General features: G+C 40.4%; 9 protein-coding genes and 1 long non-coding RNA gene across 20 annotated transcripts; 5 read left to right on the top strand and 5 right to left on the bottom strand.

The window, feature by feature from the left end:
* Window positions 1–42,809: 42,809 nt before the first annotated feature.
* On the bottom strand, window positions 42,810–71,452 carry MEMO1 (mediator of cell motility 1). Its single transcript, XM_074579938.1, has 9 exons — window positions 70,994–71,452; window positions 58,788–58,869; window positions 56,362–56,430; window positions 54,334–54,446; window positions 52,844–52,955; window positions 51,726–51,868; window positions 50,478–50,554; window positions 44,849–44,953; window positions 42,810–43,510 (listed from the first exon to the last, which is right to left on the bottom strand). Exons 1-9 carry the CDS (start codon window positions 71,052–71,054, stop codon window positions 43,379–43,381), a joined length of 894 nt encoding a protein of 297 aa, XP_074436039.1. The 5' UTR covers window positions 71,055–71,452; the 3' UTR covers window positions 42,810–43,378.
* Window positions 71,453–79,314: 7,862 nt separating this feature from the next.
* DPY30 (dpy-30 histone methyltransferase complex regulatory subunit) lies at window positions 79,315–83,708 on the bottom strand. Its single transcript, XM_074579931.1, has 5 exons — window positions 83,563–83,708; window positions 83,295–83,366; window positions 83,150–83,197; window positions 81,751–81,893; window positions 79,315–79,613 (listed from the first exon to the last, which is right to left on the bottom strand). Exons 2-5 carry the CDS (start codon window positions 83,328–83,330, stop codon window positions 79,541–79,543), a joined length of 300 nt encoding a protein of 99 aa, XP_074436032.1. The 5' UTR covers window positions 83,331–83,366; window positions 83,563–83,708; the 3' UTR covers window positions 79,315–79,540.
* Window positions 83,709–87,281: 3,573 nt separating this feature from the next.
* Window positions 87,282–123,983, top strand: SPAST (spastin). Of its 6 annotated transcripts, none has more exons than XM_074579933.1 (17): window positions 87,282–87,823; window positions 91,928–92,011; window positions 93,286–93,369; window positions 98,147–98,242; window positions 105,353–105,540; window positions 106,591–106,724; window positions 107,049–107,142; window positions 109,678–109,752; window positions 110,987–111,058; window positions 111,586–111,661; window positions 112,190–112,281; window positions 114,065–114,144; window positions 114,991–115,033; window positions 115,648–115,727; window positions 118,360–118,430; window positions 120,334–120,374; window positions 122,021–123,983. In XM_074579933.1, the coding sequence occupies exons 1-17, from the start codon at window positions 87,418–87,420 to the stop codon at window positions 122,141–122,143; spliced, it is 1,839 nt and encodes a 612-aa protein (XP_074436034.1). In that variant the 5' UTR covers window positions 87,282–87,417; the 3' UTR covers window positions 122,144–123,983. The 6 variants fall into 6 exon arrangements, with proteins under 6 accessions (XP_074436034.1, XP_074436036.1, XP_074436035.1 ...); XM_074579932.1 differs by having other exon boundaries at window positions 87,285–87,823; window positions 91,925–92,011; XM_074579935.1 differs by lacking the exon at window positions 98,147–98,242.
* Window positions 123,984–131,332: 7,349 nt separating this feature from the next.
* SLC30A6 (solute carrier family 30 member 6) lies at window positions 131,333–146,978 on the top strand. Of its 4 annotated transcripts, none has more exons than XM_074579925.1 (14): window positions 131,333–131,452; window positions 133,865–133,951; window positions 134,579–134,663; window positions 135,612–135,654; window positions 138,229–138,294; window positions 138,709–138,789; window positions 140,047–140,082; window positions 140,890–140,984; window positions 141,673–141,721; window positions 143,667–143,786; window positions 144,074–144,176; window positions 144,487–144,534; window positions 145,124–145,192; window positions 146,460–146,978. In XM_074579925.1, exons 1-14 carry the CDS (start codon window positions 131,450–131,452, stop codon window positions 146,955–146,957), a joined length of 1,383 nt encoding a protein of 460 aa, XP_074436026.1. In that variant the 5' UTR covers window positions 131,333–131,449; the 3' UTR covers window positions 146,958–146,978. The 4 variants fall into 4 exon arrangements, with proteins under 4 accessions (XP_074436026.1, XP_074436027.1, XP_074436028.1 ...); XM_074579928.1 differs by lacking the exon at window positions 131,333–131,452 and adding an exon at window positions 131,916–132,059; XM_074579926.1 differs by lacking the exon at window positions 138,709–138,789.
* A 5,881-nt stretch (window positions 146,979–152,859) lies between these two features.
* Window positions 152,860–167,365, bottom strand: QPCT (glutaminyl-peptide cyclotransferase). Of its 2 annotated transcripts, none has more exons than XM_074579929.1 (7): window positions 166,986–167,365; window positions 162,831–162,977; window positions 160,499–160,780; window positions 157,208–157,384; window positions 156,257–156,356; window positions 155,360–155,476; window positions 152,860–153,269 (listed from the first exon to the last, which is right to left on the bottom strand). In XM_074579929.1, the coding sequence occupies exons 1-7, from the start codon at window positions 167,103–167,105 to the stop codon at window positions 153,124–153,126; spliced, it is 1,089 nt and encodes a 362-aa protein (XP_074436030.1). In that variant the 5' UTR covers window positions 167,106–167,365; the 3' UTR covers window positions 152,860–153,123. The 2 variants fall into 2 exon arrangements, with proteins under 2 accessions (XP_074436030.1, XP_074436031.1); XM_074579930.1 differs by having other exon boundaries at window positions 157,262–157,384; window positions 166,986–167,319.
* Window positions 167,366–173,687: 6,322 nt separating this feature from the next.
* PRKD3 (protein kinase D3) lies at window positions 173,688–220,917 on the top strand. Its single transcript, XM_074579921.1, has 19 exons — window positions 173,688–173,794; window positions 176,587–177,627; window positions 189,572–189,710; window positions 191,354–191,485; window positions 192,218–192,375; window positions 194,070–194,259; window positions 197,051–197,128; window positions 199,305–199,488; window positions 201,031–201,154; window positions 203,973–204,050; window positions 205,644–205,920; window positions 209,143–209,195; window positions 209,562–209,634; window positions 213,012–213,118; window positions 213,702–213,863; window positions 214,330–214,428; window positions 215,950–216,217; window positions 217,117–217,202; window positions 218,085–220,917. Exons 2-19 carry the CDS (start codon window positions 177,337–177,339, stop codon window positions 218,256–218,258), a joined length of 2,673 nt encoding a protein of 890 aa, XP_074436022.1. The 5' UTR covers window positions 173,688–173,794; window positions 176,587–177,336; the 3' UTR covers window positions 218,259–220,917.
* A 156-nt stretch (window positions 220,918–221,073) lies between these two features.
* NDUFAF7 (NADH:ubiquinone oxidoreductase complex assembly factor 7) lies at window positions 221,074–228,203 on the bottom strand. 2 transcript variants are annotated; one of them, XM_074579922.1, is made up of 10 exons: window positions 228,091–228,203; window positions 227,824–227,990; window positions 227,576–227,656; window positions 226,697–226,807; window positions 225,456–225,666; window positions 224,902–224,960; window positions 224,058–224,171; window positions 223,139–223,282; window positions 222,679–222,852; window positions 221,986–222,292 (listed from the first exon to the last, which is right to left on the bottom strand). In XM_074579922.1, the coding sequence occupies exons 1-10, from the start codon at window positions 228,170–228,172 to the stop codon at window positions 222,080–222,082; spliced, it is 1,356 nt and encodes a 451-aa protein (XP_074436023.1). In that variant the 5' UTR covers window positions 228,173–228,203; the 3' UTR covers window positions 221,986–222,079. The 2 variants fall into 2 exon arrangements, with proteins under 2 accessions (XP_074436024.1, XP_074436023.1); XM_074579923.1 differs by lacking the exon at window positions 222,679–222,852 and having other exon boundaries at window positions 221,074–222,292.
* A 212-nt stretch (window positions 228,204–228,415) lies between these two features.
* On the top strand, window positions 228,416–245,617 carry CEBPZ (CCAAT enhancer binding protein zeta). The gene is made up of 16 exons (XM_074579920.1): window positions 228,416–228,588; window positions 228,744–230,290; window positions 231,350–231,581; window positions 232,155–232,329; window positions 232,967–233,055; window positions 233,568–233,621; window positions 234,317–234,419; window positions 235,567–235,635; window positions 238,042–238,108; window positions 239,556–239,656; window positions 241,165–241,225; window positions 242,269–242,477; window positions 243,566–243,649; window positions 244,137–244,198; window positions 244,285–244,366; window positions 245,161–245,617. Exons 1-16 carry the CDS (start codon window positions 228,451–228,453, stop codon window positions 245,298–245,300), a joined length of 3,213 nt encoding a protein of 1,070 aa, XP_074436021.1. The 5' UTR covers window positions 228,416–228,450; the 3' UTR covers window positions 245,301–245,617.
* On the bottom strand, window positions 245,019–247,486 carry LOC141740740 (uncharacterized). Its single transcript, XR_012586129.1, has 4 exons — window positions 247,295–247,486; window positions 245,716–245,760; window positions 245,374–245,457; window positions 245,019–245,261 (listed from the first exon to the last, which is right to left on the bottom strand). It is a non-coding gene; the product is annotated as an uncharacterized LOC141740740 (long non-coding RNA).
* A 20-nt stretch (window positions 247,487–247,506) lies between these two features.
* Window positions 247,507–256,710, top strand: SULT6B1 (sulfotransferase family 6B member 1). Its single transcript, XM_074579924.1, has 7 exons — window positions 247,507–248,931; window positions 252,376–252,488; window positions 252,737–252,826; window positions 253,825–253,951; window positions 254,613–254,707; window positions 254,996–255,152; window positions 256,065–256,710. Exons 1-7 carry the CDS (start codon window positions 248,730–248,732, stop codon window positions 256,193–256,195), a joined length of 915 nt encoding a protein of 304 aa, XP_074436025.1. The 5' UTR covers window positions 247,507–248,729; the 3' UTR covers window positions 256,196–256,710.
* The last annotated feature ends 10,467 nt before the right edge of the window (window positions 256,711–267,177 follow it).

Raw genomic sequence — 267,177 nt, 5'->3', positions numbered from 1 at the left:
CTCCTATGAAGACAGGCTGAGAGAGTTGGGGTGGTTCAGCCTGGAGAAGAGAAGGCTCCAGGGAGACCTTATAGCAGCCTTCCAGTACCTAAAGGGGGCTTACAGGAAAGGTGGGGAGGGACTCTTTATCAGGGAGTGTAGCAATAGGAGGAGGGGTAATGGTTTTAAACTGAAAGAGGGTAGATTCAGATTGGATATTAGGAAGAAATTCTTTACTGTGAGGGTGGTGAGGCACTGGAACAGGTTGCCCGGAGAAGTTGTGGGTGCCCCATCCCTGGGAGTGTTCAAGACCAGGCTGGATGAGGCTTTGAGCAGCCTGGTCTAGTGGGAGGTGTCCCTGCCCAGGGCAGGGGGGTTGATACTAGGTGATCTTTAAGGTCCCTTCCAACCCGAACCATTCTGTGATTCTATGATTCAAACCAAAAATCTGAAGGAGGCACAGCATAAGAACTAGATGGGGCTGTGATCTTGAGCACAGCACTGGTGGGTTCAGATAGTCCCCTGCTCATCATCCAGGTTCGTCTGATTCAGGCTGAAAGGGCTTAGTTCTACTCATTTACAGAGTAAAAGACAAATGGGGTATGAATTCTTTTAATGTTTAAACAGTGAGCTAGTCACATAGAAACTACTTCTAGTCCACGGAGATAAAGAGGCACTTTTAAGGTGAGATTCATCTCATCCAAAGAGGTAATAAAACAGATAAATGAATCATAATGTAGAAAAGCCTGTTTCTCTCCGTTGGCTTTAAAAGATGTCTAGACAAATGTGTCAGGAGAACTGAATCCCACTCTTGCTATATAAGTTAGAGCTCTGAAGTAATATCTGTGAACAGACACTCCTCTAAGTACCACAGAATTTATGTTCATTGTTGAAAACAAGCACTGTGTGATTATTCATCACATTCAACCACTGCACAAATCTTCCCCCAAGAATTCCTTCTTCTTGCCTAAGTACCACACCAGGAATTGCGATGAGAAAGGTGAAAGCAGTGCTGCAGAAGCCTTCTTTGTATACATCAGTGCGTTTTGAGAAGGCGGCAAGGTGCAGTGCTGGAAGAGTGTGGTTTGTATAAAATCACCAAAACTTTATTTTAAACCAAACTTTAGTTTTCCCTTGGGTGTGCATGTGGATATTCCTTTCACCAGCCCAAAGGAGCACCAGGCAGTAATGCATCTTGACCTGGAATTATCTCAAACCAGCATGATCAAGCTACAAAACACAGACCATTTAATTCAGACTTTTTCTCCTCCAGTAAATTACAGATATTCTGAATGCTTTTTTTATGTGTCAAGAGTAAATAATTCAGTGGGAGTATTTGTTGGAAAAAAATACTTCAACGCTAAAGTGTTCGCAGGCCTGCTCAAATTGAAGGGAGAGAGGAAAAACATACAGTCTAAGCCCTGTTTGCATATCTGATAAAACTTGAGAACTCTTGGCTTTTTTTATCTTTGAAGAGAAAAATCCAACTCTTCTGAACAACTGAATTGTACAAAATATACAGGAGGTACAAAATTAGGTATGTCAGAGGTAAAAATTTATAAATAGGAATTATCTGGAGAAAAACTGTGGGTCACGTAAATCTAGAGGTCTGTGGATTTAAGAGGTTTTTCAGAAGAAAATTATAGATGGAAATCAAGATGGGTTTGTACTACTGCAGGTCTCTCCCCTGAGTTCAGGAGGTAGCCAAGAATCAGTATGGCCCACTGCAGGATCTCAGGGTGGCCGGAGTGTAGCATTCTCAAAGCGCAGCCTGCCGCCTTCTGACACGCCTGTGCCTCCTCTGATATCATGGTGTATGTCCCTGCTCTGGTAGCTCTGGGTGAGAACAGAATAGTTCTGTTGATTGCCTTTCTGCAGTCCACAGACACGTCTTATCTGAGAGACCTCCTGTAAACCAGAATCAGAGCACAGTGGAAGTAAAAAGTGGTCTGTCACTTTTAACAAAAGGACCTGGAGCTTGGGTGTAGAGAGTACTATTAGGTGTGCAGCCCTTTCAGTTGCACATATAATTTTAAGGATTAAGTTCTGAATGAGAACACTCAGAAAGATAAACAGTTGCATAAGGTAGTTCCTTAGATCTCCCAAAAGTTTATGTGCACTGGTACAATTTTGAACAAATCTCTTTCCAGTGCTGACATGAATGTAGCTGGGCTGAATTTAAGAAACATTGTCAGCCATCAGCTGCTGCTGACACTTTGTTTTACATCATATGTACCCTGCACTGAATAAGAAACTGTTCATTTCCTCATGGTTCATTTCCTATTGTGCTATCCTTGTGTAATTTTTGATGTCACAAGAGCACAGAGTTAATAATCCAATATAGACATTTCCCTCTCAGTCACAAGTAGTCTTTTAGTACTTAGCAGGAATTGTCATCTACTGACATAAGAAGCTGCATGACTGTCACTTTCATATGTTAGATCCAGCAGGTGAAATTTAAAACATTTTAAAAAAGAGAAAATTCTTTTCATCTTCCTTCAGTCAAAGATGTTGGTGCATAGAAAGAGTAGGAACCAAACAACATGTGGTTAGTAAAACTACATTTTTAAAGGCTGGTTCTGTGACTTATGCAAGCAACTGTAGGAAAGCAATTAGAACTGCAGAAGCGTGCATTAATTTGGCTTGTGAAATTTAATAAATAAGCTGCTGCTGTTGTTTGTACTCCTAACACTGACGGAAGTGTGAGAATAGGTTTTGAGAAAGACAGGGCAGGTTACTCCAGCATGTGTGAAGAAGAAGGAATAAATCTCTTGCAGGATTAACTTTAACCTAGTGCACATAGAGTTTTGCAGCAAGTTATTTTTAATAGTGTGTTCACATCATTACTGGGATGAATATAAAAACTATGACAAACAAAAGCCCACAAACAATAGGGAGAGACTTAACATTTTAAGGCTGTCTTTCCTTTTACTTCAGATTTTCTTGATCAGCATCTATATAAATCAGCCACGAGACTGGAATCTGACACCCAGTTCTCTCCTTCAATTCATTTTATCTAGTGACATTCTTGCTGTGTTGTCTGGTTTTCATATTCTGATCCCTGACAACACAGTTCTTTCAGCAGAGAAGGAAGACACCTTTACACCCACACTGCCCCACCTATTCCAGTTTGTTAGCACTAAAACATCCTAGCCACTGAATGTTACGAGAAGATGAAGAAACACGCTCAAGTTAACTGTCTGGGCATTGAAACTGAGCCAGAGAATCACAGAATGAAAAGCAGGGGGAGCCTGAGGAGCACAAGAGAATTTTCCTCATCTGATGTCTGGTGTAAAGCACTGAGTCCACACAGCACAGAACTGCAGTTTCTGCGCTCACCAGAAGCTGGGACATTGTCGTTGCAGACAGTTTATCCTGGGAAATTAGCTATAAACTCAAACATGTTTCTCCTGATCATTGTAAACCACATATTTTCAAAGTCTTCTTGCTTGGCATGTCCCAGACGGGAAGGCCACCTCCTGACATGTTTCATGTGAATGCTACAAAGCTTGGGGGTGCTGGAGCAGCTCAAAGAAAATGTCACTACTTTTTTAGCATGGTTAGTTACTTTCTTTTCAGAAACAGTTGAATTGTTGGCTGACCTTTTCCAAAAGCTTTGAGCAGGCACCAAACTTGGAAAACCGCAGACTGTATGGTTAGAGCTGGCAAAGTTATAAACAACATAAGATGTGACCTAACAATTGTTAATGATTTTTGGTATTTTTTCCCCCTACCTGCCATGTATGGAAGTAATAAATGAGATAGAGCAGCCCCTATGCTGCTATGTTTTCCTGACTGAATCCCAGCAGCAGGGGTTGCCACTGTACCACTGTTGTTGCCTGCCCAGCCTGTGATTCAGTGGTGTGGGTGGTCTGAGTCAGCAGTGTGTGCACCTTGTAGAAACTCAGGCTGTGCTGGATTGCTGGGCAGATGCTTTCCCTGGAACTCCTAGGCCCTTTCCTGTTAAAATCAGGGACCTGCCTGGAGTGTGACACAGCTTCCAGCTGATGCAACTGGATTTCTCCTCTGTGGAAATGGAGAGTCCAGGAAGGGGACAGGACCTGGACAAAATAGGGCTGGTGTCCTGAGGCTGGAGTCAGCTGGGTAGTAAACTCTGAGTACCCAGGTCCTGCAGATACATATTTATGCCTCAGTTGCCTGTGTAGGGCCTGCTTCCGACCATGTAAATTAGAGAGGGTTTGGGTTCTGAGGTCTCTTGATGGTTAGCAAGTTCCAAACCAGCAAATTTGATGAATGCTTTAGGTTTGTGGCTTGCTAAACATCTAGCAATTGTTTTGTGTGACTGGGAGGCATGGAAAGTTTTGTTTTCTCACCAGCAAGCACCAACCTTTCTAGCTGGCTGTGCTGTTTCATTTTGCCTGTTTGCTTTGTACTGAGGCAGCAGTCCCACTTTGGCTTCTCTGAGCCACTCCAGTATCCAAATTACCTCCTGAAGGCTCTCCCATATCTAAGTAGACTCCATAGGTGGAATTTGAACTGCAGCAATCCTCAGATGCTAGAAAACCTTAGGTAGCCTGCGACAAACCAGGTAGTCCAAGCCCTTACAGAAAGATAGAGTAGGCTGCTTGGGTAGTTCAGCGTGATACACAAGACCATTGTCATGAATATATCTATATGATCATCTGGTTTTACTGTATAGTATCTTGAACTCTCAGAACTGTGATAGCACAGCAGTATTAATGTTCTGCCTGTCAGTACTTTATAGCAAGTCATCTCTAAATTGGGCCCTTGCGGCAAAGGCAGCTGACAGTATCCTGGGCTGCATGAGGAGTGTTGCCAGCAGGTGAAGGGAGGTGATCCTTCCCCTCTACTCTGCACTAGTGAGGCCACACCTGGAGGCAGTGTAAGAGAGACACGGACATACTGGATGGATAGAATCCAGCGAAGGGCCACAAAGATGGTTAGAGGGGATTGGAGCACCTCTCCTATGAAGAAAGGCTGAAAGAGCTGGGACTGTTCAGCCAGAAGAGAAGGCTCAGCTACGTGTATAAATACCTGAAGTGAAGGTGTAAAGAAGATGGAGCCAGGTGCTTTCCAGTGGTGCCCAGTGACAGGACCAGAGGCTTGGCACACAAACTGAAACACAGGAGATTCCATCTGAACATCAGGAAACACTTTTTCACTGTGAGCGTGACCGAGCGCTGGTACAGATTGCACAGACAAGTTGTGGAGTCTCCATTCTTGGAGACAGATATTCAAAAGCTGTCTGGATGTGATCCTGGGTAGCCTGCTGTAGGTGACCCTGCTTGAGAAGAGGGGTTGGACTAGATGACCTCCAGAGGTCCCTTCCAACCTCAGTTGTTCTGTGATTCTATGAAATTCTGTTGTAATTTCTTTTATACTGAAGTAGCAAGTTACCAAGTGAACTATTTACTATTTGAATGTTGCTAACAGGTTTTTTTTTGTAACTGGATGGATCTGTTTATGCTTTCAGTGTATTTTCATTTTACCACAGATTTTGTGATTATAATCACAGTGATCACATTTATACATAAAGATTGCTGATCTTTCACGATATTATGTTTTTCATTTCCAATTGTTTACCTTGCCAGAATTCCAAGACTTGAATGAAGCTAGTCTTCATGTAATCTTTTGATCCTAATATTTAGAGCATTATCACAGACCTCAATTAAAGTAAAAGTTGCAATAAAATTAAGAGGATAATGCTGTGTATATATTATATAATATATATTATATCTATATATATATATGTTTAGTTTGGGCAAGTGCATAAGCCTCATCTAAATCAGAACCCAAAAAACCATTAGTGAAGCAGCTGAGAATATTGGCATATGAATTACAATCCCCAAGTATAGTTTTAGCAGGCCATTAAGAGGAATGAGACAGTTCATATTTTTCAGTCTGCAGACTCCTGGACTCATTGGTCTGCCATGGGTATACTTCTGGTGATTATAATTACTGAGTTCAATACATGACTAGTTGGATAAAATAAAGTGGCCTTTGTTAGGTACTCAGATAAGGTGATTTAGGTTCTTTCTGGCCTTGAAATGAGTGGATCTATAAGCCATTGCTGGATCTATTGACTTCTGTTCTGGTTATAAGCATGAGCTTATGAAGTTGTACTGCTCATACCAGAAACATCGTTCACTACTTTGGTCATTCAAGAAGTCAGGATACAGCCTAGAAATAAAGTGCTCTCCACAACAGTGTAACATGCTAACAATACCCACCCACCTCCACCTGTCATATGGGGCATAGGTGAGTTTCTCCAGCAGAAGCCAGAGAAAGTAAATAGAGGCACAAAGCCACCAATGCAACTACCAACACATGCACTTACCAGCCTAGCCTCTAGAGTTCAGCTTTTCACATATTGCATTGAATAGTTCAATTAGATTCACAGCAGCAGTAAAGATAATATAATATTAGATTATTTAAGGAAGTTTATGTGATCAAGTAATCAGGTGGACTGTTGCACGTTTATGGTTATATACTTGTAAATAATTTAATGTGTTTAAATAGGACAGTGGTGACAGTAAAGATTGTGTGATGTAGAAGCTGTAAAAACAGTCTTGTTTGACTTGGTCTGCTAGAAGCTGATATCCTTGATTATACCTCTGTTTCTTGGTGTATTGTGTTATCCTCACAGGTTTTTTTAATTTTGGCTCATTTACTATTTGGCACTGACCTAGTAACAGGACACCACATGTTGCTGTGTTGTGACTTCTAAAAGCCTGTCCGGAGAATCACTATTTGCCAATTTCTACTAACTTTCGCTTCTGTCAATATAATAAGCGGTGGATAGAACCTTATGAAAGTGTCATGCAAAATGAGAATCAGTTGTGTCTGGCAGTTGCAGTAAGAATCTGGATAATGCGCCATCTGGATAATAAAAGGCATCCAGACCCTTGTGTTACCTTTATACAAAAATCTGAAAAATGCAATTAGATTTCTATCATTACAGATAAAGGTCTACAGTCCAGCATCTGAGGTGCTAGCAAGAACTGGAGGGGAGACACGAGGAGGGTTGGTCGTGGATTGAGCAGGGAGCAGTGGCTGCTAGATCTGCAAGGGGTAAATGTGAGGAAGGAAAGGTGTGTGATGTGGGGCCAGAGCATCTGTGTACTGAACATAAGATTAGATATGTTTGTGGATTCAAGCAGAGCATTTGAAGTACCTGGTATGAACTGCTCAGTACAGGGTTACCAGGTAACGTGATGTAGCCAAAAGGACTGTTTTCTGACCTGTAAGGTAATACGAAACATTATGGCATTTTTTTATGTACATATCTATGGCTTTCATATTTTAATCAGTATAGCATCTGTTTAACATGTGCTTAATTTCTGTTTGCTACATGCCTCCTCCCTGTCCCCATAAATTCATTGTAAATTCGTTAGGATTACTTGGAAAGACTCCTCTTGACTTCAGAAAGGTTGCATATGTCCTTTTCTTAGATTTCAAGGGAATATTATACTAGTCATTGGCTACCATTTTGTGTCAGATTAATCAGTACCATTTGAGAGGAGACCCTGGGGACATGTATTTTCTTGTATTGTTTCTTCAGACTTTGCTGTTGTCCTAAGTATATGCTTCAGCAGCCAATAGAAGTTTAGCAAGAGAAAGAATGGTTCAATATTTTACCCAGCACTTGGGAGACCTGCATTCCCTTCTCAGATCTGCCAGAAACTCCCCAGGTAGTTTTGAGCAAGTTGTTCAGTCACTTTTTCCCTCAGTCCCTGCTTTGTGAAATGGTAATTATAGCACTCTATTAGGTCACGATTCCCTGGCTTGTAAGAAGCCTAGTGTGTTCAGGACTATGAATTTCTTGAACACTACAAGACTGTGAGGTACTTGCTTAAAATAGACCACAAGGAACTAAAATGAAAGAAGTATACATCACCAACCCTGCAAGACCTTGTCATTAGCAGCAGTGCGTCATGGCACAGCCCGTACATGTGCCTTGGTGCACAGAGCTGTACCAGTGATGAAGCATTTCTGACTTCACAGTCTGTGGGGCTGACATATTCCTGGCATGTCCTTAAACAGCATGGGCCACACTGATTTTATGACTGTGCTATTGAAACGTAGTTCTTTTATATTACCCCTGGCAGTATTCTTTTAGGAACAGTTTGTAATTTTTCTTACTTACGTTATAAGTAGTTTTGGTTGTTCTTCTATTTCAGCATTTCCCTTTTGTGTGCTTGCAAGCCTGCTATACAAGTAGTGGTAACGGAGGGGCCGTAATACTGCTTACCTCTGTTTTGCCAAGCCGCTCTATCATACAGGAAGTAGAAATCTGTATGTTCAGTACTTCAAGCATTTTATTACTTTCTGGTTGCTTCCTTTCTGGGGCTGCTGAGCATGCTTATCTAAAGGATTGGCTGTAGCTAAGGGATGTGTGAAGCTTACACTGTCTGTTTAGATTGCTATTTTGTTTAATATGCTCCTGATGTGCCTCATGAGGGTGTCCAGTGACACCATCCATCCTGCTGTCCCTTTGGGAATCATAAACTGCCCCAACTCTTGCAGAGGCCCTTCTAACCAACACAGACATCCTATGCTCCCTGCAACCATGTTGCAGAGCCCTGGGTAAGGTTCCCTGTGCGATTCCTTTCACTAACCTCCAAGGACTTGTAGCAAAGGAAGGAACAGGAGGGAGGAAGCATGTGAACTGAAAATTGCATCTCTGGAGTAGTTTTAAAGTCACATTGTCCTCTGTAAGCAGATATCCTCCCATGTAAAAGTGGGTTGCCAACAGCCATCCCCAGAGGCTTGGCTTAGCTTGAACGCCTGAGAAGAGCAGGGAGGCCCTTCCTGCCAAGCCTCCTCTTGGGTCACAGTGGCGGGATCTGTGGCTTTCCTCCATCATCTCGCTATCAGCTGTGTTCTCCCTCACAGCGAGCTTAAAAGCCTGTTCCAAAACCAACACAGCTCAACAGCACACTGAGACTTGGCATGGTCTGGGAAAAAAGAAGGGGACATGACCTCTTCTTGGGGGTATTCTGGCAACATTTTCTTTAAGTTGTATCTCCTCCATGGTTGGAGACAGGGACTTGCTTTTTGGGAGTACTTGCATCTAGGCTCTATTTCAGAAATGTGGCATTTGCCGTTCTGTTAAAGATTCACATACATTTGTTGAAGTTAGAAGATTGTTATCATTAACTAGAGCTAAAATCAAAATTCATGGCTTTTATTAAAAGAATTAGAATAAGATCAACATGATTCTGGCAGAATTAGAAGACGACTGTAGCTGAAGTGCTGACCTACATAAAGAAAAAGAACAAGCTGAGAACATTTTGGATTGGTGTCAGTGACAGGAGAGAAGCAACCTTGCCTGCTTTAAGCCATGTGCCAAGTCCTGTAACTTAGAAGTTCTACATTTTGGCAAGCGTACAGAACTCATACACTTTTAAAACTTAGCAAATGTCTACTTACAGCTTTGTAGAAACTCAAAAAATGTCTAATTGTAATAACAAGTAGAATATGAATTCAAATGGACTAAAATTGCATTTCTAAAACTAGAATGAGCACTTAAACTAGTGCTTACCCAGGAACAATTCAGGACAAATTTTAGTTTCTCTTAGGAAAACATGCTGAATTCCTGTATTATATATCAAAGTAGCATGTATTTTTACAAATACGCAGGCAATTCAACATATATGGAATATGGAATTGTGTTTTAATATAAATCCCATCAGTCCCATTGAATTAATCTAATTGTTTGCTGTTATCAAGTGAGTCGCTGACTGGCCTGTGGACTTGCTGTATTGACTTGGTATGAAACCATGCCTTTTCTGTGCTATAAGACAGAACTGGATACAGAAGCGCCTACTTTTCTCGGACAGGCACAGACTGGCTGTTCAGTCACCAGCCAGCTGTCTGACTACATATGTCAGCTGTAGTTTAGTTAATGCATATAGCTAATAGATAGCTTCTGGTTTTATTAACAACTGTATGAGAACTGATCTATGCACAGGATAGAATATGAACTAGAACCAGTTCATTACTCTGGAATTAGAAGACTATGATTGGAAGCCTTTGGGGAAAAAAAATCTGATTTAAACATCACATTCTGACTTGAACACTGAAAAAGACAAATGTTTTCATGTGGAACTAATTGAGCTGCCGCAAAGGCAGTCAGCACAATTAAGATCTACAGAGCGACAGTAACTGAACGTGCCTTTGTTGCTTGAGAAAAAAAGTGCTTTGTTGGCAGAATTAGTATTACAAGTAGCAGGTTGCTTTTGGTGTTGACCTGCTGCCTGCTGAGGAGGGATGAAGGCAGCCACATAGGTGTTTGGGAAACTCCATGAGAAGGGTGAGAAAGATCCTACTTCATTTTCAGGCATGGGATGGAAGCCATTCAGCCATTTGGTGGAGATCAAGCGTATTCAGCCTGCTGGGAAGGACTAGGCCATGCTCATTACAGACAGGTGTTTGGAGAATTAGCTGTCAAATTTAAAGAAGTTTCTAAAGATCATACAAGTCACCTGAGGTGTGAAATTGGAACACATTTTACTATATTTCAGTGGGGATTGGCACCAGCATAAAACACTGCCAAGTGAAAACTGACAGCTCTAAAACATGGAGGTTTTTTGTCTATTTAACAAACTAGTTTTAAAAATTTTCTATGAGGGAAAAGACATTCATTTTCCCTTCACCTCATCCCCAGAAAGGCTGGTGTTTTTTCTCAGAATAAATTTGTGAATGATTTTACTTTAAATTTCCATATTTTAACTAAATTATTTTGCTTTTCCTAGAACTGGAAGGAAATGTATTGGTTTTCCCATATGAGTGATGTCCCCAAAAGTGCTGAATGTTTCACCTATTCTTTTAATCAGTCTTAGGCAGATACCAAGCAGGGAAAATATAGGAAAGAAGAAAATAGGGAAGAGTCAGCAACGTTAAGCAGAGGCTTTATTATTGGCAGTGCTTATAATGGCTTCTGGAATACTGGGATCAAGCTGGGTCTATTTATCCCCTTTTCCACTATGCTTATTTTATTTTTGTTATGCAAATTAGTTTTCTTTATCTATGTGATAATATGAATATTTGAAAGGAGAAGAGATACTGCTGAAACGTTAAGAGGCAACTAAAAAGGAATACAGTAGTAACTGTGGATTGTTTTTTTCCTGTAGGGGAAAAAAAAAAGGCTTTTACTGGTATTTTCCCATTTTTTTTCCAATTTAACCCATATTTTTTCTCAAAATAATTGGAAAGAACTTTGCTGCTTTGTTAGGAGTTGAACGCAAAATATGTAAAAATGTCATGCTGATATATATCCAAGCTTAAGGAACTGCTGCTGCAATTATTCCTGCCTCTGCCATCCCACAAGGCCTTAGCTTTTACTAGGCTTGGCCCAGTAAAATCACACTGTTCTGGCACAGCTTGGGCTGAAAGTCCCACTTTTCTCTGAACATTCTTGGTATATGCCAAAAAGCTCATGGAGGAACTTATGGAGGATCAGACTCTATCGTAACAACTTGAGGGGTCTTTCCATGGAGACATGCCTCCCTGTTGGCTTCTTCCCAGCAACCACAGAATGCTGAAATATATCAAGAGTGGTAAACCATATGCGGGAAAAAAACCCCACTCCTGAAATGCATCAGGTGTTGTGACAAAATCAGTCAACTGCATTAGGTTTCTACAAAAAAAAAAGGATAATGTAATCTAATCATCATCATCATCAGAACATCTCCAGTAGAACTCATCTGACAAAGGAGTGTTAAATTAGGGCATGTACAATGGTACAAGTTTGCCAGGAGATTTAACTGGAAAAATGCTTTTCCATTTTCAGGCACTCCCCACAATGGCAAGAGCAAAAAGAAATTAAATTCCAAAACTGAAAAAAATTAAGGGAAAATAACACTTTATCTATGCTGGCAGTTGGCTAACATTGTTATGCCATGTAACTATGTGGTTTCTCTGTTCTGGTAACCCCTGCCTGGGCATGGCCTATATAGAAATGCTTGTTGATCTCATGAGTCATTCACAGGAGATGGCAAACATGACTAAAAGACTGGAAGACAAGACACACGCTACAGGATGAGAACTAGAAGAACTGGAGGATGATTGAAAAGCTGTCAAGAGAGTATCTATGCAGTGACTATGCAAGGAAAAGGACGTGAAGGGAAGATGCAGAACATGATCACAGCAGCCTTTTGCTTCTGATCCTCCATAGCTGCTGTTCATGTGCAGGGAATCCTTTGCAATCCCACTTAGACCTGAAGGGAGAGACAGTTGCCTCACTGGTCCCAGCCCCAAGACAAGGAGACCAGTAATGGTCCCCCTGGCATATAGCTACCATTCTCCATTAAACAGATACCATAGCACTTTAGTAAGCTGTGCAATAGTTTGCTTGGCTCAGGGTTGACATTGTCTTGCTATTTATGAAATCAATAAAAGCTTTTTGTTTATTGAGCATATGTTCTTGGTTAAAAGGTTTATTGAAGCATGCTCGTCCTTCATAAAACATGTGGATGTCTTTTGGGACCGACAGTCAAATTTTTAATGTCACAGGAGGTCATATTCAATTACAAATACCATAGCATATTAACAACACATGTACAGCAGCTTCAAAATTGATAATGTGCCATTATTAAAGTTCATTAAAAGGGTTGGAGGGTTTTTGTTAATTGATGCATGAAGATGTACTGGGTCACATTTAATGCCCCTGCACCCTGCTTTTGAAGATAAAAGTGTCTCCACACACTTGCCCAACTGACAGAGGCAGTAAGCAGTCACCTTCTCTCTTTCTCTACTCTGCTAGGAAGAGCTTTCTGCTATTCTGCCACCCACTGAGTAGGCATTTGCCTTTAGAAACTTCTAAAACACAATATGCATTGGTAACACAAGGCAGAAATTTCTCAAATGCTTCAGGCCATGCCCTGACATGTTTCCAGTTTTCTTTCCCTCTTCCAGAATTCACAGTCATTTGCCAAACATTGGTACTGTAGTTCAGAAGATATTTTTCTTATATTTCCACTTACTGAAAAGCCTATCACCCTGAGAGCAGATAAAATCAGAGTTCTCAAAATAACAGTGCTATTAACATACCATTTAATGTCTACAGTGTGGGGCTGTGGAAAGTGAGGGGATGCAATATTTATGCAACCGAATGAGTTTTGAAACATCTTGGCATCAGAGACCATTCCAGTATTTTGTAGACCATGTAGCTTAAAGCAATTCAAGGAGAGAAATATGGAAACATATTTTCAGATTCAGTTCAAGATTTCAACAAAAGAGAAGCAAACGAAGAGGAAAAATTATGCATTTTAAAACAATATTTTAATTTTAAATCTGAAAAAATAGTATTACTAATAAAGCTGCTTAAATCTACAAAGCATAGTCTAATATTGTCTTAAAATTAAAAAAAAAAAATCCTATTTTGCCAAGTTTTTGTTTTGTTTAAAAGGAAAAACCACAAATCAATTATTTGTACAGCTCTATCTGAGGCTGGCTGCTGCATGACATTTCCTGTTCTCTTTGTTTCAGTTTTAACACCTTTTTTGTACTTTCATACACTCCATCTTATTATCTCCATCTCAGTCCTTAAATTTCCTTTTAGATTAAAAAATTGAATTTTTTTTACTTACTTTGAATCTGTCAGTGAAAGATGATAAGAAGAAGATACTTTATGTAGATGTGTGTGTTTGTTTGCTTGGACAGCAGAGATAACGTTCTCAGCTACGTTCTTTAACAACAGTTCCTGACCCAGAATTCTGCATAAAAAAGCAATAGAAAAGTTGTCATTGAAATTTAATTCTACATTACCAAAAACAAGTTTTAAAAACACAGCAGCCGATTCTATAATATGTTATTGTATTGAATAAGTTCAGCCAGTTTGGGCTGTTGATTTTATGTTATAAGCTTTTGAGAGGTAACAAAAGGATACTAAACATATTAGAGATAAACATATTACCATTGATTTATTAATTTTGAAATGCGGATCAGTTGGCAAATGATCATTTTCTCTTTCTTAGTGCAAAACTTAATAAGAACAAATTGTAGTAGATACCAGCACCTGCTGTGTTCTGTTTGTTAGCACAATTATGTTCAAAGCTTTGTCTTCATTTCCTAAAGGCCAAGTTACACATACATTCAGCCATGGTGTCACTGAATTTCCATTTCTGGCAGTAGTGCAATCAATTGAAACTTCATCACATTCTTAAATTTTTCTTCATGGAAGAAAGAAAAGCAGATTTGGCAGTAAAGGAATGTTGTAGCAGAAGGGTTCACATGATAATAAGAGCTGGGTGAAAACCAGGACTGTCATTGTGCCAAAAAAAGTAAATTGTTTTTATTTCAAATTTCAAATGAGTTTTAAATTTAATTGCAGTTTCAGGGCAGAATTTCTTTGCTTTATGTAGCAGGGGCTAGTAATAGTGAGTTTTACTTTGAAAAAATAAGCTTGGGTTTATTTTTGGTTTGTGAAGACTTTTTTCCTTACCATAGCACTGTCAGTATGGACTGAATAGGGTTTCCTTTTGTATTTTTCCATGCTCTTTTCTCATTTAAAAGGTGTCAGAGGAATTGTCATTTCTTGAAAGACTGGCATCTAAGGGTCACTGTTACAAGTCTAATGTTAAACAAACTCCTCTTCCACACAGAAGTTTAATTTTTCTCATTACAGTAATTTCTGTGATGTATATGGTAGGATGCTGAAGTAAGGTTTGGGAAGACTTACTAGCACTGGCAGATGTTAAACATGGGATGAATTTACATCTTATGTTTGTTTCTGAAACTACAGTGCTTTTAAAAGTAATTTCTTTGGTATTCTTGGAAAACTCTGAGAAAGTCTGACCTGAGTCCAGCAACGATACCTGTGTGGGAGGAGGTATCGGTGTACCTCAGCTTTGTATTCCTGTTGCCTGGAGCAGTGACTCACAAAATGTATCTACCTACAACATGCTGGCTCCTGTGGAAACCCTGCTGACTCCCTGCCTGTTAGCCTCCCAGTGGGTGGCCTTTCCAGGGGGCTGTGGGGTCCCAGGGTGGCCCAGGCCTGAGGTGGAGGGACAGACATGGGATAATGCAGTGACCACAGCCCTCCGTGCTGACCAACAGACACTGGGGACTCCTACATCTGGGGCAACCTGGCAGCCAAGCTGTCCTAGAGCCATGTGGCTTTAATCTCCCTTTGATGAGAATGTTTTTAAGTTGATATTCTTTCCCACGTCACAAGGAAACAGGTTCTCCCTCCAAAAAATTGCCTTTTTCTGGCCACCACTATTAAAGGTATTGAAAGTAGTATAGGAAAGCAACACATTGTAGTCCCAGTGGATGCCAGTGAGAAGCGGGTACCTAACCACTCGAGGTGCCTTGGAAAATCCCAGACAATGACAAAATCAAGTAATGCTCAGCTGTCATCACACATTCCAGCAAAGGCTGTATGTCTCTCATTTGCAGGCTCCAGACTGTCTGTAAAAATTTGTGTCTCTCTTTTTAGTATGGGAACAGTGCTGCTTCAAGGAACAACGACACGTTCCTGGTGCATTACAAAGTAAAACCCTTGCTGCTCTGAATGCGCCCATGGCCTGAAATGTGGGGACAACAGATCCCACTGAAGATAGGTTCATACTCTGGGTGTCAAAATGTTTCTCAAGGACTGGGCTTCCTGTTCAAGCTTTTGCTATATTCCCTGGTTTGCATTTTGCCAGTCATTTTTTCCATTCTGCTGCTGCTAGCTATTTTTCATGAATATCTAGTCAGCAGGAACCTACCCCGCTTCAACTTTACAAGAATTTTGACAATTGAAATTCACCCCATCATGTGTTTCAAAGCAAATCTCAACAATTCTTCATCTATTCATAGCTGTGAATTGCCCAGACATCTGACCCAAATTATGGCTTCAGCTGGCAAGAACACTAATTTGCTCAATGCAAATCAATTGCTTCCAAAGAGTTTGTGTCATCCATGCAATATTCTTAAACGCAAGTTTGAAGACCAGATTGGTAAGAATTCTTTGTTATCACTTATGACCAACTAAAGACCGTGATTTCCTCTACTATTTTTGAAACAGATGGAAAATTAATTACCCTAACATTTCATTTTTAATGGGAATGTATCAATTATGATGCAAAAATTCAAAAGACTAATATTGGAATGACTTAAAATGAAAATGAGAGATTGCAGCCCAATTCTCTCAATTTATTTTCAGCCTTCTCATTTCCCTTCTGTTGTTACATTGCATTTTTTTTTGTCAGAAGTACTGTTATAAGGAAGTTTCTATGTCTTTGGGTATATTTTTCTCTTTCCAAATTTTTATCCGAGATTTTGTTTATTCATTTAAGTGTTGACTTTTCATCCTGAATTAGAATGAAACCAAGATTCAAAATGCAAGAATTTGTCTTGGGATTGAATTACTTACTTTCCCTAGCTCAGAATTTGATCACAGATGAATCATCCCAGTAACAGGTCTTGTATCACACATCAGATTCCAAAGAACTGACTGCAGTTCATCTCCATCTCCAAACAGATGCACTGTCTTCATTTCAGGCTGTCTGAACCTGGGTTAGTGCCTGACTGCCATACTGAGGAACTTCTGGTGAGACCCCATGTACCTCTAGACGGATGGAGTGCAGTTATAGCTCATCACCAATTTCAGCTCTAGGGCGCCTTCTGCCAGCCTTTCCTTAGAATGTGAAACCCCCTATTCAGGCTCTCCCAGGAACTGAAACTAGTGGCACAGGTCACTCAGTGCCCTTCTTGCGTAGTCTCATTTCTTGGAGATCCCCCTATGCATGGGAACTCACATCTTGTCACTTATTTCCTCCAAGATAACAGAGTAAAAAAGGATAGAAGGCAGGTGCAACAAGGGATGCCTTAGCCACTTTAATATCCTAGGAAATTATACACAAAAGTATGCTGAGCTGTAATGTCTCCACAGCAGGTTTCATCCCTGTCTGTAAGTCTGAGACAGCAGACACAGCAAGAGCTGTGATAGAGACCTTGCTGTACTGTAAAGCCCCACTTACATGTCCTGTGGATATGGACGAGTTCACTGAAAAGTAAACACAGTTCTGCAATGACTGTTCAGACCCTCAGGGTCTGACTGTGTCCTACATCTCTCTTTTTATTGGCATTTCAGTGTCTCAATAGTTTGTGTCCTGGATTTCCACAGAACAGTTCATGTCTTGCTCAAATGCTGTGCTTTGTGGCAGCAAACAACTCTTAACACCACCTTGTAAAGTCTTGTGAAAGCAATACTGTCAGATACACTTCATTAGCTGTCCTGACAGCTGTAGCCTTAGGAATAGACTTGATCCAGCTGCCATAAATACTAACGTAAACAGAGAAGGGGCTGCCACAGTGTGCAGCCGAAGTGAGACAGGGTTGCTGGGAAGGCCACCCATGCCCAGAGATGGAGTAACATGAGCATGGGCATTTCTTGCTCTTTGCCCTCTTCAAGTCATTTGAGGTTAGAGGAAACCAGGAAGCACAGGAAGGTTGGGATGCAGGTCCCTAAACGTAGGTGTCTGCTGCCGGTTTACACATAGTACCTGCGTGGGCTTGTGCACAGCAAAGAGACATAGGGTTTTATATGTCTCTTTCCCTCTCTAACACTCCTGTCGGTCCCATTTGGCTTTAATCTATCTGCACTAAACTCTAGCCACATGTCATCCCTCATGCTTTCAGAGCATGAGTCCTTCACCAGTGATAATGGCCTGCTGGTGCCAGCTCAGGTGCTCATCGATACTCTCCCTGCCTGTATGGGATCAGACCTTTTCACATCATGGCTTATCTGCCAAGAATCATCATCCAAACAACAAACAGAGGTCGGGGCTGGCACAAGGAACAGTATTTGGTGACACCACTTGCATTGCTGTCTTTCCAACCCACCTCAGTGTTTCTGAGTGCCTATCTTGAAACATATGGTTATTCTCAAATCTATTTCAGAAAAATAGTTACACTAAGCATGGATTTAAGAGCTATTAATTTACTTGTTGCTGCAATGATAAGGTTTAAAAATAATTTACTCAGGCAAATCCTTGTACTGACACGTCAGCATCATGTTTTAGCCAACAACTGGTGCCACGTCTTATCTAGATCTCCAAGGCAAATTTCCAGCATGTTATTTGGAAGTGAAGGACTTGCCACGTGGAAGAAGGTCCAGAGTCCCTTGGCCTGCAACAGCAGCTGGTCCTGGGTGCATAAGAGAAAGTCTGTAATTGGCATTCCTTATGCCCACCCAACGCTTCTCTTGACACCTGAGATGTGAAAGGTCTGTTTTTAATGGCAAGGCCCAAGGATGCTGTTTTAGAAACATCTCTTGTGATTAATGTTAATGAAAGTGTTCTCCACATGTGTCCACTCAGTGTCTAATTTCTGTATGAGTTGTTGGTCTGAGTGACAACTGTCTTGGCACAGGGTTGCAACTCTGAACTTAGGAGCAGGGATTCAGGGATGCGTTTGGTCTCACCATGCCCTGAGGAGGATATGCTCAGTTGGGGTTTTTTTTGATAGATCTGAAGATGGGATAGGGGTGATATTTGTTTCAGGATTTTACCTAATTTTGCTTGTCCAATCAATGTATTGTGAGGCATGTCTCTGTACCTAAAGCCTGACAACTGGAAATGATACAGGCTGAAGAGAATGATAGCTGCTGTGCGTGTTGGGCCAGTGATGATGCTGGGGATTAGTGGCTATAAACTGTTGTGGTTTCAGTAGTTTGTCTGAGGCTTGGCAGTTGGCTCCTTTTTAGTCTCTGTAAAAAGTGTTTTGTGAACAATTCAAAGTGTCGGTCTCTGCAGATATGACTCTTTAGAGAAACTCTTCTTTTCATAGTGCATGTTCCAAGAGATGATAGATTTATGTTTTGCACCAGAGGTGCACTTGGGTAAAGACAATTACACTGACTGGTTTACTGAGTAGGGAAGGGAAGTTTTTCTTAGTTGTGGTGTAGAGATTGCAGCTCCGGCTTGATTTGATTTCTGTTCAGGAAGTTATTCCAGGTTGTTTATCGTTGTTTTGAGTACCTCTTTTGATCAACATAATCTTTTCTTTAATTAATGTTTATGTTTCTTCCATAGGGATAATTTGTTCTTTTGGCAAATTGTTTAATGACTGACCTTTTATTCTGGAGGAGTGATTTGAAACACTCTTAACTAGATGTTACATGGGAAACATTTGGAACTGCATCCTCTCTGCTGAGTGATTTAGTCTGCTGATGTTTGGTGACATTTCCACCCTGAGGAAAGACAGTATAACTCACAGAGTTTTAGTGCCACTCTCTTTGTGGCCCATTGGAAAGGTTTTGATACGATGGTAGATAATTCATTTTCTATGTTTATTGTCTCTAACAGAGCTGTAGGTAAGAATTTGAACTGGTACTTTATAGCTCGCATTTTCTTTCAAACCTTTTCCTCCCATGACTTTCTAAGACTCACCTTATATAAATTATGTAATTGTGGTACTGTTGGGATTTCTCCTAAAGAGTGGGTTTGCTTTGAGAGATGGCTTTTCCTCCATTTAAGCAGTACTAGGAAGCAGGAAAGTGAATATTCATTTTCTGTAAGCAACACATGGACCAGGCAGCCCTGGGTCTTTGCCACTGTGTGGAGAAGTTCTGGGATCCACAGAGCTAACAAAATCCCCTTTTGATGCGGCCTTAGGCACTACCAAGAGTACAAAATAGCAAAAAACAATCTTATAGGAGGTGTGGGATGACAAAGTTTGGGTAAGTGGTCTTGGCTTGGTTCCTGAGCCCCCAGAATTTCTGCATGAGCTCCCTTCTGCCTTGCTCTGGGCTAAGGTGTGGGTCACAGAAGGCAAATGGCAGTGTCAAGGGCCTTGGGAGATCAGTTCTTCTTGGACCTACATTTTGCAGAACGAGTGTCCACTGCTGACTCACCAGATCTCATCAAGATCCTCACAGTATCTCAGCTTTGGACCTGTAAGGATTGGACAGAAGTTGATTCTCTCCTCATTGACCCTTGACTCAAGCAGCTGTGTTCCCAGGATGGCACCCAGCACTAGTGGTTTGACACTTAAGTTTCACAAGATCTGTTAGTCTCTTTTTTCAGGCCATATGAAACTTGGGGAAAAGTTTTGCCACTTAGTTATGACCAGGCCTTTATCCTGAGGCTTAAGGAGAGATAGAGGAACCTCTGGGGGATGAGGCAGTGAAGGGTTTTGTCCCTTCCTGGTTGTCATCTTTAGGCAAAGAATTTGGCAAATAGACTCCAAACTGTTTGTGGTTTGGCTATGAATCCTCATCATTCTTCCTTTGTTCTCAGTTGCTGTTTCTCTCCGGAGCATGCAACTTTTGCCAAAAACACATGTGGTTCTTCCACTGTGTTGATTTCTGTTGATGGGGGATGTGTTTTGATTATGGGGATTGAGGGTTCTTGGTCTGTATTTCAGGTGCGTTTGGAGTAAAGGCTGCATTGGTCTCCTGTGTTCAGTTATTGTATAATGCCTAGGAATGAGACAGGGCTTGGCTCTCACTGAGTTATTACAGTCTCTTTTTACTTGAGTCTTGGTTAGGAATATTGTGAAATTGCCTTTCTGGCCTTTTCATATTGCTCGTTTTAGGCTGCATCTGAGTAAGCAAAAGTATCTGAAGCAGGTATCTGAAGAAATCACTATCAGCTGCAAAGAAGAAAGTTTTCGCTGTAAAATAGGCCAAGAATGAGTTAGAAATAACTCAGATAATTTATAAGTTTTCAAAAGGACTAGGACTGATAAATCTCGGCCTGAGAACCTGAAGACTTGGTGGAAGTAACCTCAGAGTGATGTAACCTCTGCAAACCCACAGAGGGCACACAAGGTGGTCTGAAGATGAGAAAATGGAGAATGTAGTGGATAGCTTTAAAAAGTGTAGAATGAAGATGGTAAATTATCAACTGACCAAAGGAAATTTTCTCTGAAAAAAACCTTGATGGAAAAAATTGAACAAACTATACCTTGAAGGCAAAGAAGATGAGTGTAGGCTAAGATAGGTTTGTCAAGTATAAATAATGTTAAACCAGTTTGCTTTTGTCTGCAATAGGGATAACAGGTCTTGTGGAACAGGCAAAAGCAAGAGTTTCCACATTCCATGATTCTAGCCAGGCCTTCCTTAGCACTGTTTCATTTGATATTCTCATTATAATTTAGGGAAGCATGGTTTAGATGAGTGGTTTTCAGTCTTTTCTAACTTAGATCCATGAGGAAGCTCACAGTCCTCCACAGTAAATTTTAATTACTGAAAATATGCCTACTTCTCTTTGCTACATTTCAGAAACCCCTATATCAAAGCCTAAAGACAATCATTTCAAAATCACTGGTTTACACAAAACTACCATAGGGCCAGTACAAAACTGGCTGCACAGGTGACTGCAGAGTAGCCACTGGTAGTCCACTATTAAAATGTAAAACATACGGAGGTGGTTTCTTTGGAAACTTTTCTAGGTTTTCTCTGTCACTAGGTAAGGAACCAAAACTACATAGGTCTCTAGAGTCACAAATCATAGCTGGAAATGCTACGAAGCATTCTCCAGAAAATGATCTGAGAGGTTTAGTAAGCCAATTGATGAGGCTGAACTCGTATCAACAGTGGCATTCTGGTGGCAATAAAGCAAATACTGTTCTTGTGAAAGCAAGGCTATAGACTGTAAGATGTAAGAAATTACCATTCTACTCTACTTAGTGCTTGGTAACGACTCAGCTGGCATATTGCCTGTGCTGATCTGGCTTATATCCCTGCAGATGAAGAAAGTCAAGAGAAGAGCAGCACAAATAACTAGTGGTCTAGAAAATATGATTTAAAAAGAAAGATTGAATGAACCAGGTTCTCAAGCCACAGGACAAGAAGGCTGAAGAAGTCACGAAGATCTTTTATGCCCTTAAATACATATAAAGTTGCTGTACAAAGGAAAGGAATAATCTGTTTCCCATATTCGCAATGAAAAATAATAGGCTTAAGTTACTGCAAAGGATATTCAAGATAAACATTTAGAAAAACATTACGATATTAAAGGTTACAAAGTGGAGCCTGTGGGTTCCCCAGTGCTGCAGGTCTTTGAAACACGAGTCTGTCAGGAAAGGTGCAGGTACACATGATGCAGCCTTAGGGCAATGGATCAGCTGGTCTCAGAAGTCCCTTTACAGCCTTTATTTCTAGGAGCTGGTGAAGTTGTCCAATTTAAGCTATGATAATATCTGATAGTGGATTTCAGACAGCCCATGTGGCCAGCTCTCTCCAGTTTAAAGAGAAAGGATAATTTACAATAGGCAGTTCTTTATAATACTAATTTATAGTACTACAATCAGTTTTTTGTATGATTTTACTTGAAAATGATGTAGATGAGACTATTTATAAATCCAGATTGTAGCTGCTATTTGTTTTGCACCTGGGTTATATTTCAGTTATGTCTTGAACTTCTTATTACTTTGCATTCTCACAATTCTCACAAGCAGTTAAGGATCTGCTTGTAAATCATTATGTGCCTTGAAAACCTTGACTGAACTCAGGGGGGCATCGTCCATCTGAATAGCTTTTATAATCAACAAACTTTGCTGCCTCACTTCTGATTGTTTATGTATATGCTGAAGAGCAGAGGCCCTACCACTGATTCCTGAGGGATTCCACTGATGTCCTTTCTCCATTGAGAGAACTTTGTTTTCTATTATTCAACCAGTTATTAATACATAAATTATCTTCCTTCTAACCCCCTGGCAATTTCATTCTTTTTTAAAAGCTTCAAATGAATCTAACAGACATCATAACTTTTCTCTATACAATATGGGACCTTTCCCAGCATACCACATTTATCTATGTGACTACTTCTAGTCTTATCCTGTGCCACGTTCCTGAGTAGAAGTCAGGATTGGTGATCTGTTTCCTGGATTAAAAATTAGTGTCATATCTGTCATCTTCCATTCCTGTGGCACCACAGCTGAGGTATTATGTCTGGCTGGATTATATATCCAAGCAGTGGTTTCATGACTATATATATGAGTTGTAGCTATATTCAGAACTCTGGTGTGAATACCTTCTGTACCTGCCAGCCACCCATTATTTGTGTTATCAGCTCTGAAGTTTCATTTATTCATTCTTTAGTTTTAGGAAGTTTCTTTGCCATAAAGAAAGGCTAAATTCCAACACAGTGGGCACCAAAACCTTTCTGCTAATGTTATTGCTATGGTCTGTTACTTGTCTTGCTTGGTCCTTTTAGTCTTTGATATCATATCAGTCCCACAGACCTTTGGCTGGTTTCTGTTAGACAAAAATATATCCTGCTGGATCTGACAGCTGGAGAGAGGCGAGGCTGCCACAGCTCCATGCCCCTGGTCAAACCAGTAGCGATGCTGAAAATGTATTCCCAGTGGGTACATACACACAAAGCACTCCAAGTCACCTAAATCCCTGACAAATCCCTTTGGTTCCTCCTCCCATAAACATCTTGCAATAAGTCATGTGCAATTCCAAACTGTTCTTCCCCAGCATGCCATAAGGTTGTTTTCTACAGCCCCAGGCAGTGACCCCCACAGTCCAAAAGGAGATCCAGAGAGCTGCTCCTGATGACACCTTGTGATGGGTTTCAAGTCTGGACACTAGGGCTGAGGCCCTCCTGGGACAGCCCTGGGACGGGCCTGGAGAAGTTGCTCCCTCATTCCTTGGGGATCCTTGATTTGGGTTGCCGCCTGTGGTTGTGCCTCTGTGCACCTCTGGCATGTGGACGTGGGCATTTGGTGGGTTGGTGGCCCCTGTGATGGGCATGGGAGGAACTGGGCAGGTTGTTATATGCCCTCCTGCCCCATCTCTCTGTGCTTCTTTGTGGGTGTGCAGACAAGCTTTTATCATATAACCTAACAATTTCCTACTTCTGATGTGTTTAAAAACATTTAATATTAGCTTTTGCCTTTAGCGACTTGCTCTTTAAAATCTTTTATCAAGCCAAACTTTTTTTTGCTTTCACATTTAACTTGACAGACATCATACTTTATTCCTTGCTTGAAATAACCTAACTCTTTTTTTGGTAAACTTTTGTTAGCTTCTGCTGTTTAACCACACTGGCTTCTTTGATTATCAGGCGTCTTTCAGAGTTTTTATTCATTAGAGAGACACATTTATTCTCAGCTTCTAAAATGGTGTCCTTAAGCAACCTCTGTGATGCTCTATGCCTGTGAAGATCATGGAACAGATCTTCCTAGAAGCTATGCCGAGGCACACGGAGGACAGGGATGTGATTTGAGACAGCCAGCACGGCTTCACCAGGGGCAAGTCCTGCCTGACCAACCTACTGGCCTTCTATGATGGAGTGACTACACCAGTGGACAAGGGAAGAGCTACGGGTTTGTTTACCTGGACTTCTGTAAGGCCTTTGACATGGTCCCCCACAACATCCTTCCCTCTAAATTGGAGAGACAGGGATCCAATGGGTGGACTGTTTGGTGGCTGAGGAATTGGTTGGATGGTGGCATCCAGAGGGTAGTGGTCAATGGCTGCATGTCCAGATGGAGATCAGTAACAAGTGGTGTCCCTCAAGGATCCATATTGGAACCAGTACTGTTTAGTATCTCCATCAGTGACATGGACAGTGGGATCAAGTGCCCCCTCAACAAGTTTGCAGATACACCAAGCTGAGTGGTGCGGTTGACACACCTGAGGGACCTGGACAACTTGAGAAGTGGGCCTGTGTGAAGCTCATGAGGTTCAACAAGGCCAAGTGCAGGGTCCTGCACCTGGGTCAGGGCTGGGGGATGAAGAGATTCAGAGCAGCCCTGCCAAGAAAGACTTGGGGGTACTGGTGGATGAAAAGCTGGACAGGAGCCAACAATGTGCACTCGCAGCCCAGAAGGCACACCATGTCATGAGCTGCATCCAAAGAAGAGTGGCCAGCAGGTCAAGGGAGGTGATTGTGCCCCTCTACTCCACTTTCCTGAGACCCCACCTGGAGTACTCCATCCAGCTCTGGAGCACTCCATCCAGCTCTGGAGCCCCCAACATAAGAAGGACATGGACCTGTTGGAGCGGGTCCAGAGGAGGGCCACGAAGATGATCAGAGGGCTGGAGCACCTCTCCTGTGAGAACAGGCTGAGAGAGTTGGGGTTGTTCAACCTGGAGAAGAAAAGGCTCCAAGGAGACTTTATTGTGTGTTTCAGTAGTTAAAGCGGGCTTATAAGAAAGATGGGGACAAGCTTTTTAGCAGGGCCTGTTGTGATAGGACAAGGGGTAATGGTTTTGAACTAAAAGAAGGTAGATTCAGACTAGATATACAGAAGAATTTTTTTTTATAATGAGAGTGGAAGATGCCCCATCCCTGGAAATATTCAAGATCAGGCTGGATGGGGCTCTGAGCAACTTGATCTAGCTGAAGATGTCCCTGCTTACTGCAGGGAGATTGGACTAGATGACCTTGTAAGGTCCCTTCCAACCCAAACTGTTCTATGATTCTATGCCTGTAAGTATATTATCCTCAGTTTCCTTTTAATTTCTTATCAAACAGCTTCTTCATTTTTACATGAATCTCTTTTTTTTAAAAAGTTTTAAGTCATTATTGTGGGGGGTTTGAGTGTGTTTGTCTTTTTCACTCCTGCCAGAAGGCTGGATTTAATACATTATGATCCCTTCTGTGAAGTACTACTTAAATAGTTACCTACTGGACCACATGCACTGCTCAGGACTGAATCAATAGCTGTGTCTTTGCTGCAGGTCCTCTAAGGTCATGGCTACTGTTTGACTTTAATCACTTTAGTTGTGTCACCACTGAAGAGGTTGGTCTTGCCTTTCCTCCCTGATGTTGCACCTTCCCTCTGGATCAGGAAACAGAACTAACTCAGTAAAACTATGTGAAACTTAACAGTGCCATTTAAAACCTGCTGTCTTTCACTTTGTGAGCAGCATGTTAAGCAGGAAGTTGAGCCACCCAAAGCTCCAGCTCAGCTCCCTTTCAGGTTTGACTGGGGCAGAAAGGGCTGCCAAGAGCAAAACTTTAAAAACATGGCTTAGGCTCAGTCAGGTCCAGGTTCCTGGTCCCAGCTTACAGCAGACCCTTTGGGCAACATGTCCTTTGATCTGTCACTTGCTGTGCTTGAGCAAGAGGGCCTGTAGCTGGCTTCTAAAAAAGCCAGTATAAAAGTAGAGAAGATTTATCAGGAAGAGATTCAGCACCTGTTGGAGGAGGAGCCTTCTGTGCTCTTCCGCAGTTCTGTGGGAAAGGTTTTGGCCTCTGCAGCTGGTAATTTTATTGCAAAGAGAAGGAGATAGAAAACATCACACTTCTTACTAGCTTTGCCAAAAGCACTTGAAAACAACTTCAAAGGACATCTCCCCCCTTCGCCCCCCATGCTCAGAGTGCAAAACATCACTTTGTGGGGAGTTAAACCAGACCAATGAAATGGGGGAAAGACATCTTCTTTGATTATTTGTTGCCCAGACAAACTCCTCAGTAACAGTTTCTAGGTTAATTAAATGTTAGTTTATACTGACAACAGCTGAGTTTGTGTTCAAGCCTCAGAATTTGTTTCTGCACTGAAAGCTCGCGCTCCCTCGTAGTCACAGCATAAGACACAAGCCTCCCAGCTAAGTAACACACAAACATAACAGCAAACAGCAAGGTACGAGATCTGCCTTCCTGGCTTCAGTATTGGTAGTGGGGGAATGAGCTTCCCATGTCAGAGAATTGGTTATTTTTTCAAATTTAGAATCATGAATCCATAACTCTCCAAATCCATTTATTTTCTTTAAGGGAAAGAGGCATGCATTCAGTTTTTATGAACTTACCCTTTTTTTTTTCCATCTGGTCCATGATCAGACCGGCTCGGTCAACTCACTTTCTCTACACAAAGGAAGAAATGAGAAAATAAGTCTTGCCTGCTCCTTTTATGATTAGGAGTAAGAGATGTATGGAGGGTTCTGGTTGCTCTGCTACTTTCCCGTTGCTTTCCCATGTCTGTATGTCAAGTCTTGCAAAGCTTAATGGTAGTACAAAAATTCTGCTGTCATGGGAAAACCATTATTTCTATGAAGTGCTACTTACAGTCTATCTGAAATAGTTCCTGTCATAGGGAAACACTTAAGACAAAAGTTCAGCTGTTACTTGTGCAGCCTCTCCTTTACCTGTACTTTGTTCTGGGCAGTTGTTCCAAAGAGTTCAAAAGGTTTTAACTACAGGAATGAACGGAGTTTAAAAACACCCCGTGGTGCTATGAATGCCAAGCCCCTGTGTTGACAAGCCAGGCTGTGAATGCTACCCCTGGAAAAGCGTTTCTTTCGAGAGCTAGAGACACCACAGGTAACATCAGATGCTGCAATGCAAATAGTAACTAATGCCCGGCGGCATCTCCAGAACAGATCCGATGCAGCCAGATCTGGGGAGGTTTAACTGACAAATGGACATCAGGGTCCTAATTTCTAAAATGTGCATACAGTGAAGGACACACTAACTGAGCAAGCGTATGCAGGGTAGTCCTATTCACAGAATTGCCAACTACGCATGTCCAAAACTCACAAATCAGGCCTTTTCTTTATGTAAAGGGGCTAGTTTTAAAATAATGATATTAAAAAGGGAAATACTCATGACCCTGTTGAGCCCTTTAAACAAAACCAAGTAACAATTTCCAACCTCTCTCTAGCTCCTGACAGCTAGAAACTGAATTATTACTTTGAATCAGTTCTGGGATTGTCATGGGTTCACTGGACTGTGGGAGTCGGGGCTCTAAGAGACTCTCTGGTAGCATGATAATTGCAATAAAATGCCTCGGTTCCACAGAGCACACCCTTGGCAGCGGAAGGGCAGATCTGCTTATGAATTTAATTCTAAATAGCTGTTGGATGAAAATTCTCTTCTCCTTCAGTTATTTAAGTTGAGGAAACTTTGTGCATCTCCAGGGATGGGCTCAGGCCTCTCACACCAGCAAAGACCGTCCAACGGGGGTTTGTCCCCACTACAATGCAGGGTTTCTGCTGTCTTTGCACTTGGGAAGGCACAAACAGCTGACAGTGTGGCTTTCAGTCAGGACCTTTTCCAATGGGGACAGTCTCTTTTAAAGTATTTGAGTGCTTCACAACCCTTTTGAGCTGGTATTTCCAGAGAGAAGAACTGCAAGTCAGCTTTTAAATCAGTATGTGGGGAACAAAAGCCTGTCAATGTTGTGACCACCGCTTGTGTTTTTCCATAGAGACACTAAGCTCAGGGCATCTATTTCAGTGGAGGTGAAGTGCCAGTAGTTCTAACCATAAAGGTGATAGAGAAAGGTAAAATGAAGGCTGTGACCATGTGGCCAACCTCAATAACTCATACTCCTTTACAAAGCACTTGTGCCTTGTCTTCGTGAGGTTTCTATCAGGAAAGTTTTATTCCAAGGCAACAATTCTAAGTATCTGTCACAGGGTCAGGAGCCACCTCCCTTGGGCAGAGGCGGTACAAACGCAGCTCTCCCAAGCACAGAAGAAGAGACCGGGCAGGAGGAAGTATGACTCAGAAGGTCAGCGAAGCTTCAATCTGTGTTCCCTAAATTATTTTTGCTTTTCATCCAAAGTCTAGAATGCAATGTGTATGCAGACCTGCCCTCTGTGCTCTGAGTGCACTCGCTCATCCTTCAGCTACAGGCTCGCTCTTACTGATTCTCTCTGATGTGGGTTTGAACATCCTCCAGCTGAGAAAGGCTTAAAAATGCATGTGTCTCATTTCCTGAGCATGTGTTCAAACCACTAATTTAAAATGTAGGCGTTAACACCAATGTTTTTTTTTTTCTTTTAGAGGATGCAATGAGCATTGTTTGGTTCTGAAAAGTCAAGATGTTACCACCAGCCCTCAAGATAGGACCCGGGTTTGGGTGCCCAAGGTCTGGAGAAGGGCACTAATGCAGGACCTTTCCTAATACATCTCCCAGTGGCAAACTGTAGAGGCTCCCTGACCCATAGCATGCCTGCTTTCCAATCCTTTTTAAAGGGTGCCAAACTTTCCATATCTTCTGTATCAAAAGTATGAGCTCCAGGTTCTGGCTTTCATGTCAGTAGCTCTGACTGACTGTTGCAGCCTCACAGTCCTGTAACACACTCAGGAGTTTGAAAGACAGTCATGCAGGTGGAGTATGATGGACCACGGACCCACTTTCAGGTCCTCCAATTCACAGGCCAGCACCCTGGTGGCTTTCTCTCAACATCCACCACAGAGAGAAGCTTGGTTTTGAACAGGGCAGCCTGGAGCTATTACCTCTTGCTGCTAGGGAATAATCATAGCACATTTAAAAGGAAATGAAGTGTGTTCTAGAGCCTTCAAAATTGTCCCATTGAACTTTAATAGAAAGGATGCTTCTGCTGTCAGATACTCCATGATTAAAATATCACCAGAAAATACATGTTTAGTGAAATTATACATTTTAATAAACCGCTATCGCATAGCAAGAGCCTGATTAGTTACCTTTTTAATAAATCATCTAAGACTTTTCCAAACAGTTTTAAGAGGCTAACCTGACTTTGAAGTCTCAAAAGAGAAAGCACTTTTTTAATGCAAAGCAGTCTTGCCTAAGGATTTAATTTTAAGACACTGATTTTGTAGAAAAAAATTTACCATTGCTAAGAAAACCTTGTGTGTCGTCACTCTAAATATAGATCCGCTTGCTGGAGGAATACTGGATACTCTGTTCCGATCTTCAGGACAAAATAATATTTTTACTTCAGCATGAAACAATACTCAAACTTCAACCCCTTCATGGTTCAAGGTAGGACAATCATCTTGCCCATTGCAGACAGAAAGTACTTTTTCTGAACTGACATAGAATAATGTTTTCTTATTCCAGGACAAATTTAAAAATGGTATTCCTTCTCAGGTTGAGTATTTGATGATGCTAAAAGAAGAAAAAATAACAGATAAGTGTTTATTTTGTCATAGACAAAGTGTTGCTTTATTCTCTGAGCATGACATCACATCCATATAATATTTCAGATTTCCAGAGCAACATAACAACACAGTCAAGTTCTCCCAAAATCCAAGAGGATTCACCACACAGGCCACCGTAGGAGTGGGATCATGCTTTGAAGATGGCAAATTCTGTGTTTTATTAAAAATTCCTGTACAACTGTTTGTTGCAGGGCCTCTCCTACCTTTTTAACTACTCTGAAGCTGATGCCTGCATGAGTAACATTGCTCCATGAGCAGCAGGACTGATAAAGCCTGGTTTCATGTGGATTCACCTCCCTCCTTGAGGCATTCTGCAGACTTTCTAGAGGGTCCCTGTCTCCTCCTCCCTCTTCTTCCATAGTGCAGGCATGCAGCCCTGCTTTGCCCTGCTGGGGCTGTGCTTGGCTTGCCCCGCTGCCTTCTCCAGACAATGCCTTCGGCATCCCAAGCCACTGGGGCAGCCAGCAAGAGCTCCAGCCCTTTGCAGCAGGCTGGATGAGTATAAAGTTGCTAGTCTGGTGGAAGAAGTAGCACTAGTGGTCCGTCATCATCCCTTCAGGTGTTGCACTGAGCCAGGCATGCTTGCAGCCAGAATCTCCAACTCTGCCTTTCCACCAGGGATGCCCTCACTTGTACCAGGGACCGAGCCCGACGCTGATACGGTACCTTCCTTCAGAACAAGCCAGAGCCTGTGCGAATCTGTCTGTGAGGAATATTGCGCTTTGTTCACAGGATTTTTTTCCCTTAGAAATATTTCACAACTATGAAAAGAGAAAAATTGCTCATGCCATCAGTTCTGTCCGCAAACTCTCTCCCACTTCTTGGCAATGGAATTTATTAGTGGTGCTTCGGCACCATCATGCACTCCCAGGATGAAAAGATCAGTTGTTTTAGTTATTTCTAATGAATATACAATTTTAAATAAGTTTTCCACAAAAATTAGACTTTTATACTCTTCAGTAGTGCCAGATGGACAGAGCCATCTGTCAGAGATTAACACGCATTAAAGGACCACTTAGTATTAAAAAAAATAACAATAATGTAGCATTCCAAGAAGTTTTTTGCTTTGTACGTTGGTTGAACTAAACAATTGCATGTGAAGCGGCTCTTGTTTTCAAAGATCAGCATTTGTGACTGCTTGTATAATACTTTCATGAATTGGAAAGAAGAGATTGTTGCACGATTATCCATTTTTACAGCTTGGGGAAATTTCTGCGGGTCTCTGATCTGGGATGATGCTGCAAAAAAAAAAAAAAAAAAAAAGAGAGTGAGAGACAGCATGGCAATCATACAGCCGTGGGCAAGTCACAAGCAAGTCAGGGATTGTTGCAAGAAAGGGCGAAGCCCTGAATACAGCATCTTTCCCTTTGAATTGAGAACAAGAACCTGTATAAAAGTTAGCAAGCAGATTGTTTAGCTGATGAGTATTGCCATTATCCTGCAGGCTCCCTGCTGGGGATCTCGTTTGTATTTTCTCTCCTCACTGTCCCACCACCAGCCCAAAGCCTTGCACCAAGGGAGCCCAAGCCTTGCACCTCTCCCCCTCTGCACCAAGGGCTGGGGGAGAGGCCCTTTGGCAATGGCAGCCCACACTGGGTCCACACTCCTCAGGCCACTGCAGCCACCTCCTGCCTTGGGAACTGTTGCCCCAGCCTCTCTTTCCAGCCACAGCCCAGGTTGCCACCCAAACAGTGGTGCCTGGAGGCTTGCAAGGGCTGTCCACCCATCAGGGCAGCAGCCAAGAGCGTGCTGGTGCAGCAGTGATGAGTAAGAACATAATCCTCAGTAATAAGGACAGGCCAAAGGTAAACCCCCAGGCCTCCAAAAGCTCAGGCTGCCTTTTCAGTGTTAGCAGCGCAGGATAATAACCTCCTGGCAGGAGTTTGGTAAATGGGGTTTGGTTTGTTAGGTGCAGAGCTTTGCGCAGTCTCTGCATTACGTTATACTTTATGGCCACTGGAGATGGGACTTACTGAACCAGGTAGTCCTTTTCCTCCCCATGTTTCTATCACTTAAATCTATCAGTGTAAATAATGACGGTGTTTAATATATTTTTTTCTGTTTCCACTGAACAGGTCAAGTTTGATCGGACAGCTGACAGAACTGACATCAAAAGACTGAGATTTCAGACTACAAAAAAAGAGAAAGCTATCTAAATTTATCTAAAAAGACTGTTCAGATAAATTAAATGTTTTCAAACTTGTTGTGCCTAATGGAATTCCCCATAGGTATTTCCACCACTGGCAGAAGCTACCTCAGAGCTGGCTGAGGTTACCTGAGAACCTGGGGAGGGTGACCAAGGTCATGTAAGACTGACCAAAGGCAAACAGAGTGCCTAGCTTTATAAAGGGGGGAGATATGAGTAAAACAACTGGAGACCAGCTGGCTTAACTTCAGTGCCCAGAAAAACACTATAAGAACAAACCAGGCTGCTTGCAAATACATGAAAGACCCCAATCAGATGAGTGATGGCAAATGCAGATTAATAAGGAACTAATATGAAACCCAGTTCAGGTTCTTCCTGTGAGAGGATGAAAGTGGAAACTGTCATTCTACGTAAGCAACAGATGTGCTTTGACTACAGTAAAGCTTTGACATTTTCTCACGTGGTGTGCTTATAAGGGGAAGTGACTTGAGTCAACATGACACTATCATGAGGGAAGTTCAGAATTGGTTAAAAAACTTGTTTCAGGGAGTCATTGTCAGTAAATCCCTGGCCAAACTGGAAGGATGCATCAAGCACGGATTTCACTGAAGCCAGTCTATGGTACTATACTGTGTCTTCAGTAATGCTTTGGATACTGAGAGCCCAGAGTATGGTTATTAAATTTGCAGATGACAGCTAGGGTGGAAAGACTTCCAGTACACAGGAGACAACGTAGGAATTCAAATGATCTAACCAAACTGGAGAAACTAATCTAAAAAACAGAAGGCAGTTTGATAAGGACAAGAGAAAGTGCAAACCTGGCATGGGTTTCTGGATGAGCAGACATTTGACAAGGCAACACCTGGCCACACAGCTGTTCTGCTGAATTTAGGTGTTAGCGTGTGTCACAGCGCCTTGCTGCTGCAGGGAAGGATGCACACCATATGGGTCACACCATGCAGTGGTGAGATGTGTGAAAACATGAAGTGACACTCCCCCCATTTGGCACCTGTCTGGCCCCAGCAGAAATGTGTCATTTGAGATTCTACAGGCCGAGGAAGCATTGACCACCAGCCTGGAGGAAAGCAGCAAGAGCAACTAGTCATGGTGTAGGAAAGGATGGCAAGAATTAGGGCTGTTCCTGCCAGGGAAGAGAAAATTGAGAAGAGATGCAATAAGATTTCACAATCAAAAGCAGGAGCTGCCAAGGAGATGGGAGAGTTTAACAAGTCTGCTGGGATAGGAAGACAAATGGGATGAAATTGCAGAGGAGATCCCAACTCAAGTGCCCCCCAGGAAGAGCAGCAAAGCCCTGGCAGGACCATGCTGGTCACCACACCAGAGACATGTCATGGACACTTTGGAGAAACATTTGCCAAGGGCAATTTAAGTGTGTGCTCTGGATGAGAGATGGCATGGTGGACCTCCCAAGTGTCACACGATATGACACTGCTATCTTTCCAAATGCCTGCAAACAAGAAAAAGGCCCTGGTAGCTTTGGTGGAGGTCACTAAAGTTTCTCTCTTGCTGCTACCAAAAGAAAGTCAAGTGCCATGGTTTCTTTTTTAAATATGAGGAAACTGAGGCACATTTGCCTGCTTGGATGAAAGTTTGGCATTTGGTCAAGCACAGAGCTGGGCAAGAAGGCTGGTGCACTCTACTCCAGAACATGCAACCCCGTCACCAGGGATCTGGTGGAGCAGTTGCCAAGCTGAAATACGCTTTTTGATAAAGTTATCAAGATTAGAGCCAGAGCTCATTTTTGTGTCTACATTATGTTGCTCGGGGAAATATTTAAGAAAAACTCTGTATTTCATTTATAGAACAGTTTAGAAAAAGTTTAATCCCTTTCATGTGGTGTATGCATAAGAGAAACTCAAGATTTCATTGCAATTCATTTAGCTGCAAAATTGATGCATTCCTCTTACTCTCCAAGGGGGTCTTTTCTCCCCTGTAAATTTCTTTCTAGAGTTACACACTGCAGAAGGTGATGGATTTGACTGTTAGGCCAAAAGGACGAGGGCAGTTAAAACAATAGACTGAATTCTGATCTGTAGATGGTAGGGCTGAAAAAGTTTTGACCTCCTTTGAAAAAGATCTCAGAAGGGCAGAAACTGAGAGCTATTCCTAAAACATCCTTACAAAGCATTTTGAAATTGCTTGATGAAAAATACCCCATGGCCGTGACTATTGTCAGTACCTAACTGTGCTGTATCAGCAAGAGTGCAGCCAGCGTAACAAGGGATGCGACTATCTCGCATCGCACCTGGGCACCGTGTCCAGTTTTGGTCCCCCAAGGTCAAGAGGGACATTGAAAAACTGGGTAGAGCCCAGCAGGGTCGGGGCAGTAAGCACAGCAAGATTATGAGTTATGGGGTTGGAGAACTTGGCACATGAAGAAAGGATGAAGGGATTTGGTTCATGCAGCCTAGAGAAGCAAGGGCTCAGAGGGATTTCATCCCAGTCTTTCAGTGCTAGAAATGTAGAGATGATGAAGGCACCCTTCATGAGGATACACTGCGATGGACAGTCAAGTCATTTCAGGACAAATTTTGTCTCCAGACACATGAAAAACTTCTCCACTGTGAGACCAACTAAAGACTGGGATAGGTTGCCCTGAGGTGTGGCGAAATTTCCCTCAGTGGAAATATGCAGGACTTGGCTTGGCAAAGCCCTTGATCACCTAACCTAAGGCCCAGCTTCCAACATGTGTTGGCCCAGCTGCTCTCTCTGGCCCTAGCCAAGCTGGGCTTTCCCCCAGTTTTTGTCTCTCTCAGTACAGTGAGTTGCTGGAGAGTCAAAGAGGCAGCGTCTTCACAAGACTGTCTCTTACCTCTGCTTTATCTTTCCTTCTATGGAGATACAGCTCCATGGTAGCAACAGCCAACAGCAAAAGGGCATCTTCACTATCCTGTCAGCTACGCCCATGCAAAGCAGCTGTACACAACACAGACACAGTATCTACACTGCCCATTTTACCATACATCTCCCTGCTACTGGAAGTAGAGCTACACCAGTGCTGGGTCTGCAGCGGCCTGTCTCCAGGAAGGGCTAGTGATGGCATGCTCCAGCCATACAAGGTGCCAGGGCCTGGATGCTCGCCAGCGGCAAAAGCAACTCAGCAATAGAAAGTGAAGAATTACGAATTTCAAAATGTCTTCACTGGCCCAACTCTGCTCTGGTTGGAGTCAGATGGAAAAAAGCAGACATTGTCTTTTTTTTTTTTTGGTCTTTTCCAGGCCAACTTTTTAGTCCCTCACCTTCTGACTTGATTTTGGAATGCTGCTTATATATAAGTATTATAAAATTAGCTAGATCCAGCCTGAGATTTCTCTCTTAGATAAGACGAGTTCAGCTAAAAGAAACCGTAGTCATGGAAAAGCTCATGTGTCAAGAAAATAGAACGTAGCAGTATTTAAGAGGGAAAAAAAAGGAAGAAAAAAAAAAGCAGCAGCTTGGCTCCTACTCCTTTTTTTAAGGAACAAAATAATCTTGTAAAATCAACTGGCAGATCAGATAAGTTAAACTTCTGCTCGGGGTTAGAAAGCATGGACATTTGTCTCCAGAAACAATTTGAGTACATCTTCGTCATCTCTGGTTTTGTTCCACTGCGCAAGCTGCCAGCACCATCCTTCCACAGTCTCCCTCCAGGTTACAACGGCTGAGATCTGACTCCCTCGCTGCCTTCTTGAGCAACTCCGTATCTCCTTATGAATGCGAAGTTGGATCCATCTCCTACTGACTTCAGTGGGAGCTTGGTCAGACACAAAGGTATTTTTTCAAGCTTTGTGAAATTAAGTACCTACAGAGGTAGAATGCCATGTGTGGCCCAGTGTGTCCCCTCCGCCTGGCAGGCCAAACCAAAGCACACAGACCAAAGTCTGGGGACCGTCCTGCCCTCAAGCATGAGGGTGGGAGATGTTGTGGAGGATGCTCACATCTGTCCTGCCGCCCCCAGCTCGGGTAGGGTGACAGCTCCAGCTGTTGTCTCGGGCCCATCCTGCTGAAATGCATTAGAGCTTGGCCACCAGCTTTTATACGAACAGGAGCGTGTCCTTAACAATTTACCCGCAATGCCACTTGCAGAGGAGCTTAGGGGAAACCTTTCCCTTGCCTCACCCAACTTGTAGGGTGAGAGGAGGTTCAGCTTTTAGCCCAAGCTCCCACCTCACCCCTAACTGAACAACAGCCTTCTTGAAATCCCAAACAAACCAAGTGAAGTAATTTTTGCACAACTTGCGAAACACCGAGAGATCAGAAGAGAGCAAGAGGGTCCATGTCCAGAGACACAGCTGGAGGTGCACCATCCCTTTACTTTGGATGTTTGCTTATGAGCTTTGTCAACAAAAAATATTTGTGCATGATAGATGCTGTTGCCATTTTTTACTGTAGTTTGTGACAGAGATAACTCAGTAGGTGATAATCTGCAATGTAATAGCCTATAGGAAAGACGGGAAGGGACTCTTTATCAGGGAGTGTAGTGATAGGATGAGGGGTAACGGTTTTAAACTGAAAGAGGGTAGATTTAGATTGGATATTAGGAAGAAATTCTTTACTGTCAGGGTGGTGAGACACTGGAACAGGTTGCCCAGGGAAGCTGTGGATGCCCCTTCCCTGGAAGTGTTCAAGGCCAGGCTGGATGGGGCTTTGAGCAGCCTGGTCTAGTGGGAGGTGTCCCTGCCCAGGGCAGGGGGGCTGGAACTGGATGATCTTTAAGGTCTGAACCATTCTATGATTCTATTGTAAAGGGACCGTTGGAAAAGGATCATTTGGATATGGCGACAAAGTTCATGAAAAACTGGAAAACGAAAGGTTCTAGCTGATATTTTAAAAACATCAACTACTACTGACTATATGGGGCTGGAAGCGTGTCCGCCTGCCGCCGGGGCACCCCGCTCCCCCCGGGCCGGCAGCGGCGCTCGGCGGGAGCAGAGGGAAGCACGACACTGACACCTAGTGTCGGCCAGCCCGCCCCCTCCCTCCCCAAAACAGCCCTTGGTTCAGAAACGCAGAAAAAGCACTGGGGAAAAATCCTTTTTACCTCAGAACGCTTCGCAACGAGCATTGCTGAAGCGGGGGAGGGCAGGGCAGCCCCCCCCTCCCTAGCACAAGGCAGCGGTTGCGGAGGCGCCCGGCCTGCCTTTCAGAAGGGTGCTGACGGCCAGAAAGCACGTAGGCAGGAGAAGAGGGAATGCAGCAGGAGACTCCCGTTTTCCAGTCCGCCACCGTGCGATGGTGGGAACGCATCCCTGACCCCCAGCACTTTCCCTCAGTCTCATACAAAGGGCCTGCTTTCCTGCAGGCAGAGTCTGAAGAGGCTCCTACTAAAGTCCATTGCTCTAGTACGAGCAAAGGCAGTTTTGCAAAAGCCTTGCTGGTCAGAAGACTTCACCTGCATTTAGCGGAAAAGGCCCTTCCTTCTGGACGAGGAGTCCTGAGCCCACCCAAGGACCTCCTGCTCCAGCCGGCCCCAGCCAGGGCACCCGCCTCTCCCAGGGCTCCTGCTGCGGACGTGGAAGAGGAAGCCTCTCAAGCCAGGTTTGTCCCAGCCTTCGTGAGGAGGCTAACCTTCTCCTGGTTAACGTTTTCCCTACTCTTCATAGCAATATTCTTACACATTTTCTGAGTTTTGGGGTGGTTTTCTTTGCTTTCTCAGGGTTTGGGTTTTTTAAGTGAACATGAGAATACTCTTGTAGATCCCATAAAGCACAGGTTTACACCTGCCAAAACGTACCTGTTATCCACTCCACTGGAATTGTTTTCCCTCACAACCCCAGTGCTTTGGAGTTGGCTTGGAAATACATGGGCACACGTCAGTAATGCATCCTGTTCTAACTTCTCTGACAGAGGGAACACTGAGCATGCACCAAAGCTAAGTGCTTATATACAATAACCAAGTCAGTTCATTTCAGAATGGCTTGAAAGCAGCATTTGATTTACATCTCAGCCCTGCCAACAGAAAACCATTTCTTACAATGCAGGAAGCGTGATTTCTCCCTGAAAACAGTTGTAACGCCAGTCAGCATTTCCAGATGAGCCATTGATGGCAGACACCTTACCAACAGGTTATTTGTAACACCAGCTAATTGGACTGTGATCACAAACGAAAATAGATTTTTATCATAAAAAATATGCACGAACTCAACACTGATTCATCACAGCCGAGCTTAAAGGCTCACTCTTCAAATCTTTATAACAATTCCTAGAGGCAAATGGAAAGTCGTTTCAGTACGTACCAGCTGACACATCCCAGGGGATGCCTTTCTCTACCTGCCCGTGCAGCCCACAGCTCAGTCGAGCCTTTGCAGCCCAGGCCCCAAGATGCTCATACTCCACTTTGTGCTGCAGGAGTTCAGCAGAAAAATATATAAACCACCTTTTACCAAAGAAGGGACTTCACCAAAGAGCACTGCTGTTTTCAGTCTTGTGAAGCTGCTCACAGGCTCAGGAAAGTCATTTCTCACTGTTTTAAAATTCACTTAAGAAAAAAGAAATCTGAGAGGTTTAGGTTCAGAGAGTTCCCAGTTTAATGTTTAACTCCATGTTTTATTCCTCTTATCATTTAGGTCTTTGTCATATACAGAGCAGATACTATATCACCAAAGTCTAAAGTTTCATTACCACCTTCACTCACAGCAGACTTGAGGCCCTGGATTATTCTTTAATGGGATTTAAATACAACTACTCAAATTAGGATATATTTTTGTTTGAAAGCAGTAATTAAATAACTTTGGTTTCACAAGCTTTGAAAAAGGTATATAGAACTGTTTGTAGGGAACACATATTTACATTAACGTCAACGGAGATCACAGAGCTGAGGTAATTATTTGCTTCTCTTAAATCCGCCAAGAAGCAAACACATTGCCTTAGAAACCTGGAGGGTGTGGGGTCCCTCTGTCACTACCTGTAACTTAAAGATATCAGCGCAGGATTCTCACCCTTGAGCTTCAACAAATGGAGCTACAGTGGACAAAAAACTTCCAACATTTCTTCTCCTGGAAGTAGCAGAAGTAGGCTGCCCATCATTGCATCCAGCCCACAGCTGCACTGGGCAATATTTCGCAGCCTGTCAGGTCCCAAACAGGATAGCAGAACAGTTGCTGGCATTAAATTGGAAAAGCAACCATTTTCTTCCCCATCTACGCCTGTTCTTCTCATTCGTCTGCCCTTTCCAAAAAGATCCAAGCTCTACCAACCTTCCTCCAACCAGCCAAAACCACAAAACACAAGCAAACAAACTGACATGATTTCTTTCTTAATTCTTTATCACTACCATGGCATTTCCATTCCTGGAGTATAAGCCATGGGAGAGATGTCTCAGACCCCAGCATTAGGGGATGCACATACCAAAGAGGTACCAGACATGGCAGGAAGAAGCCAATACCGAGTTTTCAGCTAACGCTGGAATAAGATAACCCTCAAATTGACACCAGGCATCTGGAAGTTGTCTGCTGTACACATGGACAAATTGTTTTCAGAATTACACAAAATCAAATGAGGAAAAAAAATGAAGTAAAAAAAAGCACTAGAGACAATTAGAATAGAGGCAATAGATGTTGCATTACTGAAAGAATAAAGTCAGTTCATCCCAACAGACCAATTCCAAATCATGTTTCGCAACCATCTATTGAAAAGGCAATTTGGCTGCACTGTGGGCCCCGAACCAAAACATCTCACAGCTTCGGGGTGCATTAAACTGCATCCCAAAATTCACTTCACACTGAAGACCTTCTCACAGGCGAGCTTCAAGGCTAATTTCAGAAAGTTTCTCACAGAAGAATGCAGGCAAAATGTCACCCATACAAGGGACTTTAAACATTTCTCCATGAATGTAATCGTTTAGGCAATTTTTTAGAGCGGATCAGATGCTAGTTAGCACACTGAGCTCAGCCCGAGGAAGTAACAACTGTAAACCACGGTGACTGATGTCATTTGAAAGCAAAGCTTCCTTTGACGAGAGGAAAGCATTTTTCTTGAGGGAATAAGGGGAAAAGGACAAACATGAAATGGAAAAACCCTACACCAGCCACCGAAACAACATGCCAAGGTACTGGGAGACTCCGTGTGCAGGCATCGGATGGAAACCCCCCCATTTCAGCACTTGAAATGTCAATTTGAAATTCCCGAGTAAGGCCTGCAGCAACATCCAGAGCCCCTGAGACACAGCAATGACTCCCCGAGGGGGAAGCAGCGAGAGCGAGGCCTAAAAATGTCCTGGGCAAACCCGGCATTTCCAGAGGCTGCACTGGAGTAAGAGTTCCGTTCAAATAACAACATCAGATCAAAGCCACTCAGGACGGGATTTTTTTTTTTTAAATAAAGCCAAGCAGTCGTTACGAACTGAGGAAGGCTGAGAGCTGCAGTAGTTACCTGTAACTGGCACCACGCTGCGAGGGCCCAGGTGCCGGGGGGGCAGGGGCACAGTCCTCAGGCTCGGATGGAGGCGAGAGGTGGCTGCCCGTGCCCTCGGAGCCACCCACCGCTCGGCACCGGGACGGAATGCTGCTTACGCCCGCGCTTTCTCCCGCTCCTGCTGATCTAAACCTGAAGCAGCGGAAGACCTCCTGCTCCATTTCAGTGTCAAAAACGCCAGCTAAGAATTCAGTAGACAGTACTTTAAAAGCACTTTTAAAAAAGACAGTAATTAAAAAAAAAAAATACAAAACCCATAAAGCTCTTTTGCGAACAACACGAGAACAAAACAAATTAGTATTTTAATCAACATTTTCACACATTGGACGTTTCTCTAAAATGCCAAAATTTTAAAAACACGAATCACGTCCCTGTCTGGATTTATCACACCAGAAGAGCGGTCAAAGCTCACTCATCCCAGCCAGAAAAGAAACCTCCACAAAAGCAAATGGGACTGTGAATATTCAATATTGTCTAAACCAGACATTCTTTGTCCCAAAATGCTGTATTAAAATGTGTACTTAAGTGAGAATAAAATACGTGGCAAGGCTAAAATAATGAAACTATAGTCTTGAGTGAAGATCTCTTCAGGAGATAATTTACTTTTCCTTATGACACATTTTAAAGTGACACACCAGGAAACTGAGCACTGAAGTCAACTCTCTTCAACCCCACAAAAAGAGGAAAAAAAAGTTGAGTTCTTTGAAGTCAGGTATTTTCTGCTTTCAAACAAACAAGGGGTTTACAACAAATCCTTCTACGTTACAGCAGATTTCACAAAGCTTTAAATTTCTCTCTGAGTAGGCTTCTGAACTGTCATCACTGGTTATTATTAGTAGGCACAGAAATTCCCATTTTAATTAGAAACTTTATTTTGAAATACATTACACAGTTTACATGTGAAGTGCTTTCACTGTAAGGTATTTCGTAACATTGTGCTGAGCAAAATGGCCGACTGATTTCCTTGAAGCTCTTCCAGTTGTGCTTTGTCTTCATTAAAACTATCTTACAGAACTAAGATGCAACTTAGGCATTTGTATTCAGAAGCTAATGACTGTGTTTACCTTAGGGAGAAAGTATATACTTAACTGTTTCAATTAACCGTGTGTTCCAATAATGACTTTAAGCATTTGGCACAAGACTGAAAGAAACCCAAACCCTAATTAAACTTCAGTTCACCAAAGATTTAAAAAAAAAAAAAAAAAGAGTTAATCTTCATGATCAAACTACTTTTTTTTTTTTTTAATAAGGCACAGTCAGACAAGTATTTATAAAGACTGGCTACCAATCCAGTTTTGCCTACACAGCCTTTCTGCCGGTCTGTCAAAAGAAATCTGGAAGTTGTTTTCCCTGTCTGCTGCTGAGACTTTTCAAGAACAAGGCAGAGCAATAAGGCAACTAAAAGAACGGACATGCAAAGGAGTTTGGCATTTGGGATGGATTCTGAACAGCTGCAAAGTAGGTCATTTTGTAAATGGAGCATTCACCTGTTATTATTAAAATGGTGGCCAAAACCATTAAAACAGTGATAAAGAAAACAGTGCAAGCAGTGTCTGTTTCCAAAAGGGTGTTCTAATATGAACAAACAGGATGTCTGATACACTTTCAGGTGAAGACTTTGCATGTGGCAATTCCCACAAGTTTCAAAGATAATCTAAATTGAATTCTGAAATTCCCCTCTGCCACTCACAAAAGCCGAACATACCAGGAGGTTGCTTGACAGCAGGTGAAATATCAGGGAATAAAATCTCCATTTAGATAATGAGCCAGTACTGCCATCCTACTTTGCATTTCTTATTAGAACGAAAGGAAGTCTTCAGGAATGACAACTCAAATAATTACACCATTATTTTGTCTGGAAGAAAGTTCAGGAACTCTTAAGATGTGATGATGGTTAGAGAACATGAAACAATTCTACCCACAGTCAAAGAATAAAGAATAAAAAAAAAAATAAAAAAAGAGAAGCCTTACCTTCCCCTCCCAATTAAATCTTTGAGGAATAACTGCTTCAGCTTAGCACTGTATGGCTTCTGTGGCCTATGAATGCTTGATAGACACTCTAAGAATTATCATTTTCGAGCTACTGTTTAAGTCATTTTAAATAAAAATACTGCATCTATTTCACTTTAATAATCAAACAGCATAAAAATCATTAAAAGCGTATTTCTGATACAAATTTGTATCACATACTAAAAGATACTATTTTATAGATAATTGTAAAACAAAAAGAATTAGAATATACAAAAAGTTTTTAAAATTCTTTTGCACAGCTGAACTCATAGTGGAGGTTTAAGATAAAAAAAAATCTGTAAATGAAGTAGTCATAACAAATGTTGAATATAAAATACATTCTAAAGTATTTTACAGAATGGCTGAATTATCAAGCTAAGAACTGAGGCAAAAAGATGTTAATGACAAGCAGCCACATACAGAACACAAAGCAATAAGTTTAAATCAGACTATTTTGGTTTGTGTAGCCCTTTATTAGCAACTAAAATAGAAGATATCTGTTTTACATCACGGGTAGTAACTGACTATACTGGAGTTTTATTATATTCTAATACAGGATCATTTATAAATGCGTTGTCTTCCTTTTTTTTTTTTCCTTTTATTAAAAAGCTTCCACCCCTTTTTCCGTTTACAACTTGCAAAACTATTCTGAAAGCTGAGTACATGTGCACAGGTCTGCAAAGAGTGCAAATTTAGGATACGGTAAATGCTTTACATGTTGTATTTGTAAGGACTGTCTGCCACCATGCCATCATAGCCATTATCTTTTCAAAAAAATAATAATAATAAAAAAAAAATCACAAAATGTTTCAATACCAGCCTTCCTTCCATTGTCCTAAACAAGAAAGCATTTTCAAATGAGTTGAAACTAAGGAAGGACTACACCTACTAGAAAAGAAGAGAGTTCTATTAGTTTGAGGTTTCAGTATACCCAAAGACCAGGGACTGTATCTTTGTAAGGGCTAGGCTGGGACCCCGTATACAGAGTGTGTGCAGGTGCCATCCCTGAGCATTCAGCGGTTCAGTGGACCATAAGTGCTCCAGCTGCGTAACTCACTGAGCTGTCTTGCCAGTTTCGACACTGGCTTGACTGAGCATAATTCAAAAATGAAAAGCTCATATTCATTCCATTCTTCTGGAGCTCGTTGATAGCCTGAAGAGAGAAAAAAAAGCTGTTTAAAAAAAAAGGTATCATTGAAATTATGACTTTTTCTAGATCTCAGTCCTCTCCCCTCCCCCTGCACCATCTCTCACAATAATATAAGCACCTCCAAGTAATTTGTGGACCTAACCCATTTCTGTGCCGTTTCATTCACTGACGCTCCCCCACACCGCACCATGTACATCCACACAGTCCTATAAAGCAATCCTAAACAACGTTTCAAAATAGATCCTTTAGAAACAATACTTTCAGTTCCATAGGGAATTTATACAGAAACGCAGATGTAACAGAAAAAAAATCCAACACTATCAACACTTTTTAGATCGTATTTCTTCCATTAAGGAAAAAGAGTTTAACAAGATAATTTATTAAAGTGTGACAATTGGCAAAAGTGAATGAACAGAATTTAGCTCAGATTCTCTGCAAAACTTATCATTATCTGAGGTTAAGAGTTGGATATTTTTGAAGAGTTGTCATAGTATTGACTTTTGCTACATACATCCCCAATATTCATATTACTCATACAAACTTTTTATAGTCTCCACTTTAAAAGGTCCCTCTATGTTCTCCATATAGGCTGCATTTTGAGTGAATTAAGTTTTCTCTTCTAAAAGGTTAATGTGCCTCCTGTTTCAGACTTGAATTACAGTAGAAATACAGTGAGATTCACTCAAGCAATACAAACAGCATGGCAAATCTGCAGCACTCCACCAGTGCTGTAAAGCAGCTGTGACCCAGACACCTAAGTTAAGCCAGGTTTATGTCTGTACTGCATCACTGAAGCAGAAGCAGAACAGGGTAACTAGAAAGTACCAGTTAATCTGATTCTAATTGCCATTAATTTATGGGTTAACAGAGCACTGCGCTAATACTTACAGAGGCAATCTTTCATCCTATTTGCAGAACTCAAAAATGCTGCCAGACATCACAAGGCACTCGCAATAGCTAGCTAACAGCAATACAGAAAAAATATATACATGTTTGTAAGTACTGATTCAAAGCAGTAAGTATGTACTTCTTCAGGGAGATGGATTTATTTGTTTGTTTCTTTAGGGCCAAGAGAAAGTGAATGATTGTATTTCATTGAAATTCAAAAGGAACATGGTACTTCATCTCCCCTAGGGAACTGAAAACCTCAGCCATTGTAAGAGCTTACATTTGTCTATATGCAAGGCATGGAAATTGGAGACCAAATTGAGAACCCTTGGAAAAATAAATTAATTCAAGACTTGCAATTTTAGAACTAATGAATACTCCAGCAAGGTTGTGTTTAAAACAAATGTAAGCATTTTGCTAAAAGTTATATTTTTCAACAAATCAGTTACTTACATTTAATAATACACCAATAGGATGTCTTCCACATATTGTATTATGGTATTTCTTCAAGTAATTGCTAAAAGATACAGGATCTAGCTGCTCTATAATGCTCATACCCTGAAAAAGAATCGATAGTAATGATTACTTTACACATTCATAAGCAGGTGTTTATACATCACCTATTTATGACAACACAGAATATTTCAGGAGGAAAAAACCTGTACTTTGTATCAAGGGCATGAAGGGAATCTCAGCACGTGAGCTCTAGCTTGTAGTCATCTCGTTGCCATCCCTTGCCAAACTAAAAGTGCAGGAGCTCTTCCAAAGCTGTCAATGATGCACAGATCTGCGAAGCTATCTTTGCAGATACCAGTGAAGCTCATGTTAAAAAAGCTCCTCCCACAGACTAGCTGATCCCCACCTCCAAGGCCACTCTACTTCCATAGGTTTTTATACAGCAATAACCAGACAAATTTATTAAGGGGGCAATGCAGGAAGAAGTTCTGCCTCCATCTCCTCTCCCTGGTAACAGAGCTCAGGGCTGAGCACTTGCCTGGGACTTGTGGATGTCCAAATACCCTAGAGAAATCATCAATATACACACATGCAATTCAAGCATGTAGGAAGTGTAACGTATCCTAGACACATCAGGCATGCGTGGCAGGTGATCTGGGCACAGGCTGGCCATTTGCTCAGAGTACATAAAGCAGATCCGTAACTTCTCTACAGCACTAGAAAGCTGGTGCACGACAGAAACATAAGAGCCAGGAGATGACGCTTCTGCTTCACATCAGGCAGTCACATATATACATCCTTTTCTCCATCCACAGTGAGGCCCACGATCCCATGGAGTCATACTATGAAATTCAGCACATGTATGGAAACCAGAACCTTCCACATATACAAACATTTGCATTCTTAAAAGCAAAAAGAATCCTACAACTCCAGATACAGCCTACTCTTATCCCATCCCACAGAGCAGATCAAATACAATGAAAGCACTTTAAAGCAAGTCTAAATCAATTATTGCCTGAGTTTTATCATGGTTTTGCTATTTTGCCTGTATTAGACTACATCCCTCCTGTGTTTTTCCTTCCTCTGAAAATGATTAATTCCCTTCACCAGGTAAGTGAGCTGCAGACACTCACTAATTCAGTAAGACACATAGCTGTGCTTCTTACACATAGCTGATGAAACAGGAATGTTTTCCTTAGAGACTGGAAAAAACCCATACACTTTGCATGGGAACAATGGGAGGCTGATATCAGAAAGGGAGAGAATTTCTCCTAAGGTTTCTGCAATTATCCCGTCCCCTTCCCCTGCTTTTGGGAAAGTGCGGGTGATAAAAGGAGAAATCACAATGCAGGAAGCAGTCAGTCTGTCTGAAGTCTCCACCTCAAGAGTGAAACCTCTTGAATACTCTGCAAGGGCGTTGGCTGGGCTGGCAGATGCGCTAATTATTCAGATTGGATCAGAGCTTACAGTGGAGGAGCTGGAGATTCCCAGGAGCATCAGGGAGGATTAGAAAACAGCAACCATAACCACCACCTTTGCGTATTTTTAATTAAAACCAGACATAAAATGAATTCATGAAGAGACAAATTTTATGGACAAAGAAAAGAAAACCAAACTATGTTGACCCAATTGCTGGCAAGAGCTCAGTTCTTCCAGGATCATGGAGAGGGTGTTTGGACCCCTGGCCAGTAATTAAAGCTGTTACTCACTCCAGACCTACAGAACTTAAACGAGCGCCAGAAAAAAATAAAGGTAGCTATTCTCTAACTATCAGTGATCACAAATACCATTGCATTTCTAAAGTTTAAGCAGCATGTTTTTGAACCATCCATTTACTTGTAAATTGTACTTGTCAATACACAGCTAAAGAAAGCAAAACCAAACTGAACTATATACGCATAAGGCATTTACTCAGATACTGAACAGCTCATAAGGATATATTTTATCCATTTGTAAGCCCTTTCAAGACTTTTTAAAAAATGAAAATGGCTGCTCAATTGAGAGACTCATTTTATAGCTGTAAGTCACCGAAACATACTGGGCAGAGGCATTTAAGCATTTGTCTCAAATGAATGGACATGGATTTATCAGAATGCCTAGTAAGCTTATTTCAATGCACAGTTCAGCGCTGCAAAACATTGAGAGCTATGCAGTTCATCCCAGCAAATGCTAACAGAGCTCCATACATCACAGGCTGGAGAAAATCCACAGGGAATGGCTATTAGACACATATCCTACAAGCATTCAGCTGTACTGAACTTTTCAATCTTTTGGATTTAAAAATCGTTGTGGCAGAGGAGCAAAGACTGCCAAGCTTGTTTCTCAGTCTAAAATGGTGTTGAGAAACAAAGGAAATATTTTTGTCAGGTTGGGTTTGATTTTTCTACAAAGCAGAAGTATGAAGCTAATCATTTTCAGTATTCAAGGTAACTCAGCCGGACACGGTTTAGAACAGAGTTAAAATACGCAACAAAACCCACATGATAAAAATGCAAACCATCACGCAGTTCTGCAGTTCATCACATGGTTATTATGCCACCACATAGAAATTGCAACTCTCAGTTAACCAGACGCTGTAAATGGCATTTACAATATCCTAGCACAGTGCACTTAATATGATTAAAAGCAGTTGCGTTCTTAAATATCATCCTCTATAGGATCAAGTATCTACAAGCTTAAAAAAAACCCCAGCCAACCACAACCATACCACCCACAGGTTTATTTTATACCATACTCCAATAATCCTTTGCCTGGTCAAGTCTCAGTTTGCAATCAGTTACTTCAGCTAATTCTCCACACTTAAAGATTATAAACTAGTGGAATTATAAGTTATAAACTACTTCTACTTATGGAAGTAGAAACAAACTCGGTCTTAGCACTAGCCAGTCCAACTACCTTTGCATGTGTGAGTCACTCAGGCTACAAGATAAATAACCAACAGGAAAATTACTGGCTGGGTGCCGCAGAGCAAGCGGGGAGCTGGGCACCCAGGCAGAGAGTCATGGTCTCGCACTATGCCTAAGCCCAGAAGCCTTCCCAGGCTGGAGCGCTCTGGAAGGTGCTGGCACGCCATGTCAGCACAGCAGAAACCACCAGAATTTGGCAGTTCATTAAAGCCACCTGAGAAGCCACCCATGCCGTGCACGGCTCCTGCACCACAACCGCTGGCCGTTCCTGCACAGCTCTCCTCAGCATTCAGGGTAACAGAATCCTCCTGTTGACTCAAGTGAGGCATGAGGTTTCACAAGTAGATATAAGATGCGCGATCTGGCAGTGAAGACTGAAGAGAGCAGTCTGCATTTTCTGGCTAGCCATAATCAAAAAATAATTACTCTTCAACAATGTCTTACAGAAGACTCCCCCACTATTATTTTAAAAGATGGTAGGCATCAGGTTATGATATACTAACGAATTACTACACATCAGCTGCTCAATTATATCTCTTCATTTGAGGATTCTTCCCTAAGGTACCCCTATTTACCATGGGGCTGTTTACTCCTTTCGCCATCACCTCACAAGGCGCACGCACTGTGGTACCCCCAGCGTAACGCAGTGGTCACGTTAGGAGTTACCATGGAGAAACCGATGTGTGCCCAGCAATATTTACTGTTCTGTATGTAGAGTCTAACAGCTCTAACTTAAAATCACAGCAAATAAAATTTCTCACAGCATTTACCAGGCTAGGAAAACTTCAACGCCCAAAGCATTTAGCATTGTTTACGCACTAGCCAGGAAAATCACCATGCATCTGTACTTAAGGTCCAGTCTAAATAAGGAAGAGACCATCGTCCTCCCGCAAGGGCATTTCTAAGGAAAAGTAACTTCATGTAACCCCAGAATATCTTCCTGCTTAAAAAGCACTCGGCCGACTGCTTTTCTACTGAGGCCCAATAAATTATTCGGCCAGTAACAGCAGAGGTTAAAACCTCTGATGGTTTTAAGTGCGTATTTTGTCTTTATCTTAATGCTCTTTTCTCTGTGGAGAGGCCTAGTGTTTGTAACAATACAAGTTTCTTTAGCATGCCGAATGACACTAAAAAATGCAATACTTATCTAAGGAAACAAGAAGTAGCTGAATGGGGCATACAAAATTGAATAAACTTCTTCCAAAAGCCGGAGAAACATGACAGGGAGATCTTTGTGGCACTGTGGAGAACATCCCAAGTGTACCCACAATACTCCTAAAAAGAAATTTCTGAAATTCACCAAAAGCAAAACCTACTCTGTACAGAGTTTGAATACTGAGTCATGTGTTTGCATATGGCACGATATAAGCAGGCAAAAAATAACCACAGTATACTGCTACGCAGCATGTTTTACAGTTAAGATTGAAAAAGTATTTTCATAGTTATTAAACAGTAGACATCATTTTCAGTGTTACAAAAAAATGTCATCTCCTTTTGGCTGAATAACCACCAAAAGAAGGAGTTGGTGCAGCAGTGTATTCACTAAAAGTAATTAAATGCCAAAGTCCAGTCTTTCTGCAAGCTTTCACCACAGACATTAACAAGGGGAAACTAACGTTTGCTAATGCACCTTAATCTGCTCTCCTGCAAAAACACTCAGAGCTGCAAACTCTGGGACTCCATAGAAAAACACTTGTCTTTATAGAGAAACCTCTCAACTGGCAACAAGAATTATTAAAAATGGGATAAATAGAGTGAAGGCAAATTATTTACTGTTTCCATTCCAGCGATGAATAGTGGGAAAACAAAGAGGTTAATATGGATACACAAAGCACAAAACTCCAGAGATCCCTCCAGCAGATAGGATTTATTCCTTCAAGACAAGGAAAAAAATTAACATGCCCCAAATAACAACAGTTCTCCCTTTAGCAGATTTTACAGAAGTTACATAAATGATCCAAACAGTTTTAAGACAAATTTTAGGGTTACGTATTTCCAGAAGAATTACTTCTATTCTGTGCCTTAAGTATAGTCTTGAACGTTAACACAATTTTTTCATTTAAAAATAAGTCCTTGGCTCCTGTGATTGCAAAGAAAAGGCAACATAATTGACATCATGATCTTTGTGTATTTCGCATTCCGTTCAGCCGTTTGCCAAACCGAGAACGAAGTACCGTTTACCGCCTTTCCCCACCACCTACTACAGAGTAAGGGGCAGGAGGAAAGATGAGTCCCAAGGAAACAGCTACTTCTGTCTTCCTGACCAGCACAATCCCCTCCAGCCTCTCCTCCTCAAAATGGCCGTTGCTGAAACCATTACCATAATCACCACGCTGCCTCCGTATGCAGGTACCGTAGCTATCAAGCCTGAACTACCACAACACTCCATTCGTAATTTTTATTGCTTCTTGAAAACCTAAGAGGGTACGTGGACAGGAATTACATTACACTAGGGCATTTTAGGTAGGCGAACATGCATTTATTCTCATAAATTATGCTTACTAGATTATACCCGCAATATATTGTGTGCAGTCAGTAAAATGGAGGATACTAGCTAAAAACAACAGCTAAGTTCTTATTGTGGTAAACAAAGGAAAAGTACACATTCAATAAGATAGCTAATCTATAATACTTTTGTTAGAGAAATGTCTAAAGTGTTCAAAGAAATGTAATGTACAGGAGAAATTTGTTAGTTAGTTCCACCAAATCTGAAAACTTACCATTTTATCTAGGTGCTCAATGGATCTATAAATTTCTCCTTGGGATTCATCATAGTAACTGTAACGGAACCTCTGACCTTGAAACAAAAATCATGTATAAAATAAAAAAGGGAAAAATCGTAGCTAAAACACTCCCTAGTACTTACTAAATAATAGAAATTATAATATTTGTAAAGTAATAATCTTCATTTTATACTTTTTAGCTCCACTGAGGACATTCTAGGGCAATCAAAGCAGCAGCCCAGAAGCAAAAAATACATGATGGGCAGCTATATTCCTAAAGAAAAGCCTACTGTGTAGAACTGACACCGCAGTGTCACTCATTAATTGCCTGTTATTGCCTTGGAATACAATTTTATAAATTAAAAAGTAAAGCAACATTTCATTTCGCTATCCCTCTTGACAAAGTCAACCCTGGAGTCAGGCTACTTCTGCTTGCACAACAACATCCACAGTAAACAAAGGTTAAAAGAAAAAGTTCATGATAATTCAGTGAACAGTTCTAGATGGTTCATTAGCCACAACAGAACCCAGGTCATTCTTATATACCTCCACCTATTCCACAATTCAAAGACAAGTAATAATATATGCACTTAATAACATAAGTTGACCAAAGATGACAACGGAAAAAAGGAAAGAACGTCTGTTGTGTAACATAAAATATATCTTTCTGAAGCAGTCCCTTTTCCAGCTATTATCACACTTCAAAGAAAAATAAAGTGTTAAAGCAGGACAGAATTCAAGGCTTCTGGAGTCTTTATAGTTCTGCCACCAAGATGAACTGGGATAGCCCTGGTGAATTGGCATAATGGCATAAATACTCCATCTGCTATCTTACCCAGCAGTAAAATGTACAAAACTTATTTCTGTCAGAGGGATATTGCCATGTCCAGTGAATTTTTAGCTAATTAGTTTTGCAAGTTGCTCTGAGGTGCTCAAAAGAAGAGTAAAAAGAGCGAGAAACTTCAGACACTTATTTCATTGCAACAGTAAAGAGATGTATATAAACCCATACACTTTCAGCACTTACTTCCTCCACTACACTGAAAACACATTACCGCATTAATATTTTTCATCTATTGTTCCAGATTCAAAAAAGAAAAATCCTTTTTTAGCTTTGCGAAGGCATTTAAGTTTCAAAGATACATTTACCAGAAGTTAAAATGTCCAGTTTTAATAAAATACATTACTTGAAAATCACTACAAAATATTCATCATACTGTTATAATGAAGAGATGTGAAACTTACCCCAATGGCAAAAGTCAGAAGAAACCACAAAGAGGTTACTAGGATCAGCTAGGTATTTACTGAAGAGTTTTCCAAATTCCTGCTCTTTTGACTCACTCAGTGCTCCGACCAACACAGGAATAATAGTAAACTCATCCTTATGGCTTATAAGCAAAAGAAAAGAGGTTGTAATTCAAGTAACAGCTGAAGCTTTTCAGGGCTTGCTAACTGAAATTGCAGAATGTTTTAAAAGGGCAATACTGAATTGAAGATACAGTTGATTCGGTAAGGTCATACTAGAAAGTTGTTTTAGAACCTGAAACTACTTAAATTTCAGAAAAGAAGTGGGCCCCCCCCCAGTATTTATCTTTGCTGCAAAGCGAAAACACCCAGCAATCAAAAAGAAAAGACACAATGAAACTATCAATAAAATAGGAAGGAAGTTCTCCCTGTATAGATGCTCCACAAACGTTGGGTAATTTTCCAACGTATATGAAAATGCTCAAGAGAGCACACAGATGTATACTGATACTCCAGGGAAAATTACAAATGCTATGAAAGAAAAGTTGGGTTTTTTTTTTTAAAAAAAGGAGGGGGACACCCACCACAAATTGACAAAAGTTATCACCTCTAAGCAAAAATACTCAAAGTACTCATCTGAAATTGCAGGTGTAAACAGAACCCTGATTTCAAAATTAGTATTACGCCTCCAAACAAAATCCCACAGAAAACACTTACTACTATTTGAACTTTTCAGAGATGCCTTGCAAAAAAAAAAATCATCCTAATTTTTTATTGAAAAAGATTGAAAAATATTCATAAAAGCATGTGTAATATTAACTCTATTAAATCAATATAAACATATAAACTTGTTTATAAGGGGTGTTGCAATTTCACCGTTCAGGCATTTGCTCCGCTCACAGTTTCTATTACAGCAACTAATCCTAGTCCCTGACCCTCTCCTCCCCAAAATTTTTACCGGGGTGTGAGGGAGTGTGACATTATACACATATTATACACCATACAGGGCATTATATACCATAAAGGCCATTATTACTTCCTACTGCACTCCACTTGTGGTTCAGACATTTAATGCACATAATGCTCATTCTTGCAGAAGTAGTAGTTAGCCCTAGTACCTTTCCATGGCTTTAGCAGTGTAAGGCAAATGCATTTCAATACTGTGTTCATCTTCATCTGTCTGTAGGGACATACGCTCAAACATTCCCGTCTTCCACAATTCTCCATAAACTGAAATGAATTAAAGATTAATTTTTACTACTTAAAAAAGAAAAAAAAAAACAACAAAAAGCCACTGTTAAGCAAGCTACAGTGCATCTTTATCAGAACAAGGCCACTATAACAAATTACTTGCCTCCAAGGGCTGTCATCATTAACCACTTGTTTTTAAATAAATTCAGGATTAACATTACGTTCAAGTCATAAAGATACAAACATAACTGATTCAGTTTACAAAATACGTGTGTTAAATTGGTGACCTCGTTAGCATATTGAGAAAGATTTTCAGTTATGATACAAAATTTAACACAAATAAAACACATTTGAAACTAGGCACGCATTTGGCCAGTCACTGAATTTATCTTTTCACAAGCTACACCATCATATGTTTAAAAAATAAAACTTGCTGATCAGCTGGGCCACTGCTGGATGTGTTACTGTTTAATACAATATTATTATTAACTGAATCATGAAATCTAGAGACGGCAAAAACTGATTTAAGAAATCCATGTTTATAAGTTATCTTCTCTACTCTCAAGTGCGCTTGGTGGTATGCAGTCATCTCTACATTCTGAAAACTCTCCAGTGGATGAGGGATTTGATGTGGGGGCTGTGCCTCCTTCTCCACTCCATAAAGGAGTTCTACAGAAACCAAAACTTTTGTTACCTAAGCAAATTTCTGCAGGCAGTATGTAGAAAGCCTCAGTTGGCTTGCTTAATCACAGTCATGTCGAAAGAGCAATACAGATAATTAGCTCCTCTGAAAAAGATATTGTATTATTTAGGTATACCTCAAAACACACTGAAGTCAAAATATCAAATTTATCTTCATCGCACTTTTAAGTTTAGTCTGAAAGACTGGTATTTCATGGACTAACAGTTTTTAAGTTCTGTAAGTACTCTGCCAGTTAAGAAAAAGAGTCACATGCGATAATGCATCCAAATAAAAGCAGGTTTTTGTTCCTCTCTTATTAATCTATCAGAAATAAACACAAACCAACTAAAGCACTGTCTTTTTTTTGCAGACAGAATACTTCACAGAACAATAGAGCAGGTGTGGAGTGGGCTGTTATTCAAATGTAACGCTTTTTAATTTTGAGATCCCTTTTAAAGATCATTCTCAAGAGGCACACTCAGAAGAGATAAGCAAAGGTGGAGAATTCTTTACTTGCAGGAGCAAGACAGACTTTAAGGTTATAATATAGCAACATCCACAACCACCAGGATCTTACAGAAGTTAGCTTTCATTGCAGTAAAATCAGATTTATACTTGTACGCCACTTCAAAGCAACGAAATGCCCAACAACCAGAGAGTCCTCAGCACTGCAGTAGCACAGTTAACACTCAAGGCTCAGCAATCTTCAAGATGTAAGCCTTATCATGCACTTACTCTTTTGGTCAATTCGGAGATCATACAGAGGTGTTCTATAAATGTCCACACTGGAAAGTGCACATCGGGAAAGGGGCACATGATGGGAAGGCCCAAGAATGAAAATTTTTCGGCTACAACAATTAACACAAAAGCCCACAATTTAGACAACTGCAATTGTACAGAGACATGCTTTAGAGTAACAAGTTTAATAAAAACGTACAAAGCGATACTTGCTGGTGGTTACCAGTAGAGTTTTGCTCTGCTGTGTGTAAGACCACAGATCTTGCTCGGTATCTCAGAAACAATCAGCTCAATAATGCTTCCCATAGCCTTAAACCTCTTAAACAGGTTATATATCAATCAGACAGCACTCATCAGCTAGAAATCTGTCCGACTGGACTCATTTGGAGACTGAATGATGTGTTATAGCTCCTTGGAACAGATTTTTGGATTCTTTCCTTAGAACAACACAACCTTCAGTTACACGCCACCTTCAACGACTACAGTTATGTGCCCTCAAATCAGGATTATGGATTTACCATCTAGTCAGAGCTTTTTACTTATTTACTTCGTTAGCCTTACTTCAGATTTCACCAAATTCAAATTTAAGTCATTCTCAAATGCTGTTTTAATCCAGCTGTTGCATCAACAACAGGGACTTGGACCTGTACGTTTGTAGCTTTAGCTGATACTGCAAACTTTCACACGTCATCATGATGTTATTTCATCAAGTCCTCAGTTCCTGGCTCTTGATTAGGTGTTAAGAGTCTCCTGCCACAGGACTTAAAGAAAAGAAAAAAACAACCTATAGGAAATTCAGCTTTTCAGATTCAGGATCTGAAATAAAGGGGTGGGAGACATGTAAAGATTTATATTTTTTTTTCCTTACATGCAGAGTGCTATAGCAAGCTATACTAAAATACTAAAACTTTTTACAGAGGTCATAAAACCAAAATATCCAAAAGGGCAATACTTCATCTGAAAGATGAATTCTGAACATCCCATGCAGTAGAATAGCGTATGATCCAGAAAGTTCAATCGACTCCATGTCACGGAACCTGGGGAATGCAACTTGTTCTAGATGTTTTAGAGAAACTAGTTATCTGTCACGCTGTAAGATACCTTCATTTAGTTTACAATAGTTTAGAAAGAATCAAAACCATTGTCTTTGGAGAGCATTACAACATGTTATCTCATAAGCAACTAATAGACACAGACAGTTTTTATATTAACATAGCAAAATACATACTTTAAATAAATACTGGAGATGTTTTAAATTTTTGTCATTTAAAAAAAAACATTGCAGTCAGCAGAACACATAAGAATTACATTCCTTTAACCTAGAATAACTGGAGTCATATTTTCAGAGGCAGGCACAGACTACAGTAGCATGTTGCGGTTTTTTAAATTTTTCTTTTTTTAAACCGTTGCGCTGTTAAAAACACAAGTCCATTTAAAATTATAGTAACAAGTAACTTTCACTGACTTCAAATATTATATACACACACAGGTCACTTTCTCCACAGCAGAAGAGAATCCTGGCAGCATTCAGCCCATAATCCTGCACTGAAAAATCAATGCAGAATCATGATAAAATATTTTAATATACTTAAAACGCAAACAAAACCTCCCAACAAAGAAGAAACAAAGACATCCTGTGACCAGTAAAAAAACCAACCCAGCTCGGGCTTTTATAAAAGCCTCAGAACACCAAGCAACAAAGTAAATTAAGTATTACCTGCAAAAAGAACACCTTTAACCCCTCCCTTCTAAAAAATGTAGCTACCAATTATTCTCAATAATTTTTTGAAAATACTGCTTTGCATTTTCAATTTCTAAAATACAACATTAATTTTTTCTTTTGTAACATCCAAACAATTTGAACATTTATGATGTTAAAAAGAAGGGATGCATAAAAGACTAAAAAGAGTAGAAAATTAAAATTTGAGTACTTCAAGGCGTAAGAATATAAAAAGAACATTCAGCTTCTCACAGAATTGCAATGGCATTGTCTTACGCTTTGTAAAGAAAAACTTTCATACTTACGTAATATTAGGATCCACTTGTTTGTAAGCATGGGCCGCACAAGATCCACAATAGGTATATCCTGCATGGCTGCAATTCAAGGCGTACACGTTAAATGTTGTTTATATTGTTAAACAATATTTAACACATTAAATATTGTTTAACACCTTAAATATGTCGACACTGCTATTAAATGTTAACATCTTAAATATTGTTTGTCCCCAATGAGCTAGAAATAGTAAGAGTGATCAAAAAATCAACTCCTGGAAGAGCTGGAGAGCACTGCTGCAGTACTGAACGTATGAGAGACGTATTTGTTAAAGAACTGTCAGTGACCAGTTACTTGATAGTAAGCAAGCCTCCAGATGAAAGCACCTTTCATGACTTCTAAAAGATAGTAGTAGGCAGACTACACAACTGTGTATTATCAGAAGCTCGTGATAACGCTAAGAGTGCAGCCAGGGAACAAGGGAACAGCAAGCTGCTAGAGAAGGCTCTTCTAACCACACTTCACTAACTGAATACGATGACAGTAGAGGGGTCTGGCAAAGAGACACTACACATTACAGCAGATAAACCGAGAACAAAAATGCTCTGTCACTGAAGAAGAATACCTCAGCAATAGAGTGAATGGGCACAAGGAACGGAGTGGAATGCAGCACAGCAGCTTTTACCACAGAGAATGCGATACATGCTTATCGTTTCCTATCACTCTGGCCTGGAGCCTTTCTCTACCTGCGTTTCTGTGTGTGTTCCGAAAACATACGTAATTATTCTGTCTACTTGTTTCAACTATCACATCCAAATCTTAAGACCCATTCCCTTCAAGACTGTTAAAAACAGGAGAAGATTCAGTTTACACTGCTAAAAGCATTCATTCCAGAGAACGTTCATTCCCCAGGGTCCCAGGCCAAGTGGCGGAGAACAGCTCACTCAGCAGCATGTCCACAGCAGAAGACCATGCCCACATTGCACAGGTCTTGGGCCACATCTCCTCTGGAGCTCATCCGGAGCACCTGTGGCCCTGGGTCAATAGTTATCCTTTATTTTGAGTCAAGTATGCGCAACAACTACAGCTTTCCAGATGGTCTTTTTATACAACAATACTGAGAATGATATGTGGGCTATGTCCTGGGACATAAAGGATATTTGAAGATACAAGTACCCCATTGATTTTATATTTATTTATATGTATGTATACTTGCATGCATGTATATTAATCCACAGAGTGATATCTGGAGCAAGTTATCCTCAAAATTACCCTAGGGTTTTACTTCAGTGTCACTTACCTCACTCATTCTAAAGAGCTCAGAAAAGTACACGCTAAGGGGATGAACAGAAGACTGAGACCTAGTGAGCCGGCAAGGTATGTTATTTGACAATGTCAGAAGAGCCTTCTGAAAGATTCCCTCTGCTACAGGCTTCTTCAGTCTTTCACAAAAACATTATTAGCCATATCCCACTTTACAGGTGGGAAATCAAAGGCATAGTTAGTGAAGTAGTTTCGTAAGACCCCAGGGAGACCTCCAGCAGTTTTGGAAAAATAACCCAGGCTACCTCATCTGCAGCTGAAAGGCCTCTTTCCTGACATTCCTGCAAGACAGACTAAGGCAAATTTGGGACAATTTCTTCTGCACATTCAATACTATTATGGAATACTTCAAACGTTACATTAATGCTATGTTAGCACATGAAAAACATCATATTTAAGGTGCTTTTTCTAGTATTTCCTTCCAACTCATAATAATTAGAATGACCAACATACTTTTCTTATTATGTGTCTCAATTATCTTCAGGAAATTGAATTCTACTTAAATAGTTTAGATGATCCCTATTTCTGCTGTGGACCAAAAAAAAAAATCAAACCAAACCAAACTAAAATAACAAAAGTAAACCATTTTGGACAGATGAATAGTTTCATTACTTTTTGTTTTAATCGTCGCTACGTTTTGAAGTTTTGATTTTGGGGGGGATGCCAGAGTTTTGTTTTGTGTGTTTTGTTGTTTCTTTTTTTTTTTTTTTTTTTTTTTTTTTTAAATAGCTGTGCTTGTTCTATACTCAAAGTGCATTGGAAGAGCTGTCACCTTAGACTCCCACTCCACTCATACAGCTCTTATCTGTCTTACTGGATTTTACTTCTCCAAGCCCATGACAGGGGGGTTGGTATTAGATGATCTTTAAGTCCCTTCCAACCTAAAGCATCCCATGATTCTATGATCACCAGTGAACATTATGTCTGCAATGCATCAGCAAAAGGAAACTAATCACATACTAAAATGTGCACAGATTTCTTCCATTCTATGTCATATCCAAAATACTTATTTAGAAACCACATGACATTCCTTTCAGCTAAATACTTCCTTTCACCAGTTTTCAAAGTCACTCAAAATAAAGAAGCATTTAACCAATCAAGTATTGTACATACTAAAAACAGATTTCAAACTTACGGTGCAATAATGGCTCTAGCAGGTCTTTTTGTGGACTGTACTTGAGAAAGCCAACCTTCTAGTTGTGCATTCAGCTGGGGTCCTATGAAGAGACAAGGAAATACTGAAGCCATAAAACAATCCAAAATACCTCAAGAATTAACAAAGTCCCAAAGTCCAACAGATTTAAAGGCATCTTAAAAATCAAAGCCTGTGTTTAAATCTCAAAAAAAAAAAGAAGAGAAGAGAGTAAATCCAACACGCCTGTAACGTTGAAGGTTACAGCAGGAAAGTTTCAACCTCCTAGTCCAGTAAGTTCATTTACTGCACATCCAAACACACGCTTATAGTTTCTTGCTCTGTGGACTGACGCACATACCATTTCATCATTAGAAAGGATGGCTGCTGATCTCAAAAGAGAGGCTAACAGATTACTGATTCCTCTGGTAACCAGATTTTCAGAATTCAGAAGTAAAAAGTTAAGACAACCTACAGCAAGACAGCCCGATACAGGAAGATGATATAATACAAAGACCTCATATTCCAACAGGACAGCCAGTGGCTATGTATTTAGTCCTTTATTATTACCAAGCAAGCGTAAGAGCAGAACACAAAGCACACTGTAACTTGGAAAAACTGTAAATACACAGGAAAAAAATCTAAAAGTGAGAAGACACCACTGCTTATACTAATGCCTTAACAACTTCTGATCAGTCAACATATACTAAAAGTACATAAACTTCTCAGCAACACTAACTTTGATAATTGGTCAATCCAATATTTATTTATTTTTTAAGCTAAATTCTGTACCTCAACAAGTGGCAAATATTCTCAATTCAATCAGGTGATACAAATGCCTTCTAGAAATACAACATTAAAAAAAAAACAAACAGGTTTTGATTATTTCCCATCACAAAGAAAACTTTTTGACATAAAGCTATTCCTGAAGAAGCAAGTCTGGCAAATACAGTGCGATATTCTTTATATTAAAGAACACAAAATGAACTTCCAAGTAAAACTCACGCAGCTGCTGTTGCTACACGTAACATATCACTAACAAAAACAGATGCGCTTTTTTCAGTTAACACTGTGCTTTTACAGAACTGTATGTCAGCAGAGTTTATCTGCTGTAAAGTACAGTGCAGTGAGCTGCCTTCTTCTGCCATGCATGTTGCATCTTCCCCAATTGCCAGGAAAATCAAACCCAAATTAAATACCTAAAACTGTTTCACACCAGTTCTCCAAACAGCCCTGATCTCACTAACACCTGTCCAAAAAGCTGACAAGAACTAGAGATCAGAGCAAAGATGTCAACTTTTGCAGAATCCAATCAGTCACTGATCAGTGATGGCCAAAAAGGTTTCTCTAGAAAACCTTGGGGGAGGGAGGGCTGGTTTTATACAAAACTTAAATTCACGTGTTTCATGAAAAAAAAAAAAAGGATGACTTCAGTGGTTGACATGAAGAAGGTGAACTAGTGCAACACCTTTTTATTAAGCCTACAAACACTTTGAATGTCTTGGATGCTGTCTACAACTCTAACAAGGCTAAAGAGTGACACTGATTAGCCACTGTCACTCCTTAGCACAGTGACTTTGCGAAATGATGAAATTGTCAAAAAAACCCCACACACCAATTTTGTTCTGCTGCTTCTGTAGCTTGGGGAAATTACAAGCAGCAGAAACATTCAATAGAGATAAGGATAATGACATCTTAGAAAATGGAGGCTGTTGGGGAAGCTGAGTAAAAATAAATAGATCTCTATTTCCATCCTCTTTCTAAGCTACTACGAGATTAACAAAACAGTACTCTATTGCAGTCTTACCACTTCAATTTTTATATACTTAAGAGTGAAGACACAAATAACTTAAAAAAGAATTTACTTCCTAACTCTCCTGAAGTACGTTGAAGGATAAAGTACTTTCTGAATGAAGCCCTTTGGGGGGACACAGTTGTTTTGGTTCTTTTCAAACACCTACTACTCAGAGACTAAAACAAAACATGACCCTGCCCCACCTGACCTCTTCTCAAAGAAGAGGATCCGGAGGCAGCGCAATGGCAGAAGTGAGGCAGCCTTGGGACGCTCCTCCCCAGTGAGGGACAGCGCCTGGCCTTCCTCCATCCCTTCTTTAGCACGGATTTTTGATTAAGAAGGCCGTTAAGGCGATTTGTCTTTGGTTAAGACAAATCAGGTAACTTGCTGAGCAGTTTAAAGACAAAGTTCAGAATCTCTGGTAGTTTCCTAAAATTCCACGATTGTTCAAATCTGGCCAAACCTTCTGATCTTACAGTACGGTAGCAGAGTAAGACGCTCAGGTTTGCTTACTCTGCTATTACAGACACACACTCACAGACTAACAAGCATTTTTTTTTCCTAGAGGCAGTAAAATAACAGATCTGTGTGACCCAAGGGATGAAAATTCTGTCAGTGTTTATTTAAGGACCAGGTAACACATCTGCTTCCAGAGTTTTTCCCTTTAATGCAACTACAAGGTGCCTTTTTAAATCATTAACTCCGACCTAATGTAAGTTTCCATATCAACTGATACTTATTTGTACTATTTTAACAAAACGTAATCAGATCTCTCTCTCCAAAGGACTAACGGAAAGAGAGAATGGAGAGTACAACATATCCACCTGACCTTTTAGCTAAAGAAAATTAAAAAATAAAAAAAAAAAATCAAGCAGAACTCACATGAACTGAGAGGAGTATAGCCCACCTGCAGCCTCCTATGCTTATAAATACTTTAAGGGAGATATTCTAACACTGTAATTTTCTCGCTACCAAATCAGCATCAACTTTTTGTTGAAGTGTTCTGCAAAGTTTTTCCTTCTAATTTCTCAAACATGACAATGCTTAAGGCTAAAGTCAAAATATTTGAATTGGATATACAAAATATAAATAAACCCACATTATCACAGCAGATATGCTCTGCCATATGGAATTGTATTCTAGCAGACGAGTAGCTTCTTCATGAAGAGCTTTATAGGGAAGTTTTGTTCATACGTAAATTAAGTTAAACTGGAAAAGAGTCTTTGCAAATAGTCAGTGGGATAAAGGCAGTAAATATCCATCTCCTAAGCTGACAAGCATGGGCGAGGAATAGCGTTGCCGTCCATGTATTCTCCTCCTGCACTGGTGGGAAGTAGGAGAGGTCCCTGCTCCCTCCCGGAGCAGGTGGAGACCCCAGCTTGGGAAAGCTGGTAGCATGAGGGCAGGGGAGGGGGGTTAAGGCCAACCGAGACAGAAGGACAGAAAGCCTTATGGATGCAACTTCTGGATGCAACGATCAATACACTTTAGCATTAATACTGTAAAATCAGACCTTTTATTGATTAAAAGAAGATTAGGTGGCAAAATATGAGCTTCACTGAAGCATATAATGTTAAGATCTGCATTTCAATCCTATAAAGTAAGGTATAAATATAGGTACGTAACTAAAGAACGCTGACATTATCTGTCGATATTTCACATCCTGTTTTGTTTTGGAAACGGGCAGAAATTATGGCAAATTAAAAATAACTGGAAGCACTGGAAGTCTCCATCAGGCAAATTTATGGATACAGCTACAGGCAGCATTTATTCAAATTTCTTACCTAAAAGGATAAATTATTTTAACAATCAATTTATCCCTCACAAAGCCCTAGAGTAAGTAAGAAGGAATCCTTCCACGTTAAATGCATGCCAGTGTTACCCAATGAATGACAACGCGAAGACATCTGGTAGTCACACGCTTGGGTTCATCACCTCAAATTACAGCTGTCACGGTCCAGGCTTTGTGGGTTAAGCCAAACCAGCACAATCTTCCCACAGCCAAGCTCACCTCATCACACGAGGCTGAAGTGCTCAAACGCCAAGTGTCAACACAATGTAGTGGGAACTTGGTCCTGCCCCAGCAGCCACCATCGCTAGTGCAAACCTGCCTTTTAAGATCGGTAGGGAAGACACAGTGCTTGCTCCAAATCCTCAGTCTCAGTGAAAGCTTTTTTTTTTTTACTGGAAGAGTATAAGCCTCAACCAAAATTCAGAGCAGCACCAGGGAAAACTGCTCAGGTCTCCCTCGGCTGTACGCGTACAGCACTTGCAGCAATGCAAGTAATGCAGGAGCACAAGGGCTGTAACGCTGCAGTCCTCAGCTCTCACACTTCTACTTGACAGCTTTTACTTGTCTAAGTGAGTCTCCTACCCTGTAGGAGCCAACATTTTTTTCTGAGCCTATCGCTTCTTTTGTCTTTTAACTATCCATTGATGAAAAGTCTACGCCTCGAAAATACTTCTAATAAATATTACAGCACATGTACTAAGAAGTAAATAAGTCTTTATTCTTGTAAGATGTTAGAAAAAAATCAAGGTAAGTAACAGTGAAACCTTGGGGGCTGGCACACAATTAGTTTAGTAACTGGAGCTAAGGGAATTCCTCTCTCCACAACTTTGAAGGCGAGTCCAAAACATGTAATTCAATTGTCAGGCAAATTCCAATCTGAAACATGACAGAGGACTAACCAGTTTCTTCTCTTAGTTAAAATTGCAGAAAGTATAAGGATTGTTTTAAAGAACACAGGTCCCACTTGGAAAAAAAAAAAAGAAAAAAATCTGTTTCTCACTGCAACGAAAGCCAAATCCTTGAATAAAGAACAAGTTTTATCTATACAAAGGACAGGATTTGTCAGGAATAGAAAGTAATTTCCAACAACTCCTGTTGATGGGCACATTCTCTACTGCTAGCACATACTCTCTTCCAGTATGGAATACTGATAAAACAGTGAAATCAGCCTATAAGCAAGGCATAAATTTACTTATGCAAACTATAGGACTGGGGGGAAAAATTAAGATACAAATAAAGATTACACTGATGCTACATAAACTCCTATTATACACATTGTAAGATGAACATTAAACAGCAGGTGATGTTTGAACGGGGGAAAATAAAACTGAAGCCATAATGGAAAGATTGAAATCTGCTTTGGTGGCAGTTCTCACTCGCATGTCCCAGTTTTCCAGTATTCCACTAGCTCTTTAATTTCCTTTACTGAAGGTTATTAGGAAATAATCAAACTATAACACCACTCGTAAAGAGTATCAACCAACATGCACCTACCTCGCTTTATAAAATACCTTAGCAGGTAGGTCACTCAGCGATCCAAACAAATTACTTTCTGCTTTATACCTTTGAGAAAGTGATTTTGTCTCTAATACATGCTAAATGTAACCTGAATTTGCGAAAGTATTCACTAAGTGATCCTTGGAGGCCTATTTTAATAATACCAGGACTGCACCAAATCTAAAGCGCTTTTTTAATTCCAATTGTACAGTAAAAGTTGAATATACGTTCTTTACTTGAAGTATCTTGATTCTAACTGTACTTAAATGATTCGGCTAGAAATAATAGTCTGGAAATTGTATTTTAAATTATTACAGTATACTTTTGTAGCGTACAATGTTAAATAATACAGTCTGCCTATTAATACTGTGTTCCATGACGAATTCACAGAAGAGCCAGCAATGACACATCCACTTTCCCCATAAAATGTCTAAAAAAGATAGAAGACCAAAGGGAGAGAAACATTACATTTAGTATTTAACATTACAAAGCAAAATAGTTAAAAAAAATTTGCAAGACACACTATGATTAGTTGTTCACAGATTGCAAGGTAAGAACTTATGTTAATAGCTGTATTTGGAATGCTCCAGCTAGTGTCACAACATTAAGATTTCATGATAAGTACATTAATTATCCTGCTACTGCAGAAAGCTCCTTTCACTACAACAGAGATGAGGTCAAAACTTTCATTTCAGTGACCCTCACACGCTTTTTAATTTTTTTCCTGGACCCATTTGTCCATGACCATCTACAAACAACATGATAGTTCATTACTTGTACATTACGTTTATGAATGAGCTGTGATGAGTTATTCCAATTTTGGGGAACATGCCAGGGCTCTTGGCACACCAGAGTTAAGCACTTTCATAAAAAGATTCTTTTATGATATAGCGAACATCTTCCTCAACCCCTCATCTGTATTCATAGCCCGACACCACACAATATTGCACACATTATTTCCTTCTAGCCACTTCAGCTGCTGCAGAGACTCAGATCCAACACACTCCAGAGAAGGGTTTCTACTCTAAGTTAAGGTGGGATGCAGCCACCCTGAGGGTCAGTGACAGACGTCCCAGCAGCAGTGTTTGCCCTCAGAAACCACGGGCAGCAGGGCCTGGTGAACAGACTGCACATTCAGCAACGTCCTGGCAGAGCAGAAACAGCTGTAACCCACGTACACGCTCTCTGATGCTGATGAGAAGTTCCAGCTCATGCCAACAAACACGCAAATGCTGGGATCACATCACTATTCATTAAAATGGACACTTTGATGTCACTCTCCAGAGCCCCCAAACCCCAGAAGTTGCAAGTGAGAAAAGCTGTACTATCTCAGAATCATGCTGCTATTGCATGTTGAAGCTGGCTACCTCAAAAGGCTATTAACAGAGAGTTAGTGGGTTTTGGCATCAGAAAAATCAGTCTTTGGTACAAAGGCAGAAAGAAAGCATTAATGTAGGTCTTATCACAAAGGAGTAGAAGAGACTGCAAACGTGGTAAAATAGTGGCCAACTATTTTCAGAGGAACATTATTTCTAAACAGATCGTTCATGGAATGCAACTGCCTTTTCATTTATTTTCTGATCTGCAGAAGTTCTTCAAAGCATTATCCTTTCCAGCTGACCTAGACGCCATCATGCAGCCCTCAGCCTGAAAGACAAGGTCTGAACATCCCCGGGCACACAACAGCCAGTTATTCCAAAGTTCTGGCGTTTCTTGTCCAAACAATTTAGAAGCTTAATCCTTAACAAATGCTAGCAACAAGATGTCAGTGTCTACCCCCGTTGGGGTTGTTCTACTTACAAGCCACAGCAGCAGAAAAACAACTCTGAACATAAGAGTACCATGAGGTTTAAACTCTCTTCAAACATTTATGTGGAGACAGACCATTTACTTGGCTCATCATAAAAAATAGCTTTGAAGACAATAAGCACAATGGCTTTTAAAATCGACACAGCAATTACTCTGCCAACTCAAATTTGCATCAATAAGCGTATGGAAATTAAGGTTCTCCTAGTTAAAACAACTTGGCATAGGCTACCAGAAAGCACGCCTCTGACCACTATTGCTTGGTCAGTGAAAACAGAGAAATAAGCCATAGCTAATACAATGACAAATTCATTTTGCAGGGCAAGAGTCAGATCATGTCGTTTTGTTATTCATACACACTCTCAATTCGATTTTACTCCTGTGATTTGGAAAAGCCTACTAAAAACCTTTGTGTTTTGTCTGTATCAGCAGCCACTGACTGGGGAAGAGTTAAGACAAGAAGTCTTACCAAACGCTTTAACAAAGAGTGGTACAGTATTCAATTAGCACTTCCAGGAGCCAGGCAAGGCAGGCCAGCTGCCAGAGAATAAGCCGTGTTAAGTGCCCTGATGTGTGACATCTCACTTGCAAAGGCATGCTATACAGGAAAAATGATGACACACAGTAATGTTTATTTTCATTTCAGGATTGATTTCCACCACCACCACCACCACCCCCCGCCTCGAACTGCCCAACACTTACAGAATCTACTCACATGGAGGAGTAAATCAGGTGACAGCACCCACACATTGTCCTGCAAGTAGTCTGTGCTGGAGATAGCGTGTCGTTCACATTGTATTTCAGCTACTCCTTTTGTATCTAGGAATGTATCTGTCCTGTATTCAAAGTCATGGAAAATTACGCCATTTTTGTTTCAAGTCGTCCTTAATCTTCCTCTTCCCCCTGCTGGTCAAAATCAATTTCTAAAGAGGTCTGGACACTAGGTGGTTGAATTAATCCAGCAGGAGTGAGACTTTCTTCCAGAAATAAATCAGTGTAATATTTTTCACCACAATGATACATTTAAAAAAAAAATAAAAATAAAAAATCTACATGACAGCAGCCCAACAGGTTGATACTTTTATTTACATGGTGTGCCTTTATCTCATTTTTTGCAAGTGTTTTTAGTGGCCACCATACACAGCTAATCCACAGCAGTGATGGCGTGCCACATACCACTTTCAAATTTTTAAAAAACAGACATACAGAACAAGGTCTGCAAGTGAAAAAATAGGTTATTTAGACTAGTGGCCTACTATCAGCAACGGTCACAGCACTATTTCAGTTTGGAAGCTCAGCTGTAAAGCTTCAGTGTTGCTGCTAAGTAGGAAGAGGAACAACTGACCAAACAGACCTCACTGTTAGTTTGCTGTCAGACAAATGCTCCACAGGTCCACATCCAAAGATCATTAAGATGCTACAGGGACTGATGTGGAACGAATGTGAACTTCCCCACACCAAGAATTCCAGAGGAGAAGATATGACGATAATTTTGGTCAGGTTTTTCATACTGAACTCAACTGCAGGAACTTATTAAGGAACTTGCCTTTTAAATTCTTCTTTATAACAGCACATTAAGGGTGAAGAACACATAGGATGTTAAACGCTAACAGCATCGTGAAGCCCATCTTCCCCTCCCCGCCGCCCTTCTCAGCTTCATCAAGTGAGTAGGAAGTAGTGAGCTTTCTGCCTGGGACCTCACTTTCCCTCCAGTAACAACAAAGTTGTTTACTTATAGTTAGATGTGACATTCTAACATGTGAACGTGCCTGAATGTGCATACTTGCCCAGCCAGTCTCACCTGCTCTAAGAAGTAAATTAGCATCATACAATTAGGTGATGTATTCACACTAGTAAGTAGTGCATGTTTATGTTTTCCAAGGCAGAACCTAAGCAGTTCATGTCTCACAGCTGGAGGAAATAGGGGAACGAGCGTCTACTTTCAGCTGAAGCAATTGCTGCCTCACAGAAGTGAGCAGTCTCTAAAGACAAGAAGTGGTGTTTCTTCTAAACCCTCCTACCTACATTACATTTACCCTCCATGAAGAATAGTGGCTCCCTCTTACTTCATTGTGGCTTCACCTCTGATGCTGCTTCCACTCCTGGACCACAGAGAAGCCAGTTAATCTAGTTCAAGGATATCTTCTGGCCACAAAAGCTGGTTTGCATTTTGGAACCATCCTTTGCCCTCGTCTCCCTCAGCTCTTCTTTCCCAGAGCTGACTTCTACATCCAGATCTTGCAGGTACATTTTTATTTTTTTTTTTTTTAACCATAGCAATGGGTGCTCTACTTTTGCAGTCAACACCCGCCCCCACCCCAATCCAAGACCCCATGCATCATCCTGGATTTTTGCTGATGTTGTACCTTCAGGTACCAGGCACCTGGGGATAAGCTGCCATTTAACTGAGGTCATCCTCACATAGCTTCTTTAAAATGCTTTCAGACATAATGAATCTGAACACATCCTTCAAAAATCATGCTTCTCATTACCCTTTCAGACAGGTAGAGAATATTAATGCAGTCATCTTAACTATGGGGAAGGATGAGGGTTTCCAGGGTATCCACTTGCCCTGCGTAACCAAACTCAGCTCTGTAGAAAAAGAGCGGTTTTCAGGTAACGGGAAGTTTAAAAGCTGATCAGTTTATATGTATAACCCAGCAAATCACTTCAGGCTGAGACAGTAAGCACAGAGAGAGTGGGTAGAAGGACTTGTCAACACAATCCCCAGAGAATCACGGGAATGCACTGAAGAACTATCACGGTTCAAACTCTAATCCCTGCCTCAGCTCAATCCTTCAAGCTATGTAGGTTGAAACCACATGGTAAAATCCAGACTTCAATTGTATGGTTGAGGAAATAAGCCTACGTTACAAGTTTGAAATGGCAACTGACATGCTAGTTTGGCCTAAAATACAGTAAGATTTTAGGTTAAGTCTATGGTGAATACATATGCTCTTGGTCCCTATTTGTTTCCTCTTGAGTTTTGACAGAGACCCTCCTAAACAACACACAGAAATTAGTTTCCAAGCAGCAAATAACAGGTAGTCCCTACCTTGCTGAACTGGAAGAATTCCTGCTCGCACAAACCCTACAGTAAACTGCAGAAAATAGCTCTATAGGAAGTGACATAAATAATGCTCTTTTCTTGTTCATGGAAAACCCCACACAGGAAAACAAAACACACCTCGCAAAATTCCAGTCTGTGCAACACCAACCACATACCCCCACCACACACACTGTAACAGTTACAACTTAACTTGTCAGAAGTACAGTCACTATAACTCATTACAATAGGATTCAGTTTGTGTTTTTTTCCATGCACGCGTTGTGTCTGGGAAACCACCCCACACCTCCTCAACAAGCAATACCCAGAGGGCTGCCCAAAAGCAACGGGAGCAACGTGCTTTTGGATGTCATATTACAGACAAGTAGGACTGGCCCAACTAGTCACCAGACTTACCAGGGTGTAGTCTAGCAAAATTATGCACTGAATTTGCATGGAAAGGAACACAACCAAGCACAGCATCCATGCCTCTTAAATTAATTAAGAAAAAAAAGAAAAATTCTTATTTGTAAGCATCCAGCAGCAACTTGGTATGAAGTGCAATATCAAACAAACAACAAAATGTAAGTATAAGGTCATCTAGCCATTCCACATCGCAAATCAATTTTTTGCCTTACTCATAAATTAAAATATAAATAGCACAAGCAAGTTAGGAAGTGTTACCACAAAGCTTCAACATTTTGATGTCTTTGCACGTGTTAAAATCTATAGCTTTGACATGATTTTGTTTGCTTTCTGTAAACAGAGTACTACCTACCTTTCTAGACCATTGGAAAAAACTGTAATTGCAAGCCATCAATGCTGGATGAAGACTTGAGACCAGTTTTGTAATGGATACAACAGTTATGCTTGGAATATTAAACTCGGAAGGAAAACAGTCATCGTCTATTGTTGTCTGGAAACTGCCTACCCACCATTTGAAGCCCAGCTACTTATCTCACAATCGGCCTCTTCCCGTGTTACCCTCCCTCCTGTATTTCTTTTCTTCCCTTTCAATTTTTGCCTCATGCTTTGTTCATTAATTTGCGGAGAGGGGAAACTGCACCTCTTATAGCCAAGGAAAACATATGACTTTTCACATCTAGTCTTCTCAAATGTCAGTTTAGGATCCTGAATACATCTCTTTTTGTTTGTTGGTTGTTTTGTTTGTTTTTTTTCAATTGTACCTCTCCTCTCCCTCTGAACTATTCTCTATTCTTTACGACAGCCTCTTGTTCGTCCACCCTTGTTCACCCAGGTTTGTAAAAACCTTTACTCCTGAGGCGAGTAGAAGACCATCCCTTACAAGTCTCCCTAATAAACAGCTGTGAAACTACAGACACGCATCCTGTTCACAACAGCAGAGTTCTGCCCCCAAAACCAGCACAGCTTACCTCCAGCATTACCCAGCCATTACTATACGTTTCTGTCCTTTTTTGTGAGGGCGAGGGCAGCAGTGGTCCACCCTCTGATGTGCCACTTCTTTCTTCTGTTATTTTTCTGCAAATATTTCTTTTTTTAAACGGTCAGAGCTCACGCTGTACTACTGCTCTGTTAACTTTTCACCGCTACTAGAGAAAGCACTCTGGGAGGAAAGACAGAGGCAGCTCACCTCGGACTACAAGAAGTGAAATAAACCTCTTTATTTCCCACCCGCCCCACCACTAGCCCTGCAAAACACCCCAGTCATCAGGGCGGGGGGGTGGAGAACCAAAACCACCAGAAAAACAAAAACAAATCCCACAAGAGCACTCCAAAATACCGGAATTCTTTCTGCTCTTACACGGATTCAGTGCAATAACGGGTACGGAGCACAACACACAGACTGCCTGTACCCACAGCCGCAGCCGTGCGCGCCCCCGAGGCGGGGACAGACACACCGGGAACACCCGCGGGTGGGGGGTGTCCATCCAGCCCTGCCCACGCTCAAGCGCTGCTTCCCGGCGAAAGGCGCCGCTGCTGGGCCAGGAGGTGCGGGGAGGAATACCGGTAGCGGCGGCAGGCAGGTGCGCTCAGCTCCGACCACCGGAGGCCCGGCGGCACCCCCTCCCCGGCTCTGCCCGCCCCACCGGCCTGCCGAAACCCCCACCGGCTCACCAGGCCGCGCCCCGCCCCGCCATGTGCCGGCCGCGCCGGTGGGGGCGGGGCCGGCGGCCCCTCCCCGCGTCCGGTACCGGCGGTGGCCCCGGCGGCGGAAAGTGCTGATTCAGCCCCCGCCCCCCCCCACCCCTCCTCCCGGCCCCCGGCGGTGCTGCGGGCCGCGTCGCCGGTACCTGAGGCGGTGTACCAGCTGCCGGCGTGGCTGGCCTCCCGGCAGAGCACCCGGTTGGACATCTTGGTGCCGGAGCCGCCTATGGTGTTTGGGGGAGGCGGTGGGGGACGGGCCCGGCCGCGGCGGCGGCGGCGCTGCTCCCCCTCCTCCCCCGGCACGGCCCGGGCCCGGCGGGCGGAGGCGGCGCTGCCGGCGGAGCCTCCGGGCGGGCGGGAGGGGAGCGCGCGGAGGCGGCGGCGGCGGCGGGCGGGGCGGCGCGGGCCCCCGGAGGCGCGATGTCGGGCCGGGCCGCAGGCGGTGGCCCCGCGGGTGCGGGAGGGGATGCGGAGGGGGGACGCTGGGACAAAGCCCGAGGCCGCCGCTGTCGCCGCCAACTCCGCGCTGGCAGGTTGGGGGGGCGCGAAGAGAAGGAGGCCGCGGCAGCAACTGGGTTTGGCCCGGCTCGGCTCCCGTGAACTAGGGGGCCGTACGGCCGCCGCTCCCCCATTGGGCTCGAAAGCAAAAGCCTCGCTGCCATTGGCCGCCAGCCCTCGCCGGTCCCGCCCACCCGCTTTGACAAGCCCGGAATGGAGCGGCACCGCCTCGTGGGGGAGGTGAGGGGGGGGCGGAGGAAGAAGGTAGGGCTCAGAGGGAGAGTCCCCCCCTCGGATTGGCTGGCCGCGTTGCCGTGGCGATTGCTTCTGGCCGCGCTGATTGGCGGGGCCGTGTCTCCGTGGTGGAAGGGAAGATTACGAGCGCAGGTCAGATGAGGGGAGGCCGGCCTGGGGGGGGGGGGGGGGGGGGGGAATGGCACGAGGGGACGGAGGGGGAGCTCCGCCCGCCCCTTCTCCCCCCACCCCGCCTCGGGGAGCGGTGGCCGTTAGCTTCACGCGGAGTCGCCGTTGGAGGCGCGCGGCCGCCGGGTTTCTTCTCTCCTGTGAGGGAGCGGCCGGCTGCGGGAGCGCCCCCAGTTATGGGCCGGGGCGGTGAGCGGTGTTCTCGGGAGAGAAGCGGCGCTTTATAGTACCGGCAGTTGCCCCACTGCTGTGAGGGGAACACAGCGCAGCCTCTGGTGCCGCCGCTGCTCCCCCCCTGCCCCTGGAACGGGCTGTGGGAGCAATTGGGGTTTTGACGACTCGAGGGACGGAGCATCGTTTCCCAAAGGCGGCGATTTCGGGCCGAGAGAACAGGGAGCTTGCTGGGCCGAAGCTCCTTGTTTCTGAGCTAGTACGGTTCCTTTCCTGTGCCTCACCACCCGTACTGTTACGGCTTTGGGTACCGCGGCACGCAGCAAGGGCCGTGGGAGTGCAATTCTAGAGAAGTCTCCCAATTCTCAATCTAATCCTTCCCCACCCCTTTAATTTGTTTATTATCTTGATGAATGGACTGCTGCCATGGCGACATTATAACTCAAAGTAGCTAATAAGGCAGAACTGGAAAGAGGAGCGTGGCCAGTAGAAAAGGGGGGAAGGGAAAAGGCAATTTTAGGCACTGACGTATTAGATGCAACCAGCAGAGAGGGAAGCCACAACAGCAGAGATGAGGGGCTGCAGCCATTAAGTATTAAGGCAGACCGATGCTTTGTGAGGTGGAAAGTGTGTGGGCCAGGTCAGGAAACACATTCTCCTTCTCCCCCTTATGTCGTTTTATTCTTCAAAATGTCCTCCATCCAAAATTATAAATGCAGGCAAAATACAGAGCTTTTGGTTTGTTTTTTTTGCCCCCCCCCCCTTTTTTTTTAAACAGTAGAACAAAGGGAATGGGGGGACAAAGGCACCGGTTACCGTATGTCTTGAAGATCAAAGAGGCTCGTGCTGCAGAGAAATGGCTGATGTCATTTTTATCAGTGAGGGTCCTCCTCTGCACTCCTGACACTGGCCTCCCCCACGCAGCTGAGGGGCAATAAGGACCGGGGTTCCCAATTTATAATATTTGTAATAGGTTGCCATGAGGAAATGGGGACAGACTATCCCAGCAGATGTCTAACGTTTTATGTAGCCCTCACTGCTCTATCGATCCTTCTAGTGTTCAGTTGCTATTTTATAAATAGTGCGTTGGAAAAGGTTAATGTGGATTATAACTGCTGCCTAGACTGGAAGAACTAGCCTGCCTGCTTTAACATAAAACTATATTGGCAGTTGTGATACCCATTTATAACTCTCAAATCTTTTACGTAAACTTCAATACTGGGAGTAGTTCCTGAACTGACTACTAATCCCTCAATAAAATTAACTAAATGCAGCAGAGGGTAAATTTTAGTCCATGGGGAAAAATAAATGTGATTATATACTTACAAAAAAGGTCATGCCAGCATATAGTTCAAGTTTTTGATGCACCATTGTCCCACAATCCACCAAGAACAGTTAGAGGAGGCTGCTAGGAGGAACATCTTAGGGGAATTGGAGGTTAAAATAATTTTTAATTATCTGGTGTTCCTTTCTACCATTTAGAAGAAAGAGCTTTCATCTCCTCTAAGCACTTCCCCTCCAATGAAAATAAAATATAAGAACTTCCAAGCGGTAATGTAGTTTTAATAAGTAGTGGTTTTAATGAGTAAAAACATTTTATAAGTATTTTTTTCTGTCTCTATGTAGTGGTTTATTTTCATCTTCAGCTTGCCTTTTAAAATTTCTTAAATATATTTCTGTTGTTGCTGCACATCTCTTGGGTTGGATCCCTTTTCTCCTTGTGCTTCCAAGTGTCTTTCTCCCTTGCTTTCCTCATTAACCTTTCTTTCCTTGTGTGTAGTTTTTTCTCACCTAGATTAGGTGTAGATTAGGATGAAGTTTTTACTTTATGCAATACAAACATAATATCATGCAGAGGAACAACTGCAGCTCAGTGTTCACGGGTCATAGCAAACACAGGCTTTTTTTGCTAATCCTTAGGTTGTGGCACATGCCACCAAACACCGCGATAGCCTGTTTTCCAGTGAATCTCTGTCCTTCTCTGTTATCCACTAGCACTCTCAATCCAGAGCCCAGTGAAGCTGGAGGACATCCTCCTCAGTTTCTGTCTGTTCCTGCCAAAGCTTGTCATCCATAGTACTACAGGAGGAATTTCTGCTGTTTCACTGGCAAGGTTGACAGTATAATTTTTTGCTTTGTTCCTTATCATCACAGGTGGACATAATACCACTGACAAGTGTTTAGTGATTTGTGGGTTCCTCTTTTTAAACTTCTAACTATCACCTCCTGATCATCTATCGTTTCTTTGTTTAAGGGCTGGTGACATACCTCAGTACCACGTAACATACATTAAAGAGGCAGAAACAGAAAAGCAGGCAGCTTTTCAGTTAAATAGAAGATGTCGGTGCTGGGCTTCCTGGTGCTCAGGACATGGAGGTATGGAAGCGTTCTAGCCACGGGCTGAGAAAACTGGGCTCAGCTTTCAGTGAACACTGTGAAGCATGTGTTAGGTTGGGAGATCCTCCTGCTTTGTCTGCAATTCTGAGCGCTTTTTGTACAGGGCAAAGTTAACAGGTTTGGAGCTATTTTAGTCATTTTTACCCTAAGGTGCAGGGGAGGGTTGACACAATGCCTGGAGGGTTCCCCCAAGTCAGCATACCCTTGAAGAACAGACCACTGCTACACATGTACGTCTGCTGGCAGTTTGTTCCTTACCTGGAAGAAAAGCATGAAGGTGGGTTGAGGCAAGAGCGACTTGCCAGTTAGTTTTCCTTGAATAACATCATGTGCCCAGCTTTCAAGGTCTGTTGCTTTCTTGGTTTTTTCTCTCGTTGTCCTCTTGCATGTGGTTTATTTTACCTGCTTTCCTATTACACTTTTCACATTTTCCACTTCCTGGCTCCTCCCTTCTTAGGAAGCTGTTCACTGCCACTGTTATTCTGGGTTTTGCTCGTTACACACTGTCATTCTCTATCTGAGGAACAGTCCTGTTCCTAGCAGTCCTTCCTTCCACTGTTAAAAGCAGACACACACACCCACCCCCAACTTCAAAGTTCTTACAAAGGGAAATATCTCCACTTCCTGTATAACATAATAGCTTCTGAGATAATACCAGTGGGTAATTATCCATCTTGTAAATACCTCAATGTACACCAGAGAAAAAAGAAAGCTGTTATGCTCTCCAGGAGATACTTCGCAACCATCCAGCAGCTTTTTGTCAACTTAGGCTCCTCTCAGAAAACTGGTTTATTATGCACAGTGGCAAAGCAAACTTTGAGAAGAAAGATAAAAGCACTTTGGGAAGAAGAATATGACTCATTCCTAGTCAGTGCTGCACTAGCACTGCTGTAAACTGCCCTGTAGTTATTCACACAGCATTTACATTTTAAGTCCTCACTTAAAACTGTATTTGAATAGTGAACATTAGCAGAAGCAGTGCTGATACTTTCTTCATCATGGTAAAATGCCTCTTTCTGTAACAGCTGGCATTCTGTACTTCTGTGATCTAGGCTATGTAGTCGCTCTTAAAATGAATTCTGACTATGAAATGGAATAGGGAACACAAGTTAAAGCTTGGCTAAGAATAATTTGTTACGTAATTAGTACAACGATAAGAATAAATCAAAACCTGTATTCTGCCAAGCATGTTAGGGATAGGGATTCTTCTCATGTGTTTCCTTTCCAACCTACTGGTTTCAACTCTTTCTATCTTTTAGAATTTTTCAGATTTTTAATTTGTTTGAAAGCAGCTGTTTTATTTCTAGAAAGTCTGATGGGGAGAGAGAACTTCTTTTGATCAGACCGCATTTACAATAGTGACAGCACTTCAGAAAATAAAATTGATAGCTCAGAGACCTGTACTGATTTTGGAGAAAGTCCTTGATAAATCAGAGATGAAAAAAAAAAAAAAAAAGGTTTGGCAAGTCAAACTTTATTTTTAGGTGGTAACAGGCTTCAGAATATGAGGATGTAGAACCCTTTGATCAGAATTGCTTTTGGTGGGAAATCCTTTCTTCTGTCACTGTCCCCTTAAAGGTAAAAGATAATGTTCTCAGTGAAAGCATTTAAAAAGGTAGACTTCAAAATACTGCATATGAGTCATACATAATTCTTTCACAGTTACTGAATAGTAACTTCTGGATATTGGATCTAAAATAGCCATCTTGGAAGGTGTGTTTTGATGTTAACTAGGTATCCTGTTCTATTTACTGCTTAATCTTACTGCCCTTCAGAGTATATACTGACTCAGTTACTTAGGGTGCTGTGGCGAAAACAAAAAATAATTGTTCAAGAATCAAGAGATGATAGCTTTCAGCTACTTAGTGGTCTGTCATATGTCTAAAGTTACTGTTTTCAATTATTTCTTCAAGCTTTTATTCCACATCTATTAATAACTTGTAGCCCCTTACACCTGTTCTCCATTTTATTGACAAATTCCTCATTTTTATAAATGTAAAATCACTTGGTTTTTAATTTGTACATCAAAATTAAATACATTTATCTTGAAGCCCTCAAAACTGGTGATTCCTGCGGAAAGACAGTTCTTCTTTTTTCTGGATTAAATTGGGATAGCAAGCATCTGTCAAGTCTCTTCACAGAATTTTCATTGTTTTGTAGCGGGGAGAATTTAAAACAAGTAAATGCTTTGAAAATTTTGACTTTATCATTATTTCTCTACTTTTGAGAACTGGATTATTCAGATAATAACTTGCTGTCTTCTTCCCATTACAGAGTATTCTCTATGCAGCAGATCCTAATTGTTGGAGCCAATTTAACAAGTTAAGGAATATGGTTGCACTTTTCTTGTTGACTTGTCATACCTTTGCAAGAATCACTAAAATTTGTTTCTTAGAGCTGGTGAGTTCACTGCTGCTAGTAACACTTCAAGTTATTTTCTTGGAGGAAGCTACACAGAAAAAGTGCTGTAGTAAATCTTATAACATCATCACCTTGTGAACATGACTTTTTAATTTTCTTGAATTAGCCTAGATGGGAAGACAACAGCAGGTGACACTGTGTACCAAACAGTGGCTCCAACAGCTGAGTAGGTGGCATGGGACAGCTCACCTTAAGACTGGTACTGATGCTTTGAGATTCTAGGTTGATGCAAGAGCTGTGTGGAAAGCGAGAGTGCAAGAAATCAAGAGTACAAGTTTTGTGCAGCTGTTTGATGGGTGCTAACGTAAACTGAGAAATCTGATTGTATTCTGAATTCAGGCATGGTGATATAGTATGAGAATATTGCTCTGTCCAGGGAAGATTAATAGTTGAACTGCTTATTTTTGTATGGTCTTGCACAAATTCTCAACCTAGAAATTGGGGATCAGCATAGTTTTTTTTTTTTTAATTATTTTTTCCCATTTAACAGTTCTTACAGTCTTGAGATGTTGTCACCTAGGGACAAAACCTTGAAATGCCACTTTAGCAATAAAAATAGCAGTACCAAGCCTTTATGATGTCTCCTTGTCTTCACTTAAATATTATTATTTATTCCAGGAAGTCAAAACACTGTTCTTAAAATCCTTTCACAGGGTTTTTTTTAAGTGTCAGTGTTTGATGGAGACTGTGTTCACCACAATGCAACAGAATTAGTAATCTCATTCCACAATTTCTCTACATTTTCCAGAAGAGAGCTTTTTAGGCTTGGTTTTTTTTGGGGTTTGGGTTTCTTTCAATTTGTTTTGTTCCCCAATCTTACTGCTCTTGTACTATGTTAATTCAGTGTTTCCTTCTTAGCATATAAAGAAATATGTAAAATATTGAGAGCCTTCCTCCTAGGAGTAACAGCCAAATCTCATTCCAGCCCCTGCAAGTTACGAGAAAATTGAAAAGTTAAGTTTTTTCCTCTGAAGGATCTATCTTCTGGCCATTCTAAGCTATTAAAGAAGAAAAGCTATGTTGGAACAAAAATCTTCAAATTACCATAGGAAATTCATCTAGATGTCAGAGAACTAAGGGAAAATATTATTTGTGCAGTGGACCACCTAATATACTGTAAATACAGTGTATATCTTTAGGTGATTGCAGGAACAAGTCAAATGAGAGTCCCAAGTCTCTTTTTTGTGAATATATGCATAATGACCAAAAAATTATGCAGCCTTTAATGTCATACAGAAAAAAACTCCAACCCATGCAGCAAGGAATTTAATTTACAAGGGTTTAACTGCTTGCTATATTAAAGCGATTAGCTAAGAAACACTGAATGGAGCTGGGAATGGAAAGATGGCAATATTGAATTTTATTTGAATAAAAATACAGGATTTTGATTAATTGAGCAACGGTTGGAAGCCAAGTTTATCATTTCTGTGACTCAAACAAATTATGGTCATTCTCCCAGTCTATTAAAGCCTGCATTATGCTTAATCTGGATTCCAGCATCCTGCACTAGTGAACAACATTGATTATGCTCCTTGTTACAAGTTTCAGAAAACAAAAATAGGAATTCTGAGGGCTGTGTCTAGTCCCTGTACCCATTACCAATAACCTAGTGAGCCAGTTCTCCAGCTACAATATTCATGTTTTGCTAGTATTTTTTCACAACATATTGTTTACTGTCTTAATTCTAGTTTTTTCTTCTGATCCAGTCTTCTGTTCCAGGTTCTTATATTGTACCCTGAGGACTCTGGCCTTTACCCCTACTGAGATTACAGTCAAAATAAATGAGGGGGCAGAAAAAGATCTTAAGAATGTGAAAAACAACAAAATAAGTGGGGGGAGGGAGATCAGAACACTTGGTATTTTACTGGGTAGATTAAGATTGTCTTGGACATTAGGAAAAGGTTCTTCACGGCGAGGGTGGTCAGTCATTGCAACAGGCTCCCCAGGGAAGTGGACATGGCACCAAACCTGTCAGAGTTCAAGGAGCAGCTGGATGATGCTCTTAGTCACATGGTTTAGTTTTAGGTAGTCCTGCAAGGAGCAGGGAGTTGGACTCAATGATCCTTATGGGTCCATTCCAACTTGATATATTCTATGATTCTATCTTTGACAGAGAAAGAAAGCTCCAACTAGGGGTAGCAGTACAGAGAACCAAATTACAGAACCTTTTTAAGTCCCTTCAAATTTTATGCTGTTAAATCAGTTAAATCCAGCACACCAGTCACAAGAGGTCAATTACAAATGCTGAAGAGCACACCTCATTAATGTAAATATCTGAAATGCTGGGCCCTGTCTGCAGGTGATATGTTCAGATGCTGAATCTAATTGTTTGTTTTAACTAAACCCATTTCCTGGTGTTCTGAAGCAGGTCCTCTCCTCTGTACTTAAATCAGTACTTCCTTAAAATAAATTCTAACTGCTCTTAATTTGTTTGCTTTCTGTGTAGGCATGTGGCAGGTGCGATATAAAATTAAGTTATACATTATCACTCTTTGTTCCCCTTTGTTTCATGCATTCAGGTGATTTAGACCCATGGAATTATTCAGACTTTCATCCATCAGCGCGCTTCCAGTACTTTATTTTGAAAGTCTCTTAATAGCTAGTTAAAAACAAAGGAACAAATTAAATGTAAAGTGTTCTTTATTAAATAACTCAGAAGGTAAAGCAAATTGTGCGATTAAGAAAGACAACATCATAGTTCCAAAGGATTTTTACAGCAGAAAACAAGTTGCGGCAAATGGGTATTTCAGTCTAGCAGCCAAATTGTTCTCATTTTTATGGAGTTAATTTCGGTCCTCAAATTGTGACTTGTTTTTTAAAAGATATGCTGCTAGAAATTCAATGGGATTTGGCGGTCTGTAAAGAAAAAAGTAAATCAAAAGCAATTATTTTTTAAGAAATTAGGTAGCTGAAGAACTAATCACCTTCCCTTAAAAGCAACACGACTCCTCCCAATATTAATAAGCCTTGATTTAGGGATGACCAGCTACCTAGAGTTACACTGTAAACTTCCAGTTTATGTCTGATGAAAAAGTTTTTAATAAGGAGTATTAGTCACTGTTGGTTCAATGTTACTTAACTGCTAGAACAGTTACATACCTAGACCTAGGGTATAGTCTGTAAGCATAAATACTGCATGAACATCATGGGAAGTTACATGCATTTGCCTATTTCTTTAACTCATGCTATATAAAGTAAAAGTTAATCTGTGAGTGCTTTCTTGCTTTGTTTTCTTCAAATGGTTATTGTGTAGCTTTGTGCATTAGAGCTGTTTTTATGGTTTCTACCAACTAAAATGAACACAACAAAACTTCAACAAAAACTTCAAGTTTGACAAGTGCTGTAACTTGCAAGTAGTCAATAAAAACCACTTTTGATCACTGGCCTTAGTTCGCAAGTTTTTTCAAAAACGCTCCTACAGCTACAATGCATGAATCCTGCTAATCTGGATTGTGTCTGCAGAATAAATGACAAATTTACTTATTCCACAGTGGGTCAGACCACAGGTCTGGCAGTGAGCAAATATGCCTATAAAGAGCGTTAAAAAAAAAGAAATGGAAGAAGTGTGCAGAGATACTTCTCTGGACCAATCCTTTTGGCTTCCAAGCATGTAACAGCTTTCTGAGTTAGCACTCTTAACAGTCCTGGGTGGATTCCTCTACAACTTTGACCACTTGCCCCTTGAGCCCAAACAAAATGTTAATGTGCTCAACCTGAGACAAAAAAATTATATAGCTTAATTATGTGACCTGTGAAGGATCACCTCCTTTTGTTCATTATGAATTTACTACCTGCTTCGCTTAATTTGATTACTGTACCAGAGGAGATAATAAGAAATCCATCTCAATTCATCATCTCTATGTTATTTGTGGTTTAACAGATTCCTAATGTATTCTCTCACAGAATTCTCTTTTCTAGATATCATCTATTCAGTCACTCCGTATACAGACAGCATTCCATAAGTCTGACCACCTTGTCACTCCTCTTGCTTTCTCATTTTCTACCAGACTAAAGGGGAATTGGAATTACACAAAATATTAAAAATACAAGAACATTGTAAGTTTAATAATAATAATTTCTACTGAATTCCAGGCATAGTCATCAGATGTACTGGGCTGTTCCCTGAACATCTCTATATTCCTTAGCGAAAAAAAAATAGCATTCATTGGATTACTTTCCAGTTCCATTTTAAGCAGAAGATTATACAGCAGAGCTGGTAGTTCAGCTTTTTCACCCCTGAAGTTTTAATAGACTCAACTGATTAGACAATTTGACCTTGGTAGTTTGATACTCTTAGCTTTTTTTTTTTTTTTGCACTATATGTTCCCCAACCTCTTCTATCAATGTTCCAACTTCACTCCTGTAATGAGTCCCCATAAAGAACAGCTCCTCCCATAGTGAAGAAAGGTAAAAAAAGAATACCCTTCTACATTGACTGATAAGAGATTTGGGGCACCTTGACAGCATAATCTTTACTTAAAGGAAAAAATATCAGTTTGCTTCTTATTGCATTGACAGTGCAGGGTCAGCCTCATCCTTTAGCAAGTGTTTTCATCTCCGACAAAGCTGCATGTCAGGCCTGAATTGTCTGTCTTTCTTTTAAATGGTAAGCAGAATTCTCTATAATTCCATGTTACAAAAATCTTGTTCAAAACTAGAACAACTTCTTGCCTTGCTTCTGTAAGGTCAAGTATGTGATAAAATTAATAAAAAAAAAAAAAACATTTTTCCCTCCAGAACCTTTGCAGTAGCGTACCTCATTGGGAGATCACAAATTCAGCAAATAACTCTTACAACGCCATATGCACCTAAGCGAGAAACACGTCCTGCATGGTCAGTCATAGTAATTCATAGGTTCATAAACCTGTCATAATGACTTTTTTACAATTAGCAAAACCATGTCTGGTGTGTGAGGTCTGAAAAGGTGACACACTGCCCAAGCTCGAGGCCTACTTTTTTTCCTACGAACAGAAGAAACATTGAAGCATCTTACCTCTCTTTTGCAAGAACAGCAAGTCCCTGTAGCAAGATAGGTACAACTGTCTGATCCAAGTAGGCACGTGTGGGTAACGACTGAAGATCCACCTTCTGCTTTGATGTTTTCTCTGCATTTATTTTCTCATTTTCTACTATCCTCTGAAGTAGAAAAAGAAAAAAAAAAAGGGTCAATGAACATTGGCAACAGCAGCCACATCTACTTTGAAGTGTGAGTGCAAACAAAGTACGTATTGCTCTGCAATTCACTGGCAATAACTTCTTTACAACTTGTAAGAAAATTTAAGTGCGTATTTTTCCTTGCACAAAAATTAATCCAGAGGAGCCTTCTGTTAAACTCTCACATTTTGAGAAAATAACGTTAGGAAGTCATAAGTTTTTTAAAACAGAAGACACACAATCTCTGCTGTTGTTATTTCTGCCATTGCATTCAGATTTAAATTCTACACCACTGAGACAGGAATAACTACCAACAAGAGTGGTCCCAATTGGATGGTTCCTGTATGCATGCACTTCTAACACAAAATGCTAAAAGCACAAAAAATTCAGGTGAAGCCTGACAGAGGGGACTCTTTTGAAGTCAAGTACTTTGAGACCGTGCCTTTTGGTCAAGAAGTGCTGAATTGTTTTACGCCATTAACTGTAGTTAAAAAAGGACAGCCTGCCACTGTCAGTAAACCAAACATAGTCAATGCAACATACACTGATTTACCAACACGGCACCAACGTATCCAACGAGTTCTGGTTCGGTAGTGGAAGCTGAAGCGTCCAGGCAGGCAGTTATCAGGGAGATCAGTCACAGAGGACGTTTAAAAAAAGTTTCTGCAAAAGCTTTGCATAGGGTAGGAGCTTATATTGGAGGGAGACTGAAGGCATTTCTTCAATGAGGAAGACTAAATAAATGCCACAGAATTATTCTAACCCACAGTGTTACCAACAGCAGAAAGAATGGATTGTGTCTACTCTTTCTCAGCGTGAGTAATTAAAGACAGCTTGGATTATTCCGATCCAACGTTTCCACTGACATGCACGTGAAAAGAATCCCTCCCTTTCATACTTTTGCAGAAATGCCACCAACTCCTATTCCCCTCCCTAAGATAAAAGTCTGTCTGGCTTTTTGTGCCATAATAAATTAACAGAATAATTAACAATCATAGGATACTTCCAAAAAACCCCACCTCGTTAAAAGGTTCTTTACTTACTTCAGTACCACTTACTATAATGGAAGCAATGCAACAGAAAATGTATTAATTAACAGCCAGTTATGCCAGGATCTAGGATCTGTTGGTTCAGTTTCCATCTAACTTTCTTGGCAACAATACATTTGCTGAAGCTCCACTCAAGACTCAACATTTTTCCCCTTCCACTGTACTTTACAGCAACAGAATTTTTGTTACCTCTACGTTTTCCGTGAGACCGTATTCAGAATGGGGATTTTCTGGAACCTGTAAAAAAAAAAAAACAAAAACAAAAACGACACACGGTCAGCAAGGCGGAAGCGCTCCTTTTACGCGATGCACGGACAAACATTTCTTGCCATACCTGCGGCTGTCCCTCCATAATCTGCTCCGCCTCCATGCTTTGCGAAGCGGGAGCTGCTAGACGCGCGGTGATCTTGGAAAGCGATAAAAGAACGGGTCAGCAGGCTGAGACGAAAGACGAGCCGATCCATATTGCCCCACGGGCCTATCACTGACCCGGTCCCCCCCGCCGCCCCCCAGGCCTGGGGCTGGGACCCGGCAGCCCCGGCCGTGCCCTAAGCGCCGCCCCACGCAGCAGAGGCCGCCCCCCGAGTCCCCCCCCGCCTCACCCGCCGGTGTGTCCGGGGCTCAGCGGGAGGGGAGGCGGGAGACCGGGCGCTGCGGCGGGGCGACCACAGCCTCTCCCGCAGCCAACCGAGAGCTATCGTAAATTGTTTTGACGTAAGTGAAACTGTCGCGCTACCGCCGCCCGGCCAACTGCGCCTGCGCAGTCCCCGTCACGCGGCCTCCGGGTGGGCGGGGGGAAGCAGACGGGCAGCTCCAGCTCCCGCCTCAGCCCCTCCCCATTGGCGGGCGGGCGCGTGGAGGCGGGTGTCTGGGCGGGGCGGGTCGCGCGGCGGTTCTTCAACCGTCGGTTCCTCAACCGTCGGAGGGCGGCTGAGGGGGGTGCGGTGGTAGCTGTAGGGCCGTGGTCAGTGTCTGGCTGAGCTTGGCTCGCGTTTGAGTACGTGGTCGTCCTTATGCTGAGCGGCTCTGACCGAGGTTTTTTTATTTTGTAAAGTGATTTTCTTCACGGAAACAGAGGCGCTGTCCTCCCCTCTGTTAACCGTTTTGAGGCGTAGGTGGAGGAGGCTCGGTTAAGGGCAGTTGTGGGGGAGCAGGCAGGTAATTCTGCTAGTAGGTGCCCTGTCAGGGCTATAACTGGCAGGATGCTTCTTGTTCTCCAAACAAGCCTTTGAAAAACACTTGCCCTTGAAAATCCTGTGGTGCAGAAATCTACTGACAATCAATGCAGTTTGATGCCTGAGGAGTTCACTGGCATGTTTGTGCAAACTTTGCTGAAATTAACTTAGAGCTGAAAAGGTGGTTTTATTAGTGAAATAACCTTTCAGAGCTGTGTAGAGTATAGTTTGCAAAACAATGACTGTTGGCCATTAATTTTGCCTAGCTTTGTGTTAAGAAAAATGCAGCTTTCTCTAGGTATTGGCTTTAATGATCCTGTCTTGACTTGAAGCTATCAAGAAATGGAAAATTTACTGCTTCTTTGGTTGTACTGTTACAAATTGCACTAGTGTTTGAACATCTATGCCTGATTTCTTTGGGGAAATTTTATTTTTATTAGGAATTGATTTCTGTGGTATCGTTTGTGCTACTAGGCTAAGATTTTTATTTTTCGCTTGAGAAAGTAGTTGCATTCCTGTAGTCTAAATATTTATTTATTTATTGGAAAATAAACTGGTTTTTTGCTTTACAACAATAGCTCTATTCCCTTTTCTGTTTTCTCGCTGCAGTGACAACAATGCAGATAAATGATCTAGGTGATGCTCTTAAAAGATCACCAATGCGGAAAAATAGTAGAAAATGTCCTGTTCTCATTAGATTATGCTCTGATGTAATCGTCTGATTATTAATGGTACTGATGATGTGTGTTTACCTCAGTGAACTCAAAACCACGTTTACAGAACTGACCAATAACGGTGGTGCAGCTCAACAACGGTGGCCCAGTCAGTCCCACCCAGATTTGATACTCAGCTGAAGGACCTGGAATTGTTGCAAACTGCATGCTGTCTTTGTCTCAATTTGAGTGTATGTAGTGCTGGCAACCTTAGCTGGTGTCAAGGAGGCTGGGTGAAACCACACAAGGCAAAATGCTGAGATTTTTTTCTAAAACAGGAACACAAATTCTTAATATGAACAGGTGAGGGTGGTGTAAGCTGTTCATTCTGTTCTAATTTTTCATCATATACTCTAAAATGTCATTATTAGAACTATATCTGGAATACCTGAATTTGTTGTAGCAATGGCTACCAAGGGAAAATAATCCTTTTACCCCTAACCCCCTGTCTCCCCACTTATACGTTTTCTGTTGTATTCAGGTTTTGAAATGAAGTCACGTTGGCAGTGAGCACAGGTTTCCGAACTGGACCTTTTGGGCAATAGTAAGTTGTGCCAGGGTAGTTGCACCTTTCTAATTCCTATGATTGTGGTGTTCGTCTGCTCGGATTACAAAAGCTTTCACTTGAGATACCACACTGTACCTCCTGTATTTTATGAGTCTTCAAGGAGAAGTCAAGTGAGGTGGATGAGCTGATCTAACAGCTGCCCACTCCAGAAAACATGATTTCATGTCTTCCCCCACCCTTTTCTGGTGTTCATCAGAAACCTTGCTGAGCCAGGACATCTCACTATGCCAGCAGAAAGCCATCCATTGCTTTGATTTGTTTTTTGTTTGTTTGTTTGTTTTTGGGTTTTTTTTAAGGCTTTTTTTTTTAAACTATGTTGATTTTATACCAAACTATTAAGTAGAATCATTCACAGACAGGTCCCAATGAAAGCTACAGCCAGCTTAATATAGAAGGGGTGATTCAGCTTGCACATCACTAAAGTATTTAATAGCTACAATAGGGAATGGATTCTGTGGGTTCTCGCTAAAAGCATTATCATTTGTTCACAATTCCTAACTGATGTCTACTTCTGAAGCAGTGTTTTGGCTTAACAAGTCATTATTCCCCTAACTGGTGCACTGTTTACCAGCGCATCAGTCCGTATTTTATGGCCATGATACAGTCAGGTGCCTTACAAAGGTGTCATTCTAAATTTTTTAAAAAGTAAAAATAACTGAATAGATGGAGTAGTCGGGACGGTTTGAGACCCACTGTCTTCCTATTGTCATTCAATCTGTCCTTTAATTTATTAATAACTTATTCCTTCACCAACTTTTCTACTATTTTGCTAAGGAATGGGACGATACTTTAGACAGTAGATGGATAATAGAGAGTGTAGATTTGTAATCAGTTGTCACATAGCTTATTTCACTTCACACTTTTGAATGCTACATAGCATTAACTGAAGTTTCTGGAATTTCCTTGGTATTCCAAAATTTGTTTTGGGGTTTTTTTTTACATCAGTAAAAAAAGAGGTTTTTGGGTTTTTTTTTAAAGGACAGTTAGGTACAGTGAAAAAAATTAGTGTTAGATACTGAACTTTTTCCAGTTACGAGTAGACTGAAAATGCCCCATCCCTGGCGGTGTTCAAGGCCAGGCTGGATGGGGCTTCGAGCAGCCTGGTCTAGTGGGAGGTGTCCCTGCCCAGGGCTAGATGATCTTTAAGGTCCTTTCCAACTCTAACCATTCTATGAAAATGCTTCATCATATTTTCACAGTTAGAAGTACACGATCCTTCTTACCAAATACAGAAGAAAAATACTCAAATGAAGCTTATTGCATTTTTTCCAGCACTGATAGGTTTACTGTCTCTAATAATGGTTCTAGGTCATGAACAGTTATTTTATGTATTTATGTTATTTTCTATCTTAGTAAAATTCTGGGGTTTACAGAGTAATAAAATAACGAGGGTGCAAAAAGAATTGCCCCCCCCTCCAATTACACCCGTTTCCTCCATGCGAGGCGACAGCCCGTCACCTCAATCACAGAAACGCGGCGCAGACAAAAGCGCTGCACGAATATTCCTCGGGGGCAACTCCGGCGGGGCGGAGGGGGGACACAGCCAGTGCCGGGCTGTGCCTCGGCACAAGGGGGAGCTTCCCCCGAACCCTCGCCACCCGCCTCCCCGGAATAATTGATTTTATTAAATTATTCATCGCCGCTTCCACTCGGCGCGGACCTCTGGTGGGACGCCGAGGTCACCCCCGCCCGCCCACTCTCTCCCTCCTCCCAGGGTCCCTGCCGCAGCCCTGGCCGCTGCCCCTCCGCCCCCCGGCACGGCGGCTTCCCGGCCTCGGCCCAACCGAACTGCGCCGCCCGGCCCCGGGGCAGACCGGGAGCTGTAGGCGCCCCGCCGCGCTGTCCCCGCCTCCTATTGTCGCTGCGGTGGCGGCTGCCGGCGTTGGGCGAGGGCCGCGGCGCACTCCTCCCCCTGGGGCCGAGCGAAAGGGGCGTCGCCGCCGCCGCCGCCATGGACGGTTGTTGTCAGTCGCTGGCAGCGGGTTATGGCGACGGCGGTGAATGAATTCTCCGGGCGGCAGAGGGAAAAAGAAGGGCTCAGCCGGCTCCAGCTCCGCGCCCCCGGCCGCCGGGGCCTCAGCCTCCTCGCCGCCCGGGCCGGCCCCCCCCGTGCCGCCGGCGGGGGCGGCGGCAGCGGCCTCCCCCCACAAGCGGAACCTGTACTACTTCTCGTACCCGCTCTTCGCCGCCTTCGCCCTGCTCCGCTTCGTCGCCTTCCAGCTCGGGCTGCTCTTCGCCTGGCTCTGCGAGCGCCTCTCCCGTGGCGCCCTCATGGCCGCCAAGGGCAGCAGGGCCGGGGCCGGCGACGCGCCCGAGCCCGGCGGGGCGCCCGAGACAGTGCGGGCCTGTCACAAGCGGGCCTTCGAGTGTATCTCCATGGCGCTGCGCATCGACGAGGACGAGAGAGGTAGGGGAGGAGAGGCAGCCCCCGGCTGCGGGGGGGAGGCGGGCCGGGCCGGGCCCGGGTCGGTCCGTCGGAAGGGAGGTCGGGCAGGGCCTGCTGGCCGTGCGCCCGGGGAACCGGGGCTGCGGCTTTGAGTTAAAAACGAACAAAACCCGCTTATGTGAGAAATGCCGGTGGCGGAGGATCTGTGCGGGAGGGTGACGGCCTGACGGTGCTTTGCCCGCCTCCCCCCCCGCCTCCCCCGGACTGAAAAGCCGCGTTTCAGACTAATTTCACAGGCAAAACAAGTCTTTGCCTTTCTCTCTGATAACTTTAATTTAAAGTTTTTGATGCGGAGGTCTGGGTGAGGCGATTAAAAATCGGGGGGGTGGGCTGGAGTATGACTGTAACTAGCTTTGGGTTTAACCACGGCAGCCGGACAACAAAAGCACCAGGGACAATAATAAGGGTGCATCCTTTAAGGCAGGGATGTTGACATGATGTTCTGACAGACGGTGTAAGTGTTGAAGTGAATCTTCAGGAAACTTGGCCCCCAAACTGCCCATTTGGAGTCATCTGACTTTTAAGGAAAGCAATATTTATTCATATTTTGGCAGTTGCTTTTTAAAATGAATTTTCTTAAAGAAGCTATCACTATATGACTAGAAGGTGTTAAGGAGTTTGTTTAAGGTTTGATTAAATCAAACACAGGAGTGAGGAATTTTTTTTTTTTTCTGTCTAGAGGATTAAAAAAAAAAGCAATTGCTGGTGCATTTGGTTTAGCCGTTTAGTCTAAATGCAGCAGCACAACTCTTGTTAGCATCCAAAAGGCAGTCCTTAGGGGTACGCCGTGCTGGGTTTTAAAATGCTCTGGAAACACCAGAATACTTTATTATGCCCTTTCAGTTGAGCTTTAGTGAAACTACTATCCTAGAGGAGAAGGTTAAAAATATAGGAATAGACCTTCAAGAGAAGCTACATGCTGAGAGCATCGTGAAAGCGAGGGATGTGTCTTGCTTTGCATTGAGGGTTTGGGAGTGTCAGCGATAACCTCTGGGATAAAAAAAACCCACCGTGGGTAGCAAGGTTAGTCTAGAACAGATGTACAGCATAAGAGCACTGAGGGTCATAGGAGCAAAGCATGAAAGAAGGTGCCTCTAGTGTAAAACTTCCGTGTTCTTGATGATTGCTCTGTGAAGAGTAGCTAAGCCTTAAATTGTCAGGTGCCTTTTCCACTGTTGTGGCTTATAACTGTCGGTGGTTTGAAGGGTAAGCCTTCACATACAGATTTTAATCATGGGCTTGCTTTATAGATATTTTTAGAGTTGTCATATATGAATTAGATGCACAGGTCATACATCCAGTAAGAAAAAAAGGTCTTTGCTGCTAACACTTGCAAAGCTGTTACAACCCTGCAAATGCAATCTTAATTTTGCTGAGAAAGAACTCACTTTGCTTTAGTTCATAGATTTGATATTTGCTTATCTGTTTTTACCAGAATACATGCATACTTTTGAATTTATTTGATATGTAAACAAGTTTTTTATAACTTGCAACAGAAAACAGTTTATTAGGCATAGTATGTGAAATGGTTGGGATTTCTGGATTTTCTAATATCCTGTTAATTATGTGGCGGTTTTGCTGTTCTGGAAGCTATGTGCGCTTCAGTAATTATGATAGCACTTCTGGTAATTTTTATGCTTCTGAATTACTGTGGAAATTAATGTTCTTGTTTTGGTATTTTCAAAATCAAGCTTAACATCTCTTCCTGTGACTGAGAAGGTGCATGTGGTGGGTTGACCCCAGCCAGCAGCTAAGCACCCAAGTAGCTGCTTGTTTACTCCCCTTCATGGCACAGGGGAGAGAGTAGGAAGAGCAAAAGTGAGAGAACTTGTGGCTCAGTGTAAAGACACGTTAATAAGCAAAGGAAAGAGGTGGGGGGAAAAAAAGTGATGCAAATGCGATTGCTTACCAGTGCCCAGCCAGTTCCTGAGCAATGGCTGCCTTGGAAGACAGTCCCCATCCTGTTCTTCCTCTACCCAAGTTGTTATTGCTGAGCATTATATTATACTATATGATACGGAATATCTTTTTGGCCAATTTAGGTCAGCCATCCTGCCGGTGTCCTGTCCTAACTTCTTGTGCACCACCAGCCTACTCACTGGGGATCTAGAGTGGGGAAAAAGAAAACCTTGAGGCTGTGCAAGCTGTTCAGCAATAGCCAAAACATTGCGGAGTTATCAATGCGTTTTAGTCACAAATCCAAAACACAGCACCACAGGGGCTGCTATGAGGAACACTAACTCCATCCCAGCCAGACCCAGTACAGCAAATCACTGGCTTCTAAGGAATGTGACTTTTTTATTGTGTTTTCAATGTCTTAATCACTGAGAACTACTAAACCGTTCTGTATGGATTTAGAGCACTACCTTTGTAAATAGCTCGGTTTGGTGTATTGCTTTTTAAACTTCTCCAGTTAAAAGGTGGAAGTGAGATTTTAATGATGACCTTGGCATGTTTGTAACTGCTCTTCAGAATAGCAAAACAATTCGGGCAATAGCAGAGGTGGCTGGAATCACCTCAAATTTGATTTCTAATAGCCATAATCAACATTAGATTTACACTGCAGTCAAAACTGTTTCTATAGGTGATGGGGAGAAGCTTAAAGAAAAAAAGGCTACAGAATGAATCAAAGTCACTCAGCTTCAATGATTTAATTTATCTAGCTTTGTCCTTAACAGTCAGGATATATGAGGCTGGTGGAGAAACGGCAGTGATAAAATGATTCCCAAGGCATAGGAGGTACGTGACCTTAGGAAGGTGCTGCTCCTGTTGTTTGTGTCGGTAAGAAGAGCAAAGTGTGGAATTGTCTGCACAGGGTAACTTGCCAAATGTTATTAAAAGATTTTTGCATCTGGAGAGGAGCAAGAGAAAACCCCTAAGAGGATTCTAGAAATGTATTGAAATATTTTTACTGGCACTAAAATTTGCGAGAAAATAGGTTTGGGCCTGAAGTTATCGAAAGATTTGAGTGCAGAAGCAACACAATCGCTGGTAACTGGCGCTTAGGAATAGTTTTGTGAAACGTTATCTCTTTTGAAACTAGGGTAATGATATGTGAAGGTTTCATTGTAGGCATTTTTGGTTTTTCTAGCGCTAGCAGCTTGTTAATGCTAGTCAGGTTTAAATTGTAATACCTAATGTGCTGTATTCCTGTGTGGAAAGGCATGCTTAGTGTGACATACTACCTCGCAGAAGTATGTTTCCATGTGCAGGCAAGTATCTTTTTAATGCAGAGTATTTGTAGAAGGGGAGCAATATGAAGTAGATATTCATATCTCTTCAATGGGTTATTCTCTGTCATGGTGTCAGATAGTATAGGTTAAGCATAGGCGTGTTCATGGTTGTAATTGGTGTAATATCCATTTAGGACATCGTTGGTGCGGAGGCGTACTCTAATTCTACATGTACTGTACTTCATATGAAAGCTGACATACACCTGCAATCCAGCGGTTTCACGATAGGATGAACAAAGAAATACTCCCCTATGACAAACGAGCTGTTCTGTACAAAAGTTAACCAGAGGAAAAGTGTCTCATCTCACTCCTGTAGTATCTTAGACTTGTCAGTTTTGTTCTTGAGTTTCTATGCTTCTAGTGTTACTTTGATATTGGCTATCACTGGAAGATTAAGAGGCATGTCTCAATTTGATGTTCCAGAAAGAAAAACTGTTAATTTCACCATTTCTGTTGTGAGTGAATATGTGTAGGCTAGCTTTTTTAACCTTTCTTTTGGTGGAGGGTTGTTGGGAGTTTTGTTTTTTGTTTTGTTTTTTTTTGTTTGTTTTTTCTTCCAGGGGACGAAACTCTTTAAGGCGGTTGGAGAAGTATTCCTAAAATAGGCAAAAGTGATTTGAGGCTGGTGTAGTACCTGTTTTTAATAGAAAAGTTTATTTGAAACTAAGTAGATACAAAGTTGACAGTGTCCCTTTAAGTGTTTCTTTAAATCATAGGATTTTGTTCAAATATGTCTTCCTTCCTCTTACTTGTTTTACGTAGCATTAAATGGAACCATTCCTAAGCTTTAATTTATTACAGAAAATAATGGGTTCACTTCCTTTTTAAGCAGGACAAAAGGAACAAGCTGTTGAATGGTATAAGAAAGGAATTGAAGAACTGGAAAAAGGAATAGCTGTCTTAGTAATTGGTCAAGGTAAGCCAGTTTTGAGTTTTGTGGGAAAGATTTTGGTGTATGGCCTCTTCAAAGTGAGGAATCAATATTGTAGGTGCTAGGAATGGTCTGCTGAATGAATACTTGAGAATGCTTCTTATTCCTGTCTTAGCTGTAAGGGAACACCGGTCCACTTCTCTGTTCTACCTTAATGTTCTGGTCTATAGCACATGCAAATATTGCTCCAAATATTTCCAGACTATCCAAAATCATAATCAGTTCATGAACATTCTAAACTAAAACGTGTGATTTCTTATGTAATGGGAATGCCAAAATATTGCATTCTCATTTGATTTGCCAAAGTTGACAGTTCATGTTCTCACTTATGCAGAATTTTATATTCCCTTCAGTATAATTAAAAAAGAAACATCCCAATTTGGAATGGTCTAGCATTGTGTTTTGGCTTATGCCAAAATAGCTGAAAATTTCCAACAAAGGAAGAAAGCCATCTGTGTATATGGAAACATTTTAAGCTGTAGTGTAGAAGCAGGTACATACTATAGAGAAATAGGTGTCGTGAAGGACTTGCTAAGGATTTCTGTCCTCAAAACAATATAATAATAATAACCCAACCCCCCAGAAAAACCCCAAACCTGTGACTGCCTTTGCAGACTGCTGTTCTGTTCCTCAGCTATGTTTAGAAATGTTTGTGAACAGTATATCAGTATATGGTGACATGTTAATTATGCAACAATACTAGTGGCATTTGATACAACCCATCTAAATTGCACAGTTTAAAAAAAAAAAAAAAGCTTGACATGAACAGACATTATTTTTTAGGAAGTGGTGATATTAATGTCTGTAATTCTGTGTGTTTTGAAATGTAAAGGGACACAGTCAACTGAATTTAAAGCTGTTAATTTTGCCAAAGTGAATTATTTCAAATTGTACTTGCCTCTCAGTCACTTTTCAAGCATTGTAAAAATATTTTTTTATTCAATTTCTCTATAGAAAAATGCAGTGTCAAAGAAAATACATTAGGTCAGCATGAGATGTTAGAGAATATGCAAAGCAAAGCTTGGGTTTCCACTGCTCTATGAACATTATTGTAAAGCAGATAGTGTCAACTAACTTTAAATTTTTTGATCAAATAGAAAGCTTTAGGATTTTTTTCATTAGTTTTGCAACAAAGTTCCTTAGTGGAGGGGGTAGATAAAGGGTGGGAGAAAGAGGAGGGAAGGCTGGGTGTCAGTATTTTAGCACTTAAAAAAGTTGATTTGCCAAATTGTGTGTTAACATTGATTTTTCTTTGTAAGGTGAGCAGTGTGAACGGGCTCGACGTCTGCAGTCTAAAATGATGACAAATTTGGCAATGGCCAAGGATCGCTTGCAGCTTTTAGGTACCAGTTACAATTCATGACTTTGGAAAGTTTGTCATTATTTGCACAACTTGATGTAATGCATTCTTCTAAAATACTACTTTGATTTTTAAAGTAAAAGAGTCATTGTCTTTGTAAGGTCTCTTACGTTTAGCTTTTAGTTGAGAGTAAGTAATACTCTTTCAGTGCTGCTGTTGGATTTTGAAATTGGGATCTCATGATCCACTTCCCTATGCCTTAAGAAATAGGTGTAAAAGTAACTGAGAAGTCTTTATATCATGGCACACTTGACATAAACTGAGAAAGTCTTGACTAACTTGTATTGTAGTTAGTTTAGGATTTCTGTGTTAGAACTGTGGTAAAACTTATGATATATTGCTGATCGTGAGTACTAAGTGTGCGCTCTGTATGTGTAACCACTTCATGTTCTGTTAATTCTGATGTCACTTATATAACAATTTCCAGATTGTTGGTATCTACTGTAATAATAATTCTTTAGCATTATGTAGGCCATAAGGTTGTGAAATCCTGATTCTCGTAATTTTTATCTAGCATTAGTCTATTTTAAGACTAGCGGGTAAGACCACTTCTTTTCAGAAGTGTTGTACAGTTTTAGCTGTATCAAAATTAAGTGTTGTATATAAGCTCTTAATGGACAGAGTAAAACAGGCAGGATTGGAAATGGCATCTTATTGTGTGTGATAAACAAAGATCCCCCCCATCAAGCAACAAACCAATAGCTTTGTGTAGTGCATCCTCTAAATTGAGAACTTAATGCTTTCAGTTCAGGCAGTGAAATGAAAGTAAACATATTTTCTTTTAAATTGCTCTTTTAGGAATGTACTTGAGTTGAACTTGTGTATCTGCAGCTTTAATCTTGCACTGTGTTGTTCTAACTCCCCAGCCTAGGAGCATATAGAGCAGACAGAAAAACTCAGGTTCTTTTCTCCTCTTACGCTTTGTGGTTCTGTGGTCCTAACTGGGCATTGACAGGGAAGTTTTGACAACCACAAGAAAGTGAATCCCTTTTGTTTCCCTTGAGTTTCTGGTGTCCTTAGGTCTTTTTGGAAAACAAGTGAAGGGAACGTGGGGTGAAAGAGGTTTCCAGCTTCTATGCATTGTTACGGGTGCTTGTCGGTAGAACCTTAGTATATGCAGAAAATATATTTTCTGTTCATTAGGGTTAAAGGCTGATTTCTAGAGGTAATATAAACTAGGGAACAAAAGAGTGAAAGTGATAACATGCTAACAATCTTTGATAAGGTATGGCTTGTTGCTGATAGCCTAATTACAAGTAACTAGGATTTCTTTAAAAAATTTACTGTTTTGAGGTAGCAGTGTCTGTATTTTGTGGGTACTGCTTCATCCTTGCTTGTGTTATTGCAGTAGCGCTTGCAATGCTGATAAGTTGCTAACTTGCTGTGCTCTGATTGAAAAGATAAAAAGGGTAAACATTGCAAAAAAACTAAGTTGGAGTGAAGCGGGTACGTTCATCTCTACTACCAGAATAGCTGGTAGGATAAAAAAAGACTTAAAGTAGACACTAATATAAAATATTTCGTCCTGCTTGCTAGACAGAGATGTGATTGCAGGCTGCAGATTGACACCATTGATGGGAGTGTGTTGTCTGATCACACCCATGTGCCATCACCATGTGTCATCACACCACTGATGCCTTTTAATGTTAGACCAAGAGGATGTAATGTAGCTACTTACTTTGGATGATGGCTTTATTATTTTGAGCCCTATCTTCATCTTAAGTCTAAATTACTGTATCGTATTCCATTTTAAAGCTGTACTTCAGCCTGAAAGCTCAAGTTAGTCCTGGTATGTTTCAGAGCACCTCAAGGTGACTTGATCACTTTGACAGTCCAGTGACAATATTGAGTTGTGCTAGCTGTCAGGGGACTTCCAGATTATACCGTTATACCATATACCACACCACTGGTGGTGGCCCCTGTGTTTGACACAGTTCAGGGTGTGTTAACTGTGCAGTTACTTAGATGCGTGGGTAAATCTTGGTCTGATGGTCTTCATAGACCTGATCTGTCCTGGATGACTGATCACCCATGTTAGAATCATTATATTTGATATATTTAGAAACACAAGAGGATATTTGTTTTCTACAACTGATACATAAAATTCAGCAGTTTGCCATTCCTAAAGGTACATAACTACAATGTCCAGTACAACACTATTCAATTCTACCGCTATACATGTGTTGTACGAATCTGTATTCTCCCATTTCAGACAGACTTTCTGTAGGGGAACAGATTTCTATCAGCACAGGTGCCTTTCTGTATGTGTAGCTTCAGTATTTTGGTTGAAGGACACATGGCACATAATTCAAATGTCTTTCATCAGGATGCTTTTTGGTAATAATTCTGCCCGTGTATAGATATGGGCTTCAATGGACACCTTTTGGGATTCTTCCACTTTTTTGGAGCTGATGGTGTTTTTGCTTCAGGCTTGTGTTACAGGGTAAGTGGTTTTTTGTTTGTTTGTTTAATTAGTATTGCCTAAGTAAGGTGATGGCTGCAGTGGTGTTTATTTGGTAGGTTTATGTCAACGTTGTATCATCAAGGAGAAATAATGAATGAGATTCTGTAAACATGTTTTTCCCAGTGTCTGGAGACAAAGGGAGAAAGCATTTAAATGGAAGGTGATAAGAGCGTCTTAATTCCCTGGAATAATATTTAATAGCTCAATTTATTTTCATTATTCCAGAGGGTTCTACAGCTACACTGTCTCAAGAAAAGTGATGTATTTGCTTTATGTAATTTTATGTGCAATATTAAAATTACATGTTGATGTGTAAAGTGATATGAATTGAAACTGGACAACAGTTGGATTACATTTTTTTTGTTGCAGTCTTGGAGTTCCTGAATATGTGGAACTTGCTAAACCATTGATAATTGTGGTAAACCCCCAGCCTCAAACTGTAGTGTTGAAGCAAATGGCATTTCCTGAATTCCTGCTCAAGCCAATTGATTTTATTGTGGTCACTCACTAGAAAGTTTGGGTTTTTTTGTAAAGTTCAGAAAAAGTTCTCCATAACTTAAACCGATTATCTAATGTCTTACCAAGTCTGTTAATACTGCTGTTGTTTCCTAAGCTTCTGTATGTGCTTTCCATTCAGATTGCATGTGCTGGGCAGGGAGTAGACTGTTCGGCTGACTCCTTCAGTGGTGCTGCACCCACTCAAATAGTACACTAGGTTTGTGGTCAGTCATACTAAAAGGACTTTCTTAGTCTCCTTTAGAAGGAGGTTTCTTTGAGTAACTTCTTGCAAGTCATACAAAGCTTGTGGTTGTTTGTAGGCTGTTCTTTTGTGACTAATTTTGTTGTTTTACTGTACCCGACTCTTCAATGCTTCAATTTAAAACAAAGAAAATCCTGGGTGCACATACTAATCTTGAACTTTAGCTTTTCATATGTGCCTGTGGCTACTAAGTTTTCACTCTAAACTGCATCTTGTTCAGTCTGGATATTATTATTAAACCATCACTTGAACTATTGGGTCTAAAGATACTTTTCAGGGAAGCTAAGCAGTGAGTGGTCAGGGGCAGGCAGAAAAAGAAAGGAATGAAGCAGAAAGACTGGAAAAAGATCTGTAATAGACAAAGAAACAGAAGCAAGGAGGTGTTGTGGCTTATTGGTTGTATGATCTGCAAGCTCTGAATGTCAGTTCTTCCTCCAGTCAGGGCATTTATGATCTTGGCCATGCATATTTTTGGTAGAATTCGGCTTCTTTTGCAGTATGTGCTTTCATGTTGCCAGAGGACATCACTCTTCTACTTGGCCATCTGTTTTCCTGCAGCTTCTTGGTACTCTTATCTCTTGGAGGAGAGGTGGAAAAAAAAAGGGGGGGGGGGGGACACAGTGTGACAATATATGCCTTGCATCCTTACAAAACATGTTTTGTTTTTGCAAAAAAAGGGGTGGGTGTGTGAAATAAAGGTGGGAGAGGCTGTAAAGTGCCCCAAAAGTAAGGCCTAGAGGCTTTTAACTGCAGTGGGAAAAGCAGGAATGGTAGGTGAGCTGCAGAGAACAAATAGTCCTGAGACTTAATTCGTGTTTTGTGTCGTTTGCAGCCTTACACCTCTTTGACTTATGCTTTGGCTAGTTTATCATGACATCTTAATTTATTGCTCCTTAATCTTTAACCTTATAAATCTTGTACTCAAATGTTTCTGAAGTTAATCCTCTTAAAGAACACAGCTTGAATGCAAATTTTATTGACTTAATTTCAAGGCAGTTATATTTCTAAATAGACATCTTGAAAGACATCATTGTTATGTATATATATATGGTGTTTTGCTTGAACAGTTGAGGTTTCTGTAAAATGTTGACTGGCTGTTACTACTTAAGTGAAACATTTAATATGCAGGAAAGTGATGACTCCTTGCAGTTGGTCAAAAGTAACACCTTCGGGAGGACTTTCAGAAATGGTTTATCAACACAAATATTTAGTAAATGAAGTTGAATTAAGCCTGACTATTGCTTTTGGGAAGTAACTGTAATCAGTGGACTGGAGAGGTCGTAATTAACTCAGCCCTAAATGACTAGTTTTAAAGCTGTTTTCGGTCATGCTCATACTGACAGAACTTTCTTAGAAATTTGCTAAACATGTAGAATAGATAGAAGTAGTCCTTTTATCTTTAACCCTGTATCAAGTATAACAAAGCCAAACTTGACATTTGTGTGTTCAACATACATAAATTTTCTTGGTTCATTTTTATTTTTTGTTTGTTTATTTTTGTCCTTTTTCCTCCCTCCCCCTCTGTCTACAATGTAGAGAAGCTGCAGGCAGTTTTGCAAATTTCCAAGCCGCAAACGGAGGTCTATAATGACAGTACTAACCTGGCATGCCGCAATGGACATCTCCAGTCAGGTGGGTTTGGTTTTCCCAGCGCCTATTGAGGGGATGTCTCTCAGTTTCTGGTGTATTACAGGGAAAAATATGCAATGCTATGTTCTGGCCCCGCCAACTTAAAAAAAATTGTTTTATTTGTATTTCTGTTTTTAAAGGCTTTATATAAAATACATTCCATCCTTTCTATGACTTTGACAATACTTTGATTTTGTACTATTCAGTTCTCTCTTACAGTGACTGTCCTAGAATCCAAAACTATTTACTAAGACAACATTTTAGAAAATATTTCTCCTGTTATATTCTTAAAGGAATTACATTAAACCTGTTTTAGAAAGTGTCAAAGTCAGTGTAGGATATGTAGATTATATATTGTGCTCACTTAAGTAGCTCTTCCTTTATGATATTGTGAGAGTGAATGTGCATGTGCATTCAGCTGCTTTAAATTTTAAGGGGTTTTGCTCCGAGAAAGTGATAGATGATTAAAACGGAGTTGGGGGGAGGGGGAACAGCTCTTGGTTTTTTGTCAAAGAAGGTTGTTTTTATCCTTTCCCAGAAGACTGCACCAGGGATACTAAAATACCACAAGTAAACTTGTTTGTCTGTACGCAGGGAGTAAAGTTACTGTGAGATTTGTGAATTTTCTTCAGGGAATGTTTTAAGCCAGCAGTAAGCTGTTGTCACAACTGCGATCTCAACTGATAATTCGTATAGTAGACTACGGTGAAGTTAAATAAAATAGAGAGCTAACAAGCAGTGGAATTCGTAAAGCTTGTCTACTGAGTCAAGAGCAGTATTCAGTTTTTAAAGTAACTAAATTTGAAAGTTAGTATAAACACATGCTTTGTGTTTGTTTTTGTTTTTCCTAGCTCCATTTCTAGTTCTAGTTTGGTTTTATTCTTTCTAATGCATGAGAAATTAAAGTAATGGAAGTATGTCATGTTAGGTACCTTTAGAGTAGTGTATGTGTGGTATTTTTTGTGAACTGCATTTGTCAAAAAAATGTAGTTAAAATGGCTCTTCAGTATAAATTCCTATGTAGATTGAGCTTGAGAACTCTTTACCGTAAATGATCCAGTACAACTCTTGCCTTTTTACCTGGTTGGCTGGAGATTAAATGAACAAATACATGCATGTACACACAAAAATTGATAACATGCTCCATCTGATTCAATATGAACAGCTTTTTCTTTAAACTCTTTCCTTTATATGTTTTTGTACCTTTTTCTGAATGTATCTCAGAATTGGATGCAGCAGGAGAAAGTTAGACTGACCTTTCACTCCTAAAACTGTAAATTTGATTAAATCTCTTACTAAGAAAGCATAGAATAGCCATTGTCACCTGCTGGAAATGAAACGTTTTGCCAGTTCTGTGGCAGATGTTTTTATTTACAGAAGTTCCTGTAGCACCAGGTGGTAATTGTTGGTAAACTTGTGGAAATTGGTATTAGTCAGTTTACCCATTTGGAATGATATTCCTGCTGACTTACAGAAGATGGACGACAGAACCACTTCTGCAAAACTGTGTAGGAAAGGGTAGCAGAACAACTGCAAAGGGCGATGGTCTTTTGGGGATGCTTTTTTTCTGAGAAAGCGTCTTCTGACTTTCTGGAAAGGAATGTGGGCTAATGGAGAAACTTTCATTTACCAGGCTCAGTGGGGTCTGAGAAGAGACAGAAGGACTAAGGATCACGTCATTAAAAAAGTGTTAGGTACCAGGCATCTTCTGAATTACTTTGAAAAAGACTTCAGGAGGCTTGTTGCATATCTATTTGCGTTTACATTGTCATAGGTAAACTTCACACTTATAACTCATGGAAGTTAGAGTTTACCCAAAGTACTGAACAACTTCTGCAGCTATGGGGTCCCTGGTAGTACCAGGAAAGTCATCCTATTAATTAATGTCTGAGTTTCTTAATTGGCTGGTGCCTATGCTCACTCTCTCTCATTCTCCGTCTCCATTTTTTTGGAGCGTGGAGGGGGGGAGTCTTGTTTGTAAGAACATGCTGGCGCTACACTTTTTTCTTAAAAGTACGTGACTTATACATGTCGTAATAAAGATGGCATTTTCACACAGACAGCTGCAGTCATTTAAAACTGCAAAGTAGATGACAAATTTTTGGAAAACTGTACAAAATCAGCTTGCAGGCTACTTAAGAGGACTACTGTTTCTGAGAAAATAGTGGTAGTGCAGAGGTTCTGAGCCGCAGGGGTCTGGTATAAGCTTCGTTTTTCTGTCTTCATAAGGTATTACTTGTGCTTTTGTGTAATCAGGCTGGGCTTTTTAAAAGTCCAGGATTTTATGAATTGTGAAACATGGTCATTCATAGTTTTAACATCAAGAAAGTGCCTTTTTGCTCATTCTTTGGTCAAAAAGTGCTTTGCTTTCTTTCATTTGCCTTCAAAGGCCAAAGTCTTTACAGATGTTTTTGCTGCTTAATTCTGTCTGATACTGTATTCTCACAGCTATACTGCACACTTTTTATATTTCCAAAATGTTACTGATTTGAGATTCTTCCTTCTTTGAAGATACTGTTTGCGTCAGCCTTTCAGACCAATTTACTTGATTGTAAAGTACAAATGACTACCTATTCCTGTCTTCCTCATTTCATCATTTCCTACCTTACCTGAATAGCTGGAGATTTTTCTTGAAAGTTTATCTGATAGATTTATAATAAGATTTTATAAGACCTCATTACAGCAGTATCGCCTGCCCTTCAGTTGCAGAAGGCTATGCAGTAACTTAAGAGTAATAACAAGTAGCCTTGACCCAAAAGTTTATTTTAAAATACATATTTATTGTTTAATGTCATCACTCTTGTTATCATAGCAGTTTTAAATTAGATGTGAAACAATTTAGCTGTATTATATTTTTTCCTCAGACACGCATGTTTTTCTTTGCATTGTGGGTTGTTGTTTTTTGTTTTTAAACTAGCTTGGGAACGAGATTATGCCTGTCTTGCCAAAGGCAGCATTTATGAGTTTTATTAACTTATTCACTAGGCATACAATACTGATAGTATTACGTTAATTTCATTGTGCCATTTTACAGTTAACATGTAAATCTCAGCATGATACACGATCAGAGAAAGCATTAAATTTCTCCCTCTTATCACAACATTAGCACCGTGCAAGGAGCTAGTATTTTGTCTCATTTTTCACTTGGAAGGATTTGCTGGCATGTTTTTAATAGCGGGCATATATTGGCAATGTTTTTCAAGTTGCAAAAATTCTACTCTTAATAATGACGCTTTTAAGGAGTTTCCTAAGTAGAAGAACAAGTAGCAATAAGATAATTTTTAACACTGTAATTTGGTAACAGTAGATCTTTGACATGGCTCTGTCAATTCATAGAGGAGAACAACTCATCTGTGTAGCTGTGCTGCCATTTGAAACGTGGAACTTGTCCTTGTTAGTTGCTGAAGCTTTCTGCTAGGTAGCTTTTATTACTTGAATCTACCTATTTCAAAAATCTGAATATAAGCTCTGAAGGAATTACTATTTTGGGGCCTACCCTGAGTGCTGATCCTGAATTGTGATCAGTCTTGCTATTGCTACATGTATTTTTCTATGTAATATTTGCAGAAAATGTATAGCTAAGCAGTTTAAAGACTTTTTTTTTTTTACATATACAAAGTTACAGACAATTCTAGACTAGTGATTTCCCCCCCGCCCCCAACCTAGGGTCCACAGACCACATATAATGACTTCTCATAGTCACTTTATATCAGTTATCAATAGGATAAGGATCTTCGGAGGAGTATTCCCTGACGATTTTTAAGGTTTCACAACTAAAGTCTGGAAACTGTTCTGCAATACTGCAACTGCTGCTGCTTATTTTAATTTGTACTTTTTTTTGATGCTTGAGAAATTATAAAACAGCAGGAAGTTGTTTACTAACATATGCCTTAACCTGTTTTAGATGCACAAAAGAAAATATAATTGGTTTGCTTTTTAGAAATACAAAGCATACTTTTATCTTTATTAGATAAATAAGCTAGAGCTGCATGCTTCCCAGATTGTTTCTGTGTTTCCAGGTGTGTAGTATGATCAGGCTTCTCTTAAAGTTGTTCAAAAATATCCTTACTTCACTTTATTTTTAAAAACAGCTACATATAATAAATGCAATTTAACATTCCTCTCTGTAAGGGAGTCTGAAATTGGGCACCTGTGTCTGCAGCTTATCACAATTTAACTAATAGAAAACCTCAGACAAAATTTTTCTCTTTGTTTGTTGTGTATATATTTGTATGTCAGTTTAAAATTGCAGGGATGCTTTCAGGACCAGAGAGTTATTATTTCTATATGATCTAGTGGTGTTAGCTTGGAGCTTTAAAGTAAATTATTCTGTCCAGTCAAGAATTAGAGAGTAAAATCAAAACGGTTGAGCCCCTGTTACTGTCCTATAAGTATTTATGAAGTAGAAAATTGAATTGTTCAGTGTTTCAAATACACTTGAAAAAATGCCACGGTCTCTCTTTGTGATTAGAACATATTTTAGGCACTTCCTTACTGTTTTATGCGGAATGGTGAAACATTTGGCAAAAGGCTGCTGGAGATATTACAAAGGTTTTAAGACCACTTGCATCATATTTTCAGTCTTTCAGCAGGTGACAGATACAAATAGGTAAGAAATATGTTTTGGGGGTTTTGCATTTGTTACAGCAAAATATGTATTTTACACAATGAAACAGGAGGGACTATCAGCCTGACAAGTGAGTACATGTGGTCTTAAACACTTCATGTCTTAGGTGAACTTCAGATAAACTGTAATTCTGAAAAGTTTGATCACATTTTTATTTACTTAAATGAAAATTTGTACATAAAATGAAGTTTCCCTCTGGAGTTGATACTGAACAACTACGTTCAAGAGTAGTTCATCAGTGTTTCTTTCTGTGCTACCCATCAGGACTGACCACAGAACATGGGTAAACTTAGTGGCCTTGATTCCTGGAGGTACAGCTAGAGTAAATAGAGAAAGGTTTAACTACAAATTACTATTTCCTTCCACTCCCATATTTCCAGCTTTCCGAAATATTCCTTACCTGTGCAATTTTATGATGCTCAAAATTGCAATGTGTGTCTATCACTCTCAATAGATGGGAAAGTGTGATAATTGAGCAACATGTTAGGGTGAATGAGATGCAGAAAAACTACTTTAGTTTTTTGAAGTCTTCCCATGTTGACTTTAAGCCAGCAGTGCAAATGAGGATGAAGAAAAAAACCAAACCAACCAAACAAAAATCAAACAACAAAACTGAGTGCCACCGTTTGATTAAATTGTATCAAAGTGCTGAGTAGCTAGGTTTTTTTAATGCTGCTTTTTGAATTTGAAAGTTACTAAGTATGCTTAATTATGAAGAGTTTTTGACTTGGAAATTCCTGTGCAGGAATGACTAAGTAAATTTAACCAGCTCTGGATCGGTCTGTGATTTAGTCAGTAGCCAGTTTTGGGTTGGGGCTTCTTTTGTTGTTGTTTTTGTTTTGGTTTTTTTTCAGTTTGCTTGTTTTTTAACAAGAAATGTCTTGCAGGTAAATGTAGTTAATTATAGTCTTTGTTTCCTTGATTTTTGCATATTGATACATCTACATTGTTTATGATGGCCCCTGCAGAGTTTCTTTGACTCTAAAAAGGGGTAGATTTGTGACTGAAAAAGGCTTTAGAAGCTTGTTACACCTGGACAACAGCAGGCTCTGTAATGATGTGTAATAGGCTTTTATGTTTAAAGAGGCTGAGAACATGGTAGTGATTAACTAATCTTTCCATGATACTGTTTTGCTGAAGTATCCTTAGTTGAATTTTTTAAACACAGCATTCAAAATTATGAGGCTTTCTACTTAAAGGATTTTTCACTGAACGGCAATATTAAAAATTCTACATAGAGACATTAACTTTCTTAAAAATCAGAGTTTTTTGGCCCATCGCTTAAGACTAACAAGACAAACTGAGTTGAAGATTTCAAAAATTTTAGTGAAGTTTTAGCTGAAATCCATCTTGAACTTCCTTACCTCTGATGCTGTATTTCTCTTATCTAATCGAAAATCTCCTTCATCCTTTTAAAAGGATATAAAATAAGACAGTATTTACAGTTTTCTTTGTAGAAAACAGTACTGTACTAGACAGCTTACAGTACCGTATTCTCACCACAAAAAGAAAATCCAATCTGATGCTGTGCTCTAATCGTTAACCAGCCTGACCAACCTGCATGCTTGCTTTAGGACGTTCTTACCTCTTAGTCTCTGTTTCGGTGGTTTAAACTTGCCATTTCGGTGCCAAGGAACCTTATTTTATCATGTATCCCATACGGAGAATGTAGAAATCAAGTGCTATTTCACTTACTCTGGACAAAAATGGCCTTTTGTAGTTTAATCACCTGTGGTAAATATGTTAAGTTATATCTGTCACCAGATTTGAGACCTTCCTGCTCCATCATGGAGGTCAATTAGAGCAAGTATGAATGGAATGTGTGGTGGTGTTTAAATTCAGTGATACGATATTTTAAGACATAATTATAAGTGTAGGAAAGTAAGCTGCTTCAGAGGTGTGTCCATTCAAAATTTCTTTACTCCTTGAGATTCCTGAAGTGAAACAAACTTGTAAGGAAAAGCACCTGATAGCTGCTTGCAGGTAGAACTCTTAATTTTCCCAAATTGAAGTGCCTTGGTGAAGATTCTGTATGGAGGGTGCTAGATAGTGTTAGCTAGCATCCAAAGTAACCAGCTTGCTAACATCAGTTAAGGAATGAACGCTCTGAATCTAATGGCTTGAAATTTGGGGATTACTATAATGATGATTTTTAGGAGTTCTGGGGAAGGAAAATCTTCTGGCTTGTGTTCTGTCATCTTCTGTCTTAAGGAATAGATGATGTTCTTCCCTTGTTACAGGATTTAGCCATCTCCAGCTTTTCTAAGATGGTTAGCTAGTGTTAGTTTTGAGAGCTCCTAAAAATTCAAAACTTAACTTTAGGAAACAGATGAAGTTAATATCCCCTTAAAAGTAAACCTCTTTAAAAACTTGTATTATTCTGCTGTAATACTGTATTATATGTGCCAGCCATGCTATCTTCAAGTTAGAATTGATGGTAAAAGTATAACTGCTGAAAATGTTCTCATCACTGGTTTTCTTTATAGAAAGTGGAGCGGTTCCAAAAAAGAAGGATCCCTTAACGCACACAAGCAATTCCCTTCCTCGTTCAAAAACTGTTGCAAAAACTGGATCCACAGGCCTTTCAGGTCACCATAGAACTCCTAGCTACAGTGGGATATCATCATCTTCTGTGTCTAGACCAGCACCTAATCCTGCAGCTTCAACTCACAAGGTATGGTGAGGATAAATATAGCAATATACACTTGGAAAATCAATGTACATTCCAGAACAAACTTTGGATTTACTGCCTTTATTGCAGTATTGTAGTAGCAAAAAAAACCCCGAACCCCTAATTTTTTGGCCAAGCGTCTTGAGCTGGGATGCAGAGTGGATTTTAGAAATCAGGGGGTATTGGGTGGCTGCTTGGGCAAATGGATTTTGATTGTAATCACAGTAATAAATTATAATACTTGTTTCGAAAATTTCATGGGAAACTGGGGGAAGCTTATCTAGGAGAAAAATAAATATTAGTCCCAGTATGTAAAAGATGGAGGAAAACCCCCTATTACTCCAGAACTACAGATTTTTTTCCCCCTATAAGTTCCTTCTCTTCCAAAGCACGCATGCACAGATTGTGTTGCAACCACGTTGAAAAGCAAATTACAGTTAGATTGTGACTTAAATACAAAAGTAAGTCCTATACTAATAAGACAGAAAAATGCTGCGTTTCTTTTGACCCATCTCTTTCCCTTCCACCCTTATCTCCCGCACTGCTACTCTCACAGTAAAGTAGAATAAATAGCAGAGTGGACAGAACAGAAGTGTGGTTAAGCATTATAGCTGCTATAATACGAAGGCTTTTAAGTGTCCTGTTATCAAAGTATGACAGTGGTAGAAATTCTTGCTTATAGCTATGGAAATCCGAAACAGTTTGTGATGCTCTGTTTCTAGTGTATGCTGAGGGAAAATATCATAGTTAAATATAATGAATTATCTTCAAAAAACAAACAAACAACAACAACAACCAAACCTGAAAAAAACAACCAAAAAACCCCAAAACCAAACCAAAAAAACCCTCACCAGCGTATCCTGAGATGTTCTACTTGTGGCTGAATATGATAATATGAATTGTAGGAAAATACAGCATCAGGAATCTGGTATTCCTTAACGTATTACGTTTTACTGGAGCAAATGAAAGGTACAAGTAATTTTCTTAACAGTCTGCTTTAAAAGTATCAAGTTGGGGTTTTTGTTTATTTTCTTTTTCCTCCCCCCTCTCCAGGCTGCTCCTAAAAATAGCAGAACAAATAAACCTTCTACTCCTACCACTGCTCCTCGAAAAAAGAAAGACTTGAAGATATTTAGAAATGTGGACAGTAATCTTGCTAATCTTATCCTGAATGAAATTGTTGATAGGTAAGTCTGAAGAAAAGTAGGCTTTTTCAATGCAGAAAACCATTTTTTCTCTCAGTGCGGTCTTGTCCCCTTGGAATGAAAATCAGTACTTCTAGTTTGTTGTGGTTTTCTGTGGGTTGTTTTGGTGAATTTTTCTGTTGTTACTTTGGCAAAACAATGAAAAATCAAAACAGAAATGCTTATTTTCTCAAAGGCTTATCAATGTAAGTTGTAGATTTCCTCAAAAGGGTTCTGTATAAATAGTCAAATGCATTAAATTAGTCAGCTGCAGCTGAAAAAGAGTATCTCATTGTTAGACTAATTAGTATTCCATTTCTTTGTCAGTGGTCCAGCTGTCAAATTTGATGATATCGCAGGGCAGGAGCTGGCTAAACAAGCTTTGCAAGAAATTGTTATCCTTCCTTCGCTTAGACCTGAGGTAAGCAACGGGGTTTTGGTGTTACTCTGTGGCAGAATCAAAGAAATGTATTGTGCTTTACATGTGAGGTGCTGATTCTTGAATCCTGTCTTTACTGGTTATGACTGCTGTCGATAGCTGTCCTGGAAAAGGAGAATGAAGAGGTTTTGTGTTAACATACTACCATGAAATTCCTTGTCTTCTGGTTAGTCAGTGTTGGAGAAAGTGACTGAGGCAATAGGTTGAACAGTAAAGCAAAACGAAAACCAAAAGAAACCCAGTAAATCACAAACCCCTAAAAACCCAAACAACGACAAAAAAAATCCTGAAAATTTGTGACACTGACTGTTCTAGATGTCCATATAGGGTTGGACATACAGCTACGGCTATGTAAAGGACAAAGCTCAGAACTGGAAGAGTGAAACAGATAAGACTTTTATAGGTAAATTAAGTCATAACGCTATCTGATTTGAAAAATATTAAATTGGTATTGTGGTCATGTTCTCTGTGGATGTTGGTTAGACATTCTGAATAGTCTATTTACAGCAGGAGAGGATACAAAAAAGTATAGTAGCGAACAGGCAAGTACACTGAGGTGTATAACATTTGAGGGCAGATTACTTCTTCACTGGGCTGAGTGGAAATTGGTCCTTTAGGGTTTTGTTTTATTTTATTTTTTATTTTATTTATTTATGAGGTGGTACCTCAACTACTGTGACTGCCCATATTCAGGTTCTGGTCTATATACTACTGGAAATTTCTGAGCTGCTTTTTAAAATAAAATTAAATTGGTCATTTTTCGAAAGCTGGACTCTTGTAGAAATTGCATGCAATGATTTATTGCGGTGTTGATTATTCAAGCAAGGTTCCTGTTTGTTCTTTTTTGCTTGCTTGTGGGTTTATTTGGTCACATTGATGGGTTACTGGAGTTGTTCTGTGGTCTTCCTTTAATGCAGTTTCTGGTTTTGAAGCATTGTGGGGAAGAAACCCTAAACCTGGCATAGCATCACAGGAATAGTAGGCCTGATGAAAACAAAGCTTTGGCATCAAATATGTATGGTCTGGTATTCTTATGCAGAAGGAAAATGTCATTATACTGTCTTTGTTATTACAGTGCTTTAGTATGTCAAGTTTGTTGTTTAGTAACAGTAATACAATGAGCTGGGTGGGAATGACTTTGAGATGTGAGGCTTGGAATAGTTACGGCTCTCTTCCAATAATAGCTGATATTTTTCAATTATGTGTTTTTCACATTACTGTAGCTATCAGTGGGCCTGACCTTGGTGTAGGTTGAGGTATACCAAAAGACAGAAAATCCTGTGGATTTTTAAACTTTCCTTGGAGGAAAAGAGGTTGGTTTTCTTCCTTGTAAATTAACATGATAGATGTGGTAATTATAGGGCAATATTTAGTCAAATACTACTTCAGTTTTAACCTTAATGAAGTTTTGAACTCAAATTCCTATTTAAACATGCCAATTAATGGTATTTTTGAAGTAGAGCAAGAGTTGAGGTGAATGAATAGAAAACACTGGCTAGAGACATGACTGCAAACACTTCATCAGTAAGATGCTAATAGAACAGTAGCAATTAGTTCAGACCATGTTTAGTATGATTAGTCTGTTAATAAAACTTTAAAAGCCTAGTGTGTCTCAGTGATAAATGGCAGTTGTGGCTGAACTGTGGTCAGTCATCTTGAAAACACTACACTGGTAGTGGAGCCGGTTTTTATCGTGGATATTGTGGGAAGGAGCGCCTGCTGACAAGGGTGTTTGGACACGGTGTTATATATAAGTCACTCCCTGTTATTCCTTTTGTTTGTTGGAATTATTGGAAGCTGGAATGGAGAAGTGCATGTGAGGCCAAAAACAGAACTCTGAAACCCTTGAAGAAAGTGGTAAAGACAAAGTGCTGGGGAAAACAGGCTGCAGGATTAATTAGAAGAGATCTACTTTATGAGAATTTGTAGATTTGCTTGTTGTGATGCTACATACGATGAGTGCAATTTTGTAGTGTAGGAAAGATGAATCCAATGCAAAGCGAGAGGGAGGAGATTATTATCAGTAGCATCTAGAGAGAGTAGGTGGTTGTTAAGTAATATTTTAAATAGTTTTGGTCAAAGCTTATGTCTTCTCAAGTTTCATTTAATAAATAAAAAAAAGAGATGAAGTGGTTCTTCCATATGGAATTAGTAGGAACATTCTCTAACTCCTACTACACATGTGTGTTTCTCCCCTTTTTAAGTGGAATTGATGCTTTAAACTTGTTAGGCTGGTCTGCCTTGAGGAATGTGTTACTGCCTTTTGTACTCATGTCACAGTGCCTTTATGCACAGAACGATCATAATGGAATTTAACTGTTGTGTGGGAAACAGTAGTGACATGCATTAGGTCAAGTTAGTAATAGAATGTAGTTCTCTTAAAACCCATACTGCTGTAGCACGGCTACTGTTGCTGCCAGTGCTAGCCAGTGAGCCATTCCTCAGTCTTAAACCATTTTCTTGCAGAGGTAGATCAACATTTTCTTTGAAGGTAACTTACGATGATGTACTTTTCAGTTATTTACAGGACTTAGAGCTCCTGCACGTGGATTATTGCTGTTTGGCCCACCAGGAAATGGGAAGACAATGTTGGTGAGAAAATTATTTCATGCATGAGTTGGTGGGCGTAAAATGTAACCATGAGGTGTGTCTTTCAGTTTGGGTGTTGGAGTAATAAACTGTATATTCTTCTTGGATAGGTAGTGTGGTGTCAATTTAATATAAGAATGCAAAGTTGTTCATAACTGTGGATTTTATAGGGGCAGGAAATTGCTAAATTGGTCTCTTTAATTTTCTTCAATATCACAAGTAATATTTTGAAACTTAAACTAGCAAGTCTGAGTTTCATTTTCAGAGAGAGTAAAAGTAACATGGTTAGTTGTTTGTGTAGAGCAGTGATAATCACAAATGGTCTGCTGTGCACTAAAATATACTAGAAGTGCATTTTGGAAAAGGGGAAGGAGCAGAGTAGCAAGAAAGGGAGTTGTCCGACTTCCACACTACTATGCAAGGAGCGTAAGTGCTGTGGAACTGTCTGGCTGCTGCTTGTCTTCTCAGCCTGATGTGCTCTGTTCAGGGGACTGGAGGGAAATGGCTGTGCATCAGCCAGGGAGCCATGCATGTCCTGATGCAGCTGAGCTGGGCACATCATTCTGCATCACATGGCGTGGCTGCAGCTGCACCCTCCCTTTGCTGATGCTGAGGCTGGATCAGCTCTGAAGCGTGGGAGTGTGAATGCTGAGCAGCTCACTTTGCCTAATCTGTTATGTTTTACATACTGGAACATAATTGCTAATCACTAAAATTAAACTGTATAACCAGGGAATATGGTGAAATTGTTAAAGAAGAGGGTACTCCATGTGAACATTCCAGCTGAACTGATTTATTTTTTTTCCCTAGATTTCCTCTGAAAACAGATTTTGTATAGATAGGGTACAGAGGGAAAAAAAACAGAACATAATTTTTAATGTGATTTGATCCAGCTGCTACCCTAAATTAGTTAAAACTGTTTAAAATGTCTACTAGGATACATCAGAAGGAGCTGGAGACTTGTGTTCTTCAGTGAGCAAGTTGTAATTGGCTATGGAGATGATGTAATTAGACAAGTCCAAGGGAATTTTGAAAATTCTCTAGTGGTTAGACCACTCACCCGTTCTTATTTATAAGTGACCTGTACAGAAGTTTTCTGTAACATCTACAAGGTGTTCCTTTTGAAGGAATAGGGGTTTTCAAAATCGTCAGTCAGGACAGGAGTGCTAGCTACAGAAGCAGAGAGGTATCTTCAATGTGATGTTTTCAAAAGTACTTTTTTTCCCCCCTTTTCTAGGCCAAAGCAGTTGCTGCAGAATCAAATGCTACTTTCTTTAATATAAGTGCAGCGAGCCTAACTTCAAAATACGTAAGTAGCAGATATAAATTATGTTGATCTGAAAACACACACATGCTGTTATCGGGGCTTAAGAAGGCCACAGGCTTCTGATGAATCCTTGGTGAACTGTTAGCCTATAGCGAACATAAAGTTTTTAAAAAAGTATATGTGAAGTAAAAAATTTTGGTTTGTGCTTGTGATAACTCAATGTCAAAGGCTTTTGCAGATCGGGATGACCCTGGCTGTCTTATAGATGAGCGGTTGTATATTTCTTCTTTAAAAAGTAAATAAAATGGGTCCCAGCTCCTTTCACTATGATAATTTAGGCACCAGAATCTCTTGACAACTCAATTGTTATCATAAGTGAAGTTGTAATGTGTGTTTTAAGACATAAATAATACTGTCATATGTAATACTGAACGAGTGGTAATCTGAGTGTGTATGAATGGACTGAGTATGGTTGGATATCAGCAAGATTTTCTGTAGGTCCTTATGTTAGGTCTCTTGTAATAAGTACTTTCTAAACCCCCTCCAAAAACAGTTTATTGTTGTTTTAGGTGGGTGAAGGGGAGAAACTGGTGCGTGCTCTATTTGCAGTAGCCAGAGAACTTCAGCCTTCTATAATTTTTATTGGTAAGACCTTAAATGTTGTTGATTTTGTGTATTTTCTTAAATATTTTTCTTAAATATTAAATTGGAATCATTGGGTAAACTTCTTTGGGTAGTTCCGCAGTGTAGACCAAGTGTCTCGGATATGACCTGCTGGTTAACCTGTAGTTCCATATAGAGCATATTAGATTGCTGTTATTTAATTGGTGTTAATAGTGGGAAGAAATGCCTCAAAAACACGAATGCTGTACTACCTTTGCAGAGTAAGTCCATTTGTGTATTAAACTTCAAAGATGAAATGGGATTTTTGCTTGTCCTGAGTTGCAGTTTATTATCAGCAGGATTTTTTTTTTCTCTCCTCTGTGCTTGGTGTTACATATTCACAGGCCAACACGTTATACAAGCTTTTAAACTTCACTAAGATCTGTCTGTCTCCTAAGGAGTAAAGATCTGATCTGTCTTACTGGAGCCCTGTATTAGCAAAAGAACTTAGACAAAGATGAAGACTTTAATGTTGTATGCTTAATTAAGATATATTTCTTTGCTTTTCAGATGAAGTTGATAGCCTTTTGTGTGAAAGACGAGAAGGTGAACATGATGCTAGTAGGCGTCTAAAAACAGAATTTTTAATAGAATTTGATGGTGTAAGTATTTAGTCTTGGGTATTGTTTGATTTAGGTGAATTGGCTAATGTAGAGGGTGCCAGTACAAGCTACAGATGAAACACAAATAGGAGTTGGCTGCTGGGCCTTAGCTCTGTCTCTTCCCGCTCCCCCTGCACCTTGGTCGACAAACAGCCTTTTTTCCATTGCTGTTGATTTTTCATCTGCTTACTGTAGTATTATGCAAAATTCAGTTTGGAGTGAAAAGTAGTAATCTTGGGGATGAGCTGAAATAATGGGTTGAAAGACTGTGAACAGAGAAGAAGGAATAACAAATGGCAATAATAAAAGGAGCTGTGAGAACAAATGTTCCTATGGGGCAGGAGAGGCACTTGAGGGTTAGGCAATGTTGAATCCTTGTTTGCATGTTTTGGTGAAGCACATCTCATCATTCTGGCAACGTAAAAGAAGATTTAACAGCTTTTAAGTTTTGTTTTTTAAGAGATATGTGTCACAAAAGCATGCACTATCAAGGGGTAAGGTGAGACTTGAAGGTTGAGGATTTCAAATGGACGAGTTCCGATCATGGATATACGCAGCTCTGATGCATCAAAAGGATTAATTTCTGTGTTAGTATGCTTTTCATTGAGTTATACGTTTTTTTTTTTGGCATCGTGACCTAGAGATGACAGGATACAGTAAGAATATATTTAATAGCATGTATGTAATACCCAGGAAAAAGAACTGGGTTTCATAGTTGGGGGAAACAAATGAATATCAGAATATTTTTCTGTGACACAACACTGGTTTTTGTATTGAACAATCTTAGTTTGTATTCCACTAGCACAGTGGAATATTGCTACAGTGAAGAAGCAATAGTAATGAGGTACAGGGGGAGAAGATAACTATGGAGAGAGACAACGAGATCAGGAAAAACTTCTCCAAAGTGAGATGAATCAGGGCAAATAATGCAATGTGACAAAGATATGCAGAACTTATTGCACACACAGTTTTCCCTTAAAGTGAAAAGGGGAAAATGAAACAATTAGTAAGTTAGCAAGCTTTGAATCAAGGTTTAACTATATCATACAATATTCTTGTGGAACTTTTTGGACTCAGTAAGGCGACAATGAACGTAAGTCTATGAAGGATTGTACACTAGGTGAATAGTAACACGTCTCTGATACCCAAATGTTTTCTCTGAAGTCTGGAAGCTGTAAGTCTCCATGTTGTTGGGTATAAAATCAAGTCTTGCAATTGAGTGAATTGAGGGGAAAATTACTGTGTCTATGTACTATTGAGTAGCTTCTGATTTTTATTGCTAGCTTCTTGAGACCCCTATTAGATGAATCTCTGATCCCATTTAGTCGTTCTGGCTGTACCTTAGTCTAAAGTTTTGATTCTCTGTGTATGCTTCAAAACAATGTTTGGTGTTAGAACAGCAGAAAGTCTCTAGCTTTTGAAACAGAATTATGTCAGGATGACTAAACTTCTGAGTGCTTTTTGTAGTCTCAGTTTTCTCCAACATTGTAACATCTGATTCCACAGTAACATTTGTGCTCTTCCAAGACTCTTTTCAAGGAACATAACTTGGGCATAGTATCCCGTATTTACATTACTTTTTTTCTTTTTTTTTCTTTTTACTTCTTTTTACTTTTTTTGTAGTTTGACTTTACATTTACCTGAAGAGTGTCTTAAAGCTAACTGCATGGAAAAAAAGACACGTATACAGGAAGAGCTGAATACATGGCAAGTCTTTAACTGGTGGTGTTGTATTACTACTTGATGTAAACTGAAAGCTGTCTTGCCTTCCTACATTATGTAGGTGCAGTCTTCTGGAGAGGACAGAATACTTGTGATGGGAGCAACAAACAGGCCACAGGAGCTTGATGATGCTGTTCTCAGGTATCTAAATGTCTCTTCCTTTATTTGAATACAATCATATGATGTTCATTATGAAGAGCAGGTTTTGCTACTTAGTGTCTTGATTGGTTTAAGTTTTGGAATAAGTAGCAAAAGGTGTTTGGCATGGTTAAATTATTTAACTTCTCAAAGAGTTGCCTGTCTCTTCTCTTTTGGGATACATCTACACAAGCATGGTGGCCTTGGAATTCTCTAAAGCAGCAGTACCGAGACCAAGTCAGCATTTTATAACCCTCTTCCATCTTATGTATTGCTTTTTTGTTATTTGGGTCTTAATGGCAGGATGAAGGAAGAAGTTTGACCAGTGAAATCCAGTATTTCTTCTCTGTGAATATTGGACTTTAGATGTCCCATGCAATTACAGATTTTGCTGTAGATTTGCCTTGGGACTCTTTTGCTGCAAGTTCTCATGCTTGCTTCTCTTTTCATTCTTGATTGAGGAAAATAGGCATGTCAGCACTGTCTGAACAAGTAAAACACATTTTTAATGATTCCAAGGACTTTTTGTGTACAGTGAAGAGATATTTCATGTTGTTTCTGGTAGTCAGTGGTATTTTTACCTTTAGAGTGTTTCCTCTCTGGGAGGAGTCTCATAACTTCAAATAAGAGTAAGGTGACACCAGTGGCTTGTGCATATTGTTTTTTCGGTGTTTGTTTGGGTTTTTTTAAATCTATAGTTCTACTCCCTAGAATTTCATAATATAAGTGAAATTTTGACATTTATCAAACCAAATGTTAGATTTGTATGTGCTCAAAAGTTATAGAAGTGTATGCATGTATATGTATATAAGTTTGGGGTTTTGTTTGTTTGTGTGGTTTTTTTTCCAGACGATTCACCAAACGGGTATATGTGTCGTTACCAAATGAGGAAGTAAGTATTGTTTTCCATGTATTTTCTTAATTTTAAGATCAATTTTATTAAAGAAGAGAACAAAATATATTTCGTAGACTATTCTTAACTTGCCCTAGTGGGTGATTACTGTCCTGTGAATTAACTTCTGGCCCATCTTGGCCATATACATTGTGCTTTAATTCTAGCTAGTATCTTAAGCTTTTGCATCTGGTAGTAGCTACTCAGTATTTCTTTCCTAGTGAGGTGTTGCTTACATACTGTCAGGGATGGACAAGTCTGAAGCAGGGCTTGCAGGAGCATGTTTGGTTGGCTGGAGAAGAGTGTTTATTGCAAAAGATCAAAGTAGCTTTCTTAATGTTTTTCAGCTCAACAGCAGATTAGGGCTTTTGATGAAGGTTCCCATATATTTTCCTTGAAGTGGTCTGACTCTTGATCTCATTATTTCCAAATCCCTGTCTCTTCCCCTGAAGAGATGATAGTGTACAGTCTAATCACAAAAGCACTATAGGCAAGTTTAAACTAGTGAAGCACAAAAGCTAACCTGACAAACACGTAGTTTTGTTGTTGCAACAGAATTTTAAATGTACCGTGAAAAATGAGTTTTACATCTGATAAATGTATCTTATTTTCAGACAAGATTGGTTTTGCTAAAAAATCTTCTAAGCAAGCAAGGAAGTCCATTGACCCAAAAAGAGTTGGCACAACTAGCTAGGTAAGTATTTTATAACTATACTAAATAAATATACTCATCTACTGCATTCATTCAGACTGTTTCAGTCATTCAAAATGTGACTAATGTAAATCATCAGATAGTGACAATACTTGCTGAGAATGAATTGCATGCGTTTTGGGAAGATGGTCTCCTGTCAGGCTGTATGAAAGTGTTTTTATATATGCTGATACGTATGTGCTTGTTTCTTGCCTACCCCACCTGGCTGGGTTTCTGTTGTTGAAACATGCTCATCAGCACTCTTCTTTATGAGGAGGAGGAGGATGCTTCTCTCCACCTGGCCTCCAGGCAGTCCAGATCCTCCTCCCCAATGCAAAAAGGCAGTACCAGTTTTGCACTTGGCATGCATTTAAAGTCAAAAGCAACTTTTCTTTCCTTGTCCATTGCTAGGTTTGTGAAGGTATTACCAATGTAGCAGAGCAAGTACTGGATAATTTTAGATTCTTTTCAGTTTGATATTGGATTGGGGAAGTATGGGTTAAATGCCCTTCCTATTATGAAACTACATTGTTTTATGTTTTTCACAGTATTGCTGTTTGTCACCATCAGAAATTAAATGTAATGTGTGTGAAGGAAGTTAAACTAAAAAGCAGGTCGAGCACCTAGGGCAGGAAAGAATGAAAACAGAAGTGGGAGATACCAAAAACATGCAAGTAGATGTACTTCAGTCTCTGTTTCTGTTTGTGGTAATAACAGGAGATCTGTAGTGTCTTGGATGTAGCAGTTGTCAGCTTCTTAGTAACGTTACAGAAATTTGATATATAATCCAACTGAATAAATTCTCTCTGTACTTGAAGGATGCTAGCTCAGGCCATATTTAGACCTAATAACTAACTAGCCTATAGCTAACTGGAGGAAAAAGACAGTGTCTTGGATTCTAACTGCAAACATATGAACCAAATTACAAATGCAACTTAAGTACATTTTTTTAAAAGAGTTTAGCAAAAATATAAAAGTTGAGAGTCCTACCTGCTTTGCCTGCCATCTTTGTTTTGAAAGAGATAGGTATTTAACATCTTTCATGATTTCTGTTCCTTCGCTCCTCTGCAACTTATTCTATAAACTATAACAGAATTAATGATCTCCAAAAGACTGAGCTATGGAGCTCTTGTTGCAGACAGCCACTGCTCTATGAGCTAGGTGGGGGTTTTTTTGGTTTTAAATTTTTCTTTAGGTAACCCTTACTACTTCTTTTCACTTACGTTGGTAGTATGTGTTGTTGGCTTCCTGGTTCAGTGGAGACCTTTTAATCTGCAAAGTATTTAATTGATTAACTTGGAAATGAAGTTTAATTCTGGAAAAGCTCCCATAGAGATTGGATCCTTGATTTGATTACCCCCCACCACTCCTTGTGGTTCTTAGGTCTTGGATAATCTGTATGTCTGCCAGTCTTGTAATAAAAAACCCCAAACAAACAAACCCCAGTAGATAGCACAATTTATCTTCCTTTCAGTTCGCTTACAGAATACCTACACATTTACACCGTATTAGTTCCAAAATCAGTGGGAAGTGTGTGCAAGGCACACTTATAGAACCTGTTTCTTTATGAATAAGGACCTGTCCACTGTATCTCACTTCCAAGCTGAATTATAGTGCTTACTCGAAGTTAAGTGTTTCGGCTTCTGCAGAAAACTGCTGAGGCTGTGGCTCAGGCTGTAGCAGCCATCTCAAGTCCCACAGTTGGTTCTTGGTCATAAGCATTTCCAGGTTTAGGCTTTAACGTTGGAGTCAGTTGGTGAGTCACTTAGCTGTGCTAGAGATCGTTTTCCATGCGTAAACTGTAGGAGGCTGTTTCAGTACTCTGCTAAAATGCAGACTGTAAGTTCTGAGAGTTGAGAAGCTTGCCGAGTACTTTGAGAGTATCGTCTGTCTCTTACCACACCTTCAACATTGAAAGAAGTCTTCCACCAGAGATAACGCTGTCTGCCCTGTAACATGCTAAGCAAAGTGATGCTGCTTTTCAAATTTGTATTTACTCTTCTGAATTAGTAGACTTTTGTAGTCCCTGGAGTCCACTGGTCAACTGCTACCATGCCTTTCCATTAAGAGGATACTGTAAAAATATCACTTATTTTCAAAACCAAACACTACTGTTAGATTTTCAGTAGTGCCTGCTTTTGCCCTTTGTTGGGCTCTGGTGTCAACTAAAAGTGCACGTAGTTTTATTCAGAAAACTGGTGATGTGATCACATCATCATAAACGTGTGTGGTATTGGGTTCTCATTGTATTGATCGGCTTGAAAGGAGTACAGGACAGTTGGAGTTTTTGGTTTTATGTTCATCTGTGACAAACAATGACAAACTAGTGGTAGGGCGTTTCTGGAAGAGAAATAGTAAATGTGCTTGAGATTATTTTTTACCTACAAATCCTAGTTGGCTGCTATCTTTTTGTTTTTCCTAGCATGTTACTTGGGATTTGAGTATCTGTACTTAAATTTAATCTGGAAAAGACGTAAATATAGATCTCTTATGTTGAATGCGCTTCTGATTCATTAAACTTGCAAAAACAACATCAAAATAGTACTACTTCTGAATGATCTGCAATTAAAATGAGATGGTTTGAAGCAGGCTTTCTTTTTTTTTCTCCTTTACCCCACTTTTTCCTTTGACAAAGAATGACAGATGGATACTCGGGAAGTGATTTAACCGCATTAGCAAAGGATGCAGCGCTGGGCCCTATTCGAGGTAAGCTGCGCATAATAAGGTAACCTTTTATATAGGTTTTGGAAAAACTCGGTGCCCTTGATATTAAAGATAATACATTTTTTTTCTACATCTTTATAATTCTTAAACCTCTGAAATTAAGCTTTTTAGATTGGAGTTTGGTCTGTTCCTCATATTATCATAAGATTTACCTTACAAAAAACCCTTCAGTAGCTCACCATGTGCAACAGACGCTTTTTGTGTGTTAAGAGGAAAGCAGGGTGAAGTGTTTTTCACAGACTTGTGGGGGTTTTAACTAGTGCATCTTTCCTAGGCTCATATCAGTTCTGTTGTATCTAAATTATTACTTGAACAGCAGTCTGACTGCATTATTTGTCTTATAAAGTGGGTGGATCTCTTTAAAGTCTCAAAGAAGGAAACACTGAAACAGAAGCAATTTTGTGTTTTGGAGGTTTTTTTAGATATGCTTTGAATGGCATAGCTCTTCTATTTTTAAATCTTCCTAATGTTGAATTGTGATCCAGATGACAACTGTGACTCAAGTAGAGTTTTACTTTATATTTGTTCTTCCTCTGACGTTTTCAGCTTTGAGAAAATAATGATTTTAATGCAAAGTGAATAGTTTTTTTCCAAAAAAAACCCCCCAAACCCCAACCCTAACAACCCCCAACTTTGTTCTGTTTCACTAGCGAGTTATTATGTGTCCAGTAGCCACATCTGAAGGGGCTGATTTTATTTAGTGGAGACCAGTAGTGGGTTTTGAAGATTTGATGTTAGTTTTGTGTTTGTGGATATATTGTCCTACCTGACAGAAAGGTACTAAAGGCAGCCAGAGCAGAAGTGTTCTGTAATATCAGCCTATTACGTGTAAAATAAAAGTTGTTGCAACTCTCTTAAATGATTTATGGGGAGGAGAGGTCTGTGCACGTCTTGTGGATGTGCTTGTTTTATTATTTTTCAATTGAGTCAAAAATCCTATAACATGCAGTTTTGCCAGTGCGTTATCTCTTTGAAAGCAGCTACTGGAAAGTAACGTTCTTTTCCCCACTTACTTTCAGCGGTTGAGATTGTAAGGCACATCTTCCAAAACCCTGCATAATAACAGGGAAACAGAATTGCATTAAATAGCTCTCACAAGAGACATCATATCTTCAAAGACTTTGAATATATGTATTTAGAGTGGTTGAATTAATAGTGTATGCATTTAGGTATGCAGGCTTTACTTTGCTACAAATGCTACACTTCACATGCAAGTCCATTTTGGGGAGAGACCATGAAATGTTGTGCAACCTATTTGTTCTGCTCATGGCGTCCATATAAAACAATTTATTTTTTAAAATGTTTCTTAAGGTCAGCCTTACCAATCCTTCCTAGATTCTTTTTCTTGCACCCTCAGAGCAAAACGTTTGCTGTAAGACGTTGATACCATAACAGTATTGCGAGTTTAAAAAAAAAAAAAAAGTAAAATGATGAAGGATACAGGAGTGGTTAGATCCCACCAGTGCAAGAAGCACTATTATGTGCCCAGCCTGATTTTATTTCTGTATTCTTGGCTGACGGTACCTTTCTGTTTCCTGAAAACTGTGTGTGTTTGAGGGGTAGGGGGTTGTAGGTACCAGGAATAGTGTGGGGGAAGGCAGCTCTGTTATGTTCGTGTGCTGCTCCCCATATTTTAGGAAGAAGGAAGTAGTTCTGCTGCCACTTCATACTCTATCTGCAGTGACTGAGTGTGGGAGCAGCCTGGTTGAGGAGCTGATAAATGGGGAAAGAGGAGGTAAAAACACCGGATTATGTTGAGAGAGGGGTATAATTTTTAGCTGTGGCTTTTTTTCCCCAAATAAAAGTGCTTTTAACATGCTTTACTTGTCAGAATCGATGAAAGTTGTTTTTTATGAAACTCACTGATCTTCCTTTACTTTTACAGAATTAAAACCAGAACAGGTGAAGAACATGTCTGCCAGTGAGGTATGCTGTCCTAGCAGTTGTATTTTCCCCTTTGAATAGAATGCATGCTCACCACAAACATTTAAGCTCCCTTTATTTACACATAGTATCATACAAAATACCTAGCGTAATTTTTTTGGGGGAGTCTTACCCTTTTTTTGATTACTTCTTCATTGAAGAAAACTCTTTACAAGTAGTGAGCAAGAAGAAAATCTGTCCTCAGATGTGTGAGGTTCTTTGTGTAGTTTGTTGGTTATCAGGCTTAAGAGCACCGCTTTTTCTGATCGTAAGTCTCTGCTGCTCTTAGTTTCAGCTGACTGTCCCCTCTTTTCCTTTGCTCTGATGTGCAGCTTGGTCTGTTACCCATCAAATGATGTCAGAGGCCTGGCTTTTATTTTCTCACAGTGTTACTCCCCCAGAACGTTCCCCAGATGTATTATGTCAAATGACTTATTTCCGCCCCCATCTTTACATAAACCAAGTCATCTTAGGGAGAATCTCTGAGGAATTTTAAACCAGATTTGTTTGTGTATATGTATGATACTTACATTCATTCACATGGACCATCATAAAGGAAAAAACAAATTCAAAAACAGATTTAGTAAGTTTCTCACCACAAATTGTATCTGTAAACATCAATAGAAAAGGAAGGGGTTGGTCTTGTGTATAAAAGTTTCTGTTCAAATGTGTATGCAAACCACAGTTATGTGGGGGAAATGAAGCAAAACTTAATTCCCCTGTTGCTTTCTGGGTTTAGCCTTAGATCATGGCTAAGGCTACGATAAGCTGAAAGGATTTGTTGCAGGAAGATGAGAACATCTGTGATAATTAGTTGTGAATGCAAGTTTACCTCCAATAGCCTATAACACTAGTCCCAAAGAAACATGGGGAATCTTCTTCAATTGTAATATTAATACTGCTTGAACGGCGAGGTTGCTTGTTCCACACGCTTTGGTTACCTCCCATCAGGTCTGGTTATTTCTCTATACGGGAAGTATCTGCTTATAGTGGTGTCCTGAGCAAACAACTGAAAGTGTGCGTTGGATCAGAGCGGTTAGATTATTGGGATTACTTGGCTGACAGCGTACTATGGTGTGAATACAGTCGTGGTAAGGGTGGGAACTTTCAGGGCCGTACCCTCCTGGTATGCAGTGATATGCCATAAACGTGTTAAAAAATCCAGTCTTACTCTTTACTCAGTTCTGTGCCCTCACATGCACCAGCTTGCACCACCTAGTGAAACAGGAAGTAATAACACGGTCTCATGGGCTATTAAATAACAAGGCAGACATTACAATTACCAAATGTTAGTTTATTAAAAACAGTAAATACTGATAGTCTTAAATTACAAGACTCTTGCATCAGGTCATAGAATCATCGAACAGCCCAGGTTGGAAGGGACCTTAAAAGATCACCTGGTCCTAGATGAGATTATCTAGCGCCCTGTCCTATTGCATCTTGAAAACTTCCAGCGATGGGGACTCTACCACGTCCCTGGGGAGGTTGTTCCAATGATTGACTGTTCTCACTGTAAAAAATTTCTTCCTTAAATCAAGATGAAGCACCCATAGAACATGCTTTGTTAAAAGTGAATATTGAACTATTTCTTGAATGAACTGAAATACATAAACCACTTGTGATCCTGATGTCTTTCACTTTTTGTTTAGATGAGAAATATCAAACTGTCAGATTTCACTGAGTCTTTGAAGAAGATAAAGCGCAGTTTGAGCCCTCAGACCCTGGAAGCATATATTCGCTGGAACAAGGACTTCGGAGATACCACGGTGTGAAGCACTACTTGAAGTGAAAGAAAGTGCTGCCTAAGGAGCAATTGGTACAGACTACTGGAAAGCAGCCAGAGTTTACAGGACTTTACAGATCTCTAAGTATCTGCATTAAAACTTGAGATTAAGAAAAAAAATATACAATGTGAAATATGTTCATCAAAGCCTCCTTGCCGTTTAGTGAGGATTTACACACTGTAAGCAAGAGCACAATAGGACTTGAGACAAGATTCCTAGCAATCCAGTTATGGTTTGAACAGTAATATATGTGTTTTGTTTCAGCTAGAAGGCTCTGATGATATTGATCATTGGAAAACCTTTTCCCTATGTTGTGTGTGTGGTTTTTTGTTTTTAGTTTTGCCATGACATTGATGTCTGGCTTTCTTCCTGATAACTACTAACTTAAAATTGGAGGTTTGTAACTTTGGCTCCGTTTTTGACTTTTTTATCCTTAATGTGCCAAATAAAACAATTTCCCTATGCAGAGAGGAAGAACAGCAATGGGGAATTAAATTATGATTATTGAAATGTAAAAAGCAGCTGGTCTGTTATTATTTGTCTTTTTGTTTAGTTGTAATGTGACTGTATCGTTCACACAACAGTTTTAAAGAAGACCTTTGATAGCAGAACAGCAAAAAAACCCAACCCTATAAAACCAATTCAAACTGTCTTTTAAAAAAAAAGTAATACTAAATAAAAAAAATAGACTAAGACATTCATTTACTGGCAGTATTTTCTCTTAATGCATTTTGTAACGCTTTCATTGGTAGAATGTTAGCTTACGCTTATGGTGTACAACTTGAAGCCCAGCTGATGTTTGGAGAGTAAGTGATGCTAATTGTCAAGTTTCACAAATGATGTGTTTCTACTCTGTATTTTGGTCTGTTTATGATAATTGAAAGTAAAATTTCCATTGTGATAATTTTTTTAATCTATACATGTAAGCATTAAAATACCAGGCTACATGTTTAATACATGGCACACATTAATGTTTTTATAGCTTTCATATGTTTTGGTTTATATATTAAAGTATGAAACACTCAACTGATCTGCTTTTTTAAAAAGAAACCGCATCTTTGTACAAATACTTGTTTTTATTATATAAATGACAAGCTATTAAAAAAACCCCGCTTAAGTGATAGCCTTTAAATATTGTAATAAAGGAAAACATCTTTGCCTTTACTTCTAAAGGCCTGACATCTTGCTTACAAATTCTACATAGAATAAATGCAGATGTTTGCTAGGTAGAACACTAGTTCCTTGTTAGAGCAGGTTTGTGGGATTTGTTTTCTTGTTTTGTTTTAAAAAAAGACAACTCTCCCAATTTGGTGATAATACAAAAACGCATATTGTTTACAGTTTAAACTAAATTGAGTTATAAGCGTCGTTTGCTTTTGGTCTTAACAGAAAATTTTGTTCTTAATTTTCCATTTAACTTATTTTTTATTGGTAGGAGTAAGTCATATTTCTGGAACTACTCACCTGAAAGTTGGCTATAAATAATATATATGTGTATGTACATATGGAAAAAACCCTAGCTGATAGATGCGGTGTAAGGTATAGTAATACCCAGAGAGGACTCTGTGCTCACGGCATAGTATCGGGTACTAAATAGCAGAGACTGTATCAACCTTTTGAGACGCACAGATGCAATATGTTTGGGTTTCTTGGTTTTTTTTAACCAGAGGTGCTTTTAACTGATTTTAAGATTAAAAGCAATTAAATAGGAGAAGATTGTGTTACACTAGTATGCCTTTTGAAATAGTCTAACCAAACCACTTGTAGCCTTCCAAGGCTATGACTCTCTCAAATGTATGTCTGATGTAAATAAAACATGTGACTTCTGTTCCTCTGATTCACTTTCCTGGAGAAGAGAGAAATGCTAAAAGACTTCAGTTTCTTAAATCTCATTCATTGCGTGCTTTGCCTTAGTTCTGCCTTCAGTAGACCATCTCTGTTGTTGGAGATTCCTGGCTGACTTGATCCATATTTGCCATGTACTTCAGTGCTACGCATGATATTACTGTTTTATTAGCATCTGCTAGAGAGCTGAACAGCTAAGAAAGGCCCTTCGTCTTCCTTTTCATAAAGCTTGTAAACTTTCTTTGCAATCCTTTGCAAATGAAAACTTTGAGGGTAACACTTCTGGCTTTGAGTATTCCTAAATATTTGTTCTCAAACTCTGTTCTCCTCCACTTAATTTTGAGGAATATACTGGTATTTATTTCAAATACATATCTATTGGTATGTTATAGGTACCTGAAACGTAGAGGTAGAAGTTCCCATCTTCTAAAACACAACTAGTATGCGGCATAAAGTGTCAGAAGTCTGAGCTGCCACTTCAGAAAGAAAAGGGACTAGCCCTTTCACTTGTTTGTGCAACCGGTTCAGGTCGACAGAGTCTGTGTCTGGTACCACCGCTTTTTGGTTATCTATTCTGCCCTGATTGTTTTCTGCATAATGGATGAACTACAGCTCTATAAATTAGTACTGGAACGCAGTAATAACTTAATTTTGTTCTGCAACATCAGTTTTCCCCACAGCTGCTGGATTTTTAGCCCGTGACCAAGTGCTGTTTAATTTATAAATCTGCTTCAAATGTCTGTCTTATGCTATTTTCTGAATAGTGTCTTTTAAGAATAATTCTGTTCCCTTTAAGGCATTATCTGGCATCTTCTGGTCTCATGTTTTACATGTACTGGGTCCCAGCTCAGTGATTTTTCATCTATGGGTTGGAGTAACTGTTTACAAGAGCAGATTGGGGGGGGGGACGGACATGAACAAAAAACCAACACCTCACCCCCCCCAAAAAACCCAAATACCTGTATTTCCCAAATCTATGCTATTTTATATAGAACTTTGCAACTGTATTTACCACAAAATCAGATTATGTTCTAATACAGTATTTTGAATTAGGATAGGATAAGCAGGACAGCAGCTTGGATGCTTTTAACCTTTGCAAAGACTGGCATTACATTAGCTCTCTAAACTGCCTTTTTTCCTTTTTTTTTCTTTTTTTTTTCCTCCTTTCCTGAATCTCCCCACTACTGATGAGTGACTTGACCCACTTTCTTGAGATGATCAGGAAGCAGCTTGTCTGCCCCTCTGCAAGTGTTTTACTGACTTAAAGTGTAGCAGTTACTGGAGGGAGGATAAAAAAACCAAACATAAGCCCCCTGTTTTTTTTAACAACCTTCATATATCTTTGTCTCTTTTTATTAATCAGGAAACGCACCTTTTACTTTCCTACGTGTTGGAAGAACAGTGTTTTCTCGGGCAGCAAATTGCTGCTTTTGGTGGCATAACAGGATGGAAAAACTCAAGGACTGTGTGATGCTCTTTCTCCTTAAAATGAAAATTTGTCACGTGTTATGATGTTGCCTTTACTAAAGTTGACTTTTCTGTAAGAGTACACCAAACCTGTACAGGTTCTCTCCTTGCAGCTAAGACAAAGGCAACGCTGAATATTAAAGATAAGCCTTAAACTAGAATATTTATGTACGTCTAAGTCTCTCTGTCCTGTTAGTTTCTTAGACTTTACAAAGTTCAGTGTATTAGAAGTTGGCATTCTGCCCCTGAGACGTCTTATTGACTTCAGAAGGTCAGTCGTTAATACAGTTTTGTTGAATATGGCCCTGCAACTAACTTTATGTAGATAATAAATGTGATAGTAACACTTTAAAATGGAGAAGAATGGGATCTCTGAACTGAGAAAGGAATTTGTTGTCATTGCACTAATTAGAGGCCATTGCTGATTTCACTGTTAAGATTTTCTCAAATGTTTTTAAAATTACAGTTTTTATATACACAACTTACTCAGACAATTAACGTTACTGTCTGGTGTAGAATAAATAGTACTTTTTGTATTCTAAACAAGCATTTTTTAGCACTGCTTGACACTGCTGCCAAGTCCATCTTGTGGAATTTAATTACTTTGCACTGGGAACACTGAAGTCAGATATGCTGGCAAATGGAACTGAGACGTCTGTTCTGCAACCACTGTGGAAAGCAGCGTTCCCCTCAGGGCTTCCTTAAACACCCGTTGTCAAACTGTGCCCTAGATTCGTGTAGTGCTTTCCTACCCAAGACATGGATAATGCATAGCTGTGCCTAAGACACGCTCACCTACATACTCCAGAGCTTTAGTGATGCTTCTGCGTGTGGCAGCTTTGGGAGGCGGCAAGCGCTAATGCAGGTTCCAAATCTTCATTGTCTGGCGGTCTCAAGTTCCATCGTGTTTTTAGTGTTGGGGACTTCTACCAGATATCAAAAATGGAATGAACAGTAGCAAGCAGGTAGTGAATGCAACTAATTATCTCAGTCATTGTGCTAATTAAGAGCCAGTTGCTGATTTCATTGTTCGGTTCTCTTGAACTGCTATTTAGTGTTGAAGGATGTTGTTTTATTCACCTATGTGAATTTTCATGTGTAGCATGAGCTGCTGTTCATCCTAAGAGATGAAAAATAGATCAGTTTGGATTTTTTTAGAATTTTTTCTTTCAATGTTATTTTTTTTTTTCTTTTAAATACTGTAACTATTATTCCACAGGACGAGGACGTTAAACTGTTGCTTCCTGCAAATACAAAATCATCTTCTGAAGTATGGGGAAATGTGTATTGTGTTTTTCCTGCTTCTTGTGTAAATCATTAACTGTCTTAGAGTGGAAACTGTTTACTTTGTCAATAACTACCTCCTGAGTTCAGCAATAATTGGCAAGGTATACGCTCCTCCAGTAGATTAAATATATTGGCTAAACACTGTGGGTTCTTCAGAGTTTGATCTTTTGGTTTGCAGATTCTTGATGTGATGTCTGGAAACTATGGTGATCAACCTTGTTTTGCTGCAAGACTTTCCTTGCCTTCACAAGACGCATCTCTTAAAATCCTGTTTCTGAGAAGTGGCTTTGAGGTAGGAGGTCAATGTTCCTTGTAGTTGGTTAAGGCATATTCTTCTAAGATGCTAGGGGTGTAGCCTCTCAGTTCTGCGGGGAAGAAAGTACTTCATCTAATCCTCGCACACCTATCAAAGGGACTGGAAACATAGAAACTTTTTGCCACATGATTGAAATTTTCATTCATCTGAAGGGCTAGTCAGAATTTTTCAGAAATCTGGATTAAAGTGACAAAAACCAAAGGTGGAGACAAAATGCTATACCCCGCCCCCATTAAATATATTGGACGCCTCCAGTCTGGGATGGGGTTAATTCTTGTATTTTGTTGTTTTGAGCACTTTTGTTTCATTGTAAAAATGTTTTCTGAAATGTTAAACACCATTTTATTAATAAGCAATGTAAAAAAGCATGATGAGCACATAGCTTTAGCTTCACAATAAAATGTTGCATTTGTCCTGTTCTTATTGTTTTCTTGTCTGTTTATCAGATGAAATATCCAAAACTAAGAGCCTTTTAACGAAACCTGAAACCTATTAAATTGCTGCTGGTTTAAAAAAAATAATAAAAAATCAGGCGTTGTATACCATATGATAGAACAATAAATATGTAAATACCTCATTTAGTTTCTAAGGGACATAACTCAAGTTCTTAAAACTAATGTAAACAGAAGTGCTACTTCCTAAATAAATGTGCTGAAACTGAAAGTGTGTGCTTATCCTAATATTGCTAAATCATAATGAAAACCGGGAGGTTTCACATAACTAATTCTGGTAGTCATGGTGAAGTCCTGAAAATAGCTATTTGGAGACAGTTGACTTGGTTTCAAAATGGCACCTTTTCTTTTGCCGGGGGGGAGAACGCTGCTATTACTTTTGAGATAATAATCTAAATTCTTCACTTATCCTCCTCTTGTTACTGTTTGTAATTCTTTCTAGCCATTGTCTTGAGGCTGCATGTGGATGGCTAACAACTACTGAGGCTTTCTGTTCTTACAGTTACATCCTGAATATAACATAAAAGGTTGGATCAGAGTAACTTTAGTATGACATATCTGGCAGCTTTAGGGGTCGCAAAAAGCAGCCACGACCACTGCCTTCAACACGTCATCATATCTATCACTGTTAGGGCAAGCAAACCAAATAAAAATCGATACAGCAATCAGGGAAAAAAAACCCAAAGTTTTGGATTTATGACTGAAGCATAAGAGCTGTTACTGCTTCTGTCAGGCATTAATTCCTTGGGATAGAAAGAAGCCCTTGTTGTCTATGTGGCATAATTACCCGGTATCTCTTTTTGGCTGAAATGCTACTACTTGGAGGTAGATTCCAAACCACTGAAATGATTTCAGTTAGCAATTTTGTGTATAGGTTGCAGATATTCAAATAGACATTTATTCTTGTAAAGGAGATGCTCAGATAAATTTAGTGAAGAAGCAAGAGCCTGAAAACAATACCCCAGCACTTGCTATGTTGAAATCTACAGATCACAGATTTGGCAGCATACCCTGCACTGAAGTATGTTGGACTCATTAAAAGATAAATCTTTTCCCGTTCCAGCCAAGATGGTGTGAGATAAGGCTCCGTGCCTAGTGTCAGACGCAGGCATATTTCAGATGAAAATCTGCTTATTTCTGTATTTTAATGTTTTAAGTTTGCCAGAGAAAAGTGAGAAAAATTAGTTTAAAGTTGGGTTGTGTTTTGGTTGTTTTTTGGTTCTTTTTTTTCACTCAAGCCATCTTTCTGCAAATTTCCAAATACTTTGTGAAATTGCGAAATCCAGCCTGTTTCCTACAAGGGTGCATATGGCTCCGGAACAGACACAGAGTTATGCAACCTTCTCTAAGTCTTTTTTTATTCTATGTGTAATGATAATACAGAAAATATTATGTAGTGGTGAAGGCAGAAAGATATAATTTAATTAAAATCCGCCTTTCAACATGTGAGGGATTTATTCCAGGTGCTGTGAAGTAGCTAGGGAGAAAAAAAAACAAACGTGGGAATTTCAGAAGCCTACAACCAACCTAATGAGCAAATAGTGTTGTTTTTACCAAATGCTTTTGAAGATTCAACTTTTTTTGCAAATATATATTGTAAGCACAATATGTTCTAATATTGTAACTTCTATTATTTTCAAATCTTATTTTACTAATTTCTAAAAGGCGTCAAACTTGCCTGAGTTGTAAGACATCCTTGAAGACTTAGGTTTGTTATATGCAGAATGCTAGTATCAGCCGTGCTATTAATTGTAGTATTTATCTTCTGTGAATTGTAGAAGTGCAGTTTCTTATAACTAACTGTTTGCCTCTTCTGGGAAAAAATACCCTAATATATTAAATAATCAAAAAGCCTGATAATGTGTCAATAATGAAATAACCAAAGAACTTTGTATTTGTGGACTGTGTCATACAGATAAAATGTTACCCCTGTGGTGCACCTGACTTCTGATTTCCTGGTTAAATTTGAGTGGAGGCAGCAGATGCAGTTTGAATTTTCTTACCTGTCATGCAAATTTTACTGAGTGCAAATGTTTTTTTTTAATTGATCCCAAAACTACTTCTGTACACTGAAAAATATGGTTTTGTTACGGCCAACAGCTTAGAATGAGGTCTGAGACATTATATACCTGTCTCGTGGAATACAATTACCAGTCCATTCTGATAGTTGTTCTTAATGACTAATACTGTGTCCTATAAGGACCAGATAGATAGATAAACTCAAAATCTGGAAAACAAAAAAAGACTTTTTTGCCAATAATGAAAATGCATGCTCTGCAAATGCGTAAGAACCAGAGACAATACACACCTAAAATTTATCCAGAGTAGCTGGGAAGCAGATTAATTCAAAGATGTGGCTTGTTTCTGGTTTCATCTGATGTACAAGCCCCTCTCACAACCACAGTCAGTAAGTCTTTTGGTATGTTTCACAGGACAGATTAGATGCAAATAACATTTTTAACCACTTTAACTATGGGCACTGGACAACTGAATAGATCATTAAAAGACCAAAGACAGGGCAGTGTTACAGAAGGTTTTTTTCAAGTATCTTCCCAGGCACAATAATCTGTCTTAAAATATCTAGCTTCAATTACTATTTCTACCTCTTTCACTTATTTCCCAAATGCAATAATAAATAGTTGTCATGTGACTAAATCTTTCTCTACATTAAATCCCATGCAGGTGTTTTGTAACACAATTTGCCTTAACAGGGCTATCTTAACTTCCATGAAGACTTTTGTTTTGTATTTCGTTCCCAGTGAGCACTGGTTCCATGTAAAGTGATCTTACTGTCCCTGTTCCTCTAACAGAAACTACTGGGCAGTTTAGTGCTCTGCTAGCCAGGCCACACAAGGAGACTGCTGTGACCTTGCAGCCCTTGTGTCCCTGTGTTCCAGAGCCTCAGTAGTAGTACTGACAGCAGTATCTTAAATACAGCTCTGTTTTCCCTCCCTCCAAGTCTTCTTTCTGCTTCCCATAACAGTCTTTGGGAGGGGGTTAGACTGACTATGGATCACTCCTCTGAACTGTAATACTTAGATATTAGGAAGAAATTCTTTACTGTCAGGGTGGTGAGGCACTGGAACAGGTTGCCCAGGGAAGCTGTGGATGCCCCATCCCTGGAAGTGTTCAAGGCCAGGCTGGATGGGGCTTTGAGCAGCCTGGCCTAGTGGGAGGTGTCCCTGCCCAGGGCACGGGGGTTGGAACTACATGATCTTTAAGGTCCCTTCCAAGTCTAATCGTTCTATGATAATGTTTTAACCTATTTGGAGCAACGGGAACAATTCTCAGACCTTCAGCACACAACAAAATCACTGAATTTTCAACGGAGTTCCTGTAGTCGGGAGAGCTACTCTCTTTTCGAGGTTCTGCTACGAAAAAACCAACTCTGAAAGATGTGTACTTACTGCCGTTAATGCGGAACGCAGCGGCAAGGCGCCGGCTGGCGGCAGCGATGCCACCATGATTTTAGGTGTATTTTTGTATGAAGGATTAATCACACCGAGGAAGCGGTGGAAGGAAAACCGTGCCCTTGTGGAACCGTTGCGACAGAGCGTCACGACTGCCACGGCGGAGCCCTTTCCTTGAACAGATAAAACGGGCAGGTAAAACCCCGCGGGGCTTCACACAGAAGCCGTGCGTCGCAAGGGAAGGCGGCTGCTGCTGCCTCTCCGCCTGAGCGGGAACCCACCGCGGGTTGCGGGGCGCCGCCTCCGGGGAAGGAAGGACAGAAGGGGCTGGGCCGGGCCACTCTAACGGCTGAGGCGCCGCCGCTCCAACGGCCCCTGAAGGGGCTGCCGCTTCCGTGAGGGATCACATCCGCTGCCGCGCACGGCCTTACGGGCCCGCTCGTTGCCGTAGCGACGGGGGCCTCCTCCGCCTCTTCCGGCTTCGCATGGCGCCGTCTCTTCCGGTGCGGGGAGTAATATGGTGAGTGGCCCCCGCTGGGGAGGGGAGGGAAGTCGCGCGTGGGAGCGGGGCGAGGGAGGCGGAGGTGTGGGGCGGCCGCTCCTGGGCGGGGGCCGTGCCGCTGCGGCGGGGCTGGGCACGGCAGGGCGCCCCGGGCCCGCTGCCTGCCCGGCGCGGCCCGGCTCGGCCCGGAGCGCGCCGCCTCGCCGCCCCCTGCCCCGCTCCTGGCACGAGCCCCCGCCGGGCTGTCGGTGACGTGGCTGCGCGCGGGGGTTCTGCCCCGCCCGCGCGGGGCCGCCTCAGCCGTTCCCCTTAGCCGGGCGCCGCCGGGGGGAAGGAAGTGCCCCTTCGCCAAGGCGGCGGGGCGGCCGTTAACGGCTCCGGGGCGCGGGAGGAGCGGGCGCTGGGGCTTTCTGTGTAGTGCTTCCTCTTCAGATCCCCCCTCATAGGCCGCGCCGGGCGGGTAGGCCCCGTAGGAACAAGCGGTAGGGGCTTAGCTCTGTCGCCGGGCGGTCTGGGCCTCGGTGGTTTTCATTCAGCACCGAATCATCCGGGCAACGGGAATCCGCCCCGGGGCACACCGGCTGCCCGGCCCCGCGTCAGTGAAAGCGCGGGGCTGTTGCCCTTGGTACGTGCGTCTCGCTTCCCAGGGAAGGAAAGTCCTGGGAGTGAGCACCCTGTAGGCTTGTTCAGCTGCGTGTCTTGAGTTTTCCCTGTTGATGCTGAGCGCAACTGAGTTGACATCGGTAGCGATAACAGGTGCTGTCACCTGTTGGCGTTGTAGGAGCAGACGCTGCCGCTCACTGTAGAAATACTTCTTGTAGAGCTGTGCCAGTGCCACATGGGGACCTTCAGTGGCTGAGGTGTGGGGCAGCCGCCCTCACGCTTAGCACAGAGGTGTTTCTCGCCATTGTGTTGCCACAAGTTTAGGGGGTAGGGAAGCTTTAATGTCAAAGTGCAATGTGGGCTGATTAGAGCTTGCTTCCAGGGGTGAGCTATATATCTAGCCTGGTTTTGTATGGGGTTCTCCTCTGTGGTACAGAATGCACAGCTTTAGGGCACAGCATACTGTGTATAAATTGGGGAGATGCGGCACAGGGCAGTTAGGCAATGGACAGTGCTAACAGCATGGGAAAGCAATGGGTGCCAAGGTGACAGTAACCTTCATAAGCAGGCAGCCTGCTGCCTTTAGGAAAGCTTTCCGAAGTGTTCTTTCATCCTGTTTGTCTTTACTGAGAAAAAAAAAAATAGTCACGTGATGATTTGATAGTAAAGAACATAGTAAGTGCCAGCCTTTTGCTCTAGGTGAGCAAAACTTGGGATCTGTAATACTGCTTTTTTAATTGATGACCCCAAGATATACAGGTATTTCTACAGATACTGTGAAATGCAGCTGTGCTGACAACTGTGTCTGTAAGTTCATTGAGTCTGTTTTGGTAACCAGCCTGTTAGTATGTCTTTTTGTCTTCTGCTTGCAGTTACAGATGTGATAGCTTACAATCAAACCTTATTTCATCCAGCCTCAAATTGCTGCATAGGACAGACCACCCATTACAAGTCCACGAATTTCTATTGCAAATCAGAAGGGCTTTTCGTGTGGAAGGCTTACTTTGTGTGAAGAGTAGAATGGAAGGTGGTTAGCTAGAACCTTCAGCCCTTTTAGGACAGGGAGAAAGTAGCATGGTTGATGAATTTGTCTGATAGTCTGTTCCCTGTCATGCTTTCAGGAGAGCCATGTAGCATCCCCCTCGCTCCCATCTCCCACATACCCATGTGCCCTCTCCACCCTCAGGAAAGGAGAGGGAACACGTACAGTGACTGCATTCTACTGTGCACATTTAGGTTAAGCCATGGCTGAGATTGTTTGTATGTCTCATTATGTTACTGGCCTTGCGTCCACCACGTTACAGATGATACCAGCATTGTTTTTATTCCTCTGATGGGTTCTCGTTTATATATATATGTGTGTATAAATATATACAATATTTTCCTGTTTAATAAACCAATTGGCTTTGGGTGGGAAGTGTGCTTTGATAAAGAAAAATATTTTTGTTTTCAGAACATCTGTAGTAGTTTTACTTACATAAAAGTAAAAAGCCCACTCTTTAAATGGTATTTTGGTATGTTTTCCAGTAAACTTGAATTCTGGATTATATGTAAATGAAGCTTGATTCCAAGTAATTCATCATTATCTAAAATATAATATACTATATATTACATTATAGTATAGTATACGTATATAATAACCATTTAAAGTGACTATTGAAAAATATTGCTGAATTTAATGTTTATGGGCTGTCACTAATTAACAAAAACCTCATTCTGATTCTTAATATAAATATGAAAATAGTTCATAAATGAAGATCTCCTTTTTGCTAATTTAAATTATGATTTAAGTGAAATTTTTAATTAAACTTTAATATTTTTTTTAAGGGGACAATACACCTGTTCCGAAAATCACAGAGATCGCTCTTTGGAAAGTTAACACATGAATTTAGGCTGGTTGCAGCAGATAGGAGGGTAAGTATTTCTTTTAAAAAAATGAATAACAATAAAAAAGACATTAGCTGTGATAAATTAAACTACGTTATTAACTTGAGAATGTTTTGAGAATATGTCTTTGAAATTTTCCATCTGTGCTTAAAAAAAACAATCCAGCTGTGAAGCTGAATGCCTTCCTGTGCTTTGTCCCTGTCAGTTAGTATTCTCCAGAATTGTATTTATATTTAATGCATTCAGTAGAACTGCAAACTGAATATGCACAGACATTTTTGGGACCTAAGTTCCAGCACAAAGAAAATAATCCACTAATATAAAGTTGTATAAGTCTGTCTTCAAAAGTCACACGGTGCGTGCTGTAATTAAATGCAAGTATTATACAGGGGTGATTTTTCTTTTAGACCAAAAAGGTATTTTAAGCATGATGCACAAGTGCTGTTTATAAACAAGTTTTGAGACAATCTGTAAAGTTGAAAACAAAATCTGGGCTTATTGTTCTGAAATGAATTGTAAATTTTTGGGAGGGAGGAAAAGACAGTTCTGCTTGCATGATGAAGTACTGCGATATTGTTTTGTAAAACCAGATAGATATATTTTTGTCTTGTAAATTTTGGAAGATATAAAACACATATCTATTCTCATCAACAGTCCTGGAAGATCTTGCTGTTTGGTGCTATAAATTTAATATGTATTGGCTTCCTGCTAATGTGGTGCAGCTCTACAAACAGCATAGGTAGGTCGCTCTCTAGTACTGAAACTACATCCAACTACCATGTGTTTCTTAGCTTGTGAACTTCCAACATACTAAAAAAGCAAAGTTCAGCACGTAAAGGAGATAGGTGGTTGCACAGCCAGGTTTGGAAAGTGCTTCCTTTTGATTTACCACAGTCAGCTTAGAGTCGTTTCTCGATGGCAAGTGTGGATGGGTGAAAGTCCTTCAAAGTTTGCAAGGTTTTCCAGAACTGGTGGGTTTTTTTCTTCCCACAGTACCCTCTTTAAAGATCGCAAAAAAGTAGACTTCGAAGCTAGTCCTCAGACCTGTTCCTTGTATAAATAGTACCAGTGACATATAGCGACCCTCACTTGCAGTTGAATGAAGATATTTGTAGTGTGGCAAAAGGCTTGTCCGATTCCAGGAACACCCCTTTTCAATATTTTTTATATCTTCTATTTTTGTATAGGGGCTCCAAGATGCTTCCCATCCTCTGTGCTGAAAGTGGAATACATTACGCTTTTTATTTATGACATAGGTTTTCTTGCAGTTTTAAGATGGGTCGGAGATGCAAAACAAGTAAAGAAGTCTGTTGAACCTACGTTTCACTGCAGTAATGCACATAAGCAATCTCTTGCTTTGGCGGATGAAGTATTACTAGATCTCCTGACTTTTCTGTATTTACATTCCTAGTCACAAGCTTTATACCTTTTGTGTCTGGCATTATTAAGTGCTTTATTAGAATTTGGATTGCCACAGTCAACCTGTTTATGAAGTTAAATGTATTGGAGTGTTTAGGACATTCATATTATACACACATACAAAATACAGAGAGTCTTACTCTATCAGTGGAGACAGTTTATGTCGATACGAAATGAAAAAGAGCTACACAAGAGGGACTTAGAAGAATACAACTGATTTCTGCATTGAAAAATTATATTGTTTTAGTATTTTGCTTTTTTTTTACAGCTTTAACTGCTTACACATATTTGACAATCTTTGACCTTTTCAGGTGAGTTTTTTTTCCCGTTTAGTCTTACTGTTCGTTTGTGCCTGTCTTTGTATATTTCTATACATATAAAATTTATTTAGAGATACAAACACATGTTATTTAGAGTCATCAGTATAGAAATACTAACTGTTTTGCATATAGCTTAAATAAGTATAAAATTTTACATCACAATAAGTAGATGTTGACAAACAGCATAGCTGTATTGAGAATGACTAGTAACAAATCAGTTTAGTTATGGATTTCTCTATGCAGATGTGTAACCACATAAAACAGAATCTAGCATCAAACTGTTATCTGGTGGTTCACTCAGAACATTTCCCTGATGTCACAGTCATTGATTCTGAAGTATCCCTCAGTTTTAGCATCAGGAAATGAGGAGTATGTAAGCCTGTTTCTATTTAAAAATACTTCAAGAGCTAGATCCTATGCACTCTACCAATAAGGTTATTAGATATATTTAGTATTTTTCCTGTTTCCTAAAAAAATTATATTAAAACTACTTAAAGTATGAAAGTTCTGAACACTTTTGATAATATTGATAATACAGACATGAAATATATTCAGTTCTTACCTGAGATGCAGATTGGTAGCAGTAGTTGGGAAATAAACTGCATAAAATGCATGTATTTTTTAATTATTAACTTACATTATCTTCCTTTATAAGCTCACTAGCTTATAAAAAATAGGGATCAGCTATCTGCAGTCTTTTTTGCCCACTACATACCGTTGCTTATCTGAATGATAGTAAAACATTTATAAATAACATCAGCAAAAAGGCAGAAAGGAACAGGAATGGTTGATATAGGCACAAAAATACCAAACTTGCTCTGTGACTGCATTAGAATTGTGATATAACTTCTATGAATCTTGTATTTTTCTTAGAATTTTGTGTCTACTGAGTTTTGTCATGTTGACTCAAAATAGTTTTTACCTTGGGGAAAGTTTTGATGTTGTATTCCATGTTTGTATATAATATTATTTTTTTAGTTTTAGGAGAAGATGGAATACCCCTGGCACTGACATATTAGGTTAATTAGGGGTCAGACTAGAAGATTATTCTTTCAATGATCTCTTTCAAGAGTTTTGATTTGCTGTAAGGGTGAACAATGCTCAGTAATTCTGCTGCAAAAATCAATTTCTGGTTCTTTCATTTTTGTCCTCTTCCTGGTCATTTATAATAGTCTTACTGAGCATATGAATTTAGTATTTTGTATATGAGCAGTATTATTTCCTCTGCTTTTGCTTTTACTCCACACAGCTGTGGATCAGGTTGAGAGGATGCAGTTGTTCATCAGCTGTGGGGATGAGTTCTTGATCCAGTCTCATTTAACTTTGTCGTTAAGAAACGGCTGCATAAAGGCACAGATGGCACTGAATCGGGGTGGGTTCCAATAAAAAAAAAAAAAAAAATTGTCCGAAGGGGTCAGTAAAGGAAAAATTGGCATATTTTGGCATGTTTCATTGGCATGAAACAAGACTCATCCTCGAAAAATTCAGGCTAGTACCATGAGGATAAAATAATTGGAATTTCAGATGTTCAATATAAGAGAAAAACTTGGAAAGGAAATAGCAAGAGAGACCTGTGGCTGTCAGTGAATGGCCAGTTAGATTAGAGCTTGTGTAGGTGAATGCAGCCAGAAAAAATAAATCTGTTTTGGCCATATATGTAGGCAAAATGCACTGTGGAAAAGACAGACAATACTTGGCATAGCCCAAGGCTTATTCTGGTACTAAATCTAATCCATGGTATGGCTCTAGAAGAAGAGTTTAGTGGAGAGCTTTCTTCACTGTTTCACTGGGATACAAAGGAAGTGACACAGATGTGACAGTCCTGTTATCGTGCTTATCATCTTCCTTCTCGTTTAAATGGCCTTTCTCAGGTTACAGTATTTCTAAGCAAGTTGATAAAGCGCACGTAAGAAGAGCATTTACTGGGTGTCTAGTTTATATTTTCATAGGCTTTTGCTTTGTACTTTTCATTACTACATGTGACATTACTATGTGTGATACCAACCAGTATTAAAAGAATTTTCTCAAATCACCTTTGCCTGTTAGTCAGATACTGGGGTACCTGGTCTCGCATGCTCCATGTCCCTTTGAGGAAAATTCATGGAGTGCATGCAGCTTGAACACTAATTGTGCTGTTTTGTGTCAGGACCTCAGTGTAAAAATGCATTGCATTTGGAGTTCTGGTAAACTTGATTTAGGTTGAGTGATGTTCTGTATTGAAGAAGGTTGGTGGTAACCTTTGTAGGCACAGCATGCCTTAAGTACAGCATTAAGGCTGTAAGGTCTAAGGAATTAGACCAGCTACCATTCCACTACAATTATTTGCTGCTCTTCTTCTGTGAACAGCTGAGACGACGTCATGCAGTCTCAGTGTTATACCCAAGCACAGCCTTTTCTGGATTCACTGGAACCCTCATTGTAACAGTGATGGAGGGGTTGAGTTCGTGATAAGACACGGTTATATTCATTTGTTCAGTTCTGATGGCTGAAGTGTGTATTTGTAGATTATCCAGTTTGTAAAGGCTGCAGTTATTTATCATTGTCTAACTCTCCCCCTTTTTTCAGTTTGGTAACATGTCTAATAAGCTATTGGGTAATGATGAAGAAACCCAGCCCAGTCTATTCATTTGGGTAAGTACTCATAACAAGGTTTAGTGTTTGATAATTCAACATTTGATATGTTGCTGACTATCGTTGCCTGTGTTCCCAGACATCCATGACTAACAACCTCTGTGTAAAAGACCCTAAAAATAAGGAGACCCAAGACTGATGCTGTAAAGAACAGTTGCAGAATAGAGGAGAGCTTAGGGGAGGGACAGGAAAAAGAACTAAGAAATGCTTAATTTTGAACTGTTTGTGACAAGTGGAGTGTTGGCGTAAAAGAAATTGGAAAATAATGCCTATTCCATAAAACTTCCAATTTCTTCCCATCTATCTACTCTTTAAAGAACTGGAAATAGTAGGTTTATCCTACTGATTCCTGCACAGACCAGAATGCATTTGGTGCAATGTTCAGTGTTTCTAAACCGAATTCTCAAATTTCAGGTTTGAAAGGTTTGAAGTTCTAGCCGTGTTTGCATCTACAGTTCTGGCACAGCTTGGTGCTCTTTTTATACTGAAAGAAAGGTAGGGATATGTACCATTTTCTATTATTTTTTTGTTATGTATGAAGATATTCCAGACTAAGCAAAAGCGTATGCATTCTACAAATGTAGAGAGATATTGTAGAAAAAAGTTCAGATTTCTTTAAAATATTGCTAACCCTTACTGCTCACTTACATTGATTACACTACAGGTAGGCTTTAGATGAAATGATAGGTATCAATAAAAGTAATTAAACAGCTTTCAAGGAAAAGACTCAATGTTCTTAAGAATCGCGTTTTCCAAAAAGTTAGGTATTTCATTTAATGCATTTCCCTATGCGTCTTGATTTTTTTTAAGTTAGTAAATAAATAAAACTTCTTCCATTTTATTTTTTTCCTTCAGTTACTTCATGAAGTAAAGCAACATCATAATATATTAAGGATCTGAATGTTTAAACTATCAACTTCATCAGTCCATCAAAATGTGCTCAAGTATTAATTTGACATACTGTTTACTCTTAGAAGCATTTGTATTTCAGAGGTTAGCCTAAAAAAAAAATCTTTAAAAATGAAGTGGCTTTTATTAACATTTGGAATTTAAAACGGGCGGTGTACCTTCCATTTTTCTATTCAAGGGCTCTATTTTCTCTGTAAAGGGCTATGTTAACAACTTAGCAATTTTATACTATGGGTTGCTCTGTTGTAGGGACAATACACAGAATCACATACACTGGAATGAATTCTAATAATGACAAGCTGTCAAAGCCTCCAAGTTTTCAAACATCAATTTTAGGAAATTCCCAAAACTTACCTTAGTCAAATAAAGCTTATTCCTTATTCCTTAGTTTACTGGTGGGTAAAAAAGATTTGTATCTCCACCACAGTGTCCCACATCTCCGTTATTTGGCCTTGCTTAGTGAGAGGCTGTAAGTCAAGGATTTCAGACTTAGTTTGTTGCGGTTACCAACACCAGTGGTGGCAGTAGCAGTATTTTTTGGCATGTTCATTTACAAGCTTCTTTTTATTGTGTAGGCAGTGTTCATGGTAGCTAGCACCTATGTGGTACAGTTTGGAAATATTTGGAAAATCTAAATTACACCCTGCTTCTTTTCAGTGTTAAATGCTTTCATCAGTTATAAAAACTGCTGTGCCTATTTAAGCAATTCATTTTTTTGCAGTACTGTATTTGTCAGGTTTTCTTTATGAATGGCAGCTAATTCTTCAGAACTGGAAAAAATATGCTTCAGGTATCAAGGTTTTATTGTATGAATATAACTCAAATTTTCAATTATTTTTGTAGTGCAGAGCGGTTTCTGGAACAACCTGAGATACACACGTAAGAAATTTTGACGTGTAAAATTATAGTTTTTTCAGTGTCCCTTTGCGTTTCTAATTCTTAATGTAGCATGTATTAATTATGTAAGTACATTCAACACCAAGTTGGTTTTAGTACCTTGGCATTTATTTCAAACTGTGTGTAAGCTATATTGCAAACGGTTTTTTCAAGGTACAATTGAAATATAACACACGTGCTCTCGTAAATAATGAATTAACTATATATCGCTGGTTTTGCTAGTTTAGTTGCTCTCATTTCTTATGGAGGCCTCTTAGAAGGCCTGGTGCGTGAGGGGAAGGATGCTGTGATCATTAGGGAGCTGGAGGTGTTGCAAAGATGATGAATATGGGGAAAGGAAAAGAAGGTGTTATGGGGCAAAAGACTGGGACGTGGCATGTGTGGTGAAGTTGTAGTTCTCCTAGGAAAGAGTAGGGACATAAGGCATAATTCCATGGGAAACTAAGCTTTTTTTAGCTCTGCTGCTGCAGGGACAATGTATTTATATCTTCAAAGGACGAACATATATGTGTGTGCATATATGCAATTAGTTAAGAACTGTTACTCAACATTATGAACTTTATGTACAGCCTAATGTGATAATACGTACGAAGTTCAGTGATCTCATATAACCATTAAAATGATAATACACTGCCAGTTATTACGCATTACACTAGTTTATCTTACTCTTGTTTTCAGTCTCAGTGAAAGATAGCAAGCAAAGTATTTTGATATTGTTATTAGTAATTACAGCTTGATTTCATGTGATGGTGTGAAATTAAGATACTTTTTTTTTTTTCCCCTCCCTAGGGGGCGACTGCTGGTTGGTACTTTCGTGGCTCTCTTTTTCAACTTATTTACAATGCTTTCCATTAAGAATAAGCCTTTTGCTTATGTCTCTGAAGGTATGTGAAAAATTAGTCTATAACAAGAGTTGGGAAATGATTTTAATGTTCCTATTTTTATCAAGGTATAACTTGTCTGGTAACTTTCTTAACTAGAGGGTATATATTACTGTTACCTACATTAATATAACTTCATGCAATTTAGAATTGCCATCCAGACTTCAACTTTAGTTTGCTTATGGGGCTCTCTCAGAAGTATGTATTCATTAATATAACAAACTGAGCATCATTTTAATGCTGAAGTACGCTTTATTTTCATTCTTTTAATGAAAATCAGAACTTTTAAGACATTTTATGGATATATTAGTGGATTAAAAATAATATAATAGTTCTTCTTAATAGCTCTTTTACCTGGGGCTTTTTCACTGTGAAGTAGGCTTGCAGTCATTCCTGCTAACTGTAAATTGTTTATAGCTATATAACATACTTTTATATAATATAAAGATAATTGTGATGGTTATAATAGTCAATTATATATGTATTTAATCAGTTCAGATGATTATGAGAGATGGGCATTTTATTTAATGCCTGGAAAAGTTAGACACTGGGGTTTTTTTTAAGGGAATCTGTTGAGATATATTTATTCACTCGTGCTGTATTGGGTTCTTTCCTTAAAATAAAACTTTAAGCATACTTTAAAATGGATACCTTTACTTGTAGTAATTTTATTACCTTCTTTCTTTTGCAGCTGCCAGCACAAGTTGGCTTCAGGAGCATGTTGCAGATCTTAGTAGAAGGTAAAGCTTTATAATATTTTTCAAAATTGTTAACATCTGGAAGGTAGTGGTTTTTTGTGTATAATAATGATTTGGATGGGTATTGAGGCATAAACTGTTGTGTATTAGAGCTTTTAAAATAGCTTTACCTGCTCTAGGTCTGGTGTATGAACTCTAGAGCAAACATTGTCTTTCATGTTTCTCAGATACATCAATCTAATAGAAATACATCTTCTGCATAACTTTCCCTTTGAATGTGTTTGGTACGCTGTATGTAATTCTCCTTGGATGAGGTGAGGTAAACTAGCTTTGTCCTGTACAGGCTTGAACTGTATTTCTCAACAATCATTACCTGTAGTAATTTGTGTTCAGTTACTCTATGGGGTGGGCACATGACTAGGATGGTTGCAGTTTAAATGTGATCTATGAAGCAGGTTGCACGCTGAAACATAGCTATGGAAACTCCTCACCTGTCCAGCAGCAAACTGCTGTGTCTTCCAGGGACTGAAGGAGTGTTGCTCATTCATCTTGTCTGTTAACTGTCTTGCTTGTATTTGATATCTGAATGTGAGATAACATTGTTTGCAAATAATTTTGTCAGATGTCAGAAATGTTTATTTTGAGCCATACATGTTCTTCCAAATTCTAGTGCTGTTAGTATCAAAAAATGTTAAACCATATTGTATAACATGTTAAGTATGCTGCAAAGCCCATCTGTTTCTGCATGTTGTGATTTTCATATACAGTTGAGGAAAGCAGAGAACACTGGTTTGTTCAACGTAATTGATTTTATACAGGTGTAAGGTATTGTATCATCAGACACAAATTCTGCAAAACAGCTTGGAAGACTAACAATAGGGTTGCCCAAGTACCTGGAGTTTCAGTGTGGGAAAAAAAAAAAAGTAATAAGAAAATGTGGATAGCAGTCACAGACACTAGCAGTTTTTCTTTAATGATATGGTGACACAGTGTTACTGGGGAGGACACGGATGGACAACTTGAAGGGCTCCCAGATCAAGAGTCTAGAATTACTACTGGGTTTTGGGATAACCTGTAGACAATTATGCCAACAATTTCTTAAAAATTATTAAATTTGGTTAGTATGTATACAGCTATTTCAGGTGTGTTCTGTGAAGCTGTGCTGATTACTAAATATCTGCACCTCTATATAATTATGTTGATTAAAATTCTTACAGGAGCAGACCAGCTCATGATGTCTAAACATAGGTTGGTTTTAAACAGAGCAACAAAACATTTCATGTTGTCTTTTCCTTTAAATTCTCTAGTATGTGAAATACATTGCTGGGAAGTACAGAAACCCTTTTCTCTCTTCATGCTCCCATTGATAGGAGATAACTATAAATAAATAACTTTTCCCAATGTTCCCAGTTTTTTTGGTCTCCTCTTATTCACAAGGCTGGCCTCCTTCTTTTCAGACTCCATCAATTAGTTAGCTTTGGCTTTAGAATACTTTTTCACACCAAGGTGGCAGATGGATTGAAGACTAGAGATATGCAACCCCACCATGACTTACATTTATGTAATAGCAATATCTGAACCTGTAAAGTACTTGTGTACAGCTGACATAGCTAGCTATGTTACCAGAAAATAGAAAGTAGCACAAGATATGTATTTTAACATGTAGAAAAAAATAATATAAAATTTAGTGTAGTATAACATTTTGTAGATGCGAAGATAGAGGTAAAGCAAATTTAAGATGCAAGAGGCTAAGGATTAGTTTCAGATATGAGAGAGAATGTGACGTGGATCTAAACTTGATTAATTTTTGCTGGCATCAGACTATTCCAGAACTTCGAGCAGAATTAGAAGGGCCTTTTTAGTCCCCAGGGGCATCATTTGCTGTGACTGCAAGGTGTCAAATGCTGAAATTGTGGGTGTAACTCTTTTGCATTTTGAAGTAACGCTGAACATCTAGCTGACAACTGCTTTTTCTGTTTCATTACAGTATTTGTGGAATCATCCCAGGATTGAGTAGCATCTTTCTGCCACGAATGAACCCTTTTGTCTTGATTGATATTGCTGGAGCTTTAGCTCTTTGCATTACATATATGCTCATTGAAATCAAGTACGTACAGTTGTTTAAAAAAAAGTAACTCTCTTTTTATCCAGTCTATGGGAAATTGCATTTTTTACATGAAAGGAATGACCTCATCAAAAGCTGTATTTTGTATGAATGTGATTGCAACTCCATTAATATATTCTTTTTTGAAAGATGTATAGTTCAGGTGAAATTAGTATGTGTAATATTCTGTAAGTGTATATAATTTCAAAGAATGAAAAAGAATCAAAAGAAAATTCTTACACCTTTCAAAAATATGAACACCTGTTTTTCTTTAAAATTGCTCTTTCTAGCAATTATTTTGCTGTCGATACAGCTTCTGCTATAGCAATTGCTTTGATGACATTTGGTACCATGTATCCCATGAGTGTCTACAGCGGAAAAGTACTTCTCCAGGTAAGGCATTGCCACAAAACAAGGGGTTTTTTGTGGTTTCAGTTTTGTTCAGTGTCTTTATTTTTTCAAAAACATAAAATATGTTTTAAGCATTTGAATAGGAAGTGTTCCAAGGGGAATTTGTGATGTGCTAGAAGAATTTTAAGGGCAGTAGAAATACACATCATGAAGTCGTAAGAATTTATTGTGTAATGCTATTGCTCTCTTCTGTATTTAGGCCAAACTTAAAGGCTCTCTTATTTTAACAGGCCAGTTAATTTTTGTTATAACTTTTTTCTTCTTTGTTTTTTTTTTTTTCTTTTTCTTGAAGACAACCCCACCTCATGTGATTGGCCAGTTAGATAAACTTCTTAGAGAGGTAAGTCAGTGTATAATACATGACAGAGCGCGTAGAGCTAAAATTAAATATGGATTCAGGAATACAAAGAGTTTTTGTGAGTAGTCCAAGAAGATTGCTAAAAAAATACTTTTTTAATGTTATTTTTTAGCTGCATGCAGAAAGTATGGATCTTGCTATCTAAGATGAATAGTGTCATTCAGGTATCTGGAATAAATCTGTTAAAGTAGTGCAGGCTGGTGTTTTTATTAACTAAATAGAAGCTACTGCTGAAGAGCTTTATGAATGGGAGTGGGGAGAGGAAAAGGAGTACAGGCAGCTGTTGACTTACAGCGTATCAAGTTGAGAAAATACTGCAATTTGGCAGCAAGAATTACCTGAAATGAGTTACTTAAATCCACTTTTTGGATGGATTTGGACGTTTAAGGGTACAGTAGATAAGCATTAGTGGCATCGTTAACAGACATCATCCATTCTGTAGTATGGAAGCTTTTATTTCACTACTGAAAATGCTGTATTATTCAGCTATGTGTAAAAGTACATTTCTAAAAGGTTTTGAAACGCTATTTCTAATTTAATTTCATGTTTCTGGATATTTGTGTAAAATTAGGTTTCAACTTTGGATGGTGTCTTGGAAGTTCGAAATGAGCATTTCTGGACATTAGGTTTTGGCACTTTGGTAAGTTATGTCTTTATTGTCTTTTTAGCCTTTAAAAAAAAGTTGTCAGTTACTACTTTAAATTTTTTATTTAAATAAAGTAAGATATTTCTTCTGAAATCTTAAATATAAAAAAAATAATTGAGGAAGGCAGTACTCAGTCCTTGTGATGTATTGCAGAACTTCTCTTCCCTTGTCCTTTTTATTTTTTAAAAGCTTTGTTATTGATTAATATTATTTATGTATATTGCAGCTCTAGATTAAAGCATGCATTTTGCAACTGTAGAATCACTTTTGTATTTTGGTAGTGAAGAAACCCCCAAACAATAGTAAAGACATTTTTCAGATGGTGTATTATTGTAAATTGTCTCAGAGGGGAGAAAAAAAACTGTAAACCTTCAGGTGCCAAAGGTCTACAGTAGAATCATACACTTTCAGCACTTCTGGGGTGGGGGTGGAAAAAAAAGGTCTACAGTTGTGTACTGTAAGCTGAAAAAAATCAAGGGTTTTTTTTGTGATACAGAATTATCACACAACTCAATTATTTCTAAGTTGATGCAGGTGTGTTGTGACAGATGGAAAATTAAGACTCTTCAGAAGTAGAAAAAAAGAATTCTAATTCTTACAGTATATATATAGCACAAGCTGTGAACCATGTTCTTTACTACATATGAACTGAAAAAGCATGTGAGAGGTTCTGTTGTGTGTCCTGTTCTGTTGTGTGTCCTGTTCTCTTTGCAGTAGTAGTTCAAGGTAACAGAGATAATGTTACTGAGAGGAAGGCAGGGGCAGCCCGCAGTTACATGCACGTCCAGGAGAAACTAGTCTGAGTTCCACAATGGGCTCTTGCCTCTGTTCCTGCTAATGGTCCCGATTTGAGTGTGCCTACCATGCGTGTTGTCCTCTTGTCTGCTCCAACAGCACACTGATGACACTTTTCCTAAAAATGGAGTTTGTCTCCATTTCATTCTTCTTTTGGGCAGCTTTTTGTCCCGTCTGTTGCCTTGCCTTTCCTGCCATCACATGTTGTATTTATAGTTTGGTTTTAAGACTCGCTCTTCCTGAATGATGATCTTGATGTGTTCATAAGAGATCAACGTATTAGGAAAGATCAAAATGTATCCTAATTGTGGAATTATTTAATCAGTTTCTCAGTTGAGTCAGTAGTCTCCACTGCAAAAGGTCTTTGCATAATTCTTTGCAGGGTAACTTACCTCTTCTTGAATGCATATGGAGAATCTCTATTGAAGGAACAGTTAACAGCCGACTTATTTTTATCACTTTCTAGGCCGGATCAGTACACGTCCGAATTCGGAGAGATGCAAATGAACAAATGGTACTTGCCCATGTCACTAACAGATTATACACATTGGTCTCTACCTTGACTGTTCAGATTTTCAAAGATGACTGGATCAGACCTACCTTATCATCTGTGCCTATTGCAAACAATATTCTGAACCTTTCGGATCATCATGTTATTCCAATGCCATCTTTGAAAGCTGCTGATAATTTGAACCCTGTTACATCCACTCCAGCTAAACCCAGCAGCCCACCACCAGAATTTTCTTTCAATACACCAGGCAAAAATGTGAGTCCAGTCATCCTTTTAAACACTCAGACAAGGCCCTATGGATTGGGCTTTAATCATGGATCCGTACCCTACAGCAGTGTACTCAATCAAGGATTTGGAATACCGGGAATGGGAGCAACTCAAGGATTCAGAACTGGTTTTACAAATGTCCCAAGCAGATATGGAACAAACGCTCGTGGTCAACCTCGACCATAATAAACACCATTATTTATTGTACTTAAGGGTATTGACTTAATTCTTTTATTACCCAATTTTTATAAACATTTGGAATGTCAGATCATTCTAAATGGCTGGGAACAAGTGCATTGTTCATATTCATGAAATGGTTAAACTGCAATTTTTTTCTTTGCATCAGCAGTAGCCTGTGTAATGCCACAAATATTTTCCAGACTTACGATACTTTACAGGTAGTTTTTATAGAGCGTCTATTTCTATTCGGCTTTTTATTCACTTTTCTTTATTTTCCCAAGAATGTATTGAGGTATAGCACAACTCCGTAAGAGAGTAAAATTTTGACCAGGTAGCATTTCTTTTCTAATGAGAATTGCTTGCTGAATGGCTGAGAGAATAGGAAATTGCAGAAATACAAGTCCCATTTTTGGAGATGTTTTGATTGCTGTATTAAGCCATCTTTTGTCAAAGTCACAATTAGGTTTTGGTTGCAAAAATCCAATATTCATATTGTGGCCATTGTGAAGACAATCTGGCATTGCAGATTCTAATTAATTCTGTGAGACCATGTTTTTACATTTTTATTGATGCTTTTATAGAAATTCAGATGGTTCAGCAACCATTTTCTAATTGTAAGTATTCCATATTCATCTCTGATATTTCTTCCTTTTTGGTTTAACTGCAAAATTATTTAGCAATATAGTGGGAAATAAAGTATTTCAAACTTAAGATTTTACAAGCACCTCTTTTTTATGATTGACCCTATTTAAGATCCAGAGCAGATGGCTGTATTGTTTCTGAAGCCAGTATTTCATTTTTCATTATGGAAAGTATTCTCTGATTCGATTGTGACTTTGTATTTTTCCTCTTTGTATTTTTTCTGTAGTTTCAGGGGAAAAAGTATCTATTTATATTCCTGGTTTATATCCAGAGTACAGGTCAGTGATCGCTGACAGTTCTTAGTCATTGCTAGAGTGCTTAGCCTTTGGGGCACACTTGGAACAAGACTGCCTAACTTGTCTCTGCTTTTGCATTATCATTCTACTGTACATCTAGAAGGCCGTATTTCTTCAGGGCCTTTCTCAGAGAGCTCTTCCCTCTGACTGCTGTCTTTTTCTTCACTGCTCTGATAACACAGAAAGGCCTTTTAGAAATACTCCAGGTTTTTTTTCCTGTTCTCCTGTGCAGTATGTATCTTTTAATTCCCAAGCCAATACCTCCTCTGCATTTTCTTCTGCATCTCTTGGCTGTTGAGGAGTGGGTTGCCCATTCCTGTCGTTTCACTTGCAACTCAGGGTGCTATATATTGGCTTCCACCTTGTTAATCTGTATACTAAGTAAGTCTTTTCATTTGTCCAGGGTGGTTATATGGAGCTGTAGTATCTCAGGGACTCCAAAGATATTAATATGTTACCTGAAGATAATGGGTTTGGTGGAGAAATCTTTCTCTTGCGGAACTGAGTTGAGAAAACAGCCTTCATTTGAATTTTAAAGATCTGTGGCCTCTTCACACTGGCTGAGGATTCCTTTTGCTGCACAAGGATGTTGCTTTCCTCTTCTTTTTTTTTTTTTTTTTCTTCCCTTTTCCTCCCTGCTCCACTACCTGTTTTTCTCGCTCCAATGCATGGAGGAGGGCGTCACTCTTGCAAACAAAGCAAGGTGACATTCTGCACGATGGCATCTTGCCGGGATGTTTTAGGCTGAGGGTAGTGTCCAGACTGCCACTGGTATGTATACCGTCCATGTAAGCTACAAGTAGGGAATCTAGCTCTGTACTTCATTTGCAGCAAGAGTAACGGTTTCATTGCTGTGTCAGAAAACGTAATGATCTGGAAAATTTGCATTTAAAGATTGCAATGAACTTGTAACGATTGGCTATGTTTTGATGAGGTCGGTATTAGCTCAGTAATCACCTTTGTTTCATTACTCTGTCTTTATATGTAGACTATTACATGTGCCATTGCTGCATGAAAATTCGCTGAAGTACAGAACACTTGAACAGATTCTCTGTACCTCTCGGGTGCTGAACTAGACTGCACTCTCTACAGCATCTGCAACACCTTAGAGCCAGCAGAATGTTTACAATATACTACTCTTGTGTGGCCTATTTGAGAATTGTTCCTTACTCCAGTTTCATAACCAAACACTTGCCCTTTTTCTGACATTTTAAATACATTGTATTATATTGATTGCATGCCTCCTTGTTTTTAGTAGAAAATTAAAGCTCCATTTTATTAAAAAATGAAGCTGACCTTTGATTTAAAATGAGAAAGGAGAATGAGAATCCCAGGATTCTGAGTGCAATATAATCACTTTAACAAAATTATTTTTTGGAGTGATTGTTTACAATATATATTATATGTGCAGATGAGAGATTCTTTTAGAGATTAGAACAGCTTTTTAGCTGCTTTATTGTTATGAATATATTACGAATATTTGTTAAATCATCACAGAGTAAAATGTCTCCTTTTATACGAGGAAAATAAAATCAGTGTCATCCTTAAATGACAAGGAAAAAGTGGTAATTTGTGTACAAGATTTTATAGTTATCTTTTTATATATATTGATTGTTTAAGTGATGTTCTCGGGTGATACTTCAATCTCAACAAGCAGATGTGTGAAACTTCAGAACTGTTTTGCTGGGTCTGCTACCAATGTGGACTGGGTCCTTGTAATAATTCTACAGAAAGGATTTTTACTGCGTTTTGTCTTTTCTAATTGTATTTTGCTGTTAGGTGGTCACAATCTAAATGTTTATTTGAAATGTGGTGAATAAGAATTGCTAATTTATATCGTCTTCATTCCTAGTGATAGGAGTTCTGTCCCAGCTAGAGAAAAAAAGAGGACTGGTACTCACTATCATTTCTGTCTACCAGAGGATTTGGCATTGTTACTCCCTTAACTCGTTCCACCTGTGATTGCATAGGATCACTTCACTTGTAGGTAAATGCATCAAGCTTTAGACAATTTGAGGGGTGTATACCATCACATAGGCTTAAGATTCTTGTGAAAAACGGCATTATCCTGATGTAAAAAGAGCTAGAGTGCTTACTACAATACAAATAACTAATGTAATATGGCGGTTTTTTTCAGCTTTACGTGTCGAGTAGTGGCTCCTGAGTTCATTCTGTTCTTTGTTCCCTCAGCCTGGTAATAACCACATACACCTTTAGGAGGACTCTTGACAAGCCAGCGACAGCCTCTCATGGGTGGTAGATTGATGATTTTTAATTTTTTTCTCACCCATGACTTGAGATGTGATAAATCCTATTCAAGCAGAGAACCTGTGTAGCAATTCTGCTGATTTGTGTAATTACTAGATCAGTTGAAGTCCCTCAGTTGATTTCTGTTCCCAGCTGCCACCATCCAACAGGGACAGAGAAACTATCCAGGGATAGGTTCTTCAACATAAAGCCTGTCTCTGAATTCTGAAGTGATTATTGTTACTGTGTATGTCCAGATCCTACTGATGTGGATACTTAGTAATGTTCAGTGTTGAAACAGAGTGGAGAGATACCAGTCCTGGTCTTTTCGCTTGTATTTTTTGTTTTCTGGTTGTTTTATTAAATGGCTACAGTTTCTCCTACCTACTTGTTCTCCATTGCCTTAGTAGCAGTGAGGACCCACCTTGCACCATGTCTTTGCTTTACTGACGACAAGTTCTTGTGCTTTTGCGAGATAAGATTCTTGGATTCACATGGTTACTGGGCTGATATAAGTTTTCCTTCCAACAGTTATTTTTTTTAAGTGAATGGTAGGTCATATAAATGGCTAAGATGATGATCTTCCCCTCTTTCAGTAAAGCCTTTCCTGGGCTTGCATCCAGTTAAGAGATGGCCCTCTTTTACCACACCAAAAAAAACCCCAAACCCAAAAACCTAAGGGGAAAAAAACCTCAACCAACAAGCCTCTCCATGTTTTCTTCATGTTTTTGGAACCACTGAATCATAGTACACCAGCCTGTACCTTATTTCTTTGAACTGAGTAAACATAACTCAAGAGAACTGCATGCTCAGGCAGTGAGAAATTGGTGACAAAATTGACATGCCAGAGATTTGGTGTACTGCATGGTTAAATTATGTTTTCAACTAACTCTAGTAGAGATTTTTAAAAGTTAGGCTTTTCCCAGTTATAACAACCCTCTGATCCCACATTTCATAATGAAGCCTATTTTAAGTTAACTTCCAAATGCTTGATGCAGAGTAGCAGTGCACACTGCAAACACGTACTGCATTTTTCAGAGGCACTGCAAAGTATGAAGTACCACAAGAGTTTACCAGTAGAACTGAAATTAGCCACACAAATTTATGTTTGATATTTCTGTATATAGCCATTTTGTTACCTTTTTTCACTGCTTAGGAGGGTGCAGTAGGTGCCTTATACTGCTCAGAGTATTCAAACTTCAGAAGATTTAATTTAGTTGTTTAGAATGTTTTCACGTGGGCTGAAGTAGAGGACAATATGATAATGGAGAGTTCAAATAGCTTTGATGTATTTTCACAGATGTACAGTAATAGCTGAAAATAAACACATCTGTCTGATTTTTAGAACTTTCATTGCATTCTATTTCAGAAGTTGCATGCAAAATAGAAACATTTCTTACAAATGTTGAAGTGATGGGAAAACAAAATGCTTCCGTTTCATTTTGAGCAACAAAACTACATTGAATTTCATTTTTAGGCTGTCCTGTAATAGTAAAATCTTGCAATTTTGCATTGCTGTAAATACATATTTTTATTGCAACTTTAAAATATGTATGTAAATATTGTCTTAAGTTCAGAAATGCTTGCTTTAGGAAAATGTTAAAATACAGGCCAAATCTGATATGCCTACAGCTCCATAGCTTATTTCCTTTTTAAATCTCTTTGCCCAGGATAGAACTTCCTAATGGAAGAAGTTCAGAGTAGTAAAACACCGACTTGTTTTTTTCTTAGTTCAATCTACCAGCTTGATTTTTTTTAATTTTTTTTTTCCTCTTCAAATGCTCTCATCTTTTTTTCACAGCCAAAACCATAATTGTGTCGGTAGCTTCTGAATACTGTTCTTCTGGCTTCTCCTATTGATTTCATTCCAGGCTAGATTTTTGCCAGTGTGTTATACTAAATTTATTGAATAAAAAATTCCAGTAAGGAATGTAAAAGCACAGGGTTGCTAAACTGGTGAGTATCTTTTTCTGATACAGGCTATGGCTTGCCCTTACATTTTGGTGCTTAAACTGTCTTCTGCTTCTGACTCTCATACTTATTTTACTCTTGATAGAGAGCACTTTGCCTTTTAAAATTATATTTATATAAAACTATAGTTTCTAAAGTGATCACTTTCCTAGTATGATTACTTCTGATGTAATCTGTATTAAAAACAGCAGTGTTTTTTAATTTATTTTGGGTCAAATTGTGAATGATTCTCACATGAATTAATGGCGTGTGCTGGGGCGTTGCTCCCACACACCACCTACTCTTCTGTTTATATCTCCTGTGTTGCAGTCAAAGCACGATGGAAACTCCCGTGTACCTTCCTCTTAGCATCATGCCCCACCACCCTTCTCTGTCAAAAGGTATCCAACAAACGACAGGGAGAAAATCTGAATTTGGGTTTTTTCTTTGTTTCCTGGTGGCCTGGTGTGTGTGGATGAGAGCTGTTGCAGCTGCTCTTGTAGGGGAAGGAGGAGAGGGAACAGAGAGGATTAAATACCTTTTTGTGTGTCAGCAGTTCTAGCAACTTATTTCAGGGTGAGGTAGTTTAGTTCAACCCAAAGTAGAAGTTTGTCTTAGTTTAATTTTTGCCTCTTTTGATAATGTGGTATAAATTTTCATTGCTGAATGCTGCAAAAGTTGGTCACATCTTGTAAAAACTGTAGCTAACACTTAAGTCTGGAGGCATTCCTTCCTGGGATCTTAATATGTGACATAAAACACTGATAACAATCTGGGAAAATTCTGGGGATTTTTATTCAGAGGAAAGACATGGAAAGATCAAATTCTTTCCAGGCTGAAACTAATTATTATTTAATGCTATCTTGTTTGGCTACATGGAACATTGGGCCAGGAACAGCTGAATCAATAATCAGTCTAGCAAGAGGTATCATTATATTTTGCTTTGCTGTAGTGCTCTCCAATGCAATTAAACAGCAAATGTGAAGGTGGACAAAACAGTATTTAGGATGGAGTACAATTTGTTTCCATTTTATCTATCACAGGTTTAGATATTCCAGTACAAACACTTGCAGGATTTTGCTGAGATTGTCGATAGTGGTTTTATCAAGGTTTTCTTCTGTGTCCTCCATGGTATGCCATACTGCAGGAAAAGGGGATGGAATCAGATGTAGGACTGGAACCCCTATAAGGAGGAAAGTGAAATTTGGAGAAGAAATATCGGAGAAGTTCTGTTAAGCCAATCGATATGTCGCCATTTAGCAATAGATTCAGGTAACTACTCAATAAGCTGACTTTATAGAGCAGTGTGTGTCACTGCAGCTTCCTCTTACCTTCTCGATTTCGTAGTGTTTCCTAAAATCAGCACCTTCCTTTTCTTTGAATACTTTTCCCTCTTTTTTTTTTTTTTTTTTTTTAAGGCACTTGTACCTAGTAGTTTTACCATGATACTTGCTTTTTTGGCTTTTTAGATCCTTTGCATTGTAGTTGTTGATGCCTTGTTTAGGAGCTACAGAAGGGCAGAGCAACCACTGCAGCTCCCCAAACTGAAAACTGATTAACGTGTTCTTGTGACAGTGTTAAGATTGAGCACTTTTTGAAGCATTTTTTTAGTCCTCTCCATAAATACAGACATACAGGGTGTCTGTATTTTTGCTCTGTAAAACAGAACCACTGTTGTCCTCGGATAAAAGAACTTTTCACTTTAAAGGATCCGTATCACTGCATATATATATGTGTGTATATATATGTAAGTATGTATATATACCCATCAAGCCACCTATACATACTGCAGCTTTCAGGTAAAAGAGGAGTTAAATTAGTCTTCTGCTTCCTGATTGCTTTTTGGGGGAGCATTGTTTCTCTGCAGCCTCTTTCCCATTTTATTGCTTTTCCCCTCTCATTTTTCAGCTGCATATCACTAAGGAATCTGTTTTCTTCACTAGGTGTTAATTGTGTTATTAGTAAAGGTTTTGAGGTCTAGTCATTGTTTTCCCCTAGCAGCTTCTCCCATGTAGGATTTTTGATGTCCCTGGACATACATGTGATGGCCGTGTGATTTTGTTGGACCTGGGCCCTGCCTTGGTGTGAAAAATGAAAGATTTGTGGAGTTGAAGAGCCATTGACAGTAACCATAGCTCAGTAAAGAGAGCACTTGCTTAGAAGTGGAGAGGTGTGGCTGCTCTTGTGCCTCCTTCCAGAGCTGTGTCCGCATTTTGCGTTACCCAGTAGTTAACAGAGCACAAGCAATGGTAAAATGAGGGGCTGGATATGAAGATACCTCCCTCCTTTCCTAGGCAGATACCCTCTTCTTTGAACTAGTGTTACATTTCTTTTTGGTAAACCTTCCTCTAGGAATATAACTCTTGTGGTCCTTGCTGTACAGTGGAAACCTTCAATCAACTTTTACTAGATCTACTGTCCTTCTTTGGCCCACCTTAGTTTTGAAGATGCTCTGCTGAGTGCTTGAACCAAGAAGGACATCAAATCCATATCTTGAACTTGCACGAGTGCTTTAATCACTGACCTGTAGCTTGACAAGGTGGCAGCAGTAGTACAACTGCGTTCCCTTTCTTTAACTGGATCCCAAAGGAAAAGAATGAACACAAAGTCAGAGGCTATGGTGTTGGTGTCTTCCAGGAGAAATGATTAGGTTGGGAATCCCACTTGCAGGTATGTGCCTAATTCCAGGAGGGATTTCAGGCATATTGTGTCCTTTGCTATTTCTGCTGGCTACTCTATGCACCTTTCCCACCCCTCAAGCTGACAGCTGTGAAATCTCCATTCTCTTTAGGGAATGAGGATGTCTAATTTGAGTATGTGAGTTTCTGCAGAAGTCAGTGCCTTCAGATTTAAACAGATAATAGTGAGCATTACCGTAACTTTGACAACAGCTATTTAGAGATTTTTGTAGTCTTTGAAGATACGACCCTTGAGCGTTTCGCTGCTCCTAGAAATAGTAACTAGCTGGCTAGTGCGGTATGTAGTGAGAACCCACTGGATCAGAGTTGCTTATCTTTGTAGGACACTACTGCTGCCAGAAATTTCCATTATCTCTGTGCTGTTGGAGCTGTGCTTGTGCAAAATGAGGATGGGTATGTTTTATCGCTGCTTTTTTTCGGGTATGTTTTTCAAAGCTGTGACTCTTGGCCTGCATAAAGTTGGATTTGGAAGCCTTGAGTTGGGGCAAATAAGCTTGAAACACAGGATCATATGCACTTGCTCATTTGCTAAATGATGCATTTGTTACTGTCAAAATATAAGAGCTTCCAGTACCTCTTAATAAAAATGGAACGTGGTCATCTTCAACCAAGCCTCGATGTAAAGTAGTCTGGAAATACTGCCTTTCAACAAGGTGATCCTTCAACAGATTCATGTTGTGTAGCTCTTGCTCTGTAATTGAAAATGAAAGTGATTATTACAACTTTTGGACAATATGGGCATGTTAGAACATTTGAATTGTTTTTCCACTCACAGGGAAGCTTTTTCTGTGAAAGAAGAAAAAGGAGTTGGTGACTGTCTTTTGCATTTGTTTAGTACTTAGAAGATCTCAAGATTGGGGATGAGGTTTGACAAGGCTGAGTGCAAGGTCCTGCTGCTGGGCCGGTATCCATACCCACTGGGGAATGGATTAGAGCCACCCCACGGAGGAGGAGCAGACAGACATGAGCCAACAACGCATGTTGGCAGCCCAGAAATCCAGCTGGATCCCAGGCGGCATCCGTGGCAGGGCGAGGGAGGTGATTCTGCCCCTCTTCTCCAGTGAGACCCACCTGGGAGTCCTGCATTTGGACTGGGCAGTGTTAGATTTACAGTTGGACTTGATGATCTCAAAGGTCTTTTCCAACCTAAATTATTCTATGATTGGTGCTATTATTTACAGAAGTGAGAACTAAACTACAGAAATAAAGCAGTTCCCAAGAGTCACAGCGACAATCAGTAATAGAATCTGTTTCATGGCTTCCAAGTGTCTGTGAATCTTCCTCAGTTATTAATTAAATATTAAAATCTTCTTACAGGTTTAAGATGCACCAAATTTAACATTTACATTTTTAAATATTATAAGTGTCAAACAAAAAAGTAATCTAAAAATCTGATTTACAGGACTTAATACATTCAGAAACTACACTCTAAGCTTTCAAATTCACCAAAAGCCCATACCCCTCTCCTTACCAATTGCTTGAAGCCTCTGAAACCATCGAATAGTGTTTGGAAAATAATTGGGAAAGACTGGGTTTGGTGCACCAATTAAATCCAGTAGTACAAGCAGGTCCTATAAATGAAAGAATCTTTAATACAGAATTCTTTACATTACTACAACATCATCAACAGCAGCAGCAGCAATAATGAAACCTCTTGGTTCCTGTATAGGTCATTGGTGGCTCTGGCCAAAGATCTAGCTTTTCTACTGCGATGCCTGAGAAGAACCCATTAGCAGAACCTGATTCCAATCTGATGCATTTTGCTGTCTTTATGAGGAGGAAAGCGGTAGGCCGCTTTTCTGTTCCTCAAGCTGAAGCAGACTGTGTTGCTTTGTTTGCAGTTTGTGTGTTATATCTCTTTAAAAGAAAAACTATGGTAGGTGGGGAGAAAGAAGAGGAAATTGCTTCTTCCCCAGAGAACAACAAAGTCTGTCAAGGGAAAGACATTTTATGAGTCACAAGATACAGCGACAGAAGAAAAGTGTCTCAGCAGTGAGCAGGGAAACTAGAAGGCAGGAGGGAGAAGGCAGCAGACAATCAGAATGTTCGTAGGAATCAAAGGGAAACTAGGAGCTTAGCTAGGGGAGATTTGTTCATGGACCGATACTATGTCCATGCCCTTTCCTAATCACTTTGAATTATCTCTCTTGAAGAAGGTGGGTATCCTAGTTTATATTCTAATAAATTTGTATATTTTGATTTTTCCATGACTCCTCATATTTGCATGGAGAAGGTATACGCTGATTCACCTGAAAAGCTCTTGCCAACTCTCTATTTTAGTACCTTTCATAAAGTTTCCACAAGTCTGCCTCTAACTTTGGTGGGGTTTGTGGTTTCTTGGGAATTTGACCAATTACTTGCTAATGAAATATTAAAAAAATGCAATTTACTATTACTCATTAGGGAGGTGGAAGCCACTTACTATGCCCTGCAGCTGATTTGTGGTTGTTGAACCAGGTGGATGTGGAGTAGATACCATTTTTTGAGCTAAGTGTTGAGATCCGTAGAGGGAATCAGAAGGGGACCACCGGACAAAGGCTTCTTCACCATCAAAAAAAATGAGCTGAAGTGAAAGGTCTGGTCTTGACGTTGAGCTGGTCTGTTGGAGGAAGTTAAAAATAACATAACTGATTCTGGCCAGAACGTTAAATACAGGACAAATGCTGTAGTCATATAAGCAACATCAGTAGGGGTATATTTTCAAGGTGTACCCTATGCAAACCTTCCTATGGCTGTTAAACATGGATTATGGTGTAATAGTAGTAGCGATCAGTCATTATTATTTATCTAGCACACTGACATGTTTCCTCTGGAAGAGGGTAGATCTAGATTAGATACCAGGCAGAAATTCTTTACTGTGAGGGTGGTGAGACACTGGAACAGGTTGCCCAGGGAAGCTGTGGATGCCCCTTCCCTGGAAGTGTTCAAGGCCAGGCTGGATGGGGCTTTGAGCAGCCTGGCCTAGTGGGAGGTGTCCCTGCCCAGGGCAGGGGGGTTGGAACTACATGATCTTTAAGGTCCCTTCCAACCCAAACCATTCTATGATTCAGTTTGGTATCATTTTGTTTCTGGTTAAAAGACTGATTTTCTTAAATGAAAGACATACTTTCATTTCTGATTTTAGTGGACATGAGCTGAGGATGTTGAGACAGGTCTGCAAAACCAGGAAGCAGAAACATCTCAAATAATGAGGAGACGTGTCAGCACCAACACCTGATCTGAGTGCTAATATTATTACATGATAGTGCCACAAAGGAGTAATATCTAATGCTATAGTTGTGCATCAGTGGACGTGAATTATGTATTTTAAAGTTGATGGCTCTTTGAGGGACAAAGAGCAGTCGGTCATGAGAAGAATGACCATTTCTTTTCCTTCAGGGGGACTTGCAACCACCTAGGTGACTTTACCCTAAAACCAAAGCCCAAGAGAGTAGAGTAGATACGCCCTTCCCTTTCAACAACCAAAAATATCACAGCAGTAAAAACTGAGAACATATATGATTAATGTATTTAAGGTTACAAAGGAGACATCTATTTGAAATTTCTCCCCAGTGTAGAAAGAGTCTTCTTTCTCTCTCCGTTTATTAACTGAAGCCCTGTTTGCACTGGCAGCATTTCCTAATAATGCCTAACCCCAGTTCGATTCCGCAATATGAACAGTTTTGGGAACTGTAGCCTTGGTAGTTGCCATAAATATTTTAACCCCTCTATAAATTAATGTTACTTCAACTGAAATTGCATGATGTGGTTAAAAAGGTGGGGTTACCGGCAACAGTCATGTCCTGTACGGGCTACAACTCCCAACGAGCTGGAGCTGATCCAAAATAAACAGTAGTGGAAAACTTCTATAAAGTGTCGCTCACGTAGGCAAGATGATATTGATTATGCTTACAGTGATATATGGATTTCTCTAATGGCAATGCTTTGCTGCCCTTTGTCCTTTGCACAGGACAGAGCTCTTTTGATAGCAGTCATTTTGCATTACATTCTGGAGGAAACTGTGTTAATGCCATTTGAAATTTAGAAAGTAATATTTGTAATTATTATTATTACTACTGTTTAACACATTACCAGGACTGAATAATGTAGAGAGATGTCTTTGCCCTCTAATTTTAAGCTTACTCTATATAAACTGGAGAAACGTCAAGATAAAAATCACAGCTTCAAGTCAAAGTATAAATAGATTTGGCTGAAAACATAAGAGTCTGTTATGCTGCTATGAGCAGAGCAAAAAGGTCATAGCTAATGTATTAAGCAGATGGATACCAAAGTATACTTTGTTAACAGACTGTACAAATGGAAGCCTGTGCAAAGTAATTAGACTGCCTTTTGGTCAAATGCTGTCATCTTACATGATAAAACCATTTAATAAAAAAATGATGTATTGCGAAAAATTCCAGTCTTTAAGTCAGTGTGCAGGTTGTTCCATAAATAACCATTAGGCAAATTTATTCTAAATGAAGCTGCTAAATGAAAGCGTCCATATTACAAAAGTGCTTTTTTTTTTGTGACTAAGAACATTGGCATATTCTTAATCTTCTAATTCTTAAATATTCTAATGTCAGAAGGCACCAAATCAGTTTCTGGAAACAACTGCCAATGAGTAATCTTAATACCCGAGCTGAGTGTATTCCTGACGCTCTGTAAAGCGTTTGAGACCTTTTCCTGTGAAAGCTCCATTAGTGTATGACGAGAAATATTCTTCTGTAAATAATAAATACTGAACCAGTAGATGGCACTCATGAATCTGTAATCCTACAAATTTGTAATCCTGCAAGCTTTTAGAGCTAGTAGGATCAATAGATTTTTGCGCCTAGCAATGGCAGCACTCTGAAGCATATTTTCATAGCATAGGTAACACAGACGCATAATATTTTACTACTACTTGACTGTTTTCCTGTACTTGGCCATTGCTTGTTTCATAAATAAGCTACTAAAATTGATAAAGGAAAACAAGAAAAGCTTGAAATTGCTGTGGGATGGAGGGACGTGAGTGTAACTCTCCTGCACAGCAATTAGTTCATCCATCTCCCAAAAAGAGTACAAGTGAGAGATTTTAAAAATGCAAGATTCAGAAAGCAACAAAACTTTGTCAATGACCCTAGATGTTACTGGATATGATAGGAGCTTCTGAGTTAGGGTTCTGTGCCTTTTAGATCGAAAGGAGGACTAGATCTTGCTGAGTTTATGAAACATGTATTAATCATCCATAAATTGTTATTTTCATACAGAATCATAGAATGGTTTGGGTTGGAAGGGACCTTAAAGATCATGTAGTTCCAAGCCCCCTGCCCTGGGCAGGGACACCTCCCACTAGGCCAGGCTGCTCAAAGCCCCATCCAGCCTGGCCTTGAACACTTCCAGGGAAGGGGCATCCACAGCTTCCCTGGGCAACCTGTTCCAGTGTCTCACCACTCTCACAGTAAAGAATTTCTTCCTAATATCTAATCTAAATCTACCGTTTTTCAGTTTGAATATAGTATATATTTATTAGATAATTTTTAGATGGTCACCCTTTGCATAAGAAGTTTTAACGTGATAATGTACTCTAAAGCAGTAGATATAGATCTCTCTTCTGTTCTTCTCGAAGTCAACGGGAGTTTTACGATAGGCACAGCGATCAGAGAATCAGGCACGCAGGCTGTGGGAGAGAACATGAAAGTGTCCTAAGGCCTATTGCTATTGCAAAACCAAAATGAAACAAGCAAACTACCTTGATTAACTGAAGCCTGTTATCCAGGGCACGTGCCAGCTCCAGTATCATAGCACAAGGCACTGCCGAATCAGTTGCTCCTACAAATGTTCTCTCCTGCCATTGCTGTCCAAAGAATTTTGAGTCGTAGTGGCAAGCAAGTACTAGATGGCGTTTTGCAGAGGGGTTGAGAGTGCTGATAATATTTGAAAATGTTTGATATCCATATGGTGTGTATCTCTGAAATGTGTCTTCTTCAATTTCCCAACCAGCCTGTAATCTTTGAAGACGGTGCTTGATGTGCTGCAATTAAACAAAACAAAAGATTAATATTGGTTGCTTCAAAAAGATGTTGCAGGCAAACTGTCATTAGCTAATTAATAGTGGCACTTAAGCTTATTTCTGTCAGTTTGTGATATTTTTAAAAGATAAATTTTATAGCAAAAAATGTAATGTCACTATATAAAGTAAGCGACGTCTTTGCTATCTTAGGCTCTGTCTCACTTGCTTTTCATGTCTCCCTTTTGTCTTTGGAGCCTGAGGGTGCTTTGAATCCTTGCCCATTAATACGACACATTAAGATCTTGATCTCTGAATTTTCCAGGCCAGTGTTTTTTCAGGTGTAACCAGGGCACATCTAATGTTTACCTCTTCAAATCTAAACTCAGTTCTGTCATTAAATTAAAACGTCAAAAGTGACAGAGAGGTTGTGGCTATTTTGACAATTACCGCACATAGATGCCACAGCAGTATAAAAAAAAAATGCTGTTGGGTTTTTTAACTTCTGTGAAAAAAATCTGTCTTTCAGTGGCATTAGTTGTTTACAAAGCTGTAAGAGACGGTCTGATTCCTTTAAAGAAAGAATTAAACATTTCAGAATAATCTTTTATAAAAGGAAATCTGGTAAGCGTAACTCATGTAAAAATAAAAATGAATGCTATAAATATATAAGAGAGGTTATTCATTTTAGGTAACTTCCTACCTAAAGAGAATACCTCTTACAACCCCAGTTATACTTAGTACAGAGTTCTGGCTAACTCTTGTTAGAGGGCCATCTCAGTTGAGCAACTTATTTTTATGGGTCCCCAGAGTGCTTCCTCAAGGCAGATTCCTCTCTTTAAATAAACATTAGAAAAAGCCTCTAAGGGGAAAAAAGAAAATAGACTTTGAAGACTTGTCCTGCTCTTGGTGAAGTCAGTGGGAATATTGCCATTAATTTTAGTGCTAGAACAAACTTCCATTTTGTTTGTGGTCACCCTCTGAAAGCTTTTATGGCGTTGTATGGTCTATCTGCTATCTGTAGGCTGAGCAAAGGACATCTGCTATGGATTAAGAGGAATATACAAGCCTGGATGGAGTTCCCAGTGTCCATGGTTCGTGACTATCACTAGCCTTCTCCCTTGAAGGAGTCCGATGCGTTTTCTGTGTTTTAACAAAAAAATGTCATCCATTTCAAACTCCGTTGTGCTTTGACAAAGGAGGACTCTTCTTTTTTTCCTTTGTTGGGTGCCTGCTTTAGTACATGCTGTTACCTTGTAACAGAATGATCCTGTTTGAATATGATTTGTGGTTTTCTAGCCTCCGCTCAGCTGTTTTTCTGTTATTCTCACTTTTTCCCCTTTCATTTGGCTACCTTCCAGGGTATCACTAAAGAAACCACAAAAATAAATCCATAGAGACACGTACACGTATGCACACACACGGCATAAAAAAAGCTGTGTTTTTCCAATCTACCAATTGCAGAGTAGCAAATAAACTTATTGTAGTTCAGGTTATCTTGGAGCTGTTGAGTCACTGCTTAAAAGGTAGATAAAGGCTAGTGCTATACTTAAACCAGTGCTGTGCTTTGTCATGTCGACCATCTAGGCTGCCTGCCGGTTTGGGCCCCTCCAACCCCTTTTCGTGTTGAAACACTTGTCTGAGGCAACACTCCAGGGAGTGTACCAGCACAGGAGACCTCTCCAGAAAAGGGGTGTGGGGGATATGTAATTTATTTCATCCCTGTGTAGGATCCCAGGGGATTTGAACCAGTGGCCAAAAGCCTGTGCGTGTGAGGAAACAGACAATTGTTGTGTTGTACTTTGGGTACCAAACCTGAGGCAAGCTTTTTTAATTTAAAATGTAAACTTCAATATGGATTTTTTTTTTCCATCATGCTGTGCAGCCGTGGAAAATAACGTCAGCTAAAGTGCAAGCTGTGTCATGTAGGCTCTATGCAGTCTAGACTTGAACAATGAGAGAGTTCATTCTACCAAATGAAAGGAATGTGTCCGTCCCTTTAGTGATCACTAAAAGCACTACCAGAATACAAATAGTAGATGTTATTAGAGGTTTTCAGGAAACGTTGTCTTACCTGTCGTACGACATAATTTCCTGGTGATCCTGAGTATCTTTCTATGAGGATAGGGCGCAAATCATTCTCCCACATTTTAGAAACATCTGTGTTTGCTGCGACTTTCTGAATAGCATCAGAATGTAAAATTCTTGGTTGGTGAGAATACTGCAGAAAGGGGAAAAAGGGAAAGATTGCTGTACCTATAACTGTTACTAGACCTTTTTAACCATACTTTTCTTCAGAATTACAGTAAATGTGATATATTGTGCTATTTTGATTTACTGACAACAAAAAGTAATCTTAAGAAAAGCTTTTGTCTCATAAAATATTGACATTTTAAAGTTCTGTGTCTTTGATTTCCATGCAAAATGTACTACTATTAAAAACATGTGAGAAATTTTTACCTACCAGCTGTAAAATCTCAACCCGTGATTGGGTTCTCTCTTTTCTCGTATCTTAATTCTACACGCGTAGTCACGTCTGCATGACTATGTATGTAGGCATGTGACCTTCAAATGAGGTTTCCATTGGGGCAAACACCAGAAACTTTGTTTTTAGTAGTAATATTTGGCTTTGTGTTGTGCCTACATTATGAGATGTAGTACTGCAAAGAAAAGCGTAAGCTAGCTCAGTCCTGGAAAGAGTGAAGCTGTGTCATCGCGGCTGCTGCTGACAGTGGTATAACTGGTGTGACTACAGGGCATAGTGCAGCTCATTTGGGGTGCGCTGGGGTATACATCAGCTTTGTGACACAGGGGTTAACCTCAGAAGTGGCAGCTTGTTTCCCGTGACAAGAGCTAGTAGTGCTAGCTACTTCCCAAGCTTAGGCTGTTGCCTAAGCATGGACCTTTAGAGCTATTTGAGATGACCTGGAGGAATACTTGAGACACATGTCATGGGGCTGGCAAATATGTCAAAGATGTTCAAGAGCCTTGTGCTGTTCTGGAGTGGTAGCTGAACGCCAGGTGGGATCCCCAAGGAATCTCAAAAGCCCCTTTGGGCATCTGATTTGAACCTACCCAGTCTCTAGCAATTGTCTTCTCGGGAACTTCGTGAGTCACTCCTGGTTTTATAGATTCCTAATTTAGGCACTATTATAGGATGCTCCTGTCATATCCATTCCTTATTTCTATCGTAGAGGCTTCCTTCTACTCCTGTCTTTCTCCCACTGAAAAATCCTAGTCTGTTTATTTGTTCTTTGATCAGAGCTGCCTTATGATTGATAAGGTTTGCTGTCCTTCAGTGTTCTTTGTCTACCTCATCCTTTTTGAGATGAGGAAAGGGAGGGAAACTGGAACATGAGCGCACCATAGCTTATAGTGTAGGATAATGGTATTTTCTATTTTATTATTTTCCTTTCTTAAAACTGTTTAACAACCGACTTGCATTCAGGCTGCTGCTGCATTGAACTGACATTTTCACAGATGTATTTACTCTAACTCCGTCATGGTGTACGTTAACGAAAAATAAAAATATCATTCCCTTTCCTTTCCCATGTGCATCAATTCACATTTGTCTGAAATGACTACTGAAACTGATTACTTGGCCAGAAAATGTACTGATCTTGAGATCTTCTGCAGTCCTGTATAATGACCTGTTATCTTAATTACCCCGACTGACAAATACTGTTAAAAAATGGGCTTTGCCTCACCATTTGTCTTTTTTTCTACTTCATTTTTCTCCATTCATTTCTACCCTTCTCTCTTGTCCTAGCCATCTGTCTATGTGTGGACCCTTCCTCTAACTCCACTTCAGCTTACTTAGTGAAATTAAGTAGAAGGGAGACACAAAGACGCTGAATCCTACAATGCTGATTTTAATATAGTATTTAAGTTTAAAGCTGAATTTTAAGACTGTAAGGACACCAAATTTTAGGATGTCCAGTTAACATTTTTTATGCTAGCAAATTTAGACATGGGTTAAAGAAAAATCACATTTCATCTGGTATAAAGAAGAACTTTTACAAGTTTGGAAATTATATTGCAGAAGATGCATAAAATGTCTTTTGAAAGACTAAACATTTAATACAGTGAGATTTACACCAATGTAGAAAAGGCACAGGCAAGAGAAAATGTTGTCAGGGAGCTGTTCTGTTTGGGAGGAACGGGCTGTAAGAAGAGAGTCCAAAGCAGCTACATGCTTCAGAAGAGTGTGGGAGGACAATTTAATTAAGGAAGTTCAGAAAATACACCTTCAGTTGAACAAGTGAAGGGCTCAGTTAGAATCGTCTCACTTCTAATGTAGAGCATGTCTGGTAGTTGTGGTCATTGAATCACTTTGCAAAGAAACATTATTATTATTGAAGTACAAATGTACGAAAACACTTCAGAAAAGAGGAATAAATTCCCATTTCTAATAATAGGGAGATCTTCAAATTTGGGAAGTGAAAGGAATTACAAAAGCAGTCATGAGATAAAAGAGAAGCAGAATGAGATCTGTAGGTGACTCAGTCCTTACACTGTTGGTCAATCTCTGTTTCCTCCGTGGCCACGGCAGGGATGCAGGACAACATATTTATGGCCTTTTGTACTAATTTGCATAAACTGCAAGACTTTAACTTCTGCAGGTAGCCCAGACTTACCTTGCTTTTGGTATATTTCAGCTCAGTGCCAATGGAAGTTAGCTTCCAAGAACTCTTAAGTTCAGGACCTGATTCCTCCTCCTCAATGAGAGAAGGAGGAGAAGGTCTGTACGCTGTAAGACTTTCAACTTCTGGCTCCCACATCCCTTTTGGGAGAAGGAACAAAAGTTGTTGAGGGACAAGAATTTGATGAGGAAGAGGAAGTGGTTCTTGGTTAGTGCCTGCACGGGCAGAGGATTTCAGATGCTATGGTTCTGCGGTTAGATACTACTTACATCATTGGCAAGTAGATTTGACTAACTGGAATGGAATGAGATGAAGAATGTATTGGTACGGCTCAAGGGGGCTAAAAAGAAGGAGCACTGGGGCTACACACTTGTACATTGACTAGTATGACTAAAGACTTAGCCTCACATATTCTTATATATGTATTATATATGTACGTATACATGTATTATGCATACTATAGATGTATCGTGTTACAGATATGTAGTCTATACATGATATATATAGTAAGATACAATTAATAGAACAGAATGACAAAGTTTTTCTTTAAAAAAACCAACCAACCAAACAAACAAAAGAACCCCACAAAACCAACTCTTATTTGAATGGGGAGTGAATAAAGTTAAGCAGAAAGGGAACGACTAAGGGTGAGTGGAAGTGTATGAGGGAAGCGTCATTTTGTCAGTTTGTCCTGGACTCTGATCTATCGGTGAAGAGAACAGAGCACTGGATTAGCAGAGTTCAGTCAGTTCTGGCTGAACTTTGAGTTCAGCTCTTCTACAAACACCTGGGGATGGGCCCCAGAAGTATATTTTCCATTTGGAAATTCCTAAACCCTTTAATTGAATGCAATTTGCAGTTGTACGCTCTCCCATGATCCATGTGGTTTAGTTCTTCACAAAGAAACTATGTATTTCATAATCGACCACTAAGAGTTGTTACACAGAGAAATCAGGGGTTTACTGCTTATTGCTGTTTTATTAGATGTTCTCTCGAGACTGCTTTTTTCACAAGTTCAAACAACATTTTGAATTGAAAACAGTACAGTATGGCTCTACGACATATTAGAATATTAGATCCTTTCAAAACAATTTCGCAGTAGCTATCAATGCCATCCCTACTTGTTTTTCCCAGCTTAGCGTGCATCACTGCTGGAAGAACTATTTGTTCTCTCAAACTAAGTCACTGTCCTCTGAATTACCGTGATCATGTTGAAAATTGGAGTGTAATAGTATGTTACATGGAATATAGTTTCGGATTTTGATCCCTCTTGCGCTGTTTGGGTTAATTCACTTAAATTTACGAACTGCCCCTGACAAAGCTTATCCCACGTGTGAAGAAGCCTTGTTTCTCTGCAGCCGTCAGCTCGGGCTGGGCGGGAAGCCATGTTACCGGTGCATCCTCACCTCCTGCGCGGGGCGTGGGCAGCCACCCGCGGCTGACACCCGCCTTGGCGCCCGAGGCGGCACCACGCGTGGGGGACCGGCACGGACCGCCGCCCGGGAAGGTGCCGCCGCCCCCCGCCCCCAGCCCCGCAACCGAGCGGAGAGGCGAGAAGAACCTGAGAAACGCAAACCGCGACCCACCTTCTCCAGGGTCCACTGCGCTCCGCTGTCCCTGCCGTGCACCAGGTGGAAGCAGGCGGCGGCGGAGAGGCACAGTGCCCCGAGCAGGAGGGGAGCCGCCGCCCCCTCGCACCCTGCCATCCCTCTCCTCTCCCCGCCGGCCCCTTCCTCCCTCCGCCTTCCCGAAGCTCGGGGGTGGGAAGGGGAGAGCCAGGGCCGGTGCCGGCGGAGGAGGAGGCGGGGGAAGGAGGGAGGCAGGGAGGGAGGCTGCTGCAGAAGCGGGCGCTGGTTCTCGCAGCCGCAGCTCCGCCAGCCTCTCCCAGCTGGTGTCCCCTCCGAAATGAGCCCGGTGCCTGGCACCACGTCAGCAGCGCCCGCAGGGCTGCCTGTGACCAGCCCGCCTCCCCCCCCCCCCCTCCTCCTCCTGCCCCTGCTCCTCTTCCCCCGGGAGGCTGGCAGCGGCTGCCGATCTTCGCCGTGAGACAAGCTGTAGCCTGCGGTTTCCCCCGAAAACCCGTTTTGTGTTTCCAGGGACGGCTTTGGAATGGATCGAGGCTCTCCGTGATCTCGGGGCGTGTGAAGGTGGATGGGGAGCCCCGGGCGCCTGAGTGAGGGCTCTGTAGGGCGGCTTCAGGCGCCTGCTGGGAATGGGCCTTGGTCATCGCTCCTTACCGATGACCAGTCTGAAATGAGTATTCGTGGAGGGTCTTGAGAGGCAAAGGTCTACAGAGTGGCACAGTTGTTTAATTTATTGTTTCATTAGCTCTTCTTACCACCTTTTTTAGGCCTAAAATGACAACGCTTGCTAAAATGACAGTCCTGTCTTCAGGCATTTTAAATTCTGTAATTATACTGTTAGCTACCAAGGAAGCTAGATTTGTGGTGAGGTCTATTTCGCAATAGACCACTTAAAATGATTAAACCAAGCAGATAAGCTACTGAGCACACAAGCCCTTCTGTAGGTCATTTGACATCACCATCCTTGCTCTGCAGTGTTGTAGGAAACATCTGACTATTCTGTGTCACTGATACTCTATTTAAAGTCTCCAATTTTCACATCATTCTTAAAGTTCAGACTTAATGCTAAAAAAAATTGAAAGAAAAAAAACACCCCACGCATGAAAGAAAGAAAGAAAGAAAGAAAGAAGGAAAGAAGGAGAAAGAAAGGAAGGAAGAAAGGAAGGAAGAAAGGAAGGAAGAGAGAAAGGAAGAGAGAGAAAGAGAGAAAGAGAAAGAGAGAAAGAAAGAGAGAAAGAGAGAAAGAAAAGAGGAAGGAGGGAGGGAGGGAGCAGGAATAATCATCTTGCTGCTCTTAAGCCTCGGATGGGAAAGTCGCATCCTGGAAGCTACGGCTTTGCAAGTATTCAAAGTGTGTGTGAGGGTAATATTAGAGAAAGGGAGCAATTTGTTGATTTGCAGATTCTTGACCCAGATTCCACAGATTTCCTAGAAAAGCTGATGGATCTGCTGCCCAGCATACAGATGGGATTTCTGGTGGTGATAGTTTTACTGCAGATTCAGCATCCTTCTAGCTGATAGTAAGAATGTGGCCATATCCAAATTTTTTTGTATATGGGGAAATGAAGAGTTAATTTAAATCATTGCCATTTTTTGCCCCACAAAAGTCCACACATCAGCTTTGTTAGGGAATTGTTACAAATGCAAAGCCAAGTCACTGGTGAATAGGGATAAACGGTCAATCATTTGATTACCAAGAAAAATCAGCATCATTTAGAGATTCTTAGGCAACAGCCCCAGCACGTCAGCGGAGATCAAGTCACGGAAATTAGTTTAAATCCACCTACCAAGATGACAGTGATCCCAACAGGACTACACGACAGAACAAATATCTGTTGCCCCTCTATCAGATTTCCTGTGGTTGACTATATAATCCAGATACTGAACAAAATTTCTGGTTTATGTGCCAGGGTTCTTATACAATTCAGCAGAATTTTTTTTTTAAATACAATAGCTAGAGGAGAAATTTGCCAAGAATATAGGCTTGATTCAGGACTAGCTAACACTGTTTTCCCCGAAGGGATTTTGGTCCCACCGAGGGCTGCAGTTTTTGATAGATTACGAATTTGGCAAGTGTAAAGTCAGCTTAAAACAGTGTTGATCTCACCTACATGGGAAACACAGATAAAAATGTAAGTGCCGGACCAGATGCGTAGAGAGACTGAACAGGATTTTTTGAATGTGTTACTTTCAATATTTAGAGGGGAGACCTTCCTCCCCCCCACCTCGTAACCACCCCAGAAAGTTCATTGTCTAATGATATAAGGAAGACTGAGAGAGAAAAAAAAGAATCTGTTGAAATGTAACAGAAATCAACAGAAATCAGAGCAGTTCACAGCTGAATAGAGAATTACGTAACTATTTTTAAAAATAATACACAAAGTTAAAAAAATAACAAAGGTGACGAATGTTTTGTTTTTTCCAGGGATTATAAAGGAAAAACGTTTTTTAGTCCCACTCCATGCTACCAAATTGAAAAGATGTCAACAAATTGCTCAGTGGTCAGCTGTTCTATTTTATACATTTTAAATTTCTGGTTTATTACCGTGAAAAATCAAATAGATGTAACCAGATACCATCTAGAGAAAAAAAATATTTGAATAAAAGCATACATTATCTGTGAAAATACAATCTGTACATCGCTCTTTTCCTGTAACCCTGTTGATGTGACAGTGCCATCTACTGAAGTCCCGAAGGATAGGCGTTAGAGGCAGCATTGTCAAAAGCTTTTCCTTGTGCTGGCACTGCAGCATATAAGCGTTTCAGCCCAAACCGCTTCTCGGAAGCTGAGGCGGGTTCTCTCTCATTACCTTGGTTATTGACTCTGGAGAAATGAACTGTCAAATGCTGTGGGCCGAATGCAGGACTGTTTTCGCAAAAAGGAGGACTCCTGCACCTTCCGCTGTTTCAAATACAGTTTTGATGCTCAGCTCTTTCAACTGGCAGCCTCATGGTAGGGAGAGGAGAGTAAGTGTGGTTTGTTGTGTTTTGAATCCGCCTAATATAAGGCAGTTTAGTGCCTGAGCTGTGGCTGATTTGCCGGCAGTGATAAACCAGCAGTTAGAATACACAGTCTGAGATTTCCAGTGTTTGGCAGCCGGGGCTGCTGCATATTCAGAAATCCGTAGGCAGCTCTTCCAGCCCAGAGGGAAGGGGTGGTGGGGCTGATGTTCACAAACAAGCACTCGGGCCTGCAGGTGCCTGGTTTTCACGTGCGCCCTGTGAACCTGAGCTGCTGTTCATCCCAGTCCACTCGTCCGCCACTGCTCTTGGTGGGGTTGGAACAGAGCCTTGATCAGGCTGTGGAAGTACCATGCTTGGTATTTCGGGTTTAAGAGATTCTGTTTCCATGGGCTGATGTACTCACAAAGTTTTACTAAATGAAGTGCATGGGTGAACCCTAAACACTTATTTAGGGAAATAACTTTATGTTTATTTCAGAGTCTGTACAATAGGACTATATGATGTGAATAAGGCTGTCCACCCGGTAGGCGCAAGGATTTGTGAGATCATTCTTTAAACTAGTGGGGGGATTAGTGAATGCCAAAAGGTCAATTACGTGTAATTAATAATATAAATATATATTTTGTTTTCAGTGGATTTATACCAAAGTAAATTTTGATTCCATGTTTCTTAAGCCTATCCTAAACTTTTCACTGTTTTGTTGGAGGTGGATTTTAGGACAAAGTTCAGCTAAGGGCTCAAACCGAGACGATGAGGTAATTCAGAGACACATCCACAGTTCAGGATTGCATCCAAACCAAACCTGAACTCCTAACTCTTTTTCAGTTTTCTTACAGGGGGGGAAGAAAGGAGACAATGCACTGCAAAAAAAAAAAGAAAAAAAAAGGGGGGGAAAAGAAAAGCATTTTGAACATTTTGTCCATAAAGATATTAGTTCCTTTTTTTTGCAAGCATTTCTTGCAGATCTTGTGAATCCTAAATGGGGGCATTTGGTATGCAAGATCAGTGTCAAAAGCAGTGAAAAATGCTCATGGCAACACATGCTTATGGAATTTCTCAGACAAATGCACCAGTCACGTCTCCCAGGACATTGCCTTCTTTGTAATACAGTTAGATGATATGAGAATACTACAAACATCAGACTGGTGAATAGATTATGTTTATAGATTTATGTTTAGATTAATATATTACATTTCCATTTTCAGATAGAATTCGGCATTAATTTCAAACTGGAAAAACTTGTCATATTTTTAGAGTTATTTGTTCCAAATGCAGTTTGTCTGTCTAGACCTAGTGGTCCACATAGAATGAAACCCAGGTTTTTTTTATAAAAGCAAGTAAATGCAATAAAAGTTACCCCTATTTCCTGGTACCTTGTAGCCGTAAGAGAGAGCAAGTTGTAAAGTGCAGGTGGCTTCAGTAGGGAAAGCTCTGAGGTGTGAAAACAAGCTAACCATCTGAGGGAATGATGTGGGCCCTGAAACAAGGTGAAGAACTTTGATGAAATCCACAGGAAATCACTAATGATGGTAGTCACAAAAATAACAAACCAGAATGCTCGGCCTGTCAGTTGTTGCAGAGATGGCTGATGCCGTTCATGATGCTGCGCTGTAGAGTCACACAGTGTCAGCTGTGCGTATGCACAGATGTATGTGCTGCTCTGTACATAAATGCTGACATGCAGAGCCGCTTTCAGATGGGTTTTACTCAGAGGTCTTTACAAACAGAACAGTTTTAGGGTGCTTCAGGAGTATTTGGTTAGTAGAAAGTCCCACCACACAAATACTTATAGCAGTTTGTTTTGTTTTGTCTGATTCTGTTCTGTAGTCCATAATAAATGATTTAAACTAATCCATCTTCTGTTCTAATTTATGAAAAAGCAGCTATTACAGCTTAGTGCAGCAAATTGAATGGCACCAAGCCTACTGGATGGTATAAAGCTGAGCTTCTTTACAAAGAAGTATAATCGTTGCCCAGTGACTGTGGTAATACCTAATATCCATCTGGTATTGTCCATAAACAGCTATTTTTAGGGCTGTTACTCAGAATGTGAGAAACTCACTGCACTTTAAATACTCTAGAGTATGACTCCTTGCTGTGCAAAACATCAAAAATCATGTTTATGGAGGCAAGCTCTATGTTTACAGTGGTGGCGTGTGGGAGTCCCACTTTAGAGGAAAAAGGAAACGAAGATTGCTCAGTTATCTGGTGCAGAGCTTTGGCAAGAACATCCTCTATTCATGGAATAGCCTTCATTAAAAAGTCCCAGGGTGTTTTTTAGCATTCGAAACCAGTTAAAAGCAGAATCAGCCGTTAACTGCTACAGTTTTAGTTTAAAGTAGTTCCAGATTTCAACAAGGAGCAATTTTTATTTATCAAATAAACTGGCTCCAGTCAGAACATGGAGCTGGTTGCACTCTGTATCAGCTGCACTGTGTGAAGGTTTGATGCAAAGTAGGGTGAAGTAAGCGGAAAGACTCCACTCAGCTTCAGTGGGTTTTAGGCCAGGCCTCAGGAGTATAAGATGAAGGAAATGAGAAACGTACGTTACAAACAGCACTATAAATGACAAAGCACTAATCTGCTTCTCCATCTCGTCTCGCTGAGATGAGAATTAGAAGCCTTTGAATTTCCGTTGACGGTTTCTCTTTTCCAAGTGTTTTCAGTCTGGTATATAAACTTCAGTAACTTCTTATGGTAGTGGATATTATTTTAAGACTCATGCGCAGAAATGGAATCCAAACTCAAGAAGAAAGATTATGGGTTGGTTTTTTAATGGGGAGCTTTCAGTCTGGAGGGAGATTAGAAACGCAGTTTTGCCTTGTGACCAGTTTTATTTAGTACTTTTGCTAAATGCGTGTTTGCTAAACATCTTGCATGCAGAGATTTGCTGATGATGCAAGTGTGGCATCATTAACGCAGAGCAGGAAGACAGGATTTGGGTGAATCAGAGTATTAGGAGGAGGGGGAGGCTGCCGCCTAATAGCAGAGAGGGACAGCCATGTCCGGAAGGGCCTGGAGAACTTCTCTGGTAAGCGACAAGCTCATCGCTGTGGGCCACCAAGAGAGGCGTGGGGATCGTCAGACACGCTGTTTGCAGACAACCCTGTCGAACTACCGGGTCGGAGCGGCCACAGAAAAGCCCGACGCGCTCCTGTGACACACCAGGTCAAGTATTTGCTGCGCAGAAATGAAGGGCCCGGTCCGAGGCCCTGGGGAGATCTCCTTGGGGCCACCCACGCCCCGGAAAGGTGAACTGAAAGTGGCCGCAGATGGAGAGGAGGGTTGCGGCGGGCAGCCCGGCAGGCCCGGGGCGCTCCCTTAGGTACAGCGGGGAGGGGCGGAGGAGCGGAGGAGCTGTGGAAACCCGCGGCCGCCGCTGGCACGGCAGCGAGCGGGACGCGAGCTGGCGCCGAACCAAGTGTTTTGGCACCGACGGGGGGCCGGAGGGGCGAGGCGAGGGCGGCGGCGGGGGCCGGAGAGACGAAGCGCAAGGAGCGGCTGGAGGCGCGGCCGCGCCCCGCCGTCCCGTTAGCGGTTCAGGGCAGCAACCGCCACGGGCAAGAAAACTAACGGAAACTCTTTCGGCCGGGCCTGCGCACGCGCCGCCTCGCTCGCCGAGCCCCCCCGCTGGCGCGTGGCGCGCCGGGGCTTGTAGTTCGCCCGCGCGCGGCGCCCCGCGTCGCAGCGGGGCCGCGGGACTACAGCTCCCGGCAACCCCCGCGGGGCAGCCCGTCCCGTCCCGGGCGGCTCTTGGTGTGTGCGGGGAGCCGCGGGGCTGCGCGGCGGGTGAGATGCGCGCGAGGCAGCTGCGGTCCGGGGGCAGCCGGCGCCTGGCGGGGCTGCAGGTGAGGGCGGCGGCGGGACTTGGGGGGAAGGGCATGGGCGCCGCCGCCGCGGGGAGGGGGAGCCGGGGGGGTGGGTGGGGGCCGGGCCCGCCGCGCCGGGGAAGGGCGGGGGCGGACTCGGAAAGTTCCTGCCGCGGCGGGAGCGGCGACGTAGCCGCCGACCCCGGCGAGGGCCCTACTCCGGGGGGTTGCGGGGAGGGGAGGCCCCCGCCGGGGTGCGCGTGTGGGGGAGAAGCGGTGTCGCGGCGGCAGCTCCGCCTTGGCGCGGGGGTGCCCCGGGGTGGGGGCGACGGGCCGAGGCCACATCATCTCCGGAGAGCGGCGCCGCGGGGAGCTGTGCCGGCAGGGGCGGGTCGCCCGGCGGGGATTTAAACCTGGGAGGGACAGAACGGGACGGGACGGGCGGTTGCCAGCCCGGACGGGGCTGCGTGACCCGCGACAGGCAGGACGCGTCTCGCCGCCGCGCCGGCGGCTCCTCCGCCGGTCCCGCCTGCTCCGGCCCGGCCCGTGGCGGCGGGGAGGCCTCTTGGTCGCCAGCCCACCCGCAACCCCAGCCCTGGCACCTGCGGGCGGCCTCGGGGTCGGCGGCGGGGCAGGGGCTTCAGTCCATCCCGGCGGGAACCGGGGAAGCCACCGGCTGCCGCGGGGGTAAGAAGGGGGAGAGGAGCCGCTCGGAGCGGGGCTGGAAGGTCCGTGTGGTGCCGAGCAAGGGGGAAAAGGAGGGCGAATTCAGCGCCAGGTGTTAGAGAAGCTGCTTGGTTTGGGAGCAGCCCCAAAAAGAAGGGGAGAGCAGGCTGCCAGCTGTGAGGCAGGGGCGGATGGGCTCCCTTCATAGCCCTTGGGCCTCTCTGCTTTCTGAGGTGTCAGGGGTTTGTTTTTTGTATGTGTATATATAATCATAAGATTAAATATAAATTTCAATATGCACTTATTTTTACTTGATATTCAGACTCGGTTTGTCCTGCCTGTGAAGCGAGCAGTTCCTATGGTTTTCTTTTCTTGGAAAGATCCATTCTTTCCTACTGAGTAGCAAAAATAAACTTAATGAAAGGCTTAGATTCAAATACACTTGGTATGAAAAGGCTTTGTAAATGCAAATGCATTATGCTTTTGGTAAATATAATTAACATTCTAATTAGGCAGCTGTAGGTGAGCTTTCACAGCATGTTTTCGCTGTCTAAATTAAACTTGCTTCATAGACCCGTTAGTTCTTTCACATTGTATGGCTTTTCTACTTTCTGTTATGTTGGTCAGGCATTGTCTTTTAATTCAGATGCACCCCTAAGGCTTGGTATTTGCTGTCTCTGGTATCTGTGAGAAGTAAGGGAGAGAAAAGCAATATGTAGAAAACCAAAAATAAGTCATCTTCAAGCAAAGTTGAAGGCACTATGAAGCTGCTTTCTTAAGAAAGGTGCTTAAACGTTACTGTTGCTGCCCTTATTCTTCCTGTTTATGAGCTTCATCTGTATTGTGTTTAGTGTGTTCTTTAAGGCAGATGTTGTCTTTTCATTTGTTGTTGGTAAATGTCCAGTGACTCTTGAGTATTTGAAGACAACAGTTCGTAGGTACCGGTGCTGAAAATCCAGAAGGTATCAATTTGTTCTCTTTTCTGGAGCCCCTGTTAGGAATTTTTGTCATAGAACCAAGAGCTTATTTTCCTTCCAGTATTGCAATTCATGCACTGCTGTTTCCTTATCTACCTTCTAGAATACAATGGCAGTGGGGTTTTGAGTTATTACACTGGTGCCTGTCATCTATTAAATGGACTGTTTTACCAGTTATCAGCCTTACTTCTAATAAGGACAGTTTATATTTTCTGTGATAAACTGTGTCATTTCTTTTCTAAAATTTCATGTAATTTAATCTTAGTAATACTCTCTCTGAGATTTTTTTTTTTTTGTACGCAAGGGAAGGGAAAAATACATGAGCTTATTGATTTTTAGTGTTCTGTATTGATCTACGTTCCTTTAAAAACTGTTAGCAATACGTAGGATCTATGTATTTGAACAACTTTAGCATTCATAGCAAACTTTTTCTGTGGCAGAAGTTGCTTGGGGGATCTAAAAATGATTCTTTTCGAGCATTTCAGTTGCTCATGAAGTGCTTGAAATAACAAATCAGGTAGCACAGCATCTTGTAACAAGTATTTTGAGTCCATGCTCATGAAATGATTTATTTTAAAGGGTTGTAGCAGACTTGCTTTTTTAATCAGTCATGTGAGCTTTAAATGATTATTTTTTTTTTCCCCCCAAAGGAACCAATGCTCAATTGCATGCTATGCATATCTCCCTACAGTTAGAGTTTGTGGAAGAAGTTCTTCAGTTGCCTTGAATAAAAGTATTGAAGTGGTATCCTGAGTACATGCTACGTAGAGGTTTTTTGAGTTCTGACATCATATATTTTTTGACATTTCAATGCATTTTAATACATTTCCTTCCCTACTCACCAACTTCTCAGTATGCACCTATGGAGCAGAGCAGAGCTGTGGTCTACTGTCTACTCACCCCCCCCCCTTTTTTTTGTTTTTTTGGTTTTTTTTAATTGTGCTTTGCTCTGCTAAATTACCATTAATAGAAAGATGTGGTAACATATTGGGCAGTGTTAGGTATGATATGTCTTGTGTATTATACAGCGGGAAAACAGTTAAGTTATAAGTACAAAGTGTTACTAACATAACATATTTGAGTACAAGGAATTGGCAATCCTGCTGCTTCAAAGTAGAGCGGTTATGACATTGCTATGCAATTTTATTCATTTCATGTGAAATAACAGCTTTATCTTTTCCCCTACAGGCAGAGTACAACGTTTCAAAATGCTGGAGATTATCTGGGTGAAGCTAGAGATTACATTTAATGTGATTGTGTCTTCAGACATTCTGCTCCTGCATTTCATGAGCTAAAATATTTCATAAAAATGAAATTGGATACCTTCACTGATCTCCAATATAACCGTGTCCCGTGAATTCAGAGAAGATTTTCTGAAGGAGGAATAGATTCATCACATACATGGACTTCTGTTGTTGCTCAAGGATACGCTTTTTTTTCCCCCCATTCTAAAAGGCTATCTACATGAAGATGAGTCTGCATTTAAGATATGATCTGTGGAATTAGGTGAATGAGGATACTTTTAATGAGTTACCAACATTTATTTCCATCTGTGTTTCCAGCTTTTTTTTTTTCTTAATACATAAAAAATGAAGGACAAGTATAAAACAGCAGAGGTGCTGTCTTTCTTTGAGGCCTTTATGTAAGCCTCTGTTGTCCGGACGTGGTGCTAAAGGACAGACAATCTGCTTTTGATCAGCCAGTTGTAACTGCGGAAAGAGAACCTTTAATTTAAAGTAACTTACAGCTGAAATTATTTTACTGTTTGGCTTGCACAGAATGAAAGGGAAAATTAAGTTTTACTTGTCAGGGGTGTTCTACTGAACTAAGAAAGGGAAAGTTATATTATCCTTGTTTTCATTTCAAACCAAGAACTGACAACGTATTTTTCTTAGAATTTGACTACTAGGGAGATCTTGACAGAGAAAAGCAAGTCAGATGTCAGCAAACGACTCTTCTCCCCCATCCTTACAGAAGTTTTCCCCGCCTACGTGTCATGCTGTTGCACCACAAACCCCAACTTTGTCTTCAAGTCCCCAGTCGGGGCTCTCCAGTCGACTCTCCAATGGCAGTTTCAGTACCCAGAGCCTCACCAACTCCCGGGGCTCTATGCATGGGGTCTCCTTCCTTCTGCAGATTGGTCTCACCCGAGAGACTGTCACCATTGAAGCTCAGGAACTGTCCCTCTCTGCTGTTAAAGACCTCGTGTGCTCTATAGTTTACCAGAAGGTATGGTATAATGCTACCGTGTTCTGCTGTTGGCCAACACTTGTTGTTTTGTTACAGACAGTAATAACAATGTGTGACTGGAATATGCCAAGAAGTTTCGTACAGTGACAAAGATCCATGTTAGGTGTTTGCAGTTATGCACAAAGACGTTTTGCTAACTCACAAGAGTCACTTAAAAGGAGTAAACTGTCCTTTTACTTTCTTGCTTGTGAAATGTAGTAAAAGAAGATGTAGGAGTAAATTTCCTGCGAGAATTAGTTTTCACAATATGGAGAATATGTTTTTTTCCTTTCAGTGGTTGTTACCGGTATCTTAGGTTACTAGTTTGTGCTTAGTATTGTTAAGGAGTATTCTTGCAACAGTATAGCCAGCTGTAATGAAAGGACCAATTGTGGCTACAGAAATGCACTGCAGGCCTGTAGAGCTGCTTGATACTAGCTTTTCTTTTTGTTTCTAGTTAATAATTAACACCCCCACCAAACAGCTAATATTGTCCTAGTATTGTTTTTCCATATAAGGAATACATGCGTTGCTCTTTTATGAGAGGACTGTTATCAGCATAATTTCTATTAAGAGCGGGTCAACCAAGAAATAAAAAAATCTTAGCATCCTTTTCAAATGTGTCTTGGTTAAGCTGTTGCAAGTTCTGACTCTCTAGGAAGGAAATAACATTGATCTTGCTGTTTTTGCATCCAAGTTTTATCTTTATTTAGGTTAGGTAGGTTAGATCCTACTAAGCAACCTGAAAAGTAGTTAACATTGTTTCATAAAATAATGAAGAAATAATTGCTCTTTTCCCTCAAGGGCAAGGGTGGATGAGAGGGAGAGAACTGAAGGTAGATTATTTTGTAGGGAGTTGTTTTTTCCATGTCTTTAATTGTTATGCGTTGGTTTTTGTGGTTGATTAGCTTTATTAGATGGTTCTTTTTCACTAAATAGCTTGAAGGAAAGTAAATGCAAACACTACATGAACTCTCATTTGGGTATGCCTGTGTATCTTTTTTTCCCTCATCTCATAACTTACTGTGTCTTACATGTTTTTACAAAATATTTGACAAGCAAGCTGACTTCATTATAACTTTTTTGGGCTACCAAATGTAGTTCAGCATGTTAGTTCCTTTCTGAGAGACAAGTTATTTAGGTCAATTTTTTTTTTTGACTATGCATGTTAGGTGCACTTTTTTGCAGCCATTTTAGGGGCCGCTTTTTCTTTCTGTATCAACTCCTTCTCTTTGCGTCTGCGTATTTCCTGTCTTCTGTCTTAAAGATGAAAACAAATACATTAACACTTATTTTTCTTTTTCCTTTCTGTTCTTTTGGCAGGCTCAGCTAAAAGCTTAGCTCAAGTTCTTGTTATAGCTCAAGAAACTTCTTATATGCTGAGCCTAATCTTCTGCAAAACTGATGAGGATCTCCTGGTCAGTTTTCTCTTTTGTCTGGCTTTAATTTAGTTTATGCTCACCTGCAGCTGATGCTACCAGCAAATTACTGCTCAGCAAGAACATGTTTGCAGGCGGCAAACTGATCAGGAAACGACCTGATGTGTGGTGGATTCATCTTTCATAAGTAGTTTTGCAGCCAGTGCACAAGTCGCAATATCCTCCTTTCACCCTCTATTTGACAGCAGTATGACCTGATGTGACTTTTTTCTTTCTCTTAGATCTGGTGACTGTTGCAAGTATATTAAATATTCTAGTATTAATATATAGATAATTTTGTATTTATGTAAAAATTGTGAACTGTGTTCTTCTGTGTACTGTCATGCATATGGCTACTTGTTTTTTTTCCAGTCGAAAGCTTTGAAGCTACTGAGTATGCCTTTGAGATTTAAGAGTTTTAAAGTTTCCCTGTCGTCTGGTGTTCCACAGCCTGCTTAAACTGTCTTTTCTTGACTGGCTCCTGGCTCTCAACTTCAGGGTACCATATAGTTTGTTCTTGTGATAGTTCTGTAGTTAGCAATATCTATTTACTATTGCACTTTTTCAATGAAAAAGGAGGAGTATCTTTTTTTTACTTGGAATCATTATAGCTTTTCTTCTTATTTGAATGGTATCTTTACTAGAATCTAATGGAAGTTTCCTTACTTATTTTTAACAGTGCTTTTAAATCACATTTCAGACTTGTATTTCTCTACATATCTGGAACAAAAAAAAAAAGTTTCTGATATCTTTCCTCATTTATTTAGGAGGTTGAACTGCCTGCCTAACTCTATTTGAGGCTACAATTACAGTATCAAAAATGTTGATCAGGACTTACAGCAGATCTCTGAGGAGGCTGGATTTTAACCTTTGTAAAAATAATTATAGCATCCTTAAAGGTTTTCAGAAAAAAATTTACGTGTTACCTTTATTTCGTTCGTGGAAATTAATCAACTGGGGGGAAAACAATCCTGCAAGAGCCAGTGTTGGAGAGCAGTTTAGTTAGGAAATAAGTACTGTGTTTACCTAATCGTTTTTCATAGCACTTTCTGTATTGCCAGTCTTGCTGTATTGTTGATGGTCAGCTGTGCTTCCTGCTTGAGACACTGCTGTTTGGGGTAGCTGGTTCAGGTTTTGCAGAAGGGTAATTAAAAGTAGCATCAGCAGAACTGAAACTAGAGAGGCATGTGTCTGCAAGGAGAGTGGGATGAGTAATGCAAATATTTGATGTGTCTCTTAGCTCTGTTAAAAATGTTCTAAACATCAGGATAGGAGCAAAACCTTTTTTTCAAGTTTAAAATTAGATTTGGGGAGCACTATGTTAGGTGTATTGTATGTTGCAATGCTTAATAGAAGTCCTTGGAAAACCCAAACTTTAGAATTCATGGGGATGCTTCAAAAGATTCTTGGTTATAGTCTTAATTTGCTCTCTTCATTCCTTATTTAGATTGCTGTCTATTGAAGTACCAGACATACAGTTCTCAGGGGGAGTCTGAAGAGGAACCAAAGCATGAACAGCTATGACTGCTAGAATAGAGGGAGTGTGCTTAGAAGCAGAAAAATGTGTAGTGTAAGTTGTAGATGGACACTGTGTGTCCTTGCACAATGATCAGATATTACAGAGGCAAGTTCTTAATCCTGTTGTGTGTTTACATACTGTTTCTTCATTCCTCACATGAGGGGACATGAAGTAGAGCATGGGGCTTACTAGCTTAAAACTAGGAACTTACATGTGGTGATGCTCCACTGCCTGCAAACTGAGAATTATACAGGACAGCATGCTATAAATGCTTTTTTCTAGCTTATTTATTTTGTTATAGTTAAACTAATAGCTATAAGTGAAAAACATTTGATTGTTCTGTGCTATTACTTGTATAGTATCAGTACCTGCAAGATTTATCATAACTTTTTTCTTAAACTCATAAATCTTTACTTTTGTGATTCTGAAACTTCCCTTATCTACCTTTTTATCTACAAAACTGTCCTTCATCCTTTTCATTTTCAGTCATACTTGGCATCCTCCTTCTTTACATACTTTTCCTCTAATGGCTTTGCTACATTTTGCTCTGAAATAGGCCATTTCCCCTCCTGCTTTAGGGTGTTTGCCTGAAATTCTTGTGGTCCTTTCTAACCGTTGCCTTCTCTTTGACTTGAGTACTGATACACTGTTTACCTGTACAATCTGTTTCTTAATCTTCCAAACTAGTTTTTCTTTTTCCACTTCACTGAACCCTCACAAAGGGTCACTGCTTAGCAAAGTCAAATGGATATTTCTCGACTTACTGATTAAAAAGCCTCTCAGATTTTTCCTCTGTATTTTCATAACGTTGCTTTTGTCTTAAATTTTAAAAAAGGAAAAAAAAAAAGCCAAATCAAACTTATTTTCTTACTCTCTTCCTTTTCTTTCTCTGACCTTACGTATTTCTAGTGTTTCATTCATGTTTGCTGCACTTGTTCCCTGTCCATTTACCTTTTTCTTACTGAACTTCATCCAGCCTAGTACTTTTTGGTCTGTCTTGTGTCTTTAGTTCACCTTCAAAAGTAATTTTTCCTTCCGTGGCCTGCCTGTTTCAGGTTTGTTGTTAAACCTTCTCCACCAACAGTGTTTACAATTCTGCTATTGCTGAACTCTTCCATATGTAGTACGTTGGTTTTTTTCCATTTCTTTCTTCGAAGTAGTCTCAAAATTGTCTTGCTTACGTATAGGCTTGAAACCCTTATCTAGCACCTGTTGCTTTCATCTTGATTCCTGTAACTCATGTGTGTTTGGTGTCTTTGCTTTTGCTAGGAATAATATTTTTGTTGTCTTAATTTTTCTTCATCCTAACATGGTCACTCTCTTTCAGCTGCACCTGTAATTGTCTGTCTCTCAACAGCAAATTCACAATTGTTCATAATCTCATTTCTACTTGATTACTGGCTTGCTTTATGCTTCTTTGCTTTTTCATCTTACTTTTTGACTGTTTTTTGGTCATTTCTGTCTCTATAGGCAGAGTCCTGAAAGTGTCATTGTTTACCTTAAATGTTGTCTCCTCTACCAACAGTATTTATGCGTTCTTACTAGTGCTAATCCCCTGACTGTTTTCCCTGCCACATTATGCTGTTTTGTCTTGCCTGAATTCAGGCCTTAATCTGTCAATAGCCACTTACACAGGTACTTAACATGTACACACTTATATTTATTTCTTCAAGATTCTGAACTGTGTAAAGTGTTGAGAACACAATCATGGGAGGTATAGCTGTGTTTAAAAGGAGTTAATTTTTTGCATATTACACATGCTTGTGTGTTTTTCTGCTGTTTCTGTAATTTCATACTTTCATTGTTTTTATCAATTTTGTAGTCATGGTACATTGTATTCCCTGGTCAATAATTTGAATAATCTCAATTGAATATGATCCTATCAGTATGTATGCACTTTTTTGATAGTCCTGCTTATTATTTTAATTAGAGTAGGTGGGATTTCATTTTCAATAATTGGAGTGTGACTGAAGCCCTTGGGTTGTTTGGAAAATTAGCCAGTTTCCTTTGAAGATGAATTAGACTGGGCGGTAGGGACAGAGAGGTGAGGAGTTGTGTTCAAACATTTTGCTTTGATAATTGGAGGGGGGGGAAAGGCTCACATGCAGAACATGCAAATATATCTGTAGAATTTTCTAACCGAGTGACAATTGACTGTATACCTGTATTATTTGTATACCTAAGACTCAAGTTTTAATGGGGCTGAATTAAAGTAGTTTGGATAGCTAGTTCTTCAGTGAGGGCTGCTGGGGGGGGGGGGAAGCACTTATTTAAAAATACTTTTAAATTGTCATGTTATGAAAAGGCCAAAACATGTGGAATGAATATGAGCTGTCTCTCAAAGGTTTGGACATTGTTATGGTAATGGCTATCTAACCAAATTGTGGCAGAGGTCTTGACTTGGAGCTTAATAAGATTTCTCAAATGTTAACAGATGTTTTACTAGAAAAATATTGAGAAGTAAAAGTGTGATATTATAAGGATCATATTACAATCCATCCATATTACAAATGGAACTCTACAACTCCTGCAGTAACAACTTAATTTGGTGTAATAAATAAGTAACAGTACTGTAACCATGCTTCTGGGTTTTTCTCCAGATTAAGCTTGTAATAGTTCATGGTACCTATTTTTGAATGGTTCAAAAATGAATGCAAATCGTGTTTTGTGTTCATCAGTTTTGCTCAAATCTTTTCCCCCCCGTTGGTCTGCCCTCTTGTCATCTGCTTTCTTCATATGAGCTAAATAAGGCAGCAGAGTAATAGAGAGTTGAGACATGAGAAGCAAATATGCCTGTGAGAAGATGGGAGCTGGGAAGTACTGGGGCTACGGAGCTGGTATATGCAGGGTGGATTAGCATTTCCAGCATGGTGGTAAATTCGTATGCTGGAGAACCTAGCCAAGCAGTAGTCCAAGTATGTCTGTACTGAGGCATCTGGTGAGGGAAAGATGCAACATGTTTGAAGCTAATTGTCTGTGTGATAATGTGATTTGGCACATGATTCTAAAGAGTGGGAGTGAATAGCTGAGTAGGGATGCAGGATAATAGATTGGAGTGATTTCAGTGAACCAGGAGACTTTCCAAGGTAATGGGTGTTTTGCACCATTAGAATTTGGAATTAACTTTCAGTGGTTTGAAGCATTTGTTTTGAGTTATGATGGGTCATGAGATATTGGACCTTGAAACAATATCCGCCTACGCTTTTCCCTAGTGTGAATTTTTGGCGACTGGTCCAGAACTTTGTAAAGTAAGTCCTGGAACTTGAAGTAGAGGGATTTTTCAGTTACTGCCAAAATAGAAAGAAGCCTCAGTTGTGTTTCGCTCCAGCAATGCTGGCTGCTGTATATTGAGTTCTTCTGGGTAAAAGGAATGCACTATCAATTAAAACGAGACATACTGTTACAGTATAAGCATTCTAGATGACACCAATTGTTTTTCCTTAGTGTGAGTGCAATAATGCACCAGTAGTGTTACTTGTGCTAGCACCACCCAAGTACAAAGGATTGCATATGTTCTTTACATAAGTTGATGATATTGGTGTACCAGAGATTAATTTTGGCACAGTCTATTGCATACGTAGACTTCCCGCAAGTGATTTCCTGTAGTTAGATGCTCTTTTGGAGCTGTTAACACTGAGAGCAGTCTCCTTTTTGCTTTTAGGAAACACAGTAATACTGGGATTAGCAGTTTATAAGTTCTGAGTCACTGTGCAGATACTTTGGGCTTTTATGCAGGAAAGTAATAGCTGTATAATCCTGTAAGATAAAACAGGCTTTAAAAAAACTCTGCTTTGAGTTTTGTTTTCAAGTTTACATTACGAGCTCTTAACACTTCAAAGGAACTGGATAGTGTTCTTTCTTAACAGCTTCATGTCATTGAGCATAAGGAAGGCTATAAAAGCTGTACTTTGCTGTAGTACAAGAGAGAAAAATTTGATAGTGTACAACTCGAACATAGTTTAAGGTTGCGTAAAAATTCTGTTAAAAGATACCACTTGAAATAAAAACCTTGTTAAGCGATGAGGTTATTCTTGGCCAGCAGTCCCACATAGCCTTCTGGCTAAGGTGCTAGCAAAGAATGCTGTATTCCCGAATGTACTGGGGAGCGGAAGAGAGAGCAGGGCGCTGCATGTCTGTAAGGAGCCAAGCGGCTTGCATAGTTCCCCCAGTCGAAGCCTGTCCAAGTGGCTTAGACATGGGCCCTGACGGGCCACCTGCAGCTCATCAGGGCCGGCCACGCAGAGGGCAGCCAGCCAGCGTGTCCATTGCTTGGGTGCGCAGGACTGTAGTGGGGGCAGAGGAGAGTAATCTGAGCTCAAGTGTGTAGAAAGGAGTGGTCAGAGAGGTGTCTTTGTGTTAGTCTGTTCTTTTATAACAGGGGAATCATGTAGGGGTGTGTGCAAGGAAAGGGCAGGACTCTTTCATCAAACTCAAAAAGTTTTGTTAGGGACAACTGAATCCGACAGCCTCCTGGCAGAGGCGAGGCTGCTGCAGCTCAATGCCCCAGGTCCAACCAGTAGCAAGACCACATATTCCCAGTAGACACAGGCACTTGGATACAGGTGTACAATACATATGTGTATACACACAGTTTGACACAGGCAGACATGCAAAGCACTCACATGAACACAAACAGCAGCAATGGTCTCATATTGTACCCTTCTCTGGTGGTTCAGGATGAAGGTCTGTTAGTGGGAACAGAGAGAGACACTCACCCCCAACCAACCAAAAAAACCCAACCGAAAAAAGTGGATGTCTCCAGCAGCTGGGCTCAGGCGTTCTCTGCCCAGCAGCAGCCTCTGGATCTTGGTCTTTCCAGTTGCTGGCATCTGGATATTCGAGCTCTTGATTTCACTCGCTCAGGTCTCTCCAGTCGCTGGCACCACTGACACATGGGTCCTCTGACCTGTGGTCTGGCTTCAGTTGCTGGCGCTCAGACCTCCCGTATGCACATGTGCTCAGAATGAAAATGTGTCATCCAGGAAAATAGTTAGGAATGGAATTTAATGAAAAGATGGGACAGATGGTGCTGATCAGGGCATGACAATTGTTCTGACCAGCCATTGTTTACAGGTGTCCAGCCTTTTTTATCTTCTTATCCCTATGTTGTTTTTTTTTTCCCCATGTTTGTTCATCCCTGTATCACCTCTTCTCTTGCCTTTGGTTCTTTCCATAAACATCCCATAAGTCTTGTACAATCCTAATTCTCTGATGTCTCATAACGTGTCCCGTAGTGTTGGGCAGCAACCCTCCTCAGTCCAGAAGGTGCTGTAGTGTTGACTTATCTTCGTAGGTTTTATGGCTGGAAACTGGGGCTGAGGCTTTCCTGTGACAGCCCTGGGATGGGCCTGGACAGGGTATCCTTTCTTTGGAGCCCTTAATTTGGGTTCTCTGCATGCCCTTGCGCCTCTCTGCTCCACTGGCATGTGGAGATGGGCCTGTGGTGGGCTGATGGGGTTGTATGGTGTTGTATGGGCTGCCCCACCTGGATTGTTCCTTTGTGGACATCAAGATAAGCGCCTGACCTAACAGGCAGGATAGGTAAGGGAGCTGTTGCAAGGTTCCTCGGCTATGCCTGCCCTGTTGTGGGTTGTAGCAACTGCAGCTCTGTAGCACTGATGAACAGGTTATCATGCTTTTAGTTTTTGGAATGATTGCTTCAGAAATGGAGATTAGGCATGCACAATGCGTAGAAAAACGTGTCCTGGGTGAAGTCTGTGACACATATGTATAGAAACTGTCTGTGTTTAATGATAGGCTTCTTGCAATAAATACTAGCATAGATTATTGTTAGTCTTGTTAGGCCTGAGCTTGTGATTCCGCATCTTAGTCCAGAAGCTACTGATCAAGTTGAAGCTTGTAAATAGAAGAATTATCTTTTAGGAGGTTAAATATTACAGTTACAAAACCAGACAACCTTTCACAGTCATTTCATCCATGTGTATATATACTTGTTTTGAGAGAAGAGGGCAGTAAAACATGTCATTCTAGTGTCATAAGCATTCATGACACACAGCTTAAAAGGTCAATTTAATTAACATAGAAGCAAATGAGGATATTGATGCCAACAGTTCTAACAATCTATAATAGATGATTTTGCTTTTTTTACAATACTTTTATTCCACAGAAATTAATTTAGCCTTTGTCTGGAATTTATTTGAAAACCAGATGTTAATTATAGGCATTCTACTGTTATTTTACGAACTTTGGAATTAAATGTTGATTCTGTTTTCTAAGCAAAGTAATGTCTCTCATTTTTAATGATTACACTTGCTTTCACAAAGAGGATTTGAGTACTCATCTGTAACTTTTGTGTCAGCTAATGCTTCTTAGTCACCAAAATTAATGTGGTATGTTTAAAACCTTTTAATAAATACAAGATTTGTACATGAGAATGAGTAAATAGTACATATGCAGAGTACATATGGTCATAGCATTTAAAATAAGTGCTTCTTGGAATGTGATTATGTGACCTCTGGTTACTGGGATGGGGGATTATGTGTAGGGATGTTCTGGCAGCTGCGCGATGGGTTTATGGTCTCAAAGAATCAAAAAAAAAAAAAAGAAACAAAGACATGTCTTTATCAAAAGAAGGAAACTTAAACCTGTGAAATATCTTAGAGGTTCCTTAAAATCTGTGGTTTCAGGTGGTTCTGTGAACTTAATACAAAGAAGCAATAGTTCACACTATGCTTTGAATCATCAGTTGTCCCTCCTGGCAGCTGAAATTAATATCAGCATTAATAAAAAGTGTCATGCTTATCTGCAGACAGATACATACCATATTCCTGTTGATTTTTCTCTCCCTTTTCTTGGAATTAAGTTTTTCAGCAGTGTGATGCAGTTGATAGACTATAAGTAGAAGTTGTCTTGAGGATACAATTGATTGTAGCATTGATGTGGTAGCTTGCTTTTATTGATACTAGCATTAAGGTGTGATACCTGGCTAAACAGTGCGTGTAGTATCAAGGAATAAAACCTCACAGCACTTACTAAAAAAAAAACATAAATATAGCTTGTTTTCTTGTTAATTGAGGCACAATGGACTTTTGAGTTAGACCTTAAAGCAGGTTTATGCACTGTTCCAGGTATGAAGAACTGTTAGTTCCCTTGGAAGAAATATTAGTGTCCCGTATCTATGCATGTTCTGAACGTCAAGTCCTGTGCGTACTTGCAGAGATACAGACACATATTTGGGAAGCACAGCTAATCTTCAAGCTTTTTATTTGCTTTCCTAATACAAATAATCTTTGGGAGATTGGAAAAATGTAATATTCATAATATTCTCGGATATTTGCTATTTATCAAGATTAATCAGCAGATGAGTATAATGAAATAAAGTGTGATAAGAGAGTTCTTGCAGGTAATTCCAGATGATTTAAGGGATTTTAAGCAACAGCATTTTATTGTATAAAGGTTTAAAAAGCATCTGTTTCAGGGGAATATAATGCTGCTCTCATATCTGTACATCATGGCTACTGTACAGAGTGCAAGAGAATATCAAACTTGTGTAGGGAGCCTAAGAATGAGTTGGGAGATGAAGCAGCCTGCTGCTTTGGCATCAGCCCAGTAAATCAGTTTCTTGGTGCTGTGGATTAAATGTCTACTGTTGTCAGTATAATTTTGTCAGGTCCCTCTTTTGCTTTTGCACGGGTTAAATGGCACAAATTCTGCCTCCCTTTGTGACTATCCAAGTAGATAGTGTGCTTTCCAGAGCATGGAGATTCTTCAGTATTATTGTAATGTAAGTGTGTAGGGTGTGCGCACCGAAACAGAAGGCCAACTTAATATTTTGGATAAAATTGCTACAGGAAAGAGGAAATAATTTTCTCTCTGAATGGGAAGGGAGTGTGAAAACAATGGGTGTGACGGATCCCTTCATTATGTCTTTGATTTGGTAGAAACAAGTCTTTGGCTACTTTAGTTGAGGACAATTAATATACCACAAGCTTCATGCAGTTTAGACCCTGTTACTTATTGACTGTGCAAGATCTAAATTACTGAGCTGTAGTCTGTTACCTAACTAATTGAAAGTTTGTTGTATGCTTTTCCATTTTTTTTTTTTTTCCCCCACATTCTTTCTGTTTTCTTCGGTGGGAGCACTTCTGTGTGTGTTCCCACCTCAAATTTGAATTCTTGTTTAAACAAAAAGGCCGAAGGAGCTGGTTGATTGGTACTCGTTCTTCTGCAGGGTCTATTCCTGCTCTTTTTCTGTGTGAACTGTCTGTTTACTCTTCAACTTTTCATTTTAAGAAGTTTTACTCACACTTGACAATATTTTGAAGAGTGGTAAAAATACAGAATAAGAAAGCTATTTTCAGTGAAGTGTCATGGAAAAATGGCATGTTACTTGGTGTGTCTATTCCCTATATGGATTTACAACATTATCTTCTGTCCTTGTAGGGAATCAAGTTTTCCTTTTCTTGCATCTGCAGATCTAAACTGTTGTAGAACAGTGACATGGAGCCTCTCTTGGCTTGCCCCTCAAGAAAAGTGTGGCAGGTGCTGCTGGAGTGTCTGGAGCTGAATAGATGTCTGCCCCAATAAGGGTTACAGGTGGTGGTATCTGAGTTAGAAAGATCTGCATTGGCTTCAGGTGCCAGACTGATTATGCAGATCTGAGAGATTAAAAACCCAAAGAAACAAAAACTTTAACATTATTTCTTTTCAGGTTTGGAAAAAAAAGTGTCACTGTTGGTGGGGGGAAAACAAGGAAGAAGTTGGTATTGATTTGATTTGGTGTGTGGGTGGTTTTTGGGTGGTGGTTTTTTTTTTTTTTTGGAAGGGGGGGTATATGTTGTTTGGGTTTTTGTGTGTTTGGGTTTTTTTTTAACTTTTTATGCTACATTTCAGTTCAGAAAATGCTTCAGTTGCTCAAAAATAAGCAGGTCAATTTTGTTTCCATGGAACACTCCAAACACTCAAGTTCTGTGGCTGTTACTGAAAACATTTATGGATAGGATTATGAAAGAGTGTGTGTTAATTTAGAGTTTGTTTTCTATTGCAGTTCCCAGAGTGTGGTTTCTTTGGCATGTATGACAAAATTCTTCTCTTCCGTCATGACCTGAACTCAGATAATATTTTGCAACGAATTACATCAGCAGAAGAGATACATGAGGGAGATCTTGTTGAGGTTGTACTCTCTGGTAGGTACTGTTGCAATAGAGGAACAGCACTTTATTCAGTAGATTGGAAGAAAATAGGACTGTATGGAACATTATTATCATGCTTGCCTTGAGCTCTTTGACTTAACTCTCATACTGGGTCACTGTTTTGGGGTAGAGGTTTCCAAGAAAATCCTAGTGGTACTCATGCATCAGTACTCAATTTTATTATTGTTTCATTGTCACATTTTAATCTTCTTCAGGTTTATTATTACAGGTAAATCTGAATTATAAGAATATGAATGTATAATTATAATGATATAAGTTTATTAATAGTATTATTGAAGCTGAAATGCAGACAGGATTCAGAATTTGGTCTTCCAGCCCTGTTGTTGGCTTTCTTTTGCTTAGATCTGTCTTTTTGTTCTGTAGCTTTTGCCATTGATGGTTTATACTGCTAAAAGGCTCCAAATAAACATAGTTGCTGAGTCATACCTATAAGGACAGACTCTTGAGGGTTACTGTAGTGCTTGAAAACAGTTTCTTTTAAATGAAGTCCTGACAGTGGTGGTTATTAACCTGTAGTACTCCTCAATAACGAGGACAGCCCCCCCAGCCCCTAACTGATTTGAATTGTATGTGTTTCATCAATACCCCATCAAATTCAACCAAAAGCCAGCTGTAGTTAAACTACAAATAAAAGCTGGATTAGTACTGAGCAGTTCTTTCAGACTTTGAGGACTAAGTGCCAAACTGAAGTTACATTCTAGACAGAGCAATCTCTTGGCTGTCATGGGATTAGATTTGTAAATTGGACCAACAAAGTATGATTTCCAGAGTCATAAGGATGAGTTCCTTGGCTGCATTTCAGGCTACTGTTCAAGGCATGTCTAGGGTGTTCAGTAGTTGATCATCTTGGTTTGAGCTTTTCATTGCTTCTGGTGAATGACATGTTTGGAAAATTTGTTGTGTGTGCTGCCTCTTGCAATCTCTGACAGTTTCCTTATAAACAGACAGACCACTAGAAATTGAGGCATTTTGAAGGCGTGTAAATCTCTTTCAGTAGGGTTTTAAAACTGAGACATGAGAATCTGAATGTGAAGCATTAGTACATATTTGATCAAAGAATAGTAACAATTAGGGCAAAGTAACGTTAGTGTAAAATATCACTTTTTTTTTTACATTCCAAAGAAACTGGACAAAAAAACTCATTTAAATGTATCTATGCTTATTTAAGAAAAAGAACATTACTGGTGAAGTTTCCAGTGTTCCATGGAAACTGTATCCACAGTTCTGTTTTGATACACATGGAGTTGATTCTAATAAACTTTTATTGAAAAAGTCCTTTAGAAGATAAAAATCTAACTTGTAGAACTGTTCATTTGAAAATTTTTTAGGTTGCAAACCAGCTTGGAAATTAAATTGCTCTTTCAAATGTTTCCTGTTAAGTTGACTTTAGCAAAGCTTGTTATATTTGCCTTCTCAAGGTAGTGAGGTTTTCAACATCATGACTCATACTGTTCGTTAGTTGTGGCCATTAGCCTACAGAATCCAACAGAATTTTTCCTCACTAGAAAAGCTTACTGAAAGCCGTGTAATCTTCTAAATGCGTATTTAAATGGTATACAGTAAAGTCCTTGTTGATCCTGTGGCAAGAACCATAACTTACTGCAATTTTTTAAAAGCTCTGGCTACAGTTGAAGATTTCCAGATTCGTCCTCATGCACTTTATGTGCATTCCTACAAGGCTCCTACTTTTTGTGACTACTGCGGAGAGATGCTTTGGGGTTTGGTACGACAAGGATTAAAATGTGAAGGTAAGTCTGTGACTTTTAGTGTATTTTTGTGTGTATACATCTATATAAGATGAATAAGGGGAAAATATATCTTGTTTGATATGAGAGCATGTGGTAAGTGTTGTATTTAATAGAATTGGAAGGGATTGTGTATCAGGAAACCCGAGTTCAGATCCTGGCTTTAACACAAACTGTGTGTGACCTTGGGCAAATGACTTAAGAAGTGTTCTTGTTTCCCACTTTGGGGGGGGGAGGAAAAAAAAGTTAGCTTAGAAGCATGTGTTCCTTGCACAAGGAGCACATACTTTGGAGAGACTCCCAAAGGGGAATCCCTTTCCTTATGGCCTTCATCCAGCTGGCAGCGGAGCGCTCTGCAGCCTGCTGTCAGGTACTGACGCTGCCTGCTGACTGGCTTCTCCTTGGCTCTGGTGCTCTGGAGGGAGGGAGTGATGAAAGTCTCCTGCTGTGGGGAGAAGTCAGGAGGGCTATCAGCTGTTTCGGGGTCTTAGACCTTCTTTCTAGAGCTGGGCTTACTAGAGATCGTTATTATAGCAAGCAGTGCAAAAAAAAACGTGTTTCTGTGGACCACACCAAGAACACTAAAATAAGAGAATTTAACTGGACAGTCTGTTTCTGTCTTTAGTGTTTTCCTGGGTCATCTTTTTAACTGCCTTATCAAAATATTAGTACTATTTTTGTTATTTTGAATGTTGGGAAATTTTGGGTTTTTTGTCTAAAACCCTTCTCTTTCAGGCTGTGGGTTAAACTACCATAAGCGGTGTGCCTTCAAGATTCCAAATAACTGCAGTGGAGTGAGAAAGAGGCGTCTGTCTAATGTGTCTTTACCAGGAGCAGGGCTTTCAGTTCCAAGACCAGCACAAGCTGAATACACATCTTCTGCCTCTGAAGAAGTATGTAATGTAAAAGGGGAAACAATTTCTGGTTTTAAATCCTTTAACCTCAGGGGAACTAGCTAGTGTTGCAAGTGGCTCATAATGAGTACAAGGGAGTTGAGCTTAACCATTGTGATTGGTTTTAGTTCATTTTTAAATCTGGTGAGTCTTAGACAGTGGCACTTACTGATAACTGTTATTACAGTCAGAAGTGAAACTGGAAGTAAATTATAACTTTTATGTATAATTATTAGCCTGTCATTTGTGGTTACATGAAGTCTGAGAACTTTGGGTTTGGGAATGATAAAACACCTTGCCGCCTTCGTAATACAGATTCATTCTGTAATTACAGTATCAGTATAGAGTAGTTACTTGACTAAAAATTGTAAGCTTTTATGCTGGGAGAGCAGCGAGTATTCTTGATATGTTGTTAAGCTTTTCACAGACAATCTAAAAAATAACCCAAGACTTATCAAGGAGAGCGTAGGGGATGAAGGGCTTACAGTAAAGATCATCATTCATAATAGTTCTTTATTATAATGGTTATGAGGATTGCTGAGAGGTTATCAGATACCCTGCAACTATATTGGGATCTGAAGACAGGGCAGGCAGTGATTAGATCCATTTGTTCATTGCTGCTTTCACTGTGGGGTAAAAGCAGTGCTTTTGACACTTCGTCTTTCCTGCTTATCTAATTGTATTACTCTACAGTATAACAATTCTTACCTTCTTACCATAGTTTATAAATTGTATAGACTGTCTAGTTCAAGAACATAATGCTTTTTAGCCAGAGGCTACAAAGCCTAGTCTTGAGTCATGAAAAATATTTATTCTGATGTTTGTAACTATTGGTAAGATCTGTTCAGTGAACATAAAATTGTAAGCATTTCTCCTCTCATGGAATTTAACTTTTGATTTCTACATGCGTGTTTAGTACCTCTTTGACATATCTTCTTTGCTATCTGATTTTGAATACTTGGCTTAGATGATCAGTTATCATATTCTGTTATCATATTTGCGGTTCATCTTTCAGCAGTCCTAAAATACTTTAGGTCAGATGTACAGGGCCATGTTCCGTTACAATTTTCTGTAGACGTAGGTAACTGCAAATTTATCCTGCTGAATGTTTAGTATGATACTCAATGCCTTTTTTGTTTTAATTGCCATTTTAATTGCCAATTTAATTGTTTTTTTAACTTAATTTCAAAGATTTCTTGGGGGGTTTAACTTCCAAAATTATTTTTTAATTTTCTAAGTATTTTTGCCTAACTTAGTAAGCTATCCAGGTATGCTGTTCTTTGCTTTTTGAAACTGATAGCTTGAGGTAATGATTGGATTTTGGTTTGCCTACCTCCTGTGTTTTCCATTTTATCCCCTGCTTGGGGGTCTGTACGTGTTGTCTGTCAGCCTTGCCAGGTTGCTTAAAAAAAAAAAGGTCATAAGACTGAATGTTTAGCATTTTAGCTTCTGTGGAAATAAAGATTCACACATACTTTCCTGTTCTCTGCAAGGCTTTTTCGTCTGGTGTTTTCGTTTTATGATACGAGAATCTCCTTTTAAAGCTTCTTGGCCAGGTTCTTACACAGTCACTTTCTGAGCCAACACCTCTCTCCCAGCCCCCCTAACATTTACTTATTTATTTTAAAAATTTATTTATTTTTCCTGAAGTGGAACCGTTTTGGTGCAAATCGTGTATACCTTCTTTATTCCAGCGCTGCTGCCCAGAACCTAGTAAGAGGATTCCCTCCTGGAGCGGCCGTCCCATCTGGATGGAAAAGATGGTGCTTTGCAGAGTGAAGGTTCCGCACACCTTTGCTGTTCACTCTTACACTCGTCCCACCATATGCCAGTATTGCAAACGGCTACTTAAGGGCCTTTTTCGCCAAGGAATGCAGTGTAAAGGTAAACATTTAATTTTTGGCTGCAGCGATAAATTTCAGTGAAGGTCTTGTATTTAAAACTGATTTCAACTTCTGTTTTGATTGCTAGAAAGTTGTATACTACAAAATGGGGCAGTATAATTTTTGAAAAAATGCATATTTTTGAGAGGATAACAGCAGCCCTCATTTTCATTTTAGTAGGCTGTGCATTGTACGTTTTTATGAAAAATGTTTAATCACATATAGATTGGAAACGCCTTAAATTTAGAAGGATAATTCTAAATTAATATAAATAGGAAATATTTCCCTTTGTTCAATGTCTGCCTTCTAGACTCATGACTAAAGAACTTGTAAGTTTTCATTATATCATTCTAGCACAGGATACTGGTTATTGTCTTTTGGAAAAAACATCGTACAGGTAGGTGCCTTTCCTGAACTAGCTTAGGCTTCATCAGCTGCATGGTTTTTATTTAGCATACGTTAAGATGCATGACTTCAGTTCTCCGACTCTTTTGTGCATTTCCCAGGGCATAACGATGACATTGTGGTCTTCTTCTGTCACTTCGTTGCTGGGTAGTGCAGATTTGTCAGCTTTGTTGCAGGAAAGAGAACTGTAGTGATGAATCCTAAACGTTAATATGGAAAGGACTTTCTGTTGCTCTCATGCAAGTTTATCAAACATGAGTAGCAAAGGTCAATCAACATTTTGAAAGCGGTTACTTAATACATTTTCAATTTCCTTAAGTAGAAGAGAGCAAAAGTTGTAAGCTTATGGCTGCGTTAACTTTCTTTTGACTAAAAATACTACTGTCTCATGTAGCTTATCTTTCATTTCTGTTTTAATAATTTGCAGTCTTTGTAGTCTGTTTGAGGTCTGCATCCTGAACTGTTTTTGAGTTATTTGAGTATCCCTTGATATTCAAATCTCTTGATATGTTTCTGAGTTATATTGAGTGTCCCTTGGATACATGCAATACATGAATAACGAAGCCTGAAAAAGATGCTTTGCAGTTCTAACATATAGATACTACTGACCAAATACAGTTGTTGTGACTGTATATCCAGTTGAAGAAATGGGGCTACCACATCAGTTTTGGGAACGTGAATGGTGCTGTATAAAAATAGAATTTATGTATGGAAAACAAGAATAAAGAAACGTTATGTATGCACACAGGACAGAAATAAGTTTATTAATAGGCCTGTCATTGCACAGTATGATCCTATACATATTTTGAATATATCAGAATTGATATCAAACAATCAAATTATTTTCATACCGCTTTCTCCTACAGATTCTTAAAGTTTCCACGAACTTCCTTGTGCACATTCCCAAAGCTTGGGGTCTTTCAGCAGTCCCATGTTCCTGAGTACCCATAAGAGCCCTGGATTTCTTGAATTCATCCAGGCTTCTACTTGGACTCTCAGGATGATCTTTGGGATGCTAAGGCTGTATTTCTGGTAATAAATTAAATGTGCCCAAGGAACATTCCTGGACACTCTGATCAACAGGGCCAAAATGACCTGTGCCCGTGAACAAGTCATCTTAGCATCTGAGCCCGGGTGGCTGTAGGGAGGCTGCCCGTTGGGAAAAATTTCATGGGATGCTCTGACTTATGAACTAGACCTGGGAACTGTTTGAGATTGTGCTAATGCTGTGGGCTGAAAGCATCCTAGGGGATGTTTACAACTGTTTACTAGAGTAGAGAGTTGCATTGCAGTACCCAAGAATGTTTCTAGACAAAGTTTAATTGATTAGGATTGACTCACTCTTTCTAGTTTCCTGGTAGGACTTGAAATGTCTCTGTTTCTTCCAGCTCTGTTCAAACTAGTAAAGTAACCATATTGCATAATATGGACTGAAAACACCACTATAGAAAGGACAGTTCATTGTTCTCCTAGGATGCTTCCTCGTAGGCACTCAGAAGCTGAACAGGATTGTATTTTGCTCCAGGGTTTGGCTTCTCTGCTGCTAAAAATGGGGAGATAATGATTTTTCTCTTGTCTGGACTTGAAAGCATGATGAGCTTTCTTTGGATAGCAGAAACAGGCTAAATTATCGGTTTGAAAACAGTTACGGGAGCAGTAGGTGGTTTTGAAATTCATGATGTTGATACACAGTCAAAAATTACAGTGATGCTGCTAATAATGGAAATTTCTTTTACTACCTCTAATGGTATATGCTGGACTTTGTTCAGTAGGTTGCATCTGATACCTCGGTCCAGGTTAGATTCCATCTCCACGTCAGGGCAGATCTGGACATAACATTATTCCGTCTGCCATGCGTTGGCAGGGAGAAATGGAGCTTCAGTGTTCAGCCAAATCTGTAATCTGAATGATAGGGGAGCCAGACTTTGGGATTTACTGCAGAGCATATTTGCTCTATGATACAGGTTTCTGATCCTAGAGGATCTGATGGCTGCAAGTACTAGGCAGCAGGTGGTGAAAAATGATAGAGATGAGACATTTAAATCATACAGCAATGGAAAAAAGGGTGTGGAACAGATGAGAAGATGGGAAAAATTACATCATAATGGAAAAAATAACTACAGACAAAGCTAGAGAAGAAGAAAACTGTTTTGTACTGGAAGAGGAAGTGCTGACATAGTAAATAGTGGTGGGGCAAATCAACATGTGGCATCAGGACGAGATTGTTAATTTACTTCTGGAGGTGACCTCATCGGTGCTGTCTTCAGTTACATGCAAATGTATGAATCTGAACTGAAGCTTGTGATGGAAGTAGCGAATGATAGAATGTTAGTGTCTGAGTAGGAGTAAGATTCTGGTGTCATGGGCTTATTTGTCTTCTGTTGTAGATTGCAGATTCAACTGTCACAAACGCTGCGCATCTAAAGTACCTAGAGACTGTCTTGGAGAGGTGATTTTCAATGGAGGTAAGATGCGAAACATGCTTTCAAATACTGACAGATCTTTGGAGGCTTAACGGGATGCTTTTAGTTCCCTCATCTTTGAATATTTTATGTCTTTTTATTTTATCTTCTCAGTTTTTTCACCTGAGATTGCTGACAATTAAGAAGGTTCACTGTAAAACTTATACTCTAGTGACTTTAATTTTACTTAATCAGTCTTGACAACTGCAGTACGCTTTGCTTGAGATTGTTCAAGGAAAATAAAAAAATCAAGAAGCCTTCTAAATATACAAAAATCAAACATCTGTTGAGATCAGTCTGCTCATTGTTCACTGTGAAATGTATATATTTAAATGTTAGTATCTGACGACAAGTACCATTTTTTTGTGACTTTCTCATATGCATGATTTTCAGTGGCCAGAGTTAGCCCAGCAGTTTGTGAGGTAAGAGAAGGGGAAAAACCAAGCCAAAAAAACCCAACAAACAACAAAACATTCTAATTTTTTGGAACCTTAGTTAAGTAGAACTGTCTTCTGAATAGACCTTACAGAGTTGGGAGGGGAAGGCAGGGAACACTGTATGGAAGGAAGTTTAAAGTCTTATTCGTATAAGTTTTAGACCAGTGTTAAGCTGATGAAACATGGGATGGATGAGCAGACAGTGAGGTGAACTGAAAGCTGGTTGAATGGATGGGCCTGAGGGTGGTGATCAGTGGCATGAGGTCTGTTTTGGAGGCTGGTAACTAGTGGTGTACCCTAGGGGCCAATACTGGGTCCAGTCCTGTTCAACATCTTCATTAATGATCCGGATGTGGGGCAGAGTGTACCCTCAGCAAGTTTGCTGATGCCTGGGAGGACTGGCTGACACTCCAGAGGGTTATGCTGCCATCCAGAGGGACTTTGACAGGCTGGAGAAATGTTGGACCAGAAGTCCTCCGGCTGAGGTGTCCTCCGGCTGAGGTGTCCTCCGGCTGAGGTGTCCTCCGGCTGAGGTGTCCTCCGGCTGAGGTGTCCTCCGGCTGAGGTGTCCTCCGGCTGAGGTGTCCTCCGGCTGAGGTGTCCTCCGGCTGAGGTGTCCTCCGGCTGAGGTGTCCTCCGGCTGAGGTGTCCTCCGGCTGAGGTGTCCTCCGGCTGAGGTGTCCTCCGGCTGAGGTGTCCTCCGGCTGAGGTGTCCAAAATCTTGGTTGTTGGTGTGCCTATTGTTGATCACACCAAACTGTGCAACCTGATTCAGAGGCCTGGGAAGCAGCCCTGTTAGCCAGTGGGTCCTTCACCATTGCACAATATATCCCATCTGTTCATGCCTGCCTTCTCCAGCTCCAAGGCTCCTGCCTGGGTCATGAGATTGGCGGCCATGAACAATAATGTGCAACATGTTGTTGGCTGCAGCCTGCTTTCACCATCCTTGTGATGCTAAGGTGCTAGAGCTCGTTGTTTGGGAACTACAGTTTCAGACAATTCTTTTGTGAACATAAGGAGTCGTTTATTTTTTTTGTTCTTTCTCCCACCCTTAAATTGAGCTCTCTTCAGCCAAAAAAAAAAAGGGGGGAAAAAAAAAGTTACAGATGAAGGTATTTGTATGTCTTATTTCTTAGTTTTCTACAGTGCAAGTTGTACAGCTTTTGGAAACTTTATTCTGCCAGCAGAGAGTCAGATGCGAGTAAGATCTGTTCTGCTTTTCTCTTTTCCTGCAATACCACAGCCCCCTTTTTCGCTCTTATTTTTGCTACTATAGGTTACAAGGGCAGTGAGACCAGAGTTGGGTTTCTGTTGATGGAGAATTTCATTTGCACAGGAATAATTCTCTGGGTCATCTCTAGCCATCAAAAGGTTACTTTGTACTGATTACTTGTAGAACAGAATTACTTAATGAGATTTAGGTTTAGACCTTAAGCTTTTCACTCCATTTCTTTCAACGAGATTCTTGTTTTGATTGGATCTCTCTTGCCTTGGCATTTAGCAAAGATAAGTTGATAATGTTCACTGGCACACTTTGCATCATTTAGCAAAAACTTGAGGATTTTGTATATTCTGGTTGTACTTTTACGTTTACTTGCATAAATATGAACTGAAGAAGAAATATTGTGGATTTTTTTGGGTTTTCTTTGTTTTGGGTTTATGGTTTTTTTTTTGTTGGTGGTGGATTTTTTTTTCTTTAATTGTGTATTTGAAATAATATCTGAATCCTGTGTTGTTTCCAGAACCTGCCAGCCCAGGCCAGGACTTGGACATGCCAATGGAAGTTGATAGCAGTGAAATGAACAGTGATGGTAGTCGGGGTCTAGATGATGCTGAAGAGCCATCTCCTCCAGAGGACAAAATCTTCTTTATGGATCCATCTGACCTTGATGCAGACAAAGATGAGGAAGCTGTCAAAACTATCAGGTAAGTCATAAGGTGGATTTCTTTGCTCTGGATATACTTTCCTCAATATTGTGAAGTAAAACTTTGAGTAAAATAATTCTGATTAGCCCCATTTTACTGCTTAAAGTGTCACTTTTTTCATTGGTGTTTTTTTAACCTGGAAATGCTTTGTAAAGTTATCCTGATTCAAGCAAATGTGAAACATAACTAAATTAAAATAATATAGTCTCTTCTAATTGGAAAAAGTGCTGTGTTATGACTGTTATCAAAGAAATAAAGCCAGATTATCAAAACATGATAAAATTTATGGCTTGGTTTAACATGGCTAAGACATGACTAAGATCTTTGTGACAGCCTAATTTAGTTAGTTATGCATGTGTGGATTTAAAAGTAATTACTTGAGATATTTTAATATTCATATCATAGTTTATATGCATTTTAGGTGAAAGTGTGTTTTTTAACTTGAATGTGATTTTCCTGAAGTGTTCTGATTACTGTTACATAGTTCCTTTAATCCAGTCTCATATTTTTACTTTCTGTATTATTCTGAATAGTGGTGTCCTGGTTTTCTTAGGTCATTTTTAATAACATAAGAGCAGTTGTATTAGGTCAAATGAAAGGTCATTTTAGCTAATAGCAAATAACTAAGGAAGAGCATATAGTGATACCTTCTCAACTTCCCATGATTTTTATAGCTCAAGGATTTCCTGAGTTAGAAGTAGCATCTTTTCTGTGTTCCACCTCTAGGTAGGATTTCTCCATTTATTTTTAATTGCACTTGGAGCAATTCAAGTTTCTTGGCATGTACAGCATCCTGTGGCAGACAATTCTGTAACTGTGTGCTGTATTAAAGCATCCTTACGTTTTTGGGTTTGAATCTGCCATGTGATTTCGTGCGTTTACAAACGCTTCTGTTAGTGCCATGCGTAGAAGCTCTGGTGTTAAGCAGGCAACTTAGTGGTTCACTCCATCTCCAGCGCTATTAAAACGTGTACGTTTAACTAATGACTGTCAGAATGTTAAAGAGTATAAAATCTTCATTTACAGGACAGTTAATCTCCTCAAGCATTGATAAAACTTCCTAGTGGAGCTGTGATTTGAATTAACACACCCCTGTTGATATTTTCATAAATTGAAAGTATGCTTAGATAGGGACCTTTATTAGTGTAATAACAATATGAAGAAGTAGCATAGTCAACTTACGCAGACAAGATAAAATAATAGCAATGCTGATGTTAATTGTATTTTTATGCTCGATTAAGACCAGCAATCTCAGCTGATTGTTTTGAGAGAGAATGATTTCTGTAGATGTTCTCATTCCACTGTGTTTCTTTTGTGTTCCATAGAGTAATCTAAGTACTGTGATTCTTGCACTAGGAGAGCTAGTGGGAGCTCGGATACCTTGTCAGTTTCATCGATCGATGAAATAATTTGTATGGGAAGAAAAGGTGCCTATTTCTGAAAATTATGACCTAAATGTGTAGTACCAGTGGAATTGCAGTACTGTTGTATTTTAACTGGTTAAATATTAACTGTTCTATATTTTATTTTTTCTTTTTTTAGTCCTTCAACGAGCAATAATATTCCTCTCATGAGAGTTGTACAGTCAATCAAACACACAAAAAGGAAGAGCAGTACAATGGTGAAGGAAGGATGGATGGTCCACTATACTAGTAGAGACAATCTGGTCAGTGACTTCAGTTTCTTCCTACATTAAGTTAAATTATATTTCTCCACCAGTGCATTTTACTACTTTTATTTAGATATTCTGATTTACACTATCATTTGAAAGAACTTAGCCATGATGTTTATTATAAAGAAATCTGGTGCAAAGAAGAAACTGTAGTTTATTCAAAATTCTTTAGGTGGTGATTCAACAGTACTTTTCCTTCTCCCTTTTAAGAAAGAGAAGCATCTCTAAATTGTCTCAAATAAATTGCAGGTTTAAGATTTCACCTTTCCTCAGATAATAATTGGGAATAACTTGCTTATGTCTTCTTTCTGTTTAGCAGTTGACTAAATGTTTGTATCAGTGTTGGTTTTTTTTTTTTCCAACTACGTGAAAAGACATAAAAATGACGACTACTAAAATGGTTATTTCTAATTCATTATTCTAATGGTCTAGGTGTTTGTAAGTGTTTTTGTGTAGATATGGGAACCCTTCATTCCTCTAGCAATTCACTCTATCTAAAAGTAAGCATTATTGATCACCATCTTCCCCCAAACTCACTATTCCTCTTGATGTGAGTGGAACAAAGAGTTCTGGCTTGACTGTATGTCCTTGTGTATGGAAGCATCCTCCAAAAAGACTACATTGTTTGTTTTCAGTGCTACCAATAACGATCTCTTAATTGAACCTTCTTAGGCAAGCTCCTTGGTTTTGTGTATTGAGGAGGGAGATCAGGAAGAATAACTGGTTCCCTGGAGTTGTCCGATGGGATGGAGTGAATCCTCTTGTCTTTTGGTAGATGAATGAAAAGGATGAAATTAAGTTTGCAGTTCTCATGAAGCACAGTGTGTCACATTCAGGCTTTTCATGAAAGTCAGCATAAATACTTTTGCATTCTTTGTCTCTACACAGGAGTCTTAATTGAAGAGGACTTCAGGAATTTAGAGAAGCAAAGTTATTTAAGTTCTGTTGAAATCAAGCTGAGGAGTGATACTAGTTAGCTCAGGATACTGTAGTATTTTTACTTTTTGTGATTGTCAACTAAACAGACCACTGCAAGTGGCCTGTCAAAAACTGCCTTACGAAACACTTCTTTAAAGTACAGTTTTCTAATATCTAGATGTATTTATCACAAATCAAAATAAGTGTCTAGCATATTTCAAATGAGATTCCAGCTGAGGCTACTTAACAGACAATTATCATCAGCTGGCTATGGAAGAACTAAGGCCAGGTAGTAGACAAAGATGAATAGTTCTAGCAGTGTTAGGGGCAAATCCGGTATCTGGCTCTGATTTAGTCTTTCAGTACAGCCAGTACTTTTTTCCATGGACTTCTTTGGACCTCCTTATAGAACAGTGATCAGATTGTACACCTTAGCTTAGTTTGATTCTTTTTTTCATCTGTCAGTCTGTCTGCTACCTAGATGACATCTACTGGAAAAGGACGTTCAAATGAAGTGGAGTATTACGCCCCAAAGCAAGATACCTTCAGCCAAGCAAGATCTTATAGAGCTTCCTAATGGGAGGAGACCATCAGCTATTTCCCCTGACTGCTTTGCTCTCCAGCATTGTCAGACTATTTCCTATTCCTGAAGGAACTCCGGCTTTCTATCAGTTCCAAAGAGGTTAATTTTAACAGAAACATCTTTATACTTGCTGACTCTGGATAACGAGATATTTCACCCTTTATAATGAGAAGTTTCTGTATAATCACTTGTATTCTTTTCCTCACTCCGAGCCCATTCTTTTTCAGAATATGGTATGGGCAGGTATTGAATCCCTGAGTGAGTTACCAACCTGTTTCTTAATTACCCTCCTCCAAAGCCTTCCATGATTTAGTAAAGAACATATATGTCCAAAGGACAGGTTCACCCTTATGCTTTCACGCAGTTTATATTCAGTGCTGGCTGGGAATTCCATTTACTTAATTTATGTCCTAGCTTTCTTTGTCTAAGTCCTACAGGTAGTCTTAGCTTCCCCATGACTGAAGCGTTTTAAGGTCCGCTGTATTAAGTTTCAAACTAGTGTCATCCTAGGCCAGAGTTAAGAGTCTTGGATTTTTGTCCCGTGAAACTGGATTTCTAACTATGTGAGCATGGTGCAAGCAAAGTAAGTTAGATTCATACAGTCATGCTAGCTTTCTAAAAGCCTCTTTGTTTTGAGGAATGATCCTTTTCTTAAAATTACAAGACAGTTTTGTGCAACAGGTTACTTGTGTTACTTCTTGGTGGAGACAGTATTTCTCATTGGTGCAGACTTCCAGAAAATGGCTATTTAGTCTGTCTTGATTTTTATTTCATATACACCCCATCCCCCACTGCCAAGATATTTTGTCCACTTGAATCTCATAATCTGTCTTGCTACTGTGTGCTTTTGACCTTCTAGAATTCTATATTAACAAAAGAATTAAGGGCTTGTTAGGCTTGCTCAGTCCTTGAATCCTTGTGATGTTGGTGTGAGGGCACAGAGGGAGAAAGCATGACTCCCACAGTTATTACTAAATTAAAATAATTCATGTTTTGTGAGCACATGTACCTGTGTAGGTAAGTGTTTTTTCTGTATGAGATAACTGCTGTTGTCACTGCTATAACTGTAAGGTAAGTGATATTTTTTCTTATTTGTGGAAACAATTTTATGACCCTCTTCTTGAGTTTAAAAAAAAAAATAAAATCTTTATTCCCGATGTGTTTATTTTCATGTATCTAGTCTAAGATGTGACTGTAGATTAACATTGGTTTATTATTTTAGCCATTTAAAGCCTTTCTCATTTAAATAATCGGATAACAAAAGCCATGCAAGTGTTTATTCCTTACGTTATTGTACTGTGCGTTTTGTAGAGAAAAAGGCATTATTGGAGACTGGACAGCAAATGCCTCACGCTATTTCAAAATGAATCTGGAACGAAATATTACAAGGTAATGTATGACGAGTAATAATTATTTACTTAATGCTTTATAGATCTGAAATCTACTTGTGAGCAGTATAACTATTATCTCCATTTCCTCATCTTTTTACTTAAAACTGTGACAGCTTAATTGTTGGCCAAAGCTTGTATGTGAGAAGGACCAAGACTAACTCTGAGAAGTTGCTTGCAGCGCCTGTTCTAATCCCCTTGAGTATGTCTCTCCTTGCATTTTACACGTACTGTTCACCTGAATTGCCTAGCATATTAAGCTTTCTTCACAATTACCAGAGAATTTGTTTGTCCACTAGTCTAATGAAGGCTAGGATTTTTGAATTCTAAAAGTAGTGACTGAAAGTTTGCATGCATATGTATTTTATTTTGAGGGTCCCAAAATTAGATTATTCCCAACTTGTATGACTGAAAGTTGCAAGCAAGATTTAGAAGAAAATTTACTGTGCAGCATGGTGTTACAGAAATTAAACTTATTGCTAAGCTTAGTATTTTATTAATATAGTAATGTGTTCAATGGTGGAATATTCAGAAAATGTGTTCTAACGTATAAACAGGATTTTTCCCTTTCTTGTCTTACGCATTTAGGTGGGGGTCCAAATCTTGCAGCTTCCTCCTTTATAACATCTCTAAGATCAAGCCTTTTCTCTGTACACCCAGCTAAACTTGCCCAGATCCTTTTCATCCCTCTCTTGACCAATGCAGTCTCTTCTTCTCAGACCTCCCTGATACTTGTATTGCCCTGTGCGTTCAAAACACAGCTGGTAAAATATGTTCCTTGCTTGTTGCTCCGTTATGTCACTGCTTTTAGTCCTTTGACTTGCCCCTTTGGCCCCCCTTTTTAAACTGCTTAAATCTCAGGTTATTTGTCTTTGCTGTAAGGTCATTCACGGTTGTTGCCTTTACGTTTATTTGCTCTTCATCTTAATCAGCTACTGTCTCTTAACCCCTAATGCCAGCCTGGTGTTCACCTGCTTGTTCACTACTCTTGCCAGTGATGTGCACCTTCCCATGTGTGTGGAATGTCCTCCTCCAGCTAGTGTGAACTTGCAACCATTTCTCCCTTCAGATCTGTTCGCTAGTACTGCCTGCACCATGATCTTAAACTGGCAAGGTAGAAGAGTCAGTAGAAGTTGTTAATAGCTATATGAAAGAGAATCTTTACCAAAACCCACATCCTTTTCTTAATGTTGTCTTGTTTCACTTTTTTCCCCCTGTCATGTTCTTCTCTAGCTAAGCTGTGTAAACTACAGGGGGAAATGGCCATTCTAGAGTTGTGCATCGTTTGTATGCGGTGGGGACATCTGTCATACTTAATGTAAATGCAGTTTGTCTGAGTAGAGAACAGCAGTTGTATTAGAGGGAGTTGTGGTGGGGCTGGAAGTCTCTCTAGGCTTGTATAGAGGAATTCAGAAAACCACGGGTGGGCAATGGTCATGCACGGTTTGACATTAGTTACGAAGCTTGATATGTTGGTTTTGTTATTTTGATGTACTTGCTTTGATTTCTTTGCAAACACTTTTAAGTTTTGAATATCAGTATATTAAAATATTATGTGCATTTTCATTTTTTAATCTTTAATATTTTTCTTCAGGAGATTCCACTTTCAGAAATTCTCCAGGTGACTCAGCCTCGAGATTTTTCAAACGTGGTGCAGGGCAGCAACCCATACTGTTTTGAGATCATCACTGACACGATGGTGTACTTTGTTGGCGAAAACAATGGCAGCAGTCATCACAGTCCTGTTCTTGCTGCCACCGGAGTTGGACTTGACGTAGCTCAGGGCTGGGAGAAAGCCATTCGTCAGGCTTTGATGCCAGTCACTCCTCAAGCTAGCATTTGCACTGCTGCAGGACAAGGAAAAGATCACAGTAAGCAGGGAGACAAGGCACTATTATTCGTATTCTGAAGCTGTTAATGGTAGAGGTTCCTTTCAGAAAAGGGCTATTTAGAGTGAGTCTGTCTGTCTGTTCTCTGCTGAATTGGGTCTGTAACTTTCCACAAATGTCTAAAAAGTGACACTCAGGTTTGTGGAGGGTGGGCAAATCCTTTAATCTATTGAAACAGGAAGTAGTAGTTTAGAATCAGATTTACTGTATGAATGCATATTGCAGAGCTTTATTGTAGGAGCATTAAGAACTCACACGTAGTTGCTGGATATAAAAAGGGACCATAGTTTAGATATTTCTAATATACTTTAAAAAATTAAATATATATATATACTATTCAGATATATCTGTATCTATCTCTCTATATATCTATTTCAGATATAATCTGAAAAAACTAAACTTGCATGCTTTTTGATGTGATCGCTTATATTTTTTTTAAAAACTGTGAGATGTCAGTAGTTAAGGAGAAGAAAAGGAGGTAGTGATGCAATGTAAATACTGCCAGTGATGGAAAGAACTTTTGCTGAACTGTGGTTAGTAATAAAAAGTACCCTGTTTTTCCTTTTGTGCACCTGAACTCCCTTTCTTTCTCTGGCATATGGTCATATTCATTATAAAGGCTCCACCAAACTACGTATTGTGTTCTTTCTCTTCAGACATCTCCTTGTTCTTTGCAACGACATTCATTCACATTCTGTACTGGGGTTTATGCTTTCATTCTTCAGTTTTCTTTCATCTTCGAGCTACTCCTTAATCTTTTAGCGACATTTTCTTTTGCAGGAGATTCTGAGATAAGTTTCTTGTCTCTGATGTCTGGTTATTCTGCATCAGCAACAGTTAAGAACATATAAATGCTAGTCTGAGGTAAAGGCACTTTCTGAAAATACAACCATGATCTGAATATGAAATGCCAGTACTGGTATCTGTGTTTAGTTACAGTGAAGAAACACACCTGTAAGGTGGTACCTCATAACTGGCCTTATACATACGTAAAATGCCACTTAGTTCCAATATATACATATGAAAGCCCTCTTTCTTTTCTAGAACTTAAGGCTTACTGTTGCTGAGAGGCTTGCAAAGACAGTTGCTCTTTCCAAAATCAATGTTTTTGCAGATGTAAATGGTAACGTTTTTATATTGAAACTTGACAGTGGTAGGGAATAGAGACGCAGGGGTAGATACAGAGAGCAAGTATTTTAGCATGCTTAGGATTTTAAGAGTATAAGAAACTACTGTGAGTTGTGGAATGGTGTTCCCATATTCTTAGACAACTCATCAGGCTGTTTTTTAAACTCCGAAGAGCCCACAAAATGCCTGTTCATCTCTATCCTTCCTGCACACTGTGAGCCATGAAATGTATCCCAAGAGCCTTTAAGAAAATTAGTCTTTTAGTTAAAAAAATAAACCCCCAAGGCCTCAAATACACTATTTTAAATGAGAAAAAAAAACACAAACCAAAAAAACCCAAAACCAGAAAAAAAAAAAACAGAAGAGGAGGGATACATTGATAGTGCCTGAAATATTTGCAGCAGCAGGAATTTGTAGTGTCAAAATGACCATAAGATATTTTGTCTAGCCAATTTATACCCCGTTCTAGTCAGAAAGTAGCTAGAAAGGATGTTCTTCCAGTCTGAGCTGTGGGAAGGAGTCCTTTCTGAGCTTGTACCTAGGGGTGGTTGGGGTGGGATGTTTCTTTGTGGGATGTTTCTGAGCTGAAACGAGAAAGAGAAGGTTAGTAAGCTGCTACCTGGTATAGATTACGTATTGAATCCTGGCATTACTGATTTCTTCAGAAGTGACAATTTTTCAGCCCTTATGCATTTCAAACACTAGAAAAATGGATTTATTTGGAAGGAGTAACACAAACTCTACCTACCAGATATTTTGTGTTCTGTAGCCATCTGCAGGGAAGGGTTCAGCGTGTTCTCTTTAAACAGTTTCAAGAACTGTATCTTCACTTTCTAATTACCTTGTTTTAACCTTGCTGCAGTTTATGTTGACCTTAGTAAATCTTTTGTCTACCGCCTTTCTTCTTTTCCCTTGTGTTCTGTACTGTTACTCCAATACAGACCTGACTCGAGTCAATAATCAATTGGCTTATGCAAGGCTGTAATTCCAGTTCAGTGCAATGTTCAGAGTGTCTTTGAGAACTAGTATTTGTTGCTATCTTAAGTCTATAAATTCCTTCTTTGAGAGAAAGCACAGGTGGCAAAAATCAGATACAGACATTTTCTTTGTTCTCTAAAATAGTGTTTTTAAAGCCCAAGGCTCTTCTTAGGTTGGTAAAGCCTCTTTTCCAAGTGCTAGTAAATCTATGGTGTATCTTCAGTCCACCTTGTATATGAATTTGTTCTGCATTTTTTTTTTTTTGGAAGTTAACATAACAAATGATAGGTGTCCATTTCTGATGTTCTTTACCTCTGTCTTGGAAGTCAAAGGAAAAGGGTATTTTCTGCCTTCCTCGCTGTACCTCCTCTTGTCCGTGCATCATAATGTTATTCCTGTAATGAAAACTTCACATCAACATCTGCTGCAGGCTGAAAATTTTATATCTTTATCTGGTGCTTTTACTTGCAGATTATACTTCCTAGATGTACTCTTATATTCCAAAGATTTATATGCTTCTGTAGTTTATCCATGAAACAAAGATTGTTTATATTTTGGGTTTTATTGCTTTTTTAATTATCAGGTCTTCTGGTATTTGCTTTGCTTGATGTTCCCTTTTCTTATGTATTTATTTTGTATATCTTGATGCCACAGAAAATTAGTAACCACATTCATTGGACTATAAGGCGTCTACCCAATCCTCTTCCCTGTATTTCTCTATATTACTATCAGAATTCTTAGAAGTTTAATGAACTCCGATACAACTGCCACATCACTGTTGCTTTTCGTTCTCCAGATTTCTATTGTGTACACGCTCGTACTGTTCTTCTATTTTTGTAATTAGTGATATGACAAAAATAGATAAATAATACCAGCAAAACTCCCAGGGTTGTTTATCTAAATCAATTGTGAAATTTGAGTTCCAGGGTATGATGTTTCTGCAGAACATCAATAAAAATCATTTCACCATGACTGGGTTATAAGTCAGTGACGGGGTTTTTGGTTTTGTGTGTGTTTGTTTTTTTTTTTTCCCCCCTTTTTACTAGAAAAAGCCTGCCCATCCTATTTACTTACTCAGTTATATCTTCTTTATTGCAGAAGAGTTATCTCTAAGTATCTCCGTTTCAAATTGCCAGGTCCAGGAGAACGTGGTGAGTCACATTTATTGTATATATAACATAATGGTGTTTGTTTACCTGGGTATTACAAAGTGATTGGTAGTAACAGTGTCTGGATGAGAAACGAACGCTAGGGTATTGTAGCTAAAAGATTCTGTGTTATAATCAGGAAGTAATCTACTTACAGGGCACAGGTGTCAGCTTGTATGAATGTATGTCCCTGCTTTCTGGATCCTCTTTGGGAAGTTTGTTGTTTCTGCATTCCATTCAGGGTGGTGACAACACGCTTTACACAGTTTGATTAATGTAAAATGTAAATACAGTTCAACCAGTACGAATATGCTTATGAACATTTTGATTACTCCTGATGTTTGTGATTTCTTTTTTTTCTTGCATTAGGATATCAGCTCTGTGTACCAGATATTTGCTGATGAAGTGCTGGGTTCTGGTCAGTTTGGCATTGTATATGGAGGTAAATTACATTAGATTCTATTCTGCATTTATTAAAGTAGAATGTCTGTCTGCTTGATATAACTAGCCATTTCATATGTACTTAGCTGTATCTAGAATGTCTAGATGAAGTTTATCGTGTTAAAAATTTTGTTTGGATTGCTCTACTGTTTCTCTCTGCAGTTTTATATACAGTGTTTCTTATAATTCATTTTTTGCACTTAGAGTTTTGCAGTGGCATCAAAATTGGTTTAGAAAATGCATTGTGTTTTGACTGCAGTTAAATACAAAGAAATCTCTAGTCTGAATTTGGTCTTGGTTAATGATGTGGGGTTTTTTAATTGCAAATTCTAACACCGTCATCTATATTTTACAGTATTAGAAATCATGTATTTAAGGAGGTTGTCAGTTATACCTGTTTTTAATAATGCCTGAGAGACGAGGCCAAAAGCAATTAGAAAAATACATACTTTAGTTTGTGCCTTGACAGTGTTTATGCAACCATATTATTGACATATTTTATGCAAACAGTTTTGCTACAAACTTTTGTCAGCGGGATAAAGCAGGGGGAGGAATTCTTTGCTCAGAAGTTTCAGTTGTAGGTTTCAAATGTAGTTTTATCCCTTTTAGTCTTTAAAAACTTCTTTGCAACGTATAACTTGTTAATAGTATGTAATCACAGAAAGGAAATACTAGAAATGCATCATACGAACTGTTTCTTTTTTTCTTTTTTTTTTTTAATCCCATGTGTTATATCTCAAGTGTTGAGAAAACCACACAACATAAATCTGGAAAGAAAGAAAAAGTGATAACTAATGATTTAAAAGTGGTAACCTTTCTGCTGTTGTCATGTTGTCTTTCTAGTCAGGAAGTATTGTGGCTATGATTTTTCTGTGTGCCAATTGTGTAGTTAGATATTTTTCTCTATTACTTCTGAACCGTGTGATGGTCTGGTTTTACATCACTCTCTCAAGATGTCTGTTTTTTTTCCCCTTGTATTTCTTAAAGCATAGTGTGAATCAAAGTATGCTCCCTCTCTTGTGAATGGAATGTGCACAAATGCAGACAGTAGTTGAATGTTTTGATTTAATTTCTATATATAGTCTCTTAAATTGCCTTTTAGGTAAATCTGCTTGGTATTTTTCATGATTCAATGCGTATAAATGCTTATGAAAGGCTTTTATTACATTAAATCTTTTCACTTAAAGATGCCTTAAAACATATAGGATATGCATACTCAGTTTCTTTAGATAAAATCACAAGCTGAAAGAGGAAGAAAAGATAATATAAAAGAGTATTCTTTTCCTGTCTCTGCACACTGCTTAATTGTTGCTGGAGAGTCAGTCTGGTAACTTCTAATATTGGCTTCTTCCGCCTGTGTAGGCTTACTGAAATAATGGTAACAAACCCATTTATTTAAACAAATAAAGGTAAAATTAAGTTGCTTACATTGTTTTGGGTTTTTTTTGTTGTCGTGGTGTTTTTTTTATGTCCTTGATTCTGGACAGACATTTACAAATGTTAATTTTACATCAAGAAGTTACAGGATATTGGTATCCAACTCCTGTTTCTTTCGGTGAGAACAGTTTACCTCTGCCTATTATGGTTAGTTTTGAAGGGTCTGAAAAATGGAGACAGAAAAAAAAAAAAAATTCTTGATAGTTTCTTACTGATGTAAAACTTGCCCTGAGACCTGGTTGGTTGTGTTTTACTCGGGGAAAAGGAATTTTCAAGCTGCTTTTCTGTTAGTCTTTCTTTGTGTTCAGTTTTTAGCTCTAGTCTAGCTTCTGTGGTGTTTTGTTCGTTTGGTCGTTTTGCTTCATGTTCTCTTGCAACCTAGCATTTGTCTTCTGGGTTTTGCACCTAGTTCATAGTTAATGGTATTTCTGCTACGTTTCAATGTAATTTGATGTCTGGTGGAGCCAGAGTCACTTTCCCTGAATCTATGATCTTATTTAAATCATAGCTGTGTGCTGTGATTTCTAATGTTTTGCCTAAAAATTGCTGATTTGCTACAAAATGACAAAATTCCCCAGATCTTTCTTTCAACAATTCTGGCTTTATGCTGTTGTCTTTGACAGTCCATTATACAGCGTATCTTTTCCTTAGGACTAATGTAATCTTTTTAAAATGTATTTTTTGCTCTTCAAGTGTTAGTTCTGTTTGGTAACTTTTAAAACCCTTTTGGACCTTGAGTGGTATCTCCATTAACTGCCTTACTTTGTCTGGTGGAGATAAGCCTGGGTTTGACCCTTTACTCACGACGACGTTTAAGGCAGGTGTGTTAGTTGCAATTCCTGTGCCCAGCCTAAGCCCTGGCCACCAGTCCCGAGTGCAGAGCAGCAGGTGGGTGGTTAGTGAAGGCATAGCTGGGCTCCCCGGAGCAGTTCCAGTAGAGTCCCCTGTGCCTCTTGCACTCTACCTGTGCGTGTCATCCCTTTTCCTAAAGTGGCTTCCAAATCCTTCATTAAGCAGATACTGACTTTTTTTTTTTCCTTTGGTGCGGACTTATTGTTCTATATTAGTTTAGTATTAAATGTCTTAGATTATCAAGGCCTTGCAGTGTGTGATCCCATTAACCTCTGTGATGTGCGTGTGATAGAAGTCAGTTTAGCAGTTGTGGAGAAGCTGGGTAAGCATTTACAGACACTCACTTGGCCCCTGAAACATCTTCTCTGTGTATTGAGAGAATGCTTCTCTTGTAGCTGATGCCGGTTGCAGCAAGGAATAATGTTTGGTGCTATCACAGAATGGTTTGGGTTAGAAGGGACTGTAAAGTTCACCTAGTTCCAACCCCCCTGCCATGGGCAGGGACAGCTCCCACTAGACCAGGTTGCTCAGCACGTTTTTCTTCTTGCCCCACAACCTTTTAGAGCTTTTTCGAAGACAACGGACAGCCCCTGGGTGTTAATGTATTGTTCTTCATGGTACATAATTACTCCTATGCTCCCTTAAAGTATTAGATATAATTTCCTGTGCACGTGGAGCCCATAAAAGTATGAAACCACTGGAGAAGACTTGTAGGTCTTTCTTTGTATTTGGCTTGAGTAGTTTTGTTGTTTTTTTTTTTTATAGGAGAGGCAATATTCTGTGGGAGTAGGTATTACATGCTAACGTGCAAGTCCCTTGCACAGACAAAAACTTCACCCAGTACATCTAATGTCAATGTGCATACCTGACAGCAGAGTAGTAACCAGTTTAAATTTATCTGCTACCCTCCTGTCGAGGCTAATTGCTTCTTGTTACTCATGTACCAGTTGCAATTTTAAATATAGATATAGTAATATTGTACACTTGTACAAAACATACTTGTTTCCCCAAAAAAGAGTTTCAGCTGTAATGTTTTATAGCTCTGAATTGCTTCTGCCTCTTGATGGCTGACATTGACTTTTTGTTTAGGAAAACATAGGAAGACTGGAAGAGATGTGGCTATCAAAGTCATTGACAAGATGAGGTTTCCAACTAAACAGGAGAGTCAGCTTCGTAATGAAGTAGCCATTCTCCAGGTACAAAAATATTTTTGGATCACATTGGAGTTTGTCTCAAGTCATTAATAAGATTTTGTAGTGTGTGTAAGTGCTCTGAATCTGCGTATGCGATTTCTAAATCTTTTTGTAAGACGGAATCTTAGAAGAGGGGGAGTTTGTGAGTATTTAGTCGATTTGATAACTTGGGAGTGGTATCTACCCCTGCTAGGGAATCCACTGAAGACACGTACTTTAGCTCTGTGTTGTCTCCCCCTGGGTAGCAGGAAACTCTGGATTATTTTGGCTGCCTTCCACTACTGGCTCCTCAATCTATGAGTGTTATTCTTCCATGTTTTGTACTCAAGCTACTGAGCGTATCAACTGTAAAATTAATCATTATGGATAACTTGTGTTAAAACAAATTATTCTCAGTAGTGATAATCAGCATATTTCATGGGTTGACATTTATGTTTCAAGCTAGTTTCTTCCGTCAAACATCTTGTTTTTTCATCTCTAACTCTCCACTTAACTACTTTTTGATTTGAGGCACAACATTTCTGTGTTATTCAGGATATTTCCTACTGTTTTATTTTAGTGATGTAGATATATTACTTTATTTTAGAATTTGCACCACCCTGGGATCGTGAACCTGGAATGTATGTTTGAAACCCCAGAACGGGTCTTTGTGGTGATGGAAAAGCTGCATGGGGATATGCTAGAGATGATTCTTTCCAGTGAGAAAAGTCGACTTCCCGAACGAATAACTAAGTTCATGGTCACTCAGGTTGGCATTCAGCCTCTCTACTTGTAGAGGAAAGGCTAGATTTGTCTTTTGTCATTATCTGAGAATGGAGTTTGGAGAAGTAATTTTCTGTATTGTTATTTGAAAGAGGCAGCACAGAAGGCTGCACACCTAATGAAAGTTGAATAAACATGGAAAGAATTTTGAATGCTAATTATGTTAAATTTTTTGCCTTTCTTTTCCAAGACATAACATTGTGGATGTATAAAGATGCATGTTGAAACGGTTAGCTTTCAAAATAGAGGGAGGAGTGGTGGTGGTGGGAAAATCAAAACCGTTAGTTCCAAGTCTTGATAGGCTGGGAAAAAAATAGTACTTGCACAGTATATACCGGTTAATTTTTTTTTAAGACTGTGTTGATACAAATTACTGTATTGCTTAGTGTATGTGAGTTTTGACGCTTTTGGTCCACTTGAAAAGTTCTGAAAATATTCTTTTCTTTTTGTAGATACTTGTTGCTTTGAGGAATTTACACTTCAAGAATATCGTGCACTGTGATTTAAAACCAGAAAATGTACTACTAGCATCAGCAGAGCCATTCCCTCAAGTGAGTGAAGATTAAAAATACTTCTTTCATCACTTTTCATTGTTTTTTGTTTTTTTTCAAGAAATACAGGCATTGCAGCTTAAAAGGTGGCTTCTTGTGGGACTGTTCAACTGACTTCGTCTAGAATTACTTGAACTACCTGTATTATAGTTGTCTTTTTTTTTTCCCCTTTCCAACTCTTAGCCTGGCATTATGCTCAAGAGTCTGTCTCAGTTTCTTTCCCCTCAGACGTGGATTCCGTCTCACGACAATGCTGTGCACCAGCATTCTGTCTTCCAAAGAGCCTGAGAAGCACAGCTACTGCTGGCACTTAGTAAAAGGCTGTGTAAACTGCATCTTTTTTTTATGCTTGTGAAGAGTGCATGGAAATTGGTATCCTGGATTAGTGAGAATAGTCTAGTGGAAAAGGTACAGGACTAGAAACCTCAAGATTAGTCCTTATTTCTGTTCCAATGCTGTTTGACCCTGGGGAAACAGCTTCTTCCCTGTTGTGCATCTTCTCCTCCTTGCTTTTGTCTGTCTTGCATAGAAGCTGTTGTGAAAAGGGACTGGCTCATTTGTCACTGGTCTTGCTTGGGGATCTTCATCATCAGTATGTGTGATGTTACATTGTCATATAAACTAAATAGCTGATTTCTGTAAGAGAAATGCTGTCCAGTGATATTAGTATTTATGTACTGTCAACTATTACGTTAGATACCTTGGGTAGTATGGATTTTGTGGAGGATATACAGAAATCAAAAGCTGCTCGGCAGCATCAGGGAATTGCTTCCAGTCCTGCGATGTTAATGCAAAGTGGAGTGTACTTTTGGAGAGTCGCTTGTATGCCTTCAGTGCGTTGCTCTTTCTTATACCCTGAGGAGGGATTATTAACTTGGCATTGGTGTGGGGCTTGATCTGGATCCTGTTTTCTGTACAAGTGCCTGCTGTGTTGAAGTTAAAGAACCATGAAGATTTGAGCATCAATGCTGGTACCAGCTGTTGATGCTTTTTACCTGGGCGATTACCAGACTGTTCTGTTTGGAGGTGGCTGGGGCTGAGTTCTAGTTAAAGCTCATTGTTTGATTTCTGTGTAGCTGAAGCCTCCAGCTCCAGGGATGTGATTAAGAGGAACGTGATCTGGCTGGGATTCATATGTGTGGTTTTTCTTTTTTTTTAAAAAATTTTGGTTCTGTGCCTTGTGAGGATGTGGATTTGCCTCTGAAAATGAGCTGAGTTTGGAATCAAGTTTTTTGTCCTTACTTGCACATTGTGGCCATGTACTACACAGACTGCCTCAGACCTCAGCCCATGCAAGGCCAGCTCGTGTCTCAGTCTGGAGCAGGCTCCATCTGCAATCTGCAAAACCAGCATCCTAAAACTTCAACTGACTGGCTTACGTCATGTTTTGTCTCTGGTTTAGTACATACAATGTTTAAAATGATGGCAGAAATGGTATCAAGTACCACCCTGGTCTTGGGCGGTAGCATGCTTTGGAGATCAAGAAGAGAGATCTCGGTTTAAAATGTATTTCTTTTGCAGGTGAAGCTGTGTGATTTTGGCTTTGCACGTATCATTGGCGAAAAATCTTTCAGGCGTTCTGTGGTGGGGACACCTGCTTACCTTGCCCCTGAAGTCCTGAGGAGTAAAGGTTACAACCGCTCTCTAGACATGTGGTCGGTGGGAGTCATTGTCTATGTGAGCCTTAGTGGTACATTCCCATTTAATGAAGATGAGGATATAAACGATCAGATTCAAAATGCAGCGTTTATGTACCCACCAAATCCTTGGAAGGAAATTTCTAGTGAAGGTAAAGAAATCAGTTTTCTCTATTAGAATGTCTTTATATGTAGATGATGCATTCAAATGCTTAAGTCTCAAAGTCCATTCAGATAGGAGGGTGAGAATTATTGATAGTTTGAGTTTATTAAGACTATGCCAAAATGGATAAATATGAGCGGGCATATATTTGTGAAAGATAAATTCTCAAATACAATGTTTTCAGGGCAGGAGGAGCCAATAGATTTAGCAAGAAAAACTGATTGCATGCATGAGGAGTGGGATAAATAACCTGAAACTTCCCAAAATTCCCAATGAAAAATTAAATCATGTGTACTTGCTGTACGTTGACCTCAAAACATACTTCATCTAAACTATAATTGCAGAAATGGTTCAAAGTTGAATCTGGGAGTTTGGTTTTGTACATTAGCAAGTGAAACAAAACCTGGATCTAAATGTCAGTTCTGAACAACCTAGAAGTTTGAGGTTGGTCTCTAGAGCTCTCCTGTGCCAGCTTTGCTATTAGTAATGTATATATGATTAACACACAGGTAGATGTGGAAGGACACATACAAAAGTATACAATAGTGAAAGTACCTACATAATTTTGGAACACAGGATTATGCTCAAGTTATTTAGGCCTTTCTGAAAATCAGTAGGGGAAAAAGATTAACAAGTAATATAGTAAAGCTTTTAGTGTTCCCATCAAAGCCGGGGGGTAGCTTACGCCCTGCCTATTCTGTAGCATCATTTAACATAAGCAAAGCTAAATATAAAATTCAAGAGCTTCATTAAGTTTAAAAGAGTTCAGTTGGACGGACACAGACGGACACACGCACACACAACTCACTTTCACTGTAGCATGTAAATGATGATAGAGGTGATTTAGTATTTAAACAATATAATTTTTGTTCTGTTCTTCTTTGTCAGCCATTGATTTAATAAACAATTTGCTTCAAGTGAAGATGAGAAAACGTTTCAGTGTTGACAAATCCCTTAGTCACCCGTGGTTACAGGTAAACCCATCTGCGTTTTTCACTACGTTTGTAGTGGTTTATAATGATTTTTTGGATTAAATCCTGCAGAGGCTTATTAAAATTGCTACTATCAAAGTTTGTTAACAAGCATTCATGGAGGCTTGAGTATTTCTGGGTTTAGCTTTACATTTTATGTGCTGCAGGATTCTGCCCATCTGTTAATGGCTTCTTTCCTCAAGGAAAACTTTGTCGTATTGTGTCTCCTGCCCCTTACTTTCTGTCTGACACCAACGTAGAGTTTTACTCTTCTGGCACCACTGCCGAATGCGTGCCGAGGGCATGGAGCCCCATGGAAATCAGTACAGAGACAAACATCGTTTGTTCAGTGCTGAAGCGGACGCACGAGCTGGTGTGTGCTGTAACTTGTAGTTGTTTGGGATGGAGTTTTTCCACTTGTTTTCCACTTCCACTTCGACATGGGTTCTTTTCACAATGGTTTCACTACTGTATGCACATATCCATGCACACAAATAACTTAAAAGATGTCAAGGGGAAAATCCAATTAATTTTGAGTACAAACAATATTGGAATTTCATGTATGTGTATATATACAATTAATTTTGTAATAAAGCTAACATAGCTGTCTTGTTACAAAAAGATTTCACGATTTACAGTATTACATCCTTAGATACTATCCTGTTTATCTTTGAATATTTTTTGTGGACACTCTGGAGTATTTTGGGGAGGTGTTTGTTTTGTGTTTTTTGGGGTTTTTTTTTGTGTGTTTGTTTTTAGCAGATCTTGTTGATTATATCTTGTGGCTATTTATACGAAAGGTGGAGACAAACTACATAATTCATCTGTGGGAATGTAGTGTTGCTGTTTCTTAAATTGCTTCCTTAAATCTCTCTTACTCCTTAGGATTATCAGACTTGGCTTGACCTCAGAGAATTTGAAACGCGCATTGGAGAGCGTTACATTACCCACGAGAGTGATGATGCCCGCTGGAAAGAACACGCTTACGAACACAACCTTGAGTACCCCCAGCATTTTATTATGGCTCCTAACCCAGATGACATGGAAGAAGACCCTTGATTTATTCACTATGCTAAATTGCAGCGAAGGACACTCCAGACAGAAACTGAAGATCAGTTTTTGGAACAGTTGTTGCTCTTTCTGAATGCTGAACACATAGTTCAGCGTGCAAAGCCCCAGAGGATCTGCATTGACAGTGGAATAGACTGTCGTCTGACAAGCTTTTCTCCATCTCTGACTTAAACTACGAGTTGTTACTGGACAGTGGGATAAAGCCCTGTTGGGTAACATTTCACCGAGCTGTGTGGCTACAAAGCCATTACTGAGGTGTAATGTGTACAGATTGAATGGTTTGTGTGTTTTTCAAGGTTTGGTTTTGTTGTTGTTTTTTTTTTTTTTAATAGCCTACACAATAAGAATTTTGTAATGGTTTTCTAATCCCTATTTACTAGGCCATAGAGGACTGTTTTCTGGTTTTCTGTTACTTAGATACATCTCCCGTTTCCTGAACTGTGCATGGTGAAAAGAGACTGCAAAAAGAAATCAGTGCAGAATACCTTGGCTAATAGCAAAACGTGGTGGTTTAGGTCGAATACAGCTTCATAGATGAAGGAATAATTTGCTGCTGTTAAGACAATTAAATATATGTGTCTTTGCCCTAATTGAACTTCTTCCAGATACTCCAAAAAAAAAAGAAAACCCCGCAACTTCTTACATTCCTCTTGAAATGCTGGCTGACAATGTAAAGAGATGACAATCAAAGCTATGCTAGTCCTTTATTTCATCTGTTAAAACCGAGCAATAAGCCACAACAGTGTGTTGCTGTGCAAGGCTGGCACATGTCATTGATACACACCAAAGGCGTTTTGCCTTTAAAACTACACAAGTAATGCACAGAGAGCACATGAGACTTGATGTAGCATATCCTTTCACTCCGGAAAAACAGCTTCTAGCAGAAGGATGTGGAAGAATAGGGAAAAATACATGCAGCTTTCTTCTGTTGTTTTGAGTAATTAGATTTTTAAATTTTTCTAATATTTTTCTAATTTTTTTTTAAGGTTCCCTGGGCTTACATCATGAGTAGTTTGTAGCCTGTTAGCTTGTATCTTAACTCTGCTCAAAAGCTAGGAGTAACAGTGGATTTCAAATCACCTGTTGCTTCTGCCAGGGCAGCTGGATTGGAGGAGAAAGGGCTTTGCCTTCTGACCTTGACCTGCAGCCCCCTGGCCCCGTCCTCTTCACTGTGCTCAGCGTTGCTGTTTGAGCTGAACGAAGGGGCCAAAACCAACTCCTAATTCAGGTTTTTATGCAGATGCCTCAGTTGATGGATTCCCAACCGCGTACTGGACTTGTGGCACAATAGAGAGGAAGCAGCAGTATTCTTCGGAAATTATTCCCTCGGAGGACAGCGTGACAGTTAAAGTTCACGGTATTTCAAAGAAGTTTGAGGCCCTGAATGCTAAATGCAAATGGAAGAGGTTTGGTTTTTTTTGTTCTATTTTAGAAAACAGAAAAGGTGAAATCTTCCCTTTTGCGTGGGATAACAGCATTGTGCTGCTGGAAGGTCCGGAATGGCTGTACATATCCCTGATGTGCCAAGATGCTTAACTGGAGCTTGGCTTGAAATACTTTTTAAAATACTGATACGGGCTTGAACTGCAAAGTCAGTGAGAGGCTTTGGGGTATTTCCTCTCTTTCCTACAAAGATAACTTTTTTTGTGTGTGTAGATAAGTATTTTTTTCTACTGTTGCTATTCAGGTAAGGAAGCAGGTGAGCAGACTTTTTCTAAGTTGTTAGATATACATAGAATTTTAAACGGTTATTTCAGGGCTGGCAGCTGCTTGCAATGACAGTGACCCGGCAGCTGAGTCAGTGGCAGTTGCAGAAGTATGTACCCGCAGGTAGGTTTGGGTCTTTAACCCACCTTTTCTTTTCCTCTTGCCCTTAATCTAACCGCCACTGCATTTTGTAGGTGTCTAAGTTGGTAAAGGCTGAGCTCTGGCTTCCCTGTTAGGATATACCAAACTTTGTATAAAACGTCGGTGCAATCTGTATGGCGGTTTCCTACAGCCCGCAGCGGGCAGAGCGTTTCAGCCCTTCCCACCACCACGTCCTTTCTCCTTGCACATGAATGTTCTCAGGTTTGTGCGGGGGACACGCCTGATGGCTGTCCCTGCCCCTCCTACACTGGGGGTCATCCTCCCCCTTCTATGCTGTCAAGGCAGTGCTAAGGAATTCCAAAGGGACAGAGTTTGTCCCTTAACCTTGCCATCCTGCTAAGGCAGGGTTTCAGAACTGATTCTTCAGCGAGGCACTGTTTTTCATCTGTGGAACCAGGGCAATCACCTGTGAAGTTGGTAGCCTGGTTTGCCCAGGCTTGGCAAGGGAAGCAGTGCTTTTTTTAACTTCCACTGCTCAAGTGACCAAATTTAAGTGAAGCCATTGCTATCTTCCATCCTAACTGTAATAATGTAGACACGGTCTGGTTTTAAACTTCAGATTTTATACTTGAGCTCTCACTTCAGGTTTTCCTGTGGGTTTTTCTGTTTGTTTTGTTTTAAGGGAGGAAGAAAGCCAGCTCGGTCACTTGAAAAAGCACAACAGGAATAGAGGAAGGAGGGGACAACAATGAAGTAGAAGGCCTGGCTGATGTCTCTCCCCATGAAGTCTGCTTTGCTCCAAAATACTATATGAGCTATTTATTCTTCAAGTTGTATTAAAAATATTAAAATAAAATAATGCTGTTGGCCTTTAGGCATTGCCTGACCATATACGCAGACTTATGGGGCCAGACAATAGAAGCCACAAGCAGCAGCTAATAGTCAAGGAACCAAAAAATCGGACATACATTAGAAGTAAACTTTCTTCAGAGTAGTAAAAATAGCTGAGTTTTTTTATTCCCTTTTTTTCTACCTTTACTGCAAACTTTGACAGCAGTAGGTTACAGTGTTTAATATCCTTACCCCTAGATGAATTAAGTTGCGTTCATTCAAGAAATAGTGCTATGATGATGCTAGAAAAAAGCTCATGTAAAATTTATAGCCTCAAAAGGACACTGTCAAGTACTTTTATATTTTTATACATCCCATTGTTTGTAAATATCCTCTGATAAGCTTGAAAATAAAATTTATTTCCCTATCAGACTTGTTCTTTTTATTTACATGAATTATCTCTCCTATGATGTGTTCTGAGAAGTGAATGTTTCTTTGTGTTTCCCTGGTTGTGGATTTGGGATTAGATATGCCCTGCTGTGGTAATTCTGTTAGCAGGTGCTCTGGAGCTAATAACTCTTTTGGCATGGTTCCTGTCACCATTCTCTTGATAAAAATATCTTAAAAATATCAAAGCATCTTGTGTTTTAAGCAAGTACCAAAGCTGAGTACATTCAAAGTCTCCTTAGCATAGCTGTTTGTTACTGACATGTTTTAACTTGATTCCGCTAGTAAATACTTCACTCGGCTCCGTTGTAAGACCCCCGAAACATCATTCGTTCTCTGCTCTGTGTAAGCTGGTTTCTGTATGTGCAGTGTTTAATTTCTACACATACTGCTTTGAGTAGGTCACTCAGTAGGTTTGGCATGTTGCAGTAGGCTTACACTGAACGAGCACTGCCTACCAAACTGTGGCTATGCTTTGAAGTGTAGATCAGTGGGAGAAAATTGCCTGGAGAAGTAATGTGAAATTTCATGTGCTTTCATGTGAAATTTCATGTGCTTTCTTACCTTACCGCATCTGTAATTATATGCGGATTACATTATCGCAAAACATTCAGCACGTGCAACCATAAAACGCAGGACTCTTGTTTTTACTTTGATTTTCTTTTTTAATAAGTTGCTATTGAAAACTACTACTATTAAACATCTTGCTACGGTATTTGAAATTACTTCAGTAAGAGTTCACCAAATCCAGCAACAGGCGGTAAGGGAGACTTTGATTCTGGCTTATGTTTCTTGTCAGGATCTGCAAGTCTGTGGTGAGGCAGCAGGGCAAAAAAGTTAAAACGGTCCCCCATCTTCTTGGGGTTCATCAGCATATCATAGCTGTGAAGTAACTGCTCATGTGTTGCTGTGTCACGTGAATTCTGCAAGAGCACCTAAAAACAAAACCCGTAGTAAGTTATAGCCCTTCCTGCTTCCCTATACATTCCCTCATACCTGCAATCTCTTGTTGCATCCTCTTCACTTACACTAAGGTAACTGCCACAATGTTCAGCAGAACTGGTGAGATCCCTGGTGGAGCTCATATACTGATGTATGTAGCAAAGTTTTGCATTAAATACTCCTAAATGTAATACGATCAGTTTACTGTGAGGGATCCAGAGTAACTTATGTCTAGGAGAAGCAACGTGTTGATCTCACACCTATATGTTGCTTTGAACAGCTTTCTTTTAAAAATCAGATTTTTATAAAAGCTCTCTTGCTGCTTAAGAGTATTGCTGATGGATTAGGCACATTTATGTACCTGTAAGTACTATCATACCTGCAATCGGAGGTCAATGCCCATGTTTTTTAAAAACTCCCGCTGTTTTATGGGGCCTAATGTGGCTGTTCTTCCCTGTGCCATCTTTCGAAGATAGCCGAAATCAACGTCTGCTGTCAGGTCTGCTGTTCCTGGAGCTTTCAGTACATCATGAAGTTTGTGATTACGGAAACCCTGAAATATTAAATTGCTGAAGCTAGAAAAGACTAAATTGTGTGTGTGAGTGGTGAGAATAGCAAATTATACTTGAAAAATTTGAAATAAATCCTTTCTGTGTGACAGGAACCCTTATGGATACTGATTAAATAAGAACTCAGTTACTCAGTTTTATGGTAGCAAAAACTGCATTATGCTGCAGTTGTGTCCACCTGAGACCTTTCTCTTACAATAACTTAATGATCCAAGCAAAAAATAAAAGATAACAGTATTTTGGCTTATTATTTCAGGGTAAATGACTTACCCGGAAAGTGTCAGTTTTGGTTCCATCATGACCATAATCAGCAACCAGTGCAGCCCCACCATCCTTTTCTATGCGACAGGCAAGCCTCTGAATGATGACACCAGCCTCAGGACACACTTCCACATGATCCCGTGTTTCTTCAGGCTAGCCCAGAGTTCAAAGATCAAAACACCTGTATTAGCAAACAAGTACAGGGCAAGAGTTCTTCACACTTGATGTCTAGGGATTGTTGTCGCTTCACTGGGGCGCAGAGGTCCAGGGGTGTATGCCTGGCTACCTGGAGCTTGAGCTAGTTTTTTGCTACCCATCATTTTCAACCTGTGTTTTCTGAGCACTGGATCTATAACCTGTAGTCAACTGAAATGAACTTTTTTGTAACAATTAAGAATACTTGCATCAGGTGAAACTGCATTATTGTGGTACTGAAAGAATGAGAATAGCTCTTCAGCTGTGCACACCCTTAAAACAGCCTTTCTTGTGAAACTTTGTAATTGTGTTTAATCTCAGCTACTTCATTTCATAGCTTTAAGATTCCAGCAAACTTTAAGAAAACAAAAGTCTTGGCCACTTTCCCTTGAAAGGTCAGTATAGCGCAGAAGTACCCAGCTGCACTGAGTACACAGACCGCAGGGCGAGAGCCTGGCTTAGGCAGGGCCACTGTCAAGATGGTGATGTGACACATGCAATGCAGAGCTCTCACTTGCTGCCTCAGTTTGTGCTCCCAAGCATTTTGTCTGTTTAAGCTCTGATTTTACAAGGTTTGATGTACGTGTTTATTTTTGTGCTATATTTTCACAGCAAACAAAGTTTTGCAGAATGGAAATGGTATGCTGTATTTACTCATTTATAAACTGAGAGCCCTCCTGCTGTCGAAGTAACAGAGAAGCAGTAAGTGTACTTGAAAGAGTCAGTAAAGTACCTGAACAAAGTTTTCTGTCGCAGGGGTACTGGATGGTGACAGGACAAACCGCAGCTGGTCAGGAACATCTGGATCTATATCAACCAACACTTCACGCCAGCCTTTCTCTGTTTTCTGTTGAGTGAACCCAGAGTATTCATTTTACGCTGTAGCGGGTAGACACAGTATCTTGCATGTTGAATTGAACTGATGCATCAAGCATTTTCACAGAAGTTTTAAGAACATTATATGCTATTAACAACAACTATTCACTCCTATTTAATTCCAATAACTGCCTTCAAAAAAGTCTGTGGCAGAGGCCAGTCTGCAGAGCAAACAAATCCAAGTTTAATTATACTTGAAAGGAATGAACGATGCTGTTGAGAAAAATGCTGCCTCTTCTATTGGCAGTGCAACGTTTAACCTATCAAAATAAAATAAACTTATTCTACCAGTGATTTTCATAAATTATCAAATTGAAAGTTTCTTCTGAATCCTGACTAGCTTTTATTTTGCTATTCTCGTTACCACTCAAACGAAAGCCCTTCAGAGCACCGTCTTTGTTAGTAGTGGTACGTAAAATAATGTTGAAATTAAAAATCTATTAGTGTAACATAAGAAACAAACTTGAGACTTATCTAAGCAAAAAGAAATATTTAGCTTTCTACAAGTTTTTCCATTCAAGAATAATTACTAATCTTACAGTTATCAGTTAAATTAAGCCTTATGTGTCCAAGTTCAGTTAGAAATATTTTATCACCATAGACAATGCATGTGTCTAATTTGGCACCCTAATTCTATTCATCCTGAAAGAGAAAAGATATTTAAGGAGACGGTCGCAATTACAATAATCTTCTTGCTATACCTGAAACTTATGTATTGGCAGGGCATCAAAAAACTCATGTGCTAGGTAAAAGCTGTAACCTGCGGGAAGGTAAAAAAAAAAAGCATTAATAATTTAATGCTTTTGTAGCAGCTGCCAGTTGAAAATTAAAATGTTTTTATGAATTTTAATTAATTAAGCTAGTTAATGTGGCTGTGAAATAATTATCATTACTTCCAGCTTACATACATCAAAGACAGCATTTCTACAGCTAGCTCTAGCTTCCAGTCCATGAATTTTAGATGGCTATCTCATGAAAGGATATTCAGAGAAAGCCAGTAAATGGTTTCCCATGAAAAGAAAAGAGTCAAAATATATGAAATTAGGTAGCTATCCCAAAATGAAGGTAGTGAGAATAGGCAGCAGTTACAAAAATGAGTCAGGGTCCTGCCTCAGACTCATAAGAGGTAACGACAAATATGTATATTAACAACTTTTCTATGCGTTATGAAAGCTAGCAGAGATGTCCTCCGTTATCAAAAGCTGCAAATGGAGGAAGGATGCCATCCCTGTAACAAGACATTCAAGCTCCTTACCTGGCGGCACATCTTGAATGTCTCTGTACCAGGAAATGGGAATTCCAGTCTTGCTAACGCCTTTCATGTAAGCAGACTTGTCCTCAGGGTTTGACTGCACCTTCCCCCCTGTCAGCATCAGCGCTTGGATCTCACTGAGTTTGGGACTCACCTCTACCAGATGAATAGAGACATCACATTTACTTAGTAAAGACGCAAGCTGCTTGAAGACCTATAAAGGCAGATGAATTCTATTAGGCACAGTCACAAGCTGTATACATTAAAGGTTTAAGAACTAACCGTTACTCTCATTACTTATATTCAAGATAAGATTAGTTGGCTTTCGTTTAAGAAACTAAGTCTCAGCGAAAGACTGCATTTTGCTCCTCCAGAAGGAAATGGGAATTTCTTGATAAATTTTAATAAAAGCTGCTACACTTCAGATAAAGTTAGCAAAGTACAGCACGCATAATATAGTTGTAAGGACAGCAACATGAAATGCTAATTTAGAATAGTAACAGTCTGAAAGCGAGTAGCTCCTCTGATACTTGCAGTGGGTTTAGCATTAGGAGAAAAATGGTTCAGTTTTCCCAGACACCATAAACAAAACCTGCTCGATATCCTACATTTCACTATGGTTATTAGAGTTCTTTTTCATTAACATATGTAAGTAGAATAAAAGTTCTTCTGAGGTACTAAATCCCATTAGCTAGTTGTTTTTGAATCAGTATATTTTAAATAACAGACAGCCACGCAAGCATGATAGAACAGAAAGGGCTAACTCAAAAGAAATAAGCCTCTGAAATCCCCAAAGGAATCGACACTACTTCACTCCTGTGTTATTGTCCTCCTCCCATTCCTCCTATTGCTTGCACCGAGGCCTCCCTCCCAGTTACACACAGCAGCACCCTCCTAAATAGGTTTTAGTTTGGATAATGCTTTCCTATACAGAAATAATTTGTAATGGAATATTCCCACCCTCCCCTTCTATCAAGTGGTGTTTGAAAGATTACATGCGTGTCTGCACAGTGTGCACACACCAGGCTGTGTTCTGCTTTCAACTGAGAGACCTGGTCTCTTCCATGAAAAGCAGAAACTTGCATATGTTCTAATTAGACTCTAAGCTGCGAAATCTCCTGCCTGAAATTATTTGGTTACTAGGGAAGGCTAAACCCAGACAGCAAAACTTCATTCCTTCAGATTTGGGTGTAGCCACAGAATAAAGCCAGAAATAGAGAATATTAATATTAGTTTTCACCTACCCGTAATATATCATCGGTAAGAGTGCCCCTCCCTGGGCCCAGTTCCACCAGCTGGAACGCTTTAGGTTTGCCCATGGCTATCCATTCACTAATATACCATATTCCTATTAACTGACAGTGAGAAACAATACAAAGAAAGAGTTATGGTAGTAATTTGAAAACTTGTGAGAAGTGATACCTGCCTTTTGCCTGATAATAATTAAGGTACGCAATATTCTCTCTCAGGATTTTAAAGTTAAAAAAAAAAAATCATTCTGATTCGTAACTTTGCCCTCTTTATCGATTAAGATCACAATTGTTTGTTGTCAGCCCAGCAGAAGCAGCTCTCCGTCAGTAAATGGACGGGACTCTTTTCTGGCTGGCGCAAGAACTTTTACTTAAGACTCAAACACAGGTCACCACCCGACTGCCTCCGAACAGCTGTTCTTCACGACAATGCATTTACCGAAGTGTCATGAGAACAGCCTTCAGCCGGTCTTCACCACTGGAAATGATACACGAGCCACAGTGAACCAGAGCAAAGTCTGAAAATTATTTTGGAGTAGAGTTTTCATACTGGGAAACTACCATAACTTTTTTTTTTTTAAATTGATAAACAAGTTCTATACGAAAATAAGTGTTACTAAGCACAGACAGTGCTTAGTAAGCACAGACTATAACACATGGAAGGACTAAGGACTCCCCAGTCTTCCAGAAAAAAAACCCAACACCTCTTCATCCTCCAAAACCAATTTTTCCTTTGGGAAATAACTTGAGGCTTCGTGTCTACTGCTCATCATTGCTATACAAGTACTTTGCCATTGGTGACACACCCGAACACCAGCTCGGAAGTCACAGCCGACCCCCCCGTTACTGAAGACATACGGAACTATGCGTTACCTCGCCGAACACCTGACTTATTTCAGGTGAGGTGACGAAATCCCCGCTTTCGCCGATGCCGCCGCGCCGCGTGTAGTAACCCTGCGGGGGCGAGACGGGAGAGAGGAGCCGGGGCCCGCTCAGCGGCGCGGCGGGGCTGCTCTCCGCCCGGCTGCGGCACCGCGGGCCCCGGGCGCTCGGGCACAACACCCCCGACCCACCGCCCGCCACGGCCCGGAACCCCCGGCCCGGCCCCGCCCCGCCCGCACCTGGCCGGGGTTGGTGAGCGCCTCCCGCATATACTCGGCCACCGTCACCGGCCCGGTGGCCCGCAGCTTGAGCAGCAGGTGCCGCAGCATGGCGGTGGCCCGGCTGGCACCCTCGGCCTCCTCCTGGCCCCCCGCGCCCGAGAAGGGTCGCGCCGCCGCCGCCGGAGCTGTGGGGAGAGGAGAGATGGGGCCGGGGTCAGCGGGGCCGCCCGCGGTGGGAGGGGGTGTGTGTGTAGGGGTGGGTGGGTGTGTGAAGGCGGCGGTTACCATGGTGACGGGGGAGGCGGCCGCGGCCGGCGGGGCCCAGGGCGGCCGCGAGGAGCGCGCGGCGCGCGGGCAGCGGGACCATGGCAGCGGCGCCGGCGTCCGTGCCCCGCCCCTCCTCCTCTCACGCGGGTCCTGGCCGCTTGGTGGCCGCGCTACCTCCCGCCGCCCGAGTAAGAACGGCCACCTGAACGCCGCTGAGGACAAGAGAAATGCCGCTGAGATTTTTCTGAGGTAAACCCTCGGTTTTCGTACACTGCCCCTTCCGGCGAGGCCCCGCGAGTGCCCTCCACCCCCCTTGCAGGACCTGCCGTCCCGCCGACCCCGGAAGCGCGTGCGCGCAGCAGCTTCCGGCGAGCAGTGATGGCGGCGCTGTGGGATTTCGGCGTGAGGAACCCGAAGGAGGCGGGTGGCGATGAGGAGGAGGATGAAGAAGAAGGAGAAGATGGAGATGCCGAAGGCTTCACGCTGGACGAGGTGTTGCGCCTCGGCGGCACCAAGGTAAGGGGGAGGGGGGGGCAGGAGGGAGCGGGAGCACGTGGCGGCCGATTTCCCCCCGGGCCGCCCCGTGTGGGGCGCGGGGTGCGGGGGGCCGTTGGGAGCGCGCGTCCCGGCGCCGGGGTCCGCCTGTAACGGCCGTACGCTGCCGCCCACAGCAAGACTACCTGATGCTGTGTGCCGTGGACGAGGCCGAGGAGATGGTGGATGGCGGCAAGAAGGACATCATCGACGACCTGAAGGCAGGGGAACTGGAGGCCTTCGTCAGCTCCCTGGGGATCGGCAAGTATGCGAAAAGTTGCCTTGTGGTGGAGGGAGAGGAGGAGGAGGAGGAGGGCGGCGGTGGCGGCAGCAAGGAGAAAGAGAAGCCCCAAAAGAAAGAAAAAAACCAGAAAGAAACTAACCCTCCTTCGCTAGAAGGGAAAAAAGAAAAAAAACTCAAGGAAAAGGCAGTCAAGGAAAAGGCAAGCGGTGTGAAAGACAGCAAAAAGAAGCAAGCTGGCAGTGATCAGGACCAACACCTTTCAGCAAAGAAAGAGAGGCTGGAAGAAGATTTTGAGTTTCATGCTAGGCAAGTGATACTGATCAAACCGGGGGGCAAATGGTATGATCTAGAATACACCAGTGAATTCTCTTCGGAGCCACAAAATCAGACGCTTCTGTCCAAGTATAAGGCCTTGGCCCAAAAGCTGTACCAACATGAGACAGACTTGTATAAGAATAAGACAGATTATCAGAAGGGGGCCTCTTCAGCATGGATGAAAACCGTTGTCTCGTCGGGTACCTTGGCTGACAGAATGGCAGCGATGACCCTTCTCATTCAGGACAGTGCCGTCCACAGTCTCCAGTTTGTTGAGAACTTGGTAAACCTCATAAAGAAAAAGGGCAGCAGACATCAGAGCCACATGGCTTTGGATACTTTCAAGGAGCTTCTCATTTCAGATCTCTTACCAGACAACCGGAAATTATGGTCTTTCTCGCAGCGACCATTTAACAACATAGAGAAGATGTCGAGTGGCAATAGGGATTCCAGAGACAGACGATTGATACTGTGGTACTTTGAGCATCATCTGAAACTGCAGGTGGCAGAGTTTGTGCAAGCATTAGAAACACTGGGTCATGATTCTCTGACGGCAACGAAATCCCGAGCACTGGCAGTTTCCCACGAGCTTCTCTGTAACAAGCCTGAGCAGGAGAAAGTTCTGCTTGTTCAGCTGGTAAACAAACTGGGAGACCCTCAGAACAAAATCGCCACCAAAGCCTCTTATCTTTTAGAGACGTTACTTCACAAGCATCCAAATATGAAGGGAGTAGTGTGCAGTGAGGTGGAGAGGCTTTTGTACCGGACAAACATTAATGTGAAAACTCAATATTACGCCATTTGCTTTCTAAATCAGATAGTGCTCAGTCATGAAGAAAGTGCATTGGCTAACAAGCTGATAACTTTGTACTTTTCCTTTTTTCGGAACTGCATTAAGAAAAAAGACGTTGAATCCAAAATGCTCAGTGCTCTTCTTTGTGGGGTAAACAGAGCTTACCCTTACGCTGAGACTGGTGATGAGAAAGTGAAAGAACAAATGGACACCTTGTTTAAAGTTCTGCATCTTGTGAACTTCAGTACCAGTGTCCAGGCTCTGATGTTACTGTTTCAAGTGATGGACTCTCAGCAGACTGTGTCGGATAGGTACTACGCGTCACTATACAAGTAAGTGACAGCTTTGCATTTTTTTTATATACATCTTATTTTATGAGGGAGTCACCATTAATTTAAAGTTGTAGAAACACTTATTTTGCTTTTAAGATATTGTGAGTTTTGCGTCTCATTGGCTAAACATTTCTGATGTTTTGTATGAGCTAGAAGAAAAAGCGTGTGATTTCTTAGACTTAATGTGGGGATAAAACAAATGGTAGAGGTAGGTCCTGAGAACACAACATGTGCCTTTTATCGTTTGCACTGTTTTCTGGTGGCATGTTTTAATTCCAGATACTATTTAAAACTGATAGATAACTACTTCTGAAATCACTTTTACAGGTACAGTGGTTTAGTCACGAAATAGCCTAAAATCCTGTTTTCCTTTTTTTCATATGGGGGATGGGGAAATACTATGTTAATAAATTCTTTAGAAGATTTAATTTGTATAGTTGGAAAGCCTTGTGTTATAAAAGTATCTGGTTTGGGGTTTTTTTATCCCAGATGATTGTTTAGAGTCTTTGTGGCATTCTTACAGGCTTCTGTTTAGTAGACCAAAGGGAAGTTGCTGATTTTTGAATAGGGAACTCAAGTTCTTCCAGAACGTGCAGTGTGTTTACAGGCCTTTCTGTGCCTGGCAGTCTGGAAAAAAGGTGGAATAGAAAATGAACTTCCCAACATACATGTCTGGTCTGATTGTGGGGCAAGCTAATTGCTAACCATTTTCTTTCTATTTTTTTGAACATCTGAATAAATCAGATTAGCTTCTTACCTTGAATAGCTCGAATTTTGAAACTGTTTCCAGTTGAACTCAGTTTCTTTATATTTTCTTATGTTATCTTACTGATAGAAGTTTTTTTTTTTTTTATCTTCAGTGTCTCACATATATCTAGAAATATTACACAGCTATTGACAGTTCAGGGTTGATTGTAATGGTTTTGAGTAGTGGGGAACAAACTGTCACTGGTCTTTTTAGATGGCACTCTGAAAAATGAAGATGATTGTTGTTAATAGCAGTTATTCTCCTATATGCATTATAATGATCAGCAATATTTTCTCCCGTGTGTCCTACAGGAAGCTTCTAGATCCTGCTTTAGCAACCTGCTCAAAGCCATCCATGTTTCTTAATCTTGTCTATAAATCTCTGAAGGCAGATGTAGTGTTACGGCGTGTGAAGGCCTTTGTGAAGAGGTTACTTCAAGTCACCTGTGGACAAATGCCACCCTTCATTTGTGGAACCCTCTACCTTCTGTCTGAGCTTCTGAAAGTAAAACCAGAATTAAGGGTCCAGTTACAGGATCATGTGGTACAAGATTATTTCTTTACCTCATTGTTTTTCTATATGAGCTAGTATCACAAGCATAAGGTTCCCTAACCTGTTTATTAGCAACCTGAGGGTTTGCTAATATGTTACGTTATGAGAGAAAACACTTGAACAATTATAACTACATTAAAAGTCTGCATGGATGAGGGTGATTTAAGCATTCTAGCGGGTCCTGTGGACTTCATTCATGGAGAGGGGATTATTTTGCTAAATGCTGTGTAAGTAAGCAGGTAAACATTCTTCACCCAAAAGCTTTGTCAGAACACGGCCCCTTTGTTTCTTCTGTCTGCGGGCTCTGAAGTATTGCTAGGCAGGACTGGATTTTGTTTGTTTCTTTCTTCAGATGGGGAGGGACTATTACACTTGTGTGATATTAGCTGTAAAGTTCAATTTTCAGTCCTGTATTAAGGCCAAAAATCTGTACTGCGTGAACATTGGCCATCAGTTGTTTATATTTTTCTAAGTACCTTTTTAAGAACTGTATGTGCATTTTTCTAATAAATCAGAATAAAACCATAAAGGAAAAGCTGTTTGCTAATATTTTTTGTTGTTTAGGAGTCGGATGATGAAGAATGTTTTAAGGATCAAGAAGAGGCTGAAGAGGCTGAGGAAAAATTTGTGGATGCAGACAAAGAAGTAGAAGGTGAAGAGAGGAGCACAGCGGAAAATTCTGCTAAAACAAACAACTCAAATTCAACAGCCTCGTGGGTGCATCATCTGAATTTGGCAGGTAAATTAGCAAGAAAATATTCATTAAACTTTTGACATTCTGTAACAGTGGCGTGTTGATCAAGACTTGTTTTGAAATCAAGTGATTAAAACATTATTTTAGTTTTTCAAATTGAAGTTCGGTTCAAAGCAATCAGTTGGAATAATTTTTCTTTCTCTGTTAGCTCAGCAGTGATGAAGAGACTGCACGAGTCTGCTAGTGTATTTCACTTTGTGCAGCTTATTGTGTTTGTGCCTAAGCAATAAACAGGCTTGGTTTTTTTTGCTTCCAAGTTCAGACACCTTCAGAGTGATGTAGCTGAGGTTAGGGCATGTAACTGCCGATCTGCTTGTGAAGCTTGGTAGAACAATTCGTTTAGCTTTGAACCTGCTTCTAGCTTCATTCTTTCTTGAGGACCTTTTGGGACAGAGCAGGACTTTTCAGAAGCTTCCTTGGAAGCACTTAGGAACTCACCTGTGCACCTGATCATACACTGGGGAAGGGCAGCTGACAGTAACCCCTACTTGCTACTGAATGAATCTGTGGCCTGTCCAGCTAAGAATGATGCGCAGCATTATTATCATGGTGAAATGAAAATAATACTCTCATAAAGTTGCCTGAGGAAATTTAAGTTGTTTTCCTCTCCTCCACCCCTCAGGCAGGAAGAGTGGAGCTTCATACGATCCTATGCACCGAAGTCCTTTATACTGCGGTGCTGAAAGTACAAGCCTTTGGGAACTGAAGAAGGTAAGGCATTCTTACGTTGCCTATTACGGTGGTTTCTTAGTGTGGCCCTTGTATTGAGAGAAGAAAATTAACTTGGTTATTCTTGGAGTAGCTACCTGGGTAATGTAACAGAAAGGTTAAATGACACACTGTTCAACTTGTATACGTTACATACAATGCTGATATTCCAGAGTAGGGAATAGGAATTTTTAAGTGGAGGTTTGAAAAATAACAGTATTTTTTGGCTTTTGGGTCTTAGCTTTGTATCAATAAAGCTTTTTAATGTTGGATTAAATAAAATTTTAAGTGAGGATATATTTAGTTAACGCAAACAAAAGATGAGAACGTGAAGTTCTTCAGTTATTCAAGGGCAGAGCACATCAGCCTCACACTACTACACGTGTCTGCACGTTATTCGGTGAGTTATAGAGTGGACTTATGACATAGTGGTATTGTCAGGAGTCTGAGATGTCCACGTGAATAATGATTGCATTTATTTTTAAAGTAGAAATAAATGATTGATGTTTTTTCAGCTTTCTGAACATTTTCATCCGTCTGTGGCCCTCTTCGCAAAAACAATTCTAGAAGTAAGTGCTTTTACTAGTCTGTAGCTTTGAAGGTTGATTTTTATGTTAATTGTCTTTTGCCATTTGAAAAAATACTTTATAAAGCTTCCTTGCGCTCTGCAGGTAACTAGAAGCTCTGCAGTACTATAACGTACACTCAAATGCAGAGCTTTTCATGGAATTAAAGTGTTTTATCTAAAGGAGCTGCTCACGGAAGTAATTAACTTGGTAAAAATGTGGGTATTACATGATTCTTAAAGCTTTTTTCGAGTTTTGGTCTATCTTTTCATTTAAAGTGGGTTTTTTATATGGGGAATCCTGCTGTTGGAACAAATTATTTCTTAATATTGTTGTGGTATCATGCCAAAAATACTCAAACCTATACAAATATATATTTAAAATATTTATTTTCATTTGAATAAATGGTATCCACATAGTACTGGGTATTAACTGCTATTAGCACCGTACATTGCAAGACAGTTCATCACTGAAACAAAGTGAAGGAGGTGGTTTTAGTTAAGAAAATACTGGAATTCCAAAAAAAAGGAGAACTTACACAGGAGTATATTAGCTGCTCAGGCTTATGTGATGAAGTATCCCCAAGTCTTTATTTTTTTAAAGTGTGGTTTAATAATATTCTTGGACTGAGTCCTCTGTGTTTAGTTGCTGTCTTTCTAAAATGAAGACCTTAATGATTTTTCGCTTTTTTACTTCAGGGAAATCACATTCAGTACTCCGGTGACCCTTTGCAGGATTTCACATTAATGAGATTCTTGGATCGGTTTGTGTACAGAAATCCCAAACTCCATAAAGGCAAAGGTACGAACTTCTTGTACATATTGGCACATGATCTGGATTATTGATGGTGAATGAACTCTTCTTCTCTCAGATTACCAAGTAACCCTTTCTGCTTGTTGAGTATTTGGCATGCATGTGGTGCAATGGTGGAGTGGGATCAGTCTTTAGGGCTGCAAGAGAGATGTCTGCAACTCAGAACCAGCTGACAATCACGTACTGCTGCCTCTCACATCCGCAGTGCAGAAATTGCTAACCTAGCAGGAATAAGCATAGTGATAGGGGAATATAAAGACTGCAGAATGGTTGAGTTTGGAAGGGACCGCTGGAGGTCATCTGCTCAAGCAGGGACACCTAGACCAGGCTGTCCAGGCTGTCCAGATGGCTTTTGAATGTCTCCAAGAAGGGAGACTCCACAGCATATCTGGACAACCTGTGCCAGCTCACAGTCGCCCTCACAATGAAAGAGAGTTTCCTGATGTTCAGACAGAGCCTCCTGTGTTTCAGTTTGTGCCCACCACCTCTTGCCCTGTCATGGGCACCACTGAAAAGTGCCTGGCTCTGTTGTCTTTACACTCTCCCTTCAGGTATTCATATAAATTGATGAGATCCCTCTGAGCCTCCTCCAGTCTGAACAATCACAGGCCTCTCAACCTTTCCTCACAGGAGAGATGCTCCAGTCCCTTCATCATCTTAGGGGCCCTTCGCTGGACTCTCTCCAGTATGCCACGTCTGCCTTGTACTGGAGGGCCCAGACCTGGACAAAGCACTCCAGGTGTGGTCTCAGGTGCTGAGTAGAGGGGAAGGATCATCTCACTCCACCTGCTGGCAATACTCTACCTAATGCAGGACAAGGATACTGTCAGCCTTTTTTTGCTGCAGGGGCACATTGCTTGGCTCATGGTCAATTTGGTGTCTGTCCACCAGGACACCCAGGGTCTTTTCTGTAAAGGTGCTCTCCAGCTGGGCAGCCCCAGGCATATACTGGTGCATGGGGTTGTTCCTCCCCAGGTGCAGGACTTTGCATTTCCTCTTGTTGAACAGCATGAGGTTCTTGTTAGCCCATTTCTTCAGTCTGGATGGCAGCATGACCCACTGGTGTGTCAGCCACTTCTCAGTTTTGTATCAATGGTAATAAAGTAATTTGTTTCTGATTTATGTTCTGCTACAGAAAACACCAGCAGTGTGGTAATGCAGCCGAAGAAGAAGCAGTTTATGAAAGATCTGCAGAATCTTGCAGGTAAGCCAGCTCTTTTTCAGTTAAGAATATGACGGGTAAATAATTCTTGGCTGTTTGTTGCAGACATGTGTCACCTGCACTGTCTGTGCTATTTCTGTTAGCAATAAAAGAAAGTTCTGTCTATCGGGAGTTCAATGGTGGTGCTTGACGTTCAGGATCAGGCCTAATCTTTTTGTAAGGGTGCATGGCATCTCTACAGCTGAAACTTTGGATCCACTGAACCGTTTTAAGAACAAATGACATAGAGAAAGTCAGCTACCTCAACTGTTAGCCTCTTGAGTAGGAAAACACTTTGTCTTCTGCTGTAGCACTCGGTTACATGCCAAATTTTTTTTCAGACCTTTCTTTTCTCTCTGCTTTTCCCCCCTCTGTTGTAGTAATTCCTTTTTCCTAGGCAATGCATGATGAAGATCATGCCTTCTGCTTAGCCATCCCATTAAGAAATGTAAAACAGCAAAGGGCAGAGCTATTGAAAGCTGCATGCCTTGTTTCCTGTGCTGCTTTTGCTATGACCTGTGTACGCTTCCCATACCTTCTCTTATGCTAAGTTACCTTTTTCCTGCATCCCTGTAAAAGGAAATACAGCCGCTGGGTGAATAGTAGATTTGCAATCTTGTATAAAAAGTTTAGAACATTATTACAACTTTGCTTGTAGCTGGCAATGTGACTGCTTGGAGGGGTGGCGGGGAAAAGGCCTTAGAATTTATGTCAGCTAATGAAGTTTCTAGTTAGGAGAGCAATCTGGTAGGGTACTAACCTCAGAGGGACATGAATTTATGAAATATTAACTAAATTTTCTGCTTACAAACATGCTATTATGTCTGTCTGGCATCCTGGTTTTACAAACAGTGTTTTTTAAAGTTCTTAAAAATATCTAAAATTATATAAAAATCTTTAAAACACATGGTGATCTAGCAGTAGTTAATATGCTAGTATTGTGTAGTTAATGTTTTTATTTGTTTCCAGTTTATCATACAATCACTTTTATTCTGCTTATTTCGATTGAAAAGTTGCTTAAAATCTCAGAAAATGAATTTATGTAATTATTTAGATCACATTAAGCTCTTTGAGTAAATGATATGGATTACTCCATACAATGCCACAGCTGCAGCTATTGTTAGGATTAGAGCAAGGTATCTTTGGCACTGTTGTTTTGCCAAGAATCTTCCTGCTACTAGAAAGAGGCCGCCTTTTGTCTAATCCCACTGTTTCCTGCAGTTAAGGGCAGGATTTGGTGGTGAGACAAAGCAGTTAAAAATTCAGGGTAAACCATCAGTAAAACACGTTGTTTAAGGACAGAATAGGTGCCATCCTTTGTGGTACAATCTCTGTAACGTTCCCAGGGATGTGCTTCGTCTGTTGTGTTGCACAGAGGTTTTAGGTATGCAGATTAGCTGAGATACCTTTACTGATGTGTGGTGTTATGGCTATCAAAGCTTCAAGTAGGAATTTTTACCTAGAATGCATTTGAAGGTACAGTTTGTTTATCACATTCTTTAGTTTATTCTGAGTTGAAGGAGCAGACTGAGCATTTAGAACTGAATTTGAGGAATTTAAGTGTTCTACAAATGAAACATTTGATACAAAAATAGGGATATATTAATATGGATACAAAAATATGCACTTAATGCATATAGCTGGTCTCTGCTGAGGCTTACAGAACTGAGATTGCTAATCTTCTGGTACCTTCTACTATTCATTTGAAGAGTCCTTCTGGGAGCACGCTGATCTGGCTTCAGAAACTTGGACCTTGTCACTTAAGAAATATTATAATCTGTGCCCACTGAGATAATCAGTAGCTCTTTCTCCTTTGGTTTACTTCTGACGTGGAGGAGGGAAGGGAAGGGAGGGTAAAAAGCTTCTCCACAGGGAACTTGATCAATCCCCTAGTTGATCTGCTGTTGCAGTGTCATATTTTGCCTCAGTTCCTCAAAAATGGAGGCAGGGTGAGGCTCAGTCCCTTCTTTGACATGCTGAGCTGGTGTGTGGTCCTGCCTTGCAGCTGCTGACGAGCTTTTCTACTGCCAGGAGTGCTGGGCAGAAGTGGTTCCAGTGTTTCAGTGCATGACAGAGTGTTTATCTCATTTCCTACTTCGCCTCCCCCTCCTTTTTTAAAAATGCATTCCTGCTTTAGGTGCTTGCAAAACCTCCCTTGCTGATACATAAATTAAAACCTTGTTAGGGCTTTGCCTCTTGAGTTTTTCCATGGGGTCTGCTCACATCTATCAGCTTCAGTATATACAGTGCGAATGGTTACTTTGAAGAGGTTTTGAGATGAGCTCCGCTTTATTCAACGGATGGTACTGGGTATCTGCGTACTTCTGTCTGTGCATGTTGTTTAACCTTTTAAAAGAATAGCAACCACTTTAACTTGAGGTAAAATCAGTTCTTTTTTTATATTTGCAGTCAACAGTAAGGAATTCCGTGCCAAAGATGAAAGCAAAATCCCAGTGGATGAAGTGTTTTTTCACAGGTAATAAAATACTTGTGAATATTCATCTTAAGTGTTGTTTTCTAATGCAATGCCATCAAACCCCATTACATCTCATAAGTATTCTCTGGTATTCCAAGTGTTTGCAAAATTTGATTAATTTGAGTGACTTGTGATGATAGTATTTTCCTTAGAACATTTCAACATTTGTTGAGTAATTTCAACATTTGTCAAAAGTACTTAGGAAAGAATATCACTTATCAACAAAGGCAATCGGTGCTTGTAGTCTACAATCAAGTAAGCTGACGTTGTAATAAAGAAGCCTTAAACAGTGGGTAATGATGAATGTCTTGTGGGTTGTAATTCTTATGCATTAGAGGTATTTAAAAGAAATCTGGAATATACCTTGCTTATGTTATTAGCATCAAATCTCACTAGAATGGAGCAATGCAAAAAATTTCAGAGGAACTAGTTTTCCGTGTATTTCTGGTTTTATTATTCATAGTTCTTTCCGTGTAGTTGGCTTTCCTTTCAGATTATGATATAAAAATGCAGCTATATTACTAAAATTGAAGTGATGTCCATTTGGTAAAGATTTGTTCTTATTAGATCAAAATACTGGTTACCTGTGAGTGTCGTCTTAGGAAATCCATGTTTGAATTCACTTCATTTACTTTGTTTAATTCATTTTGGTTTTTTTTGTTTAATATATTCATTGTTGTAGGGGCTTTTAAAATTTTTTGAACTATCAGGTTAATGGAATTTACTAATTTTAGTTATTTGATATTGTAATATTGAAGAATATAATATTGATTAATAAATAACTAATCTAGTGGTATTAATTTTGAGATTAAAGAAAAGCAGCGTAAAAACATGCCTCTGAAAAGTGAACAGTATGGTTACATTAAGGGTGACTGAAACTGAGATTACACATTTAAAGTCTTCCATACCAGGTGCTGTACTCTTTTGCTCTTGTACATGATCATATTTGCTTTCTGTGTTTGGTGGTTCTTTAATATGAAATGGAGAGAAAGTTGTTTAGAATGACTGGCAGAAGGTAAAACTAAGCACACACAAGAAGAGGGCTACAGGAAAACTTAACAGAAATTAATGAGTGAATCTCTTTTATGTGTTTTTTCCCCCAATTAGATTCAAGTTGAACTTGATCCTTTCTTCCTTGTCAGTATAACGCAGATGTTTGCGTTTTTCTTGTGCCTATTTATAAATTCACTATGTTCAAAATAATTTCTGGCACCTTTGGCTGTGAAATTTCTTTGTTTTAAATCTGACAGTAGTGGCTTACTCTTTGAAGAAACAAAGAAAATATAAATCGCTGATTTGAGATGTGTTTGAAACCATTATGTACAATTTTCAACTGGCAACATACATGTGAAACAATCTGCAGGTTGTTTTTTTTTTTTTTAAAAAAAAACTTGTCATAAAGATCATCACCTGTAATTTTGTGTCTGAGAGCAATACATTTTTTCAGATTCTATTCAAAGTTCGATAAGAGGAGAGAGAAACAAAAGCGTCAGGATGATGAAGAAAGTGTGGAAGATGTAGATGATGATGAATTTGAAAGAGCGTTGGGTAAGGTTGTATTTTTCCTTGCAGTAACTATCCTAGTATTTCCTGCTTTTGCAAATTATTAATTTATCCTTTTTACAGTTTATGTTGTATAAAAGAAACGAAGGAATATGGAAGCGGAAGGAAACTGGCTTTCCAATTCCCATTCTGTGCTACTACAGCCAGCAGTTCATACTGTCCCTCACATAAGCCAACTGAATGACCATCTTGTAAGAGGTCTCGCTCTCACTACTCCAGTAGCATTCAGCTTGTTCAAATGGTTGGAAGCGGTCTAATTTTGAACATAAGCTCATGAGTGGGGCTTCATGCCTTTTTGTCCTATTCCTAATGTAGTCTGAGAGTTAAATAACTTTTTACAACAGTACGTAACATTTGCTTCTATCGTTTCTTTACTGCTTGGCCTTTTTCAATCTTCCTTGCAGTTTCTGTCATCGTTCCTAACATCTTTCCTGAGGTTATTTGTTCAGTTAGGTCCTTGGCAGACTTCTGCAGTAGTCTTAGCTCTTCCTGTAGCATGTACTTTGTTTGCTTTGGAAGTAGTGTGTGATTTGTTCCAGAATCTGAATTTGTTAGTGTACCATAAAATGTCCATTGTTTTATGATTTCATATTTTACTTATATATACATACACATTATATATATGTCTATTGTATACGTTATTTGGGAAAAAAAAAAAAAGTCCAGCTAGCTCTCCACAACTGTTTTGTACAATATTTTGAGAATTCTGAACTCCCACAGTAGGATTCTTCCTTAGTGACACAGTTAGTATTGTCTTAGTTAACGACAAGAATCTGTTACTAATTGTGTTTGTTGTTTTATTGTTAGTATCTCTAATAAGTTACATCTCTGAGAATTTGCTGCATAAATTCAGAAGCATAAATTAAGGATCTTCTAATGTTAGCTTTTATTCTTTGAAACAGAACAGCTGTAATTTTTCAGATTTTGTTTTTCCCTGCTATTTTATATAGCAATTAATTTCTAAGTGAGTCCAATGATAGGAACTTTCACCCTCTAGTCTGCTTGCTTTTCTGTCAAAAATTACAGTGAATACTTCTAATCAGAAATTTAACATACAGATTAGCTGGCAGGACACTTGCTTGGGGTACCTTAATTAACCCCTTATTTTGTCTGACTTGGAGCAAGCGTTTGAGACTTGTGATATCCCACCTGCCCACTAAGTTTGAATCACTGGGTAATTGTGTCCATTTGCGTCTGCCTACTTCCCACATCATGTAGTTCTGGCCAGAAATTACATCCTGGATAAAAGAAAACTTTCATTATTTTTCAAAGAAAAATATTTTTTCAGAAATAGTCCAGTTAACTTTATGTAACTATTTTGTGGGGTATTTTTCTATAGGAGTATGAACCTTTTGGTGTCAGGGCCCTTTGTTACTGATGCAGATCATATAAACTGTTCAGGAAATGATACCTAAAAATAATGTATTTTGCAATGACTTTATATTTCTTTATTTGATTTTGTTTTGGAGTAATAAACGATTTTTTCTCGCTAGATACATTTGAAGCTGCTGATAATGCCATTGATGTCAGCCAGGATGACCTTGATTTTGCTGGGTAAGATTTTAAATTGGTTCTTTCATCTCTTGTTTTCATACCTATATAGAGTTTTACTCTGCAAAATTGGATAGACCTTTTTCAGAAAGAATATCACCTTGCAAAAAAGGCAGTAGCAGTTGAATGGTGGGTAATGCTGCTTTTCTTCATGTCGCATAATGGAGCATTGTGATCCTGTGGTGCTTACAGTCTGCTGGCCTGACACGTGAGACCCATAGTATTTTATTTATACAATGCAGTGACTTAAGTAAGCAAGGTAAAATCTTACTTGTTTTTCATTGTCTCAGGTTTCTGTTTGAGAATTACCAAGTACAAAAGTAAGCAGAATGAGGCATAATGGTACTGCTGCTGTAAGGACTGGTTGTAACTGAACCTCACGCAGTAAATAAACTTTGTGTAATCCAGAATCGCAGAGCTCAGTTCCCAGGAAGTCAGCAGTTTCATTAAGTAGCCTCTTTTTTACTGAAAGTACCTGCAATACAGCTTTCGAATTGGCAGAGAGTTTTTTTCTTGAGGTGAAAGGAGAACTAAAGCTTAAACTTACAGTGAAACCTGAACATTTTTGTGATCCAGACTGCTGTAAGTAAAAAAAACAGTAAAGAGGAGACAAAAAAACAAGTAACCGTCTAGTACATGAAGAACCATGTTTCCTTTCTGAAGGAAAAAAGGATTCTTATTTCTTCATTTAGTAGAGTTGCTAGAGATACCAGCAGTTTGTGTGTTTCACATAAAAGACTTTTTGAAAAGGAGAAAACGCACGTAGGACATAAAATACTGAAGCTGACATTTCTGTTAATTTTGGAATATGATTCTCTCCAGAACTTCTGAAAGTGGTTGACCCTTATAATACAGATCCATATGCTGATGTTGAAAACATATCTGAGTTTCTTAGGTCTCAGCCTATATTTACAGTATTTTGCAATGATGTTGAACTTCTCTAACATAGTGTAGATAACATTTATCTACCTATGTTATCTACAGTTATCTGGATGCAAACAGTATTTCGCCAGATGAAGTGCTAAGTTTATTACGTATTTTTTTAGTAATATAAAGAAGCAAACGAAAGGTGGTAAGAAAGGCCAAAGAAGCGAGGAATCCAGTGCTGACTGGGAGGATTCTGATGACGAAGATGAATTCAGTGATCTGGATGATGAGGAAGTCTCCTTAGGAAGTATGGAGGAAGACTTTGGAGAGGATATGGATGAAGAAGGAGGTGTATTTATGGATGTGTCTGATGATGATAACAGCTTAGGTAAAGTATCATTTATTATCAAAAAAACGAGAAGAAAAAGCTTTAAAAATAGGTTGTCTAATATGTAATTACATATATAAATGCAGATTTAGTTACCTAGGTGGGAGTTTTAGCTTTTAAGTAAAGAAGTGACAACAAGTCTTTCTCTGGACAATGAAGTCTTAAGAGAAACGTTTCCTGGCACAGTCTCCTAGGTGCAAGTGCAAATTAGGCACCTGGGCATAAAAAGTTGCCAACAAGACATGTTTCTTTCATTCCAAAATCATTGGCAGTAAAAAAAAAAGTAGCTTTATACACAAATAACTATGTATAAATAACTGTATTTGTGTATTACACACAAATAACTGCCTGTTTCAGTAGGCAGAAATATGAAAATGTCTCAAAGAGAAAAATAAGAAAAAAGTTCTGGTACTTGGTAATTTTTTATTTCTTTAGTCCTAGTTAATGGTGATTTTGCTAGATGAGGTAACTTATTTAAATTGCTGTCTCATAAGTAACAGCTTACTCTTCTAATACACCTGTGCACCCAAATTTTTATTACCACTGTAATAATAACTGATTGTTGCAACTGAATGGCTTTATCTTTTCAACTGAAAAGTACAGTTTACGCAGTATATACTTTATGTGTCTGGAAAAGCACAGATTAGTGGAGTATTTCAACTAATAACTTCAGGTCACAGAAAGGTGATCGAGTGGGGAGGAGATAAACTACCTCATACAGCTGTTAACATGTTAATCTTTCATGAGGTTATTATTTCACCAAATTTACCAAGCAGACATTCAAGGTTTACAGAACACCTGCCTTTAGCCTTGATGTTTTATGTGTCTTAGTATCATGTTTCATTCTTTTTTGGTGCTGTGGAAAAAAATTATAAAGAATGGCACACCACTGACCCATTTTTAATTGCCTAGGTTGAAGAAATCCCAGATTTGGTTGCATGCACTGTGTTTTAAACTTTTTTAAAGTAAAGACTTGGACATTTATGACAAATATGCCTAAAAAGAAATTTTATTCTCTGCTGTGTTTTAAGTACATGTACATGGTGTGAGAATTAGGGATTGATGTATCGTTTTTCTTTTCCTGTTAGACCCAAACAATGACAAGCAATTGAAGTCTGCCAGTAAAAAGGGGAAGAGAAAGAACGATATGAATTTTGCGGGATCGCTTGAAGGTAAGGAAACACTGCTATGATTTCCATTTGAGAAGGCTTAATACAAATACAGAATCTGGAAAATTTTATTATCAGAGGGTTTTAATACAGTGGATTATCTACACTTTTGGATCTGGGTTCAGATTTGAATAAACCATAAATGAAAAGGAGTTGGCCTTACCCTTGTCCTCCAGAGGGGGTGGCAATATGCTGAAGAAGGACTGGGAATCAAGGGAGGAACTTTTGAAGGAAGGAATGAATTGTACTGGCAGTTTGTGCATCTGTTACTAACATGTGATGCACAGATTTGTGCTATTTAGTTCTTGGTTGAAAACTTTTTTCCTTTTTTTTGGGGGGGGGGGAGGGGGAGAATAAAGGTTTCTAATACAGCTATTTTAGATGCTCTTGTTAAATAAATTTAAAAAATTAAAACATGGTAACACTTTGGTTTAGTGTCTTTGTGAACTTGAAAATTCTGTCTTGTAAAAACAACACCTTTTGTTTGAAGGATCCAACCGAGGAAAGAAGAGAAAACTGAATGATGCTGGTATACTGGCATCTGCAGAAGAGGTAAGTTTGATCAGTGCTTAGCAAAAAGCGATCAAGCATTTTACTTGTTTCTTTCTAATAAAATACTAAAATTTTTCTCTTTAAAGTTTGGCTATCTGCTGGATGAAAATGCTGGGTCAAAGTTTGACAATATCGGACTGAATGCCATGGCCAACAGAGATAATGCAAGTAAGTACACGCTACAAAAAGCAGATAGTTTTAAGGCCATTTGCTTCTTTCTCTTCAGATTCTGTACTTAAAAAGATGTACCTGTAACCGAAATACACACATGGTCAGAGATGCCACAGTAGGGACAGTAGCTCAACGTTAGTAAGACATGACTTCATTTTCTTCAGTTACAAGAGATCCCCAGTGCTAATATGGCTTCAGGAAAATGGAAGAGGCTCTCACATGGCCCGTTCACACTGTAAATAAAGACAGGCAGCATGCTGTTTGTCAAGCGTTCATGTGAATTTTGCTCTGATAAAGAGTGACCTGGATCCTTGTGAAGGGAAGACATAAGGCATGGCTTTATCTACCTTTATCTACCTACCAGAGTATTTCCTTACAGTATCGGTGATGCAAAAGTAGTTCCCCAAGAATAATTGTAATGAATTAAATGTGTATTTACTGATTGAATAATCAGTCCTTTGTAGAGCTTTAACGAGTCTTGCTGGTGTCACCTGAAAGATGTTAACAGCACTCAAACACTGTACTCCTAACCCAAGCGTGTCTAGCATTAGTAAAATAAAAAGCAGTGGCAAGAGCGGTCTTAAACCCTGAGATTCTGAGATGGTAGGGTATGTTTTGTGAAATGAAAAAACCAAAACCTTCTCTGGTGTCAAAACCAAACCGGCAGCTTGCACTTTATTAACATTTATAAATACAGTAGCCAAGTTTTAACTTTTACATGATTCGTCTGTATTCCACATCACGGTCAGAGGTATCCATCGGCTCCTTATTTCTCACCTTTCCTCTTACAGATGCCAAACAGATCCAGTGGGAAATAGAGCGTGACAAGTGGCTTCACAATAGGGATGTGAAAAGCATCATCAAAAAGAAGAAACAGTTCAGGCACAGAGGGCTGAAAAACAAGTACAAAGGCAAGAAATCAAAAAGATGAACTGGACATTTTAATGTGGACACTTTTAAAATAATTATTCTAAAATATTTTTTTAATCATAGATCTTTCTTACTTTAATTTTTGCTGCTTAACCATGTCATTTGGTCATTCTCCCTTATGCCGTGAATTCCAGACCACTCATTGGATTTGTAATACACTGAAAAATAGGAAAATCCATGTCGGCAGTTAAGTTAGGCATGTCTGAAGGTGAGCTACTTTGTGACTAGTTTTGTTGGATGTATAGTCCCGAGGACTCTATCCAACAGTCTGACACTCCAGCCGCACTTATACTTAACAATAAACACTTCTGCAATGTCTCCTGGGGTAAGTTTTAAGCAATAATAAAATCGGTTTTATACATAAGATGCAACTGAAGCTTCAGCCATCCTTCTGAAGCCAACAATGACAAACCTACCTTCCAGAATTGATGGAAACCTCTTCTGCATTGTGTGTCTGAAGTCTGAGAAGAAAGATAAATCAGTTACTTTACCCAGCGTATTTTAAGACAAATAATTAAATGTACTATTTTTCTATAACGATTAGTTTTACCTAAGTTTGTCTGAGCTCCTTAGTTACAGCCACTATTAAATAATGTGATCTGAATTTACTTTTTTTTTCAAGAATTGTATCACAGACTGTATTCAGGTTACTCATATGTGCAGCCCTGTCATCACAGTGTTTTCTGAGCTTCCTCCCAATTGTGATAACCAAAAGCAAGCTACAGATTCACAGGATGCTGAATGCTTCTCAGGTGGACATGCAAGTGAAAATTTCCTTGTTTCCTTATGCAGCTTTAGGTGTTCACCAAATCCTTCTGTCAACCCAGTAGAAAAATCGTGTAATGATAGCTTTACGCTATTTTAATTATTTACAGCAGCTCACAGAAGGATCTTATCAATGCTAGTACTAGCACAAAGAAAGTGGCAAAAGCCTCATTCTGGGCGCACTGAACTGTTAGATGAGCTCACTGAACCTTACAGAACTACAGGAACTAATCTTCTGCACTACACAGAAGAACAAGGACCTAGAACTGAAAAGGCAGAAATGAGAAACCATGAATGCCCAGCATTAAGTTACCAAGACAAGCCAATACATCCATTCTCCACATTTTGGTTATGTATTTTTTTAAATAAAAATGCAAAGAGAAAGATAGCTTAAGTGTAACAGCCTGCCTGCATCTGAATCTGGGAAAACAGATGCAAACTGATGTAGTGGAAGTGAAATTCAGCTTGAACTGGCTGTGAGACCGCACAACTGCTGAAATGGGTGGGCTCGTGCCCTCCCAGCCCCAGCAGTGGCTGCCTTTTGTCTTGCACTGACCCTGCAGGTAGCAGGACCCACGGCCTTGTCCTGGAGGGACACAGGCCCGTCCAACTAGCGCTGCACCCTGAATGGAAAATAAGGCGCTGCTGTGCACAGCACATCTCCTTGCAGCAACTGAGTTGGCGCTTGGCATGTTTCTTGTGTTAACCTAGGCACTGAGTCCTAAGAGGGACCGAAGCCATGTCACCTCTAAGACGATGCTGGCTGCCGCCTCCACTTGCCAGCCGCCTCTGTCAAACCACAGAGCCCGCCAGACCCAGGGAAGGCCACGACCACCAGACGCCTGAAGCGGCATTGATCAATTCCCGCCTCGTTTGCAACCGGCCTCTCCTTTTTAAGTCGCTGTTTGAGCCGACGCTGTAACTACCGAAACGCCCAAGATTCAGCTTTGTTCCTGGCGGTCACGTGCTGCCTTTCGAACGCTTCCTCACGGTTTTGATTTCGCAAAACTAAAATAGCGGTTTTTCTTTTAGCAGCTGTCCTCCAGATGCACCTACGCTAATACAACCCCAACTACTGACCCTAACGCGGCAGCTTTTCCTAACGCGCCCGCCTACGCGGCGTGAGGGGCTGCGGGCACCTGAGGCAGCCCCCGGCGCGGAGGCGCTTCCCGCCCGTCACTGCGGCGCTGGTTGCCGCCCCCTCCCCAGGCCGCCCCCGCCGCGCCGCACCTTGGCTGCGGTCCATGGCACGGTAGAGCAGGAGGGCGCCGAGCAGCCCCGCCGCCTCCAGCAGCAGCAGCCCCCTCACCACGCGCCGCGCCATCGCCGCCGCCGGGGCACGGCGCCCTTCCGTTACCGCCGGTAACGGCCGCGCATGCGCGGCGCCCCCGCGCCGCCAGCCCGTTTGCGCACCTTCTCCGCACGGGGTGGGCAGCGCATGCGCGCTTCTTCCGCTCGCGTCCGCAGGGGCCCGTAACGGTCGACCCAGCACCGATCTCGGGGTCGTGGGATCCCGCTGAGGCGCTAAGCTGCGGTCCGGGTCTGTGGAGGGCGGCAGAGAGGAGGCGGAGGCGCGTCTCGTCTGCGCGGGCAGGCCCAGGCGGGTCCGTTGCTCAGCACAGCGATGGCGTTGGGTGCAGGTGGCCGTCCTTGGCTGCTGCGGCTCGCCCTCGGCGGCCCACGGTGGCTGCCCGCAGCAGGTCCGACTCGCCACCGCCTTTCCCTGCTGCCCGGGGGAACCCACTCTCCTCGCCTCGCTGTTTCAGCTGTGAGCTGGCAGCCTGTGTGCCCACCACGGCTAAGAGGCCGGGCCAGGCCTTGCAGCCCCACGTTGAAACTCTTGAGTAGGTGCCCCCTGTCAGGCAAGGGAGCAGGCCTGCCTTCAGCACGGCTCTCCTGCCGCCTCGGCTGGTGGGAGAGTACCCCTGCTCCTCCGGGGAGCCAGCACCGCTCGCTCTGGGTTTCCTGCTAGGGGAGAACACTGCTAGATACATAAGGCTCACAGCTGTTAGCAAGGGGTCATAGTTCTGTCATGGGGATGTTGGAAAAAAACAGCGCCATGTGAGAGCTCAGTGTTTAATTGTCTTTTCAACATGAAAAAGGACTTTACAGACCAGCTCCCACAGAGGGTATTTAGAATCTAAAGTGTCAGCATCCTTTCCCTCTCAGTGTTCTTTCTGTTCTGTGGTTTTGATTTCATTATTTTCTATTATTCACTACCTATTTCTCTTAACTCATAGTATAGGGCTGACTTTATTGCCAAAATAAAACCTCTTGAGATTTTCCTTATTACGGGCTTTCTTTTCTTTGTGAGATGCTTTTTTCCTATTAATGTTACATAAGATCAGATACAATATTTAACTGCTCTTTTGTACAGGGTGATTGATTTTCCAATTTTGTTTTCCTGGTGGCTGAGCTTGCAAAGTATTACTTGCTCTCAGTGGGATTTCTTATTCAAGTAGTTCCTGCTCTGTAGATTGTAAGTGGACAGAATCAACCCAGCTTCCATTTCCAGAAAGGTGGGAAGGGAGGAGAGAAAGAAACATATCAAATTTGGGGGAGGGCAGAAGTAATGCCGAGGATTTCTACTCCACCTTTTAAAAATGTCTATTTAAAGGCACTTACTGCATTAGACTAACAGTTTCACACCCCAAAAGTGATAAACATGGCTGAGGATAAAAAAGCCTTTGTTGATGAGATAAATAAAGCGTTGGCAAAGTCCGAAGGGCTTACCTTGAAGGATCTGCTGTTCTCCTACCGGGGGACCCCATATCCTGTCACGGTGTGCAGTGCAGAAACGTTCCAAGCCCTGGAGAACCTGGAAGCCAGAAGAGATGACATGGTGCTGGTGTCCTACCCTAAATGCGGTGAATACATTATAAATTGCTTGCTGTAGTCTACAATACTGTAACTAATTAGCTGACACAATAAGAAGAAAACCAACTGATTGTGATTGTACATTGTGTGAGAATATTGGGCATTTCTACTACAACCAGAGGCAGCAGGTTTTTGTCCTTCTTAATTAAGCAGTCTGTTGCACGGCTTTTTAATATGGTTTGTGTTTCCTGAAAGGAAAATAAGTTTTAGTGTTCAAAGATATTTTTGGCTGAAGAAGCGAGAATAAAGTACATAGCTTTTTACGTGTCAGTGGGACAAGACAACTCTGCCAGTATGATAAACTGTATTCTGAAAAGTGTGTTAGTAATGTAATGCAGTGTAGTGTACAAAAGCAATGAAATTATGCATTAGACTCTTTACGGTGTAAAAAGTGACATGGCACAGCATCTTTACTTGTAAAATTATAAGCTGTTTCTTGGCATTATTCAGTATCAGCATTGGTTTTTGTTTTGTTACTGCAAAATCGCATTGACTAAGACATACTGGAAGTTTAAATCTTTTAGTCAGGGGTTTGCAGAAAGGAGGGAAGGTGCAACAGGAGCAGTGAAAAAAAAACCCAAGCAACCAACATGTTGATTTGGATCGGTTTTATTAAATGTCAGTTGTGACATGATTGCTTACAAGGAAGGCATGGGTTTTCCTAATCTAAGAAGTCCTATCCAAGCATAAGTTTCTTCTTTGAGACCCAAGCAGCAGAAGCTTAGGCTTGTCAGAGAAAATGTGGGTCCATGGAGGGATTTCATTGCACTGGCATGGTAGTGGATGTGGTCAAGTTGGGCTCTAACCGGAGAGTCCTAGGTCAAGGTCTCATTCAGCACGTAGAATTCCCATTGGTTGTCAAGTTCTGATCTGGAAAGAAACTGTGGTGTATTTAGGGCCTTAAGGAGTATGCGTGTAGTGTTTAGGGTGAATTTATAGCAGCTCTGAGACAGAACAGTGAACCAAGACAAAGAGGGCAAATACAAAAGGAGGGAGCTGGCACAAAATGTGAAATGTGCATTTTTAGCTTAAGGAGCCTGTGATTCCGTTGGGTTTGGGTCCAGAGTTCTTCCGGACCCTACAAAGACCTAAAAGGTGATTGTCATAACTTGGCACTGGCTTTGATTTCTCAGAGAGTTTGGAAGAGTTCAGACATGGAGTTGTGATGCTGATTACATCTGAGGTTTAGTAACTCAGTAAACCTTTCCTGCTCAGGGAGGGGGATCAATAGATAAAGAAAGAGATCTCACACTGTTAATATCTGGCAGTTCATGGTAGGTCAGCAGGGGGAGATTTTACCAAAGACCACTGTCAGTTGCTCAGCAGGAGAGGAAGCACACAGCTGCCTGTGGTTTGCCAGGGAATGCGGCACCCTGTTACCCGGCAGGGACTCCTGGAAAGGCATGTACGGGAGGTTGCAGGAAGAAATGGGAAAGCAGGAGGGAGAGAAAATGCTGTATTTGTGCAGTGCGCTGTAGTTAGAGTTTGCAGGTAAATCTTGGAATTTTCTCCCATTTGGATGTTTGCTCTTACACTCTTAAACAGTGCTAAATAGATTTCTTGTCCTAATTTCCTAATGCTTGCAAGAGAGGAGGATAAAGAAAGAAAAGAAAATATTATCTGTCGTACTTTGAAACCAGAAATTGCTGTGCACCCTTTTGCCCTTTGACACAATACTTGGACCCACTAAGGTGTAATGTCACCAGGTGGTGATAAAAATCTCTCTGCCCATCTCTTTCCTTCTCAAACCAAGGGAGCCTTGTGCCTGGCTTCCTCTGCTAGCTTCTCAGGTTTTTTCCATGCAGGGCTCGAACTCTTTGGCATTTGCAGGTGTAGATGGTTGTGAACATGCTTGATGAAGGACTCGCACTGAGACCTTTTAAAAGCTTTGCCGCTCAATGCTTTAATATTGTCCATATCCACTTTACTTATTAAGTATTATGAAGGTTAAGTTACAGTAAAGTCTCACTATATAAAATGTTTCCCCTGACTCAGCTATGCCCAGTGGAGAGGAAAACTCTGATGCAGAGAACACTGATGAGGTAGGGGTAAAGGACGATGGAACTCCAGGATGCAGTACTTCCTAGGGACAGGTCGCACAGTTGAAAAGACAGTAGGGGATTTAGAGACTAGGAATTTTAGATTTATCAGTTGTAGCTTTTTGTTAAAACAAAATTTGTATTTGTGTACATGCAGTTAATACTGGGCAGATAGATGAGGACATGGGTTTGGGGACTCTAAGGCTTTTTGATCTGTTCTGTATGTAAATGGGAGAGTGATATAAATTAAATACATCATATAATGTCTTCTATATAAATATGATATTGGGTGGTATATAAATTTATGTAGGTAGCTAAATATGTATTATAAGACATTGCATGATGTATACAAATTACTGTATAAATGACATGTAGCTGCTGCTTCCGTCCAAGCATCCTGAGACACTTCATATAATGTAAGGTGGAAGTTATTCCTTTCTGGGAATAACTTTCCACTGAAAGCACGAGAGGTTAAAGCTGTTTACATTGTGTATTCCCTGTTAGTGCCTCTGGCAGCTGCGTTCACAGGGGACTCACGGCATGCAGGAGGCGGCAGCAGCTCCACAGCTCCATCTCCGTGGGCCCAGTGGGAAGCCTTCCAAGCGCCTCCCTACAAGGATGCGGAGAGGGTGCTGCAGGCCAAGGTGAACACGCTGTTCCCTTGCTCTGTCCTGCCAGCAATCGGCAGAGCATCAGTGGAGCAAATGTGATTCCTGGAAACCCTGGGGAAGCAGGCGCCACCGCACAGCCCCAGGAGCTTGGCCACATGCTCATGCTGGAACAGGGTGCGGTACGGGGGAGGTTTTGCTGCAAGACCCCTTCCAAAGGGTGAGGAGAGATGCAGGTATCCAGTGGGTAACAGCTCTTCTAGCACTTGTGCTGGCATGTGCTTTGTGGGGACAGCAACAGGCACAACTGAGGACAAGCACTGGCAGTGACATTGAATAGATGACTCCATTACATTCCTGACCCAGGGCAGTAGAGAGGGACAGAGGCTTTCCTCGGCAGAATGAGTAAAGCTCCTTGCTCATTCCTTGCTTCTCCTGTCCAGACCCTTCCCATGTGTTTCTCTGTAAAAGACAGGAAAGCTCCCTTTATTGTCTGTTACTGACTGCTTTATGAATGTATTAAAAAGATGTTAAGTGCATCATTGAGTCATTTCTGCCCCCAGTGCTTTCCACGTACCAGTTATAAGTGAGCCAAGAAGGTCACAGTTAAGATGCTGTTGAGGATCTCATTAATGGAAAACATTATTTTGTTTATAATCATTTGAGAGCTTTAGTGTTATTTGATGGCTGTCTATTATGCTGAATTAAGCCATGTAATGAGAAGGCTCTGAGAACTTACATAAACCTCTGATATGTTTTATTTTGTTCTCTGGGTTTCTTGGTGCAGGTGTGAACTGGCTTATCCAGATTTTAAGTGATTTGATATTTACAACTATCCAGAGTAAACCTGTAAGCACAGAACTACCATTTATTGAATGTGGAGATCCAGATAAATATCAGGTTAGTGAAAAGAAACTATTGAACCACTTAAAGTCTGTTGTTTTCTCTCTTCTGCACCCCCGCACACAAGTTATTAAAATGAAGTCATGCAGCAAGTAAAGATATTTCTCCTGAGAGGGGAAAAAAGATAATCTTGGATGACTAATGCCTTTTGATTAGGGGCCGTTTCACACAGGCGTCTCTCACAGATCATTGCTGCACCCATGTAATAAACCTGTTCTCACTTATGATTCTGTTTATTTCTAAAGAGGATGAAGCAGATTCCATCTCCAAGGATTTTGGCAACACATCTGAATTACGATTGCCTCCCCAAGTCTATTTTCAAGAACAAAGCCAAGGTGGGCTTTTTTCTTTTTCCAAGAACAAGCCTCATCTCTCTGACAATACCAGCAAGCAAGAATAATTTTGGGGCCACATCCTTTTCTTGTCCCCAAGTAGGTGGCACTGGGGGAAAGTAACTTGGAGACAGTGGGAATCTCATGATGCCTGGGCTGGCTTAGCAGCCCTTACAGTTTACAGTAGCCTTAGAGGTGATGTAGTTGACGTGAACAAGAACAGATCTAGAGACTGTTGCAGTGCTCAGAAGTGGCTTTTTTATGCTGCTCTTTTCTGTTCACAGCTGTGGTAGTAATGAATGTGGCAGCAGTATCTCTGGGACATTGGCGGTCTCTTTGCAAAGAGTCACACTGTTAAAACTTTAGTATCTTTGGTACTTGATCACTGAACAATGGCGGATACATAGATAGCACTTAGGAGATGTCCCACAGATGACGGAAATAATTGGTTAAGGGATGGGGATTTTTTCCATGTTTCGCTGGTATTTTTTCCTGTATGAGACAGGAAAAAAATATAATGCATGTAACAAAAAAAATTAATGTGTATAACATGTTTTCAGAAGTGTTTATGCTTCTCTGAGGATTACAGTCTCTTAGGATTTCAAGAACATTATTACCATGCTTTGAAAAATGGGAGGTGATTGTAACAGCTGCAGTTTCCTGAAGGAGAATTATACAGAGCTTTTCCTAGCAGGGGGCTTGCAAATGGATCCTTACAATTTCCCAGATCTTAGGTAGTTATAGGATAATATTCAATGACAATATTACAGTTTTTCCAGTTGCTTCTTTCTACAATTGCTTCATGACATAAGGAAATCCTAAAAGTGGTAACAAGGTCTTTATTATGATCACATTATAAATTTGTTCTCCGTGCCTTAACTAATAAAATATTTTATAGCCCCCAGTGTGTTATTGATTGCAGAATGTTTGGTTATAGTCTCATTTTGGTTGCCGGGGGAAGTAAGTGATCTAAAATGGTTGACCTCTTTCTCCCATTCCAGATACTAGTGCTGTTTCGAAACCCTAAAGATACAGCTGTTTCATTTTTCCATTTCCACAACAATGTGCCAGGCGTCCCCAGTTACAGCTCCTGGGATGTGTTCTTCTCAGAGTTCATGAATGGGAAAGGTATTGTTATAGTTATTGAATGTAGCTGAAGAAGCAACAGAAAAAAATACTTAAAAACAACTAGATGAGGCCAGTGGGAAAACAGCCGTGTCATAATTAGTTTACTGATGGCCATATGTCATGATAAAGGAGGCAGCTGAATGCCAGAATGGGAAGAATGTCCAAAAGATGCTTTGCTTCTGGGCATTTTGCTCTTCCCGGCAAGGGTGAGGGAGTTGCATGGCAGCTTGACAATGGCATTTGGTCAACATTCCGCTACTTAGTGATGGAGGAAATGCTACAGATCTGAAGTGGTAATGAAATGACAGTTTATTGTCTTTACTGTTTCTGAACACAAGGCCAAACACCGCATTAGCAACCCAAATTTTAGATTTAGACTGATGTCTGGCTTTGGCTTTTAAGAGGTGTTTAAATGACAGTATAGTAACAGAGGGGAGAGCACAGAGTGAAATTCGTATTTCTGCGTGAAAACCATTTACATACAAAAGCCCAGAGGAAGCCTCTGTCATTCTGTTGTACAGTACCATGGAAAGGCGAGGCTGTTCTGTTTGTTTGCATTGATGTAACCAATAGGCAACAGAAGGCAATGCTTCAGTTGGAGAGAAATAAGTACCCAGTAAGAAAAGAAGGTCACACTGATGCTTTTTTCTCTTCTTTACAGTTGGCTGGGGTTCCTATTTTGATCATGCAGTCACCTGGAACAAACACATTGATGATGAGAATACTATGTTCATAATATATGAAGACCTTAAAGAGGTAAAGCAGGTGCTGTGTACTTGACAGGCAAAACACATCTGGGCCCATTCCTTGAAATCTGCTGAAATTAACAGTGAAAGGCGTAGGTTTCTGAAAGAGCAAATATCAATTTGATTTTAATGACAAGTTGAGTCTGAGTGTACAAAAGCTGAGTTCCAATTTAATGCAGAAAACATACTGTGAAGGCAAATATTGTTAATAGATGATGGCAATGCACATCCCAAGTGGATTAACTCCTTTTTTAGAGGAAGCATATTGCATGACTCCCTTTCACTGTATTGCTTTCAGAACCTGACTGCCAGTGTAAAGCAGATAGCTGAATTCTTTGGATTCTCCCCAACGGCAGAGCAGATCCAGTCCGTTGCAGACAGGGCCACTTTCCAGGCAGTGAAGGATAAGGCTCAGGAGACTCATGGTGCTGTTGGCTCAATTCTTTTCCGCAAAGGTAAACTTGTTTTTATTTTGCCAGGGTGGTAAATGATAGCCCTGCATCTTGGGCAGGCAGGAATTTGAGTCAGTAGATGGTTAATCTTTATATATAATTTTCAAGGTTGGGAGTTGTTTAAGCAACACTGATTGTGATTCAGGACGGTGTCACACAATTTCATCACAAGGGCCAGTACCATTAGGTAAAGCCCTGTACAATGTGATCAGCAGAAGTGCACTACAATTAGCACACCCTTCAGTTGTGGTATGCAGTAAGCACCAGCTAGAACAAAGAAGAGTTTTATTTTGTCTTCTGTGAGTCCTGGGGATAGCCTGGCACTTGGTCTACAGAGTGCCTCCACAGATTTTTCTCCTTGGGTTTTCGAAATAAGCCTTGTGATTGCCTGTGAACCTCAGTCAACACATGGAATCCAGACACAACACAGACTGAGCTGTGTCTTTTAGCCATGGATCAAACTAAGGCTGTAGGCTCAGACAACCTCAGACTGTGGGCTCTCCAAGATCTAGATTAAAGGTAGACTGCAGTTTAGGACAGTGTCTGGTTGCAGTGCACAAAGCTCCTGCAGTTAAAAGCCGCATCTTTGAATTTCTGTGTTGGTTTCACAACTGCTGGTCATCTTGTATAGTTTTCTGCAACAGTACAAGATGCATGCCAAAGCTATGAAGGCAGACCAGTAGTTTCCTATGTTCGTTTTGTGTTCACGCTCTATTGAGGACACCAAACATAAGGCAATCGTGAGTGTATTCTTAGGTCAAAGGTTCTTTTCTTGCAGGGAAAAGGACAAAAAAAAATCAAAAATGGATTATCCTGAAATATGATAATAAGGGAGACAAGGTAGTTCTTTGTTTTAAGTCATACTCCTTTGTTCTTACAGTAAAGGGTAGTATTTTACTTTTCTTTATGTTCCAGGTGTTGTTGGAGACTGGAAAAATCTTTTCACTAAAGCCCAGAACCAGGAAATGGATGCCAAATTCAAAGTATGCTTAGAAGGAACTAAGCTGGGTGCGAAGTTAAAATATGATGTGTACTGCAAGGTCTGAACCTCCTTTAGAGAGAAAACTTATGTCCAGGCTGCTTTTCATTCAATTTTATGAAATAAAACAGAAACCAGGACAATATCTGATTTAAAAATTTTGAAAATCCATGCAATTTGCAAACCTTTTCTGCTGTCTTAACTTACACAAGAAATCCTTCCTCATGCAGTTAATATCATCGACTTCAGTGGATTATCTTAAATGACCTGTAGTTCTTTGGCCTCACTTAGTTTTCAACACTGAGTTTTAGCTATGATTTCTTGTTACCTGGTAGAATCCTGTGTGGAATATGTATGCAGTAGTTAAACCTGCTGAAATCACTGGAAATGCATTCAGTATGTTGGAAGTGATTTTCCAAGAGATTTTTTAAAACTATCATGAAGTGTTGTTTTGATTCCTAATTTCTAAGTTCATAGTATTCATATATAATTTTAATTTCTAAGTTTATACTGTAAAATGAAATTTCAAAATGTCTTGTTGTAGTTGTCTGTAGTCACTTTCTGTGTGCTGATAAATGTGTGAAAAAAGTAAAGGAACTCCGTGGTGGAAATTTTCTCCCCCTTTCGGCAATAATATTTTTCTTTCCTTTGGTAGTGGGAGATCTCATCCTGAGCAGTTGAAGGGATTGCCTTGGACAGAACTTGCTCATGGAGGTTGGAGTCCCCCTCCTGGTGGTGGCTTGCTTTGTTGCTTACCCTCAACAGAGGGTTACCCATCAGGGAAATTGGAAACATATGTTGAGAATGGCAGGTTTTGTCCATGTGATTGTTTGGACTCCTGAGCACCCACCCTGCTTTGGATGTTGAGGAGACACATGAAGAAGCTCCTGGCTGGTCAGGACTGTGGGGGAAGTCACTTCTTTATGGTATGGAGGCAGAGGGGTTGGTAACCATCTGGTTGACTTGTTTGGAAGAAGGGACTTTTTAGACATGAGAGAAGGAAGTGTGATACCTGCATAACTCGGGAAATTGAGCCTGGGTTGTCTGGGTTTGCCTGGGTTACACTATGCCCAGCAGTAGCATATACGATCTCAGAGCCAGGACGTGGATTTTTTTCTGGATGTCTGTCTGGGAGCTTTGAAGTGCCACTGTCCAGAACAGAATGACTGTCCTTGGGTGGTGCCAGAAGACAGGTGGGCACAAGACAGTTGAACATTGAACGGTCTCGTAAAGGGCTGATTTTTTAGGCTGCAGTTTTCCGTTGGGAGGCTGGTTAAACCCTAGTCTTTGACAGCTGGTTGTTTTCCCCACCAGAGGCATTTCCTTATCTCTGAAGAGAACAAACAAACAAATACAAAGGAAAAAGTACTCCAAGAAGGAATATGCGTGTAATAGGCACACAGTTGCTAATTTAGCCAGTAGGGGAGGTTAAAGTCTTCCTCCTTGTAGTTTGTCAGCTTCTGTCTGAGAAATAATTTTCTTAAGTGTGGTAAATGATTTGTCAGGAGTGTTTGTTACAACAATATTGGGTAAAGAGTATACCTTAGCCACGTTGAAAAAAATATTGGGTACTTGTGGTGTTGACACAGATGGACTCCATGAGACCTTCTGCTGCACACTTCGTTAGCTGATGGTAAACACAACAAATGCCCAGTCATTTAGTGCTAATGAGAATCCCCTTCTGAAAGCCTGCCAGTGACAGGGGAATGATTAAGACAAATTATCTTCAATGCATAGTTAGGAATCTCTTGTAATTTCGTTGTCAGATCTCCATGAAATCTTATTTGTCTCTCTTTCCTGTCATATTCCACTTTTAATTTTCTTCTCCTGTTCCAGCCGTGTTTGCTGCGGCATACAGCTACACCGATGGCACAAACCCCTCCAGCTGGTGGTCCTTTAGGTTGACTAGCTGAAATGCCAGTGTCCCAAAGGCTGTCATTCACATGGTGGGAAGGAAGGATCGATGCAGATGTGAATTTCCTTTCAAAATTAACAGCTGTAATAATGGCCATTCGAAATAAGTAAACCAAAAGGGAGGTTAACAGTGAGGACTGAAGAGCAACATAGAACACACGAAACCAAACTGTATCAGAATGAAGTGGGTTAATACCAAACAAATTAAAGTTTCAGGTCACTAGAGTCTCAAACAAATCTGAGGTTGCCTATAAGCTTTACATAGGCACTGGGAAAAGCAGCAACATTCCATGGCTATTTGCCTCAGCCGTACCTGCTGCAGCAGTAGGTCAAGATCATTGCTAAGCAATAAATAAAAGGAAATTTGAAAGGCTTTGGTTAAGGGTGATGTTGAAACAGGAGCACCACTTCCTGTTAAAGTAGGTTGCCTGAATTACTGATAGATCAGTAATAGCCAGCCTGTCCACTTAAACCACCGTATTTCTCAGTTTAAAATTACAATGAAGTATTCCTGGGCAGTTCAAGAGGAAATCCCATCTCAAGGTGCTAAATAGGCTACTCTTAAATTTTTACCCCTTTTGACCAGCAAGGTTATTTAAGCTGAGGTTGTTTAGCTATCTGAAGGAATATTTTATAGGTGACACTCTTAAATTCCTTCAGTCTGATCTGCACGTGTTTCTCAGCACATATTCACATACTCAGTAATTGCCAGTTAATGATAAGCACTGAAGAATGTCAAATATAAGACTAGTGAGTGTGAGGGGCGGCTGATTTTTTCTGCAGCTTTCTGTGTGTTTTAGGTTTGGTTCTGTTAAAAATGATGTGGGGTAACAGGGAAGAAAGCTAGTCATAATGTCATCAGAGAAAGGAAGAATTCGTACCTTCCTCAAGCACTTAAGTGCTTTCAGGATGAAAAAGCACTGTGAAGTGCTTTGAGATGGTGGCATTGAAGGTCAAATCCAGTAGCTCATGATGATTGCAGCTATTGACAGCAGCTAAACAAAAGATTCAAACTCAACACAAAAACTAAACTCCTCATTGTGGAAAATCACCAGTCGTATATTCTTTCAGCCATACATATAGGGAGCAATTCTGAATATGTATTTTCCATTTCTATATTTTATACTTTATAGCTGTTTTCCCTTTTATACTTTCCTTTTTATTATGGTACTCAGCAGTAAAACTTTAAATGGTATTTCTCACATACAACATTTAAAAAATATGTTGGATCATTCAGCTTCTAAAGAAGAGGTTTTTTTCACTCCCTGATCACAGTTTTGATTTAATTTTTTTTTAATGTATTTGTGACCTCCTTCACATTTACCATTTCCCAGCAGTTGTAGGTATTTACGATATCTACATTTATGATAACTGCTAAATGCTGCTCTATTAGTACTTTTGTCACCTCCATTTCCCGTATGAGCTGTTCAGTAACAATCATAAGGCAGGAAAGTATATTAAAATGATATTGAAAAAGAGAAATTGGAGGTCTTCTCAGAAAAGAGAAGCATAAATGTATCTTTTGTATGCAAGAGATGGCTCCCCTCTGTGTGTTCAGGATGTCAATAACCCAACCAAAAAGGAAAAGAATTCTGGTACCAAATTATAATAGAAGTAAATGGGATCAAAGCAGACAGAACTGAGCTCAATTTTCTCATTTACAAAATGCGAGCATTTCATATTGCAGCATTATGCAGTACATTAATTGGAAAGATAATTAATGTTAAATTACAATAGAAGTGCTGTAAAAGTACAGGACACATATGACATCCACAGGAACGTTGAATAGTTTTTTTCTGAGGGTAGGCTGGCTATTAGTAAGGATGCCAAATGGGTTTATAATGAAGGGGGACATGAAATACAGTCATCGCAATCTTGTTAACACAGCAATTTGAATTCTACTGGGTTTTTTGTTAAAGTCCTAACACTTCGATCTGAATTTTGGCCGAACGACCACCTGTGGTGTGGTGGGGATTAGCACCCTCTGTTTCACTCTTAACACACGGCAGAGCTTGGCAATGTACACTGGAAGTGCTGAAATGAGATTGGTCAGAGGTTGTTACGGATGTTGATATTGTTGGGATTGATGCAAAGGAGAGAAATAGAGAAGAGCATTCTGAATGAGAGCATACTGTATCAGTGCTGTGCCTGAGCGCTCTGGTAAAATGCTATTTGCATTCAGATGTTTACGGTCATGGATACTATTGTCCTGTATTGCTATCAAACTTTGTAATACTTGTAGATCGGATAATATGAAGTATTAGCCGATAAAATATTCAGTTTGCATCTGAATGGAAAGTTTTTCATATGATCATTTGGCAAAGATTTTTGAGGCTTGAGGAAGATAGAAAATTAGTCTTTGACTTTGCTCAAAACGTAAGGCAGTCAGGAGCAGCCAGGAAATGAAAGGAGGCTGGGAAACTGATGTCTTGGGAGGCTTGTGTACTTGAGAATAATATAAGCTTATTGACATATGCTTGTTGGGTCTCCAGCGAGTTCCCTGCTGTTTTGCATTTTACAAGCCAGTGAAGCTGTTTTCATTACTACAACACTCATTAGCTTTTCCCCAGCAGGTAAATAAGTCAGTTTCATTATTGTGTATTTCTGATATATCCATAGGCAATGTAATTTTATTCAGAGGAAAAAATGAAATACAAGATAATCTTAGGCATTAGCCACATGTCCCCAAAAATGTTAAAAAAACCACACCACAAACCACAAAAAACGGAGCACTTATATTCTTCCCTCTTCTTCATTTCTTTTCTGCAGGCACAGAGGGTGATCAGAATAACTTCTGCAGATGACCAGGCTGGTCTCTTCTTTCATTCTTTGGGAGAATATTTATGCTGACTACAATTCTCTTTTTTTTTTCTGGTCTCCCAGCACAACCCACCCTGTTTTTTTCCTGATGCCATGGAATCTTTGTTTTCCTGGCTGTTATTCGTTTAGAACACTGTATCTTTTTCTTCTTTTTGTTTATTTTTTCTTGGCAAACCACTGTGTTTGTCCTCCCTTGCAATGTGTAAGCTTCTGGACACCCAGCTTTCTTGCTGCTGTGGTACTGGAGGCACAGTTAGCCATTTCTGCATCACCAGAGAAAAAATTACCTTAACGTTTAGGTGCTGAGGGAATATAAACAGAAGCTTTATGCACTGAGGCTTAAGGTGGTGGGACCTTGTGCCAGCAGGCGAGGGGGGCCCTGAGGGCCTGTCTGCCCCTGCCCAGGGGGAGCTGGGCCGTGGCCTGGGGGGTGCTGCCTCCACCAAGGCGCCATTTTGTGGTCTCCCTGTCAAACAGGGCGGCCCTACCTCAAGAGGATGAGGGTTAACTGGAGCAGGACAAGGAGCAGCATCAGAGGCTGGGCTTCCCTGCACCTCAGTCCCTCCAAACTCGGATGGGGATGCCTGGTGGTGTCACCTCAGAGATGGGCCCGGGGCCCTCGCCGCCCTGAGGGGAGGTTGTGGAGGGAAAACCCCTCTCGCCTCAGCTTGCCTCAGGGGAAGCGGGGTCTTCCATGGCCACCAAAGCCCCCTGGCCTGGGCTCTCCCACTGCAGGAGTTTTCTCTCTTGGGCTGTCCAACGCAACACGGCCTACTTTTAAAGGTGGGAAAAGTTTTTTTTTCCCATGTCAGAAAAATACGGTTCAGCTCTCAGACCAGGCTGGGGTGAATACACGGGGGACTCGGTTCCCCTCCTGGTGACCTACCTCTGTCCTACAGACTTCTTGTGCTGGCCTGCCTGGCGTGAGCGGTCACACAGTGGTGTTAAATGCAATCCCTCATGCTTTCTAAAGGATTTTCTAGCAGTAAAGCCCAGCTGGGGTCTTGCCAGAGAGAAAAAACGTGGTGTGGGAGGATGTGGGGGAATGGGAGCACAAAGCAAGCGAGCGTGGTCAGGGAAGTGGCTCTGAAATCCATCTGTGTTTGATGGGTGTGTTCCCTGGACAGCCAGAGATCACTGTTTGGAGTAAAAAGCCTTGTGAAGGCCACCTGTAGGGCAATGCCGGTGGGAATCGTGGGTGCGCTGCGGACCCTCAGCCCAGCAACAAATGTGTCCGAGCACTGGGGTTTGCTCAGGCCTCCTGCTGTCGTACCATGGAGCACAGTATTCATAGTGGAGGAGTAAACAGGGCAATAAACAACCTTCTGTGGTTATCGAATGTGAATGTCTCTGTGGCACTTAATTGCTTCTGCAGGCCATTTTGTGCCTCTCCAGCCTCAGTGCCCTGACTATTGCCATTTTAAATAAGCAATCTGAAGCACAAGAGACAGAGTGTGTATTTTATACGTGGGTGATTTGAAAGTTTCTGTGCAGTGCAGGACAGGCCCTCTAGGGCTCTCTCGTGTTGCATTTTTCACTGACAGTGTTTTGAATCGTTTAAAATACAGGGCCATACAAGTGCCTTGTCCGCAAATGAATTGCGTGCTGAAGGCCCAAGGGCACCAAAAGAGATGAAAAATGCATTAGTATGGAAAGACAACTATGTAATACAGTAGAATAAGTATCATTAATAACTACTGTAAATACAAAGCTGTTTGCTGGCATGACAGACCCTCCAGAATAACAATAACAGAAGTAGCCCGAGTTTGCTTCAGAAGGAAAACTGCTCAAAGTCCAGAATTAAGTCAAAATCACTGAAGGTAAAAGGAAGAGACGAGACAGTGTTATCTTGGGTACAGTGATGTTGCAGCCTTTTCATGGCACAGAAGTGGAGGTGGATGCTGATACACAAGGAAAGTGTATCAAAAGAGTCAATATGGCAAATCATTGAGTAAAGAGTGGTTCAGCTGGAAAAAGATGGAAATCAAACCAAACGCAGCATCTTGCAAAAGAATATAAGTACAGAAAAACTTGAAACTAAAGAAAACAGAAGTTAGGCCAAGATCCCTTTGGGCAAATTGAGCTTCACTTGCCTACCGGCCATGGATTACATTTACACTTGTTTACATCGATGTACATGAAGTCCTGTTTTATGATACGGAGGCTTCCAGGACTGAATCCTGTTCGCTGCCCCCATAACCTGCCTGTGGTAGTGTGTCTCCCTGCTGGGGGTCCTGCTGTACGCCAGGGTTGCCCTGCCGTACCCTGAGGTAGCACCAGGCACAGTTTCCCAGGCATGGGAGCTACTAAGATGCTTAGAGAGAGGAAAGGAGCTTGAAAAGAAACGCACTGAATGTTTTTTGTGAGCAAGCTCGAGCTGGTCAGGCAGGAGTCAGCTCCAGCCTGGGAGCTGCAGAGCTGTGATTACTGCAGTCCTGAGTAACTCATGTTAGCAAGCCACACAGGCCAGGTTTGTTGGCTGACACTGGGCTACTTGCGCTGTGCCTCTGAAAGATGGTGTAGACATCAGCAAAAAAAAGGCCTAAGAAAGTATATGCATAGATAAAATGAGATGTGTTTACTTAAAATAGAACCACAAATCATCTGCCAGAGGGGCTGTTTGGAAGGAAAAGCACATACTAATTGCTGGAGGCTAAAGATAGACGCTAAAGCCCAAGAAGTGCCTTGAGGGTCTGCGTTTCAGCTCCCGTCTCTGCCTGTGGCTGGGGAGGGGAAAGGTGGATTTTCACATTGATGCATTTGCAATCTTCTCTGGCAGTTAGCTGCAGTGATGTCTGCCCTTCCTCACCCACTCCCATTCAGCGTGCCGGGCAACGTGAGCCGCCTTCTCGGGTGCTTTGCTTCCCTCATTCACTGTATGGGAGACATCAATTTGCCAAGCTAGGCTGCTTGTTTGTAGATTGGCTGCTCTGAAGTTGCTGTCCTTGAGGGGGCTGTTAGAGCATGTGCATGGTTTGTTTAGAGCTTTGGTTGGGACCAGTTGGTCTCCAGTCTGGGAAAGGCACATAGCTCTCCTGTGTTTACTCTGGGGTGTTGTAGTTATGGCCCCCCACGAGAAAGCTGTCCTGGCTGATGTGTTGTGGGACAGGGAGAGGCTATCGGCTTGCACTGACAAGCTTATGTGTTACTCTGTGAGCTCTGGAGGGTGTATGCCAGTTCTGTCTTCTCCTTGCCACTTTTCAGTGCTGCCACAGGCTTTCCATGTTCTGTTTTCAGCAAAAGCCCAGATTGACTAAATTCCTCAACGTTCGTGAAAGAATAAGCCTTTGGGCTGTCTGGCAAGGGGTATGCTGTGTTGCAGGCTGGTATCCTGACCGTGCCGGCATCTCTGTCTGGGGGCAGGCAAGGAGGTGCCTGTCCAAGCAGCGTGGGGCTTGACTTTCTGAAGGTATGGAAACAGTGCAGCGTAATAGCACAGCCTTTACCGGTGCCTGTGAAGTAAACCTAATGGTTCTCCAGTCTGGTAGTACTTTTCATCTGTGTAGCCAGAGCTGCCTTTAGGCAAGCAGTGGATTGAAAATAGGTGCTGCCAGATGCCCCTCTATGGTTAAGGAAGCTAGAGCGTCCTTGGTGTCCGTAGTAAAAGGTTGGCTGAGATACCAGATGGTGTTGTGCTTTTCTGCAATGCTACTGGCAACAGTGGGCTGCCTCGCTCTGCCCAGGCAGTAAGGATATAGCAGTAAGTAAATGTGGCACAGTGGCAGCCTCTTGGACCACGTGACTGTGCTGGGAGAAATTGCCATTCCCCCACCTCTACTGAATGTGGCGAGACCCACCTGTATGCTGGCTGAGAGCCTGAGCCCAGGCCCTCTGAATTACACCGGAGCACAGCAGTGTGACCAAGAGGAAAGCCAAGCCCTGCAGCATGGATGAAACAGACTTTAGCAATCCAGTTTGACAACATTGAGCCAAATTGTGTCTCAGTGACCAAATGCAGTGCCAGTGTACCCCGAGGTGAACATGGAGGGTAAATATGTACTGCCATGGGGCTGCTCGTGGGCATACTGCTGGGCAAATGTGTAAGTGGCTGCAATATTGGTGCACTGGAAGAGTAAAGCAGTCAATGAGTTTGTTTTGGGGATGGTCTGGAAAATGGTGGCTGTTATTTGCCTATTTATATATTGATACATGCACTCACTAATCTTTTTAATGGTAAAACTGGGTGTAATTTGATTGTGTTCTGGGGTGATTATAAATAAATCACTTCCTTTTAGAAATAGTTGTTTAGAATTAAATGTAATATTATATTGCTGGCATTTGCAGACTTTTGCTAACTTATATGAACATAATAGTTAGCTGGCATTTAATTATGCGTGTAACTAATCCAAAGCAATACAAGTTTTTATAAGGATAATTGGTAAGTTGTCATGTAGGTGGTTTCTCTAAATGGCTTCATAGCATTTAGAAAGGACAAAAGAAATTGCACATAAATAATAGGTTATTAGAAATAAATGGGTACGCAATTATTCATAGCATCAGAAATGGACAATTCAGCTCACAATGGAATTCTTCAGAAAACTACAGCTACATTATTTGCATAAAATAACATCTGAAATTTGCAATTGGCTTTGTTTCCCATTTAGAGTGCCTTATGTAATTACTACAGCAGTGCCCTTTTGAAGAAATCCATTATAATTTGAATTATGTTAATTCTGATGCTGTGAATAATTGGCCATATATTCAGTAAAATGAATTTGTTTTTTTGGACCCTTAAATATGAGTGAACCATCTTATGGGGATATGTGCTTGACATCTTTCTGGCCATCTTTTTCTGCTTTATCCTATAAAGTTGTTTGCATGAGAGTGTCATACAATTAAGTCTCTAATTAGGAGCTAATTTGGGGATGGGGAGAAAGTTTAGACTTACATTTACCTTTGGAGAGCGTAGCTGGATGGTGGGGATTGTTACAGCAAAACCCCCCTTATTTTTCCCTTCTTTGGATCATAAATGTTATCTGAAATTAAATATGAGAGAAGAGCAGTGCCACATTCCGCTCTCAGATAAATGCTCTCCTTAGAAACAGCTGCTGTCATGGCATCGGCATCAGTCTATCAGGGATGAATTTGACCTTTTAAGTGCTCTCCCATGTGTACTGGAAAATGCTTCAAGTCCCTTTCCATTGAGGGAAACAGGAAGGAATTCATATTGTGCTCTTGTTTTGCGCCATGGGAACACAGTCGGATTGCTGAGGAGCTGGCACTGGTTTAGTCTGTAAGTGTTAGTTTCGTTCTATCTGTTTGATTACCAGGTTCAGGCAAAAGTAGTGTATGAAAAGACCTATCAAAATGCCCTTCAGCAATACATGGCATGATCCTGCCCTGTAAATGTCAGATCGGTGTTTGTATTGCGACAACCCATTTCTCTGTGCAGAGTGAAAACAAAAAGCCCAATATATTTTCACACCATTACAGGAGAGAGATGCCGAATTACAGGGAAAATCCTGAGGGACAGTAAAGTCTCTTTAGTTGTACGTAATTTCGTCATTTCTCATCTCAAGGCAACAGTCCTGGGAATGAAGCCATCAGCATCTAGGTACTGTCATTGGTTACAGGATACAAGCAATGTACTAGACTTCTCAATTTTTCTTTACACTGCTTTCCCTAAAACATTGACTCGGTTTCCTCCACGCAGATCCCCAGGGGATTATGATGTCTCAGTGCCCTGAGGTCAGACATTGATTCCTCCCGTTCCTTGCTCCCCCCAACCCCGCAAAACAAAAATACATCAGGGACTGGCGTTTTCTGCTTGTTTAATTGGATTAATGGTGCCAGTGTCCCCTTCTTGTCTTTATGGGACCACCTTCTGGTGAGATCATACTCCTAAGTTTAATTCCTTCTGGAGCTGGAGGGATCAAACTTGTGCCTCCCAAGACAGAAGGAAAGTGCCAAGTTGTAGGCTCCTGTGGCATGTGGGGACTTCAGCCACCTTCCCGTTGAAGCTGTTGCACTTATCTTGAAACAATCAAAATTAATTGTGCAAGACAGAGGGAACATAACATTGACTGGGCCAACATACATGCTGTTGCGAGATGGGAGGTGAGGGGCTGAAACTTAAGAAGGGAGGGAAGTTACTGGTCTCTTGTATTCTGTAATAGTACATTGATCACTGAACTCTGCATTGTGCTGTATTTCTCGAATGGAAATGGCTACTGCTGCTGTGGAGAGCAATCCCTGGGTGTGTCTCAGGTAGGGACATGAGGTCAGAGGTCCTCAGGGGGGCCGAGGAATGTTCATCTGCTGATTCTGGCAGGTTTAGACACTGGAGAATGAAAATATATGGACATATGGGCATGA

This window comes from Larus michahellis, chromosome 3 (genome assembly GCF_964199755.1).
Source record: "Larus michahellis chromosome 3, bLarMic1.1, whole genome shotgun sequence".
NCBI lineage: Eukaryota > Metazoa > Chordata > Aves > Charadriiformes > Laridae > Larus > Larus michahellis.
The sequence above is the reverse complement of the archived record's forward strand: the minus strand, read 5'-3'. Positions and strand labels throughout refer to the sequence as shown.

Excerpts from the sequence above, each read along its gene's own strand:
- MEMO1 (XM_074579938.1), bottom strand. The coding sequence starts at position 71,054 with ATGTCCAACCGGGTGCTCTGCCGGGAGGCCAGCCACGCCGGCAGCTGG. Across the intron at positions 56,431-58,787 it reads GCTAGAGCCATTATTGCACC|CCATGCAGGATATACCTATT; the intron begins GTAAGTTTGAAA and ends CTTGAATTGCAG. Across the intron at positions 52,956-54,333 it reads TCTCCGAATTGACCAAAAGA|TTTATGGAGAATTGTGGAAG; the intron begins GTAAGTGCATGA and ends AATTCATTTCAG.
- DPY30 (XM_074579931.1), bottom strand. The coding sequence starts at position 83,330 with ATGGAGGCGGAGCAGATTATGGAGGGACAGCCGCAG. Across the intron at positions 83,198-83,294 it reads TTATGGAGGGACAGCCGCAG|GTTCCAGAAAATCCCCATTC; the intron begins GTATGGCAAGAA and ends TTTTTTTTACAG. Across the intron at positions 81,894-83,149 it reads GTCTCACGGAAAACGTAGAG|AGGATAGTAGAAAATGAGAA; the intron begins GTAACAAAAATT and ends TTTCTACTTCAG.
- SPAST (XM_074579932.1), top strand. The coding sequence starts at position 87,418 with ATGAATTCTCCGGGCGGCAGAGGGAAAAAGAAGGGCTCAGCCGGCTCC. Across the intron at positions 92,012-93,285 it reads TGTCTTAGTAATTGGTCAAG|GTGAGCAGTGTGAACGGGCT; the intron begins GTAAGCCAGTTT and ends TTTCTTTGTAAG. Across the intron at positions 109,753-110,986 it reads GAAATGGGAAGACAATGTTG|GCCAAAGCAGTTGCTGCAGA; the intron begins GTGAGAAAATTA and ends CCCCTTTTCTAG.
- SLC30A6 (XM_074579925.1), top strand. Across the intron at positions 138,295-138,708 it reads AGCCCAGTCTATTCATTTGG|GTTTGAAAGGTTTGAAGTTC; the intron begins GTAAGTACTCAT and ends CTCAAATTTCAG. Across the intron at positions 144,535-145,123 it reads TAGATAAACTTCTTAGAGAG|GTTTCAACTTTGGATGGTGT; the intron begins GTAAGTCAGTGT and ends GTGTAAAATTAG.
- QPCT (XM_074579929.1), bottom strand. The coding sequence starts at position 167,105 with ATGGCAGGGTGCGAGGGGGCGGCGGCTCCCCTCCTGCTCGGGGCACTG. Across the intron at positions 160,781-162,830 it reads GAAATTATGTCGTACGACAG|CACATCAAGCACCGTCTTCA; the intron begins GTAAGACAACGT and ends GTTTAATTGCAG. Across the intron at positions 155,477-156,256 it reads TCAGAGGCTTCAAGCAATTG|AGCAAGAGCTACACAACATG; the intron begins GTAAGGAGAGGG and ends TTTCAATTACAG.
- PRKD3 (XM_074579921.1), top strand. The coding sequence starts at position 177,337 with ATGTCAGCAAACGACTCTTCTCCCCCATCCTTACAGAAGTTTTCCCCG. Across the intron at positions 177,628-189,571 it reads GCTCTATAGTTTACCAGAAG|TTCCCAGAGTGTGGTTTCTT; the intron begins GTATGGTATAAT and ends TTTCTATTGCAG. Across the intron at positions 209,635-213,011 it reads GTTTGGCATTGTATATGGAG|GAAAACATAGGAAGACTGGA; the intron begins GTAAATTACATT and ends CTTTTTGTTTAG.
- NDUFAF7 (XM_074579922.1), bottom strand. The coding sequence starts at position 228,172 with ATGGTCCCGCTGCCCGCGCGCCGCGCGCTCCTCGCGGCCGCCCTGGGC. Across the intron at positions 224,961-225,455 it reads CATTCAAGATGTGCCGCCAG|GTTACAGCTTTTACCTAGCA; the intron begins GTAAGGAGCTTG and ends ACCTTCCCGCAG. Across the intron at positions 223,283-224,057 it reads CGACAGAAAACTTTGTTCAG|CCTGAAGAAACACGGGATCA; the intron begins GTACTTTACTGA and ends ACTCTGGGCTAG.
- CEBPZ (XM_074579920.1), top strand. The coding sequence starts at position 228,451 with ATGGCGGCGCTGTGGGATTTCGGCGTGAGGAACCCGAAGGAGGCGGGT. Across the intron at positions 232,330-232,966 it reads GCATCATCTGAATTTGGCAG|GCAGGAAGAGTGGAGCTTCA; the intron begins GTAAATTAGCAA and ends TCCACCCCTCAG. Across the intron at positions 241,226-242,268 it reads GATGACCTTGATTTTGCTGG|TAATATAAAGAAGCAAACGA; the intron begins GTAAGATTTTAA and ends GTATTTTTTTAG.
- SULT6B1 (XM_074579924.1), top strand. The coding sequence starts at position 248,730 with ATGGCTGAGGATAAAAAAGCCTTTGTTGATGAGATAAATAAAGCGTTG. Across the intron at positions 252,489-252,736 it reads GAGATCCAGATAAATATCAG|AGGATGAAGCAGATTCCATC; the intron begins GTTAGTGAAAAG and ends TTATTTCTAAAG. Across the intron at positions 252,827-253,824 it reads TTTTCAAGAACAAAGCCAAG|ATACTAGTGCTGTTTCGAAA; the intron begins GTGGGCTTTTTT and ends CTCCCATTCCAG.